Genomic DNA, 275,215 nt, shown 5'->3' with positions numbered 1-275,215 from the left:
ATGTGAAAATAGTTCTATAAAGTCTTTTGTGGCTTCAGAGGAAGCTGTGTGTAGCCTGATAAATTCGGTCAGTTGGTGCTGAATACTACAAGTTTGCAAATGAAAAAGATTTTGTAAAGAGGTGAGGTTTCCAGACTTCTGTAGCCCATTCCTCATCTCAGCTTCATACAAACGCAAAATGCATTCACTTGAGAGCAAAAATTTGCCCCGTTTCTGAATTACCGACATCATCTCAGTAATTCTGAGAGCCATGCGACCAAAAATATGTCAAGTACGACTTAACATTTTCATTGATTGCACCGGTGCATCTGAGTGTGTATGTGTGAAAGCGCACAGATACACTCACACCACCTGTCTCCCTGATCCACCGTAAAATGCCTAATCCAATTCAAAGGCATCGGTTTCTTTTATACCCATAGATGGGAGCGTTTGGAAAAATAACAGTGGCACAGTTGTATTAGAAGCCAATTATTTTGTGCCATCAAATGTTGGTGTTTGTTTCTGTGCAACAACTTATGCGGGCAAAGCATAGACATGTATGAATGTACTTTATATTGAGAGAGTGTAAAACATATACAGTAATAACAGTACTACTTCAATGTTAAATATCTGGTGTCTAAAGAGCCTGTCGTGAAGTTTTACCTCGGCATTGCAGTGTAAAAGGCATGGTGAAAGATATTGGGTGCACCTTAATTATGCGTTGGTGCACACAAATTAAAAGGTTAGTCGCATCAGAGCAACAAATGTAAAAAGAAAATGTACCTGGGCCCCTGTGGTTTGGGTTTGAGACATTGGGAGACTTGTGTCTTTAAGTAATTAGTACTTTACTATTGGTTGTACTATTGTTTTCTCTGTGCTGGATTACACTTAACAAATTTAACAGGTGGACTTAAAAGTCATGCAAAACCACACTGAAGTAAAGTACTTGAGTATTAGTGTAAGCACTTTCTAGTACACTATGGAGTGATATATGCACAGGCGCTTAACCTGGGTACTTTTTAAGGAGGAGCAGAGGAATGAAAATCCCAGAACACCCGCTTAGATTACTCAGAACAGAATAACAGTAACAAATTTTGCTGTCCTTTAAGTTGGGAAAGTCAGTATTTTTTCCTCAAAACAATTAATAATTGAGAAAATAAACCAAATTAAATAAACCCAATGGTCATCTACCCTGGCCTGGTACAAATGGAGTGTGGTGATATCACCTTATCTGTATGATGTGATGTAGAGATGGGGAGTGAATCGGACCTCTTTACTGGTGAGATGCAAGATGCTCCTTTTTGGTAGTCTGTTGTCTGTCCAACCGGTGACAACCAAAGGATCAGTCTCTTTCTCTGATGCAAAAAAAAAAGAAAAACAACCTGCATAGGCGGGGCAATATTTGGTTATTCTCTTTTGAAAATAAAAACATTACAAAAACTGGTATCTCAAAAATCCGAAATTATTAAATTAACCTTCCATTAAAGATTAATATTCTAAAAACTGCTGCACATGTAAAACCCTGGCATATTCATACCACAGGACCAGCATTTTCCTTTCCCTCTAATTATGCTTTAGTTAATTCAACTCAAGTTATAGCATTTACGTTAGTCAGATTGTTTATTCAGTAAATGACTTAGAGGAAACACACAACTCAGATAAATTGCATGAATTCCAAGAGACCTCCTCGCGCTCTGTAACAGAATTGTATTAATGTTACATGACTTAACCAGCTAAATGGAAAATTCGCAACAAACACAGAATTAGTTAAATCCTCGGCAGAATTTCGACCAATTGTTACTTGTAACATATTTTGGGACAGACTTCGTTCAGAAGAACCTTCAATCTAACTTTATTGTTGAGTTTATACTGTCTTCACTGTGTGGTTTATTTACTTTGTGCTTTCAGCTCGCTATCATTCTGTCTTATTCTACTCCCCCTCGAGCCGGCAAGTGCTGCTATTGATTTTTCTCTCTGCTGGACACAAATAGCTATTGCAGAGTAAATACTAAATAAAAAAAACTTCTTTTTGCTATTTTGAGTGGGTTACATCAGCATCAAAATAACTTCAAGTAACCATAATTTTACTTGAACCCGTTTCAGAACAATATATAATATATTATTGGATTATTTTTCTAATTATTGATGCATTCATTTGTTCATCACTTTAATGTTGCAGGCGGTAAAGGTGCGGCTAATTTCAATACACTGCTGAGTTTAGTATTAATACTCTGACACCAACTATCTAACTTTGCCAAATGTATGTAGCACAGTAAAAAGTCCATTATTGGCCTCCTAAATGTAGTGGAGTAGAAGTATTAAGTAGAATAACATGGAAATATTCAAGTAAATACTTGTGCACAGTCCTTGAGTAAATGTACTTGAATTATAGCACTGAGTGAGCTATTTTGGGATTCTCGTTAATTCAGAAAAATAGAGCAGATTTTTTTTCCTTTTCCCAGAATTACCTTAATAATCATCTTGTTAATTTAGAAAAACAGCAAAAATGCATTATTATTCTCTACTGGAATGGTTAAATGTAATAATATATTATTGAAGTTAAATCCAAAAATAAATAAATAAAATCACAAACTGATACATGTAGAAATATATTTATTTGAATATTAATCCAATATAGAAATACATGTATGTATGTGTATATTCAACTATTAATTACAAATCCCTTAAAATTTCAATAGTGTCATAAAAGAAAAACAACCTTTAGCAACTACTGTTATTTAAAGATACATTTAAATTTGTTACAGGCATGTGACACATTTAAATCAATGTTAAGTTTATAGCTGAACCGTCATTGAAATGGAATGGATACAAAGTGAAATGTAGGTAACTCCTACACATTAAAAACGGTTTCATAACGTGGAAATTGCAACTACCTTCATTCTTTTCAGCCCTTCATTGAACATTAATTGATTGTTATCAAAGCAAGTTTAGTTCATATCACAGTTTATAGTAACACATGTTGTTACTTCATTTGAAATGAATCATAGAAAAATCACAGCATTATATTGTATTATTAAACTGTTTTTAAAATGTTTTCTAAATATGTAAACATGATTTTACGGGTTAAAATAGAACATAGTAATGCTGAACACAAATTTAAGAGCCATTCATAAATAATTAACCTCATGAAAATAAGATGCTTGCTACATTGAAACTTCTGACACATTAATTAAGGCATCACCCCAAACATTCCCCATATTATGACGGTCCTGAGCAGATGCTGATCTGATTTATACCGACACTCATTGTTGAAATGGTTTGAAATTAATTCTGTTCTCTTCTTCAAAGAAGACACTTGTTGTATGAGAAGCAGCGGGACGTCTTCAAACGAGATAATTCTGGAGGAAAAAAGGAGATATTGTTCATTATTTGATCACCTTTCTTTTTCAGAAGTAATAAACTTCACGGTCAAGCATCTCAGAGATATAAATGTGTTGTTTAATCAATAGCAACGCATCACATTCTATAAGATCACCAAATGTTATTAGCCAACTTTTCATGAACTCAGAAAAATAGCCTTGTTGTCAGCTTTGTTATTATACATTTTCCAGCTGATCTTAGTCGGCTTTTAATAGTTTATTTATCTTAAGAAGTAGAAGATTTTTTCACCACATAAAGGAACACTTTATCCTTCAGTTTATCAGAAATCAATATCTCGAAAATTTGGAGACTTGTGGTTTTCACTGGACAGGAAGGTTATGAAATATTGTGTGAAGTAAAAGTAAAAGAAAAAGTACAATATTTCCATCTCACATGTAGCAGAATACAAAAGTAGAAATTTGCATAAAATGGAAATACTCAAGTAAAGTAGAAGTACCTTTAATGTGTAAATTCTGAAACTGAAAGTAAACCTCTTGGTATCTGCAAAATTTAAAAGCACCTGAGGCTAGCCTTTTAAATCCTTACAGTTCTTTGTAACTTATACTCTTACAAACATCTTAAAATTGATGCTTAAAGAGCTATTTGTGTGGTCAATGTTTTCTCTTTCTGCTCTACCTCCTCATGACACACAATGTCAACATATTTCTATTTGTGTTTGTCTCCTCTGTGACTCACCTGTAGCACAACAGCAGCCACCACAGTCAGGATGACTAAGAGCCCCATCTGCCCAATCCAGCCCAGGTCCACGTTATTCAGGATGAAGAAGCGCGCCCAGCCCAGTTTCTTGGCCGTGTGAGGCGGGTAGCGCATGCTGTTCACACCCTCCATTTTCAGCTGCTTGATGAGACAACTACGCAGGTGGCTCAGCTGGTCAAAGCTGAACTTGCCATGGTAGCAGCCCATACCACTGTTTCCTGTACAGGTAAACAGAGGGAGGAGGTTTGACTGTGTGAAACATATTGGCCTCTACTTTTAATGGCTTTAAAGCAATCAAAAATATTTTGAGGTGTGATCAAATATTTGAGCTACTTTGACAGAAATCAACCCTAAAAAGGTTAAAAATAAGTTAATATAGACATTGTGAAAAGAATGATCAAACCTGGTTCTTTCTTGTTTTATAAATCTATATTTTGAATAGATATTACTCAGGTTCAACCATCAGCTCTAAAATCTCTAAAGTACTACATTCTGTTTTCATGAACTCTCTCTTCAATGTAAACACTGCACAGCTCTTCATTAATAGAAAATCTATTTATATCTATTTATATATTACATATTTGAATTGTAAATTTCTATGTTGCATTCATGACATTGAATTATACAAACTTAATTTATTATATCTTAATTTGTTTATTTGGACCATTGGGCACCACAACACCAAGTCAAATTCCTTGTATGTGAAAAACTGATACTAAACCAAATATGTTTACTGTGATGAACTGATCATCTCAAACAAGCTCCAATAACTTTTTAGACTGATTTCATACCTGTCAGACATCCATGGGTCTTCATTAATGTCTGAAAGGTATGAGTCTAAAAAGTTATCAGTGATGCATTGTATGCATGGTTTGTATGTTTTTTAAGCATATGTATTTCCACAGAAAAGTGCCATAGTTTTGAAACCTTTTCTTTCCAGGTATGTTTGTGACCTTATGGCTTTATTTTTCCATTATGTCCCACTAGAAGGGCTGCTTTTTGCCCCTTCTAGTGGGGCAAAAACAACCCTTCAGGTAGTACTGACTGATTGAACAGCTTAGTTCCACAATGAGTCCAAAAAACAAAAGAGAAACCAAGTGAACTTTTTAGTACCATTTCCACAAAGAGTTGTCGCTGTTAGTACTCACCCACTCCTCCGAAAGGCAGCGAGCTGACAGAATAGTGCACGAGACAGTCGTTGGCCAGCAGTCCTCCGCTGGAGGTCTCATCTGTCATTTTGTTTATCACCTGAAGAGAGAGAATTCATGTTCTGCTCATGCGTCTGTACATGTAGATGTCTGCATCCGTCAACTACTCTGCTCTGCGTCTGCACGTGTGCAACAGTGTCTGTTGTTAGATACCTTGTTATTTGATGAGAAAACATAGAGGGCCAGAGGTTTCTCTCCCTTATTGATGAACTTGATTGCTTCGTCCAGGCCATTGACCGACAGGATGGGAAGCAGAGGTCCAAATATCTCTTCCTGCATCACCTTCGCCTCTGGCTTCACATCCCGCAGAACAGTGGGGGCTAAACACAACACAGAAACATTTATTAAATGCATGTTTTTTCATAGTCCATTCTTTATCACTTAAATCTTTGTAATTGCCTGAATGAAAACCATGAATAAAGTTCCCTCCTGATTGATTTTAATTTGGAGAGTTGGTGGCTGTTGGCAGGATTACCTATGTAGCAGTCTGACTCATCGTTTTCTCCTCCTGCAGCGATGGTGCTGTCTTCCAACATGTTCATTATTCTTTTAAAGTGGCGCTGGTTGATGATGCGTCCGTAGTCAGGACAGGTCTTGGGGTTGTCGGTGTAGAATTCCTGCCAGAGGAAACTATCTTATTACTACACAAATATTATTTTTACATCCAGGCAAAGAAGACTGATTTAACAGAAGAAATACACTCCTATATTATTGATTGTTTTGTGTCATACTTTGATTTTAAAACTTTTTTACAACACAATGACTCTCTGACATTACAGGTAACAGCTATGAATAATCTTGGACTCTTTGATAAAGAATCTTGTGGAGAGTATTGCCTGTTTTTGAGGTTTACGATTGAATACGTTTCTTTTACTTAGTGTGTTATTCAGGTCTTCAGTACCTTTATGGACTTCTTGACCTCTTCGATGACCCGGTCCTGAATGCTGGGCTCACACAGGATGTAGTCTGGGGCGATGCAGGTCTGACCACAGTTGGTGTACTTTCCCCAGGTGACACGCCTACACAGTAGTGGGAGAGTTAACAGGAGGATCTAAAGAACAGCTACAGTAAAAGAGGGACTGGATGGGAAAAAAAAATGTTTTGCAATAAAAATAACCGTTAAGTCAAACTATGTTTAATGGTCGTTCTGACCTGCATGCTATGCTTATGTCACAGTCCTTGTCGATGTAGCAGGGGCTCTTGCCGCCTAGCTCCAGGGTGACAGGCGTCAGGTGTTTGGCAGCAGCCTCCATGATCAGTTTGCCCACCATGCTGTTGCCGGTGTAGAAGATGTGATCAAACCTCTGACGCAGCAGCTCCTGGGTCTCTGACACTCCCCCGGTTACTACGCGGTAAAGCTCCTGACAAACAGAGTAGAAAACACACATTCGGTTATCACTATGCTGCAGGCCGTCCCTCGAGCTATATATTGTGTGTCTTTGTAGCACTCAGTTTTAATCAAGTCTTGTGATGCGTCTTTTTTGTTTTTGTCGACCTTTTGCAGTAATAATAGAGCAAAAAAGACGCAGAGGTTAAAATAAAACTGGTTGCTGGATATTTTTCACAATAAAAGACCCAAGTAAAGACTTTCACTTTACCGGTTATGAGCCTCTGTATGCAGTGGTTGCCAACCACAAAGTTTATATTCTATAGTAAAGGTGATAATTGTTTGCTTGCTTACTGTGTCAGTGCACATGGAGCCAGCAGGGGGAAAAAGCTAGTAACTTGGACTATTAACACAGCCAAAAAAATGTACTCAGTGTTTTTGTTCAAACAGGAAATAAACTCTGTTTGCTAAAGTACATTATATCTTGAATTTATAATTTCTATTATATTTCATTTGTCTTTTGTCAATTAAGTCTGTTTAAGAAACAACACTATTTTTACATGCCATGAACAATGAAAGTGCCCCATCCTTACTTTGTCGATGTAAAGTGGAAGCAGGTCCTCCATGACCTTGGCAGTGTGAACACAGACCTCGGAGGGCTTGATCACAGCTGCATTACCTGGACAGGGAAGTCACAAGATAGAATCCATAAAAGTATAATTCATTTTTCCTTTCCTCCAAAATGCTCAATTGTTACTCCCTTGTTCCCCAAAGTCTTGTTTTCTTCCACTGTACCTTCATTTACACCTGATATAATTTGAGTTATTTTAACACGTGGATGCAGCAAAAATAAGTTGAACAAAAATGTTTAAATGGCATGCTAATTTGACACAGTGTACGTATTTAGCAAACAGCGGCTTATTCATACAACCAGTATTTTCAAAGCTGCATTACCATTAATTTAAACTCAATATTCACTCTGTTTTGGCGGGTACCAAATCCTGATCGGAATATGTTTCTGTGTCACTATGTTTGACAGCTACTGAGTCTATCTGCCATTTGTTGCTGAGCAGGTAGTGTATATATCAGGGTTCTTCTGTATGGAGAGAAAAATGTAACATAGACTACTTCAGTAGTTTATGGCTAACTGGCCAACTTGATCAGAATCTGTTTTTTTCTATCTCTAAAAAAGTTAGAGAAGCTGCTTCTCAGTTTTGGAGAAGCTGCATTTTACTAATGCAACTTCTGATGTATCTTTGGAATTCCTTTGACTTTTTGTCAGCAGGTGGAGCATGATTACACAACACACACATTTTCTCAACCTGTGACTGTATTTATGTGTTAAAGGTTACCATATATACGTTTTTGTTGGGTGCTCGGATTGATAGTTGCCTTTGATCTAGACATTTAGGTTGATTATCTGCATTGGCCAACAAATAAAGAGAAAAGACTTGCTTGGCAGATATGACTGTCAGAGTAAAATCTGATAATGCTGGTGCGAAGGATAAAGTCCATGCTTTGCAAACACTCACTGCATGTGGTGCAGCCCGACAACACTCGTTCATTTAAGCTCTGCAGCCAACAATGTTTTTGGTCAAATAAAGCCTTTATCCCAAAGAAACACAAAGGAGCTGTCTACCTGCAGCCGCTCTCACAGCACTAATATGTAAAACCATCACCGGGGACAAGTAACAAACAAAAGACTTGAGCACATGAGGAACAAGACAAAAGACTGTTAAAATACGGCAGTGTCATGCTAAGCAGTCACAAGAAAACTCTCCACACTGAGGTTTGCATCACAAAGTGATGACAGTCGAGCCAAAACACTCAAGGCAGAGTGGCCATTTAAGCCTCTGAGAGAGAGAATCAATCATACATTAGTTCACTTATTAACTCTGAGCCAAGTAGTAATTCTCTGAGTGATTCAGATTCACTCAGGCTCTAACCTTGTCCTTCCAGCGATCACTGATAGGATCAAGGCACAAAGTTGAGAAATTTATGTTCACATGTGAAGACACACCAACATGGACACATGATCACCTGCATGTTTGTTAAATACAGACGTTAGAGGGCACCCATTTTTTCTTTCATTCTGAATCTGCTGCTAATCTTATAACTTTCTCATGACTGCAGTGCAGAGTGACCTTTGACCCAATAATCACACATGAATAGAGAGAAAAGAGTGCTGGGCAACAGGAGCTAGTGAAGTGGTTATGATCACAAGACAAAGAAACTGACCAGGACTAGAATAATAATAGAGAACTGAAAACAAACACTCCCTCCAAAAACTCTACAGAGTGATCCCGTGTGCTATTTTGTAAAATTCTGAAATCGCTTTAGCGGTCAAAGGTGACACTAATCTTGCGTAAGTGTTTTCAACTAATGGTGTCTGAGATTAGACAGATCCCTTCTCAAAGTTCATCACAGGGGGAAGTGACGATGGAATCAGATAGAAGTGTGAACCCTTACCTGGTTATATCACACACATCACACACACACACACACACACACACACACACACACACACACACACACACACACACACACACACAGCCCTTCCACCCACCCCACCCCTTACACACATATAGCATGCGGCAGTACCAGCTGCGATGGCTCCTATGAGCGGCTGGATGGTGACAGCCCAGGGGTAGTTCCAGGCCCCGATGATAAGCACCACTCCCAGCGGCTCCGGTTTGATGTAGACGGTGTCCGAGAGGGTCAGGAGGTTCTTCACCACGGGCCTAGGGGCAGCCCACTTCTTCAGGTTCTTGATGGCCAGGCTGATCTCCCCCTCCAGACCCAGAGTCTCATACAGCTGTGTCCCCACCTCGCTCTGGGGGTGAAAACCATAATGTTGGGCTTGCTCATTGCTGATGTTGTACTTTTTTAATATTATTTCCCTGTTTGTTTTCATTATAAAGCCTGTCTGAATAACCAAAAAGGTATTAAAGTTGTAATCACTTTAACCCCTTCCTTTGTGGAGATCTTAATATGATTTCTAATCTACTTTCTACCTAATAATATTTGCATATTTAACTTGTTTCACAGCTGATGTATTTTTAGATGTGATTTACTTTTTGGGTGTTGACTGATAATTGTCACTTTCTTAAAAGATTTTATCAATTGTTCATATAATTCAGGTTGCCTTGTTCTTATTATCTAATCAATCCAGGATGAAGTCCAGGACTTCATGCTATACTCCAGACCTGATGTCTAAACCCTTGTGTTGTGTAGATTAAACAATGAAAACCTGTAATAGACACTGTAAACAGTATGTAGCATTGAAATGACTTAAAGGGTATAGCCCATAGCTAATTTGCACAATCTAAACTCAAAAGTCTGACCCAACAGACTCAGAACTGAGACTGATTAGTTTTATTGACTGTCAAGCTTGTTGGAGACCAGGTATTGATTATTTGGGCCGTGAGGAAGACCCTCCTACTACTAACCTTATTGAGGTCTTTCTTGACGGCATCTGAAATGACATCCTGTTTCTCAGTGAATAACCGCTGCAGGTTCTTCAGTTGGCGAATCCGGTGCTCTAAGGATTTGGACCGGCCTGTTTCAAAGGCTTTCCTGGCAAGAGCCACTGCTTGCTGCTCCCGGGACATCCTGGGGGGGGGAGGGGAGATTCTGATTTCAAACATGTCGTGATGGCTGCAGGTCACGCACCGTAGTTTTGGTTCACTTCTAAATACAAATTGACAGATTAAAGTATGTATCAGTATGTAGAGTAGATAAAAACATCCCCAACTGGACTATTTGCAAAATGAAAATGAAGCTGCATCAGACTACAACTCACCATTACCTTTATAATCTTGTTTGATTTATAAATCTTCATAAAATGTGAAAAATGCCAATCAAAGTTTTTACCAGAGCACAAGCTGACATCTTTATATGTTTTGTTTCGTTGGTCAGCCCTAACCAATATAAATATATTTGGTTAACTATCAAGTAAATTAATTTGTGATTACCAGGGATTTTAGCATTTTTTTTATTTGTTGAAAATAACCCCAATGATCAATTGATTATCCAAATAGTTTTCCCTCAATAGATTAATGGTTGCAGCTCTTATTAGGAACAATAATGCAATAAATATCTTAATAGGTACACACAATACTGAACTTTACCAGATATAAATGCAGTAGAATTCAGGACTTTTACTTTTACTTCTTCCACTAGTGCAAAAGTAGGCTGTAATACATTTGAATAAAACCACTGAACGCTGTTTTTTGAAAGGAAACCAGTTCCCCTAATAAATGCAGATGCAGTTTAAATGTCTCTCCTTTCAAATGGTTGTCAGTGCTGCTCTTTCTTTGTTTATAGAAAACAGAGAATGTGTTATAATGGGGTTGTAAGAGGAAACCCTCCATGAGAACTACAACCCAGCCCAGTCGGTCAGAGTTGAAGGTGCAGCAATGAAAACATAACTGGACTATTCTACAGTCATTGTGCAATACATTCCTAATCTGCCACACGGGTGGATCGGTTTATTCTTATAGCCTAAAGGGTATTTTTTTGCAAACTGCACAGTTCCGTTAGTGTCGGTCCGTCAGCTGTTAGATTAATGGACAAAAGCGAGAAAAACACCGCGATGATTTGTTTTTTTTAATTCCTACCTGATCAATTCGAGCTACGGAGTAATGTTTGGAGATCCCTTTCGGTCTGGATGGAGGGTTAGCCCGCAGCAGAGAAGACGAATAATGACACCGGCAAGTAAACACAACCCTTCCTCCCCGTTAGGTCACACCCACACAGGGGAAGGATCTGTCGTGCCCAGAGGCTGAATCATAACGTCACATTTCCCTCTAGCGCCACTATGAGGTTGACATTGTTACTTTTAGGCAAGCACTTAGACTTACACAATACCTGCAACAGTAACGTCATCACCATCAGCCGCAGCCAAGTCTGTATTTTGTGTTTAGTTACTAAACATACTAAAACTAAGATGGTAAATCTGAATATACCTTATTAACATAAACAAAACCAACTCGCATAATAAGCCAAAGAGTAAGAGCCCTCCAGCTTTAACACAAATAATTAAAAAAGGCCCTTCAGATCACTCATAAACATGTTTAAGCTGTGTGGGTATTATACAGAATAATTGACTTGTTTGTTAACTGTTGTGTGTAACACACAGTAAAAATTGTTTGAATAGGCTAGGGCTTTATAATGACAAAATATTTTAATACCACTTTGAAGAGCCGTGTTTCGTGAATAAACTTGCTATAGCAACTTTTTATATTTAAATATTGTCAGAAAAGCATGTCGGAAATATATAAGTATGGTTGCATAATAGAAGGCTAACAGGCCAATTACAAACGTGTGGTAAAATATTAGCAATCTGATTTTCCTGGGAATCCTGGGATAAGGCTATACTCTTGTTCCATCAGAAATTATAAAACATCACCTCTCCAGTCTGGACCAAATCCCTGAGAAACAATGCTAAAATCCAACAAAAACCCGAGTCCTCGAATGAAGGTGTTCACTCATTTAATTTGAGATGTAAGCCTATAATAGTTTGCAGAATATGTCAACAGGAAAATATAAACATACCACCAAACACAAACATTAGCCTATACAAATCTAATTTAGAGTCAGCTCTTTTTGACTTATGCATGTTTTCAGTCTGGATAAACTTAATGTAAATAAAAAGTAGACTCCTTCCAGGCTTTAAATGTTATTGTATTTATAAAATTGTTCTTTTTAGATAATATATGTCAAAGGTTTATTTCAACCTTCCTTTTGCATATCAAGTTCATGTCTACACCACCAACTACCCAAACTCTGGCTATGGCTGTAATGGATTTAGTCTTGGGGGGTTGCATAATGAATCCGGCCTAAAACCACAATTTCCTAAATGGAGATCCTGCTCGTACTTCGATCCAAAGCTAAACTCACATTTGCGTGCTAGATCAGAAGGTCTGTAAATGCTGCTGAAAGGGTATTTCAGTGTCTTGTCCTCAGCATTCCTCCTGAGCCTTGATATCTGTTTATTTTGTTACTAAATCTCCTGCTTTCCCTCCCTTCCCTTCAGAGTCTGATGATCTCTTATCCCGAGCCAAGCTGGAATCACACTCAGCTTCTATTTCTCAGATCAAGAAAAACTTTTTTACAGCCCGGGTTACGATACAAGGGGAAACACAACCTCAGCCATACAGCACATGGATTAGACCCAACAATCTTTCAGGTTGACAGGAAATGTGGACGGAGTTTCCACATCAAACAGCGGGCTGAGGAATGGTGTTTGTGTATTGTGAAGGAAGGAGCGAGGATGTAGGTGAGGGAGAGGAGGTTACAGCGTCATTCACACCTGAGTGTCAATCCTGATTTCTTAGAGAGGAGTGTGGACACAGAAGACCAGCATTTCTCTGTGTGCACACCTGAGTGAGTGAGGTATACACTGAGGCATTCAGGCCCAGAGAGAAGCACAGTTTGTGTATTGTGAGTTGTTGTTTTTCTTATGGGGAGGTTAGGAATATAAAGTTTGGAGGCTGGAAAACTGAAAAGGAGATGAAGAGTGTCACTCCATGAGCAAGGAATGTGAGAGAAGTAAAGATAAATGTATATTATCAATGTCTCTATTTGACCCCTAACATTTAAGTAGAATAAGTTAATACTAAAGTGTAACCAGCCAAAATCCCCTACCAAACTCAATTAGTGAAAAATAAATTTAAAAAAACAATACAATTGGTCTAATTTGGCACAGAAATGTATGTTGACAGTTTGTTGTGTTTAGCCACCATTATCAGTTCTCTCTCTCTCTCTCTTGCATTCACTAATACCTACCAGGTACTCTATAATACACAGAAACAAACCTGCCTTGTGAACAAGGGACTAAAAGACAATTCTTGGCTCTATCTGGACCTTTGCACATTAAACAAGAAAATGCATCTGCCATCTGGACTGATTAATAATTTATTTTTAACAATTATTTCAAAATATGACTTCTATTACTTTTTGAATGCAACTGTGTTATCAGCTCAAAGCAGCCCCAATCAGCTTTAAAGCTTTACTTTTAATTGTCTGTCTGATAATATGTCTGTTTCTGGTATGTTTTTAATCATGACCATAATCAAATTGCCTTTGTGGATTAATAAAGTTGTTTTAAATTGAATTGAGTCGAAAAATCTCTGAGCTCTACTGGAGGGATGGAAGGCATTCCTCCAAAATATATTCCCTCAATTGGGGTTTGGATGATGGTGGAGGAGACACGTTGCTCCAAAATCTCCCAGAGGTGACTTTGTCAATTTTGTTAAGATCCAGTGACTGTGAAATGTATAGCCTAGATTTACAGCGATGACCTATCATGTTCTTATCATATTGGGCTGCCCAGTCCATCACCAATACCCAATACAATATGTACATACCAAACATTTAACTTTTGCAGTGTATTCTTTATTAATATACACTGGACACTTTGATAATATACTTGTCTCAACATACACTTATTTGTTTATTTCTTAACCATATTTTATTGTACATTTTCATATTTCTTTTTTAAAATTACGTCTTATATTATTGCATTGCCTTTACTATTTACTGTTACGCACCAATCAATCACCGAGCCAAATTCCTTGTATGTGTAATGTACTTGGCAATGAACAGCTTCTGGTTATGATTCAAGATAGATAGATAGATAGATAGATAGATAGATAGATAGATAGATAGATAGATAGATAGATAGATAGATAGATAGATAGATAGATAGATAGATAGATAGACTGTCTAATGTTGCCATCTAGTGGCTTCTTTCCAACCTCTCACTCTCCTTGTGCATCTAACAACAAATACTACAATCACAGTATAAGCTATCAAGTAGGCCAACTAATATAGGAAGTACATGACATATTTAAATATATCACAAAGCTTGTGCTTGTCAAGCTTTAAAATGGGTAATCTGCAGATTTCAATCTAGTATATAAAACATTTACGCGATGTTCCTGTTTGAGAGAATAAAATGTTAAGGGTCAGGGGTCACAGAAGCTCTGGCAGCACGTGACCCTGTTTCTACGGCCCATCTATTTTTGGTATCGATATTTAGTTGCCTTAACGTATGTCACGTGACGGTCAGCAGTAGTTTGAGTTATGGTCGTAATGGCCCATTGTTCGTGGGAGTAAGAGTAAATGTGAATACTTCACAGATGATGGGAAGCAATCATCAGGGTCAATGTCTCATCTTCAGACCGTTATGACCCCAAATCATTTATTACATCACGTGCTCCTCCTGTGACCTGACAAGAGAAATTCAACTAAACGTATGTGTGTGTCATTCTAGTTTTTTTTTTTTTTTAAATTACACGATTTAATTAAGTACATTTCAATGCCAGTCTTAGATGTTTAGCCTTCTGAGCCCGCCTTATGTTTGTAAATTTAAATTCAGTTTCCAATGGCCCAAACCCTGTGAGTCTGGCACCAGCCTGGGAACTGGCTGTGCATTGGACTGTGCTTTATCCGGTGTTTTGATGTCTCGATGGGTGGAAACGCTACCGACCAGGAAGGGGAAAAAGTAGCCAGATTTGTCACCTCAACACATTATAGCTGACTGAAGCCTCTCACTCCGGCAGCCTCTTCAATACACTCCCAGCATCCACACACTGGTCCCCCCCTCTGATGCGCACCAGGGGGCTGTGGAGGAGAGGATGTGCCACAGACAGAAGTGTCAGAAAAGGGTGATTGAAGCTTTACCTGTCAGGTTATTAGCCTTGTGTATCTGAATCCTAGTTTTTTTTTTTAGAATTATTATGGAGAGAACTATACATGAATTAAGTGCCTTTAGGTTGAAATAATCTAATCACCGGTAGAGGCCAAAATATATAGATTTACGCTACAAATTGCACAAATGTTGTTGTTTTCCATTTTTCCCATAACCCCACAAGCTAAACAGGTTTGAGTGAATTTAGAAATGTTTTAAAGCTACAAATCATCTTAGATGCAGATATTTACCAGAGGATCTCAGTGTTGTGTGACCTGACACTCCTGCGGGAAAGGACAAGCTCCGTCTAGGCAAAATGGGGACATTAATGGGTCATCGGGGATCAAACAGACACCTATTAGCCGAGGCAGTGCATAGGTGTGTAACACATCAAAGGCACGCGTTGGTAAGACCTGGAAATATCCGCTGAGATGTGCCATGGGGTGGGGTGTAAGGGGGGGTCGTTCTGTGTCTGTCATGCAAGGTATAAAACCCTCTTGTATCCTGCTTGATCACCAGTGTCGTGGAGAGCCTGGAGGAAACGCACCCTCTCCTGCTTTGTGTTTGAACTCTGTAGAAGAGAATGGCATTCGGGTTGGATTTTACTGGAGGTAACGTTTCTGGGATAAACACGTTTTACTCGGGACATTACTGGCCCGCTGCATGCCCGGACATGAACAACAACAACAGCGACAATTACGCACAGGACTCCAGCAGAGGTGAGTGACTGACCTATAATAATACTTTTTTTTTTTTTCTGTCTCAGTGAACTTAAGTGTATCAGAAAAAAAACAAACAGAAAAAAAACTGCATTTGCTCTCTTAAATTTTGTTTTCGAAAGATCTGCGAATTTTCTAAATGTGCATAGTAAAGTTTAAAACATTTCCTCAGATCGTTATGTAGCCCACCTCTAAATGTAATTCATTTATGTACTTACAATGTGTTTATTTACAATTGGGAGCTTTGAATAGCTAAAAATTAATCTCAATTACTATTATCTTCCTCCTATAGTGCATCATGATGCTGTCCACAAGACGCGCTCGGACACCCAGCGTCGCCGGAAGCGGACAACTTTCAGCAAGGCTCAGCTGAGCGAGCTGGAGCGGGCCTTCTCTGTCACACAGTACCCGGACATTAAAATGAAGGAGTCTCTGGCTTCTATCACTGGGCTACCGGAGTCTAAAATTCAGGTATGTCACATGCTTCCAAAACTTAAAATACGTAAAATTTGGATAACACACGAGTGTGTCATAAAAATAACCATATTTCATTCTTTCTAACAGGTCTGGTTCCAAAATCGACGCGCGCGCTATTTCAAGAGCAAGAAACCAACTAAAGAGTTCCCAAAGCCCTCCACAGACTACCTTCATCAGTTCTACACCCAATCTCCCAGTCCAACGTTCCCACAGTTGGTTCCTTGTTTCCTTCCTACTCCCAGCCTACCGTCCCCGCCAGGCTACCCTGCTCCAGGTCTACCTCAGTCCACCAGGCTCTCCACCATACTGGACAGTCGGGCACCTACATCCCCTGTCGCCGCCGACCAAGCTCCATGCTGCTCCCCGCATGGACCGGGTCTCCTAGGAGTTCCTCAAGACCACTACTACCAAACCCCAGACTTTACTGATTACTGCCATGGTATGTTCCCGCAGGGTGGGCACTGTGAATGGGATTTGACGGAGGACTTTGAGGCTTTCCTCGGACATGCACAGGGATCCCAGCCTGAGGGTAGCCGCTGCGGTGCAGTCGGACATCCTGGACCCAAGGAGAGCGTCCAGACTCAGCTGGACCCCCAGAGCTTCTACAGCACTAACGAGTCTATGGACAACCTGTCCGAGCTCTGCTTTCAGCAGCTGGGCGACTTCAATGTGTCGGATTTGGATATTTCTGCAGCTATGATTGATTATCTTTTGGGTTGACTGACATTTTGGAAGAAAGTTACATAGCTTATAGACCACATTGTAAATAGGCTTAGCTATACTATAGTATTTATGGTTGGACTGCTCTGTAGTAAGGAGTATATTCTGTGAATTAAATGCATGGAAATATTGATATAGTTATTTACTTATTGTAGATTATCAAGGAGATTTTTAACAAATAAAACATATTTATTATACACCAGTACAGAGTTGTTTATTTATATTGTCACATGTCTGCAATGTGGTCACGTGGCGCCGTGGCTTAGATGGTTAAAGCGCCTGTCTAGTAAACAGGAGATCCTGGGTTCGAATCCCAGCGGTGCCTTTTCGGTACTAGTCAATTCATCTTTGATTTCGGAGATTAAGGCAGCATCTTAAACTCTGAAAACCGTTTTGATAAACTGACAGACATTGTAATGTTATACCTAGTTTATGCAGCACAATATGGATATGATGTCATGGTCTTTACATAGTGAAGAAAGTAGTCGCAATGCTACTCACGAGCAGCTGTGTAAATGGTGATCTATGGTTATCCATGTTGCAATCACGGCAGCGTCTTTACCCGACACTTTACGTTCGGTTTTTGAGAACATGGTTCATCGGGCTCAACCAATCAGAAGTCATTTCTTACAGTGCTAGGCAACACATTTGCAAAGGTGTTACAATTCATGTTGTCGTTGTCCAGTGAAGGATATGAACAGAACATGAGACTTTATGATAACCAGCAGACTAGCGTATGTCCTCCTCACTGAATAAACAGGCTAAACAGTGACTGTCAAAATGTAAAACTGAGTATATTGTGGCTAATATTTAGGCAGTAAAGTGCACCAGTGTTGTATGAATGCCAACAGAACACAGTGATAAAACGTGTTGTGAATTAATAACATAGGATGACAGATGTAAAATGACATAGGCCTACAAATACACATTTATCTTATTTTACATGTATTCACTTTCCTCCAGCAGAGGGTGAACCTCTTTCAAGAGACCAACTGTCTGCTGGACTGACTGGAGACAGAATCAGCAGGTTACAGTGCAGCAATCTGTTATTCCTGTAGGGATGTAGAAATAACAGGCTATGTAAGAATAAATATACCAACTGAAGTCAGCGTGTGCATGTGCAGTTTTGTGTCAGAGACTAATCACTCATACAAATATGACCATTTGTAAACACAAACAAGATTATTTTGTGAGGAAACTTTGGGTATGCAATATATTATTGAAGGGATTTGACTTTTCGGTTTAGCTAACGGCTCAGTGTTAATGTTGGGCATGTAGTGATAGCTAGCCAGGGCATGCATTAGATGTGTGTGTGTGTGTGTGTGTGTGTGTGTGTGTGTGTGTGTGTGTGTGTGTGTGTGTGTGTGTGTGTGTGTGTGTGTGTGTGTGTGTGTGTTGACTATACCATTTGGACAAGAAGAGTATTAAGGCACTCAAAGAACTGAAATTTCAAGTTTATTGAATAATGCATGATTTCAGCTAATCCAACTAAATATAGAGGGGACATTTTAGGGGGGGGGGGGGGTTCATGAATAAAATGCAAACAACAAAAATAACAGAAACGACTACAAGATCGTATTGTAATTACGTTAAGACTTCTCAGTAAGAGGTGTGTTTAAAACAGAGAACATTTCTCCAGTCAGCTGGCCTATCTCTTCTCTGCCCGTGATGCATCAGGTGTCTCTTCCTGCTTGCAGCCCAGCCAGTATTTCGCAATGGATCGTGGGTAGGGAGGGTTGGCAGAGTCCACACGTTTTGTCTGCAGATCCACTCTGTAGTATTTATCTGCCATCATAAAAAGAGAAGAAACACAAATTCCAAACTGTGTTAAAAGGAGGAAGCTCAAAGATAATCTTAATTATCCCTGTTATCGTTTTCACTCTAATTTTCTGTAGTGTTGAAACACAGCCAAGCCTGACTAAGGGATTAAAATAACTCCATGTATTCATACCTTTCTTGAAAAAGTACACATTTTGAACGGGGGTACTTTTGTACTGCTGCGTTGGGCTCTCCTCAAAGCTGTCGCTGTAGTCGCTGTAGGCAAACCAATCATCATAACCCCACAAATCATCAAGCAACACGTGGCGACTCTGCCTTCTTCGCTGGGCTCGCTTCCTGCTGGGCCTCCTCTTCCGACTGCTGCGCCTCCTCGCTGGTGGAGGAGAAGATGGCGTGGGTTTGGGGCTGAGGTAGACTCGTCCCACCATGGCAGCATCTACAGGAGGACTGACGCCCTGCCAGTCCCTACTGGTTAGGCGAGGGCCTGTTTGGTAACTGCTTACTGAGTAAGGATTAAAAATACCACATGATTAGAAACAAACACACGTTTAAAAACACAATGAGACACACAAACCCAGCTGAGCCTTACTGGAACTTTCAAAGAGCTCGGTGAAGAAATCCTCCCATGTCTGATCGCAGAAGAGGTCTGTGTATCGTGTGAACAGCACAGAGGGTGAGGTCCTGCTCATCAGGACGCACTCCTCATGGGAAGGCTGGTGCTTGAACGCATACTGGTAATAATTGTCCCCTGAAGAAAGATTAAAACTAATTTTGAGATGTCAGAGTAGGAAACACAAAATAATAAACGGGATGCCTGAGACAAGGTACTCTCACTTTAGAGCAGATATCTCCAGAAGTACTCAGTTCCTTTACTTAGTAAAGGTAGCAATACCACCGTGTAGAAATCCTCTGAAACAAGTACTGCATTTGAGTCTGACTTTTTATCTTTTAATGTTTGCTCTTTTACTATGAAGTACAGTATGGGTTTACTTCCCTCGGCCTGTAAAACTCATCACAGTCTAAACTCAAGGAGCTTTTAAATAATGAAAAAAGTCACACATCATTACAAAGTTACCTTTGAAAAAGTAGGCTTTCTCTTTGCCGCGGTGACTTGGTGCTGGTATGGTGAAAGAGGCATCGACGTCATTTGGTATGCCATCAAAGCCAACTGAAATGTCCCGCGGATAGTCCGCATCCAGAACATCGCCGTCAAACCTCCAGTACTGTTTCCCCTGATAGAGAATAAATACAAAGAACAAAGCAGTGAGGTTTGATGCTACCACATATTGCTCAAGAGACAATGCATGTCTATTATAAATACTGATCCATGGTGAAATATTTTGGTGAAATATTTTTTTTTTATGTTTGGCCGAGTTAGCACCATGTATTTTACCTGATGACGATTTGAAAACTTTTACATTGTTACTGAAGTGAATAATCAACAGTGTACAGGATAATTTGCCTTTTTCACAGTCAAATGTTTGTTTCATGAAAACATCTATTATTGATTTGGGTTTCCCATGTAAAGAGTAGTCAGAATACACCTCCAGTTTAATATAAAGAATCACTGTTTGCAGACTCTAGAGAGGTAGAAGTTTTTACCTTAAAGATGTACGATTTTCCCTGGCAGTTGATGCGTGTGAATGCGGCGTCTACGGGTCCAGGGATCCCCCACACATCCTCGATGAGTTTTGGGAAGCCAGGAAGTACGGATTTGTCATCCAACTCAAAGAAATATTCACCTAGGAGAAAAAGCAGGCTTTGGATCTCAATTCAGTTTATTTAACCAGGATAATCGACAAAGTATCAACACTGAACATTTTAAAATATCAAATGAAATGTACAGCCTGCACAGGTTTGTCCAGTCAAGGGTACTGAAACATACTGTATAAAACAGAACCCCTGGTGGACGTCGAGGTTTACCTCTAAAAGCATATATCGAGCCATTCTTCAGCTGCAGAAAAGCATCAAAAGGTCGTCCACTGCAGGCCGCTGCGTCAGGGACTACAGAGGGTGCAGACCCTTGTGTCTTGATAAATGTGGGAGGGGCAGTTACAGTAGCTGCAACTGTGTTGAAAGTTGGCAGGAGCGTTGGATTTTCTGTGATAGTCGTCAATGCTTCTGTTACTTCATCTGCTTCCTCGAAGGTATCGCCACGAGCAGCTGAGGGCAGAACGGACGACCGTTGTGTCACATGGAGGTGTTTCAGTAAAAATGAATAATTTACAAAAGCCAAGAACATCATTCATTAAAATGAAAACTGTTTATTCGGTGAAATGGTAATGCTCTCCTGCTGTACAGACTTTTTTTAGGGCAGATGACGTCAAAGTCCCCACAGCAGCTCCCATAGTACACACACATGGTGTCACACTGGCATTTTGTCTGCGGGTCGAAGGAGCCACAGCGACCCACACAGGACTCTGAGGAAATGCAGTTTGTTTGTTTCAGATTACATGTCATATATTAGTGCAGACTTGGACAGACGGTGACGGAGGAAGTACTCCTTTACTTCAGTAAAAGAACATTGGTAGCAGTGCAAAATACTCCATTACACGCATTTATTCTGCAGAAAAAAGCCCATTTGACTAATATATTGTTATATGTATTGCACTAATTAATCAATGGGTTAGTTACTGTAAGTAGTATTTTACTGATGTAGCAGGTTTAGCTGGAGCTTATTTTATTCACTTTATTTACAGATACCAGGTATTCGAGTCTAGTTGTTCCCAACTTCTGGGGTCGGGCCACTCCAGAGGGTCAATAGATAAATCTAAATGGTCATGAGATCCCACATAGTTTTCTCAAATCTTTTGGCTTTTCTTTGTGCTTTTTTTTGTGAATATTGGATTATTTTACTTCCAAAGTAGACACTTTTCTTAATAACAGGCCAAAATGGTTGGAAACCACAGGTTTATTCTTTATAAATGTGTTTTATTTCATGTGTTTCAAGCCCCAGGTTCTTCCTAAGACTTTTCTTTCTCAGTAGACCTTGGTGCTCAAAATGTTACACAGTAAATATCTAACGGGAGCTCCTTGGTGTGTTTATCTGTTTTAATTCCTCACAATACTTCTTTGAACGGGCCCCCATACTATCAGACACTGGGATATGTGTTTGTCTTTCTTATCGTTTCTGATATTTATCATATTTTTCTTTATTGTAAAATTCAAATCTGAAAGGTAAATGGTATGTAGGCCTACAGCTGTCAAATATATGTAGGCGAGTAAAGAATAAAATGCTTCCCTCTGAAATTTGGTCGAGTAAAAGTATAAAGAAGCATTAAATGGAAATACCCAATAAATACCCAATAAATCACAAGTAAATGAACTAAGTTACCCACAGCTATCTAGATTTGTATACTTTTTCTCATATTTCTATGTGCGTCTTTGTGATGCCACAGCAAACCCAGCTGCATTTAAAGACTTGCAAGTAATACTATACTGCATGAACACATACTGCAAAAACCAGTGTATTAAAAAACACTTTAAACAGACAATAAAAAGCTGCCATTTTACATTGCGAATAAGTAAAACATACAACCTCACATCGTTTTCACATTGTGGTAAATATAGATGAAAATAAACGTGATTAATAACTTTAAAGGTAATACATTTTACAATACTTTAGAGTTACTAATATATTGATAATAATATATTTTATATGTAAAAAATGTCACTCCTGTGAAATGTACATGCATAAACACTATGATAGCCTCTTTTACTTTTAATATTCAATGTGCATGTGTTATATTTAATTTAGCATTAACATTTGTAAATTTGGAAAATAAAATCTGGAAGACTTACTTTCTGCAGCAAAGGTGGTGTCCAGCAGGAGGACGAGGCCCAGTAGAGCCACTGCTGGCTTCATGTCTACACACAGTAATATGACACTTTTGAACAACAAACCAGAAATGTCAAATTTCTATTCAGAAGACTACTGTGTGCCTGTTTACACCAGTGAACTAAAGTCAGATGAGTTTGAGTGCCCCAATTCAGGGTGCAGCATTGTGTGCATCAATAGATATTTTTCAGAAGCCGTTGACCCCGAGGCGTCTCCCTTCCTGATTGGTCAACAATCAGTTTTGACAATCATTAAACTGTGACCGCTGATCTCTGTCCTGTCTGTCCAAGATCATCATCAAAACATGAACATGGTCACTAAAAGGCTCAGAATATACCAATTGACCTATCAGTTATGTGGCTAATTTAACAACCGACATCAGCAAAGTATGGTCATTATTATGGTCAAAAAAAAAAAGGAAGACAGATAATTTAGCATTGGTGGGCTATTTAGCTTGAATGGTCCTTAATATGGAAAACGTTTATAATTTAAAACTACAACCCAGGCTTGACACTACAGAAGTGGGCTATTGTCTGATGAAGTCGATATATACTGAATAAGTGACTTCTGGTTGAATGAGGGAGGGTATCTGAGCTCGAACATTGTGTAACTAGGGCAATCTTTTTCCTCTTATTGATCTGTGGTGTAAAAAACAACCCTAAAGCAAACACAATGCCTTACTCCAAATTAAGCCCAGATAACTAAAAATAGTTAAAACAACACAAAGTTAAGGTATTTTTTTAAATCAGTGTACCTTTTCTTTTTTATTTGACCAACTGGAGATTGTTTTACACAAGTTAATGATCAGATTCAGCACAATGGACGTAGAGACGTAGAGGCCAAAACCAGCACGTCACCACCAGTCCGATTGATAAGAGTGATGATATAACTTCCTCATCACTCTGTTATAGATTAAAATATCTAGATTTTTCCGTAGAAACTAAAAGACGAAGTCAAAAAGTTAAAGAGCAAAAGAATGTTCTTTCCCTGTAGTACCAGTCGTACCAAACACGAGGTGAAGTGAAAACTGGTTAGATTAGATTACTGGGCAGCTGGACTTTGCTTTCTCAGTCAGTAAGTGAATATATAAATGTTTGGTTTGCTGCTGTATCTTTAATAGTTGTCACCTAATAAGCCATAACATTTAAAAAAATAAGTAAAAAGGAAAAGTGAAAAGTCTTAAAGAGTGTTTTAATCCATAGAGTTGAGGTTCTTATGTTAACCTTCTAATCATTATTATTGTTTAGATCTTTTTTATTGAGGAGCGACCTGGTGTAGTCCAGTTTGTTTATATTTCCTAACCTCAGGATCTGATGTGAGCCCTGTTTGAAAAGCCTGCAGCAGGTCTGACGGAAAACAGACTGCATAAGTCCATAATGATTAAGATTTAAGTTTAAAATGAGATGGCTATGATGGCTTGTGATGAAACTCTAAACAGGGAACATTAAGTGAGATTGGAGACAGTTTAAATACTCCATGCAGAGGATTTAGGATTAAAACTTTAATGAGCAATGAATTATTACAAACTACAACAAATGCTCTGTGTAAGCTTATTGACGGAGGAATCAAAGATTGTATATGCATCTTCTCTTTAACTTTTGTCTTTTCAGCATTTATATACCAATTTAAATATGTAATATTAGTAGTATCTAATATAATTTTATATATATAATATAATTTTAATACAAACCAAAGCTTCTCCTCATAAAACTACTATACTACTTACATTCTAAAAAAATATGCACTAAAACAGTGTGTGCAGCTCTGTCGTATTCATATTATTATTTGAGGGATACAAATTCAGTTACCAAGTTTTTAGGTTATCCTTCCTTCATTTATTCTTGTTGATGAAATTTTGAAAAAGCATTACAACTCTATTATGAGCTAGCTTTATACACAACATTAATAGTAATTTTCCAAAATGTATGTTCAGTATAGTTAAAAAAAATTTGTCCCTGAGCTACAAAAACATGTTGTGAATTATGTATCAGAGAGAACATCAATTAAGCTCCCATTGTTTGATAAATCACTTGTGATACCTAAATATAATATTTATGTAAATAAAGTTGATATCTCGCAGATAGCTACCAGATTTAAATCAATTACTCGCTGTTAGCCTAATCAATGCAGTGCCTACATCTATGCTTTCTCTGATAGGACACATTATTACATTACATTACAGTCATTTAGCAGACGCTTTTATCCAAAGCGACTTACAATCAGTAGTATATTACATATCATTCATTTATGACTTCATTGAAGCTATTCCTTGGTCTTATCTCACAAATGAAGAATAAGTCATAAAACAGCAAAGAGAGCGCAGTGATTGTGTAAGCTCATAAAACTCTACATTGATAAGTTTATTGATAGTTTTAAAGTAGGCTGGTTGTTCTCATGTTGCTATTTTTTGGTTTGCACATTTGTATGAGTCCTTTTTTTAAGTCAGAATTGTGCTGATATTTGAGTTAGTTCTGTGATTTCTGAACGCAACGTTCTTTTCCATCTAAGACAAACATTGTGGTACATCGTGGAAACAAATAACTCTTAATTTACTTTTTTGTTTACTTTCCTGCTTTATTTCACTCTCTTTGGGTCTTTCTCATTCCCAAGTTTGTACATTCCTCTCCTTTCCTCCTCGCTTGTGTCTTAGTTCTGCCCACGGGAGATGTGAGCGGAGGAGGCAAGGAGACTTGAGGAGAGAGGAGTTAACACGAGGCAACATGCATTTAACAAATGAGACATCCTCACCTTGGAGCCGTCATTTTAAAGTGTCATCAATTAAATATGGGCTGTCATAGCTACATCAACTGTCCAGTGTTTTGTTATAGCCTAACGCAGTATGTATTGATCTCTGTAAGATGAACACAGCAGCATTTATTTCAGTCAACACATGAAAGGCTGAAGGCTCCTGAAAATGACAAGGTAGTACCAAATGTAAACCCTACTTTGGTTTTCTAAATTTACTCAAGATTTCATTTAACTTCTTTTGTTTTCTTTTTACAAAATGTACCAAAACACAGGCAACGAGGAAGTAGAATATATAAATACATTCAATATGAAAACATAAGTAATATATATATATGTTCAACATACACTTTGGTTGTATGTTAAACAAACCAGATGTAAAGTCTTAACAAATGAACTTTAGAGCTGCTTTTGTTACTGTTTACAGAGCCAGGCTCTGTGCTAAGCTAGCTTTGCAGGCTTTATTCCTTTAAAGTCTACAGGTATGTATGTGCAATGACAAATGCTAATAACATATGTGTGACAGAAGAACATAGAAGTATGGCTGCAGTAGCAAAACCATTGAGTTTATTGAATAGAAAAAAGGCTGCTTATTTATAAATTCAACTTTTCATTTTATGAAGAATGTTTTTCTCTGTCTGACTCTAACTAAGGCCAACACATGTCAGACATTAAATCACTGTTGTCCTCCGACTCTGAGAACACATTGGCTACATGGACAGAGACTATTCCTTTCCTTCAGCCCACCTGACCTTTGGCTACACCTGACAGACTGCCTTCCTTCAGTTGATAATCCTATCGTTTAGCTATCTTTCTCCTCATGTCAGTTCCCCCACCTCTTTCTGCCTTTATTATTACCTTCCTCTCTTTCCCAATAGTTCAATCTGCCTCTCTGCCAGGGACTGGGATCTATTTGGTGTTGAGTTAATGTTTGATTTACAACTAGAGATATAAAGTGTTTTTTTCCCCATTCATATTAGTCTCATTGCTTCAGTGGTTCTCTGTGGAGCACATCTGTGTTTCCTTAGCTTCACTTCACTTCACTTGTACAGTTGTAGGTAGATTCAGTCTTTATGAGCTATCTCTTCTGAGTTACATTGTGGATAGTTTTCCTACTCCTGGTGGCTTCTTGTCAGTTTTGCCAGATAAATCATGGCTGGTTGGCCGAAGTGGCTGAAGTGGATGTGGCACCACAGAAACTACTTCATCATCGTTTTCACTCCGCTTGCACTCCTTCCCCTGCCACTCATCATCCCTACATCGGTGAGTGTGTGTGGATGGAGGTGACTTGATCAAATGAACAGGATGTTTTTTATCTGTGTTTGTCTTGACTGAAAATACATTACAGGTGTTAAAATAGTCTTTGACAACAGTTGCAGTGTGTTTGACTGTTGAATAAGATGTTTGCTCCCTATCTGTGGCCCTTTTTTCTACTTATGCACCTCCTTAATTCACATGTTGTTTCACATGCACATCAAATATTTGTCCTGAGGATTTAATATCCTTTGAGTAGCCTACAAACTGCTGATTAATCTGACAATTTGCCTCCTAAATAGTTATTTTATATAGGGACACAGTTGCTTTATATTTGCTCAGTCTGCAAATTAAGCAAATGCCACACACTCTTTTTACAAATAAAAATGTATGCCATTACAATTATTTATTTAAGATGCGTCAACTGCATAATAACACATTATGGCTTTAAATAATAACTTAAAACCTCAAATTTAAAGAAAATCAGACACTTTACTTCCCACTTTTAAAAAAGAGTGAACTCACACAGGTTTTCAGTAGAAATTGGTAGAACACAGTAGTCTCATAAACCTGGTGACCAATGTGACCTCATCAGCATGTTGATTTGCTTGTCTTTTTTTAATGACTTACTGGATAAAAGTGAGCTTCTGGGACTTTTTCTGTCATATACAATGTCTCTGCACTCATTTCAAGTTGGTTATTGCACTTTAAACAATAAGCAAGTGTTTACCCAGATATCTGATGGCTAAGAACAAAGTGTGACAATGAAAAGTTGTCATTTACGAGGGGTTTATATGCTGTCTCTTTTTTGTTGTTGTCTGGGAGCAGTGACTTCCTGGAGTCTTGTTGCTGCAGCTTAATACTGTTTGCCTAGCAACTTCTCCTAGCTAAGGAGAACCATCCGGCAAAAATTATACTATAATTGTAAAGTAAGGAAAAGGTGTTTTAAGTGCAACAGCGGACACTTTCACTCAAAGTGTGGAGCTGAGCGAGCTCTTGTGGGCAGTGGAAACTTTTGTGTCGGGTAGTTGTTTTTACCAGGAACCCATAAACAGTTATCTAGTGAGCCAAGAGCACAACAAACTGTTTGTTTTATGATCAAGGGTTGCTGTTATCTCCATGTGGAAAGTCTTATTGCTTTTAAAAGTAAAGAGAGGCAGGAGATAAAGGACAAAGGACGAGAAAGCTGATGTACTGTATGAACCTAACTTCCCTGTAAACTGAGGCCGTCTCGGTTTATGTGTATGTGTCTTATTTGTGCCAACCATCCAAATTTCTACTTTGAATATCTCAAATTTAATACGGCATATTTCAGATGTCAAATGATAGAACGTTGCACTAATGACATGATGTTTGTCACTTCTTTTTCACTGCCTATTACATCCGACCCGATTGTGTGTGTGTTCACAGGAAGCCCGATGTGGTTACGTCATCATCCTCATGGCTCTGTACTGGTGTACAGAGTGTATGCCTCTGGCTGTGACCGCCCTGCTGCCAGTCATCCTCTTTCCCATGATGGGCATCATGAAGGCTGGAGACGTACAGTACTTATTATGGCTACATTTTTGTGTTTCATTATGAGCCAGCTTATATGTTGTTTATCAATTCCTGTAGGGAAATACTACTTCTTCTAACTATAAGGTTCTCTGATATTTTTTTCAACTAAGGTTTTGTTCTAATGTAGTCCTTTGACAGCAGAAAAGGGAATAGACCAACTTAAGTTAAATGCAGCTGACTTGCTATGTAGTCTTCCTCACTTTTTTTCCTCCTCTTACGCCTTGATCAAGTGATTATATTAAGCTACACATCTTTGAGATTTTACCTTACTACAACCTCATTCATGGGACATGTTGTACAGTCATAATCAAATCTGCTGCTCCAGTGTTTTACTTGTATTGCTCATAAAACAAATTGGATGATACATTATATATGGGGCAGAATGTTCACAGGTTCATCGGCTAAAACACATGCAATGTTTGTTTTGCACGTGTTTGGATTTATGATTCGTCTGCTGAAGTTAGTGTCTGTGTGATGTGTTTCAGGTCAGCATTGAGTACCTGAAAGACTCTAACATGCTGTTCATTGGTGGCCTCTTGGTGGCCATCGCAGTGGAGCACTGGAGCCTTCATAAGCGCATCGCTCTACGAGTTCTGTTACTGGTTGGTGTTCGTCCGGCCCTGTAAGAAGACATGATTCACCTCACCTGTGTACACTTCAGCAGATAGCGGGAAAAAAAAGATGTGAACAGAGGGTCAACAGAGCTTCCAAGGATCTTCATAGCCATGACTTGCTCATGTTTTCAGATGTCAGAAGTCATTACACAAATCATCCATTCAGCACTTCTTATGATATAATGTGTCTATCGGAATGATAAATGCATAAACAAAACAAAAAAATAAAAGACTGCTGTTTCATCCATTTGACAAGACTGCAGAAACACCACAGATCTTATCACCACCCCTCCTGTTGTACTCGTGATCCCCGTCCTCGTCTTCACTCCCTGTCCCCACCCTCTCACACAGGTTAATGATGGGCTTCATGATCGTCTCGTTCTTCTTGTCCATGTGGATCAGCAACTCGGCCACAACAGCCATGATGCTGGCCATCGCCCAGGGCGTGCTGCAGCAGCTGAAGGCCACAGAGGCTCAGGCGGACGAGAGAGATTTCCAGGCTGCAGCCGAGGACAACCGCGCGTTTGAGCTGGAGATTCAACAAAATAAAGAGGCAAAGAAGGACGAGAAACAGCCAGACACCAAGGTTCAGCTGGAGGACAGAAAGTGTAAGCAACGGAGTCTGCAAGATGTGCGACATAACCTGTCCGATAACTTTAACTTACTGAATGCCTTGGGTTCCAGATGAACATGAGTGGAGTCCAGAGTCTTTGCAGGAGTTCAAGAGAAAAGCGATGGATGCGAAGTACCAGCTCTTGACCAAAGGGATGAGTCTGTGTGTGTGTTACTCCGCCAGCATCGGAGGCACGGCCACGCTCACCGGAACAACCCCGAACATCATCCTTAAGGGTCAAATCGACAAGTAAGGCATTAACAAACACAGGAGAATATTATTCCAGCTGTTTGTGCACTGCTCTCATCTCTCCTTCTATCTCGTCTTTTGTAAAAGGCTCTTCCCCAGGAATGATGATGTCATCAACTTTGCCAGCTGGTTTGCCTTCGCTTTTCCCAACGCGGTGCTCATGCTGGTGTTGACCTTTCTCTGGCTTCAGTTTACGTTCCTGGGCTTCAAGTAAGACAACTTCTGTCTATTAAAGTCCGTTTGTTTAAATTGTCATTAAACCCACTATGATAACACATGGTCCCACTTACATTATGTGGTATTTATTTCTTAACGCACAAAAGCACTAAATCTGTCCACAGTCCAAGGTTTGTGACGTACCCTGAGTAATCAACACATTGCACACAGTGAAATCACCTCCATTGTATTGAGGGTGGCAGGTGCTTTTAAAACCTCTTTTGCAAATATTTTCTGAAAAATCATTCGTGGTGTTATTTTGTGTTTTGAGTGAACTGACCCTTTAGAGAGGAAGTTGAATTTAAACATGAAAGTAACAAAAACACACCTTACAGTATTCAACAACATTTTGGGGGAAATGGTTATTTGCTTTCTTGCAGTGTGTTAAATAGCAGAAATGAATCTACATGCAGCAGCTCGTTAGCCTAGCTTAGTTCAAAGAATGGAAACAGGGGGAAACAGAAAGCCTGCTCTGTAAAAAGAGTACAAAATGTATTAATTATATTATTTCTTGTCTGGGACCAGTAACTTTGTTGCCTAGCAGCTGGTCCTAGCTAAGAAACATATCCCTAAATAAACTATTATATATCAATATATCATCACGCAGTAAAATTGTGACTTTTTACTTTTACATGCTTTAACCTGACTACATTTTTTCAAGTATTCGGAAAAATAATGAAGAAAGTCAATTTTCAATAAAGAAAATTCTGTCAAAACTTCGTATACATATAATGCCACCACTGTTACAAAAATGCTGTAAATCCATGGTTTGCTCAACCTTTAAGTTTAGTCCATGCGTATAAATGCGTGCACTTTGTACTTTTCTCCTCAGCCTGAAACAGTCATTCGGCTGCGGCATGAAAAGCGACAGAGATAAGGAGGCGTACAAGGTGATGAAGCAGGAGTACAAAAAGCTGGGGCCTATGGCGTTTGCTGAGTGGGCAGTGCTCACCATCTTCGTCCTGCTGATAGTCCTGTGGTTCACCAGAGAGCCGGGCTTCATAGATGGCTGGGCAACAGTGTTCTTCAATAAGGGGGGGCCGTGAGTCTTTGGCTTTCTTTCACTTTTTAACTTTTTTTTGTTCTTGTGACTTTAAACAGTACGCATGGTGATATTCTACAGTTTTCTTATTCTCAATAAATCCCCAGGAAAACGAACTGAAACAAATTAAGTGATTCCTCTATATTGGCCATGTAACCAAAGTCTGGTATGAATTATCCTCTGGGTCATACACCTCCATTATTGTCTGAAAAATATTGAAAACATATCAGTGAGACACTATATTGGACTTGGTGAAATGCTCCTTAAAATGCGTTGTATTGTATTTTTGGTCAATCCTATGTACACTTTACTGCTGCTGTAAATATTCACAAGAACAAATCTACAGCTGAAAATAGTCATTTTTTACATGATTACATGAAATACATGATTTATTCCTGTTTGAGTTACGTTTACTAAAAACTACAATGCGCAGCTGTTGAATGAAGTGATTAAGCCTTTTATGAATATGAAACTAAGTGTTTGTGACTATTTTGTAAAGAATTATATCTTTAGTAGTAACAAAAAGGTTTGGGGAAGAGCAGCACAAATAGGCTTGGGCAGTCAGAAAGTTTTGAGAGATGAACTGTTACACATTGTTGGTTTTGGTCTTTTCATCGGGCTTGTTGACGTATAGAAACATGAAGAATATTTTCAGATTAATCTTATAAACTTCTCTCATTCACTTCCTTTCACTCTTGTCCTCTATTTTTCCGTAAAAGTATGCAGAAACTCATAAACCCTTGATCTCTTCAACACAAATAGCATTAAGATGTAAAACTAGTGCATAATTTACACATAAGTCTATCTATGTTCTTAGTTCCATAGTTTGCACTATGGCAACAGTGAAACAGAGCAGGAAACACGGCAGCAACACTTTCAAACAACAATATGTGGAATAATGTTGTCCCTCAGGTTTGTGTCCGATGGAACCGTGGCTATCTTAATGTCCATGCTGTTCTTCGTCATCCCCTCCCAGATGCCAAAGACAGGAGGCTACGGCAACAATGACGAAGGTGAAATATTAAATCCACTAATCACTAACAATAGAATACCTTCATGATGTTCGTGTGACCTACATTTCAGCTCATTGTAACACTGGATGATGATCACCCAGTGGATATGACACTGCTCTTTAAAACTAATTACTTTTTCATGTTCACACTTCATCTGGGTCTCACAGGTAAGATGTTGAACGCTCCCTCCACTCTGCTGGACTGGCAGGTGGTCCACGAGCGAATGCCCTGGCACATCATCCTGCTGCTGGGAGGAGGCTTCGCTCTGGCTGCTGGCAGTGAGGTAAACACCCAGAGAGGTATAGCACGGATTATACATTGATATGACAATAAAAAGAATTGGCCCCAATACTGACCCCTGGGGGACCCCACAGACAATGTCCAAACAGACATATGGCTTCACAAACTGTTGCCTGTGTGTGATAGCTCCTCAGCCAGGGTAATCAACCCCCCACGTTCTAGTTTATTGATTAATCTGTCATGATTTATGGTATAAGTACCTTTTTTGAGATCAATAAAAACACCAGCTGCATAACTTTTGGTCAGGGAATTTGTTATTTTTTTCAATTATCAATGACTGCTAATGAAGTGGATCGGTTGGGTCTGAATCCGTATTGGCTGTCAGTGAGTAAAATTGTGTTTAATGAATTTGTTAAATCGACCACCATCTATTTTTAAATTGGAAGCTGTCACTGCTGCCAAATAGAACGGTACACCTTGGAGTCGTTATATCTATCTATGGGTTGTGTTAGGTAATCTCTAGTCACTGCATTACCTACAGTAAATGGCAAGAAGCATTCCCAAAGCTATGAGAAACAGATAGGAGTACCAGCACGGAAGCAAAGCAATGCACTGCTGCCAAATAGAACGGTACACCTGAAAAGAAAAAGTTTAAGTGTAAGCTTTATTTAGAATAATTTAGCCTCTTTACGTCGCCTTCAGAGAGTCCTTTCTGAAACCGTTATATCTATCTATGATCTCTTCAAAGCCAACCAGACTCCATTGACAAAAAAAATATTTTACCTTAGTTTCTTTGTTTCATTGCGTGACTTTGGTGAATCTTAACTAACTAAAGACACTCAACAAAACAAACAAACAGTTTCAGTTCACTATCGGTAAAGGCTATCTGAAGGCAACACAAAGCAGTGTTTCTTTTAGGTGTCTAAAATAAGTTTTGCTGCGGCTCCTGTCTACAGCAGTGTGTTGCGTTGCTCACGCGCTGGTACTATCCTTCTCCGTCAACCGCCATCTACTGTAGGTAATACACTGACTCTGGATAAGTACCTCATACAACCACACTTTAAAACATCACAACTATCCCTTTAAGACTTCATGTTCCCTTTTTATTGTGCTGAAAGGATTAGTTGTCTAATCCACGACTGAATGCTAATTTTGATTAATGTATCTTGTAAAAATGGCTCTGGTTACTGCCTTTCAAATGCGAGGAGGAGTTCCTGAACCTTTGTGTTTCACGTCGTTTCTGCTCTAAACTTTTGTTAACAGGAGTCGGGTCTGTCCAAGTGGCTGGGAGAGAGCTTGGCACCTCTGGAGCAAATCCCCCCCTATGCCATCTCATTGCTGCTCTGCATGCTGGTGGCAACGTTCACTGAGTGCTCCAGCAACACAGCCACCACCACCCTGTTCCTGCCCATTCTGGCCTCAATGGTAAGCAGATGTCCACATGCACACAAAGGTGTTAACGAACAACCTCTTCATGTATTTAACTGTGCTGTGTTTCTGACAGGCCATAGTTATTAAGATACACCCGCTGTACGTGATGATCCCCTGCACCATCGCAGCCTCTCTGGCCTTCATGCTGCCTGTGGCCACACCACCCAACGCCATCGCCTTCTCCTTTGGAAAACTCAAAGTCATGGACATGGTCAGATTCATACTCATAATACACAATCCATAATGCACAATCTATGTTACAAGAATCATGAATCTGAGCAAGGTTTAGAGGACCTATTTGAGTCTTTGTTGGAGTAGGAGGGAGGAGAGTACTTTACAAATACTGTAGAGAAATATTGATGCAGGAGAGACAACTAGCCTTGTAGGTTCTCAAAAAAGAATCTTTGATCTCAACTTATGGTGTGTAACATCACCCTTTGAGGACACTAAATTCATTGCTTTTTAAGACTTTTAAAGACATGCACATGCCCTGTTTTTCGACCTCTACTCACCCTGTATACTGATCAGAATGTCACTGTCTGTTCCTTCAGGTGAAAACCGGCTTCGTGCTGAACATCATTGGGATTTTGACCGTTAATTTAGGCATCAACACCTGGGGAAATGCCATATTTGACTTGGGCACCATACCTCATTGGGTAAACATTACAGAGAGCAAACCTTAAGCGTGGGAGGACGGAGAGGGAGACATGGAGAACGGGAATGACACAGAATTGGTTTTCAAAGTCCTTGGAATCCTCAAAATCTTCAGTGTTCACTAAGAAGCAGTTTAAAATATGTATGACTAAATAAGCAATGAGAAAGAAAGGGAGTAAATCAAAGGTTAGTATATGTGGTAGAGAAAATAAAGTTTAAAGATCACTTAGATCAAGTTTCGCTTGACATACCTTCATACAAACCTGTAAGTAAATATAATGAGACCAGCTCTATAATTAGACGGACTCTCCCCTGTATTTGATTAGTACTTCCTGGTGTCATTCCAGTGACAGAACAAAACAAAAAGAAGTGTTCATTAGAAAACTTCCTTGTACACACTTCCTTGTACACACTTCCCTAAATGTGACGTCATATTTTTGATCTGTGTATCACTCACAAATGCTACACTGTGTGTGTGTGTGTTTATTTAAAATGTGATTATTCTGAGTGGTGTTGTGTTTACAAACAATGTGATAATGAGGGGACTCTGAATCAATGTATAAGTTGATTTAACTTATTACTGTGGCCTTCTGTTGTTACAGTCTTTGTTTATTGTCGCACATTTTATTTTTCATCAGCATTTTTGTCACGCTATTTTATTTTAAGTGCATTTCTTAACTTTTTTGATTATTTGTTTTCCTCCAAGGGACGTTTGAATCGTACATTTTAAATACGCTGCCTAGATGAATACCGGGTATAATCTAATTGAGGAAAAGTTTTACATTTTGGGAAATACACATATTTGTTGACCCATATTTGTTTTCTGTGAAACTACAGCCAGAACCTGGTTTTCTTAGATTAGCATAAAGACTGGAAACCTCACTTATTGACTTGTTGTTTGTTTAATGGGTATAAAAACACAAGTGTAAAAATGTTATCCATCAAATTATTTTTGGTTGATTAAACAATATATAACTTCTTGATTATGAGCATTAGAGGTGCTGGTGGGCTAATTTTTAACCATTGACTAGTTAACCATCTCCTCACTCCATCTTCACACTGAAGGGACAAACATGAGGGTGGAATTAATCTTCTTATCTCAGCCAGAAAGTGTATTTCCCGAAATGTTGAATTATTCCTTTGATAGATAAATTCCAGTAATTTGTAAATTCCACATGTACTCAAAGTGCAGGAGACAATGAAAAACATCCAGTATTAGTAAGGTGTCCAGAATATCGGATAGTGTGAGCACAGATGAAAAGGCTGGTTGAAGGCTAACTTTGAGATAAGAAACTGCCAACAGGATACGATTGTAGTGGAGGTCAGTATGTACTGTGGTAAAATGTAATAAACTGAAAATGTAAAGGAGAGAGGTAACAACCCAGCAGTGTTTTATTTCCACATCTATGTACCTGTTTGTATTCTAAAAATAATATAATGTAAACAAAGTGTGAAATATCTCTCATTCAATCACAGTATTAGCAGTCAAGACACTGATATTTCAAAAAAGTCCTGTAAATCTTTAATTATTTTTTACTTTTGTTCAGTCATACCGACATTTGAATCGTCGAGAACTCAACATCAGTTTGCATGAGTCACATTCATTCATAAATACATATTCCCTACTTATCTGTTACATGTTTTGACTTAACATTAAAGTCAGTTTTATCTCAGATTAACAAACAGAGTCCAATTTCAGCTCTCAGCTTTTTTTTTTTATTTATTCACAATCAGTAACTTGTGAAGACTCAAAAAACAAAGTCACCCAGATTTTGATCACTTTGACCCAATGACAATCTGAATCCATTTCCACCCTTTTCTTGTGTTGATCTAAACACACAACAGGTGCATTAAAGTAAGCTCCTCTAAACTGGCTTCTCTTCCTTACAAACCTAACTCATCTATGATTTGCAGCTTTTGTTTTGAGACCCTTACTGTAACAGACGGCAGGATTTTACTGCAGAATCCCTAAAAACACTAAAATTACTTTTGATTGTTTAAATCAGACAGTATATACAGATAACTATTTTAACACGGTCTGAGTCAGGTTGTGTCTCAGCACAGTCAGAGAGAAAGCCAAATGTGCATATTACAATTTAGAGGACGTCCAAAGACAGTTCAGTTGCTGATTCTCTGTGTGATATATGCCCTCAAATAACAAGAGATCAACACACTGAGGTCCTTACTTACTGGAATGTGTCTTTAAAAAAGGAAGCAACAGAAATGTATGAGGCAGATAAGAGAAACCAACAAATTGATTTAAGAGACATGAGACAGACTGACTTAGAAACAGAGATTGGATTTCACACAAACAAACAAAAATAAGAGATTTGAGGGTGATTTCGGCTACATTCCCCCAATCTTGTTCCTTTGCAAGACAAATCTGAATGGAAAATATCAACATTTAAAAATGCAAATTTTCCTTTTCTTCTCTTATGAAGTGTTTCTAAACAGCAAAATCCTTAATCTCGGGTAGGCAACCTAACAAACGTTTTAACAACCTCTTAACCCATAAACAAAGCAACATGAGGCTGGAAAAGTATAACTAGTACACAGATGACAAAGTACATTTATGCTCATATCAGATCAGCTCATCTTTACAAGTTTCTCCTTTGCCGGCTCTGTAGACATGTTGTGCTTTGAGCAAAGACGATAAACACAAACGTCCTACGGGTAATACACGTCACACAACTTGAGAAATAAATAAGGAACAAAGGAAACAGGTCTGATTAACTAACTACTGCTTAATGTGCAGGAGATGTGCTAACAGGTTTCGGAAATCTATTTGACCTTTGGAAACCAAATGACCACATTATTGATATTTAAGTTAATATATTCTTACCAGACCAGTAATCATGCTTCACACTGACGGACACAAACAGACAGTCACACAAAGACACACACACATACTTCAAAAAGCTCATCGACTTAAAAACTGAGAAGAAGAACTGAAGTCCTAAAAACACACAAGTTTAGATACGATATTTGTTCCTAAACCCTAACATACAGGAATGAAAAGAAATAATACCTATCAATATTTGAAGATACAGAGTTTTTACTTTTTTCACTTCACGTGGTTAGAGAGCGAAAAACCGTCTGATATTTCCTAAGAAGTCGCTTACTTGCTGGTTTATCATGTTAAAAAAACACTCTGTTACAGCGACGTCACGCTGTGCTGTAAACTGTGTGTGTGTTTATAGCTTTTAGGCTTTGCCAGACTTATACATGCTAACACACACACACACAAACAGATTGCAACTGACATATCTGTGTGGCCGTTGTCTGGATGGCGTTCTCTCAGCTGGAGAAAGAGATAGAGGAAAAAGAGAGATAAAGAGAGAGAGAGACAACTGGGTTGACAGGATGTTAATCCCACCAGTGTACTCTGATCGTCCAACGGGTCAGTCCGTACATCCACCTGTCACTCGTGTCAGGGTGCTGTCTCTACGTCCCACCGTTGTACGAGTAGTCCGCCTTGTTGTGCATCACCAGCTTATTGTCCACAAAGTAGAAGCTGTCGGACTGCGTCTCATACGGGTGCAGGACCATCTCTCTGACTGAGGATGGACACGAAAACATCACTGCTGTTAGAGCACAGGTTCACAACCAAGAGGTCCTAGATCAATCTGAGGGGTCCCAAGATGAGTAAAGGGATAGGAGAGAATAACTACACATGTTTTTATGTTTGTTAAGCTATGCAACAGCACGGCTCTAGGGATGGCAATGTCGCTCTGTCCGTCCACCACTTTAGTCTAGACTGAAATATCTTGACAACCACTCAATTGACTGACATGAACTTTGGTAAAGACATTCATGATCCCCAGACAATGAATCCTACTGATCTTGGGGATCCACTGAAGTTTCCTCTAGCACCACAGTTGTGGTTTTGAGGGAAATGTCTTAACAACTTTGAGTTTGATTGCCTTAAAATTTAGTAAAGACATGCATGTCCCCCTCAGGATTATGTGTAAGAATTGTCTTGATCTCGCAACGTTTTATTTGGCGCCAACATCAGGTCAAAGTGTCACTTTGTCTAGTACTCTGGTTCATGACCAAATACATGCAAAAAGTACTTAAACGTATAAGTACTTTGCAAAAGTGCTTATTAAGCAAACGTTAGCATGCTAACACACTAAACTGAGAAGGTGATCGTGGTAAATGTTATACCTGCTTATCATCAGCGGGTTAACATAGTTATTGTTAGCATGCTGATGTTAGCATTTAGCTCTTAGCGACGCTGCCACTAAGTACAGCCTCACGGAGCACTCCTAGACCAGTCTTGTTGCTTGTGAAATACTGGATACTTTCACATGTTAAGGTTTCTAAAATCCTTTCAAATGTAAAATTCTGAGAAGAAAAAATTACTCTTTGGCTAAACTGCTATTGAGAGCCAAAACTTATACTTGAAAAATCAATCAACAGAAAGATTATCAACAACTGTTTTGTTAATTGAGTATTTATTATGAAGCAAAAAACATTGACTTACTGATGTCTTCAGACAGAGGTGGGAATTCGTAGATGTGTTCACAGGTGTTTTTGCTGCTGGGCATGCAGAAGCCAAACTCAAAGTCAAAACTCTTGAGCAACTTCTCTCTGAAATAATGTCTCTCGATCATCCTGAAGTTTTCTATCGGCATGTCTCCGACCGTGAACTCAACGCTGGAGGGAAAAAGACAACAGGCAGAGAAAAATTTGTGGGACAAAGAAATCCCCAGACAAACAAAGAAAGACACAGAGGACACGTCCACGTGAACAAAGATCACACACGCTCTCACTTACGTGGCTCCAACCTGCCGCAATCGAAGAAAAGCGGGGGTGAACTGGTAACGGACAAATCGCCCGGCGTTTGGGTCAACATCCCTCTTCTCCCCTGCTTTGTCTAAGATAAGATAAGATAAGATAAGATAAGACAAGATAAGACAAAGACAAGACAAGACAAGATAAGATAAGATAAGATAAGATAAGATAAGATCAGATAAGATCATCCTTTATTAGTCCTGCAGCAGGGACATTTACAAAGTTTAAGTTCAGGAACAACAGAAACAATGAATTTAAATTAAATATTTTTTTGTAATAGACATTCTCTCTCGGCTTTCCTGTGGTTAACTGGTACTAAACACACAGTACAAATCTCAAAAAGGTGCCAGGTTTTTATTCCAGTTCATGTCTGCTATTAAAAACTATGATATATGTTTGGTAGAATAAGCACCAATGTGTCTGTGGGAAGTTAATGGATTTGCTTTGTGGATGTGTACAGCCTACATGTATGAGGTTGCTTTATAATGTTGATTTCTTGCAAGTATTTTTATGGTAAATAAAGGTTAAGGGAAGAGTAACTCGCCTGTTGATGGAGGTTTGGTGATTTCAAACAGCACCGTTGCGGTCTCCATGTCCCTGATCCTGAACCTGGTGAAGTCAATGTTGTAAATGTTCTCGTCCGGGCTGCACAGGTAATCTGAAAAAGGTAGGGAGAGAGAGAGAGAGACAGAGACAGATAGAGACAGAGACAGACAGATAGAGAGAGAGAGAGAGAAGGAATTACAGATTAGAAACATAGACAAAGGATGCACTTTTTTTTATAATAACACAAGTACACTCCCTGATCAATACTATTTGAGAGTGAAATGTGTTCAGAGCAGAGAGGGTCGCAAAGTGACGGTTGGGTCGGTCTTTGATCAGATATTTCATGATGTCATTTAAGAAATATTTTATCTAGGCAAAGATGGTTGCTTTAACAGTGTCAAAAGAGCAAAAAAAAATCTTAAGCATATCAGTGCTGAAGTGTTCAGATTATCCAATTGTGTGCATTATTGACCATTATATAACCACAGAGCAGTTTGGCATATTTTTGAATGAAAAAATTTAAATCATGTTTGTATTTCTAAGGTATCAAAGCTCTTAAACTTAGATATCATAATGGCCCCAATAACAGGATTTTAAGTTCCCTATAATGATATAAAAAATACCTAATTTGCCAGCTATCAAATATGTTCATTTTATTTAATAATGAAGATATTAGATCAATGTAATTACCAGCACTAGTTGCATGGAGTCAGGAAGCTGTTATCACAAAAGCTGCTTAACATTCAATCACCTCTATATTCAGACAACGACACTGAGAGAACGAGAACATAAATACTCTTAAAGTGGCTATACCTAAACTTGCACCTAAAACATTCACATAACCGCAAAAGAGCCATGCAGCAATTAACAATATATTCCCCAAAAAACATAAATTAAATTTCAAATCATTTTCACCATTTGACTGCTGACTACAGAAGCGTACTGCAACCATTTTAAGTGAATTACTGACATGAATCTTCATGTAAAACTGTGTTAGGGGAGCCATTTCCTCACAAATGGGACAATGCAGAACACACACACACACACACACACACACACACACACACACACACACACACACACACACACACACACACACACACACACACACACACACACACACACACACACACACACACACACACACACACACACACACACACACACACACACACACACACACACACACACACACACACAGTGTTAAAGAGACGCAAGTTATTTTCATTCTTCTAATCCTTCCTGCAGTGTCACTGCTTATTAGCGTTCCCCAGCAGAGCAGACACTTCCTGCTTCCTGCCTGATCCGATGGCACCGCAGGCCGGCAGGTGTAAGTTCAACATCTCTCCATCATCTCCACTGATGCCCGCTCCCTCCCTCGCCTCACTAAGGCAACCACAAAGCTCACATGGATGAAAAATGAATAATAAATACATTTGGGATATCGTTGTTTCAGAGAATGGAGCACTGTGATTTCAAGTTAAGAAATCTGCAGATGAAACACAGACACGCGGTTAGTCCGCGGTGTCTGCTGGCCACATCTGTCTGCTCAAAGACAAAGAGGAACAACAGTACAGACATGGAAGTCTATTGGTACATGAGGAATAATTTAATCACTAATGACGGGAGCTCTGACTGTCCAATCAACCCACCAGCTGTTCTCTATGACAGCTTCCCACTAAAAAACATTACGTGATGTGTCCAGATGTTACCATCAGCTCCCAACTGTTCATCTCATGCAGGTCTGTTTTTCTTATATTTTCTATAAAGTTTTTTTCTAAATGTATTAAGTTAATTTCTAACTTTCGGTACATTTCTAAAAAGGAATAATCCAGTTTTCACTTGAGGGGCCCGTGGATTTTTAATTGATTTCTTTTTAGTTTGGTAGATCAGGATGTGTGAAAGAAGAAACATCACGCTTGATGTTGTTCCCGAAACATGAATATGTCACATGTATCTGTAAACCCTCTATCAATCTTTACTAAACATCAGAAAGGTGATCAACAATTACTTTACCAAAAGATAAAATGAAAAGATTATTGACATAAAACAGGAACATTGATCACACAAATTAATCAAAGATTGATCAACTTGTGCTCATCTCTAGCAGCCAAAATGAGGGAAATGATTGGATATGATTTCCTTGAATTGTCTATGAGTTGTAGTTTCCCTGTGTTGCTAAATTTGAAATGTAAATTAGATAATAAGTAGGTCAGCACTATTAAGGAGAAAAGTGTTTTTAGTCACTTACTCACATTGTTACCAAGCTGGAGCCTTTTTGCTTCCTGAATGCTGTTTATTTCTACATGATTTACCCTGAAGGGTTATTTACAATGTTCCCTGCATGGTATTTTTAATGTTTATGTGTTCATTCCGGAGCAGAGAAACATAACCCGAAGTCACAGCGTGTTGTCGTCTCCGTTTAAAGAGTGTTCCTTCCTGACGGAGCTGATCTGATTCGTTGTGACGCTCTGGTGCCTTTGCTCCTCTGCCAGTCTGATTACTGAGGTCGGCTATTCTGAACGCATCAGCTCTGCGTACGGCCCTGAAAACGCCACCGTACAACACTTCAAGATTCACACACATGAAACCAACAAATAAACAGCTGCCACATCATTCAAAAATATAACACAACATCTATGGCTGCAAGGAGCATTGATAACAGTTAGAGTGTGTACTTGTGTAGGTTATACTACACTGTAGCCTAACACAGCTAGTAGTGTCCTTGTGCGAAGTTATGGGAAGGGAATGAAACAGTTGGGGGAAAAAAAGAGTCAGTAAACAGCAGTTTACTGGCTAAACTAAGTCGGTCAGGTCTACAGTTCAACACAAACTGTATCACATGACCCTGATTCAGCCAAAATAAACAGTTCTGAGCTTGTTTTAGCAGTTCACCCAGATAATGCTGGAACAGGACAGATCTTAGGAACCTTCCTATATGAGGGTTTAAGATCACTGGCACATGAAGACATATTATAGCAAGCATTGAAGTGTGTGAAAATGACAGCTGACACTAGTAATAGGATGAAGTCCTGTCTCACTGGAAATTTCCTGCAAGTAAGATGCACATTATAATAACAGTGTGCAAAACTGATGCAAGTTTGATTTATACTGCGGTGTTTTAGAGGAAAATTAATGCAGTTTTTCGGTCAGTTTGAAATGGTTTTAGCTCATAGATTTCGTTTCTACATTTCATTTTTTTTTGTTAAGCCAAAAAGGGATGAAGTATCTTCTTGCAGCAGGAAACACAACATTTGGCTGCATAAATCTGAGTGAAAATCTATTCAAACTAAGCTACTTTCCAGTGAAATTGGGCATAAACTGAAAATGATTCATCTTAAAACGCTGAAGTGCATTTAAAGTATTTTGTGATCAGTCACTGTGAGCATGCTGACATTAGCATTTTAAAGCACCGATGTGCTTAAGTAACGATAGACAAATGTTCAAGATAAAATCTCAAGAGCAGGTGGCATTTATCAGGTTTGAGCAGTTAAGAGAGTTTGGTGAACACTCGCACAAGCCAGCCTCGCAGGAAAAGTCGGATTGAGGTTAATGTCATGAAGTCCATTGCGTGCTGGTGTTTCATTACAGTAATTAACACCAACCACTCTCAGGTTTGTTATCCCACTTGAGACATAAGCTTCCCTTCAGCTCATGAGGGCTTCTCTATTGTATACACATCACAGCCAGCTCCTACTGGATCTCTGCCACTCTGTCCCGTTGGTATGGAAACCACGTATATCGTCTCCTGCCCTCTTGATCACCTCACAGTGGCAGTCAGTGCTGTAAGTAACAAGTCAGATTCAAGAACATCACATGTGGACAAACATGCAGCTGATTTGCTCTCATTTTGTCAAGATGAAGGTCCTCAAACAATCTCAAACACAAAACCACACACACACACACACACACACACACACACACACACACACACACACACGGGTACTTCTCATCGCAACGTGACAATCAGGACGCTGCTGTAAATACACAAAACACTGGTTCAAGACAAGGAAGCAGAAGATAAGTGCTTGTGCACTGTGATACAATATATTTATATTCATGAATAATACAAACAAGCTGGTGTGAAAAGTCAGAGACAAAAAATATGCATCCAGTCAGTATAATGAATTATTTGCATTATTGTCTATGAAATATACACACAAGTTGCAGTTTAACACAACTACACATTCATATTTTGTGTACAATTTCTATATTAATCTAAAATAACGACAATTAGAGCCACCAATATACAGTATATCGCTGAGCCATGACGTTGGCTTATCACAGCTGTATCAGTACTGGCCTACATTTTTTTAGGACATAAATGTTTTATTGGCTACTTTTTATGTATATTTGACCCCTAACCCTCTCACTAACTAAGTTTTACAATTTTCATATTAAAGTTAGTTAAAGTTTAATTTTGCTATAGTTGATTTTATCTAACTATTTACTGACTTACACAACTCCTGACACAACTGGCTCATGATTACGTGGATGACAAAGGAATTGACTACTGGGTTAAAGACAAATTATAATGCATTATTTTGGCCTGACTAGTCAAGTGGGTGTTGGAAGGCATTTAGGTCTAACACAGCTCACATGGACTAATCCTGTTGGTTTCTTGCATGAAGGCAAATCCAACTAGTCACTGGAGGAAGGGGGCCTGTTCAAAGCAGTTATGGGAATGAAACAGTGGGGGGAAAAAAGAGTCATCATCACTTTAGAACTTTTTAATTAGTTTGCATTGTAAGCCAGACAAATGTTGGAGTGCCACTGATTTCATTTGCAAAGAATCCACTTCTAAGCCCTCTGCTCTGAGAACTGTGATGAAGTTTGACAGCAGGTTTAGAGGTGTGACACATGTCGTCCCTGTCTTACTGACCTGAATTTACCAGCATATGACCACAGGGTCATGGCATAATGACTTTAAAGGGGGGAGAGTGGAAAGAGGACGGGGAAAGGACAGAACTTTAGATGTGGTTGATGGAGATTCATTCCAGACAGTTCACATTAGAACAAAAAGCAGTCTCTGAAATTCTCTGAGTTGTAGATAATATCTGTGGCAGGCCTTCTCTAATTTTATGACCCATCTGTATTATCTCATAATTATTTTGACAAGAAAATAAATTTCACCTTGTTTCATCACCTGCAACCCCATTTAACTTGACAGTACGGAGCATCTAACTGCATCAGATCTGCACCAGCACACTGCTAAAAGAGTACAAGCCAGCAGGCCTAAGTGGGTTATTTGAGATCTGGGCACTTCACAGACCTTGTGGGTTGTAAAACTGTATTTATTCGCACTGGTAATCACTCAGCTGTTTTGCTTCCCCTCCAAAGACCTCTCAGGTCCACAGACCGGTTCACACACAGTTGTGTTTGTTTGAGTGCATCTGTCACTGACTCTGACCACATTTCTAAAAAAGTAATGAGACGTTATAACACCTGTTGAAACATATACAGTGGTTACAGAATATACTTGTAAAATTGACATGATTTGACTGCCAGTAACCATAGCAACAAGTATGATGCTTCTATCCTGCATTAGGCAACAGGCTGCTTAGTAACCTGTTGTCTGATCAACATTCCAAAATACCTAATTACTAATGTGTTAGAAAAGCAGCAGAGAATATATCTAAAATTAGTCAAGATTAGTTAATCAAAAGGAAATCAAGCAAAAGCAGCTATAAAAAAAAAAAGAATTGCAACTCAAGTTGTGTATCAAGCTAAAATTCCAGACATTTGCTGGTTCCATCTTCCAAAATGTGAAGAATTGCAGCTTTTTTATGATTTATAATGTGGATTGAACATATGTTTAAGGAAAAATTTGCTTCTTGAAAACATTACTGTGAGCTTTGGGAAATTGTGATGGGCATTTTTTTTAACAGTTTCTGACATTTTATAAACAAAATTAGGTCTGGAACTACCAATAACTTTGCAATAATTCATTTTTAGAAATAGTTTTGTCAATGAGACTTGTGTTGTTCGACAAAAATATCCAAATATATTTCATTTCAATGATCCATGATTTCTATTTTTTTTTATTAACCATCAAATCCTCTCATATCAAAAGCTGGATTCAGAAAACTGTTGTCATGTTTTGTATGTATATAATGACTTTTTCATCAAAAAAATGTACTGAATCAACAAATAGTTTCAGCTCCAAACAAAACAATTGATTAATCTAAAAAACTAATCATACTGTTAGTTGCTTCCTTTAAAGAAACAAGTGTCTGCAGATTTCTTGCAGATCTGAGTTTGTGAGTTTGTGGTCCACTGACTCAACAGATTAAGATTCTGTTACTATGTCTATGCAAATCTTAATCAATCTCCGCAGCTTGCTTTGATTACCAGACGGATGAAGCAGAAAATGATTGGTGGCAACTTTATGCTATTTGAAAGTCCCTTTTCTGAGAATGTATCCGACACAAAGGGAAGTTTCCTCTCCTGTGAGACATCTATGCTCCAAACAGCTTCAAACAACAAAGTTTGTGACTCACGACTGTTTTCAAGTCTAACGGAGCTCTGCTGGGTTTTGTCAATTGTGTATCATGCCACTTCGGAAGGGAATCAATTTCAGCCACTTGAGAATGTGCATAAGCTCATAAAAACAAAACTGAGACAGACAAGTCACAAAACAACAGAAAGGCTGCAGTGGCTTTCTTCTTGCAGTTTCCTGCTTGGTTTAACCGCCACAAGCAAACGTGTGTGTGTGTGTGTGTGTACACATGTCCGTTTTGTCTATATAATCCATCAAGTGACGGCACAACTATGTCAAACAGCAAAGAAGAAGAAAGAGAAGGGGGAGAGTAGAGGAGGAAGTGTGTAGGAGAACAGAGATGCATGCTCCGCTGGCTGTAACCACGGGGAGATGCTTCATGTTGCCGTAGTGATTCAAGCGTGTTCACGTTGCTGTGGTGATTCACACATGCCTCCTATTGCCTCCAGCGATGACGCTGCGAGATAGAAAAGTGAGAGTTTCCAAGACCATAATAAGTTCAGCGTGGGAGACAGAATCATTACGATGTTGCCGTCGCTCTGGAGCTTGACAACGATCCCCCACACAGACTCACTCAAAGAAATCACCAACGACAGACTTGCAGATAAAAGCACAAAGATAGACACTTACAGCTCTGGAAAATATTAAGAGACCACTTCAAAATTATCAGTTTCTCTGGTTTTACTATTTATTGGTATGTGTTTGAGTAAAATTAACATTTTTGTTTTATTCTATAAACTACTGACAACATTTCTCCCAAATTTCAAATAAAAATATTGCCATTTAGAGCATTTATTTGCAGAAAAAATGACAACTGGTCAAAATAACAAAAAAGATGCAGCGTTTTCAGATCTCGAATAATGCAAAGAAAACAAGTTCATATTCATTTTTAAACAACACAATACTAATGTTTTAATTTAGGAAGAGTTCAGAAATCAATATTTGGTGGAATAACCTTGATTTACAATCACAGCTTTCATGCGTCTTGGCATGCTCTCCACCAGTCTTTCACATTGCTGTTGGGTGACTTTATGCCACTCCTGGCGCAAACATTTAAGCAGCTCGGCTTTGTTTGATGGCTTGTGACCATCCATCTTCCTCTTGATCACATTCCAGAGGTTTTCAATGGGATTCAGGTCTGGAGATTGGGCTGGCCATGACAGGGTCCTCATCTGGTGGTCCTTCATCCACACCTTCACTGACCTGGCTGTGTGGCATGAAGCATTGTCCTGCTGGTAAAAACACTCCTCAGAGTTGGGGAACATTGTCAGAGCAGAAGGAAGCAAGCTTTCTTCCAGGACAACTTTGTACTTGGCTTGATTCATGCGTCCTTCACAAAGACAAATCTGCCCGATTCCAGCATTTCTGAAGCACCCCCAGATTTCACAGTAGGTGTGAGACACTGTGGCTTGTAGGCCTCTCCAGGTCTCCGTCTAACCATGAGACGACCAGGTGTTGGGCAAAGCTGAAAATTGGACTCATCAGAGAAGATGACCTTACTCCAGTCCTCTATGGTCCAATCCTTATGGTCTTTTGCAAACCTCAGCCTGACTCTTCTTTGCTTCTCGTTGATGAAGGGCTTTTTTCTAGCTTTGCACGACTTCAGCCCTGCCCCTAGAAGCCTGTTTCTAACCGTCCTCGCCGTGCACTTCACCCCAGCTGCCGTTTGCCATTCTTTTTGGAGGTCACTTGATGTCATCCTACGGTTGTTGAGTGACATTCCAATGAGTTGGCGGTCATCCCGGTGAGTGGAAGTCGTTTTCGTCCTCTGCCGGTCTGTAGCTTTGTTGTCCCTAATGTCTGCTGCTTGACCTTGATCTTATGAACTGCCGTCTTTGAAATTTTAAGGATGGAAGCAACCTGACGCTCATTGTATCCCTCTGCCAGTAAAACCAGAATTGAACCCTTCTTTTCCTCACACAAAACTTTTCTTTGTAACTCTTTTGGCATGGTCAATAGTCACTTTTTTTATTCCAATTACTTTTGAGGTACTACTAGCACTGTTTCTGCCATCCAGCTGGTCCTATTGCAAGAGGATAGTGATGACCACAGCACTGGTTTTTATACTTTTCTTCATTAAATAAGATTTGGTTCAGGTGATCACCTAATCAGTACCTCATTAAGTAGAATCAGGTGTGCCTGTATTGGAATTCAGCAGACACTGGAATGGAATGGCTGCCATACACGTAGAGACGCTGATTTAAGAAAAATTTGGAGTGGTCTCTTACATTTTTCCAGAGCTGTATGTGTGTACCATATGTGTCACAAAAAGCAGTTAAAGGACACAAGCTGAGCCAGAGGATGTTCCCAGAGCTCTTCCTCTTCTCAGTAAGCTGTGATTATGTTGGATTGGACAAGCAAGGTCTCATTACTCATCAAAACATAAACTTCCTGTATCATCATGAGCTACATGAAATAGTAATACAAATAAGGAAAAGGATAAAATGATGACAAATATCATTTGAGGAAGTTATCTTCACTGTAGAAATAGTTTCTAGAGAGACAAGCACTTGTTGTATTGCTGATCTCACTGTCATATGTTGAAAGCTACATGACCATCAGTACAAAACGTGAATGTGAGCTGTTGAGTTTAAATGCCTTTTAAAATGGATAGAAGAAAAAGTCAGGGTGTTTGTATGTTATCACACTCAGTATGTATCGTAACGGCCAATGTAACCATGTTGTGTAAGGTATTACACTGGCCTTTAAATAGTCAAATGACCTGCTGGCCACCTGTTGGCTAACTGCTGGTTTAAGACCTGAGTTGGTGATAAATGTAGCTGTTCTTGTGCACATAAGAGCTCCTTGGCTGCTATCGCTTCGAAGAGGCTTGTTTGAGATTTAGTGTGACATGAAAAAAAACAAAACTGCATTCAGCTTTATAATTGTAACATGATAAATATGTCATTCAACGAGCCATTTCAAGTTTTTGTCAATTTATCAGTAACAGTAAGGCAATCATATAGGCAGATATATAACAAGGTCAGTCTGTCTGTACATCAAATATTTAAGTGCTGATAATAATTATACTTTTGCACTTTAACTTGCATTTTGATTGCTTCGACAGTGTTTTGACATTGTGGTATTGCTACTTGTACGTAAGTAATTGACCTTATTGCTATTTATATTTCAGCAAAAGCTTATTTTACTACTGATACAATACCACTTGTACCTGCATACAACCTTTCTGATAAATTCATTTTTAATCCCAAGCAACCAGACTGCAGAATTACTCAACGAACTCCATCTAGAATATTTCAATACAAGCTCCGCAGTGTTGGAAAAGGTTTTTTAGATATCTGTTATCTAGAAATTTGTATTTTTCTTTTTACAAACACACACAAACATGACACCTGGGTGTTTTAATTCTCTGCTCAGGTGAAAACTTCTGCACTAAACTAAATGTGACCTCATGAAAAGGAAGCATAGACTACATGCTGCTTTGAATGATGCCTCCTCAGTCACCCCATTCCCCTTCTGCATCTTTCTAGTCAAATAAAATCACAATGTTTCAGAGGCTAAAAATTGGAAGTCATACATGTTCAGCAAAATAACTGACATCTGCATTTGAGGAGTCTCTCACCGCTCCATCACACTAACTCAAGATGCACATGGTGTTTTAAAGCACCACTAACCCCACCTGTGCTAAACTTAACCTCCAACAACGCTGACAGGTCACAGGGAAAACCGAGATGCCAGCAGAGTGTAAGTTCAAAGCATATCTGCAGCCAGGTGAACGTTTACCAGAGAGGGGGGGCTCCAGTGATGCATTGCCATGTGCTTGAATAGGGCCTAAGTAGATTACATAAATAAGGGGACACGGCAATGACGTGATACATGACTCATGCAGCAAGCTGTAACATTTCATCACCTTTGTCCTTCTTTGTGTCACTCTAATAACCGACAGTGAACTTACTCTCCGTGATCTTCTGCAAGCCCAGGACATCCTCCGGAGTGATCGCCGCGCTGCCGAGCAGGTCCTCCTCCGCGGTCACCGGGACCCCCACGTCGGTCGAGTTGCAGCCCTTCTTCACTTTCATCGCGGCCGTGTGCTTGGGGCTGCCGGTGCTGCTGCTGTCCGTGCCTCCCGTGTCTCTGCCCGGATTATTGCCGGCAGGCTTCTTAGCGGTGGACGGGTCCTGGCTGCTGCCTCTGCTGGTACAGGAATAGCTCATCCTCCTCCTCCTCCCCCTCTCCTAACCCAGGGCTTCCAAGATACAAAACAGTTGCCTCCCTCCCTCTCCTCTCCCTCCCTCCTTTCACCAAAGGATGCACAGTCGCTGTCTGTTATCCGGTGCTTAATTCAAATCCGCTTCGTCTTTATGAGCCCGCAGTCTGTTTCTCCGCAGACGGCTTGCTTGCGTGCAGGCGGCTGCGGCGGCTCCCGTTGGCTGAGCGCAATCTGCGGCACGCGGAGACGATCTCTGCTGCTTTTTGTTGTTTTTTTCTCTCCTCCTCTTTCTTTTTGCGCAGCTGCTTTTCTGAGACGCTCTTTTCAGCTGTGTCAAGTGAAGGTGTAGTCTGTGGGGAAATAATAATCTGCTGGGTTTGAAACTGAGAAAGAGGCGGCAGATGGCAGTCAATGAGGGGGGGGGCAATCTGTGCGGCAACCGTCAAATGCACGCAACAATCCAGATGACAAAACAAGCCTTATGTGTGCTCTCTGTCTGCTGAGGCCCTAAAGCAGCAAGAAACTCCGTTAAATACGATTATTTAAAAATGTAGGCGTGATTAAGGACTTTTTATAGTAGTTATGGGGAAACAATACAGCTTTTTTTTCGTGCATCTTCCAGTAAGCAGCTCGATCAGGTATCTCTCGGTTCCAGGACAGAAAACTCACTAAAGGTCACAAGTTGAGTGAACTTATTGATTTACAGCCTTTGTGCAACCAGACACAGATTAGTCAACGGGCATGGCTTAAGGCAAAAATAATACATGTATTTTCAATTGAAATTGGATAATTGGTTGAAGAGGATTTGAAATCTGTTGGATAATGGACTAAAGGGTGAGTGTTGCCAAAGCCAATGTAAAAGTGCCAGAATCCCCTAGAAATATAATAACATCAAAAAACAAAAGAACACTCATGTAACCAATTTTAAAGTTGCTCAATGTGGAATTCGATGCATTTCTGTTGCCACTACAACGCTAACGGTGCCAACAAGAGCAACAGTGCCGACAGAGCTATTGAGCTCAGTGCAGAGTCACGGCCAAGGCAGCGGCGCTATGTAACACAATCACGGATAAACACACACAGAGAGGGAGCTGATCTCATCCTCTGCTCATCTAGACATTACTCTTACTTTACCATTAAAGTTCCAAGGATAGATATACAAAGAGCACAAGAACCCCTCTGCATTCATCAAATGTAATCAAGGAAACTTGATATATTCAGTTCTTCATTTATGCCAAAAGGCTTAATTAAGAGTGAAGCAAATTCTCTGCAGAGCAGTGAGTTGTCAACACCTACATTTTTTTCTTCTCCCCAGGAATTTACATTTGAATGCAAGATTGATACTTGAAAAATAAGTATTTATGCTAATGTGTTAGTACTTTAGCTTAAGTAAAGTACTTCTTCCACTACTGACAACATAGGATACCTTCTTAAATCTTAAAGGTGCAGTTTGTGGGATTTGGCAGCATCTAGTGGTGAGGTTGCGGATTGCAACCATCTGAAATTTCTCCTGTGCGCCAAAACAGTAGAATAACTATGGTGGTAAAAACGTGAAAGCACATGTTTGGTTAGTGGGTTCAGGTCTACTATAGAAACATGGTATTAGGCGCTGTGCAGAGAACAAGCTCTGTATGTAGATTAAAACGACTTATTCTAATGTAACAAAAACACAACTATTCTTATTTTCAGGTGATTATACACTAACGAATACATACTCATTGTTATTATATTAAATTTCTGCCAATGGATCCCCCTTAATGTTACACACTGTTACTTTAATGCAACTATGATTATGATCCATAAACAAGGAGAGGAGACATTTTGCAAAAAGTTGATTAAAAAAAAACAAAAGAAGGCTGGACTGTGTTGTGGTGCGGTACAGATGGACCCAAATACAGGACACTGATACAGAGGTTGAACAGGTTACAAGAACACAAGGAAAGCTGTTCACTTATAAAGTTCGGCCTGAGCATAGCTGCCACAGTAGTTTGGATAACGATCTTATGAAATGCAAGGGATGAACTTGGGTTGATGCGCTGCAGCGTTAATGAGTAGATGGGTTGCAGCTGTGCAGCTTGCAACAAGTGAATCATCAGCTTGGCAATCAGGGAGCCAGAAGCCAGAAGAGCTAGTGGAGCCACACCCATGCCAACACACACCACATGCCACACACACACACACACACACACACACACACACACACACACACACACACACACACACACACACACACACACACACACACACTGATAAAGAGATGGAAATTATAGACTATTAATAAATGTTTTCATAGTGTGTTATTGCTGCATTTAAAGTAGGTCAGTAAAGTAAATGATCCACCACTGCTTGTGTTGTAATCAGCTCCCTGAAGTTTACCCAAATATGTGTTAAATTCTGCAGCCTCATGTACCAAATATAAATTGATAAATTCAGCTTTAACTGCGTTTTGCCAGCTTTTATATTTAAAGTTGGTGCTGGAAACAATGACAACTGCTGTACTCTGAATAAAGAATCATATAGGCCTGTGTTGTTTTTTTGGCCCTAGAGAGCAGAATGGAAACAACTCCTATTTTTGTCTCTCTTTCACTGATGCATGTAAAGTCTCTGTATGACTCACTGGAGATCTTAGTCACACATGACTATCCCTCACAGCTCTGCAGCAGCACTGTGTGTAATGACAACAGTGCCAAACCAACTGTACCTGCAGTTAACAGCAACCACAACAACAACAAAGTCCCTGTTGAGACAAAGACCGGCCTAAACATTCAGTGTTTGGAGATTTAATGTCAAGAAAGAAAGAAAGTGTTTTTCAGTTAAGTTAATACTTCACATATGTCTCTGCACTGATTTACTCCAGAAAGCTTGAGAGATCGTAAAGTGAGTGATTGCCTTAACTATTGTGATCAGCCTGGAAAATCTGTGTTTATGTGGAAATGTTGCACCCTAGAGGCAGTCTGCATTTACTGTTGTCCCTTTCTGTGTAGCTGAGGGATAAATAAGATGGAGTTTTCTTACTGTATCTATTTTGACAGGTGCCCTGGACCCAGAGCAATTTCATTCAAGTAACACAGGAAGGGATTGTTGCTTTTGTTCATATGCTGACCAAAACTTTGATATTCAATTCTAATGTTAACAAAAACCCTGCTGGGGAAAAGCTAATGTAATGAGGCCATTAACAAACAAATAAAAAGTTTTTGCTTGTACTTTGTAATTAGTATTATATATGACTGGTGTGTGTTTTTGTGTGTGTGTGTGTGTGTGTGTGTGTGTGTGTGTGTGTGTGTGTGTGTGTGTGTGTGTGTGTGTGTGTGTGTGTGTGTGTGTGTGAGAGAGAGAGAGAGAGAGAGAGAGAGACTGTATGTGCTGCAATGTTGTCTGTTAAACATGTATAGAAGAAACTGAGGTTTTGTTATGTGGATGTCTGTGTGCACTGAGAGTCGGCTTTATGGTCACTGTGTGCTCGTCACATCAGTCTGCTGAGTTAGCTTGTCCTTTTGTCACGTCTGAGCTGCTGCTGCTATCATCAGCAGAAACACACACACGACACATACACACACTCACGCACACACATACACACACAGTCATGTTTTCATGACTTTTGGGGACATTACATGGATTTATATTCATTTCCTGGAGACTTACTCTGACCATATCCACTACCAGCCTAATCCCTACTCTTACCCTAACCTTACGCTTAACATAACTGTAAAACTAATTTTGACCCTAAAATGTAATAATATACGTTATGGGGACAGCATGTCCATTAAGAAGTGTCCCAACACTGTGACTGTGTAAACAGATTTATGGCACACACACACAAATGAAAAAAGAATGTGCTCACAAAAATATTCTTATTGTGATAGTATTACATGTCCACATGTATATCTCTGTGTTGTAGACACAATCAGATAATTATATGGACACACACACACACACACACACACACACACACACACACACACACACACACACACACACACACACACACACACACACACACACACACACACACAGACAGACACACAGAAGTGTGTTATTGCTGCATTTAAAGTAGGTCAGTAAAGTAAATGATCCACCACTGCTTGTGTTGTAATCAGCTCCCTGAAGTTTACCAAAATATGTGTTAAATTCTGCAGCCTCATGTACCAAATATAAATTGATAAATTCAGCTTTAACTGCGTTTCGCCAGCTTTTATATTTAAAGTTGGTGCTGGAAACAATGAGAGAGAGAGAGAGAGAGAGAGAGAGAGAGAGAGAGAGAGAGAGAGAGAGAGAGTCTGGGCAATGTGCTGACCTCAGTAAGCCCCTCCTAAATGTTTATTGTCCAGTGCAGCTAGAGGAGAAAGGATGGTGTACCCACCAGTGGCTCTCTCTGTTTTGTGCGCTCTATGCTTTTCTACTTTAATCACACAATAAAGGATGCAGTGAAATAATGTAAAACACAGCTTTTGATTCAGATGTCAGGAAAAAATTCAATACAAATTTAGAGAAGAATAATTTATCCCATCTACCTCAACTTTCTCCCTTTGTAATAATAATCTATGCACACTGCTACGTGAAAGAGCTACTTCCAATTACAGCTCAGCAGTCGATGCCAAAGAGCTGCCACTCCCGCCAATGAGACCTTTCAGTCGGTGCCGTTTTCCCCTGCTAACCATCCTTGTTGATTTATTCACTTGGGCAGGTTTTCCAAAAATAGCAACAGGTACCTTCATTCAAAACTCACATTTAACCGAAACGTGAGAACAGGACAAACAGCAGCACCATGTCATCTGCTGCTGTCCACTGGGAGAGTTTTCAGTCAGTTGGGACTGAGTGTTTTTATTAAAAGATTAATACTCTGAACACCCGTCAGACTCTGATGATGGACTCCTGCCATTTTAGTTCAAACTCTACTGAGCTCTGACTCTGTTGCCAACAAACTTGTCCCTCTTTCCCTCCAACATGTATTGCTTTGTTATTATCCATAAAAGCGCCTGATTAGATTCCTAACACTGCCACCATCTTCCTGTTTCAAATCCTGCGTTAATGTCATTGATCCTTTCTTCCAGCAGTCGTGAAACTCGATATTCACATTTCAGGAAATTAGATTACCATTACTGTTGAAAAGCATTTTCAAATGACTCAACACAGGGTGGAGACAAACAATTGATCTGAGTCTTGACAAACAAATTGATGATACACTGCACATAAATTAATGAGTAGGGACACTGTAAGTCAGTCAGAGTTGTGGGTGCTGAGATAAACTCACTTGTGTCATACAATAAAAATCAGATACAAAAACAAAATAGCCAGAATAAAAAAAAAAAAATGTTTTCCTTAATTCCTGATAGTATCAAGCGTGGGATTGGTTGAATCCATGTAGTAATCTAATAATTTAAAGAAGATTTGACTTTTACTTACTTATAATTGATTGATTATTAAGAATATATGCTTTAATTTGGAGTTTTTGCAATAAATGTCGTGCAATTATTTCCAAGTTTGCCTGAAAAGTTGCTTTTGAAGAATTGACCTCTCTCGACTAACATTAATATGACGATGATTTGATAAATCACAATATTCCTTAAAGACATACTCTGAGTGTAAATGTTTACGGAAAATAAATCAAATCACATCTATATCTACATTCTGGTGGAGAAAACTACCAGTTTTTTTGCCCAAACATATATATTTACCACGTAGCAGTATGTACGTGTGCCCTCTTTGTGTTCGCATGAATCCCTGTGTGTCTGTATGTTAACGCCTCTGTGGCTCACACAAAGAAACAATTGCGTCCAAAGCAAAGTGCTGACATGAGTCCAGGCGTGCCTCCCCCCTCCCCAGCCCCTGTCACCCATGGGTGTATAAATATCCCCACACACTGTCTCTGCAGACCATTCAGTGGAACCCCGCGACACACAGTTCACCAGTTTAGGTAGGTCAAACCAGTTAACAGTACAATACAGTTTCCCAATCTATGGACAGGATGTAGGAAGGGTCTCTAATGCACTCTGTCAACTAATAATAATGGGGAGTCTAAATTGGTTGTAGGATGACAGAGTGGATTTTTTTATCACCTTTACTGCAAATAATAATAAGGGAATCATTTTTGAAACAAATCGAGGAAAGGAAATAGGAGGCTTGATGTTATAGGCTTCGACTATAGACTCATGTGAGAAACCTGGGAATTAATTGTGCGAGATGGCAAACAGAGAGATACAAGCAGAAGACAGAATAAACAATAGATGGTTATTTATTATACAGGTTTGTTTTTTAAACATTTTCTTCCATCGGCGGGCCTGACCGTCTGTGTATTTTCCCACAGGTACTACTGAAAAAAAACAAGACAAAATGGCTCAGACAAATCCCATGCCCATGGGCCCTTGGAAGGTAAGCATTTGGTGTACACGTTTAACACTGCATTACCCATGAGCACAGGCGTTCCAAGTATTTGTTGGTGTTAATTTGTTAGACCCACCTTCATTCACCCGTTTTCGTTGTCTCTTGTGTTTTACAGATCACCGTGTACGATCAGGAGTACTTCCAGGGCAGGCGTATGGAGTTCACCGCCAGCTGCCAGAACATCATGGAGTGCGGGATGGAGAACATCCGCTCCCTGAAGATTGAGTGTGGCGCGTACGTACCCAGGGGACATTTACCCCCCCTTTTTAAAAAGCTAGAGCTGATTCAAAACACAAAATTAAGCCATTTTTTTAAGATTCTGAAAGGGTGTTTATTTTATATTTCCTTGGTTTCTGACTTTATTATTTTGACTCTCTGCATGCAGCTGGGTGGGCTATGAGCACTCTAGCTTCTGCGGCCAGCAGTTTGTCCTGGAGAAGGGAGACTACCCTCGCTTTGAGGCCTACAGTGGCAGCAACTCTTACCGCATCGAGAGGATGATCTCCTTCAGGCCCATCTGCTGTGCTGTAGGTTTAATATACAGCCCAGTTGACAGCCCTTAGTTCACTTTAGGCTAAAACTCATTTCAAGTTGTGCTAAACCTCCTTTCTCCTTATTTGTACAGAACCACAAGGATTCCAAGATGACCATCTTTGAGATGGAGAACATGACAGGTCGTCAGTTCGAGCTGTGCGATGACTACCCCTCTCTGCAGGCCATGGGCTGGATGAACAACGAGGTTGGATCCATGCAGATTCAGAGCGGAGCGTAAGTCCATCGTCACAATGTTTGATGTAAAAGCTTCACACACATCTGCTTTGAGCGCCTTCAACTACATACATACCTATTTTAACTATGATTATTTGAGTGTGTTCTTGTTTATTTCTGCAGCTTTGTGTGCTACCAGTACCCCGGCTACCGTGGCTACCAGTACATCATGGAGTGTGACTGTCGCGGAGGAGAGTTCAAGTGTTACCGTGAGTTTGGCTCCCACTCCCAGACTCCCCAGATTCAGTCCATCAGGAGGATCCAGCACTAAGAGGGGAACTCTCCCACCATACTTTCTTATTTCCTCCTCTCCCTCCTCCTGCACTTCATTTCCTCCGTCTCTTCTTCCTCTCGCCCCAAACCTCCATCTCCCTGTCCGGCCAATCAAAGCAGGATCCTGGGCTGGACTTCAGGTGCTTACTGGTGTCAGTTGTTCACAGCACTTTTGCATTTTTTAATGAAACATCCCAAAAGAAAGGAACGATGCACGAAAGACAGAAAAAAGGAATGACAGAAATGAGAGAAAAAGCTGAATCAATGTGAAAGAGAGGCCTCATCTGCTGGGGTTTGGTTGCAGAACGGTGAAAACACCTCAAAGTATTTGCTCTTTTTCATCTCCACCATTGATGGCATCATCATCGTCATCATCGTCATTGTCTTCTACATCAACACCATCACCAGTTTTGCTAATACTGTGATTTCCATGACTACCTGTGATGATGAATAAAGAGAACGAGCAAAGAAACAGAGAGATTGACAATACGAGTGACATGTGCCTGAATCACATCTGAGTCTTGTCTTCCTATACTCTTACTTTGACACCATGCTAGGCAGCAAAGCTCAAATTAGAATAATCAACCCATGAAACATGAATTAACAAGGTGAATCCCATGGACAAAAAGTCAAGGTTGAGATTTAATCTCTTTGAACCCCACAGACCTGTCATGGGGTTGTCCAAATCTACAGAATTTAATTTGAATTAGTTGAGGTCAAAATGTTTCCAAATGTATCAAATATGACAGGCAGATGTTGGGGTAAATTAGTCTAAAATTGTGCACAAGAGATCTGCAATATCCCTATTGGATTAAATGGTACAGCCATAAAAAAAAACCGGCATCATTGGATTGACTATTATAGAAAAAAATCATTATGCTTCAGGAAAGAGCTGGAATATACAATATACAAAATATGTTAGATGTCAAACAATTTGAAATTAGATGATTTAACCATCTTAAAGTTAATTAAGGAGAAAGGGGAAAACCTGACACCAAGGCTCTAAATCACCACACAAAATGCATTTGCGTAGGTTTGACCTGCTTTGTTAAACTGTTTGTGTACTGAATACTAAATCAACTCAAAAGTCAGAAAGACGCCCCTTAAACTACTTAAGGGAAACAAATCAAGATTGACGAATAGGCTTCACAAAAACTAAGATAAATTGAAATGAGTCCTGTTGTGAACCACGTCTGTAAATAATTTGGGAAATGTATACCAGTCTCAGATCCCACATCCCAACTATTGATGGATAAGATCCAGAAAAATAGCCTCTTTGGTTAGAGTTCTTGCACTGTACATGACCTTTACATACATACATATTCCTTGTAGATTAAACTGATAATACTTCTTTTCTCTCACAACTGTGAAATTTGTAATTGGGTGTTTTATCTAGGTATTTCAGCTATTAATATAAAGGAACACTCACTATCATGGAGCTACCTCAGGGAAAACAATTCCCATCCGTTTGTCTAGCGATGAGTGTGTTTAAATCATTAAGCAATGAGCCTATTAGTCCTCTGCTATCGTGTTTCACATGTTAACTCTGGGTGATAATGAGTGGGCATGCTCGATGGGAGTCATTGATTTGGTTCCTTGAGTTGCACGCTTGCGGACAGAAACCACCAGGGGGCGCCGTTCTCTTTTCGCATCCATGGGACTTGTTGGGCTCCTGGCTCAAATGTAAATTTGCGACAGTTGTTTCTTCTTCACGGCTGATGATGACATGTCAACAACAAACATGGCATCCAGCAGCAACTATTGGGAAGGTAAGTGATTGTTTCAGTGTCTAGTTTCGAGCTGTCCGTATGTTTCTCTTGTATTGTTCTTCACCGAAGTGGACTTAAAGCATTTACAGTGTAACGTGAGGTTACGGTAACCGTCTCTATGTCCGTGCTGATATAAATATATATGTAGCTGATGATAAGCTAACATGGTAGCCATTTTGCCGTCGAACTTAAAAAAAGTTATTATTATTATTAGCCTCTGTCAATCCTGATGATTATACTGCCCTCCTACGTGTAGATACTCCTTTTACCGGAGTTCAATTGAACCGAAGTTTCTTAAACTTGAGTTAATAGTTTGACCCTCTGCTACCTGTTCAGGTGGAAAAGTTTTATACAAACAAAAAATCCAGCAGTGTTACCAGTATAAAATATGAACTTTAAAGTCTTTGTTTTTGGTATTACCTCTTAATCCTTAACCCAGCAGACATGTCATTCATTTTTGATTATTACATCAATTAACTCATAAACAAACCACTGGTCACCACTGCTGCCATGTTCTGATTGGGGGACTAATTCAATCCTGTGTGTGAGTGTGTGAGTGAGTGAGAGTGTATGTATGTATGTGTGTGTGTGTGTGTGTGTGTGTGTGTGTGTGAGAGAGAGAGAGAGAGAGAGAGAGAGAGAGTGAGATAGAGTAGATAGTAGAGAGAGAGAGAGAGAGAGAGTGTGTGAGAGAGAGTGTGTGTGTGTGTGTGTGTGTGTGTGAGTGTGTGTGTGTGTGTGTGTGAGAGAGAGAGAGTGTGTGTGTGTGATAGATAGATAGATAGATAGATAGATAGATAGATAGATGAGTGTGTGAGAGAGAGAGTGTGTATGTATGTGTGTGTGTGTGTGTGTGTGTGAGTGTGAGAGAGTGTATGTGTGCCTCACGCCACTGCAAACCAAATGCCAACAGTACCAACGTCAAGCCATGTGGCCAAGTCTGCTGTGTGGATTGATTATTTATTTCCTTCTGTTTTGTCTTCTCGTGGCCTTATTGTTTTACTCCTTTTTTTTTTTTTTTTTTTTTTTACACTTCAGTCTGTCTGCTTCCATGTTTAAATGTTCATCTTGAGTGTTTCTCTGTCACTTCACTCAGATTTGCGTAAACAGGCCAGACAGCTGGAAAATGAGCTGGACCTCAAGCTGGTCTCCTTCAGTAAACTCTGCACCAGCTACAGCAGCAGCAGCAGCCGGGACCAGCGGACAAGAGACAGCAGGTCAGCTGGCCGCTCTTTATTTTAACAACTCTTACTTCTGCTGACCTTGGATATAGATTTGGAACCTAATTTCGACTAACAAACACATGGTTTTGTATTTAAGAAAGCATTGTTTTTACATTTCTGCAGAATAACTGATGTTACACAATGTTTAAGTAATATGTTGTTTAGTGTGTTTAACTATTAGCAATTTCATTTGTTGGCAAGTAATTGATCCAACACACAATCCTCTTCCATTATATGAATTTCATTTTCCCTGTTTAATTGTGCTGCTCTAGTCCGTACACTGTACAACTGTTTTTTTTTTTTATATTTTGAATGACAAAATAAATTGAGCTTGAAGTTGAACTTTAGCTTCCTTTCCCTTTCATTCTTAAACCAGGTCTGATTCTGTCGGCTCATCTCATGACAACATGCTCGTTGCCATGACTACTGAGCTGGAGCAGCTATTGGCCAATGTAAGTCAAATATCACACGTATATGGTCACTATCGCAGTCATAGTTGAAGGGGTTTTATGGTCCTCTTCACAGACAGCTGCTGGGGCCTCAAGCCCAGGGGATGGAATTGATGTGATGCCAAATTTGTTTATAATAGATGTTCTTCAATAGGAAAAAAAGTGAACAGCCAACCAAAGCTGATTGTTCTATCCTTTGTTTTAATATGCTATAAGAACAACAGTTTATGTTACAGGTTGTACAAACTAGATTAGAATTAGGTTTATGCTTATTATAATACATTCATGTTTACTTTGAAATTAATTTAACTGTCTTTGATCTGATTTAACTCAGTGGTTTTAAGATCACTTTCCCACCAAAAATCATTGTTTTTATGACTTCTTGTTTGCAATTGAATCTTGTTTTTTGCAGCTTACCGCAGTCAATGACAGGATGGCAGAATACACGCACACTCCGGGGGCTACATCACATAACGCAGCATTGATGCACACCTTACAGAGACACAGAGACATCTTACAGGTAAATACAATTACTTCAATTAGTTTTAAATTATTTCTATATTTTCAAGAAAAAACATTGGTGAAATTCTAATATATTTTGCCTTTTTTGGGCTTTTGTTTCTCCCATAGGACTATACTCTTGAGTTCCACAAAACCAAAAGCAACTTCTTCAGCCTGCGAGAGCGAGAGGATCTACTAGGCTCTGTTCACAGAGACATTGAGTAAGCACCTTAATACTGATTTCTTATTAACATTATTACCTGTACTTTTGGGACTCTGCCTTTTTATCAGAGAATGTCACTCTCCTGTAAACTGAATGTAAACTGTGATTCTCAAAGTGAGTAATAAGGATGCAACTCCCAGCAGAAATAAGTGATATTCAGTGATATTTAGATCCGGTCAAATGTATCTACTTTTGCAAAAAATGCAACAGTTCCACGATTATAAAGTTAAATGCAATTAACTCGTAAGTCCCCCAACTTTATGGATGTACAATACTAAATCACTGGATGGAGTACTCTCTTAAGACTGCTTTATGTTGACACAGTCAATCTTTACATCCTCAGTCCAACCTGTTTTTTTTTAACTTCGTTTTACATTTTCATCTCTCCTTCCCATCTTTTCCTTCTTTCCTTCTTTCCTCCTTTCATCTTTCTCTTCCTTCCCTTCCTCTCCTCCACTGTGGATTTTTGCTATGTTATCTTTAACCAGGAGGAGGCAGAAATGTCCAGTTTGTTGCTGAATACCTCCACCCTTTGATAGTCTCCATCCTTTTATCATGTTTCATCGGCTAATGAAAGGAGGTGCCTCTTATTAGCAGATCTCACTCCCTCTCCCTGTCTCTCTCTCTCTCTCTCTCTCTCTCTCTCTCTCCCTTTGTCTGTATCTCCTGTATCTCTCTATCTGCTCATGTATCTCTCTCTTTCTCTGGGGATTTGTTTCCTAAGTGCCTTCTACAGTAAATCAAACCACAAGGCTTTCATTCAACCCAAACTGAGGGAGAGTGGTAACATCTGTCCTGACAGAGACAGAGAATGCTCCATCATGGGAGGAGAGGGAGAGCAAGACTGTCAGACAGAGAGAGAGAGAGAGAGAGAGAGAGAGAGAGAGAGAGAGAGAGAGAGAGAGAGAGAGAGAGAGAGAGAGAGAGAGAGAGAGAGAGAGAGAGAGAGAGAGAGAGAGAGAGAGAGAGAGAGAGAGAGACATGTTCTGAACTGATGTTGACTGATCACAATCTATTTTAATTATTATCCTAGAGGTGAGAGGTATGGAGGAACAGTGAAGGGAGGGGTGGGGTTGGGGGGGGACCAGAAAAGATAATGGATGATGAATTGATGATCAGCCCAAATAGGGAGGGGATGGTGTAAATAAGAGATGGAGGATAGAGTTGTGGGTTAAGCAGAGCTGATCACTTAAAAGCCTTAGCGCAGGAAGTACATAATCAGCAGCGAGGCATCAGTTAATAGGAGGGAGTGAAATACCCTTTCAGACTAAAGACCGGGGAAGAACTTGTTTTTGGTGCAGATTTTCTTCTGTTCCCCAATTGCAAAGCTGCTTAAAGGGTAATGTGTCACTTTAGGTTTTTATGAAGCACAGCCAAACAGAACCAGATTTCGCCCATACAAATAAATTAGGCCAAAATTGTTACTTGACACATTCGCATTTCCCTCGAGATGAATTGTTGTTGTTGGTGATTCCTTACATTTTCTTCTAACACTATTGTTTGCTCTAACTTTCAGTTTGTCTCATACTTTGTTGACCAAATACATGCAAAACAAATGACAATCCCTTCAGCCTCTGTTGTACTTTGTGGTTAATGCTAAGTAGCACATGTTAGCGTGCTAATCTAATGGTGAACATGGTAAACATACCTGCTTCACATCTGCATGTTAACATTGTCAGACCCACTAGTTTGGCTGTAGATTATTAATCATGTGATATACATTTTCCTTTATGAGGGCGTCTGGTGGCTTTGTGCAAATGACGTGTACCCGGTTCAGATCTAGCCGGGACCTTTGTTGCATGTCGTAACCCTCTCTCTCTCACCCCTCATTTCTTGTCTGGATCTCTACTGTCCCTGTCAAATAAAGGCAAATATTGACCCAAAAAAGTGCTTAATTTGCTGCATCCTATTACTATTTGTCAATCCAATTCCTCATCATTTAATGTTTCTCTCGCTTCTGTTGTCTTACACAGGTCCTACAAGAGCAGCGTAGGAGTGAATAACAGAAGGACTGAGCTCATCCTGAAGGAACATGAACATCTCAGAAAGTAAGAGATTTCTTAAAAAAACAACATGTCATTTAGAAACACTTGAACAGAAGGCCGAGGGCTACAGCTGAAATCCCCCACTTATTTAATATTTAGTGCACACCATGTACTGTCTGCCAATTCTAACCAGTGTAGCCTTCTCAAGCACTTTGTCATGACTGCATTAAATAAGAGGAAGATAAACAATGGGGGAAATGATGGTGACTTAATCACTTATAGTGAAACCGTCACAATCAGCACAGTTGACTGTGGCAGTTTAACTGTAAATACTTTGGCCTGTTATGCAATCAATGAAACTGATATCTTGTGCATACATGCATCATATATACTCACTTTCATAAATATGTTTCCTATTCAACTCTATACCCAGTTTATAATAATAATAATTAAATGTGGTGTAAATACAGTGGCAATCCAAGCAATACCAGAGATGTTCTTAATTAATGTATACAGTCCCTAAATTTTTTACAGCTGTATTTACCGTTGTTACAATTATTATACTTAAAAAATATTAAAATGACCAAAATAGTTTAAAAAGATGGTTAACCCCAACACAGTTTATTGTGAGACAACTGAAGGCAAACAACAGAGACATTTATAAAGAATGCTGCAGAAACGTCTTTTTCTACATCTGGTTTTCATTTGGATGTTGTTTTGTTTGTTGGTGGTCTTTGGTCTTTTGGACTTGGATTTCCTGAGAGATGGAGAAACACAGTTAAAAAATTATGCTTTTACAAGCACACCCACAAACATCAAACATGTACTTTAACATCCAAACTATATCTTTGTGACAAACTTTATTTACATTAGTTGATGTTAACAATGTTCCCGGCACCAAAGCCTCCTGCTAGAACCCCAATCTCTGTGTTGGTTGCGTTGCCAACATTCATTTCAACTTCTTTTCCTCCTGTCAGTTTACGAAAAATAATAAATGGAATAAAATCACATAAACGGTTAAGCTTTAAACTGCAATGAACATATTCTAGTCTCATACATGGATCAGATATCATGGAACTGTCCGCTACAAGCACCTCCCCATGACTCACACTGCGGTTGTTTCCTACACCAATGTTACATTACATTACATTACATTACATTACAGTCATTTAGCAGACGCTTTTATCCAAAGCGACTCACAATTATTATATTACATATCATTCACCCATTCACACACTGATGACAGGCTACCATGCAAGGTGCCACCATCAGACTCTAACTAACATTCATCATCCAGTCCACACCGATGGCAAGACTTCGGGAGCAACTTGGGGTTAAGTGTCTTGCCCAAGGACACATCGACTGCCGAAGCCGGGTATCGAACCACCGACCCTCTGATTGGAGAACTACCTTGCTCTCCACTACACCACAGCTGCACTCAATGTTGAGTTGGATCCAGCTTTCATGTTACCTATGTTGCTGTTACCTATGTTGCTGTTACCTATTTTGACTCCTGTTTATACAATGAATAATAAACAGAACAGAATAGTCTGATAGAAAATATTGGCCGGGCCAATATATACAGTACCAGTCAAAAGTTTGGACACACCTTCTCATTCAACTACTTTGAAGAATCTAAAATATAAAACATATTCTGGTTTGTTGAGCATTTGTTTGTTTACCACATAATTCCATATGTGTTCCTTCATAGTTTGGATGTCTTCAATATTAATCTACAATGTAGAAAAAAATAAAAATAAAGAAAAACCATTGAATGAGAAGGTGTGTCCAAACTTTTGACTGGTACTGTAGTTTAAACAGAAATATTGGCCTGTCAGGCCTTCCTGGTTCTTTGATCATTGTTGCACTTGTACCTGAAGCAAAATGCCTCCACCACCTCAGCCACTTGTATTTAGAATTTTTTTTTTAATATGACTCCCTGCCCATTATACTCTGAGCAATGTGAGACAGATAACTCACCCATTACATTGCAGTTGTTCCCTGAACTAATATCTCCCATGTTGGTTCCAGCATCGTTATTTTTGCTGCCAACATCTACTTTAACTGATTTTCCTCCAGTTGAAATACAAAGAATGATGAATTGAACAAAATCACGTCAGCTGTTAATCTCCCTGACAACAATCAATGGACTGTAAACTATTTCATGCCAAGACATTTTAATGTGTTGATTCTAACAGATGGAGTGTCAAATGACATGCTTGTTCAAGCTATCTCCATGAAAATCTCATTTTTGTTTTTTATTGGATTGTATTTCAGCCATTGAAAAAGTCGATCACAGGATCCTCACTGCTACGTTTAGATGGTTGGCTGAGGCCAGTAGAACTGTAGTTGCCTTACATTCTCATTAAACAGAATTTTCAGATCTTGATTAGTTGTCTGATGTTTTGATCAATCAGGCTTCTAATAGTTCCCCCTGCTCCTAGTGCTCAGCTGGTAATGAAGAGAAAGGGTTTGTGTTTCTTTGATCAAACAATTAAAAAACAAAAACGAAGCAATGATAGTTTAACATGGCATCAACTTTATTTTAATTTTATTTTTTCTTTAATATTAAAGCTGTTGCATATAAAATCTGATATTAAAGTGGGAATTTATCATTTGGCAACCTTTTTTATAAGATTTCCATTATAAGAAATAGTTTCTATCTGAAGGGTTCATGATCTGTCGGAGAGCAATTTCCAAAGAGAGAAAAAAAGCGCTGAAGAATGAAGGGAGAACAAGATAGAATAAAGAACATGGATTATAAACAATTTATGAATTCAAAAAAATAATATTAGCACATGTACATATTCAATACTGTCTATGTGACAAATAAAGCTTTGCAGTTCCCTGAACCAATTGAGTTCTTACCAACTGTAACATTATTAGTACCGTATTACCGATAATATCAGACTTGGCTACGATTCCTCCTATTGAAATACCAGGAATGTGAGCGATAGAGACGGTTAATCATGCTCACATGGATATGTCCAGTAATGATCTCTGACCATGAATAATTCATCAAAAACATACCGACCACTTTGCCCAGCCATGTAAGAAAGATAACCCACCTGTCACAGTGTAGTTGTTTCTTCCTCAGTTTGTTCCAGAACCATGAATGTTGCTGATGCCATTTCCTCCAATATGTCCTGTAGAGAAGGAGACATCAGAGAGGACGATTTTATAAAACTCTCCAGATAATCCCACTGAAAGTCACATTTTAGACACTCGGATAAAGATGCTGAGTTTGACTTACCTTTAACATTGCACTCATTCTCAGCGCCTGTCTTCCCGCCATTGCAACTGATTGAAATTTCAGTTTCTGTTGTTGGCAGTGTGAAATATAGTCTGAAATGTAGACTGATGAGCCTAAAAAGATTAAGAAAATTGCGTTGTTTAATCCCAAGGCATCACTTTGCAGCTGTGACACTCTTGTTACTGTCTGGCTGTAATGTGTTTTATGTTGGACTGTTCTGCATTATCACAGCATCAGCCTATTGTGTAACATATGAATGTAAACAAACTCAATTAAGACGGGGCAGATGACTCAGACAGGAAGCTGAGTTGGAGACAGTCATATTTAGTCTGAGATGGTAGATATTTGAAGAAACGGTGCTGTGCTTTGTCAGAGGACATAAACAGGTGGGATTCTGGTCGGTTTTTCACAAGAGAATTTATTGATCCAGATTATGACCTCATTTACACACAATCAAAAAAGGGGGAGAGATTTTGTTTGACAGAGTTGCATCAACGTATTTTCAATAGTAGAACCACCTCTGCATGGCCCTGCTAGAGAAGGAATTTTTGAACGTTTGATCGTTGTGGATATTTGATACTTTTGTCAGTAGCATTGCGCTGGGAATAGTAATTCATTGTAATCATGTTCTCTTAATGCTATTTTCTGTTGCTGGTGGTCGGATACACCATTTCTTTTTAAAATTCAGAAATTCATGAGTACAATTACATGTGTGGTTTTAGTGTAGAGACAGACAGTCCACAGTGAACCATTAGCTCTATGACGTAACTGACTGTTGTTCAGCCTCTCAACCGCAACAAACCAGAAGAAGTTCCCTTTAAAAGGATCCGTCTGTGGCACAAAGTGTCTTAAAACACACATTTTCTGCCTGCCACCAAATATAATTATTGTCAGAGCAAAAACATTCAAAACTTTCAGTGTCACTCTGCTTTTAGCCATCATGTTGCTCCAAGTCCAGCCTGCATCTGGTCCGGTTTTCAAAGCAAGCTGCACAGAAGTCTGGCAGTTGTGTTTCTGCCTCTCTTACTGTTTTTCAAAGTGTTTTTTGTTATTTAATGTATACACAAACATAACAAGAACAATGCTTGCATAATGTTGCTGTTTATTTTTGTGAAGGGTCGATGTTAATTAAAAGAGAATCTGCAGTGGATGAAAACTATCATTTAGACAGACATTTTTCTGTGATATGGGCTTTGTTATGTTTAGTCATCACAATGCTCATTTAGTACAGTTTAAATGTACTCACTTGTAGAGCTTTGTAGTCAACTACAGGTGTGGATTTGCTCTCAATTCAGCCGACTGTCACACCCAGACATGTAGACATCTGAAGCAAATGAAATGAACTGAACTGTTACAACAGTGTCCCTGTCAAGTCAAGAAAGCCGATACAAACCGGTGATCAGACCACTTTGTGAAGTTTTATAAGTAGGAAAGTAGTTACAGGTAGAAAGGTACAAAGGAACACTAACGAAAGCAAGAAGCTGCCTCGCCTGTAAAGAATATAGAGAGCAAGCCGAGGACGTCATTAGATAGATAGTGGGAGAGGAGGAGGAATAGATGAGGAGGAAGTATAAAGCGCTGTATTGATTTTTGGTCTCCAGTGGAGTCGGCCAGGATGCACACTGCTGACCCGATATGGTCGGCTCAGCTCTGGACTGAACACTTCATATTTCTGTCCGTCACTTATCTCAGCAGCTAATGGCCGCTGATGTAAACCTCCTACATGTTCTGTGCCGTCCATCTCTGTCTCCTTTCTGCTTATATGCACCTAAAACAAATAACACAGGGATCGAGTTACCATCCTGAGATTTATACATCTTTGTGTGGTCAGAGCAGTTTTATTGTATGGATTAACTGGCTTCTCCTACAAGGAGGGTTTGATTTACCCAATCATATTCTGACTTTCATGATAATAAACCCAAAGAGCTGTGTGGGTTGATGGCACCGGCTTTCCTTGTGTCCTGTTGAATATTTTCTTGACTCTTAGACCAGGACATGTATATTTGTATATTATTTATACGGTATGTTTGACATTATATCACAAGATTATTTGTTTAAAGTGATGAATGGTGAATTATGGTACTTGAAATTATTTTAGTTTATGTCATTTTTTGTATAAGGCTTTTATAAATTTAAGGTTTTTCAGTTGTCCTGATCTGACATTTTTGTCTTTTATCTCCTTTTTCTTTCCTATTTCATGTCGACAGCTCAGATAGTCTTATCGACAACGCAATAAGGTAAGCTTTATTACCCCGTTCACTCTCCTCCTCCCTCCTTTTACTCTCCCTCACTCAACTCATACACACACATCACACACACACACATTATAACAAGCAAACACAGCACATTTAGGTCTATTAAAACACACCATCATACTATCCTTCTTTTTGGCTCATCAGCTGAAACAATAAACTTACCGTGATGCTGTGAAAACAGCCCCATGCCGCTTTTCCTACCAACTAATCTCTAATGGTTTCTTCTTCCTCTAGTATCGCCATAGCTACCAAAGAGAACATCACATTTCAGCGTGGGATGCTGAAGTCCATTCAAACCAGGGTCACAACTTTGGCCAGTATCCTTTAATCATTTGTCCTCCTTTTCTCTTATATTCACCTTCTTTACGTTGTTTTTTCTCTTAAGCTGGTATGACAGTAGGTTCAACAGTAGACTTTGACCGTTAGGCTTTATTTGTTCCTCTTCCTGTTTGTGTTAAGAGCTCAGCCGATGTATTTGCCCTGCTGCTTTCTGTCTCTTGCTCACTGTAAGGAAGGGAAGGCCGACTTGGACCTTAATTATTTTCCTTCACCCCACTTCCCCTCCCCTCAGATCGTTTCCCCGCCATCAACAGTCTCGTCCAGAAAATCAATTTGCGCAAGAGGCGGGACTCTTTAATTCTAGGCGGGGTGATAGGCGTCTGCACCATTCTCCTGTTGCTCTACACTTTCCACTGATTCGCAGTTCAACTGACCATTACTTTCTTCAAAAAGGAACAGAATATATTCATTGTATCTCAAGGTTTTTAAAAAATATGTTAATATTCTAATTTACTCTCCTTTAAAAAAAACTGTTTAAATAGTTAAGAAAGAATTTTATTTTGAAAATAAAAATATATCACTAAAAAAGTCTTAATTGAAATCCATTGAACTGACTGGAGAGTTTATTTATTTTCTGATTAATGATGTAACATGTCCATCTTTGGAGTTGTATATTGCTGGTTATATCCTATTGTAATGTTAACTCTTTATAAAATCTTTATGAAATTTGTTAAATGTTGATGTCATACTTCTTTATATAGTATCAGCGGCGCCTAATAAAATAAAGGTGATGGGCTCACTGTCAAGTTTGTCATGCTCATTCAAGTTTATTTCCGACATGCAAGAACTATGGCACAGTAAACCAGTCATACAGTATAAATGTATAAACACCAACATCAGAGTGCCATGAACAGTGCATACAGGGAGAACAACCCCATTCATATCTTGCAGTATAATGTAAACGTAATGAGATTTAGAGATCCAGGCAGTTCAGTAGAGTCCAATCAGTTTATCATAGTAGCACGCAAAGCAAGGTATCACACTACGTCTGCAGCAGGGCGTCGTTCAAATATACGTACAGGAGGATTTAAACTTGATGTAAACAGTGTATGAAATCGGTATATACATCTTCCCACAGTCAGTCAGTACTTTGATGCAATAGGTTTAAGAGAAACAGGGCAGGCAGTGGCGGCATTACAGACTAGAGATGCACTGATGCCTTTTGTTTTTGTCTGACAACAAGAGGGTTTAAGGATTTATCTTCACATCACCTACAAATCTTACTATATGTGTTGTTGTTTTTAATCGATTGTTCTATCTTCTTTTTGGTCTTTAGGAAATCCATTTATCTAATGATGTCTTTTTATAATTTACAAATGACAGAGCCATCCAGTTGTCTGTGTGTCAGACAGGTTTGTACCTCAGTGCACCAATAGTTTGGACTATGAGTAGTTACACTTTTTCCTCAGCATGTGCTGTCTGATGATCCAACACTACAGCCTTCATTTTTCTTTCCTTTGTTCCTGAGTTTGTGGGCTTATTGAAAACGAGTGTTGCTGTGAAAAAGAGAAACCACCTGCGACTTCTTTCCTTTTTTTTCTTCTTTCTTTCGTCCATAGCAGTAAAAGCAATAAGTTGTACACTAGAGTCTCTTCAGCTTTTGTGCTTATTTTCATCCTCAAAACGATGTTCCTCCACCTCTCCTCTGTGCAAATTTCAGAAGTGAAATGTCACTCCTTCCCATCCCACGTTTCACTTCTGGATCTCTGAGAGGCAGAGAAAAAAAGACATTCAGATACACACCTTTTACACTTTGACTGGGTTTGATTTATGTATTTCTTCCCTACCTATTGTAAGCACTATGAAGATGATGACAGCCACACCCAGCAACATCGCCAGACAGCTGAGCAGCATAGACAGACGCCCGTACTTCCTTGCTCCTTCAATGTCTCCTGTATGGAGAACAGACCTCGACTGATGGGAAAGGAAAAGGAAGGAGGTGATCAACAATTAATTATTTAATCGCAACAGCAGCAAAAACACCTGTTAGAAAAGTTGACAACTGCATTTAGAATGAACTCAAGCATCTAAAGCACAGACAGACAGATAATAATAATAATACTCTGCATTGTTTTGAACAAAATGAAAGCTGTATATTAATGTAACACTCACCACATTCGCATACCACAAGGCACATATGTTGAGCGGCACGGCGGGGCAGAAGCAGGACAGCACGGCGAGCCAGAGGTAACTCGGCGGCACGGAGCCGGGCGGCACCGGGGAGGGCAGCGGGCCCAGGCTGAGCCGGGACAGGGATCTGGGTGGGGTCGACAGGTACCCGATGGAACCCGACTTCAACGGCGATCTGTGTCCGTTCTGTTCCGCATCCAGGGACCGGACGCTCCCTCTGATGTTGAGGGAGAAGGAGTCGGACGGCTTGACGTTGCTCTGCCCGGTGGGCTCGGTGGTCGCAGCGCTCAGCAGCTTCTCGGTGTCCTGGAAATCGGTGGGATTGGAAACGTCCCTCTCGCCGAGCGCGCTTTTCCCAAAGGCAGCATCCGTGTTGATAGCCATCACTGAAAGATACGAGATCTCCAAGACCTACTGTCTGTCTGAGCGAGCCGCTTCCCTGTGGATGGAGATGCTGAAGAGCAGTCCTTCAGATGTTCTCCATAGGGGGTCATTAGATTAAATATATTCAATTCAGAGAGCCCAATACCTTCAAGGCAACCTATTTAATTAAGTAGTCTAACTCCATCAAACATTCTTATTGATGAGGGAGATGTTATTGATGTCTGAGTCCCTCTCGCGTTTAGTTGGCGTTGAGCGTCCGGACGCACTCCTCGCCTTTTACCCCTCCTCTATTATGTAGTGAGGTATTACCGCATCCCTTACATCTCCACAGCACAGACCCGGCGTCGGAGGCCTACTTATGTATCAGGAGAGGCGTGTGACAATGCAGAAACGGCAATTAAACCCCTTTAGAAGTGAACACGAGCGGTGCGTAAAAGCTTTCCATTTACGCACCGGGGGCATCAACTGGATCCGCATGGAGGACACCGCACCGTGCGACGGAGAGAGAGAGATGGAGAGGACGTCAAGTCTCTCAAAACATTACATTACATTACATTACAGTCATTTAGCAGACGCTTTTATCCAAAGCGACTTACAATCAGTAGTATATTACATATCATTCACCCATTCACACACTGATGACAGGCTACCATGCAAGGTGCCACCATCAGACTCTAACTAACATTCATCATCCAGTCCACACCGATGGCAAGCCTTCGGGAGCAACTTGGGGTTAAGTGTCTTGCCCAAGGACACATCGACTGCCGAAGCCGGGTATCGAACCACCGACTGATTGGAGAACTACCTTGCTCTCCACTCCGCCACAGCCGCCCGAAAACACGCACTTCAACCTATAGGTCCTCCTGTAAAATCTGCTATTTGTGCCTGGTTATTCAAACTTTACAAGATGCTCCACTTAAACATTCTCTTCCCTTTAATCTTTTCTTTGACAACAAATAATTGGTTATTAACCTAAGTCCATTAAGGCTTCAGTAAAAGTATTTGTAAGACACATGTAGTTAAGTAAAGATGCTCATAATGCAAGTAATAATAATGTTACAGTATAATAGTATTATTATTGATGCACTGATATTTAAGTAGCATTAGATTGTTGTAGCTGGTCAAGGTGGGGTCAAGGCGAAAGGTTGGGTTTAAAATAAAACAGTATGTCATACTTTATAGACTCTTTATATGTTTTGTAAAATATGAATGTATAGTGCAACAAGTGTAGTAAAAAGAACACTATTGCCATCTTAAATGTTGTGGTGTAGGAATATAAAGTTGCATAAAAGGATATACTCAAATACATATAAGTAGTTGTAATATAAGTGCCTCAACATATCACTTTGACTTTTGATGCTTCAGTGTTCTGATAATACTTTATGTACTTTTACTTAAGTACAATAGAATATTAATACTTATTCCACCACTTCCAATCAGAGACATTCATTTCATTAATGATAATTGAATCTAATTTTACTGAAATTATTTCCCAACATATTCAATATCATGTTAATCCACATTAGGTAGAAATAATCCTGTCTGCCTTAATTTCCCTCACTATTCTTCAGTGAAACAAGGCTACATGGCGCCCTAAATCATGTTTCAACCACAGTTTTGCAAAGATGATCACGCCATCTAGTGGTAATTTCCGGAAACTGCACCAAACACTGAAAATGTAGGTTAAAAAGTGCTCCAGTTTCAGATTATTTCCCTAATTTGTCCTTGTAATTTCTCAATAGTCAATGCAAACAAAATACTCAGACTACTATGTATTGAGTTTCCCGATGTTTCTTTATTTTTCTTGGCTGAATGCACAGCGCACTCGAAAATAACAACCATTTCATTTGACAAATGTGACATAGGGCTCTTTCATGAATAATTGACAACACAGAATTAAAAAACAAAATGCTTTCTTTATTTAACCAATTCAGTTTACAGTAATAGAGTTAATCAATTAACATGCTGCTAATGCCAAATAAATAAAGAAGAAGAAGAAGCATTGTAATGGATATTGGTGAGTTAAGTTATTATAGAATTAAGACTATTTTACATCCAATGCGTTAACACAAAACCTCCCTCAGTCTGGGAAAGTTGGTAGTTTGTGAGGGAATCCATTGAAGCAGCTGGTGATGCATTTAAGACCTCAAGAAAAAACTTTCATCCTCTGGTTTCACATCTTTAATGCAACAACAATCTAAATGGATTCATTCAGTCCTGACCAAATGTCATCTTGTTGACTTGTTAATGTGAGAATAAACACCACTTTCAGAAGTTAATGCATATCTGAGGACACTTTAACATTTAAAGAACATCTCAATTTGCTCTGATCTTTCTTGCTCCCCTTTAATGGGATCAGCAGGGACATAAAAGTATTGTATCTATTGTGTGCCTCTGTGTGTGTGTGTGTGTGTGTGTGTGTGTGTGTGTGTGTGTGTGTGTGTGTGTGTGTGTGTGTGTGTGTGTGTGTGTGTGTGTGTGTGTGTGTGTGTGTGTGTGTGTGTGTGTGTGTGTTTTGCTATTTTTGGAAAAGAGAGCCTTCAGTGCTGGTGAGAGTTTTATTGTTCACACTGTGCAGTTTTGTCCACAACAAAAAAAAACACAAAAGTCAGAGAAATATTTTGTTCTTCATTGTAAGACCCAAAACATCATATAGCGTAAGCAGGGTATTTTTAAGAAAAAGAACACAAAATAAACATTCTCTATTGCCTTTAATCAGATACACCTTACATGTGTTTATAAACACCGCTGGCTCAAATCTGGCCGGTCTGAGCGTGAGAAACACCTCCTTCCTCAGTCTTCTTCTCAACAACCCCCATCCGCTTCCTCTTCTGGACTCATCCGGGGCAGGGCTGACCAGAGCAGTTCTTCAGCTGGCAGCTTTAGCATGTGTATAGGAACATAAAGCTTGCCAGTGAAGAACTGCTGTGTGTCAGCCATTTGGAGCCAAGTGTGAGGGAGCTCTGGGAATCAGCCAGAGAGCGTGAGAGATTTCGAAACCAGACAGCCTGGAGAGACAAACGGCCGGCTTTCAGAGGCCCAAATGGCGACTCCTTCTCCTTCCTTTTCGGCTGCTTTAGGTTCATCACATTCCTGCAGAAGGAGAAGAAGAGATTGTTTTAACTTCCCCTATAAACTCCCTGCTCCGGTAGCGTGGGTATGAGGTGGCCTGCAGCCAGGCACACACGTACAGTAAGTGGGTGCAGTCGAGCCACAGATTGTTCGATCAGCTGTGAGTAAGTGGGTGAAATGAGCGGATATGTAAGAACGACTGGGGAGACGCACACAAGATCATGCCTCCGATTACCAGGAGGGATACACGCATCAGCTGCTCAGCTCTGCCTCTGCACGTTACACAGTGCCAGCGAGAGAAAAATCTTAGATATACTCTTATTATGATGTGCAAAATCCCAGGCCTGTCTCTTTCTTTCTTTCTTTCTTTTTTTTCCCAGTTACCGTGGTTACAAAAGCACGAGTGAGAGACGATGAAGAGGAGTAGACATCCTCTGCATGAAAGCAGAGATCTTGGAATCCTTTCAGAAATCATGAGAACTATTAGTTTTGAAGTCTTTATTAATAGAGTGAATGTTCTGGTGTTCACCAGAGAGTAAACATGTAGCTACACCTGTTCTCTACATGTTGAAGCCTGTAAGTAGGCCAAAACGCACTTTGCATGAGTCCGACTAAGTTGCAAGTTTAAATGTGAAACAATAGAAAAGCTACTTGTGGCTAGTAGAATAGCATAGCTAGGTTCTAGCTGCTTAATCTGTAAATTACGGTAAAACTGAAATTAAAATTAAGACGTTAGAAAAGATAATAAATACATATACATTGAACTGTGTCTAAATTAAAGCCACTATATGTATAATTATTAGCCAGTTTAAGACCAAATACCTGTAAAACTAATGACATCCATCAGCTGTACTTGGTGCTATGCTAACTAGCGAATGTTAGTATTCTAACACACTAAACTAATCTGCAACCTAACCAGTAAAATTTCTCTGTGAGGTAAATGTAGTACAACAAAGTTGTCCTCTGAAGTAGAAGTACACAGTGAGTAGTACACAGTTGAGTTGCAAGGGCTTTGAGGGTCTTTTGTAACTTATTTTGGGCTACAATGAGTTAGTATAACAGCATAAATCAATCATTTTTATATCTAAATATCATAATAAATCTATAGCCATTAGAGGCCCTTTTAGTTTGGGGCCCCAGGAAGTTGCTTAACGGTAAAATCTGACCCTGTTATTTGCTAAAACACAAATTTGACCAAACCAAAAGCTATAGCAGGTCTGCGCTTTTCTTGCCCGCAAAGAATTTAATCTTGTGGTGATCTTGAGATATTGAGGACACGCTCCACTTCATCTGGATGACGATGAGTAACACATGCTGTACATTCCTCCAGTAAGGAGAACCAGAATAATCTCAGGTATTTGAGTGTCCCACGGCCAGTAGACTGTGCACAGTGGGGGGGGGGTGGGGTGGGGGGGGGTTGGGGGAGGTCAACAGTACTTATGAACATTTTACAGACATCGCTGCAGGGACAATCTGTTTGTCACACACTTAGTTTGGATTTGACTTCAGAATCCCCCTGAGAGAACCAGAGTCGTTTCTATTTACACATATACCTGTGATCAATATGAAAAATACATGGGTTGTACACGGGAAATAAAACACTTATAACATTTTCCTCGTGACATGACAAATGTCAGTATGAGTCAGCATGCAGAGGCCTGTTCTGACTTGTGACTCACTGACAAACAAATCCATAGTCAAATCTACTACTCCTTTTTTTCTTCTCTTTTTTTTCTTTTTTTAAAGCAAGGTCTAATTAATCTTCTACAATCAAGTGTTAGTTTAGTGAGTCCTGTCACTGATTACTGGAATACAAAATGGCACTCATTAGTTCCAATGATCTCTCTCCTCTTTCAGGATTCTGCAGGCAAAGCTGAGGCTCGTTAGCCAAATGTGGTGGTACCTCCTCTTGAAGCCAGCAGGCTCTCTCGTGTGTCACCAAATCTCCAGTATTTAGTTAGTTTGACCTTTTGCTGCTTTACTCTACATATGCAGCCGACCTCCACACCCCATGCTTATCTTTTGTAAATAATTAAGTTTGTTTAATTAAAAGGCAATGTTCATTGGCACTTAAACTTGGCTGGTGCCACACACCTTGAGACGCTTTTTGCCAGTTGCTCACTAGTGCATACGGCTCAAGTGCGATAAGGTTTTGCGTCTTCCTGGTTTACTTCCTCCTAAGTGCCTCAATCCACAATGTCATGCTAGCGTAAGGGTTTAAACAGTTTTACAAATATTAAAATTCATTAAACAAAAGAGTAAAATATTGACTTTTAGTGCCACTCAAAGGGTCCGGTTGTCAGTATGTTGTAAACAGAAATTTGTAATGGTGGTCTATGAGGGAAACAGGATTTTTGCAGTAAAATGGTTGGCCACAAGGAAACAAGGCCAGAACGCCTTGGTGAGGCTTTACTTAGACCCCGGGGATGATATGAGCTAATTGCTAATGTTATATAAGAAGTGATGTGAAAGACACGCATATACAGTGTCCGATAGGATGCGTGCCGGATCTGATTTGATTTATTTGCTGTGTAATGTTTCTTCAGACTCAGACTACTAAATGCCAATGTCAACTTGCTCGCCGTGTAGTGTACGTTGCCAAAAAAGTTGATCTTTAGCAACAAAAAAAAAGCCATCATTCAACCTATCAGTACCACAAAGTGGACCACCACCCTCCTCCAACCTCACAGGCCGGCCCTACACACACGCTCCTGCTGGCGTTGGTCTGAATGAATTCAGGGAGGAGGACGTACAGTACAAGTCCTCGGGGCCACAGAGAGGAGCGCTGACAGTCATAACTGTGGACTACGGCTGCCACAACCACAAACTGAATAAGTTATTTGTTCCATGGCGTGCCACTCCTTCCACAAACAGTGACTCTGTATCTTTATGTTCACAATGACGGGCAGTGTGGAGCCCCTGACTCTTTTGCTGTGCCACTCTTTCCCACATCCCTTCTTCTTCCTCTTCTTCTTCTTCTTTTGGGGGCTTTCCTGTCTTGTCTGTCCTCTCCACCCCCCCCCCCTCTCTCTCTCTCTCTCTCTCTTGGTCAGATCAGACTGTCCTGCATTCCTTACATTCCAGCTGCGTATGTTAAAAATTCCACCCGGCTGCTGTGGGCTCAAACAGTCTCTTCCACTCCTCCTTTTCCATCCCGCTATCCTTCACCCGTCTCCTCTCTACCAACCCGTATACATCTGGTCTGCACCGGACAAGGCAGACGTGGCTCCACCGTCAGGTTCACCCTCACCTCCCCTCTGCCTTTAATCTTATTCTACCTCCTTCTCCTTCTCTTTCTTTCTCCGGCCTTATCCGAGCGAGGGAGTCAGACTGAGCCCATTGACGGCCAGTATGGAAGGCCTTGAGACAGGCTTTTATACACGGGGTAACGGTGTAAAAGGAGATAACACACAGTCTGATACACAAAAGACTGAGCTTATCTGGGACGTGCATTCTCTGCCACAACAGGGAGGGTAAGAAAAGGGAAAGACCCACCGGAGTGGAGCGGGCAGGATGTGCGTGTAGAAGAGAACCAGGTATGATAGTGTGCGAACAGGAGGGTGTGAATGAATCATGTACAATACAATAAGGGATTATTGACTTTATTGAGCCTTAGCTGGAAGCGCAAGAGCATATTTATTTATCTATAGAGCTGGAATATTACGGGAAAAGGTGAATAATAAAAGACAGATGAGATGTAAAAAATGTAGAAGCAGCGCACTTCTGTTAAAGATAGAGAACAGAAAACAAAAATGGCAGTTATGACGCAGAGTGGGTTAAACCTCTCTCCGTGCTAAGAGCCCACTCATACCACCTTTATATATTTCGGGTCATGCTGTTGTGTGGAAATCTTTAAAAAGACGACAAAAGATACGGTGCCGCAATTGTCTGACCTTCAGCGATGAAACTGAGCAAGGAAATATGCGAAGAATTGCAGAAGTATCACATGAAATGGCAAGAGTTGCAGATTTGCATTCTGCTGCTGCGGCTCTGTGAATGGAAACATGATAATTAAACGTTTTACATATATTACTCCAGGTGCATTCCTCTGCTGTGGGTGTGGCCCGGGGTTGGAGAACATTTACTGCCCCAGATTGTAGTCTGCAATATAGACTGATCATTTTAGACTGGGAATTGGGACAAAGACAGGCAAAGGGCGGTGGCTTTGGCAGCGCACTGATCATAGTGCAGGGAGCCTCTTCTTATACTCTGCTGCTGGCTGTTTGCAGGACTTAAAGGCTATCTGACTTCAACCCTGAGATTAGTACAAATAAAAGGGTGTAGGTTGTTTTACTTGCTCAGAGTAACAGATGAATGCCATTCTGAATTCTGAATTCATGACATCCTTGGAGATGGTAATGTGCGGTATGAGGCCCGTAAGCCAGTCCTCGGGCAGTATGTGCCATTTAGTTTGAAAGAACTGGATCCCCCCCCCCTAAATAAACCTTCATAACACATCCCTTCTTGCCCCATCCTCCCTTGACAAGGCACGCAATAGGAATGAAGGGTGTAGCCCAAGTTGAGCAAGATGGCTACACTTCTGCAAATGTAGGCAATAAAACAGCACAGGGGAGAGGTTTCATATTTTGCCTGGATGCTGGGTAAACCGCACAGTTAGTGAAGATGAGTTGATTTTAAATTGACACCCTGTAATTGCCATGTGATCCTCATTGACAAGGCGGCTTATGTCACACTCCGGGTTGCAATGGCACAAATGCAGCTCGTGACACAGCCTATTGCGCATTCCTATCAGCGCACTGAACTCTGCCTGTACAATTATGTAAGACAGGCTCCATCGTACACTACAGTAAGCTTTCCCCTCCTGACCATTATCTCAGGGGAAGGTTACTTATACGTTACTGCACATTGCTTTTAAAAGGTTTTATAGAAGTGTAAAAGACTGTAAAGAAATTGTATATAAATGAGTTAAGGGGACATTGAGGCTTAAATACTTTGTTCCATCACCAACATTATATTTCACTGGTCCTCACTAACATAATATACTTGTGTTCGTCTTTCATTTGAAGAGAGAGCTGCCAGATGACTGCTGCTGTCACTGCGTTTCTGAGGAATGACTCGGCCCTAGTTATCTTCCTGATTTTCACCTATCCCCCACTTGAGCACAGGCTTTTTCCTTGGCCTATAATGAACTCAGCACATTTTAAAGGGGCTTTGAACGCTGACACTTTTCTGACACGTTTGAACGACATGAATGCAGATTTCTCACTTCAGCCTATAATACAACATTTGACTTGTTACATGCTCACAAATGACTAAAGGAATTTTCTGGAAGTTAATGTAATAAGACGTCTGTAAATCTTTAAGCACTGATACAATGATGCCTGTGTGTCTTTGCCGGCTTTTCACTTCCTTTCTGTGTTCCTTTAGACATAATTCTGACTTTTTAAGCACATTTCAAGCCTCCCTTTAGCTGCTATCAGCCTGCATGTGCAGATACTCCGTGCAGAATATTAACAAAGTCTCACTGGGTCAATCATCTAAATGTTGATTAAATATTTCAAAGAGCTGGGAGGTTGTGGCCAAATCTCTTTAATCTCAAATCTCAAAAATTCATACCAGGTCCTCTGTGTCAGTGGGCCTGGACGATATGATACATGACACATAGACAGGCCTTAAGCCAGAACTCCTATAACACCCATTATATATATATATATATATATATATATCCTCCACAATCTGTCGACGCAAATGTATGCAGAAAGCAGAAATCAGACCTTAAGAGGTGGATTTTACTTGAATAATGTTCAGGACTGGTTTCCCAGTTGCCGTCTCAACGCAAACTGGGTCTTCACGCCGCCACAGGCTAAATGAGACTCACAGGAAGAAGCGTTTAGCCAGCAGAAAAACACAGACAGACAGACAGACAGACAGACAGACAGACAGACTCACGGACAGTAAATGCGCCCCACCTTGACCACCGGCCGGGTCGCTCCTGCTCGGCCAACCCATCCGGACGGGCCGGCGGAGTTCGGGCTGCCTCGCCCGCTGCTCCGGCGGAGTCCTGGACCTTCACCAGGGTGTGTCGGTGCCTGTTTGCTTGCTTGACATCCACGGAATAAAACTGCTTGGCTGCATTTATATATAGGTATATATATATATATATATATATATATATATATGTATATATCTATATATCTCTATATATATAGATATATAGATATATACCTATATATCTATATATCTGCTGGTAGGGAGCCTACTTTTCCTAGCAGCGCAGCAGCAGTTGAGAAGGCAGCGCAGGACTTCAGCCCCTTTTACACAACTCCTGCCCCAGTCCCTCTCTCTCTCTCTCTCTCTCTCTCTTCCTCATTCTCTCCCTCATTCTCTCCTCTCTCTCTCTCTCTCTCTCTCTCACACACAAATACACACACTCCCAGCTCAGACTCACACCGGCTTCCCACTCCGATCAGCTGGCAGCGTAATGACGTAGCAGCCACAAGAAGCGGGCGTCAGAATCTGCACGGATCTGACGTGTCCACGCTGCGTGCAGCCCAAAGTCGGCAGCAGATTGACCTAATAATAATAATAATAATAATAATAATAATAATAATAATAATAATAATAATAATAATAATAATAATAATAATAATAATAATAATTAGCAGCTCAGGGTGTTTTTAAAGTTTCAATTCAAATATCTTGAAAAAATGACTTTATGAGGACAAGAAGCATGACCAAAGGATTCTGGGGGTTTTAAGAGTATAGCATCAGAGAAATATTAAATATTGTTTGGTCATTTGTATCTGTGTATATGAACAGATTTATTTATAGTGTATGAAGATTTATTAATTGAATAAAGATAGACTAGAAAAAGCTCATGGCTATACATTGAGTCTGACCAAAAAGAGTGTCTCAGATTGAGCTCACTCATTAAAAGGGAGATAAAGTTCCTCTTATAATAACTATGTAAAGTTTGCTAACATCAGTAAATGTTAGCCACCATTAGCTACTGGTCATACCAGACCAAGTAAGGCTGTATAGCAACAAAATCCCTGTGAACTGATTCATTTCATTACTCATGAACTGAACTCATTTTTTGGGGAAGTTACATAGCCTCCCTTCAAGGGTAGAAGCCCTCTGTGTCAAAATGTTTTTTTAAGGGTTCCAATATTTCCGTTTTGTGCTTACATTTTTCATATATTAATTTGTTTCATTCATTTTAGCAGATCATGTGCTCATCCTGGCCTCAAAGTAGATTCATGAAGCCATGTTCAGAAACCCTGGATGAGGTCAACATCCGTGGTCGACGTTACATGTGCAGCTTAAATGCTACTCTGCTTCTGATTTAGCTGTGTTGAAAGTCTCGGGTAGAAGTAAAATCATGTAATGTCAACATTTAATAGATGCAGGATGAGTTTTCTGACAAAGCAGCTGTTAAGTTTTCAGTTTGAACCGGGCAACTTATCACACAAACATTGTGCTGTGTTAAGACAGCAAAGGAGTCTGCAAACTGCCTCCGGAAAGATCATCAGGTCAAGATGAACGTGTTGACACTCAGATGAAAAACAGTCACACACAGGCCAGTACCGTTTGTTCTGTCGCTCTCTCACCTGTGAACCTGTGCTTTTCACGCTGTAGCTTTAAGGGTGCTGCAGTTTGAGAAGCTGCTTCTTTACTGTCACCTGACACACAGAGCTCACACAGCAAATCCTCCTAAGACCAAACCAAAGCTGCTGACTCATTCCCCTACCTGTTTTATAACAACTTTATAGATTTTTTTTGTCACCTAATATAAGAGATTTTGAATATGATTAAGTTAAAAAAACATCAGTCTGATGGATGTGGATGCTGTTTCTGTGAAAATGTCAATCACTCCATCGCTAGTGTGGTATATTTTCAGGTCTTGCACAATACAGCGAAGGCCACACGTGTCTTTGTCTTAGATAAGACGCAGATGTGCAGGATACCAGGGTCCAAAGGGCAAATGTGTAGAATGACGGAGCCCCATACATGGTCTGGACTTCAGCCCAAATGTGATTAACATGTACCCTATATAAGGAGGTGTGAGAGCCCGAAAGGCAGGACTCTCACATTCGACTCGAGACCTCCGGGCGCTCTAGACGTCCGTCATGACATGTGTTGCTTGTTTGTAATAAACTTTATTATACCAGCAAGAACAGTGTCCGCGGAGCATCCTTCCTCATCACTTCAACAGCACTGTCGCATGAAAGATACGACACTAGCTAACCTTCATTGCTGTCTGATTCAGCCACAATGTCCTGTTCAGGCATTTGCGGAGGTGGACGTCATTATGAATCATTGATCATCATCATAACACTAATAGGCAACAGTATGTAGGATCAGGACGGAAAATATAAGACAGACAATTTATCATGTCAGTGTTGTTTGGTATGCGTGACTTATTGTGTCTAAAAATGTGCCCTTAGCTTTCTTTCACATAGCCTGTGGTAAATGGCTGTGGTAAAATATATTTACTAATTTGGTGTAATGTAAGCCTAAAGAATTAAATGTAAATTAGCGTTTTTTACACACAATAACCGGCTTCACCATGTAAGATGATCTACCTGCTCTCTGAAGAGTATATGTCCTTACTGCTAGAGTGACTGTAGGTTTACGTAAGGTTAAACCCATAGACTAAACCACCTCTTGTAAAACATTCACCCTGATTGGATTAACATTTCTAAGGCTTTTATGTACAAGTTCCCCTCCAAAAAAACTCTAATTTGGCTTGTTTGCAAAAGCTATTGTTGAAAATGTTGTTACAAGCAGTTGCCAGAGCACTTAAGATGTGTGTGTGTGTGTGTGTGTGTGTGTGTGTGTGTGTGTGTGTGTGTGTGTGTGTGTGTGTGTGTGTGTGTGTGTGTGTGTGTGTGTGTGTGTGTGTGTGTGTGTACTGATTTCTGCACCAGATGGAGCAGCCTGTGAGTCACAGCTCCCCCGTCACACCAGCCGTGACTTGCAAGGGGCATAGTTTAAAACACATGAAAACTGAACTGTGGGTCAAAGGTTGTGTGAAGAGTGAAAATAGGTTTAAATGTGTTTCGTGTTTGTTGTGTATACATATGTGAAATATGATTTTGTTTCTGTGATATTTTGTCATTTTTACAGTAAGAAAAGGTCCAAAAAATCACCTGTGTTATCTCTGCATCTGACTGTGAACTTTGTCACCACTGCACAGACATATGTTACGTGTTCTCTCTGACTCAGTATCATGATTTACTTATTCTTCCTGTAATTCTTACTGGAAGAGCTCAGATATGTGGGGTGGAAATGCAGAAGCAGGACATACTTGTTTTGAGCTCAGAGGTTGAGACTATTCGTAGCGCTGCTGGGTTTTATTAGCACACAGAACACAGCATCCAAGTTTAGCTTCCTAATTCTTAGAAGGTTACATTGTGTGTAATATACTTTAAAAGAGAAAGAAAGTGCGTCCAATGGCCAGATTTTTAAACTGAATAAACTCAGTGGTGTGTGTGTTTGTTTCTGTGTGAACCTGCATGTGACTTCGTACTGAGGAACCAGTAAGGGGACTGGATTCTATGGGACAGGAATAGGATGGAAACTCCCCGGGAAATACCAGGCTGCGAGCTGTGGATGTTGTCAGAGGCAACATATAAAAAAACCCATGCAGCGATTTAAAAGGACATGCTTTCACAAATAATAGTTCCTTGAACATTAGTAACACACATTGGCACTCAGCTTTTCTGTCACTTAAACAAATACTGATTTGTTAATGTGGTTAAGTGGAAATTATTTTTATTATTTTGATGCAGATATAAAGATTCTCATAATAATAAAAAAATGTCCGTAGATTAAAAATTGCATCAACAGTACAATATTTAACAAAACTTCCTAAAATGACAGTGGTATTTTTGCCAGAAAATTGCCTTTAGAGCTGCAATAATCAATATTTCTATTATCATGGATCAGGTTACTTGTATGCGAAAAAAGGGCTGCTTGTAGGGACAAACCCAGATAATTCTTCGTGAAACGACTTCACGCTTCGCCTCAGCACTACAGAGCTTTACTTTACTGTTTTGGTTCACTTTCACTGCTCTTATTGTTTTCGTCTGCAGCAGTTTCGCTGTTTACAGAGAAAAAACACACTGCACCTGCTAAGCACCAAACATCAGACAGACACAGTCAGCAACTAGCAGATGGACATAGTGGAACATTTAGCAATCAAAGAGCCAAATATTTCCCTCAGGACTTGGTGGACCAAAATAGAGCGAAAAGAAGAGTGAATATTGGAGTTCAATTCATCAGGTGTCCAGAAACATAACTAAATGAATGCTAATGTTGCTTTTAGAGCTGGTTTTTGCTGCACCCATGTGGCCAACAAATCAATTTTTGCAGGTTTGAATATGGCTTGAGGGAGAATATGGAACCTAAACCAGTAAACAGTGAACTCACTTTGTTATGTCAGTAACACAATATTTATTAAACGATAGCTAACATTAGCCACCATAGGTGACTGATCATACCAGACCAAGTATGCTATGGCTGTTTCAAGTGTAGTAAATTGAGCTATAGTGCATTTTTTATTGCTTAGGATTTTGCATCTTTATTTGAAAAATAAAATTGTATTGTTTCTTATTTTGTAAGTTACATAGTCTAATTTTGAACCTTTGCAGACCCTAACTGATTCACTCAGAAGTATTTTTTCATTAGAATAATAAAAAAGAATAGAAGCTAAATATAATATAATATTTTAACTTGTGGTCTGCAATTATCTCTTCCTCTTCCTTTATTATTGTGGCTTCATTTCAAGGTCAGCCTTCTTCTGTCCAGCTCACTCAAAGAACTCATCAATGACTGAAGGACCACTGCCCAAATGTAACCAAGGCCTTAAAACAAGTTAGATCAACAGCTCTCACACTGCTCTGCTTTCAAATGATGATCATGTGCGCTTGCTTGTATTGAGATTGTATTGCACCCTGACGACAAGAAGCATGCAGTTTAAATTTTCAGTTCGGGCGGATCAGGTGTCTTTGGTGTCCACTAGGGGGCTTCATTGTCTGTTGAGTGGTCCCAAATGTGGGGGACCTAAACATCACTTGTTATTTATCCCCAGTTACTGACGACCAACCTAGATCAAGCTCACTAACAAGAAAACCAGAAAGCATAGATTAGAAAAATATTCAAAGGAAAGACAAAAGGATGAGATGAGGACTCACATCCATCCTTTTAGACTCAAAATTACGAAATACGAACACATAATGGACAACATATTCTAGAAATATAAGATCCAACTGGATTAGAATTAGTCCAAAACTAATTTAATCAATCCAAGAAGTCTGAGGTGAGCCAGTGACTAATGACAATATGTACTTTATTACTATGACGAGTTACTACAATTCATCATGCTTTGTGATCATTTAGAAAAGTACATTACATTACATTACATTACAGTCATTTAGCAGACGCTTTTATCCAAAGCGACTTACAATAAGTGTATTCAACATAGGTATTCAAGCATGCATCTCCTTTCTTAAACAAGCATCTAAAAGCATAAACCAGAAAGTAGCAAAAGTATAGTGCAGAAGCAAATTACTACGAAAGTGCAACAAACTAATACAAATAAATTAAAAAAAAACATTTTATTTGTATGCACTGATTGCAATTGGAGTAGTACTAAATTGTTCTATAGATATCCCATAGCAGTGTCAAATGTTAAAGGCTATATAGAGCTACAATAATGTGAAATGTTTTGTTTCCATCTTTCTATAATAAGCATTGTTGTCACCGTCTTTTCTGTAAATATACATCTGTGGATTGTGACTTTTGTTCATGTGGTTGTCCGGTTTAAATAAGGACTTCGTGGCGCAACGGTAGAGCGTCTGACTCCAGATCAGAAGGTTGCGTGTTCAAATCACGTCGGGGTCAAACCTTTGCTGAAACGTGTAATGAAATGTAGACTCTAAATTAGATAAGCGCTTTCTTATAAAACGTTATCCGTGATATGCAAATCGTTTGCGGTTCATTCACATTCCCAGTACTCCCAGTAGTTTGTTACCGAACGCGTCAGCGGGCCGGCCGTAAAGAAGGTGTGTCCTGTCGTCATGGAGACGCGTCTCACACAGTGAAGCGTGATTGTGGAGACGCGTGTCCCGGAACAACGTCCTCACATCAGAGGTGTTTAGCGATGCAGCGTCCTGCAGTTTCCTCCACGTTCAGCCTTTTTCTGCAACATACAGACGCGTTTCATGCCACGGTAGATAAAGCAGCTTCACTCGGACTAAAGCTGCCGATACTCGCTGAAACAGCCCCGAGACTTGTGAGTAAACGAGGATTTCCAGGTCTCTGTGCTTTGCATTCGTCTTAAAGACGTACTGTACATTTAATCTGAGAAACACAGCCCTGTGTGTCCAGACTACATCATGCCAGAAGATAAAAACTGTAAGCCTCTGCAGCCTCCGAGGAGCTCTGACAATAAGAAGAAGAACAAGAAGAAGAAAAGGAAGAAAGTACCTGCTTCAACCACAGAAAACACAGGTAAACAAAGTCTGTCGTGTAGGAAAAAGTATTTAGAGCCATTTGTTACAAGTAGCACTACACTTATTGTATATAATAATAACACAATACAAGTAAAAGTCCTGCATTCAAAATAAAACATGAAATATGAAAGCATTCTCAGACAAATCATATTAATTACAGTACCAGTCAAAAGTTTGGACACACCTTCTCATTCAACTACTTTGAAGAATCTAAAATATAAAACATATTCTGGTTTGTTGAGCATTTGTTTGTTTACCACATAATTCCATATGTGTTCCTTCATAGTTTGGATGTCTTCAATATTAATCTACAATGTAGAAAAAAATAAAAATAAAGAAAAACCATTGAATGAGAAGGTGTGTCCAAACTTTTGACTGGTACTTTATATACTTATAGATTTAAAAGTAAAAGTACTAATTGTGAAGTAAAAGGGCCACAGTCAATTTGACATTGTCTTACTGCTTTAATTATTGCTAATGCATTACTGGTCACCTGTGTTGTATGTGGTTGAGGTGGAGCTTATTTTAAATAATTTAATTCAGAGTTGGGTAGTTTATTCTGTAACAATGCATCGTATTTTATAACCAATGTTCAGTATAATAAAACCAGAGACTACAACTGTCAAACAGATGAAGTGGAGTAAAAAGCACATTAATTAAACCTTTTCTTGTTGCCTGTTAAATGGTCCATTAAAGTAGATTTTTTCTTTTCTTTGGAGAGCTGACAGAGATAGGGATCAACATCCTCTTGTAGTCCCCCTCACAGAAATTGAGGATTAAAAAATAGATTCGGGACTAGAGGCTTTGTTACAGTAAAGAAAATGTAATTATTGTGCCACATTCTTTATTAAACAGATTGTCTAAAAGCAGACCATGAAACAATGTTAATACACATAATGAAAAACCTTTTAACCCCAAAGTCTCTATCACAGCAGACATTTATAATTAGTCATACTACAGACTTCAGAAGCGTATCATCACTGTGGCAGATCAAACCAAGGTCACTGTAATTGTATACAATGTAAACACTAAAATAAGGATCATGTGGTGGTGGTGGTGGATTCCCTACAGGGTTGAATAGGTCAATAGAGAACAGGCCCCTGTGTCCTCACCACACTGTCCTATTACAGCTCATTACTGTAAACCAAGCCCCTTCCAGCTCCAGAGGGAGTCATTAGTAATCTAAACCCTCAGCTTTGTTCGGCAGTGAGCATGAGCCTACATATTTATGTTCCCCCCCCTACAGAGAAAACTCCAGCTGTATCTTTGCCCCCCGAGACCTCGCCTGTGTCCCTGCTGCCCCCACAGAGTCCAGGTCAGCCTCGAGGCCAGCTGCCCAAGATCAGAGCGTCAAGTAAAAAGAACGGGGAACGACTTGCTGGCAGCGGCCGGAGGAGTAAAAAACAACCCAAAGATTCACCAGCCCTGCTGGCAGTGACGAACAAAACCAGTGATGTCGTACAGCTCAGCACCCAGGCCAGGGAGAGCCTGAGGTGGGAGGGAGTGCTGGAGGACGCCCAGGCTGAGGAGAAGAGGCTGGAGCTGTACAGGGCCAACAGGCGGCAGCGTTACATCGCACAAAGAGACGCTCTGTTAAAAGAAACACAGAGTGCCTTGAGACAGACTATCCCTTAAGAGAGCAAAGAGATAAAAAAAGGCTTCGACTGAATCTGAACAACAGGAGTCATTACTGCATGTGAGCAAAGACTGAATTAAAGAAGCAAGTGAGAGCCTCATGATGGTCGTTTCAGGCTTTATTTATGGGCAGTTTAAAACAGATTTAAAAACAGTGAGCCACAGAGTGAAGATCTTTGGGTGCCGTTAAGAGGTTCCTCTGAAGAGAAACTAAGCATGTTGCCAATTCAATACCCTTAAAAAGCACTCGATAAAAATGCTTTCTCTGTCAGGTACAAATAGAAACACATATCCACAGTGCCTCTACTGTCCATGGAAGAGGACAAGATCTGCTCCTGGTCAAGGGACCTGTTAAAACCTAATAGAGGATTTGCACAGTTTACCATCTGATTCTAAATGAAGTAACACTTCCAGAAAGGACGCCATGAGATATTTTTTACCCCTTAAATTCAAAATATTGGTCAGCAGTTTTTCTTTTGTTTTAATGCAAAACTACCAAGAAAGACATCCACCAGAATTGGTGTGGAGTTTTTAAAGATTTAAATGGGTTTTCTGTGTTACTATGCTGTCACACAATCTATTAAGATGTGTTCGAAAGCTCAAACTATTAAGCACATTGGTTGACTTGCTGTACCAGTGATCTAACGTGCAAAGTCCTAAATCCAGCCATGGCTATACCCCTTTCTCATTTTACTTGTGTCTCTCTGCTCTATACCGTTCACTACGAAAGGCAATTCTAAGACACTTTTAAAAGGTAAATCTTAGTAAACAAATGTAAAATATATCTTAGAAACACTACCACTGCTGGGCGATAGATGGCAGATAAAATGTGACCCCTGAGTGAATCAGAGGCTCCAACACTGAAAAGTTAATGAATGAAAAGAGAGACAGAACTATTGTGCCTGAGATTTTGTTTTATGTATGAACAAATTCAAACAAAAAAGACAAAAAACTTTAAATGAAAATTACATCCCTGTTATTTCTCCCTGGGCATCAGGGTTCACTTTGCATTGATAACAAAGCTGTGACTAACAAGAGGACTGATATTCAGCATTGTGGCTGAGAGGAAAAGAACATCTGTCACTTAAAATTCTTCGGAGAACAAAGCTGATATATTTTCCTACCTCAAGAATACATGATATGCTATGCTAAATTACTTATTGTAACAATGTGTTTGGGTGCAAAGTAAGACTAAAGTTACTAAAGTAACAGAGTAATGCTGTAAATGAAATACTCAAAGAGATGTGAGGTTGCAATATTATTAGGGCAGTCAGTGTTCCCTACTGCGAGAGACATGAGAAGAGGGATGGAAATCATTTTACAATTGTCTTGAGTGAAAGAGTGAAAGGACATATATGATGATTTAGACCTGGAAAATATACATTTATGAATGTTGTTTAATATAATTGTCTGCATGAATGTGTTTAAGAACCTGCATTTGTCAGGTACTGAATTTGTTCAATTAACCCAAAAATACAAGTTTCATGTCTGGTTATTTTTCCCATTCATTATTTCTGAATTAATTATCCAGAACATATATTATATTATGATGTGTATCAATATTCTGATCATGATCCAAATGCTGCCGAAAAAAATCCTGAATAATTTCAAATACAATACAAGTTCAAATATAAGCCTTCAGTTCTAAAATATTACGACCTGTACCGGTCTTGAAAAGTCTGCATCAGTTGAATCCTGGATACAGTGAACCGAGGCGTGATGTTGACAGGAACGCAGAGTGAAGCTCAAAGTAAATGTGTAGGTGTGAAGTAAAGACAGTGATGGACCAGCACAGAGACAGAGAGGGGGGTTAGAGAGAAAAACGCAGCATTTCTTTTGTGAAGGTTTTGTCACACTGCATTTATGTGCTGTTTGTCGATGGCCTATTGTTCCCTGTTGGTGTGTTTTGTAACCGTTGCCCATTTCAGCATCTCTGATTCAAAGAGCTGAGCACTCCCCCTCTGTTTTTTATAATCCCCCCTCCGACTCACCAGCCGGGCCACGTACATATCCGCAGTGGGCACTAAGGCCACTGTACACTGCCTTTTAAAGATTAACAGCAGAGGAGATACTGAGGCATCTTAACTGTGATGTCTCTGGAGTGTCACTTAAGTATCCCTTGAGACATAAAGCCATCATATAAAATGAACAACTCTTAAGGAATAACAGAAGAATTTTTTTTTATATAAAAGAAGCCCTAAAAGCTGCATCTGTCTGAGGTATCTGTTGTTTGCATGGTGGAGTCCCCCTCGCCTGAACACTAAATGTATGACGCACAGTTTAAATCTTATGCTTCAACAGTGTAAATATAAACTTCACTGTGGATTGTGTGAAGTCTGTCTCTTCTGAATCAAACGCTTCAATCCGGGTCTCCAAACTCTCTGTCCTCTGTGAGAGAGGTGGCGACAAAGGGACAGATGAATGACGTTCTAGCTGCATGTCAACATTGTAAGGATGACGTGTTGAACACAAGATTAGAGGAGAGTCTGGATTGGGACAACTGCAGCCAGCTCAGGTCATCTGATCTGTAACGGAGAGGAGAAAGAGAGAACATGCCTTTACATTTACATTTGCATTTGAGTCACAGACCTAATGTTTTGGGCATGTGGGGTCAGTGGAAACACTGTTAGAGGTCCACGAACATTATAAGATGTTTGTTCCCCTGTGTCTGTTTGCTGTCAGTAAAACTCTCTACATATCCTAGCTAGTCATCCGTCATTCAGACAATGTTATTATCCAAAGATGGAAAGAAGGAAGAACAGAAAGGTTTTGCATACTCAGCCTCTTTCTTCGTGATGACTTTTCCTGCTACGAACCTCTCAGCCACCGCTGACACTGCCGGGTCAAAGTTTAGGCTTGCTGCCGCTATGACCTCATCATTCCTGCAGGTTACATTTTTTAACTTAATCAAACCTGCATATTTAAACATACATGCATTGACGGAGTTACATGTTTTTTGTCAACAACATCAGCTGTTTTTCTCAACTTACTTGATGTACAATGCCAGGAACTTCCTGTCCTCAAACGCTCCTTTCAACACAATGTCAGTGTATCCCTCCCCATAGCCTGCACACAAACAGAATAAAATCACGAGTTATATTTAATGGAGATGAGTGAAAAAATCTGTCAAGGTGGGATTCAGTGTCTATAGTTTGTGCACACAGTGAGTTTGTCACTGTTCTGTGCTCTGTTATTAAAGGGTCCAGTTAGCGAGTTAAGTGTTGACATAAATCTGAAAATACAAACATAAACGTCAATAACTTCAAACGATACTGTACATACTTCTTTTTTTTAATTAGGTCCAAACAATACTAAGACCAAACTATTTTCTTACATCTGACATCTGCACATTGTGTGTGTGTGTGTGTGTGTGTGTGTGTGTGTGTGTGTGTGTGTGTGTGTGTGTGTGTGTGTGTGTGTGTGTGTGTGTGTGTGTGTGTGTGTGTGTGTGTGTGTGTGTGTGTGTGTGTGTGCCCACCTGCATATCGGATGGTTTTACCCAGTAGGACGGTCCAGTAGAAAGGAACTGAGTTGAGTTCAGTTTGTTTGTTGAGCATGTTCAGAGCCGCTATCCTCCCTTAAAAACAATTGAATAAAGTTTTTACATTTAGCTGAACATAAAACTAAACATCATGTTGTCTTTTTAAATGTAAGCCACATTGTAAGTCTGTCGTCTGGGACTTTGTTACCACATCGACATTGTTACTACGTTACCATGTGCTTGTGCCATCTGCCAGTGTCCGATGTTGACCAGACGGTTCTTGGCCATTGCCAGAGGGAAGATGGCGAGGTCGCCCCCACAGAACACACTGGAGATGTTGGTGCGCATGTACTGTAAGAGAGAGATACTGTCATGTCTAGCCCAGGTTTCAGTAATTTCCTGTTTTATTTTGGTGAAGTAACTTTTGCGTCTTGTTTTAGACACTTCATTTCCTGCCCTTGTGTGTTTTCTCGCCTGTGTGATTGTCTGCCCCTGTCAGGATTTTTTTCACCTGTCCTTCATCCTCCCTGCTGTCACCTGTCTGTTGTTATCATCCTCATTTCACTGTATTTAGCCTGTGTGCTCTCCTTTGTCTGTGTCAGTTAATCTTTTCTGTTTTAGTGAGTGATCAAGCCTTTTGTTCCTATCGATCTCACAGTGTTTTTCTGATTAATCCTCTTAACCTTTACTCAGATCTTGCCTTTTGTGCTTACTTTTAAACCTTTGCCTTTTTCTGGACTACTTTCCCGTGTCTGTTTCTAACAGTGATAAATGCAGGCTGATAATTTACAACATAAGGATTCATGTGAGGAAGCGCATGTTTGTTAACACTACTGTTATGTTTGGGGTCCTGTAAAAGCTGTAAGAATCTGTGAGAAAGTAGATCTCAATAAACACAAGGTTTATAGAAGACTTGCGCTGCTATAATGTCATGTTTGTCTTGATTCCAGTTTTCAGTTATTTCCTGTTTTTAACCTGTGATAATTTGTTCTTGTTTTAGAAGCGATGAGAGGTTGTGTGTTGAGAATGAAGGCACAGAATGAGATCTAGATAATCAGGTGAACAGCTGCTTGTTTTCTCACCTTGTCGACTGTTACAAAGTTTTTTGAGTTCATCAGTATTTTGCTGCCTTGTAGGAACTCAGAGTTCGGTTTGATGCCTGGTGGAAGAAAAAAAGGGACAAAAGTGGTTGAGCATGTTTTGTAGGACTATTGTTAGTGTTGTTGAGCTGTTTATTGCTTTGAAACATCAAATTGATGTGCCGCAATAAGAAATATAACAGAAGTCATGTACAAAAAACTTTTTAAGTGGAAATTTGACATTTTGAGAAAAAAAACTAAAATGACGCATACATCTCCTTTTCTGTCAAGTAAATATGAAACTACAGCCAGCGACCGGTTAGCTTAGCTCAGCACAGAGGCTAGAAATAGGGTGAAGTGGCTAGCCCTCTCTGTCCAGAGTTAACAAAATCTGATTACATGTACCTCAAATGTAGTCACTGAATTAAGAAATACTGGTAATATAATCTACAATAGGCATTCTTTAAAGGTTGTAAGACATTTCACTGTTTTTATATGAACTGATCATGTATTCCAGGAATGTCTGATAATGTAAAGATGATTAAGAGTAATGATGTGAATGAGCACAACATGAATATAGAAGATGGAGATGTGAATAAATGTCTGCGTTGCACTCACCAATACCAACAATCAAAACATCTGCTGGGATAACTTTTCCACTTTTAAGCACAACCTCGTTCACCTTGAGGAAGAAAAGACAATGAGACAGAGGACAGGAGGAACCGAGAGTGTATTGATTTTGATATTTCTATCTTTACCGATGTTCGTCTGAAGTGATAAAACAAATTGACACAGTGTGTATTTTCCCACTTTACCTTGCCATCCACACCTTTGACCTCTGTGACGCTATCATTCATGTAGAATTTCACATTATTTTCTGACAGCATCTGCAGTAACAACAGAGTTTAAACTACAAGTAGCTGAAAAGAGAAATAATTTGGGGATATAATACTCTATAGGTCTCTCTCTTTCTCACCATCATGGTGACTTTTCCAATTTCACGACCCAGTGTGTTCTGGTACGGCAGCTCACTGCTGCCGATCACTGTGATGCTGGAGGCTTTGTCTATCAAATAAGATGCAACTTCCATACCTGAAAGCATAGTGTGTTAATGAAGGTGCGGTAGAGCATATCATGAAGTAGAGAACATTCAAATGGAAACAAAGTGTAAGGAGCCCAGAAAACTGTCAAAAAATACAACTAAATATATCAATAAATAATGCTGTTTTAAATTCTATTATGTATTACAATGAAGTGTGAAAAGAAATGTAAAGCTTTATACTTTTTTTTACCATTGCCCTAGTAAAACATGAACACACCCATCTCATTGGCACATACATGCAAGGAAAACAGAAAATGAAATGTGTGCTAGGATGCAAAAATCCAAACATTAAGGATTTAATGAAGAATAAGTAATTTAAAGGAAAGGTAAAAAGCTTGTATCATTTTTATTACTCTCTGTTAATGATTGACATCCATAAAACTGATGAATAAGAAACTCCTAATTTAACAAAAACTAGTCTTTTTCTACATTCTATTTTTATTTCCTACACATCGACAGTCCAGACAAATGTAAAAATATGTGCATATTTTGCACACTGCAAACACAGTACCGACAAAAGAGGTTCCCACGAGGACGACGTTGCAGCCCAGACATACTGAGTGTATTTGCCGGGCATCCTCTGGTGTCTCCAACATCCTGACATTGTCCAGCTTCATGCCGGGGACATCCAGACTCTTCGCTCTAAAGGACAGGCCATGACTCTGTTTATAAGCAATGCAGTGCAGTGTAGTGGTGCTCCAACAATGACAACTTTCCCTTTAAATGTACAGTTATCAAATCGGCTCTTGGTCATTGTTGATTTAGTTCAATAATTTGGCCAACATTGTTGCAATCAAGAGAAACATGTTGATCAATCTCAGGAGGATTTTCCAAGAGTAGAAGTACCAACCAGTTCAACCAAAAATATCTTGACATTCATCCATCGATCATATACAATAAAAATCATATTTTATCATATCTTATCTAATCTATACAAACAAAATTGGGAAGTACATTTTAAAGTCATAATATACTATCTTTAATATATTTTCCATTTTCCATAAGAATTACATTTTTTAAACAAGTGGGCACATTTATTGGTCATTCATTTTTGCATTTGAATGTGATTTGAATTGTCTAAATTCAACTAAATTATCGCACATTTGAGAGATAAGGGGTCCTGGGGGCCTCTTAAAGGCTCAGTCTGGCCCTGGTTTCAAATGAAACACTTGCACACATGCATACAGTGTATGTTTGTGTGTGTATTTGTTTGTACCTGCAGCCTGTTGAGATGAGAATCTGGTCATAGCTCTGAACTGAACCGTCGTCAAATGTGACTGTCTTCATGTCTGTGTCCACTGACAGGGCCTGTAATGTGTTGTACAGTTCAAAATACCCAAAGTATCAAATGTAAACTGTAGGCATGAGAAAGTTATTAAGGAGTTATGAAACAATACTAAGTAAGTGAGTAGACAGGAGATGGAGAAGGAACTCACTTCTTTCCGGAGCCACACCTCGATGTCGTGCTGATGGAAGAACTCCATCCTCCTGAGCAGAATACTATCGCTCTCCACATTCATCACCTACACGATGGGTGAATGTAGTCAATAAAAAAACACACACACTTATTCATCACCAAAATGTTGGTGTTCGTATCATGTCTTTTACTCCGCTGCACCTTGCTTAGTCGTGTTTTGTCGTAAGGTAAAAGGTTGTCTCTGGTGACCATGATGATTCTGCCGCCAAAGTTTTCCTGCCGCAGAGTCTCAGCGCAGATCAGCGACGCAGCTCCTGTAGGGAGAGGTAACACACTATCACACACACTGAGACAATGTACTACTGACATTTATTACATTATTTATTCATCTCTATTCCTGTATTTCACATACCTGTACATAGTAACTGTGTGTTTATATAGATTCACTCTATAGCAATTCCCAATGCTCATCTATGCAGTTCCAATGAAGCACCTCAACACAAGACAATGTACAATATATACCAGACTTGCATTCATTATATATATTTAGAGTTTGAGTATGGTATGTATTATTTCTTAATATTTATTTAAGATTCTAGTTATTCATTCTTATGAAAAGTTAAGAAGTAAAAAGGGCAATATTAATAATATAGCAGTTCTGCTCAGTAATAATAAATAACAAATAAATGCATTAATAACAGTAAGACTGCAACAAACATTTTCATCATTGTCTTGTTTTTTGCATTTAACTGATTAACTAATTACGGTATAAAATGTCAGGATATGTCTGTGAAAATTGCCCAGAGCTCATAGCTATGTCCTTTAATATCTTGTTTTGTCCAAACATCAATTGAAAACCCAAAGATGTTGAATTCACAACAATATAAAGCAGCAAATCTTCACATTTGAGAAGCTGGAACAAGAGAGTATCTGGCATTTTTGCTTAGAAAGTGATTTAAAATAGTTGCTGAATGATTTTATGTCAGTCCATTCAGCAACATACCCACACACAAACAGATTGGTCTCCACTCACCTCCTCCCAGCAGCAGAACAGTGTGAGTTACTCCTGCTACTGCAGCTCCCATACTCTTTATTCTTTTTTCCTGCTTGAGAGTCTGAACCATGTTGAAAACATTAACATCATATAATCTATCAACAGAAATAAGTATTTGCATGATAAAAAGGACATGTTATTAGTCACCTACAATAGATCTGAATGATGGAATTCATACAAGAATTATTGATTAGAGAATTATATTGCATTACAAAATTGAAATGTTGTTTATTTACATTCCAGTTTGCTTCTGTCTTGTCTTCAAATTTGTTCCAGTGACTGTGCAATTAAACTTATATCTACTTAAATGTCCCTATGCATTACAAAGCACATACTTTTTCTTTTTAATTGTAGTACCTTCTGCAGCAGCCCGTAAAAAGTCAGACTGTTGCATGCGGTATGCATTCATTTGGGACATACTACTTCATCATATAATTGCACCTTGAAATTTGACCCTCTTGCTCATACATTTTTGCCATACTGCATTTTACATACTATGTATGTATGGTTTTGGATTGCACAGCTTGTATAATTCTCAGCATATCTGCATATAGCTCAACCTCAGCAGAGAGCTAATTAGCAATATAAACTGACCTTTGAATTTTTATTTTATTTTGCAGTAATTTTAGGCAGTTATTTCGGTTAAATATTTTTTAATCCAACTAAATTGGTATATCCAACTAAATTGGGGTTTTAAAAGGGAGTTTTAATAGCAGTTCATGGTCGAAACTGAGGACTTGATCCACTTTAAGTGCAAATTGTCGAATTTATTGACTATAAACACTTCAAAAAAACTTCAATAAAATACCATATATTAGTACACACAAGCCCATTCAAAATATGTGTTAATGTAAACACTGAACAAAGTGAATTCACAATGACGTGATGAAACAAAAAACACCATGACATCAGCTAAAATAGAGAAGTTAACAGCATTCTTACCTTTTTGTTTACAGACACATACACTTTGCTGTTTTGAATTTTGACCTTCAAAAGAGAAGAAGACAAATTAAAATGATAGTAAAATGAGAGCAAATGTCCGTCTCTCTGTCTGTTTGTACCTTGTGGCAGGGTAAACAGTCCATGCCGGGGAACTCCTCCAGATCTCCTGTATGGACGTTGAAACAGGCGCCATGCCACGGGCAACGCACGGTATTGCCTGAAATAACCCCTGAACACACAGGAATACACACACACACATCATTTATATACATGTGCTGGTGTTAAGAAAGGAAGCAATAATTTAAGACAAACTATTCAAATGAAGAACACATTGAAATGCTGTATTTCCATGAAACTCAAACCCTGTCCATATATCAAACTGTAATGTGGACTACAGCTTTACATTAATCCTGTTTTATCTGCCTAAATGACAATTTATAGAGCTGAACGTTGAAGGCATCCCATCCTTATTGTCAGAAATTGACCAATTAGGCACAATATTAAAATCTGTGCAAATGAAACATACTTATGCGGCATATAAACCTTATGAAACAGATTAAATGTGATTAAATGGAAAGAAGTTATTCTCCTGCTTTTCTGTGTTAACAAGCTCACACCTGGGGCCTCTTTACCTTTACTGAGTGGAGCTCCATAGTGTGTACACTGGTTGCCAATGGCACTGTATTTGCCCTCGCTGCGTGTCAACAGCACGCTGTGATGTCCCACTTCAACCTCCATCATTCTGAGGTAACACACACACACACACACAGATATTGCAATAAGTTTTATAACCAAAGTAAAATTTAATTTTTGTGGAATTCAAAAACGTGCTTAAAAACATTAGAGATTATAAATCTGTCATCATTGATGTGTAAACTTGAACCTGTAAACTGTATTGATATTTTTTAGCCATGTAAGCATCATGTCTCTCTGGCGGTCAGTCCACCACATTGGTCCACACTGAGATGACTTAACAACTATTGTGTGGATTGCTGAATGTTTTTTATGAATAGTCATGTTCTCCTGAGTATGAATACTACTCTTAGATAGACTCTTAGATAGACTTATGGTTCTGTTAAACCTTCAACTGCTTGAAAAATTGACAATTAGTAATGATGTGTAAACAGATTGTCATGTTTGTCAGTGAGACAGGCTTGGGTACATATTTGTGTGCCTGTCATCATTTGTTGGGTTGCCAGGTTGTGAAAGCCTCCTCTCTTCCTTACTGTCCATCCTGCAGGTCTGACTCCAGACACACCACCTCAGTCAGCTCCTCCGATGTGTCCTCTGGATCAGAGTCCGGAAACTCCTCATGGGCTAAACACATGCACACACAAGAATCGCACACATAAAATGCGCGCACACATGAGCGCGTACGTGAGCTTACACATATTTCAAAGGAATTAAATTAAACAAACTACATCAGCAGTTCTATAATGTAAGTTTCGTGAATACAGATCATTCAGACACTCAGAAAACACCCAATGATTAAACAGCTGTTCTCTTCAGGGAAAAATCGATAAAGTAGGCCCACCTAACTGTTAAATCTATAAATATTCAGACAGGTTACTCACGTGGTTTGGTCCCAGACATTTCAACGATTCAGTTGTGACACCACAAAGATACACATAAAACCTCCAGAAACATTCAGTGCTTGTCCGACGCTCCGTTGAGAGAAGTTTTTCAACAGCCCTGGGTTCCTAGTTTGTTGTCTGCTCATCAGCTCAATGATGGGATAAGAGTACGTTTCCACGGCAACTGGTCCATCCCCAATCCTCATCCCTTGATCCTGGGAGACAAAGTGAAAAAGTGGAAGTTTTCTAGGTGGTTTGATAAAAAAATCAACCAAAAAGTTACTTTTGGGACTCCGGTGAATGAACAGTGATGTCAGTGTTCATGTTCAGCACCGTTTTTGTTCCAGAGAAAGGCGATGGGGGTCTTTTGTGTTTCACAACGGCGGTATAGAGAAAGGCTGACGAGGCAGCAGCAGGCGATGCTGAAAGGACAGACGACAAAAGCACAACTTACAAAACCGGATTTAGGCCTACTATCATTCACACATCGTTTCAAGTTTCAAGATTCATCACTGCAAAGCCCAAGGATTTAAAATCAGTCACTTATTAAAAGCTAGAAACATGAGAGTAGTTCAGTAGGAGAATAGGATGTGGGGGAAGAAGTAGCTTACTCACATCTTTTACTTGTTACCAGGTCAACTTCCAAAAGTAAAAGTACTCATTATGCAAATGGCCATTTCAGAATAATGTATTTTATATTATTGGATTATAATAAATGTGTACATTCATTTATGTTGCAGGTAAAGGTCAAGCTAATTTAAATAATTTATAAACTACTGAGTAGCACGTTTTAATTAATGTACAATTTCTTGTACAGTTTAATCATTATTGCACATATGAGTGTTCAGATATTATGGGGTAGTAGTTGCTACAGGTGAAATAAGTCCTATAAGCCCGATCCGATCAATTCCGAACATACAGGAGTAAAATTCAACAGTTTCCAATGATTCCAATTTTTTTTCATTCATATGTGGGTTTTTGTGTAACTGTAAACTATATTGCTTAACTTTTCCACGTCATCTGTGGCTGTTTACTCCATTGCCTCCTTAATATAAATACATATTGCATACATATTTAAAGCTTATTTTATGCCTGATTAATGAACAGTTAATGAAAAAAAGATACTGTGGGAGAATATCAAAAGTTTGGGGGTTTGACTATTGTTTTTGACAGGAGGGAAATCGTAACGTGATGTAATGTCACATCATGTCATTATGTCACTGTGACCTTTTACCTTTTGTCAATAATCAGTTTGTCAGTTCAAGTGAGAGGAGGAATGTGTGAACAAGGGCCATGGTCGTGTGTAGAAGAGACTTTAGCAGTCAGTTTATCTCATTCCTCAAGTGTATTTGAGCTGAAATGTGCCCTGAACACAGAGGCACATGGGATTGTAAATGACCTCAGGGCACCAGGCTCTGTGGTACAAATCTAACTATGGATTTAAAGTCAACCCTTCTGGTTGTTGGAGGATCTGCATGCTCGTTCAAACTGCTGAACACCATCATCAGATTCCTTCCAACACCAGAAAGTGCACGCATGAAATCCTGGAGGTGGAGGAATATCAGCACTTCTCTGGCTCACAGCTCGCTGACAGGACCATGGGCTGTTTTATGGTGCGTAAAGACACAGTAATCAGGGTTGGTGCTGTCATTTAATTTTAATATCTTCTTCTGGTTTCTCTTCTTCTCCCTCGCCATGCAGTTTCTACCTCCAGCCTCACATGGTGGAGGACCTGATCTCCTCTCACTCCTTGCTCTCCCACAGTCTGGTAGCTGTGTCAACAGGTGACGACTTCGCTCACAACACACAAAGATGCACATGTTCACACATCAGCAGACAGCGGCCATTAGGCTGGAGATCCACTCTGTCATTTCACCTAATTGAGAATGGCAACAGGAAATAAAATCCAGATGTCCTCTGCAACAGCAGCTGACAATTAATTTACAGTTCAAATTTATGAGGCTTTTTACAACAACAACAACAACAACAACAACTTCCAAGTCATGCAACAATCTGTTACTGGATAAATCAAGTAAAAGTTAATTTATGTCACTTAGCAATCAGATGCTCAACCCACCAGTTTATATATTGACAATAAAAAAGCAAAGTGGGGAAATAATAAAAATGTTACCTATCAAATTATCCTTTCTGCAAGATTTAATATTGTATTAATGTAAATGTGTTGCATGCTTATATAACTCATGTACATTCTCCTCCAGGTTATTTTATCTATGACTTCTTGGACGTGGCTTTGAACCAGTCATGTAAACGGTCCTGGGAGGTGCTTCTCCACCACTCTGCGGTAATAAACTTTACACCTTGTGTGTGTGTGTGTTTGTGTCTGTGTGCGTGTTCCCATCTGCATATCGGATGGTTTTACCCAGTAGGACGGTCCAGTAGAAAAGAACTGAGCTGAGTTCAGTTGGTTTATCCAGCATGTTCAGAGCCGTTATCCTCTCTTAAAAACAATTAAATTAAGTTTTTATATTAAGCTGGAAATAAAACTATACAACATATTGTCTTTTTAAATGTAAGCCAGAATCTAAGTCTGTCGACTGTATATGGATAAAGTCATCTGGGACTTTGTGACCACATTTACGTTGTTCCTACATTACCATGTGCTTGTGCCATCTACCAGTGTCCGATGTTTACATATGTAAAGCACTGGGGCTGAGAGAGAGCTCAAAACACAGCAAATAAATAACACACAAGGTCAGTGAAAAAAAACGCACACGACCTTCACCTCCAGCAGGAAAACAACTCATTGACTTCAGGTCACAAGATTGTAAAAAATTATAAATGTGTTAGTGTTTGCTTTGATGTGTGTTAGCTGATAGCTGAGCAAATTAGTCTCTCTGTGAGTCTCTTTTAAGTTGCTGATTTAACCAGAGGTAGTAAAACATTTATGCTGAACACTCAAAGTTCAAGGTCTGCTTGTGTTGAGTTCTAATGAGATATATTACTTTATGATTGCCAGATTATAACAACACTTCTCAGTATAGCCTCCTACAATTTATCTTTAAAGTAATCCATACCAAAATCTATTTACAATATTTTTAACTGCAGAGGACAAAATTATCCTTGAAATTCAGGTTTTTTTAAGGCTGTATAATGATGGATTGATTATTTACATTAATATATATATATTATTTTATAGTAGAGTTTATCATAATCCTAATCAGAAACTAAACAAAAGTTGATTGCCGAGCACATTACCCATACAAGGAATTCGGCTAGGTCATTTGTGCATAATAGTAAACATTGTGCAATAGTATAAAACATAATTAAAAGATTTTTAAAAATGTACAATAAAGTATGGTAAACAAACCAACAAGAAATTGTCCTTTTGTCCCCTGTGCTTTATTGATGAACTTTGTTTTAGTGTATGAGATATTAATTATCTATTGATCATCTCCTTTGCAGAACTATTGGTATCTGAAAGTGACCTTTTCATTAATTTAAACGTGTGAGTTCGTTAGTGAGAGTGTGAATTGAGTTTTGCTGTATGTTTCTGCTTGTGTGTGTGTGTGTTAACCTCTGACTCTCCTCTCAGGTGCTCTCCTGCTTCAGTATGTCTGTGACCTCCCGCCTCTACGTGGGCTACTCCACGGTGTCTTTGCTGGTTGAGATCAACTCAGTTTTCCTTCATATCAGGCAGCTCCTCCTCATGTCAGGATGGACGAACGCGCCAGGGACGGACATTACGGCCCCTCGCTCCTCCGTGACCTACAGAGTGACCAGCTGGCTCAACCTGGGAACGTACGTGGTGCGGCGATTCTTCTCTGGAGGTTTCACGACCTAGATAAATCAACAACAAAACTACCTCTTTGTTTATATGTGTGCAAGTGAAAATTCCAACAACCATATGAAATGTGAACCTATGCATGTGTGTATTTCCACATCAGAAACATCTGCTCACACATGAGACTCACATTTTATGTTGATTTTCATCAGGTCAAATGGATGGCCTGTCATATGCTTATATATATGTATTTAAATAAATGTTTTATTCCTCAAGATTTGTAACTTTAAGGGAGTAGTAAGACATTTTAGGAAAATCTTTCTTGCTGAGATTCATTTGAGAAGGTTGATATCATATTTTTGGCTGGAGCCAGGACACCAACAGCTAGGTTGGCTCTGTCCAACAACAACAAAATCTGCATTCCAGCACCTTTAAAGAGCACTTATTTTTCACTGATATTTTTCTCGACCTGCAGGTTATTGGTGTTTCGTGTCTGCACGTTGGCTTGGATGACCCGCTGGCTGGCAGCTCACAGTGAACGCATGCCTCGCTACGTCCTGTTGATGGGGACGGTAGGCCTGAGTCTCATCTCCATCATGAACATGGTGCTGTTTTACAGACTGATCAGGGCAGACGTCCTCACCAGCACACAAAACACCAGAAACGACTGCTAGAGAAGCCAGAGTTTAAGTTAGCAGATTTTTTTGGTGGGTTAACACATTGAAAGAATCACACAAGGGAAGCCATCTGCTCCATTATACTGCTTTAGCTGCCTTATCTATGAAATAATTTGAATCGTAATTTTCACTGATTATTGATTATCAAATATCATCATATTAAATATCAAACTGTTAAATTTACTGTTTTGTGAAGTAATTGTTAGGCTATGAACAACTGTGCAAGTATTTATTTATGTTATGTCATTCCTTGACTTAATTTTAATTTCAATTTTCTTTTTGCATTTTTTATGCAACACTGATTATTTATCATCAAATATCATCATATTAAATATCAAACTGTCAAAATCACTGTTTTATGAATTTAATGTTAGGCTATGTAGAACCGTTCAAGTGTTTATTCATGTTGTGTTGTTCCAAAACGTTATATTCAGTGTCTACAATGACAATTAGTGACTACATTTCAAATGTGTCCTGATTTGTTCTTAATACAATAAAGGACTTTGATTTTTACAAAAACAAATTTAAGAGCATTTTCTCCTTTATTTTTAAATGACAGTGGATGGCAGTGACAGGGAATATGAGGAGGGAGAAAAAGCATGTACCTGACCGTGTTTCATAATAACAGATTAAAGCAGCATACACTACATCATGATCCTCTTCTGCTGGAACAAGGTAACCAGAGTGGGACCTTCACAGCTCGTCTTGGTTCGGACCTCCTCTTCTCTGACGCGTGGCAGATGAATCTTCTCTGTTCTGGACTCTCTCTCATAGCAGGGACAAACCTTTAGGTGCTCTGACATGGACGGGATGTTTTTGAAGCACCAATCGTCCACAGGAGAGAACAAAGTGCTGAACTGCCAAACCTGAATTTACAGAGAAGAGACGGATGCATGTATATCAAAAGTAAAGGTGTATTATAATTATGTGACATCATTAGATTTTGAAACAGGTTGTAAGCATTTAACTGATATAGCTGGCTAATTTTAACTGCTTATTATAATAAGTTTCCACTTTATTAGGTAAACATAACTAAAACTAAGGCAGTCTAATACAAGAGTCCTGCAATAAATCCAAACTTTATGAAAATTATAATGTTTTTATTCAATAGAAACCAAACCTACACCCTGACTGTCTCCTATCATTAAAAACACAGTATGTTACCCACTGTCACTGCTCATAAATTAACCTGACAGACACACTGCTTCTTATCTTACTGTCTGCTTCACCCTCCACTTGACTCCTCCGTGTGAGTAGGTCTTCTTCTCCCAGCGGAGGGTGACCATCCCTCTCTCCTGCAGCAGAGAGGAGCACACCTGCCTCATCAGCTGGGACACCAGAGCCAGCTGGGACAGGGACAGACTGTCCAGGAAGCTACCCATGTGGAGCAGCACCTCATAGGGCAGCGAGCTCAGAGAGTCCTCTCGGCCTCCTCCCTGACCTCCTCTCTTCCTCTGAGTGGTGGAGGAGTCTACTGAGCTCCTGGACGGCTCGGAAGCATCACACAAAGAAGCAGGGATGGTGGGATGCAGGCTAAAGCAGCCCAGGTCCTTGCTGAAAGAAAAGTTGAGTTATTGATGACAGATCAAAACAAGTCAGTTCCCAATAAAGTTGAGTGAAAATAATTCAGTGAGATGATTACAAAAATAGCCTAATAAAGAGAGAAAAACATAGCTGGTAGATTAGGAATAGTTTGGCATTAAAAGGGTAGGATGTAAACTGTTGAATAAGTAGTTAAGATAAACAATATTGAAGGAAATCGTCGGGCAGCATCTTTGAGTAGGGTGAACTAAATAAAAAAAAAACACGAATTGTGCCTTTAGTTTCAGTCATGTTGTTTGATTGGTTACTGTAGGTATCAGGTTTCTTGGTAGCATCGCATAGCAGCAGTTTTCTTGATAATTAGCTTGTGTGACCAGTGGATAAGTGAACATGTTGAGTGTGAGCTTGAACCCGATACTGCATTCAATGTCAGACAAACACCACAGTGACCGGGAAATCTGTGTGGGTCCTCTGATTAAGACATCCGGAAAAGTTGTACCAGGCCTGCAATTTTCTTGCTTTTGTGCGTATGTGTGTTGGCCTACTGTAAGGTGTTTAGTCTAGTTGAGTAACAGCTAGCTAGATTCTAGTTTTGTTAGTATAGCTGATTTTCTATAAGGAATAGAGGTATATGTTGTTTGATAATATTTTGGTATAGTTAAGCCAATTCATTTTAGCATGGTGTTTTCAAGCTATTAAGTGTTGTGCTAATTTCAGAAGAGATCATTTAATTTAATTGAATTTAAAATGTTATTATTGTTCATATAAAGGAGTCTTTATTTTTCCACAGTAAGGGTAAACTTTTTTTGTACATTTCAAATAAGCAATCAGTAAATTATGACATTATTCCAAATACTTGTCTGGGTAGTCTTAGTTATTTGAAATAGTATTTTTTTTTTAAAATAGAGCATAGTCATCTTGAAGAGCTCTACTTTAGTTTGACAGTCTCTTTGTTTAGTGTTCTACGTTTCACATAAAAACAGGAAAGCCTTTGTGGCACCTAAGGAAACTGAACCCCAAAACTTCATCATTCCAGTTTAAAGGTAGTCAACTAAAGCATAATATAGAGTTTTGGGGTGCCAAACTAAAAATAAATATGAATCAGTACGACAAAATAATAAACTGTTTCATCTTACTTGTAGGAGACTGTGGCTTCATGAGTTAAGGGCCGCAACCTCCTCTGGCTGTAGGTGCATCCCAGGTACGCCAGGGGGCATCTCTGCTCGAACCATCCATTCACACCCATCTGGATGTCACTGTGGATGTTCCTGCATGTGAGAGCATTTTGATTATTAGAAAATGAAATGGGATTTTGTGCGTTGCTTTGGCTCAATAAAATAATTTCACTTCTCACTGTAACATTAGAAATGTTTGGCCAGTGAATTTGTACAGCTTAGATTAAAGCAATACTTGATTTCCAAAGGACAATTGGTTAAAGAAAACAATAAGAAAACCCACTTATAATGTTTGCCATATTCTCTGCGCTGGAAGGTGTGTCCACAGAGGAAAGTGAAGGCAGAGCTGGCCTTGTGGTGCCGACTGGTGACGCTCTCCACCTGCAGCTGAAGGTGCAGCTCCAGCGGTTTTGCAGCGGTCAGGTCAGCGAGCGACGTTTTTCTCATGAAAGGAGCAGACAAGAAGTTGTAGGTCTGTGTGCCTTCATCTTGTAACAGACCATCTGTGCATACGCTCTCTGCAATGAGGTGACCCCTTTGTTCCTTCTCCAGGGAGCACAGCAGAGAGGCCTGAGAGGCACATCAAAAACATTATCTGATAAATATTTTGTTTATCTGTGGATATTAGGAATGATAGAGTTAAACATTATGGCACTGAATTCCTCTGAACGAGTCATTTATTGTCTGTGTATTTTCTCTTAAAACAAATGCAAATAAGGGTGTTAATATTTTAAATGTGGCTGAACTAAATTATATTTACATCATTGATAAATCTGATTATTTTTTTGAATAAAAGATTTTTTCACTATTTGTCAGAAAATAAGCAACATCTCTTTGTCTACTCTTCTTTTCATGTGAAAAGATGAATAATAGTCTTCATATCTCAACACAGAGCCCAAGGTGACACTCTACTAATTACCTGTTTTTTAACTAACAGCCCTAAACCCAAAGATATTTGATGAAATTGTTGAAATTGGCTTACGTGAAAAATGTATGCTAAAAATGTTTGTTGAATTAATTGACAAATTCCTCCAGCACTTGAAATGCTTTTATTGTAAAAAGAAAGTGAAAAGTTAGATAAAATTGACTCTCTTGCTTATAAGACATTTTAAGCTATTTTAATTTATGTACAAATAATAACAATGGATCAAATGATAGTGAAATGTGAAAGGGGTCAATCATAGTTATTTGGCCACAGTGAATTATTTCTCTGCTCTGCATTTTAGCGTCACTTTGTATATGGCTCAAGACTTTATGTTTTTGTTCACTCTCACTGCTCTCGTGTTGTTTTAGGCCGCGACAGGCTTTAAACTGTCTCTTATCGGCTCAGTATAAAACAAGTGATCTATAATATATGATATATCTGTATTTGGTTCATTGCTTTTTTCTGCTTCCCCTAAGCCACCAAAAATGACCAAAACAAGGGAATATTTATCAAAAGAGGTACGATTGATTTAAAAGACTATAAGGAGGATGAATCTCTCACCTGAACTTCCTCCCACACTGGCATCTCCTCTAGCTTGACCCCCAGGTCGCTGGTATCCACAGCCCGATTCTCCCTCTTGTAGAAACTAGGGTTGCGGATGCGGGACTGCCTGGCAGAGAAGCTGGTTGGGGTTTTAAAGGTACGCACAGTGATAATCTTCATGGGCTCCACGTGTCCGTACACAAATTCCTTTTTCTTCAGCTTTTCAGCGAGACAAGAGGAGGAGGATGTAGAGGAAGCGATGCATGCACTGCTCCCCTTTTGGCAGGTGTTTGATGCTGAGGAGTCCGTACAGGTATCTGATGAATCTTCTTCTGTCACAGTGGCCAGGCCTTCTCTTCCCCCTTCAGAAAGCCCCTGGTCTCTGGCTGCCATAGCGGCCTCTCCAGCTTTCCTGCAGCCTCCCATCTCCATAGTGAACATGCGCTCCCAGGCCTTGTAGTTTTCCAACAGATTAGCATCCACTCCTGTTTCCCTTGCAATAATCTCTCTCTCCTCCTGGGTTAGCTCCTGCTCCTGCTCCTGCTCCTGCTCAACGTCAACCTCATCTTCATCCTCATCTTCTTTTTCACCAGGGGTGTGTATGTCGAATATGTTAAAAGACTCCCAAGTTTTACCACTGGCTTCCTTTGCAGCTGCCTTTTCTGCTGCCTCCTCCTTCCGCTTCTTCTTCCTCCTCTCTTCCTTCCTCTCTTCCTCTTTCTCTTTCTCGTCCTCCTCCACACTCTGGATCAGCTCTGGGAACAGTTTTCTCATCTTCATGGAGTGAAATAGGAGGTCCTGGTCTTTCAGGGCCATGGCCAAGTCCAGACATCTTCCCTGCTGTCTTTCCCCGAGCAGGTTTTCATGCAGCTCTGTGTTTGGATAAGAATGGGCGTCGTTGGCCGGCCATCGGTTCCACTCCATGGAGCAACACACTACGCTGGCCGGACACACCTGGAGGTGAGCTGCCTGCGAGGAGCGTGGCAGGTGGAGTGGGCAGCCGTACTCAGCATTGAGGCAGGGCACCCTCACATTAGGGCAGAGCAGCAGGTGATCCTCCTCTTTACAAAGATGGAAGAGAGCTCCACAGTGCAGGCGGCAGGGGATGAACGCACAGCACACAGAGACCTCCACCCGAGCCCTGCAGCGCCGGCTGTAGCAGGAGTCACAGTGGACATGCTGTCGCACCCTGGAAGCTCGAGAACGCTGACTCTGATTGGGTTTAGGGAGGAAGAAAGGAAAATAATGAAAGAGACTGATTATCAGAGGCAAACAAAAGTCACTTAAACATCTTTTTATTAATTTGATAAGCATCATGGGGCTTTAATCTCTACTATTGCAGTGCCTGTTGAAAACATGCCTCTTCAGAACGAGCTGAATGCTGCTCCTTGTAGCTTTCTTAAAGGCCGTCTCATTCAAGCACTTTCATACTCAACACTGCGCTTCCTTGCGTCCTTAGCAATACATGTACCATCACAACCAGTAGTTACATCACACTACCAAGTAGCGGCTATTCAAAAAAGTTTGAATGCAGGCCTTTTCCTATGCTGTATTAATAGTTTTACTGTTATTACTTATGGTTCATATTTTTTGTTCTGAAAGAAATTTTGAGTATTGTTATTTAAAGCAGTTACTATGCCACTTTATTAAGTTTAAATGTATTTTAATATCAGAAAATAAGATTTAAAGGTAAATTCCCAATAATTGTCAGTTTTACCAAACGGACACACGCGCGGGCGAGCCCAAGGCAGCAGAATTATCAGCGGTTAGGGTTAGGGTTAGGGTTATTAGTGTTATACATTATTAGTGTTATACATTTTTATATCCATATGGCGTTAAGAAGTCTACATCCAGCAGTTAAAGTGAACTGCAGTCAATGAGACGCTGTCTGCACGTTGCAGATGACATGCCATCAAGGTCCGCCCCCTTTGATACACAGAGAGCTGTTCCCTTGTTTATTCAAAGTTTATTAATATTGAACATGTCGTGTGTCCAAATTGCATCATATTTTAAGAAAGCATCTCATGGGGCTCCCAGCAATACAACTGCCAAGTGTGAAGTAGATGAGATGAACGGTTCGTGAAATACATAAAGAACAAACAGACTGACAGAGATTCACTGCTTCATAGTTAGGCAGAATTATGTGAATTTGATTATATTGGTTGGCCATTAATGACCATGGAATTGTGGGATTGAATATTTCACTTTGGGTTAACATCTGATATTTTCAATGAAGAGGCAAAACAGAATATGCTGTAGGTGATACTTTCAACCAGTGTAAAATACGATGATTTTAACAACTTTAAAGCTATTTAATGAGACTTCAGAAGAAATAAAAGTTAATCACAGATCTTGGATTTGCAAAACAAAAACCATACCATGCTTCAGATCCTGCAAGTCCTGCAAACAAAGAAAAAACTGTGAATCTCAAAGCATCTCTTGCATGTCTTCAGACAATGGCAGGATACCAGCAGGGTCGTCTTACATTAGAGTCAAAATCTAATGCTGTAAGAGAATGGAAAGCAGAGAAACATACTCCTTGTACTTCGTCTTGTGCTCTAAACACCAAGTGTCTCTGACTGTGTGTCTGTGCCGTGTGTGGCTATGCTATGTGTGTGTTTTATAAATAGAGCCAAGTCCTGACTGAGAAATGTTACACAGGTGGTCAGAAACATGGTTTGGGTTACCAGCGCCCTCAGAGACTTACACCAGGAAAAGTCCTGCACCTTCTTCCCTCTGATTCATATTGTGGTGCTGTGCACACTTGATTTCCAGCTGCAGAGAGCAGAATTAGTCTTACTTAATATCCAAACAGTGTCCTCTAGTGGAGATTCAATCCAAACATTGTCAGTGTGTATTTGATATTTTATTATAGTCATTACAGCAGTAGATTAACTGATTGCTCTGTGCTTCGGGTGGGGGTCGGGTGGTGAGGGGGGGGTATTTCTTCTTCTGGACCTGATTGGAGCTTCTTGGCTAATTATAACCTGGCAGTGCACACAGCACAGGAACTAAAAGCAACGTTACACAACGAGGAGCAAGCAACAAGATTGCGGTGGCACCTTGGTAAGACCTTTGCCTACGTTTGATCCTATTGTGAATGTTTTAAAATACTTTGGTAATGCTTTTTTTTTGGTTGACCTAAATTGCAAAGAGCACAGTGGATCTGTTTAGACAAGTAATACAACTGTAGAAGTTAAACATTTCTACAGCTGATTTACTGTTGGTGTGCCACAGGACACATACCTGAAATACTACTATACAGGCTTCTTATTTACAATTAACTTTGAATATCGGCTCTGCATTTAGTACAAACATTGAATAAGTACATTTAAGTGCATTTTGTTAGACTGCTTTGGAGCAAAGCTTAGTGCTTAATGCTAACTAAAACTATTGGGAATATAATTTCACTACGTCAGGCCTCTTAACTATGTTCAAATCAAACCCGGAAAGAAGGAATTACTCTTAATTAATAGTCTGACATATGTGACTAGTGATGATGGATCACAAGCAAACTTTTCTTTGTTTTTACAATCACTAGCCAAAAAGGTTAAAGTAACACTTGGCTATGTGATTTACTATTTAGGGTATTGAATGTTACATGCTTTATGAATCTGTGTAATATCTATGTTTTTTTTTGCAGGATTACAAAACCTCTGGTTCAGCATTCTGTAGATATGGTGAGTCACAGACCTTTCACATCTTATTCTTGTTTAAATTAAGTTTATACAGCCTTGGTGCACTATGTTTAATATGAAGTGTTTCTATGTTGTAAATCTTGATCTTTCATCCTAGTTAGCTCCTCTCTTTTTCTTTCTCATCCAATCAGAGTCAGCGTTCTCGAGCTTCCAGGGTGCGACAGCATGTCCACTGTGACTCCTGCTACAGCCGGCGCTGCAGGGCTCGGGTGGAGGTCTCTGTGTGCTGTGCGGTCATCCCCTGCCGTCTGCACTGTGGAGCTCTCTTCCATCATTGTAAAGAGGAGGATCACCTGCTGCTCTGCCCTAATGTGAGGGTGCCCTGCCTCAACGCTGAGTACGGCTGCCCGCTCCACCTGCCACGCTCCTCGCAGGCAGCTCACCTCCGGGTGTGTCCGGCCAGCGTAGTGTGTTGCTCCATGGAGTGGATCCGCTGGCCGACAGATGAAACAAACCCACACGGCTACTTAGCCCTGCAGGAGAACGTGCTGAAGGAAAATGAGGGGCACGTGGAGCCTCTAGATCTTGCCATGGCCCTGGTGGATCAGGCAGACCTTTATGACCGCCTGAAAATGAAGACTATCTTTCCAGAGCTGATTGAAGAAGAAGAGGAGGAAATTAAGGATGAGAAGAAAGAGGACTCTGCAACAGGAGGGTCTGTCAATGGTGTCACATGCCAAGGTAAGACAAATATCATCTATAATTTAAACACACAAAATAATACAAATGCGTTGTTATTTCTGGTCTTTCTTCCCACATCGGTTCCTGCAGAAAACGGCTTGTATGAGAATAATGTTGGCGAAGAGACTCTACAGAACAGAGGCTCAGGCATCAACAAAGAGAAATACGACCTGTGTGAGATGATGTTCGGCATGGAGAAAGGCGGCTGTGCTGCTGCTCAGGCAAACCAAGACAATCCCAAACCAAACCAGAAGCCTGGTGAGGAGGCCAAGGACACGGATAAGACTGGTCAGGCCCCGTGGCAGGAGGGGGTGCTGGAGCGTCTGGGGAAGGAACTCACCCCGCAGGAGTACAACATGTACGTAGTGCATCATGGGAGCATGCTGCTCACCTTCGGAAAAATCAAGGCCTGTACACCGAGGGAAGACGATTTTGTGTATGGCAGCCTGGAGCCCATCCCAGTCCAAACCCTGCACTCTTTCAAGGTGGTGACTTTATTTACTGTTATAACAGAACTGTTTTTATCACCCTTATAAGATGTCAGTTTGCATGAACCGTAGTGATGACCTACTTCCTTTCGAGCATATCCATGGCTTCAATCTCAGTGGGCCTTAGCAGTAACATACTTGTGTAGGGGTATAACTAAATTTTATGTTTCAGAATGTTAACGGTACAACAGGAAAAGCATAAAATCAAAAGAGTTTTCATTTGTTGGAAAAAGTGAACATTCAACAGTGATTCATCTGCCATTACTCTTATTATTAAAGTCGAGGCACTCACAGGGGCTACAGGCATATTGTCAATAAGAAAAATGAAACGATAAAAATCAATAACACCAATGTCAGTAATCTTCAATCATAAGACTGACCTGTCGATAATCCCTGGACTGCAGCTTGTGCACCAACAGGGAAGACACAATGGACGTATTAAAGTGCACATGTGTTAACAACCATCTGCGTCATGAACAGAATCGTTCACATACTTGCGTATGTACTACGTAACGGCACACCAGAGAACTAAGACTGTATCGATGCCAGCTCATTTGACAGGCACATTTGTCTCTGTGCAGCTGGTGGTTCTATCTCTGGCTCGTCCTCTCTGCATTTTGAAGTGAAATTGAGTGAGACACTGAACCCCAAGTTGTTACCCGGACTATTGCACGTCCAAAACTTAATGGGTAAAACTCACACTCTAGAACCTCGGTTCCACATATGCGAGGAGTAGACAGAAATAGACTATTTTCACAGTAATTGTTTTGGTCACAGGTTGTACTGAACTGAGTATGACGCATACGGAACTTCCTGTACCCAACGGTTCCGGGCAAAAGGCCTACTTGTACTGTTACATCCCTAGTTTAGACCCCTTTTTGCCCAAATGAAATCTGGAGTGACGTACAAACTTTAGCAACTAGGATTCCCTCTATCCAGATAAACCTGCACTCAACTACTTTAAAGCCTAAAGTGCCCCAATACAGCTTTAAAATTAGCGTAAACAGAACTTACTGCAGTCAACCTGACCCAATAATAATTTACGAAAGTTGTGTTAATTGACTCTCTTGACATATCATGTAAAATGTATTTCTTCCTGTAAGGTCCCTGTCAGCTATCACTACAGCAGGCGACGCATCCGTCACTATGACACATCTCGGCCTGCGGGCGAGCCTCGCAGTCTGGACACGTCCGACCTCGGCGCCAAGGAAGAGGACTGCTTCAGTGACGAAGCAGCAGCCACCCTGCTGCGCTTTGCTGAAATGGAGGTCAGGGGTCACAAGGTCAGTCAGATATTTACGACAGTATATGTAACATGATGGTTAACTAAAGCTTAATAAAATTAATAGTTTCATGTTAATGCAATTTCATTTTTATATCGTGTGGAAGAGTAGGAATTTATTGAATAGCTACATTTTGGTACAACAACCGTTTGTGAGGTGCTTTGGAAATGAATGAACAGTGGCCTTTTAACTAGAATTAATCTGGTGTTGTGATTGATTGGTTTCCACGCAGATCAGTGAGTTAAATACATCCGATGGGCTTTACGTCGACATGGCAACACAGACGCATTCGTTTCGCGCGGCTCCGTTTAATGCGAAGACAACCCTGGCTGAGGTGATGGTAGACAGACCGCTGAAGCTTCATCTTCAGCTGCAGTCAGAGCGGGTGAACAGCAGAAACACCAGAGCCAGCTGTGTCTTCACCTTCCTCTGCGGTCACACCTTCCACCGCAGGGAGTTCGCCACACATTTCAGGTGTCTATACTATTGACTTTGATGGGTTTGATGGAGTTTGTGGTTTATTTCAGCTGTCCTCCTCTTATGTCACATTTGTTGTTTACAGCAGTTCGTCTCCTGTTATTGAAAAAGGAATAACATTAAAGTAATGGATGTTGATTTCTCATCTCGCTTCCAGGAACGTCCACAGTGACATCCAGACGAGTCTGAGTGGATGGTTTGAGGAGAGATGCCCCCTATCTTACCTGGGATGCACCTACAGCCAGAGGAGGTTTCAGCCCTCCACACATAAAGCCATCGTCTCCTATGAGTGAGCACATTTCACATTTTCAGTCGAGATTCAAATATTTGGGTGTGCCATTTGCCGTTTGATATAATTACAAAATTTTAAAGTGGCCATTTTTCATCCTCTCATCCCTCTTATAGCGTTGTGTACGCTAGCTTCTCATTACCAACCAGCAGACAGACACAGTTGGTGAACATAATGGAGCATTTTAGCAGCTAAAGAGCCAGACCGTTCCCTCAAGAGTTGGTAGAGACAAAAAACAGAGCTAAAGAAGAATGAATATTCAACTGGACCACCAGGTGGGAATCTCCGGGTCTGACCATTCAAGTCAATGCGGAAATGCCCTAAACCTGCATTATTTCAACGAACCAGCAGGGGGTGACTTCTCTGGGTGCAAAAAAGAAGCCTGATTGTGTAGAAATCTATGAGAAAATGACTCTACTTCTCACTTGATTTATGACCTCAGTAAACATTGTAAATGTGTTTATGGTCTCAATCCCTATTTCCAAGTCTTCTTCAATACAGCATGATGTTCATCTGATAATTATGGTCCCATTTTGAGTGAAATAGACAATACATTTGGTTATGCTTTAGGGCGTTGATACCTTGTGAGTGACAGTAAAGTAACACAATCTCAAAGTTGGATACAAACAACTAAAGTTTAGAAACTCATTACACCTGGGCTTGTATTTGTTTAGTGAATGAAGTGTTTTATATTTTCATCCCTACAGTCAGCGGCTGAAGAGTTTCAACTTGCGTCCAACACCTGCAACCTCAGTAGGTGATGAATCCCAGCCGTCCAGGAGTTCTGTGGACTCCTCTACGGCTCAGAGGAAGAGAGGATGTCGGGCAAGAGGCTGTGAGGACTCTCTGAGCTTGCTGCCCTATGAGGTGCTGTGCCACATGGCCAGTTTCCTGGACAGTCTGTCCCTGTCCCAGCTGGCTCTAGTGTCCCAGCTGATGAGGCAGGTGTGCTCTTCTCTGCTGCAGGGGAGAGGGATGGTCACCCTCCGCTGGGAGAAGAAGACCTACTCACACGGAGGAGCCAAGTGGAAGGCCAAACCTGTGAGATATGCTGACTACATCATCCAATCCATCATTTTAATTTATAATAGGAATCCCATACTAATTATGTTCCATATGTTCCTTTTCTCTCCTCCTGTTTCTCTCCAGGTATGGGAGTTCAGTCACCTCTTCACCTCAGTGGATTCGTGGCATATGGCCGACATCCCTCCAATATCTGCTCATCTAAAAGTCTGTCCTTACTACGAGACCTCTCTGCGCAGTGAGCCTGTTCCCCTCCCAAGCATGGGTGACAAACAGAAGTGCAGCCAAGAGAGGCTCAGCCTCGTCGACCAGTTTGCAAGAAACAGATGTCAACAATGAAAAATTAATTTTCCGTAACCTGCTTATCCAGTTAAGGGTCGCAGGGGTGCTGGAGCCGATCTCAGCTGTCAATGGGCGAAGGCAGGGTACACCCTGGACAGGTCGCCAGTCTGTCGCAGAACAGTGAAAAAGATCATTTTAATTCTACCTGCTGTTTCCGAATGTATTTTTGTATTATTGGCACGGCACATTACAATGCCCAAGTATAGGGATGATGTCTTATAGCCGGTATGTCACAAAGCTTTACACAGCAAATAAAATCAACCTGAACTTGTAGTTTTTATTTTTCTGTTCTCATATTCAATATTAATGGATTAATGGTTTATGTATACAGCTTTAAAAAAACAAAAAACAGAATTAGAGCTTGATTAATCAAAAAGTTGATAGACTGATGAAGATGTATAACTTCTTCTGCCAATGAAAATAAACAAAGGGCCTCATAAGATGTCTCCAATCTCCAAAGATTGACCAAAAAACATTCTAAACACACAAAACCAAAAGTGGGATAAGACTTAAGTTCTCTAACATCTTAAGGAATTAAAAAAAACATTATTCCTCTCTTGCTTGCAACAGCTGGTAGCATCACTTCCATGGAGCTCCTCCTCCTCCTCCTCCTCCTCCTGCTGCTGCCGCTGCTTCGCGGCACTGATCACCCCTCATACCGGACTGCTTTGTTGTGGGTACAGCCGCGGCACTGCAAGTACAAGCAGAAGGTTATGAGGAGGTTATTACGACTCAGACTGCAGCAGGATCCATACACGCTGTCGGGAAAGAACGACGGCCTGCTGCAGCAGTGGAACGGCGCACATTGGAGCACAAGAAACGCGTGAAGCGCCGCTTTGCACGCAGAACGTTTTTGCACGGGTCTTTTGTTTTCTCCGTCCGCATAAAGGACAGAGATAGACGGCGACACGAGGATCCATGAGAGACGCTTTGAACAGGATACCGCTTCAGTGTCACGGTAGGCCATGGTCAGATGAATATGAATGAATGCACAGTTACAGGTAGATGTGAGTGAGCAACGGTGCAGAAACGAGAAAGCTTTTATGTGCAAGAAATACAACTGAATGAGGTTAAATAAATAAGTGAGTGCATGCATTTAGCCTATAGATCTATAAGAGAATTACCTTATGAATCGATTGCATAAAATCTGAGTAAGATAGAATATCAAGCTGACTAAAGGATGGATTATCACTCTAGCTTGATAAATAAACGCGATTTTATTTGGAATAGACACTTAGTAGCCTATCTAAGCGTTGCTCTATCTAGGTGCTCAAATTGGACTCACAACATCTGTACTGGGAGATGCCTTATCCTAAGACATCCAGCTACCTGCATCTGTGTGCAGGTTGTGTAGGGGTGCAGCCATGGATGCTGGGAAGCTGGAGCAGCAGGTGGCCAGTGTGGAGAGAGGCATAGCCTTCCTGAAGCAGGAGCACCTGGCCATGCTGACGGGTCTGCAGCTGGAGATCACACACCTGAGGAGGCGCTGTCACGGTCAGTCCAACGGTGACCTGCTGCTCTGTGTCTCTTTATATGTCACCACCCAACCACTGGACTGTCTGTCTGTCACCCTGTCTTATCTTTTATCTGTCTGTCTGCCTGCCTGTTGTGCTTCTACTCCTCATGGCTGCAGAGCTAAGCTGTGAGCTGGACTCCAGGTTTCCTGACAGAAGCACAGAAGGTAAGACTTAACAATTCCTTGATGGCAAGTTGGGAATGATTTAAAGGAGTTATGGACAGGAAAACACAAAATCTGTGCAGAGGAGGAGAATTCACAAGGAAGTCATGATAGAAATTGCTACAATGACCAGACAAAATACAATATTATTACAATAAATTTAGATTGATCTTTTGGTGTATTTGCATTACTATAACATTGTATACATTACATTACAGTCATTTAGCAGACGCTTTTATCCAAAGCGACTTACAGTCAGTAGTATATTACATATCATTCACCCATTCACACACTGATGACAGGCTACCATGCAAGGTGCCACCATCAGACTCTAACTAACATTCATCATCCAGTCCACACCGATGGCAAGCCTTCAGGAGCAACTTGGGGTTAAGTGTCTTGCCCAAGGACACATCGACTGCCGAAGCCGGGTATCGAACCACCGACCCTCTGATTGGAGAACTACCTTGCTCTCCACTATGCCACAGCTGCCGCCGCCACATACTCATTTGTTTATATTTACTATGTTCTATCTTTATTTACATAATATTTAATTATATTTGTTAGGTATAGCAATGCACTGATACAATATGACAGATCGGTATTGACATTGATACTAACGTTTTGAAGGTTCAAGTAGCAATCTATCCACAATCAATACAGTTTCTTTGTAATTCAGTGTTTCTGCTATTGGCTACATTCAGTCAGTCACAGCAGACCCTCTGACTTTGTTTTTTAGTTTACCTAAAAATTGTCAGAAACGAGATCCAGTCAGTAAGGTACTCTGATTTAAAATTTGGGAAAAATATACCACTTGTATTGGATCGGTTCTTGGTATCGGCAGATGCCCTGATTTGAGGTGTTGGAATTGATATTGGGGGAAAAAAAGTTGGATGGAACAATGTCCTCTGTTTTTCCTGCAAGAAAAATCCATGTGACAGAAACAACATACTTTGTGCTCAGCATTAGATAGATTAGTTGAGAAAGAGAGAGACACATAAGGAAGTTATTTGTTGGACTTTAAAGGGCTGTTTCTTCCTACAATGCTGCATATATATTTGGTTTTGCATGTTTTTGCTCTGAGTGGTGTGTATTGCAAGCTGTATCGATTAATCCATGTCCATCAAGTGCTTTAGTCCAGTCTTGGTTTTATCATTCAACACATTCAAGCTAAAAGCTCAACTCACCTTAATCTGTAACAGATGAGTTAAAAATATATGTATGTGTGCAAATATATACATAAAATATATATGCATTTTTCACCAGACATTTATCTCCAGAGAGGGAAGTAATTATGTTCACTGATAGGGAAGTACTACAGTATATGTGTGTGTTATGTATTTATCTAGCCAGGTTGCACTGAGTGATGAACCAAGTGAAGGAGCACAGAAAGGCACAGTGAAAAGAAAAATGTAATATGAGAGAGATTGATCAAGTAGAAATAAAAAAAATAATATGACATGCTAATGGATACAGTAATCTCTGCAACATCTACAGTATTTCTGTATCTTTATTAGCTTCAGTCCATAATGTATTTGTTTATGTTTCTCAGAGGAGGAAGCAGAGCTGGCAGCACGCTGCGAGGCTGCACAGCGTCTCCTAGAGGAACAGCAGTGCATGATGGTCGCTGCACGTGGGGAGCTGCGGGCCGGCCGGGCACGGGCATCGGCGCTGGGCAGAAACCTGAGGGAAGAAGAGCGGCATTTCCTGGAGGAACTGAAACGTCGCAGCCACAAGATCACGCTGCTGAGTCGAGAGCTGCAACGCCAAAATGTCACCACGACAACCCTCTGCCACGAGCTCCACAGCGCACGCTTAAAACTGTTCCAGCAACGGCAGAGCACAGAGTCTGGTGCTGAAGGAGAGGAGGAACCCAGAGGACAGGAGGAGGAAGAGAATGATGATGATGATGAAGATGCAGGTGAGGAGGATGAAGACTATGAAGGGGAGGGCTCAGACTGGCTTCTGTCTCCACCTCCTCCAGCGTCTCCTAGCCAACCAGAAGCGAGACACAAGAGGCGTGTCAGCACGAGGGAGGAGAGGGTCCGAGCTTGCGTACCCATGGAGAGGGTGACATCACCGCAGAGGCCACAACCTATGCCCGACCCCGCCCTGTTCTTAGTTCCACTTAGATACCGCCTCCTTCGCTTGAACCAGCCAATCAGAACACAGAGTGGAGAGGGGGTGGAGGACGAGTGGGAGGATATCGAGGACAGCAGGGTGCACAGGAGGGTGGACATGGGAGCAGGAGAAGGAGAAACCGCTCTGTGATGGAGATAGAAGAGACAAAGTTGTCTTCCAGCAGGTCTCGGCCAAGATCAACCAACAACTGATGCAGTTAGTCTAGAAAAAAAGCTTAAGACAAGATGTAACCTTGTGATTGTCTGTAGATTTCAGGAAGTGAGTCAAATATTTAGAAGTTAGTTGCACAAGAGCGTGTGATCACAACGACGTATTAACCTAATCTGTCACATTGATGGTACAGCAGGTGCTTTGAAAATGTGAAGATAAGAGCTGGTCAACAAAAAAAAAAAGACTGAAGAGTGGTACCGTTTCATATGGATGCCTTTTGATTTTAACACTGTTGATCACGGCTTTTGCCTGTAATTAGTAGCCTTGCCATGGATACTGTGAACACAGTGTACTGTCGACGTACGTGGCAACCTGCTTCTTCACTGCACTATCTGCATTCCAGGTTTGAAAAGTCACTCTAGAAGGCTTAGGGACATTTTGTATGATTTGCACTTTATTAAATTAATTTAATGCAATGAGCCTAGTAATGGCAGAGAACTATTTCTGGTGTATTGTTGTCTTTTGTCTCAGTGTTTAAAAAGTTACAATCTGTCTGTGTCACAGCAATTCTTCATAAGCACAAATAACTTTAGTGATGGCTCTGTTCTCTCCAAGTGAGTAAGGCATGGCAGTTTGAAAGTCAGCCAGCATGATCAATACCTTGACCCTGACACAGCTAAATGGAATTCAGCCATTGATTTTATTTTTTGCACCTGTGCTTTTCCTACAATGACGTAAAAGTATCTGCTGCAAAACTGGACTGTGTGGCTGATATGACAAACTGCTTTCAAATCTATTATTTTTTTAAAACAATAATTCATTTTTAAACATTATTACTCAAATTGTACAATAGCTGAAACAATTAATCGAGTATTTAATCAACAGCAATCATTAAATCAATCATACATGTCAATATTCAAGAAAAAAACTCTAGACATTCTCCAATCACCTCTTTTCCAATGTGAGGTTTTGCTGTTTTTTGTTAGATAATTGTAAACTAAATATCTTTTGGGTTTGGATTGTCTGTCAAACAAAACAAGCCATTTTAAAACGTCACCTTTGGCTCAAGAAAATGATTACAGGAATTTTTTTATCAATTATTTTTACAAATTTCTGATGCTTTACAGGCCAAATAGTTTATCAACTAATCAAGATAATAATATGCCATAAATTGTACATAATACAAACATTCACCAGTATTAAATATCAGCATAATCCTGTCGGAACAGTTCACAGCCAACTTCTGGATCAGGAACAGTGTGCTGCGCATAATCTTTATGTCAAATCCTACACTGGGTGGCAGTACAACCAAACCCTGATAGGGATGAAAATATAGCCAGATCTGTCTGTTTTGTTGAAGTAAAAGGAGGAAAACACTTTCACATACAGTTCAACACACATGTATCACTGAATTTCCCAAGCCAAACATTAAAAGAGAGAGGCATGCTGGAAGATTGTGATGACTCACAGTCTGACTGTCCTTCATTTGCAATCTGCATCTTTTTCTACAATTCATATGTTTTTGCAACATGATATAGCAGCCCACTGAATGGTGCAGACATTTGTGCACACACACACAAGGCCAAAGAAAGCTGTTATTACTAGTTTTCCTAGATTGTGAGGTTGAACATTTCAATGATGCAGTTAACCAATAATAGAAACTTATCTAAACTAGCATGTGATTTGTTAAATAAACAGGAAATATATGGATGAATTGAGGAAATAATTACAAATAAAATTACTTTTGAGTAACATTTTTTTTTCAGTTATATTTCATGGAAGAAACATAAAGTGAAGTGAAACACACAAATCCATATCCACATTTTGGTATTTTTTGCTCGGCTCCCTCCCACTCAATCTTCACCTCTTGCCAATGCAAAAAGTTATAAGTTATAATAATTAGAAGATAAAAACATAAATACAAATAAAATAGGTTGGAGAGCTAGGTCGAAATAGTCAATGCTCTAAACAAGATGCAATCAGTCATCAATGTACCAAGCTCAGGGACATAAAGCACTATGTACAAATGCACTTAGTAGCCACGTCTGTTTCATAAGTCACACATTATGATGTTACACATTTAAGCAATTGGACAAAAAGTATAAAAGCATAAACACAAAGCATCCAACTTTAATTAACATAAAATACAAATTATACAAGGGAATAACTGTTATCCAGGTTCAGTAACATTTTTGATTGATTCATTTATTGACTACCATGGGGAGATATTGATTAATCCGACCAATACAGGACATGTGGTACGGTTAGTCGGTGTAACTTGTCTCCTAGCAAACGTCCCATTCTAGAATGTTCCCACAGTTGTCTTGGAGACTGTGCTCAGAATGTCAATTTTTTTTTTTTTTTGCTGCAGCGCTGCCATGACAACCGCAGAGCTGCGTTCGAGCGCTCGTGCCTGAAAGTGTGTTAAGAGGAGCTGAGACAAGATACTGATGGCTGGTTTCCAGGATGTTGGGTTTGTGGAGACATTTGCGTATAGTTTTCAAAATATAATGAGGAGCCAGACATCCTGGCACTGCTGGGCTATTTATACACCTCCTGCACACATTCAAGGTTGATAGAGAGAGCATGGGCCGGTCTGAAGACAGGAAGTTACATCATCGACGGCAGAGAGGTCGCCCTCTTCTGGACCTCAATGGGTAGGCAGCTAAGTGGGTGGATGTGTATGTGTGTGTGTGTGTGTAAGTAGAGGGCCTGCACGCTCTCTCACAGCTCCTCTCCACCCGTGAAGGGCAGACACACACACACACACACACACACACACACACACACACACACACACACACACACACACACACACACACACACACACACATGACACAGTTTGTGTAACATGGTTTTGCAGCAAGGACAGGGGAGCCTCCTGCTGTAGAGCAAAGACTGGGGAGCTCTCTGATTTCAGCAGGATGAACAGCAACAGAAGTCTGGATGAGATGACACAGACTGGCAGTCTCTCCTTCTGTCTTCACTGGCTGGTAGGATCCATAGATTGATTACACTAATGCCATTTTGATGCTGTTTTATTCTTCTATTGTTTGAGATACATGCACATTCTTTCTGCTTCCCCTTGGTGTTTATCATGAGCTTGAATAAGGTGTGTTACTTTAATAAAAACTCATTATGTGTATTATGCTGTTTGGATTAAGACACTTTTATGTAAATAAGTGTACCTGTATACTCTTAAGTTTTCGCTCAGAGTTCCCTCTCATCTGTGTCCCAGGATTCCCAAACATCCAGGATCATTCCAGAGTCCATCTGATGGGATTTAGTCCCCCAAGGGTTTCAAGTCCTTTCCTCTGTAAGGTGACACCACTGCAGGAGCACTTCATAATCTCCCTGTCATCAGCTGTTGTCTAAGGCTCTTAGCGGCTTGCATTTACACATGCCACACAAACAGTAACACATATGTGACAGTGAGAAAGCCTTTTTTATACTTAGCAGCATCTAAAATTTAACAAGTAAATTAACGCTACATTATAACCAATAGAAACGCTGGTTGAGCTGCTAAAATAAAACCACTTTTCATTCAACTTTTAAGTGTTTTTAATAATGTTGCTTATTATTACTGAACCTGTATAAACACTATGTTGTTGTCTCCCATAGGCCACCTGAACAGTTGTATTGCAGTTTCTTGCACAAAGGCACCATGGGAAACATAGTCCACTGCTGTCACGCACTGTCAAAATACTTAAAGTGTAAGGATGCACCGGCCCAGGGCGAGGCGGAAAGATCCCCTCTGCTATCCAGCGAAGAGAGTGAATGTGAATCTCCCAGCATGCCGGACGACTTTGAGGACGATCTGTTAACCATCTCCCCCGGCGGGAAAAACCCTTCCCTCGAACCGGAGCACTTCCTGTTTCCTGACATCATCCTAAGCAGCAACCCGGGAGGGGAAGTGACTCTGGTGGAGCCGATGGTGTGTCTGCTGGTGTCCGAGGAGGAGGAGGGAGTGAGGGTGGACGAGCCAAGAGATGAAGGACAAGAGAGGAGCAACAGGTGGAGAAGCAAGGGGTTTTCGGAGGTTGAGACACAGACTGAAGTGGAGACAATGATTGGTATGGGGGTGCATACTCAGACAGAGTCACAGGCAGAAGTTCAGGCACAGACAGAAATACTTATGTTCAATAATCAGACTCTGGAGAGAGAAGTAAACGCACTAAAAAATACTGGTATTTCAAAAGAGGTGGTTGTGGAAGAACGTGAAATACAGAGACAGGTGTGTGTGCTATTGGAGGCACAAACATCTCCAGACATTGTCACTAAAATGTCGCCAGAGAAACAAAAGAAAAGGTTGGACTCAACCTGGGCTGACATGGAAGTTTTCGAGAAACAGACAGAGAGAAACAAACTGGCCTTCAGAGATGTCGACAAGGAAGCTGAACAGAAAGAACCGATAGAGAATCAAATCCATGAGGAGCTGACCACCACTTCTACAAATCGTATATTTAAAACCAAACTAAATACAAAGGTAATAGAGGAGTTGAACACTGATGAAGGGAATGTCTTTAAGTTGCAACAAACAACTGTTGTCGCTCAGGAAAATACAGACTTTGTCCAGACAGAGCCGACACAGGAGAATGTAACAAAATCAGAGTTCACCTCAGTCATGCCAACTAAACAAAACAACAATATGGATGAGAACACTGAGTCACAGAAGGAAGTTCAGCCGACAACATGCAGCATCAACAGCACCGAAGCTGTGAAGAACTTTGACCCTGCTGAGTGTCGTGTAGACCTGACTCAACAGAGTCATCAGGATAATGAACAGATGGGACAGCAGACTGTGGTGATGGATCAGAATGTAAATGAAAAGGTCTGTCACGTTATCCACACTAAAACAAACATGGATCTGTCCGAGGACCAAACAGATCAGTCAGATTTAAATGCAGATCACATTCATCCATTGAAGAAAGAAGAGGACGAGAACGGCGAGACCGCTCCGCTACATGAGGAAGAGGCCGAGATGAAGCAAACCTTGTTTTTAGTTGACAGGATGTTTCTGGCTGCACCACATGTTAAAGGTGAGTGGTTTTATTTGGTTGTGTTTATCTTTGCTTTAATTTACACTGCAGCGCTTTGGAGGATAATTTTATTCTGACTTAAAATATCTCAAGTCATATTTACTTTTATTATATATATATATATAAGTAGCCTACCCACATATTCGGGCCATAATTAAATGTTACTAAGCAAAAAGTAAATTGAAATGGTAGATTGATATTGCGAAATGGCAATTTGATAAAGTATAAAGCCAAATGACAAATTTTGAATACCTTACGAACATGGGCATACACAAAATAGAGGCTGGAAAAAAGGTAAAAAAAAAGCGTAATCTATTTTCCTCTTCAATTACATGTTTAATTCAGACTTGCATTTCAGGTATCGATTTGAGTATTTACATTTAAAGCTTTTGTTTTCTGTTTAAGGGATGGAAATTTCACTTTTCTTTTCAAATATGCCGTAATATCCATCATTTCAGTTCATGATTTCCTTTTTCCTTTATTTTTTTTATTTATTTTCACTTTATTTTTTCAATCCGCACATTTTTATTTTGTCTATTCCGCCAACAGCGCCTCCACATCAAAGTCTTGAGGATGATCGCCAACAGCAGTGTGACGCCGATAAAGGGAAACTCAGCCTCAGGGACTTAGTTGCTCTCCAAGTGACAGACTTTACGGTCCGAATTCAACCTCCTGGAAAAGAAAGTTTTGAGCTTCAGGTTCTGTGTACCTCTTTCTCATTTCTTCTTTTAAAGATACCTTTTTTAAAGATGAATGTTCACGTCTTTCTGAACCACTCAATTCCAACTCTCCTCCATTCCCAGGTGTCGGGACAGATGTTGGTAGCCGAGTTGCACCAGGTGCTGATGGAGCACGAGATGAGCTGCCATTGCACATGCTTCTCCCTGCAGCTGGGAGGCATCGCGCTCGACAGCCTCACAGAGCTGAGCTCCATCCAGGGCATCCAGGACGGAGCGCTGATCAAGGTGGTGGAGGGTAACTGCCTCATCCTTTTCTTTCTTCTTGACAAGTTGTGTTTTTGTGATAACTAAGTGTGTCGTTCACTTTGGAGTGCAACACTGTCAGCATCTGACTTCAGTCTTGTTTTATTAGACCTCGCATCATGTGGACCCATAACATGTTATCACAGGGAGGCCCTTTCTTTAGTATGAACTTTGTTGACCTCTCATCAGACAGATGCTCTCTCTGCTTGTCCCAAAACGTTACACTCTCATCAGGCTGTGCAAACTTGATGAAAATGGCCACCTAAATTTACCGAGGAAGGTTTACAACATCATTTGTGACTCCACACAACAAAACCACAGTATGATTTAGCTTTAATAAACTTCACCACTACTTATTTCTATCTAATGCATCACTCACTTTAAACATAAACTATAAATGTTTATTTTGTTAAGAATTCAATACTTGAAGCTACTTCTAGGAACTTTCACTTTGTGTTGATTTGTCGGTCCCTGTGGACGAAAGGGGTAATGGATTCTAGCATCGTATTTCCTTTAGAAAACCACATTTTTACAGCAATAGTGGTCTGACAATCTGCCCCGCTGAGTCCTGGTTCTCCAGGAGACTGCAGGTTGAAGGCAGCAGCGAAGCCAGACCTAAGTCGGTCAGAGGTGGGCTGGTTTCTGTCAGAGGCCCCTCTGTAGTCTGAGCTAAAGCAGTTTCTGCTGAACCTCCATGATTTCATCTGATTTCACGCGGAATCTAACCCGGTGGCACCGATGACAAGCAATAAGCATAACTGTATCAACAAAGCCAATCTTCTTGCTGATGATCTCAGTTACTTTTGTTAGTCATGTAGAGCTATAAGTATTAAATTAAGACTGTTTGATGACCAGTTGAAAGTTCCTTACAGTAACTTTGAATAATGTTTATTTTAATTCATTAATTAGAATTCACGCTTTGTAAAATCACATTGAATGAACAATGCTCACGCTGGATTGAGAGTTCATATATGCATGGTCCACTGATTTTGATGATTTGGGTATCATATGATCTTATGATCACACAAGTTCTTCTCCACTTGAGTCATTTTATACTGCACTGTTTTGTCTCGTATTGTTAATATATGTTTCTGCACTGATTTGTTTATCTTCTTCCCGGAAATTGCAACACAACAATGATTTCTACCCATTTAAAAGCATATTTTCTGGTCTTGTTGCAGATTCTTACACAGTGCGTGATGCTCGTCTTCATCTCAGACATGTTCGTGACCTTCTGAGGAGCCTTGACCCAGCAGATGCATACAACGGAGTGAACTGCAGCTCACTCTCTTACCTCGCCTTTTACACCAGAGGTGACAAGGATAATATTATTTTCTTATTACCTTCTCTCTTCAGGTTTAGTCTGACCATTTCTGCCTGTAATCATTCAACGTTTCACCTCCATATTCATCCCTTCAGACAGCGACAGCGTGGGGAACAGGCGAGCTTCTGAAAAGGAGTCTACTGACTGCAGCCCTCCAGAATACATCCTCCCTGGATGTAAGGACCGACCACTAACTCCACTGCAGCCACTCAGAGATGACTGGAAGGTGAGAGATCACATTTTGCAATCGCAAACACAATTTGTTAGATATATAAGATGCAATGAAACGTGTACTAAGTTGTAGTGAAGCAACAATTGGACTTTATGAAAGTATCATTACAGCCACTACAGTGCCTGCGGGTTCTAACCATGAGCAGCTGGAACCCTCCTCCAGGAAACAGGAAGATGCATGGGGACCTAATGTACCTCAATGTCCTGACTATGGAGGACAAAGAACTCAACATAACATCATCTACACGAGGCTTTTACCTTAACCAGTGAGTGTTAAACTGATGAGACATTTATTTGCTAAGCTATGAAAAATTAAAGAGTTTTTAGCGATTCTAGCTTCGTGTCTCGAGGAATGGCAATGTCGGGCAGTCCACTACTTTTGTCCAGACTGAAATATCTTAACAACTATTGTCTTCTCTCATCCTGAGAAATATCTTGATTTCTCTCAAGATTTTGTACAGACAGTCATGGTTTCCAGACGATGTATCTGATCTTAACTACTGGATGAATAATCATGAAATTTGGATCAGACGTTCATGTCATGAATAAATGTAATCACTTTTCAGCAAGCGGTATCATCAGGTCAAAGTTGCAATTTGTCCAACACTTTGACTGTTAAAGTCAGCATGTTAGCTTTGTCATAGTGAGGATGTTAGATGCTAGCATTTAGCTCAAGGGACCACTGTGCTGAAGTACGGCCCCACAGAGCTGTCAGTATGACTGTAGAGCCTTAGTCTCACTCTCATGTTGTATTTCTTCCAAGTTCCACAACTAAGCAAGTGTTTATTAGAGCAACAGCGACCACAGAGCAGTTAACCAACAATAAATATATACGATGAGGACAGTAGAAACTTAGTGAATTCAACTTGTGCTATGCTCTTTACCGCTCCAGGTCAACCACCTTCAACTTCAACCCTAAACCTGCACTTCCAAAAATCCTTTGCCACTCTCTAGTTGAGCTGCTGAGTCAAGTCAGCCCTGCTTTCAGGAAAACCTTCAGTGCCCTGCAGAAGAAGAGGTGAGCTGTCTGTAATCAAGCTGGAACTACATGCTAAAACAATATCAAGAGACATGTAACACTGTTAATATCAATCTGATATGTGGATGAAATACAGTAATAGCAGTCGTCTACATTTCTAGAGTTAAGGCTTTGTGATATAAGACAGTAACACGTGTTAAATAAAACAGAAATCCTAACTTCCAGAATAGCTTTACTTATAAAAGATTCTTCTCTGTCACTTGCTGTGAACCAGAGTCCAGCAACACCCTTTTGAGCGGATCGCAGCACCTTTCCAGGTGTTCACCTGGATCGCCCGTCATGGAGACCACACCCTCGACTGCGTCAGAGCGGAGGAGACGCACACCAGTCGCATGGGCCAGGACGAGCAGACAGCTGGGCAGGTTGCAGACATTAAAATGTGCACTTTTGCACATACAGGTTTCATGGAGCATGTAAGGCTAGGTGATGGTGATGCTGATATGTAAGCTGTGTGTTATGACCACAGAGTCGGGACTGGAACGAGGAGCTGCAGGGATGCAGGGAACTCCCCAGGAACTCCCTTCAGGAGCGCCTGCAAAGAGAGAGGAGCATATTCAAGGTGAAGCCACAGGATTTTAAACATCTCCTCTCCATTTGATTAATGATAAGAGAAGCAAACTTGTGAATGTGAGGTCATCTCTGAAGCAGTGACCAGGCGTACAGATGTTTAAAATCTCTTGTCCTCTGTTACTTCCTCTACACTGTTCCATGTTTTAATGAAATCACTGTTAGATACTTCCTTCCTCTTCCTGCTCTCGCATCGGATTGTGTTGCTCTTCATTATAATCAAAGAAGAGAAAATGTTAACCAAGATTTGAATCCCTCAATCCAGACAAACAGTGACTTTGTTGCCGCTGCAACACGAGGAGCTGTAGCTGTCATCGACGGTAACGTCATGCCGTTAAACCCTGGGGAGGAGCCTCATATGCAGATGTTCATCTGGAACAACCTGTTCTTCAGCCTCGGGTTCGACGTATCTGAGCACTACAGCCCACTAGGGGGCAACACTGCTGCTCATGCTGCTGCCATCTGTGACCTGAGGGGAACACAGGTAGGTCCTCACAGCAAAACCTGCATGAGTTGTGATGCGTTTGGGATGCATTTACTGTTTAAACCATACCATTTATAAGTATATTTGTTCCCGAAAGGACAGAGTCATATTCATTAGTTCTGTAAGGGTACAAATACCTGGATTTTAATGGGGAAAACAATATTCAAAAGTCAAAAATTGTCCTGTACCACTGTACTTCTAATGTTTTCCCTTTCAAATATACTGATTAAAACCTAATCCATTCACTCCTAAACACTGGGTCACAACCAACAGGTGTGTCGCTGGAGATTTTATTAAGGTTGCCAAATTAATTTGACAAATTTCTTCCATAGTTTTTTATTCAAAGATCATATCTGCATTAAACCTTTGAGCCACATGAGGAAGCCTGAATGTTCGTGTTGTTCTGATAATTGTAGCCTACTTTTAACATTGAATCTAATATCAAAGGCATGCATACAATCTGCTTGTTTAACGTATGAGAGAAAAAAAAGATTTAAGCCTGTTCACTCAGCCTAAATTAATATATTTAGTCTAATTTACATCGTATTTAATATGTGAATATGCTTTCAATAACACATGCATAAAACAAAGTTGTGATTTATTAAACATATATCTCTTCAAAATCACTTTTTTTTCCTACTCAAAATAAGGGGATGTGAAAATGGCAATAAAAATGGTCAGGAACATTCATTTATGCACAAATTATTCTTATAGATAGGGCCAGTTGTTAATTGTGTTTCAATGGTTTGTCCCAATAAAGTTTGGGAAACAATGATTTATCCCATGTTCTTGCCATTAAAACAAAAATACTTATGTTTCTCTGCTACAGGCTTATGCATCTGTAGACGTAGAGGGTCTTCACATACTTGGGACAGCTGTGGTAGATTATCGGGGCATCCGTGTTATCGCTCAGACAATCGTTCCTGGGATACTGGAGAAAAATCAGGAGCAGAGTGTTGTCTATGGCTCTAATGACTATGGAAAAACTGTTTTTACTCACCCCAGGTAACACAAACATACTCACAAAAACCACAAAGGGTTATATTTACAAGTATTTAAAGAATAATAAAGTGTACATTAAACATGCAACCCTTTTGTTTCTCAACATTACTCCAGGTTTCTGGAGCTTCTGGATAAAACCAGTGAACCACTAAGAATCCAACGTCACCAGGTGCTCGACCACAACAACAGCCCAGTGGAGCTTTGCTCTGGCATCGAGACCAAAGGCATCATGGGTAATGACGGAAGACCCTACATCTTGGACCTCCTCCGGACCTTCCCCCCTGACCTCAACTTCCAGTTCTCAGAGACAGAGGAGAGGAGGGAGGTGCCGAAGGAGTGCCAGATCTTTGGTTACCCACGGCGACACCATCACAGTCTGGCCAGCCTGAGATCAGAACTGATCGAGGCCTTCGTCCAGCACAGGTGAGGAAGAGGAGATGTGGACACAAGTGCAGATACCATGCAACTGTTAAACCAGCAGGATGAACTGAGCATCTCATCCCTCTAATCTTGTGTTTCCTTTTGCAGGTATGAAATTTATGTCAAGATGGCGTCCCGGGATCTCATCCAAACAGAAGAACAAGATAAAGCCATGGAGCAAAGCAAAGAGCCTGCCAATGAGCCGAGAACTGGGGATACAGCCACATCCGGTGCTGATATTGGTGAATAAGACCAGCTAAATGAAGTGAAATGATAAACCAGGAGAAATTCTGTTACCACAAACAGAAATCAAGCTGAGAAACTCAGAGTGAGAAGGTACTAAATTAGCCAAACAAAGGATGTAGAGTAATAAGACATGAAAGTCCGTAAATTCATGACTCTGGGCACAACAGTTGGTAAAACAATGGCATCATAAGGTCCATTTAGTTGTTGTTCTGGTGCTTTCAGACACAAATATGAATGTTGAAATTTTCAGTTTTCTAAGGAATTCTCATCCATGTTGGCTTAGAAGCTGAGTTCAGATGTTCATCCCCAGGGTTGGAATGTAACTTAGTATATTGGCTCAAGTACTTTATTACTGTAAGTATGATTTTGTGTGTATATATTTTCTTCTTCTTTATACTTTTGCCTCGCTACGTTTTCCTGATAGATATAGTTGCTATTTTTTTGCAAATTAAGATTTTACTGAGTTCTTAATATGGGATGCTTACATTTTTATGCATCAGAAATAATGACCTTGTGATATAATATATAACCGTTCAGCTGCAAAAATTACTTTTCATACTTTAAGTACATTTTGCTTTTAATAATAATTATATTGTTGTTGTTTTTAAGTTAGTTGTTTGAATGCAGTGCTATTACCTATAATTGAATGTTCTTATTGTGTGATTTTCCTACTTTTACTTAAGTAAGACCTCACAGTCATAGATCTTCAAAACCTGAAAATATTTATTGTTAACTAAAGATTGAGGCCAAAGAAAGTGGTGAGGATAGTTTGATTGTGTGTCGATTAATAAAGCACTCATGTGTTACTTTTGCAGAATTTGAGAGAAGAAATGTGATCATGAAAGCTTGCGAGGCTGTCGGATCAGTGAGTGAGTCCTGCTTCGACATCCGCTTCAACCCTGATGTTTGCTCACCGGGTATTAAACAAACTTGTGTGCATACACATACGGTCATGTTTATAAAGTTTAAAAAACAATCTGATTGAAAAGTGTGTGTTTGCTGCAGGTGTTCGTTTCTCCTCTGAGTGTGTTGAGGAGGTTCAGAGGCAGACGCAGTTGTTATGGGACGTGGCTGCTTTCCTACTGTCCAATCAGATTCCAGCAGTGGTGAGCCGCGTGTGGAGCAAAAACATTCAGATGTATCATGTGCATGAAGACGTAATATCAATAACACTACTGCTGCTTCCTGTGTTTCTGTTTGTGTGTGTGTGTGTGTGTGTGTGGTAGCTGAGGGACTGTCTTGACCACTCAGCAGTGCTGATGGATGGAGCGACCCTGACCTCTGTGCTACATCAGCGGGGTGTGAATGTGCGATACCTGGGCACTCTACTGAAGGAGCTGGACAAGGTGGAGGACAGAGAGAGACTCAGCCACATAAAGGTACTTGCTTCAGCTATTGTCACCCTTAACACCTGTACGTAAAGTGATCATAGCTGCTCTTGAGTTTACTTTTGCATTGACTTCCAGTCCATCATTTGAATCACATTTTTCTTAAATAAATGTGGCCTGACATGAGCGGCAGATCTGTACGTTTTGTTCCAGGCAGCAGATGAGGATTTACTTAAGATATTATTATTACTATTATTATTATTGTTATTATTATTATCAAATGCACAATTGTTTCTCTGTCCTTGACTCTCGAGGTACACAGCTATAAAGACTCATGTGTGGTCTCATCTTTCCATCTCAACTCAATCTTAGACTTAGTCAAGATAATAGTTTTTATTTCCAATGTTCTTGGTCAAGGCCTAAAGTCATCTCTGATCGCTGTCTTTTGTCATATGATAGAATAGATTTCAACTTTATGTTTTATAGAACATGAAACAAACACTAGGAAATAAAGGATGCCAACTGTCTGTCAGGATGCTAAAATCCTCCTGATCACATAACTGATAAAATGTTCCCTCACAGAGAATTTCTATCAGTGAAGTCATCATCAGAAGTGCAAAACACATCTTCAGGACCTATCTACAGGTGGAGTGCTCTAATCATAATATTAACATTATGCAACCTCTCATACATTTTCTAATATTCACATATACTGTATCTTATTTTCTCTGCAGGACGTGGAACCTGCAGCTTTCTCTGCTGCTGTCAGTCACTTCTTAAACTGCCTCCTGAGCTCCTCCTCCTGCTTCCCCGACTCCTGCTCAGATGAGCTACTCTCTCGCCGCAGGAGCCGACGGCGGCGGAGCCACGGGGGTCGAGTCGCTTTGTTGAAGGACAGTGTGTGGGCCAGACTGACCCCCAGTGAGCTCTGGGGCCGGATCAGGACTGAGGCTGGAGATTATTACAACCACACGATAGACAGGTGTGTGTGCGTGCATATGTGTGTGTGTGTGTGTGTGTGGTTGGATATGTGCAACAGGATTTACCCTGCCATCCTCTCTTTGTCCAGTGAAAATATAGATGAAGAAATAAAAAAGCACAGCCTTCAGAGGATCTCACTGCTGAGAGAGCTTGCCATCAAGACGGGCATCCAGGTCAGACATCTACCATGCTCCTCTTCAAAATACATTTACCTATGAAATAAATAAATTATGTCTGTCTTCAGGGGAGACACACCAGGTCAATATGGTAGTTAGTTGATTACTTACATTAAGTCAATCATTTTTGTTGTAAACAATGAATTCACACCTTTTGTATAATTTAGAATCATCTCAGGTGATTCAATAGATCAAAGTTGAGCAATAAGGACCAAATAAAAACAGCAAGTTCTCCTTTGATTGAAAACTGGGCTCATCAATAGTTGTGGTAATTGTTGAATCTGCTCAAATTCTGATATGATATTTAGATTTTTTTGGCCACACCACCATCTTGTCAAGCTAACAGAGAAACAAATATCTTCTCATATGTGATGCTTAATAAGACAGGTGTCGTAACATAAGTTAAGGACTTTCATTATGTTACTGTGGTTGCTGAAGTCCAATAAGCCCTAAAGAAAAATTTAATTATCTCCAGCATTGACTTGGTGCAGCCAAAATGCAACGTTAGCTAATGAAGCTTTAAAATGCAGCTGTTTTCATTCTTCCCTTTTCTCTGTATTTAGGTGCAGCTGAGGGAGTATGTGTTTGAGACTCGACACAGGCCAGTGTTTGGTGAGGAAGATGTTGTCAACATGTTCCCTGTGGTCAAACATCTCAAACCTACATCAACAGACGCCACACGGCTGGTGCAACACGCACAGGTGGCGGTGCAGCAGGGTGAGAGACGCGGACACAAAAACATACGCTTAAGATAAAGTGTATATGTTTACACTTAATAAAAGTCATGAGGTAATGTTTCTGATGCAGGAGGTAGGGTTAACAACATATTTTACATTTAAGTGGTCTAAGCCTTAAAAGTCACTGTTGGTACACAACTAACAACATACATGGACATTTTGTTGTCCCCATTTGGAATAACTGTGAATTATTTTGTCATTTTTTGTCATGTTTAGGAATGAGAAGGAAATTATTTTAAAATACCGTAGTAACTATTTAAATTTCTTCAGACTCTGACAAACTTCAGGATTTGCTGTACTTCATGTTTTTGTGCATTCAAAGCTCATCAGTAGTGTTTTATGTTGGCTCTCAGGGCTTCTCAGAGATGGACATGAATTGATCAGCCAGGCCCTGACTCTGTTCAGCAGCGTATGTGGTGTCCTGCATGAGGACGTGTCCATGTGCCTGCGTCTCCTGGGACGGATCTGCTACATCCTGGGGGAGTATGCAGATGTACGTGCGCATTAAAATGTGTTTCTACCATGAACTTTAACCTAGCGTGGTTCCAGACTTATGAATCATCAACCTACAACAATTTGTGAGCTTTCATAAACGTTCCTCATTTCTCCATGTCTCACAGGCCCTCAGCCACCAGGAAAAGGCAGTTATGAGTAGTGAGAGAATACAAGGTATAGACCATCCACAGACCATACAGGACTATGTGAGTCCCTTTACCTTTACATTGATCCACATACAGATTGTTGGACCATAACATGTTAACCCTGTTGTTATTTTACAAACACCGTACTTAACATTCTTAATGTCATATTTAGTATTTATTATTCTCTTATCTGTGATTCAGACTTACCTGGCCCTGTACTGCTTTGCTGGCGGCCGGCATTCGACCTCCCTTCAGCTGCTGTATCGTGCTCGGTACCTCACCCTGCTTGTGAGCGGAGAGGACCATCCACAGGTCGCACTGCTGGATGTAAGTGGGACCTCACCTGCAAAGTGTTGCTCTATATCATTCTACTTTTTTTTGCACAAAAATCTATTTCTATGTTATCTACCTGCTTCAGACATTAAAGATAGTTTGTAACGTTCTATAATATGTGCTTTATGGTATGTTGGGGATCTGGTTAGTTAAAAAATCATAATAACCCAAGATAAAGAGTTAACAACGACTACTCAAATCCTTATAATAAAAAAATACAACAAATTAGGTAGGAAGGATGAAAAAAAAGCTAACTTTTAAGATTTTTCTTAAGTTCATGTTGCACCTGTCAACCAAACAAGCCTTTTTTATCCTTTTACTGCAAACTCTCCCTCCAGAGATACACTGACATCAATATATACAAAAAACAATCCATTTTATAACAAAATAACACAATTACTGACAAAAGTGACAAATAAAGAAAAGGCTTCTGTTTATGTCCCTGTTGTGCTCCACTACAATAGAGTATGCTGGGTCTAGTTCTTCATGGCCTGATGGAGTATGAACTTTCCCTGAAGTTCCTACAGAATGCCTTAATGTCAACTTCAAAATACCACGGTGCTGCATCCCTGAAGCATGCACAAAGGTAAGACGGGTTGTTGTTCCCCTCTGTCGTCTGTTATCTTACTTCAGAAGCTGACGGAAAGATTGCAACACATTAAAATGACAGACAATCTGAGAAAATTAGAGACATGCTTTGTAATACAGGTTTCTTCTATTGTCCTATTCATATACTGTTACCCTCCTTAATTTCCTTTATATAAAAGTTTTCATTACTTTACTGCCTGTCTGTGTCTATCTTCCCTGCAGTCATCATCTGCTTGCCACTGTGTATGAGAGTAAAGGAGAGTTTCGATCAGCTCTGCAACACGAGAAAGAGGCTTTTTCAATATATAAGAGCCAGGTATGCTTTAAAATGCTGGAATGCCATGGTTTCTGTCGTTATATTGAAGTCATGTACTCATAATTTTAACTGAGAGACTTAATTGTTGGACACGTGAAGGTTGGGGAGAACCATGACAGTACAAAGGAAAGCTCAGAGTACCTGAAGAGCCTCACTCAGCAGGCTGTGGTCCTTCAGAGAGCCATCAACCACATCTACAGTAACACACCTGCCTGTATTCAACCTCCGAAGGTTTGTACGGTTTTGTAGCACACAAACACATGCATGCAAGCATATCCGGTAGTGTGATACTTTAATTTCATCTATGTTTTTCTCTAGTTGTCCACACCAAGCTTTCACACAATCCTTCAGCAGCTCAACCTGACATGTGGAATCATTCTTATTAACCTCAGATGAACAGTGAAAAAGTAAACTTATGGAATCAAAAATAACCACTTATGTGTTGGTTGTAATGTTCATCTCACCTATTACGTCTTTCTCTGCAGTGAAAAAGATTTTGCAGACCTGAGGACTGAAATTCAAGGAAAGGATGTTCAATGGGAGAGAAAGACTTAAGAACTGCAGACAACAACCCTGAACTATGGACCAAAGGGACCGTTACAATAGAGAATCTTTGTATTCTGTCAAACTCCTGAAAATGCCTACGGACAATGAGCAACAATTGCAAATGAAAGCCTGGCAAATTGATGGTGTTAACAAGTAGGTTAGTCTACTTTGAACAACAATTCAAAGACACAAACAGATACAGCAGTGTCCTTTTGGAAGGAGGAGTTTGTTCTGCCGTTGTCTGTGGAGTATTATACGTTGAGAAGAGCCTTATCTAATAAACAGCTCTTGAAATATATATTGGATCCATGAATGAACTCTGCAGTTTGTAACTATGATGGCAAATATGTTCACTTTTCCTTTTATTAGATAAATGTATAACCTCTACACACTAAATCAAATTATACTGCTAGATGAATAGACAAGGACACTAAATTAGGCCTACTTCTACTGAGAAAACCCCCAGCAACAGTGTACTCAAATTTCTTGGATTTTTAAATGTCATCTTGCAGTCCCCTGTGTGTCCACTGGGCTTCACAAGTGTGCCATGGACACTTCTCACAACATGATATTCTTAAATTAATATCTAATCGTTTTGAATGTGTACTAGCTGTCCATTATTGTTTAATCCATGTTGTTGTCATTAATATCCAGGTGAATGTAGAAAAATAAACATCTTAGAATCTTATGTCTTCATTCTACAAGAACAAGTCATGTACGTGTTATCTTAATGGCTTTATAAACTGGAAATGAGAGCATTACACTTTGAATGTATTGTTGTCAAGTTAAATTTTGTTGAGTTGGCACCAAATTACTGACTAATCCTGCAATTTGTGAGGTTTATTTTTAGATATCAACCCAAATATCTGTTATTTTGCTGAATGGCTTACAATTGCTCATCTTTAAATGTACCCTTATAGTAAATTTAAAACGTGTTGGAGGTTTTGTTAAATTCTACTGGGAGCAATTCAAATATTTACCATCAATAGAGCTCAATGCTTTGTCTCAAACTAGTGACATCTTCACTACAGTCTGTCCCTCTGCTGCTCATAGCAGTGAGAATCTTGTTTACAATTAAAATTGCTCAAGTTAAAACTTGGCTGTACATACAGTACCAGTCAAAAGTTTGGACACACCTTCTCATTCAATGTTTTTTCTTTATTTTTATTTTTTTTACATTGTAGATTAATATTGAAGACATCCAAACTATGAAGAAACACATATGGAATGATGTGGTAAACAAAGAAATGCTCAACAAACCAGAATATGTTTTATATTTTATATTCTTCAAAGTAGTTGAATGAGAAGGTGTGTCCAAACTTTTGACTGGTACTGTAACAATAAATAAATAAAAAATAACATCTTGTAAAGCTAATTGACGGTGTATTTTCCCTTTAATTCCAAGAGCGAACGAAGTGCACGCTGCGCGCCGCCGCTCAACTCAACGTGCGCGCAGCCGATATCCAATCGCGACCGTTAGCTGGGGCCGGGCGGATGCGGTGTGGTACCAAAGAGGAGAAAAAATCTGACCGACCGGGCCGGGTGATGTGAAAAGTCACAATATCACATCAAAACCAGTGACTCCAGTCGCACGCTTGGACCTGCCAATGGGATATAAGAATGACCAGTTGTCAAAGGGTAAGCTCGTGTTTTTCCACACACGTCTACAGTGTAGTTTTGCCACTTAGAAGGACTTGTTTTATTTGACGACGAATCGCCTGCAGTCTCTGCGCTCTCCCGATCCGATCGCAAAATGGCGGAGAGGCCGTGAGCTAAGCTAAGCTAAGCTAAGCTAAGTGGCAAAGTTGGCGTTCACAAGTGTATCTATTTGAACAACTGGACGTCTTGGATAATAACACGGTGACTATGACCCCACTACGCTGACTGTGGTTGTCCTCTGGAGACCAGCCGCCCCCCCGGTGGATGCGTGGTGTTTGTGCGGGGACACTTGTTGTGAGACAGCGGACCGCCAGGCTGCTTCAGGGCGAGCTAACGTGGAGCTAGCCGGCTAAGCTAACGTAGCCGCTGTCAGCCCGCTGCCAAGGGTCCGATGATGCATTAATCAAATGCTGAATTTGAACCATGACAAGTTGAGTTGTTGTGTAAACCTCATCTGTTTGTATGGAAACAGATAAACAAACAATAACATGTTGTTTTGTGACGGTATTGGGGATGACAGCCATGAGCCCTGTAATCACACTTCATGTCCACGATGTTGTTTTCTTCTCTCTTTGGACCATGTTGCTGAGCTACTTGTGGGCGCAGACCAACGCCCTGTGTGTGTGTTGTGGTGTCTGTGTGGTGTGAAGCCAGCCTGCTCACACTGACAGCTCCAGGTATCGTGCTAAGCTAACGTTAGCTGGAAAGGGCGTTGCTGAGCCATTGCTGCAACTTTGCCCTTGTGGCCATGGACGCCTGGAAAGACGTCACTCCAGACAGATTTTAAACCCGAGTAACGTTACTGCTCTTAAACACAAATATTAAAGCAGCCTTTTGAAAATGTGGGGTTTGTTTTCACGCATACTGCAGACTCCACGAAGGCTTATATCCTCAGGTTTGAGGAATAAGGGTGGAGACTAAAAAAAAGGACTAGAAATACTGATAATCAACAAAGCTGATCAGATTTCACGTGAGATGAGCTGGTTTTCACTGCTTTATTAAATGCCTGATTAATTGTCCAATAGCTGCTATTGCATGGGAGGGTCTACGCCTGTAGAAAAGGCAATGCACCTCTATTTTGAATGTACTACATTACCTGTTTAAAATTCAGTTGGATGTTTCTGAAAAGTGCAATTCATGTATTAACTCTGCTAAATTTCATCCTCTATTCCCACTTAATCTTTGTCTCCTTTTTGTATGAGAAGGTCCTCACTTATTGAAGTACAATACTTCTAAATCTGGGGAAAATCAAAGATTACTGGAATAATGTTTTGACGTTTTGTCAAACTTGTTTCGATATTCTATCAGTCTTGTCACATTTAAATATTGGACTATTGACATTGATAACAGGTGTGCTAAGTTTTAGATAAAGGTTGAGTAACCGGTGTGTTTTTATTGTAGGGGAGTAGACTCATAGACTATTGCAAGAAATCCTGCTATGGAGAGAGAAATCACTGATTAATACAAATGTAATTAAGTAGTGTAGGCTGCCAGTTTAGGTTAAATATGATTTGCTTTGATGTTCGTTTTGTAATCAAACATCTCCTTGTGGGTCAGTTTGTGTCAGCAGGGACTTGTTTGACCTGAAGGTCACCTATAAGGAGGGGCATTGTACAGCAGCTAGACACAAACGGAGCATGATGACTGAAGCTGGATATTCCAGCAGAATGTATGCAACAACAATTTCTATTTATTGATTGTGAAAATCAATTATCGAGTGAGAATGACGGTTCAAGCTTCTCCAGTGTGAGGATTTGCTGTTTTTTAGGTTTATACAGTGTCTATTGTCAGTTAAATTCATTTGGGCTTTGTCACTGTGACAAAACAAGACATTTGAAGATGTCACCTTAGCTTTAGGAAACTGTGATGGACATTTTTTTATAGAATAAATTATTTGTATAAATGTATAATGTTAGTTGCTGCTGTTGTTGACTAAGTGTCCATCTGAAGGAAGGAAAGAAGCAAGTCTTCACGGATGAACATGCTGTTTGCTTAAGTGAACATGGCTCAACTTTTGAGTGCTCTAAGAAAGACAGTTTACTGATGTCAGTCTAATCTAATGGGAGCTTTGTCAAGTCATCTGTACACCTTGTTACATCTGGCTAGAAGATATGTTATGGTAACATTAGGTAGTTATGAGAGAGCAGAGGAGGCGTTCAAGTTATATCTGCTTTGTGATCATGAGTAAATGCAGAAAGATGTGAAGCTGCTCCATCTCCCTTTCTGCTTCGGCTGGTAACAGAAATGTGGTCGTCATGCACTTAGTGGCCTCTACAAAGACACGTGTACCTGACATTTACACCTGACTCTGATCCAGATGCTTGTCCCTAACCAGTGGGTATCTGCTGATACTACATCTGATCTGATACTCATATTTACCTAAATGGTGATAAAATATGTATTAGACAGCATGAGGTTGTCAGACAATTACGTTATGCAATAATCATATTATCACAATATAAGTTAGAGCTGATTAACAATATTTAGTAATCGCCCGTCCCTAATTGTAGGTTGCTTAGTATTGATGTGTATCAGTGGCTCCTTAAATTCATAATCACCATGACTATATACTTTTGGACAGTTGGTTTATTTAATTTGTGAACTGTTTCTACTACATTTTTGCAGGAACAATGACTGATCATTTCAGCAGGTCAATACTGTCGATTCCTTAAAATGAATTCCAAACATTCTCTAGTTTGAAATTCAGGCCAGTGATATGTCATTGCTTTTTTGTTTAAATGGCTAATATATTTATGTATAACAGGAAGCAAACTATCTTTTCCACTCTGTTTTGCTTACAATTTCAGCTTGGTCATGGGGCCACAGCTGTAGGCTGGTCATTTCAGTATCTTACTGTATAATACTTCTACACTCTATTGTATAACCACCAGAGATCAAACAGAGGTCCTGAAGTCAGGGGTATACTTTGATAGATCGGTATCTGTTAAAACAAAGAATTATTTCTTTATTGTGTTTTTTCCCCCTCAGCCACCCATTTTGCTTCATATGCAAGTGAAAATTTGATTAATAACAGCGTTTAACCAACATGTTTTGAAATTAAGTTTTACCGACGGCTGTTATCGTCCGATGAACTGTTAAAATATGCGAGCAGGACATTGGCATTAATGCTTTCTATTTGCCGATCCTTGATAATGTTATATTGTGAACAACAGATCCTTGTTTGTGACCAGAGGGGAGCTATTAATGCCGGCAGCACCGCTTACGTGCAGAGGTTCCATTCAGTTACATTGTGATGCGTTCAGGCTATGTTTGGTTAAAATGAGTATTTGTGAAGGAAAACTAGAACATTATTATTATGCATTTAAATGTAATCTTGTAAAATGTGGTTATGGTTAGTGGAAAAAATCCAGTTGTTTAAAGGAGATGTTTTCACGGCAATTTTAAATAGATATTAGAGATGAATAATGACCCGTTTAACTTCATAACACAAGCTCTAAGAAGCTTATAATACATCATTAAAACTACTTATGACAAGATTTAAAATTAAAATAAAAAAAAAAACAATCTTTTGTGTCTTTTTATGAAGAAGAACAAAAAGACCATAGATGAGTATAATTAAGTAAAAGGATAACATTTAGCATTTTTTGACTGTGTACACTGACTTCAGAGCAGTTGAAATTACTCTTGTGGACTGTGGTGAAAAAAATTTGTCTGGAGCCTTGAAGACCAGCTGCTATATCGAAACAAAAGCGATCTGTATCTGCTATTATGGATCATCGATGATTGGCAATAGTTTTGTCGGCTGTATGACCGTTTTAAGATCCAACTTTTTTTTGTATCTATATTAGGGATCAAACCAACAGCAATTCTTTTTGTTTATTGATAAAATTAACGTTTAATTGCTTAGTCTTTAAAATGTCAGAAAAGTACACAGAAAACAGGAATGGAAAAGTATCAAATCCCCACATTTGAGATGTTACTTTATAAATGACTCAAATTGGTATTTATTTAAAAACTATATAGCAATTTTTTTGTATCAACTTACTGTTTTTATCAACCAAGTGTCTTTCAAAGCCAAACTCCTGACCACTTAATCTTCATGCTAAGTTAATTCTAAAATAATAAAGCTTATCTTGAGGTTAAAGTCCTAAGGCAAAATATGTCTATCACCTGTAGCTGACCACAGGCGGTGTCCACACATGGACAGATACATATTGTATAATAACATTGCAAACATTTTGGCTGACCTCCTTCAGTAGAATATGTGTGCAAATTTATTAAAATGAATAGATTGTTTGGATGATTGCACAGGTTGTAACAAATTCCCCCGAACATTACTACCTTTTGATAAGCCTGACACATAGACAGGACCTTGAACACTTCCTCTTTATTTATGACTCTGATCATGTTCTCACTGTGTTCCAATGAGCTTAGATAACCATATTTCCCTTTCAATGCAATAACTGGAGGACTTTAGTGAGACTTACTTTCTTTTTCACCAAGCTATATACAGTCACTTGTTTATTTATGTGTTCCTTTTTAAACATTTCTCTCAAGTACAGTTGCTGGTGAAGCTCAACGGTCTGTCAGGTGCAGAAGCTACCGAGATTGTCTTGGTTACATAATAGTTTTGGAGGTTGGTCTGTTTAGTCAAATGGCTATTTTTGAACCATGCTGAGAATGCTGTTCAGCTGAAATCATTCGCTAGGAGCGCTCGTCATGTTTTCAGGCAGGAAAGAAGAGTTCTTTCCAGGACAAATCAGACGTACCCCTTGTTTTGTTGTCTGCTGCGGCTGCAGTGCTTTCACTGAAGACAAATGCTCATCTATAAAATAGGAATGCAGAAAACATAGAGGTAGCGACTGGCGACGGACGGTGAAACGGACAAGAACGATGAGCCAGACAATAATTTAGACAAGGACGGCTTGCTGTCAAGGTCTCCTCTCTGTGTCAGGGGTTAATCCTGTTAGCCACCGTACCAGCCCTTCTTTACATTGCGCTGTCAGCTGTATGGAGGACTTGTGGTGTCTATCACTTAGACACACACACACACACACACACACACACACACACACACACACACACACACACACACACACACACACACACACACACACTTACTCTAGGTTGTCTGGTCTAGCCACTAAGCAGCTTAGTGCTATTGTGGCCCCAGGTGGCAGCTGTGTTGAAGCTCAGGAAGTAAATAGTCTCGATAGCTTCACAATCACTGAATGTTTTTTTTTTTTTTTAATTTGTCAGCATGTGCTGTTGATCTGTGCTCTTCTATTTGGATGGTCACATTGTCCCAGCAGAAGTATAAAGGATCAGTGATTACCTTAAAAACAATCCTTTACTTATGCAACATCCAAAGGCTCAGATCAGGTGTGCAGAATGAAGAGAGTTGCTAGTCCAGTTTTTAAGTTATAGAACAAATCTTTTTCTCAGTATCAATTATATTGTCATAATATAAATAAGAAATGTATGTAGTGAAGTTAGTTGCAGCTTTTGAGGTTCTAAATGGAAAGAGGCCCTAAAATGGCTTTCCCCCTTCTTCCAGTTGCATTGTTTAATTAAATGCCTCTCTGCCTCATTTACCCAAGCATTGTTAAAATATATTTTTTTGAAATAACTTGTCTTGTAACCTAGTTATACATGTGACTGTCAATCGAATGTACCCACTAATATCTCTTTCATTCCTAGAATATATATGTTCTATGTTTTGTGTTTTTTTGTTTTTTTAAACCACTTCTCTCTCCGTTCTCTCTTCATCAGGTGATGGGCACGTCTGATTGTTGAGTAGGATTCGGGCCGCTGAGTACTCGTGGAGCCTTGGCTCAACAGTTGATTGACAGCAGCATCTCCAGTTCACCTCCCTCTTCGTGGCACTCTTTTTATCCGCAACCTCAGAGTCTCTGAAAGAAGAACATCACTGAGGGATCAGACACCTCCCCACCGCACACTTCCCAGCCAGACTCCCCCGGAACATCACCTCACCCTCACCTCCCCCAAGAGGGAGAGAACAGTAGCCACCATGGTGCTGTCACAGAGACAAAGAGATGAACTGTGAGTGCCTGGATATAAATATTTGTTTGCAGTCTCATTACACATGCAAACAAGAACAGACATGTAGACAAACACACATGCAGTGATCATGAAGAGGTGCACTTGCATTAAATTGTGTGTACGTGTCGGCTTTTTAGCAATACCTCGAAATTATACCACAAGCACAGATGTATGTCACATGTTTTCCTCTCTTGATGGAGAGGAAAGTGCATACCTTTACAAGAACGTGTAATCATTGAGGAAATGTGAAGAGATGTGAGCTTCAAGGTGCCTCATTTGATAGCTACTTAGTGAATATTTCATAACCCACATGACAGGGGCAAAGAAGTGAGGGGGGATGGGGGAGGAGGAGGAACTTATGTGAGCAGCTCTGTGCCTGGCTGATCGTACGGTATGCACCCCATTCCGATGCACCCCAGTCCAGACGGCACAAAACAGAAGGTGTTTTATATTATCAACATGGTGTAGCCCTTATTGGTTGTGCAAATCTGGACTGTTAAAGTTCTGATGAGTTAAAAAAAAAAAAGGATTTGATTGGGATAATTTAGAGGGAATCCTTCTGTCAGTGATAGCCCAATGTTCAAACAGAGATTCATATCAGGGTTACATTCATAAGCCGTTCAAAGTGGCCGTGAAGCGGCAGCCTAAATTTAGCACCGTTACTCATGAAATATTCACCCTTCATCTCATAAAAGAGCTGTCCCACTCATTTATATTACTAAGTTCTTACGTCTGTGTGTATTTGTGTGCAAGTCTATACTAAGGGTGTGTTTCCATGTGCCTGTGGTAGCCCTATCTTTACATTTACCATAATCAGTGTTCTCTCTTTGTGACGACTCTCTGGGTTCCCTAGCAACACAAAACACAGTTTCCCAGTGATTCCATCCTTGCGTTTTGTGTTCTTCACTGAAGAATTTGTAGTTCCTTATGGCACTTACTCAAAATGTGTGGACATTTAAGGTGGAACTGTGAAACTTGCTCCCATCTGTTAAACAGGATGTGATCTTCTCTCATTTAAAGAGGAGCAAGCATTTCTGTTAAGGCAAAGCTAATATTTAATAAATGACAGCCTCACTTTGAATCTATTGGTTCAAGTTGTTTAATTTAGCACAATTTTGTACACAAACAAATGTAATTGCACTGCTACTGACCACTTAAGATTGGCATGGGCTACATGTTAGCATCTATGAGTACCAAATCTGTGATTAACACCTGCACTTTGTAAAGAAATATATATTTTATTCCACTTCTTCACAGAAACCGGGCTATAGCCGATTATCTCCGTTCCAATGGATACGAGGAGGCTTATTCCACCTTCAAGAAAGAGGCCGAGTTGGATATGGTAAGGAGAGGCGGGTGCAAAAACATTTAAAAAACGAATGACAATACAATAGTGAACATTCATGTTTACCATGAAAAATGCGAATCCCTTTCTAAGTGTCTTGCTTTTCTCCATCCATAGAATGAAGAGGTAGATAAAAAGTATGCAGGCCTTTTGGAAAAGAAATGGACTTCAGTCATCAGATTACAGAAGAAGGTAAGGAATATTTGTGTGCCATCATAATGTTTTTTATTTTTATTTTGCCAGAGATAAATTGCTGTAAACCTACCTAGAAAAATGTTGATGCCAAAACAACTTTATGCCAGATTTTTTATTTTTTTTTATTATAAATCTGCACTACCAGATGGACAGCAAGATATTGTAAAATAGTTACCAGTCTTCTGACTCCTCTTCTCCTTCTCACCGCTCTGCCTCAGGTGATGGAGCTGGAATCAAAGTTGAACGAGGCAAAGGAGGAGATGACACACGGTGGACCTGTGGGTCAGAAGAGAGACCCCAAGGAGTGGATCCCCCGTCCCCCAGAGAGATACGCCCTGAGCGGGCACCGCGCTCCGGTCACACGTGTCATATTCCACCCCGTCTTCTCTGTGATGGTCACAGCCTCCGAGGATGCTACCATCAAGGTGCGTGTGCATGTAGAGATAGGGTTAAGACACAAAGCTGCCAGGTTAGAAGGTGCAGTTAGCAACATCTGATTCAATTCAATACATCATCCCTTATATATAAATAATTCTTCACTTTATGAATCTTATCATATTCCTTTTTTTTGATAATTTTATCGACACTATTCAAATTATTTTAATACAATTTGCATCACTGCTGCCTCCAGATTGGGCAACACCTTTGACTGGGTTTTGTAGTTGGGCTGTTTCTATTCGATTGTGTTACGTTTAGATTGGTGTACCTGCACTGCACCTAGCAACTCTCTAAAAGTGTATCAAAGTGAAAGTACACTGGGACAAATGATATTGCTGTATTGCATTATTATATGAGGAAAACAAATATTTATAACATATATCAAAGATTAAGACAACTAGAAGGAAAGCCCAATCCTGACCTAGCTTATTAGTTTTTTTTCATCCATCAATTTCAAGAGGTAACAGCATTGTCACAACGATATATTATGCATCAATTTGTCCATCAAAATGTCCCATTTGTACTCTGGAACCCCTTTTTATTTTTTCTTATGTTCACATAATCTAATATCTTTTGAGATATTGTTTCTAAGGAGAGCACCGCTTTGAAAATGTGTCTCTACCAGGAATATTAAAGTGATGGCTGCGTGCAGCTGCATTTATAAGCAAAATCATTGAGCGGTTTAGCTCACCACGACATAGCCTCTGCAGCTCTGACCCTTTAGATCAAAGCTGTGCTGCAGATCTGAGTCGGTTCTCCCTTTAAATCCTCAATGCTTCTGCTTCAACACGCTTTTCACCCCCCTGCCTCCTCCCTTTATCCTCCTCCTCCCTCCCTCCCTGCTTCCCTTCCTTCCTCCCTGTTTCTTTTTCTGCTTTGTCACTGATCATCTATGTAGAGATGGGCTGATGCTGTTGTTGTCAGAGGCAACACTCCCAGAGCACCGCACCTTGGGAAACATGCAAATCTGTTTCTCTTTCAACACAGCCTTCTTCTTTACTTTTCAGCGTTTTGAAATATATATATATATATATATATATATATATATATATATATATATATATTAATTAATTAATTAGCTGAAAGGATATTCTCAACCATTTAAACTGTTTAACCTTCATGTCTTTAATGCTAAAACACATTATCTAACGTGCACTCCATCCTGCCTGTTGAATTAGACATAAAAACTTTTGTGGTCAGATTTTACAGCCAAGAAAACGTGACCAATCACTGAGTTCCCCTGACTTGATATGGGAATTGACATTTAATGATGTCAATAAAGCATTTATTGCTGTCAGGCCACTAGACTTAATTAAAATGACCCAAATCAGCAATGTAATAGTCACCTCATTTTTAGGTAAGATATACATCTCTGTTTGATAATTGGGTCAGACTGAAGTGCCTCCCTCACTGACTATCACTCACCCTGATTTTAGGTGTGGGACTATGAGGCAGGGGACTTTGAGCGAACCCTAAAAGGCCACACAGATTCTGTGCAGGACATCTCCTTTGACCAGACGGGAAAGCTGCTGGCTTCGTGTTCGGCTGACATGAGCATCAAACTTTGGGACTTTCAGGGGTTTGAGTGCATCCGAACAATGCATGGTAAGAGATATTTACAGAATCCAGAAGCAACTTTTGCTATGTGCAATCTGATTTAGAAATATAACAATTTCTTAACTACTTTATTAAAATGTTTGATATAGTGTACTTGTGCAAAATGCTGTTGTTTACAAACGAACCATGCAGTATTGTTATTGGGTTCACAATTATTTTGTTTGTACAGCTATACTAACAGCTGTTAGTATGATGGATTATTCAACAAAGCCTGCAGTTATATCAGACTTTGCTTGAATAAGCTATCATACTAACATGCTTTACCACAATAAAATGGGGGTGACTAGAAAATAATTTGAATATAATTTCTGATTCTGGGTTTCAATATCACTGCGCTTATTTTTAGTTCATTTATAGAAAACGTTTTCTAACGATGGGTTAGCTTTATTTTAGAAATTCCAGTGCTTTTTGACACTGTGACTTTGGGCACATCTGATTTGGTGGCTCAAGTATTGAGATGAACTCTGACCATTTACCCAACTAAACTCTTGATTGTTTCGTCCAGGCCACGATCACAATGTGTCGTCCGTTGCCATCATGCCAAATGGTGACCACATAGTGTCGGCCTCCAGAGACAAGACCATCAAGATGTGGGAGGTGGCCACTGGGTAAGTTGGGTGGAGCCTTGTTTCAACTCTCACTACCAGAAGCTCTTATAGAGACTGAGATTCATATATATGTACAATATGAGCATGTTATTTTTTCTTCCTTCCTTTGCATGGTCTTCATTTTATTCCTGATAATGTTGCATTAGTTCACAATTCATTTTTGCCAAAAGCTGCTCATAATTAAAAATTCAATATTTCCATCTACAGGTACTGTGTGAAGACATTTACAGGCCACAGGGAATGGGTGAGGATGGTGCGTCCCAACCAGGACGGCTCGTTGATTGCCAGCTGCTCCAACGATCAGACGGTGCGTGTCTGGGTGGTCGCCTCGAAGGAGTGCAAAGCTGAGTTGCGGGAGCACGAACATGTGGTAGAGTGTATCGCCTGGGCCCCTGACACTGCTCACCCCACCATCCTGGAGGCCACAGGCTCAGAGGTATGTACAGCTGTTACACGATCTGATATTTACCTACAGAGGATGTTTGTGTATGTTTGGTTCAGCTGGAGGGTTTCCCACAATTGTTTATAGAATATGCAGCCAAGTAATGAATGCCTCAAAAGACATTAATGCACTCTTATTGAATACAACTGTAACATAAAATCAAAAAAGCACTATTTCAGTGAAGCCAGTGAGGCTTTTGTGAAGATGGGTTATCTAGCTAGTAATTGAGTAATTTTCAAATAACATGTTTGCTTTGTGGTAATTAAAACGGAACATGACAAAAATTGAAGGACAGCTAAGAATGTGAGAAAAAGAACTCGCCACACTTCTATTTATCTTAACTTGTGTGCTTTTTGAACACAAGGCATTTACATACCTGCATATATGTTTATAGCCCAGTATACAGACAGGCTCGCACCTGTACTTCAGCACAATGGTGCTAAATGCTAACATCATCATGCTTACATGCTCACTATGACAAGTCAAACATGCGGTTAAGCAGATATAATGTTCACGATTTTCCAAATTTTGGTTTAGTGTGTAAGCACACTAACATTTCCTAATTAGCAATAAACACAAAGTACATCTGATGTGGATATAATTTCATGTAAGTATCTAGTCTTAAAGCAAAGTATTGGACACATGTCAGGGTATTCATCTGGCCACTCTTCTGTGGTAAAAGAAAAAATGCCTCCTCATACCTTGGAAGCATGTGTTTGATGACAAACTACTGTATTGTCTTTCATGTAGCCAATCACTGTTTCTCACAACTTCCCTGTGTCTCTATTTTGTAGAGCAAGAAGAGTGGGAAACCTGGCCCCTTCCTTCTCTCCGGATCTAGAGACAAAACAATTAAGATGTGGGACGTCAGCATTGGCATCTGCCTTATGACTCTGGTGAGTAGTCCGATTTCTACGACTGTCTGGTGTTTTTTTGCTTACTAATGAGGGGATTGGTCGGTAATCATCTTGTTTCTTCAGGTGGGACACGACAACTGGGTGCGTGGGGTGTTGGTTCATCCTGGAGGAAGGTTCATAGTGAGCTGTGCTGATGACAAAACCCTTAGGATCTGGGACTACAAGAACAAACGCTGCATGAAGACCCTGTGTGCCCATGAACACTTCGTTACCTCTCTGGGTGAGACACACTGATGAATGGGATTAAAAACATTCAACATTAAGCTGCACTGAACCTGTAAAAACACAGAACCTGAACCCAAGCTGAATTGCTCACTTTGTACGCACATTAAACTTATGTCAACCTGAGCTCATCTTAAATGCAGCGTTTCTGAACAAATGTTTACCTCTCTTGCAGATTTCCACAAGACTGCTCCCTACGTGGTGACGGGCAGTGTCGATCAGACAGTCAAAGTCTGGGAGTGCCGCTGAGACTGTCTCCATCTCTTTCCCTGTCCCCCCCCCCCCCCCCAGCCCCAAAAGCAGCCCTTAGGCCCCACCCTAGCCCACCTCCCTCTTGCCCCTCAGCCCTCTTCCTCCTGTCCCAACACCCAGCCCCTCACCTCTTGCAGTCCAAACCATAGTTGACCATGGCGCTTTACCTTCTCCCCGTCCACTCTCTCCTCTCCTTCCCTCCTCCCCTACATCAGTCCAGCCCTATTAAGATGACTATTGTCCTTTTATGTAAATTATTCTGGATGTAGGGTACGCTTAATAAATGTCACGCAATCTCTGACACAAACACACTCAAAAGATGAGAAGTATTCCTTGCATGGTGATTTAAAAAAGAAAAAAAAAAAAGAAAAAAAATGTATACTGTTAAATTTGCCGAACTTGCATACAGTTCTTGTCAGGTCAAAGGGTAAATATCCTTGTGTGCTGGCGCAGGTGGATTCCAGTTAACTGACAGTGCACGAAAAACCAATGGCACCCCTTGTTGAGAGGGGGTTTAGCTTTTGTTTTGTTTTACTCCATGCTTCCATTGTTGTGGTCTGTCACTGCGTGGATGGTGGTGGAGAAGGTGTGAGGAAAGTAAGCATAAAAGAAGGAATGAGTGGAAGCTGTCCAGACGGTAGATGATAACAAGTTTGAGGAAAAAAATTAAGCAGGATGCAGCTCCCTAGTTGATTCACATTAAGTTCTATGGGCGCGTGCACGTGTACATGTGTGTATACATTGAGTGTGTGTGTGTGTGTGTGTGTGTGTGTGTGTGTTTGTATATTATGACAGGAGAAATCTTTCCACCGTCTCTGCTCTGATGGTCAGAGGAGAGAGAGGAGGCGGAGCTTCTCAGCCACTGTGTTCATTCATACTACTTTCATCTCTTTTAACAAACTTGCTTTCTAGTAGACACTCACAGGACCTTAACGATCCCTAAGCTGCTGAGAGCACGGGCACACGGCCCATAGCAAAAGTGTGTTTTACAGAGGAAAAAGTCTGCTCACCTTCTATGAGGTTTGTGTGTGTGTATGTATGTGTGTGTATGTATGTGTGTGTGTGTGTGTGTGTGTGTCGCCCCAGAGAATCGCCCAGTGCCCTCTTGCTCACTATCTCTGCCTTGTTAACCCTTTGAGGGCTCCCTCACACAGGGTTTTTCATTCTGCTTTCTGTGGTCTCACTGCTCTCTTTACACACACGTACACTCACAAATGCACATACACGCACAGTAAAAGTTGTGTATCAATATATCTGGATGTCATTGTTTGCAACATAATGAAATAAAATTCTGTAAATATAAGTTACCTATTTGTATGCTTTCTTTGAGGAAAGGAGGTGAAATGAGATGAAGGAAAACTGCGTGGAGTCTGATAGAAATGACCGCCGCATAAATGTCATCGTGAGGTCAGACACTGCAGCACACCTTCCAGTTCATCCCACATTTAATGCATTAAAAGCACCGATGCTTGCAAGGAGCATTTGTGACCGCAGTCTTCTCAACCATTCTTAATCAGTGTGACTGGTAAACTTTTGGTTGTTTCAGAAAAATGAAAAAGAGCATCTTAGAAGAAATGGGTCACGAGAGACAAAAAACTGGAAACCTGCTACTCTAGGCAGTGAATATAATTTATGTATAATGATCTAGCTTTGGTGCACAGATGATTTGGTGCTACACTGTGGCCTCTTGGCATCTTTAGTTGACTTCAATCTGAGCTGGGGTCAGAAGTTGATATTTCTTGATTTGATTCAGATAAAAGAACAGATCCGTCCTGAGCCAGTAGTAGTTTTTTTCTTTTTCTTCCTTTAAATGAAAGATGAGTTGGGAGCCGGGGAGGATGTGGTTGAAGATGTTCAGTGTGATGTGGAGAGAACAGTATAATAAGGTTTGACATGTATTCCTCAGGAACATCACAGTCACTAACATTGCAAGCTCAGACTGGAGAGGCAAAAACATCAGGAGGCAACAGGGACAGATCAGGCCCCCTTATCAATTATGTACGGTACCCCAGCCTACTTCTGTGTACACACACACACACACACACACACACACACACACACACACACACACACACACACACACACACACCTGCTCACTCACCCACACAGCAATTACTCTTTCTCTGTGCTCTGCGGTATCCTGGCAACAGTTGCCATGATTGCAAGCGTGCAAGCACCACACCTTGCTCTGTCCTGCAGGTCTGAGGGTGGAGAAGAAAATGGGGAAGTGGTGGAGTAAAGAAGGATGCAGATGCCAAAAACAAAATATATTACAGCACAAGGTCCATGTAGTAAAAGGATGCTGACGTAGAACAGAGTATGGTGGACTGAGACTGGCGTGTGCGTGTGCGTGCGTGTGTGTGTGGAGAAGTGGCTTCATGGGACTCAATGAAAGGATAATAAACCTGTCTCAGTCTGAAACTGTCTCTTGATTCTCAACAGAGGCACTGGAGTAGAAACATTGGCCTACATCCGCCAGCCACCACACTCTCATGCCTTACACACACTTTCCCTTCATGCGAGCTGGTAAGACTTAAAACCGGGAGGAAGAAGCTCACTTTCTCATTCACCCATTTCTCTCTCCGTCTGACATAAAACACTAGCAGAGAGCGAAAGTGAAAGGAGCAGCAGAGAGGTATAAACCAGCATTGATTCCAATAAGCTGGCCTGATATGTTTCAAGGTCACTGTATAACAGACCTGTCTCTGTCAGATGCAGCAGTATTGATTCTTTCTGAGGGGATTGTGCAATGTAATACAGCAGGCTGAGTTTAAATTACTAATATATCCAAACAGATACAAGTAGTTTCATGTGCAGGCTGTGGCACAGACAGCTGCAGGGTCTGTTTTAATATGTAGGTTTGTGTGTCATACCAGTATAGCTTACGTGAGTCCCACTATAGTTTACGTGACCAGCATTCTGATCCCAGCAAAGCCTGGGTAGGATGGTGGGATGAGGTAATTTTTACAGGATGTGGCGCTCTCTAGTGGTACCATGTGTTGAGAAGTCCATGTCCCTAAAAGGAAAGAAAACTGTTTCCTTGCACTGTGCACTATTTAGCAGTAGTCACATGGATGTCATGGAAACCATGACAGTGTCAGTAAGATTGAGATAGAGACAGTAATTGATGGCATTTCTGTTTGACTTGATCATGTTTATCAAGTCTAGGGGTGAGAACAAGTATTTGTCTTAAATGTTTAACACCAGAATAAATCCAAGATCTGATAATGTGTTAATATCCAAGAAGTCTACAACTTCAACTTTTCACCCATGGAAATCGACCAAAGAAAGGCTAGTGGCGATAATATATTTACCGCCTTTTATGGACGTTTTTTTGGGGCGCATGGTGACCGTCGTGATTAGGTTTGGGGTTATGAGAATAAGTTTTGATTGCAAATGATATTTTTTGGGCCTCCCTATTTTGTGTGTGAGAAATGTTAGATGGGCCTGCTAGTGACAGGCAATATTTTTGCTAATTCATCATATAGCATACAAACGAATCCTCGAGATCTTAGATTAATCAAAGCCAAAGAATTCAGGTTTCATTTCCCCCACTTGACTCTGTGACACCACACACACTCTTTGCTCAGTCTAATTGATCTTTGAACACTTCCTCTGTTTAAGTTCCCTGTATTGCACTGCTTTCTCTTTGTCTCTCCTCTGTAGATCCAGTAGTGATGCAGCACTTCTAACTGGGTCAGCCCCATCTCTGCCTCACATCCCTCCCACCTCACTGTCTCTCCATGCCAGCCCGCTCCTCCCCCTCATCCTCCTCTTTTTTCCTCTGTACATGCATAACATCCCTATGGAATTTTTTTCTTGCAGCTCATGTGCTTACCATGTGCAGCGGCTCTCTTTTCCCTATTCTCTCCCTCCTCCCCCTTTTCTGCCTGATTCATTTTCTGTCATCTATCCTGCATTACAGCCTGTTGCAGAGTGACTCACACCCCCTTACTCACACACACACACACACTCACAGTTCTTAACTTTTATCTTGCATTACCGTTGTTTTAATACAGCCTGGCTAATTTTGGCCTGACAGTCTTAATAGAAACGGTTTCAGCAGGTTTGTATGTGCAGGCGGAGCGCGTGGCGGAGGCAGCTCTTATGTTTTTCTGATCTGCAGTTTTGATTGGCTGAGACAGTCGGACCCTGTGATGTGTTAAAGGGTATATCAGACTGAGCGGTGTCCAATGAAAGACTGTTACCATGCAACAACGCTTACACTACATACATGCTTCCGTATACATATGTCGACAAACAACATTCTAACATGAACCATTAATCATAACACTGAAACGAAAGATTTATTTTTCACTGAGGCAGATATATTGCATTAACGACCACATCATGCATCACATGTTACATATAATTACAAAGCATAACACATCCAACATTGGTAACAGCATCGCTACACAATATGCAGCATAAGAAGTAGACCACATGCACCATACCATAGGGAAATAAAAAAGAAAGAGAAAATCATTGTGATGCAAAACATTTTTTCAGTGTGCGAGACAGAAAGAGGGGGTGTGAGTTGAAAAATCTGGAAAAGTGAAACTGGAAAGAAGGGTAAAGTGAAATGAAAGACATAAAAGAGATATAATGGTGATATAACAAAAATGAAACTGAAATTTGTATACTCATTAAGACATATTCTTAAGATCGTTTGGCTTTCACTTGATATGAATTATTTTTAGGTGGCAAAGGAAATGTAACAGTGAATTTATGTTTTTCCTTATAGTTTATAATTTTCCATAAAATGCAAATTACATTTTGTTTAGGTGAAACTAAAATATATTTACTTTATGTTTTGCAAATTCAGCAGCATAAAATCTCATAGTAGTTGTTAATCTTACTGTTAATTGCAATATGTGCTTATAAGACATTATCTGGGATAATTTAATAAAACATTGTCAATACCCAACACACCATTTTTATAGTAAAATTGCAGCACTTATGGTATTAAAAAAATCTTCATTTTTATTGATTTGCTTCAACCTGTTAATTTAGTATTATGGTTGCTATATGAGGCTTAAACCTCAACCAACTGAATAATAATATTGATTACAGCTCATTTTGGCCTGTCCTCGGTATCACACGCAGACACGAATAAGCCCCGCCCACCCTCGTTTGATTGACATCTCTGATCCCGAGACAGCAGGGTGGCCAGTCACGCTCTCGCCATGCAAATGAGCCGCGCTCGGGCCGGGCGGGTGCCCATGTGGACCAGCACCATGCCTTGTTGTTCTGAGCGCTGATTGGCTCCCTGGCGCCTGATTGTTCTTCATGCGCTGCGGGCCAGCGGCGAGGACAAAAACATGGAGCACCGGTGACATGGACCGGACTGTCCCTTTCTCGATTCCCACGGAGACACGCGAGAACATCTTGAGCACTTTTTGACCCAGGAATATTAAAAAGGTTTGTGTGTTGTTAATGTGAGAATGTGACATGATTTGGGATAGCTAAAGGTCAGTTAAAAAACGACAGCCCGGAGTGGGAGGGAGCGATGCGGCCGCCGGGTTTTGCCAGATGCCGTAGTAACAGGGCGGGGCAGGCCTCCAGGAGGGCGGGGCCCTAACGAGAACACGACTCGCCTTGTTGTGTGTATTCCCGTGCTCGCATCGCCATCTTGTTGCAATCCTATTTTTTACGTATGCGAGGATTTACTTTCCGTTCGGCCGGATTAAAAATCGACCGTCTGGTTTCGGGAGAAACCCCGGGGACAAGGAGCTCGGGCCTGAGGGTGTGTGAACCGTGCACACGGCGCTTCCTACCGGGACACCACCTACCTTCCTACCCCCTCGGTCTTTTTTCCTCCTTCCGTCCCGCAGCCACCGGGTCGCCTGTCGCGAGGGTTTTCTACGCGCAATGAGCATCGATACACTTCTGGAGGCGGCCAGATATCTGGAATGGCAAGCCCAGCAACAACAGATGACACGTGGTGAGTTCAACACTGCTGCATCGGGCTGCACTCACATGACAGCGCGTGCTGCATCCTAAACTAAACTGCCTTTTTTTTCTGGGGGGGGCACCGTATCCCGTATCCCGTATCCCGTTACTATATGCGACTGTGCTTGCGTTTTCAACACACCCGCCTTTGATGAAGAGGCGTTTGCAGTGTTTTGTTCGTCGCCCCGGGTTCAAGACAAAACAGAAAGAAAAACTGAAGTCACTGCAAACCCCCAGTCGTCTCTGGTTGTTGCACAAATGTGTCTCCTCAATGCGGAAACGGTCAAAGTTGTTTCGGAACTACTTTGCGCGCTCAGTGTGTGCGCGCGTGTGTGTGCGTGCGTGTGTCTGTCTGTGTGTGTGTGTGTGTGACAGTTTGAACGCTGTAGTGACTCACTGTGTGTGTGTGTGTGTGGTTCCTGTCAGTAACCGTGCTCCATGTATCTCTATCTTTATAGTATGAAGTCATGTGCAGTTTATACATTTAAGAGCTCGAATACATTTTTATTAAAAACATGATCATTTGTAATAATCCTTTTCAATGAGGTGCACATGTTTGTTTCAAATAAGCTCTGAAGAATCGATTTGCCCCATTTTTTTTTTTTTTTCCTTCTTGTCCGTCGAGCACCGGCAGGGCGGTGGCGAGCCCGGCTGCTCTTTACATAACACCCTGACATCGCTCAGCTATCTTGTGACACACGCTGGGGCGGGCCCTCACGCGCACGGTGCCTCCCTATTAGTTTATCTGCGTGCGTGCGTAAAGACGATGTGTTGGTGTTTCATCTGAAACCAGCAGACAATCGAGATGCATATCTGTGGCTCGGTAGAAGCAGACGGACGTTGTGCTTTTCAGTGTTTCTCCCCTCTGATGACGTGTCAGATCAAATAAACCCCCTCCTCCCCCCCCAGCATACTTACCCTACCTCGTGCTAGGGATCCGCCCACAACGACCACGTGCACACGGCCCCCCCCTCCGCTTGTAGATACACACCTACGTGCACACACGCGCACTCCTCGTCCCCGCCCTTCCCATCCAGTCTACTGACAGTGGAGAGAGAGTGAGGAAAGGGGGGAAGTAGGGCAACCTCCCTTCTCACCCTCGACCCAAACCAGACTCTCTCAATGCAGAAGTTGTGTCATTTACGTGTGGGTGCACTTGACCATTCAGAGCTACGTGTGGATTTTACCACATAAGCTAAAAATAAACTTCTGGTAAACACCAGTGAATATCAACATATTCTCAGGTGAAGTCAACTCGTGTCAGTATGTTGGACATTGTTTTTTACTGCTACTATTGGTCCTATTGTGGAAGCTTTTTTGTGTGTGTCCTATTTGCACACCAGTGTATCCTCAAAAGCAAAACTTTGCATTAATCATGATCTTATAAATGTCATTTTTTTAAGGTTCATGTATAAACCCGATATGGGATGCGAATGCAAAATATAAAGCAATCACTAGTGTTCGCCTGTTATACATGAAAGGAAACTAAACTTGTCATAATTGTAAAGCAGAAACTTTGTTAACTATTTTAGTTTTGTTTTTTCCTCAGACCCTGGATAGAATAAATATCTTGAATCATACAATAAGGGCTTCAACAAATTACTGTTTTCTTGATTAATTGATTGACGTTGTTTTCCTGTGAAATGTCAGAAAATAGTGAAATATGGCATGTTTTTCAGCTCTAGATACTATGATGATATTACAAGCATAATGCTTCACAAAGAGGGAGTTAAACTTTTGCGTCTGCCTTCCACTGCTCAGCAAGAGGAAGAAGAGATGTGAGCTCATGAATTACTGATGAGTTACATTGTTAATGCGGTAGACCTATTAATAGACAACGGAATTGTTGATAAATCCCACAAATTAAAGCACAATAAGTGCAGAGTCATATTTGTATTGTGGATCATCAAACTTAACTGTGCAGTCCTTCTCTGAGCTGAACTATTGTCCTAGGTGAGAGGAAATTGCATCATCAGGGTTTTGCAGTTTCATGTGGAGAACAAATAAAAGTATTACCTAATAGTTTGGCCGGGCATGTTGCCATGTGGCGTTTCTATTTTCTTCATAATGGTGGAGATGGCTGAGCTGCGTGTTGGCGTTGTGCAGATTGGAGGAATCCCTGGGATCTTCTGGTTTCTAATGTGGCTGTTTCCATGGTGACGGAGGGCTTTCCACATTGCTTTGAGTCTGCCTGCTACGCTGTGCAATAACTACTCACTCAACATGAGCACAGCGTGGGAACATCACATCCAATGATGGGACTTTTAGATTTTATTATTTGGCCTTTTCTGGTTTGCAAACGATGCTTCATTTATATGTTGTCATGGTGCCAGCTCTAGTTGACCCGGGCCAGCAGACTGGCTCCTTGACAACCGTCCACTACTGTCGGTCAGACATCGCTGACGTATCCCAGCGTGCTCGGAGCTGGGACGGTCCAATCACAGCGCAGACAGAGGGGGGGTTCTCTCCAGTCAGGAAATGGATGCAGACGTAATTTCTGTGATTATTTCCTCTTCCTTACAATCAAATTGCCTGATGACATCATTCTTTCTCTCTCTGTGTGTGTGTGTGTGTGTGTGTGTGTGTGTGTGTGTGTGTGTGTGTGTGTGTGTGTGTGTGTGTGTGTGTGTGTGTGTGTGTGTGTGTGTGTGTGTGTGTGTGTGTGTGTGTGTGTGTGTGTGTGTGTGTGTGTGTGTGAGATGGTCACTATATAAACAAAGTGACATCCACTCTGGCAAATAATCTGTAGCACACCAATGAAAAAGCTAAAACTACCCGAAGACAACACCTTTACAAGATGGTCTGATGTGATTGATAAATTATAAGTTATTAATGATTTCCAAACTGGATGTAGATTATTCTCTACAGTCAGTATGGGTATGCAAATTTAACCGCTGTAAATATTCAACCATGAGTTTATCTTAAATCTAAGGGCAGACAGTCCGGTGTTTAATAATCGTCCCTCCCGTTTGTCTCCCCTTCCAACCGCTCTTATCTTCTGTCCTTTTTATCCACCTATTTCTCACTCACTTGCACATCTTCTTTTTCCTTCCTCCTACAGAAGAGGAGCAGCGCAAAGAGAAGGAGCTCATCAACAGGGAAGCAGAGTCGCGGCGCGTGGAACTCGTGACCGCGTTGTCCCAGCCAATCAGAGCCAACCACGTCGCTTGGGGAGATGACTCTCACCGCCAACAGCAGCATCAGCCTCCTCCTCCTCCTCCTCCCCCTCCCCCCTCTCTCCCACCTCTCCAAGTCCCCATCGCCGTCATCCCAATGGTCCCGGTTGTCAAAGCCACGCCCTCTGTCCCGCCCCTTCCACTTACAACGCAGATTGCTGTGGCGGCGACGTCGCTCAACGGCTCACCGCCAGCCAAGAACACTTCCTCCCCTCCACAGCATCATCAGCAGCAGCATCATCATCAGCATCATCAGCAGCAGCAGCAGCAGCAGCAGCCGCCCCCCTCTCCTCACCTGTTGTGCACTCACCAGATTAAGGTGGAGACTAGTCCGCAGCTGATTGGTGCAAAGCCCAGCCAATCACAGCCCGAGATTCAGATCCAGTACTCGACCTCCATCAGCACTAATGGATCTGGCTCTCTACATGCACTGGTCCCCCATCAACTTCCACCGTCAACTCAGCAGCGGCCTAACGGAGTGACGATGGAGGACCTGAGGGCGATGGAGGGGAAGAGGAGACCAGGAGGGTCAGTTTGTGTGTGTAATGTGTGTGTAAATGTGTAAATGTGTTAAAGTTGGTATTAAAGTGTTTGTGGGTTTATGGTTGTTTTGATCATTTATTATGTGTTTCCAGAGCCGGGACCAGAGAGGTGCATAACAAACTGGAGAAAAACAGGTTAGTCATAATAAACTTCTCATTGTTGTTGTTGGTGTCGACTCATCAGGAATAAAAGAAAAGCCGCCCTGTTTGTTTTTATCTTTACCACTACATTCACACAGTTTTCAGTTTATCAAGTTTGTCGTGAAAGAGTTTCATCAGCCTAAAAGTCAAGACATTTCCTCAACCCATACAAAACCATGAGATCCTTCTCAAGCATGCAAAACTGTAGTCATGAGGTCTCTTTTAATGACCACAACTTGGTTAAACTCTCAAGCCTTGCTAATTTAATGGTGAATATTCTCCAACACAGTGAGCTAATGACGACCATAACAAAAGTGTGACCCTTTCTCGTTTCTGACTCTTGGCCCTTCAGGCGAGCGCACCTCAAAGAGTGTTTTGAGACGCTGAAGAAGAACGTTCCAAATGTTGATGAGAAGAAAACCTCCAACCTCAGCGTTCTCCGCAGCGCTTTGCGTTACATACAGGTAGAGTTTTTAATACATTTTCTCAGCTTTCCCAGCATGGAGGGGCTGAAAGCCTCAACATACTGGTGCAGTCCGACACATTATTTTGGCTACTACTCGCTTCTTGTTTTTCATTAAATTGTTTTCATCTTTCTCCGGTCTTGAATCGATCGGTTCAGCTCGAGGAACAGCACAGGCTTTGGTCCAGTGTAATTGATAAACAATGCTTGTTTGTTAGCCATTTAGCTCTTTTGTGTTGTTTTTATGACTGATGATATGGCATCCTCCAAATAATGGCGAGTCATCCCAAAAGAAAGTAGTGAGTATTGAAATCCTGTGTTTTCTTGAGGCTATACAATGTAATGATTATTTTTGATAAGACACTTTGAGTTCACTTTTCTTGAGAATATTAGTTTGCCTTTTAAACATTTCACTGAGATTCTTATCCAGTGGAAGTGTTGTTGTGTAACTCCATCTTCTAGTCATGTAGTGTCATGGTGCATGTTCTAGAAAAGTACCTGGTTGTCCCAAGAACTGAATTACTGTAAAGAATAAATGAGTAACATTTTTGTGGGGAAAGACTTTTAGGATGTTGGTGTTGTGTCGAGAAGTAGCATAGCATTGCTGAGGATGGTGAGTCAGTGAAAATTAGCTAAATTAGCCCACGAGGTGGAAGATCCCGGGCCAGTCATCAGGGAGCACAACCGACAGGGATTTGACTCTTTGACATTAGATGATGATGGTCTTGATAAAAGAAAAGCTGCTGCTGAGGAAATCCATAACAGTGTAATTCAACTTTCCATATTTTTAAAGAAAGTTACAGAAGACAGGTCACTTTATTCATCCGCCACAAAAACAGCCAACAGAATTGATAGTACCTACTAGTGCTGCAATAGTTAATCAATTTATCCATTAGTCTATCAACAGACAGTTAAACAGCGACAGATTTGAACCAATTCTTGATTTATTTGGAGTAAATGTCATATATTCAGCTACTCAAATGTGAGATTTTGCTGCTCTTCTCTATTTTATATGAATGAAATTATTCTTCTGGGAATTTATTAAGGGCATATCTCACTATTTTCTGTTTTTTATAGACTCAACAATTTATTTATCAATCAAAAATATAATTAGTGGAATAATTGATAGAACAAATAATCATTAGTTGCAATCCGGGTAGCCAAACAGCTACTAGTAGATACTTAAAGTTGCTATTTCCCTCAGCCCACACTGTGGAGCAGAGACTATTTAATGGGGAAATACACACACAATATTGAAAGGAATATTCAATATCAAGTTTTGACTAAAATGGAAATTCCCATAAAATAAGTAAATAATTGTTTCACTCCTTTAACTTCATCACATCTGACGAAACTCTTCACGTTTAAAATCTAAACCGAGATGCCTTCTTTGTGTTTCAACTGGAATATTTCATCTGGACTTCAGTTTATGTATAATAATAATAATAACACTGTTGATAGAAACACTATATGATTCTACTGAAAGTCAATAAAAAATAATAAAGAATTATTTACCAAAACAACCTCACACAGCTGCACTAATCCCAAATCTGCTTATAGCTGAATGTGTTGCTCTGTATATTCCTCTACCTTCTCCTCTGATCTATAATCTAATCAGTCTTATTGTAGACGAGCTGCTCGCCTCCTCTCTTTCCCCACCTTCTCTCTCTGTGCTTCTCCTCATGTAAACCTCCCTCCCCCTCCCTCCCTCCCCCTGAGCCATGTGAGATCTGAGCACATGGCTAGCGTGAGCCTGGTGACGTCACCGTAGCTCACCCACTCCGATCTGCTCTGCGCCTCTAGACCGCAGGGAGAACGTGATAGGTGCCGGGTACAGCGGCGTTTCCATGGTTATAACACTGGAGTAGGTGCAGATCTGCAACAGCTGTATCAGATTTGCTTTGTGTTTTAGCCCCTCGCCTGTTTCACCCTTTTCTTCTCTGTATCTCTGTCCGTCTCGACCGGCTTCTCCCTGCTGTCTCTTGGTAACCATAGCAACAGGCGGCAGGTGGCCAGGACACTGTAGTCTGTTCTTCCTTGTTTGTTTGCACAGGAGTGTGTGTGTGTGTGTGTGTGTGTGTGTGTGTGTGTGTGTGTGTGTGTGTGTGTGTGTGTGTGTGTGTGTGTGTGTGTGTGTGTGTGTGTGTGTGTGTGTGTGTGTGTGTGTGTGTGTGTGTGTGTGTGTGTGTGTGTGTGATGTAAAAAATAAAAAAACAATCAAATTCTGTCTCTCTTGTTAATTGTTATAGATGATGGAGCGCTGATGTGAGCTTTCAGCATTTCCTTTCACTCCCATCACAGACTTTTTGTCTGTCTTATCCTCATAACCTTGTGAAAATCACATGTCCACACAGATGCATGCGTGATTAAGACACCTGTCGGGCCAAATATCATCACGCTTGAGTCATTTTCACCTTTTTTTCTTAGGGAGGGCATCTTGAAAGAGGAAGGATAAAGGAGTTAAAGATGAAACGGGGGAGGAGGGAACTGTGTCAAGGGAGCGATGGATGCGGGAGTGGAAGGAGAGGGGGTGCGGGATGGCAGTGTAGAGGAGGGGGAGGGGGGGTTTGGGTGTGATCTGGAGCACCCGACTGGCAACCGACCAGTCACATCACTCCTTTTATGTAATTACCTCCGTGCTTCACCCAATGAGGAAGCTCCTTATGTTTTTTTACAAACTGCTGCTCAAGCAGCCAAATCCTCCCGGATGAGATTGCCAAGGAAACTGCTATGGGTGACAGCTGTTTCCTTGGTGATTTACTGCAGGCCTGATGGTGTCTGGGTTTTAAGACCTTGAAGTGATGTTCGTGGATGTACATGCGGACATGCGGATGAGATGTTGAGCTGTTTATGAGATGGCACAGTTCACCGGGTCTAGACTGGTAGCTTGTGTGTGAGGTCATCACACGCCTGCAGAGAGTTAACAGCTTTGCTCACTGACCTGTCGTAGGATAATTTGTCCCCATGTGCTCACATAATGTCCCCAGTCTTGCATCTCCATCCTCATTTTCTCTTTGTTTTTGGTTGCACCAGTAGGACAGAAAGGTCTCTCCCCCCCCCCCCCCCCCCCCAATTTCTGTCAACCATTCAACCACTCAGCTGGATATTTATTTCTGGTAAAGCACTGACGTAACCAGTAAAAGCTTACCAGCATTTGAAAGGGTTCTGTTTCTGGTAACCAACATAATGCCTTAGCCCATCCACTCCCACCTCTCGATGACCTTCTTAACCCCCCACCCATTTTTGTCCTGTACCTCCCCTCTCCCTCATTCCTCCCTAGTAATCTGTTAATGTTCTTAGCCTGTCATACTGTTTGGTGCTTATGCGTGAGCTGACCCAAACAGAAACTGGTTCACAGAGATGGCATGGCATATTTTTTAATATTTCTGTTTAGTTTTCTGTCTTGTTGTGTCTCTTTCTGTGTCTGTCTTCCTTGTTTCATTTTTAAATCTACAAACATACACGCAGCTCAGCGCATGACAGTGCTGTTCTCAGATTTAATACTGCCGTTAAATCTTATGGGATTCTAATGTTAAGGCCACAGTAATCCACTTACATCAGAATTGTCGGGATGATTGTAAACTTGAGTGATTGGTGGAAATGAAACCCGACAGGCGCCTACTCCTACTCTGACCCCGTTGTCCTCGAAAAAAAACAAGCATGATATCCAGGAAATGGGAGGAGCTTAAGTTGATGACCTAAACAAAAGCAGTGTGAACATGCTTGAATTTGCATGCGTGGCTTCCTTCTGGTGTATGAAACTGAGAGAGCTGGGGAACATTTTGTTTCAAGATTGTGCAAGCTGGGAGAAATGTGGGAGTGGCCAAGACTGCACGGAGAAAATAAGTTGGTCATAATTCCGTTTTCGGTTGCAATGCCAGTTCTTTGAAAGATTCAAACCCACTTCTAGCTTCATAGCCTGTACAATAGATACATCCTAGTGGTAACAGTGGCCTGGGACTGAACAAGTTATTTATTTCTGTTTGTTTTATTAACCCGTTTCCCTGTTTTATAATCTGCTCCTGTTTCCCTTGTTAATTTGCTCTTGCTGGTGGTAGCTTTTCGTGCAAACTCACACTAATATTCCAACACTCCTCCATCTGTTCCATATTAACACATGCCCAGTATTTCAGGGGGCATAATCCCTCTACTTTCCTTAAAGGCTTTTATTGAAAATGTCTGCAAACTATTTTAACAGCGGCTAACACAGAAGAAAAACAAAACAACAAATAAAGAGAACAGATGATGTGAGTGAGGACTAATTTATTGTTAAAGAGAAATTCAGAGCGACTATTGGATGACGGTTGTACTGGGGAAAATAATGTTGTGGAAATCATATTATGCAGAACTTGCACGATAATGTGAACCATTGTGACCATTTTCTTTTAGTTTTTTGACCTTATATATTTTTTTGCATTTTGCAGCCTCATCTGAACACAGCTTTTTATTTGAGAATTGATACAGAACATGTGCCAACCTCGTACCAACTTCTTAATTCTACTGTGATTGTCTATAATAATTATTCTCCAGTGTTTTTAGATGTGTAGTGATCCTAATCTTACCTTACTGTCTGTATCTCCTCTGGTAGACTTTGAAGCGTAAGGAGAAGGAGTATGAGCACGAGATGGAGCGTTTGGCCAGAGAGAAGATCGCTACGCAGCAGCGGCTGGCCGAGTTGAAGAACGAGCTCAGCCAATGCATGGACGTCATCGAGATCGACCGAGTCCTCCGTCAGACCATCCAGCCCGAGGACGACCAGGCCTCCACGTCCACCGCCTCAGGTACAGGGACCAGATTGCCAGTCAAATTTATACAATGCTGTATGATGGTTTTTACATCGCACACACAGTGGCACAGAGAATAACCCCACAGCCACATCATGCATCATGCCGTTAAACGTGAGGGAAGAGAACATAAAGCTAACAATATGTAACCTCTGCAAGTCCAAAATAAGCTGTGGAGAAACAACCTTTAAAACAAGGTTTTAAGAACTACAATGTCCTGTAACTTGGGGCAGTTTTGGAGAAAATGTAAGGAAACGTTTTAAAATTGTTTGTATATGCAGTCAATAGAAGTTCTTAGAAAGAAGAAAACCAAAATCAGATTTCAATCTCTTAACTCACAGATATACATGCATATCTGATACTCTTCTCCAGAACTAATCACTACAAGTGAAATAGCAGATACGCTTTTTTTGTAGAAGGGCAGGCACTTGAGAGTAAGATGCAGTTCGATGTAGTTTGAATATCCTGAATTAACTAATCTTTTAACCTTTTGACTGTGTCTCAGTGGATTTTCTATTTTAATAAACATTCACGTTCACACTCTCATTGCACTGTTTCTGGGATGGTTTTATGATGACTAACAGTTTCCTCTCTTGTCTACAGAAGGAGAAGACAACTTTGAGCAGGACATCGACGAGGACGTCCTCGCTCCTCCTGCTTTCGCCTCCCTCCCCAAACCAACGCCTCCCATCTTACAAGCCCAGCCGCTCCTCAACCATCACCTGTCGATCCAGCACGCCACCCTGCCTCTCTCTGGAATCCTGACCACGCCCTCCCCCTCTGCTCCCCCTCACGCCATTGCACCTGCTCCGGCCCCAGGTCCGCCCCCGCCGCAGCAACCCGCCCATCTCATTCAGTCCCCGGCAATGCAGGTCCAGCCCACCGTGATCGCTCATGCCGCCGTCTCCCACCCTTCAGTCATCCAGGCTGTCAGTCACAGCCTGCCGGCAAATCACAAGCATCTAACGCACATCGCCCCGTCGCCCGGCCCCATCTCCGCCATGCCTCAGCCGATCGCGGCGGCACCGGCTGCCGCTACTCACCAGTCGATCGCCGCCCAGCCCATCGGACACATCACCGTCCACCCGGTGGCCCACCTGGGAGGTCCCCTGCAATCCCACATCCAGACTCTGTACCCCCAGGGCGTGTCTGTCTCCCAGCCCACCATGGTGGGCCACATCACTCACACCTTCACCCATCACACGCTGCCGCACATGCAGGCTAATCCACAAGCTAACACTAACGGAGCCCAGATGAACAGTGCAGCCGTGATCAGCCAGGGGAGCCCGTCGCTAGGGAAACCCACAGCCGTGCTGGCCCCCCACCCTCAGATGGTCGGACAGGCTGCCGTCCTCAACCCCGTCACCATGGTTACAGTCCCAACCTTCCCTGTCGGCACACTCAAACTGTCCTGAAGGTAAAAAAAAATGTATAAAGGTAGTGACTGGTGGAAGTCAGTTGAAGGGGAGAAAGATTCAGAACTTCTGGATGTGTTTTCACACTCCTATCAATAATCAATTGCAGAAAATCTCTGGCACACAAAATTGACAAAGAAAAACATTCATTATTTTTTGGGACAAATTGTGATGAATATCTCCAGAGATATTTTGGTCACAGCTTTGTTAGATTGTGAACAATAACATTAAAGCAGTCAGTGGGTCAGGCCATTGTTTGTGAAAGTAAGACATTTGTCTGCGCTGCAAAGACAGGAACTCTGTTTTACCTTCCTTCATACTTCTCTCCTTCCTTTCCTTCCTTCCTCCTCTCCTTCCTTTACGACCAGAAGCACTAACATAATAAGCTCAGTTCACACTCAGGCATCAAGGATTTACCTTAACTATTCATCCACTCATCGAGGGAAAACAAGGGAGCGAGAGAGAGTTGTTTGTTGTTAGGCTGTTACCGTGGTGATTCAATATGTGCCCGTTTTTATACTTGTAATCACGATGTCTCGTGGGACAATTCTGGTGGAATATTGTCACTGATGTGTTTGAGAGCAGGAGGGGGAGCTCAGTGGTCTCACTAATCCAAATGAGTTACAGAAAGGTATAAACTAGATCACATTACATAGTTTCTGAAACGTTGCCAGTTTCCGATGCAGTAATTCACTGTTTACTCATTTATATTGCATTAAGTTCTTTCCTCGTCTTTTGTTTCCGATCTTACTCTAGGAAGTGACTGTTAAGCCGTCTCCAAATGAAGGCTCCCTGCCGCTCCACTTGGCACCAAACACTTTGCAAATAGTTTAAGAAAAGGAATGAACATTATGAGCAATAATCAAACTAGATCTACTGTTTTAAAAAAACACACAAATGGATGGAAAAAGAAACCAACTCATTGTCTCCGTTATTAAATACGGAGCACTCCAGAGATGAGGGGCGGGGTTAAAGGGGAAGAATTTGGGGAATGATTGCTTAACATACAGAAGCCTCCCTTCTAACTGGCCTTGTGAAGATATCTGGAGACAACATGACTTTTGCCTGTTGGTTATTGGAGATTCAGAGTTAAATTAAAAGTTATAATGAAAAAGGAATGCATGCAGTCAGTTGAAATAGAAGTTGTTATAGACTGTTTTGACTTGATGCTGAACAAGAATCTACTTTATCACAAATGCCTAAAATTGTTGTGGTGAATCGAATGTCAAAGACTGTACAACTGCTCTCACATCATTCAGTGTCAGGTGTTCCTGTCGGGCTACGCAGGGTTTCACCCTCTTCACTCTAATGCAACAGCTCCCTCTGCTGGCTCATCCCAGACCTCATACTGATGTTACTCCAACACACAACACCTGTGGCACAACATACACTTCCTGCACAGACTATTTTATAACTCAAGAAGTTTTGTTCGGCATTTTATTACATAAAGTATGGGACTCTGGTCATGTGAGAAAATCAAACTGCTGAGCAGATGGTAAGATTGTGAGATGTGGATGAAACTCCAGAAAGGGTAGTAAATGGATCTTGAGTTAAGAATTTTATTTGTCTCATTAGAAATAAAGAAAAAACTTTAAAAAGTCAGTTTACATATTGCAGTTTCGTAAAGAATAATTTGGCAGCGACATGACTTTTTTTTTTTTTGACAACAAACGCCAAATCCTGACACTTTTCTTTGTGTGTCTTCTGAGTGTGTATGTTTGTGTGTTCATGTGCACACACTCAAAACGTTCATGGCCTCACCGCCTTCTTGCCAGCCTATACGTGTTACACCATGAAATCTCCCATCATCGTATGTGTATGTAGTCAATGTCGCTCTTCTGCTGTTTCTGTATGTTCTGTCTGTATACGTGACTGTATTCAATACGTTTTATATTCTGTACTATAGTTAATCCTACTGTACCTGTAGCATGGCTCTGTTTGTTGGTTCTGCAGTTTGCCGTGTGTGTGTGTGTGTGTGTGTGTGTGTGTGTGTGTGTGTGTGTGTGTGTGTGTGTGTGTGTGTGTGTGTGTGTGTGTGTGTGTGTGTGTGTGTGTGTGTGTGTGTGTGTGTGTGTGTGTGTGTGTGTGTGTGTGTGCAAGCAAGATATTTTTTTACACAGAGGCGATTTATGGTATGAGCCTGTTTGAATGCTATCGTGTGTGCCTATACTCAGTTTTCCTGAACACTGTGACAACTCCGGCAAAACACGAACACAATGAGCGAATGGAAGAGAAAGATTTACTGTCACGATTGTTTCTTTTCTTTTTTTTAATGTTTTTAAGTTTTCCATTTTGTGAGTTGGACTGAGACGTGGAGTGGAGAAAAAAACAAAAAAAGTTGTTGCTCTTTTCTTGATAACATAATGTCTAATATTCGATTTGACTTTTTTGTAATATTTGTATTTACGTATGGAAGATTTGTGAATTTGTGATCGTATGCACGTTTTGGCATACGAGTGTATGCATCTTAAAATTTTAAAAAGATTGTTTCTTTTTGGTTTTGTTTGCATGTAGATTGCCGTTTAGTTTCTTTTGTTTAAACGTTTTGTTTTTCTGTTTATTTTTGGGACCATGTACAATACTGTATAATGTGGGCAGGATCTTGGACCTCATGCTACATTGATATTATATATGAATATAAAAACGTGTTTTCCCTATGGAGAAAGTTTTAAGTTATATATCGCCTGTACACTTTGGGCTGCCTTTTAGATCTAACTGTCCACTGTTTAAGATAACAATGATGATAATGGATAAAACATATTAATGAAGAATTATGCTGATGAAATAATAAAGATTCTTAATAAATCTTATTACATTTACAACCCTTCTGCTCCTGTATTTATTGGTCTTGTGTGGAAATATAGACATAAACTGCAGTTAGAAAGCTTTTTATTTTTTTTACTTTCTTGTCCTTACGAAAAAAATGTAAGATTTAAAATACAAAAAATTAAAAAAATACAGTTGACTCCCAGGTAATAAACATGAAAAATGCTGTTTACAAATTTGAAACCAAATCACTACAAAGACCCCTAGATGACAGTGTTTCATCCTTATCAAGGTTACTACTCAAGATGCCGTCCTGGGTCACATTGATAACATTTATGGAAGAAATTTAAATTATAGTCTCCGGATGAAGATGTTTGATGGTTGCCATCTTTCAATGAAGAAATTCACAGCCAGTGTGACCTGCTGAAGGCTGGAACCTGCATCTCCTGGCTGCAGGTAAGCAAACATGCGCAGGAGTTTGCGACTGTGTCTTTATACTTACAGAGTTTGAGAGTAAAGCTCACTTGGTTTTTTTTTGGGGTGGTGGGAGACAGCCATCGGACAAGGACCTCAACTGTGCTACTTTCCTTTTCATACAAGTTCCATCTCTTTTTGCTTGTCATTGTAGACGGGGCCTCCTTTGTGTTCCTGGGGACTCCTCGTTTGTCTCCTCCTCCTTTTTTTCTTTCTTCTCGGGTATCAGAAACCACAATCAGAAACCTCCTCTCTGGCCGTGCAGCATGTGCTCCTGGACCCTCTCCAGCACCTCCTGCATCCTCCTCAGCTGCAGAGGGGAACAAATGAGGTGAGTGGTGACAACTTCTGTTACCGAATAAATGAACGATAGAGTTGGCAAGAGAAACGTACTTCTTCGTCTTTCTGTAATAGGAGTCTTTCCGTCTGATTGTCAGCGGGAGCCAGCGGCAGAGGAACATCTGCCTCGCTCGGATCGCGATGCTTCTCACGCAAACTAAAACCCGTATTCACAACCACATACACACAAAGAAGAACACAACCTGCATGAGCATCGGACTCAATCATCACAGAAAACATCAACATGTGCTGCATGGATTAATTGTTCTTTTTTAAGAGCCTTTGTTTTATTGTATTTAAAACGCCCTGTAAACAAATCCCTCTCCTCCTTATGGTTGCCCCCCAAATAAGGAACTTCAAAGACAAAGTTTTAGACATTAAAGAATTTCAATCAACAAATTGAAAGGTGTTTGTGTGCATCCCGACTCCACCCACCTGCGTTTCCTCTCCTGCACCACCATGCGCGTCATATTCTCAATGCACTGGGCTCTATAATTTTCATAGTGCGTCTCCCCGGTCACATCCTTCAGATCCTGCATATGGGTTCTCACCAGCATGTTCCTCAGCAGCAGGAAGTCAGAGTGAGCCGGTTTCTCCACTGACCGTGCAACGACAACGTCAACATCTTTGTTATCAAACAGAAAGAAACCTATACAAAATGAAGTATCCACCCAAAATACAACCCAAGTACAAAATGTTCAAAGCCACTGTTAAAGCTTTGTAAGAAAAATTGCAAATAAATCAGGAAATAATATAAAATAATTAAAAACTGTGCCTCTGTGTGTATTACCTTCTACCACACCCCAGGGATAGAAACGACCCCTGAACTTACGACCTTCGCTCTCCACCTGAACATTACTCCCAATTACTGCAAATGGGATGCTGTCCTGCAGAGAAAATCAAAAACAACAAGCTGTCAGTCTTAACATGGATGAGATGGCACTTTCAAACAAAGCGAAATTAGAGTCAACTGAAGAACCTTGAGTATTTGGTCCTGCTTTTTAAAGTCTTCGTCCTCATCTGAATCACACTCTGGAAACTGGTAGATGTTGATCCCAAACTGTTCAATCTCCTGTCTGATCTAGAGTACATGAACCAATTGGTTGAGAGAAATGGAAATAATAATACAACTTTGCCTCAATTACATGTGTGTGTGTAATGCTCTCATACCTTCAGCTTCTTTCTGTAGACCTCTGCTTGTGTCAGGCTGTCAGCTTTGGCCACAACAGGAACTATGTTAACTTTGTTATGCAAAGCCTTCATACACGCCACATCCAGAGGCCGAAGACTGATGTGAAAAAATAGCGCACGTGTGTGTTAATATACACGAGCAGAAACCAGCCAAAAATATATCAAACAACTTTTACACGAGGCTGTTGCAGTACTGTTTTACTAGTTTAGCCTCATGGGCATGTTGTCAGCGTACCCGTGGCCGAACGGAGAGATAAAGTAGAGGCAGCAGTGTACTCTGTTGTCCGGGATGTTCCTTCTGTTCAACCCGCTCTCATCTCTGAAGTACTGTTCAAACTGCTGGTCAATGTAGTCTTCTATTGGCTTCCAGCTGATGCAGACACACAATATATGTGAGTAAAACAACAACCCTGGCAGATAGCTGACAGTTTAAAATGTGAGGAGTAAAATAAAAGCGTATTCAGTGTGCTTATGATGCCATGCGTTGCAGTCTGGGACATTATCATGGTGCCTGTCTTTGCTCTAACTTACAACTATGTCCAACAGAGCAGCAGTACCACAAAAACAGTGCCACGTCTGGGGAAAGCAAGTTTGAGTTTGAAGGAGGAGAAAAATGCTGCAGGCGTATGTTGATGCGCCTTACCTATCTGTGTCGTTGACAGCGTCTCCGAACCCCGGTGTGTCTATGATGCTGAGCCTCACTTTGATTCCTTTCTCTTCAATGCTAATGGTGTGTTTTACGATGTTGACTGTTTGATCAATCCGTTCTGCAGGCACATACAAGTGCAAAGTTACTAAATCTACACAGGCAACAAGTTGACAGTGTGTGCAAACATGTTCAAGAACACACGCACAGCTCAGGGTCAGAGAGGAGAAGCAGCATCACAACTTACACAAGACAAATGACAGCTAACAAAGTCATTGTTTTTCCTTTACAGAGACCATTGATTGCATAGTCTGTCTCCAATTATTTCCCCACAACATAACATGGACCACACATAAATAAATAATAGAACTAATCTCACCTTGTGCATTGGGAACCTTCCGGTCTTTGTAGAGGTCCGTGAGGAACAAACTGTTGATAAGTGTGGATTTACCGAGGCCCGACTCCCCTACAGAGAGAGAGAGAGAGAGAGAGAGAGAGAGAGAGAGAGAGAGAGAGAGAGAGAGAGAGAGAGAGAGAACCTCTCATCACATCCAAGTGTGCAATGTCTGTACTCCTCTGAATAATATACTTCAACATAGTCACAAAAAAAAATCATCAAATAGGAAGTGCTTCTTCACACATAAAACGAGATGACACACAACACCAGAGCTGGAACTTCTAGTTGTTTGTATATGGTGGTGTGATTTGCAGTATGTTTATAAAAATCCTGTGTGCGATACAACCCCTATTATAGGATAGATTTTACATTTTGTCATGATAACAGTCTGTAAAGGTATCCCAGTTAGCAGACATATGGGAGGACTCACCTGCCACCAGCAGCGTGAATGTGAAACCTTTCTTCACTGTCTTTCTATGAACCTGGTTGGGCAACGTGGCAAAACCCACATACTCTTTGTCCTGATCCTGCAGAATGAAAACACAAACGTAACATGTATGAATGTGCATACTGTTTATAAGTAAGCATTGCGGGTGTACTTCCTGTAGTATTAAGAGAGAGTGAGTACTAATGCTACTTTACGTTACAGTCATGGTAACATGGTAGTCATAGTGACAACCATCCCTGTAACTGCCTGACCTGGACAATATGACCCTCATCATGATCTGCATCCTCTATGAGCTGCAGGGCAAAGCATCATGGGACCAGACCACCTAACTCTGTCGAAGTTTATGTTTAGCAGCTGCAAAGGGTTTTCCAAAGGGTTGAGAAACTTAAAAATGTGGGGGTTGGAACATATTTGGAGTACAGAATCTTGTACAAAGGTTAGAAAATGTATAAAACTAGGGCTGTCCTCGACCAAAGACATTTTTAGTTTACTAAAAGTTTACTAAACGATTGGCTTATTTATCTACAGATCTGTAAAACTTGAACACAAAGAATCATGCAAAAGCACAATAAAAAATGACCAAGTGAAAAGAAGCAATCTTAGCTGAATAACAGTAAAACAACTGAAATGTAGCTTATGGGCTTCGTCTGACACAGGTTCCGGCAAACAGAAACATACCTCTCGAGGGTCATTTGGGTCAAAGCGTCCCCAGGGGCTCTGTGGACGTGATGCCGGGCTGAGTGGACAATCCATAGACACCTGAGAGACGAGCTGCCTCCTCAGCGCCACCGGCTGAAGATTTGCGTTTTCTCCCATGCGACTTGGTCTATGAGGGACTGTCGGAGAGCCAGCAGGGTTGCAGAGGATGGCATGGGGAACAGTGGGAGTCCCGGGGAGGGTGGGGAGACCGTTGGTTGCTGTCTCAGTTCCCTCTGCCTCATGGTGGACTGGTGCCTGGTCGTGTGGTGTCTGGTGCCGGTCGCCAGGCTGAGAGATGGGAGGCAGATCCCTGATGGCAAAAGGAAACGGAGTGTTCTCCTGGTCCCCAATGGACAGACTGGACAACTGTGACAGGGGGAACATAATGGATATAAATGTACAATCGAAACTCTCAAAAATATTGCTCGCTTTTTATCAAAACTAAAAAGCGAGTGATTTATTTTTCCTATGATGATGATGGCCCAATAAAAAGCTAGATTACTCTTTAGTCCAAAGTTAACCACAGACAGAGAGCTAAAAAGAGCACAGAAACTTTATTATTTGTAGTTAATCAATTCAGTAATCACAGAAAGTTACAATCAGTACAGTTAGGGCTGTCAGTCCACTCAGGACACAAACAAATCGAGATTTTGGCAATTCTATTTGGATTTGAAGTCCTTTCCCACTCAACTGAAATGTAGCAATAATTCATCTGTGTATGTATAGCCTCATTGGAATCAGGAACTGATTAACTAACTGCTGGTGGCCACAGTTGTTGTCATTCTCTCTGAATACATGGCATAATGAGTCTTCTGTGTCTTCTGTTGTAGTGGCTACCCTTTCTTAACTGATTAGTCCTGACTTGTGATCCCATTATAACATTACAGAGGCCTTCATCCATCTGTCCAGGCAGCATGGGGAGACCAACAACAAACAGTCTGGAGTTTCAGGTTAGTAAACACTAGTGTCAAACTGGATATACTCAGTGGAGTAATAGTTTAAATCAGTTTCAAGGACCATCTTTCAGTGTGGAGCTTATAGCTAGAGGATAAGGGCTGACCATATGGCTGACCATGTAGCCCACTCCTGCTTTGGTTACCTCTCAGGTGATATCCCAACAGAGCGACTCTACTCACGATCATGAGCAGTTAGCACAGCAGAGACTCCACACCTGCTTTACAGGAGATACACATTTCAGGGCTCACATTGTCCTAGTGAGGCCCAAAAACAGCAGCCTGCAGTGCTGATGGCCTGATCAGGGTTCGTCTGCCATCCCTCTACCTGTCAGCTCTCATTACCCACAAAGCTTTGCAACAGGCTTAACCCAGCTTCTAATGCTGTGACAAAGTGGGGGTAGGAGATTTAACTCTTAAAAACACACACACACACACACACACACACACACACACACACACACACACACACACACAAGCTACAAACACCATCATTAAAGACTATTCTACCATCGTGTCCTACCTCCTTTTCTGTGAAAGTTGCTTCTTTTTGAGCAGACGATAGCATATATAAAAGGAAAAACACGTAATGTTTGTGAAAATAACAAACATACAAATGCATTAAGACCTGCTTAAGCTGGATAATGAGCAGACAATATGGCTAGTGAAATAAATAAGTAAGTAGCTTTACGATCCCCACCTGCTATCAACAAACAATACTTTAAAACAAAGTGCACACACTTTAAACTAGTATGTTTACTAGTATGTTCTCCCATAGTTTATATCAAACACAGAATCCTCCTGATGCAAATTCAAATGATGCACTGTACTTACTGTACCTGAATAAGGGGCAATAGAATATGAAGTGCCATACAAAAACAACAAAAAAAACAACCTCTGCACTTATACTTTAGGCTGCTGATGTGATTTTTCAATTAGCTGAGTAATTAACATTGCAGAAAATATCGGCTATTTTCACTAAATCTTTTAAAGCATCGTTGATGCATGTGTTACACACGACATTACCTTTCTTACTGCTGCGGAACCTGACCGGAGATGACATGTGCTGCATGATGCTGACGGCTCCTCAAACTGTCCCCAGATCAGAGGAAGACAAATGGACAAAAACGAGATGTGAGTGATGCCCAAAGAGTAAACAAGGACTGATCACAATGCGATGAGGCATATGGTGTGCGTGGGTTCATGCACTGCCTGATCCCCCTGCAGCCCGCTCAGCCTCACCGCTCTGACGTCGCAGAGAGCAGACAGGTGATGTCAACTACAGCTCATGTTGCCTGACTGTAAGAGAAACCATTGAGCTCACCTCTCCCTGGCTCCTTGAGGCTTCGTACATGGCTAAGCATGAAGTGCCGATGTAGACAGTCCAACGATTGGTCTCATGGCAAAACACATAAATATAAGAGTCCATGGAAACCTTGAAACCACTCTCTCATCTCTATGCTGATCAATTTATCCACTTTGTATTATGAGTATTTTTTAAAAGAAGCTCGCTCCTAGCAACGTTTGTACCTTGGCAACACGTGTTTATAAACTATAAAGTGTATGCACATATTTTATAGTATTACATTTTATTTGTTGAAATTATCATTACAGCCCAACAGCTGTCAAAAACATCAAATGCTCGGCCGAAAAAAGAAAAAAATAGTTTGTGGACGGGCTTTCTCCACGTGGCTACCTGCGCGCGCACTCTGACCGTGAACTCATTGCGCGTCACCGGAGTCTTCAGCTAGCTTCCACATTTTACGTGGCTAACCTGTAGCTACCGTGGCTCACCTGTAGCTCACCTGTAGCTCACGTGGCTAACTTTACCTACCCAAGCTCACTACTATGTTCATGTTCATATTAGTTGTATAACTGCATTACCCAAATATTTGGGCAAATTGTATTTTGCATTGACAACATTGTTCTTGAAACTGGAATGACCATAGTCCTTTCAATTGAATTGAACTACCACTAATAAGGCTTAAACAAGTTGGCTAACTACCAGAAGCTGCCACATTTGTGTCATATTTGGTCAAAATATGAGTATTTATTATTTACATATTGGCAACGGATGGCTAATGTTAAAGTGTGACTTAAATGAAGCTAATAACACTAATGCTAATAGATGGGGCACAAACAGTTTTACTAAATTGAGACTAAACTAGCTCAAAGTTACAGCAATTTTTTTTGCATAAGATCAATTAAATAAGATGTTATTTTTTTCAGAGCCACCCGTCACGCCCACAGGAAGTGAGTGTGTGATTCTTTCCGGCTCCATTCATGGGTTTTCCATTCATGGGTTTTCAGGTAAATATTATTTTAAATACATGGATGTAACTAGTCAGCGTTATACTTTATGTTACCTTTTATGTAAAATATCATAATACCAAAAATGTGTGGACACTTCAGCATTAGTTCATTGTTGGCCTTAGAAAAAGATAGATGTAATAAAACATTTTTACCAAGGTGATTCAATGGTAAGTAGAGATTTAAATTTAGTCACATGAATTTATATTTCTCTTTATTAAGTTACAGTTGTACATTTATATACACTGCTCAGAATGTTAAATGTGGGCGTAAACATTTCAAAAGAAAATACAAAAGGTATTCTCATAAATACTTGACCCATGCACTGTAGCTTTAAGTATAAAGTGCCATATGTTTCACAGTTTCTTGACAAAGTTGACACTGGAGCCCAACCGATACATTGGCCGACCAATTTTTACGAGCATCATCTTGGATGTTGGCTGATAAGTAAAGATAAACTCTAGCACTAAAATGCCAAAGATATGACATAAGAGGTAATTAAGAAACAGTGTTGCCATTACCAAAGCCTGTCCTCCAAGAGAGCACTGCCAAACTTTTCTTATTGAAAATGCTTGTTTCTGTTGTGTCTTATGTGCTTATGTTAATGAATAATTACGGACCAAGGTACTGCTATTGAATCAATATCGCACTTTGAAATGTCAATTTGGGAATCAACTAAATCCAGCATTGGTTGGACTCTAGTTGAAACAACATAAATACTTGTTCACAGAGCAATATGAGGCAAATGTAATGTGCTAGACAGTTTTCATTAAGCAGCATACAAATATTAACTGCTTTTCATGCAGTACTATCCCACATGAGGTAGAGCGCTTGACCCGCAACCACAAGGTCGGTGGTTCGAACCCCTCTACAGGCAACATGCCGAGGTGTCCTTGAGCGAGACACCTAACCCCAAAATTGCTCCCCGGGCGCTTCATTGCAGCCCACTGCTCCTCCGGGATGGGTCAAATGCAGAGAACTGAATTTCCCCATTGTGGGACTAATAAAGGCTTAATTATTAATTATAGAATCCCATTTTTATGCCTCTGAAGGGTTCTCCATGCATTAATCTTCCATACACCATTTTATTAATCTCTCACTTCTCTCCTAGTTGTTTTAAAAGGCACAAATGTCTTCATAAATAGTTTTCTCCCTCAGAATGTGCTGTGCAGTCAGAGAAAAGAGCTGTCCTCTGTAGATCTGTCCCACAGCACTCTGGATGTCCTTCTGAGCCTGTTAGAACGACCTAGCAGCGAGTTGTTGACCTGGAGCGGTTGTAAGGGCTCGTCCTCGGCTTTTAGTTGTCCTGAGGGGTTATTGAATTCATAGGTTTCAGACCCATTCTCGTCTGGGTCTATGTTCATCAACCTGTCACATGTGAGGCCATGTGTGTGTTGCTCTCCGTCCAAATGGCTTTCAGCTTTGCTGTTTTGGTTTAGGCTCTGAGTGAGGTGATTAGGCTCTATGTGGTTATTCGCATTGTCTAAATGTTGCATGGGGTCGGAGCTCTGTCTCTGTGGCTGGTGGGTTTGTTCATGAGAATCCAGGGTCTTGTCCTGGTTGTGAGAGGGGGTTTGATGGTTGTGATTCTGCCAGAATGCTCTGCGATGCTGCTCTAACTCAGAGAGCAGAGGCAGGCCGATGTTCAGATGCATCAGCAGGTTCTCCAGACACTCCTCCAGCTTCAAAAAGGAAGGACTGAAAGATGAAGAGTTGTTGTGATTAGAGGTTGTAGAGCCTTCCATTCTTTACTGCAGCAATGCATTGATTACATATTTGGCAGACTATTCTGCAATGTAATAGTTGAGTTTTTTCTTGTCATGCATTGCTTAGAGTATCACCGTTTGTGTACAGTATATGGGCTCATACATTGTGATACAGTCGACTTAGTACACTGTACATCAACTGACCAGAAAGTAACCTCAAGACTTTCTGACTGTAGAAGTAGTGGTAACAGATGAAAAAAATACTTTGTTTGGCAATTTCCTTTACAACATGATATTATCAACCACTCCGCTCTACATTTTAAGTAGTGGCGGCGTGGTTGTTATGTTTACTGAAACTGAACTGAAATGTACTGTACGTGGAGTTGAATTTGTGCAGTCGTACCGTTTATCCGCTTCCATGTCGCAGCAGAGGACAGCCAGGGGCAGGAAGGCCGAGGGGCACTGTGGAGGGTAGTACTGCTGCAGGAAACCAGCTACATTTAGCCCAAAGTCATTTGACCGGGGAAGGTAGTCAGGGTCAGCATTCACTCTACCTATTATCTTAAGAGAGACAGAGATAGATTAGTACTCAGCTTTAAAATGAACAAGATGAGTTAATAAGATAACAGGATATGAGACTAGATATCGTCTTAGTTTTCGGATATCATATAAATGTTGTCTTTTCTTGGTTGTGAAGGCCGCATTAGAGTAAATTATATAATGATCTAAATTTACCAGATTGTTCTAGCTGTTATATTATTCACCTTTACCAACTTCGTCATTATATCAACATAACTGATAAATATTTATAAGAAATCGAATTTTGTAAATATTTAGCAAAACCACCACTAGCAACATCTAAAATATGGTTGCAGTAACGATGCATAGGTATTTGGTAAAAAATATCATGGTATTTGATTTTCTCCATATCAGCCATCCCTAGGATAATAAAGATTTGTTTGTTTTGACATTTATAGAATATTGTAACTCAGGAATTCCTCCAATTATTAAGTCAACACCACTGTTAGGAATATTTTTCTTTACCCAGATGTTCTTACCTCACATATCATGATACCAAAGGAAAAGATGTCCACCCGTTCGTCATAGCTTTTACCTGAGACGTGCAGAGGAAACAAACAAAGGCAACATTTATTGTAGAAAGGTAAATCTAGCTCCTACGCTCTGAGGGTCTCGCGGGAATCCAAAGTTCTTTACTCCTAATCAGAAGGATTGTACCTGTGCCATTTGCCATATTTTAGCTGGTATAAATAAGTTAATAAGGCTTGCAATGATTTTTCTAAATATCTCCTCAATTATAGAATTGAGAAAATGTTCTCTACGGCCTCAAGGCTAACAAAGGTGTTAGAATTAGTTACGTCATACTGTGATCTTTTTACCTTCACTACAAACAAGCCTCTCTCAAATGCACTCACCACGGATCATCTCAGGGGCCATCCAGTAGGGGTTTCCTACCACGGTGTAGCGCTTCCTCCTGTCAGGCCTGCGGAGCTCTGACAATGTCCCCTTCCCGGGCTGTACCATTGAGGATACTCTGCTCTGATTCTTCTCCTTTAATACCAGCCTGGCTAGTCCAAAATCTGCCACCACCACAGACTGGTTCTAAACAAGGAGAGAGAGAGAGAGAGAGAAATGTTAGGAGCATTTAGATTATGCTGGTATGTTTTTGTTTAAAAGTGTAGCAGTAGTGTGAAGCATTTCCCATAAACCTACTAGCTTCTTTTGCCGCCTTGAAATCAATTATGTATGCAACAAGGAAAAGTTAACATTAAGTTAAAACTATATAGTAGGTAAAGTTTGATCGTTTTTAGTTTTACAATTTGAAAAGATAATGAGATACAGAGGCTAGCTTAAGCTGGGAGATGGTCTTGTTGATGTTTTCAACATTTAAATTATTTTTAAATCTATCTTCCAAATAATCAACCAACTTTAAAAAACAAAATGTACATATATGTTTAAAATTTAAGAAATAAATGTACAAATGCATATAAATCTGTTTTTTTCCCCAAGTTACATAATTGCTTTCTAGCTAAATGACCTCTTTTGTGGATTTGCTCTGCTGGTAAAAAAAAAAAAACAGATTTGATATACAGTACCAGTCAAAAGTTTGGACACACCTTCTCATTCAATGGTTTTTCATTATTTTTGTTTTTATTTTTTTCTACATTGTAGATTAATATTGAAGACATCCAAACTATGAAGGAACACATATGGAATTATGTGGTAAACAAACAAATGCTCAACAAATCAGAATATGTTTTATATTTTAGATTCTTCAAAGTAGTTGAATGAGAAGGTGTGTCCAAACTTTTGACTGGTACTGTATTTAGAACAAATTTAAAATTGACCAACTTGGATTTGGATGAAAAAAACTAACCCTAGTTTTGTTTGTTTACAGTAAGTAATAGTATACAATTTTATGAAATTAAATAAAGCAATCAACATACTGATTTGTGATTGTTTAGCCTACAGTGAAGTTATCTAGTGTTAGCTGATGTTTTGATGGAACCACTTGTTTACCTCTCGGATCAGGCAGTTGTATGAATTTAGGTCTCGGTGGATAACATTCATGGAGTGTAGATAGGCCTTAGAAGGAGAGATGTTATATACATTAGGGAAAGTTTGTACTAGATTAAGGAATGGTTTTGGACATGAACCTTAAAAAGACTCACCATTCCAGCTGCAATGTCTTTGGCATAACTCACTCTTATGCTCCAGGGGAAATCGTCATCCTACAATAACAAGAGTGCGATCAACATACTGTGCCTGTGAACCCTGACAGTCCTTATGGAGTTTTATCTTACCATTTTTATGATGGTCTCTCGCAGAGTTCCTCCCTGGATGTATTCAGAGACAAAGTTTATTCGTTTGTCTTTATAAAACAGTCCAATGAACTTGAGGACATTGGGATGGTCCAGACAGCGCATCACCTTCACCTGTACAAATTGAGAGGAAGAGTGGTTAAACAAATGCTTCATGTCATTGTAGCAAAATGAAAATAGCTCACAGGTAAGATAGTGACATAGTAACCCTCTTGATGATGTAAGTTGGGGTTAAAACTGTGTTACCCAAAAATACGGCTTTCTTAAAACATAAGGCGAGCTTCCATAGTGAGGAGCACTTATCTTCCTTAGCTTAGACCTGTTCATTCTTTAGTAGTCCCCTACATAAACGCAGGGTTGGTAATTAGAGGTTAACATCCTGCTCTATTGACCACTTACCTCCTTCAAGAAAGTCTTCTGTGTCTCTTCGTCAAAACGTATCAACTCTTTCATCACCATCACCTCCCCTGTCTCCTGATGCGTTACCTTGACAACAGCAGGTAAATCACAATGCTGATTAAAATCAATCTCACCCCAAAAAAAACTGACGACTAGAATGTTTTGAGAACTCCCCAATAATGATGAAAGGGAAAAGTAACTGCGGTACCTTGACAGCCTGTCCAAAGAAGCCCTTGCCAAGCACTTCTCCATGGATGAGGTCCGAAGGTCTGAAGATGCGATGGGTCCGATCTCCAGGGTCCACACGAAGAGACTCTGAGCGAACCATCTCTCTCCTCTGAGATAGAAGAGACAGTGCCCCAGAAGACAGAGGACACTTATCTATACTACAGCTGCGACTGATACAGAAAAGAGAGACTTAGACAGACGGAAAGAAAAGAGTAAACAAATCAAAAGATAGCCGCCGAGAGTCAGCACTTACAGAATATGTCTGGATCTCATTCCCATTGTTCCTTGGTGCTGAGGAGGTGAGAGGCTCATCCTGATTGGTTCATCAGTCTCCTCCCCTGGACTTGGCTCTTCCTCCAGACTTGGGAGTTTGTGGGTTGAAGAAAGTTTGTCCCGGACACAGGGGTCATGAGAGCTGATGTCGTCCAGGGGATTGTTTGAGCGGAGGAGATCATCGGGAGACTGCGGGTTGTGTTCAATGGTCAGCTGCAGTGGTCTGCTTGTGTCCTGGATCACACTGTTTATCTAGAGGAAAGGAAATTGTATTGACCATCGATGACGTAATAGTTTTTCCGTCTTAATTGTTGAGTTGTTTTTTTGTGGATTCCAAGAAGTGGAACTACTTCTCATTTAGTTACGGTATTATGGCTCTGTTGAATCGATGGATAGTTTGAGGCCTACCTCGTCCGGGGAAATGTTGTGGATCGGGATGCCGTTGACCTCTAGTACTCGGTCACCATTGTGGACTGAGGACAGCAGGTCAGGGCTGAGGGCAGCTGTGTCTAACCTGAGGGAGAAAGACAATGAGTTAACGGGTGCAGGAAAGGTGGGGTAAGACTGGAAACAAGCCCGGGCTGTCGGCTCAGACTAGCTCTGACTAAATGCTAAGTTCACTCTTGGTCATGTCTTAGATTCAGAGACTCACCCTGTCACAGTGACAAGAGGGCCTTTCTCTTGGCTGAAGTCAGTGGTGAAATTCAGGGCTCGTAGGCCACCTGCATCAGGAGGGAGAGACACCAGCGCCACCAAGTGGGGACTCTTGGTGAGTGCAGAAGCTGAACTCACAGATGAGACTACATCCTGACAGAAACAGTGGCCACTGCAGAATGGAGAAATAAAAAGACGCAACAAAAGACAAACATCATCATTAATCTATACATAGTTTACCAAAAATGCTACCTTTTCTACCTCACAGATTTTTTTGGGACTAACACATTTGTTAGCTTTCCACATGCAGAAAATTCAGTAAAAGGACTTGCTTCAAACTTACCAGTAGAGTTTTGTGCGTTCGACGAGCGTGTAGGTGTCTCCATATCCAATGAACATTTCACAGCTCACACAAGTGAAGCATTCAGGGTGGTACTTTTGCTCTCCAGCAACCTGTTTAAACAGTGTGGTTAAACACAATGCAGAAGCAAATGCCATAATATTGTTTTATACAGAAGATGATGTTTGGTGGGGTAGTGACCAAATGCAGCATTAAATTATAATCTCTCTTTCTGCGCATTCCTGCAACAGGGCATTGTAGTGTCAGGATGTTTTTAGAGGATATCCTCTGATGTGATTGTTGAAAGACAAAAAAGGCATTTACTTTCATACCAGGAAGAAAGCAAGAGACAGGAAGGCTTTGCATGTATGAAGAGTTCGGGTGTCATGCTGTTATTCGGTATTTCTTATTATAGAGATTATTGAGTTCTAGCTGTGAATATTACGTAATTTACATTTTGATATTTGTATGGCCACGTCTCAGTAGAAACAAATAGTGGCTCTGAATGATCAATAAAGCAGCTATTTTTAAACGAGAACACCAACTATCAATGAATTTGTTATTTGCCGAGTACAAAAGTAAGTAGATGAAACAGACAGGAGGATTATATGCTAGGCGGCTTTGGCTTTGAACTGTTTGTTTGGTCTTTAACTGCAATGTTGTGACTAATTATAACAAAATAATAGTAAGCATCACCAAAATAGGGAAGTTCTGTTTTCGGAAATTAGCCTTTCCTCATATGTCGTCTCGAAGTGCATGTACATTAAAGTTTGTGGCCTGCACAGACAAAAAGATAATGAGCAGTTTTACTGTGCTATGTCAGAGTGGTAGTATAATCGAAATAACACAGTTAATTCGTTGCTATTATTGCTTTGTGGTATAAAGCCTTAACCCTCTCTTTTTGATTATGTAGCATATTCCATAATAAGAATAATTCCCATTAGTTCCTATTAATTGAAGCCCTATTCTAAGGTATTTTCAGTGAGTATCGTGTTACCATAATGAGTCCTGTTGCGATGGTCTCTTTGCAGCCGTGGCAGTGCTCTCCATAGCGGGCCCAGTAGTGCTTCTTACAGTAGAGCCGTCCCTCTCTCTCATAGTACCAGTGAGACAGGATGCAGCCACATTCACAACACCTAAAGAAAAGTGTGAGGCAGGGAAGAGAGCGAGTAAGATGTGGAAACAAGAGCAAATGGATATGTAGGTCAGATGTAAGATGATATATACTTCACAGGTGTGTAAGAGCAAAGTAATGTTAGCTTCATCAGGGATAGAACACATGACTCTTGCGAGGAAAGTCGACTTCTGAGATCGTCACACATGGGGTCAGGTACCACACTTTCAGGCCAGTTGTACCATAAATGAATCGTCTTCAGTGTAGCCTTTTTTTTTTAACATACAGTCGTTTTCTATGTCACTGATACGCATCAACTTTCCTCTCTTGATTTCTTTGACCCTGCTTGTGTTGAATGACTATGTAATGATTTTATAAGGCACAAAGTTGAGGCTAAAATACAGTTAATGTCACTGCAGGGATTGTGTTGAAATGATGCATTATGCAGTGCCTTGAAGCCCCTAAATAAGATCTGGTGCTACCAATCACCTTAAAAGGTCACATAAGTAATTAATGAATTACAATCCACCTGTGTGCAAGCCAAGTGTCACATAATGTGTCACATGATCTTGTGGAGCACCGTTAAATACATTAAAAAAAAAAAATGGACAGAATATAGCACCACAACAAACCTGCCAAATGAGGACCATACTCATGGACCAGGCAAGGAGGGCATTAATCAGAGAGGCATCAAAGAGACCAAAGAAAACGCTAAAGGAGCTGCAAAGCTCCACAGAGAAGATAGGAGTATCTGTCCATAGGACCACTAAAGCCGTACACTCGACAGACCTGGGCTTCATGAATGAGTGTCCAGAAGAAAAAAAAAAAAACAATAAGAAAACATGTTTGGAGTTGGAAAAAAGGTATGTGGGAGACTCCGAATGTGTAATCTTATTTTATTTTTTTCTGGCCGCTCATCTATAAAGCTCAGCTCTGTAGAGATTACGGTTTAGGCAGGTTGGATGTGGTGCCAATTTCTTTCCATTGTGTAATAATGGATTTAATGGTGCTCCTTGAGATTATGTCACAGATGATGTGACACTTAGATTGTGTGCAATCTAAGTGTCACATGATCTGTCACATGGCTTTATTTAAATAATTAGGTGACTTTTGAAGGTTATTGGTAACACTAGACCTTATTTATGGGGTTCTTAGTAAATACATTAATACATAAGCACTTTTCTGTTTTTTTATTGTTTTTTTTTTTAATTTAATTGTTTTTCCTTTCACTTCACCAACAATTACTATGTTGTGTCGGTCCATTATATGAAATCTAGATAAAAATCAATTTTAATTCAAACATGTAATGCAACAACATGGGGAAAAGAGCCAATGGGGGGTGAATACTTTTGTCAGGCTTTGTACACTGTAACAGAGAGCACATTCAGCCAAATGCCAAACTAATACTGCTTCTTACAAAAGGACTACTCATGTAAGGTCACTGTTCTGTCACATGTCTTAAATTAACTCCATTGCCACACCCACTCGAAGATTGTGAAAGAGAGCTAAACAAAGTGAAAACATTACAGCAGTTTAAAAAGCTCTTGTTGCTTAAACGCAGTGCAGCATGTTCACTTTCAGTTCGTGCAGGCAGAAACTCCCAATGGCATCCTGGCCTTAAACTGAAAGGAGAATAATACCTATGCACAACAAAAACCTGCTTCCTTATCTCTTCAAAGCAACAGCCTTAGTGGGAAGTGACTTCCTGGACAGAGTACAGCCCCATGTTTCCTCTCTCGCAACCTCAACTGTTAATGCCGTGCTGTCCTTAGAATAGAGAATGAAAAAGTTGCCTTTCTATTGAGAATAAAGTAGCTGGGGGTTTCCTCCAATGTAAAAGACACTGACAACACTTTATTTACTAGTCTTTAATCTCGAAACCCAACTTAAAGTGGTAAAAAGCTTGATCCTACATCTACTACTAACTTTGGTGCTAATTAGTAATTGGTATGGTTTTGTATTGTGCTTGTCAGAGGCTACTTTAGTGGCACTAGTGGGACAACTATACCCAGCTGTTCTACTCTTTCTTCTCTTCATTCCAAAGAAACTGTTGTTGCTGCTATTGGAAATGTAAAAAACATTACTTCTTCTGGTAGAGATTGTTAATACTTTATTTAGCTGGGAGTAGGATCACTTTTAAGTTGTTTGTTGATAGAGACAACAACATGGTCATTCAATTGATATTAAACTTAAGGGTCACTGCTGCAGCTCATATTCAGTAGGACTTGAGAAAAGTAAATACAAATACTCTAACAGAAAGTAGATTTGCTTGGGAAACAGTACACTTATGGGAAGTACAGTAAACTCTATTTGACCTGCCTCTCAATCTTCGCTGAGGAAATAATTAAGTAATAAAACTGTTAGACAGCTGCACGTTTATTTTTGAACCTCTGTCTTTGTAATTCTGCTGCTGGCAACGGATGTGGAGCCTCACAGCTTCACATCTGCGATTCCAGCTAAACATCTGGTCGTGAGAAAACTAAGTCATTTATCCTGTCTCTGTTTCCTACTGCCACCCGTCTCCTCACATTTCTCTGTTTGACAATATTACCCTCACCTGTCTTGTGCTGTGTCTTACGCTTATCTTTAGCCATTCATAAATCTCCTGAGATCTGTTCCTGTGCCACTAAAAGTGCCAGCTTCTGGTGTACATAAAACAAACATGTTGTGATGTTAAGAATCTGATGACCTATCCTCCTGTTATGGTTTCCGCCATGTTCTGTCTGTCGCCCTGCTGTATTTCCTTTTAAAAACAGTAGATATTAAGAGGTAACATTTGGTGTTTGGGCGTTACAGGGACATTGTCTCTGGTGTTATGTGTGCAGTATTATATATGCATATTTTGATATTGACTTGAGGAATCTGATATACCCTTGATATAGACCTGAGTTGTTGATGGGGCAGAACAAACAGGGATCCACAAAAATAAAAAATGTTTTAGTTATGGATTGTACTGTAGGCTGATTGGATACCTGGTAAGGAAATAACTTAGCCTGTTATTGTTTTGGTTTCATAAACATACTCATAGTTGATGTGAAAGTAGACAGAATATGGAAGCAACTCAGGTTACTTTTGAGTTTGTTTGTCACAGCAGAGTTGTGTTTGAGGAAGCATCGCAGATGTTGTACTACATTTTGCTTAGCTTCTCTGTCTCTCACTTTTGCTTACGCTTTTATATTCTTTCTCTTCTTTCTCTCACTTGCACAAAACACATCGCACAAATTGATGACAGTGGCTCTTACCGTCCCTTCATTCCCCTCCGAAACCTTTGGTCCCGTCGTGACATTCTGCCCGTTCGGTTCACCGATAGACAACTCTCTCTCAATGACAATTCACCCAGTTAAGAAACAAGCTTTTTGGTTGCATGTAGTCATGAGCGGATCCTACTTTTATTCTGCGGTGACAGGCAGCAGGCGTTGTCTGTTTTGTTGTACTCTCTCTCTCTCTCTCTCTCTCTCTCTCTCTCTCTCTCTCTCTCTCTCTCTCTCTCTCTCTCTCTCTCTCTCTCTATGAGCTCAGAGGCTTCCTGTGCATATGAGTTCCCTCTCTAATGTGCAGAGGAGCTGTGTGAGAAAAGACTCTGACCGACTGACACCATCTGGCCAGTCTCCCTCTGCTGGCTACAAAGATCGAGACATATCCCAGTATAGAATTTTGCTCCACCATCCCTCTCCTGTTACTTCCAGTATGCTGACCTCTGCAAGATACAGTTACGCTCCTCGGCAGAGTCCCTAGAGTGTGGCGCTAGATGGGTGTTTATATGAGTTTAGAGAAGTGTGTGTTTTTCTCAGAATGGTAAGTCTGTGTATTTCTTCTAAAATGAGTTCTGTTCCCATCAGCGCAGATATAATCTCTTTATGAGTGCTCCAATTCAGTTATGGCACAAGAAATGAACATTTTAGGATTAGGTAAATAAAAACGATGCTATTCAACATAGAACCCTGAGGATTTGACTGCGGCTCTGCTGCTTTTCATTTTGCTTGAAGAGCAAAAGATGTCAGCGTAATGAACAAACATTGATATCACGGTCGATTTCTTATGGGTTTTTTTGTTACATAGTACATTTTCTAGAATTAGTCCAGTTTAGTTTATATCTCCAAACTGTAATTCATAATGGTGGTATTCCTGCAAACTGAAAGACAGACACTGTGTGTGTGTGTGTGTGTGTGTGTGTGTGTGTGTGTGTGTGTGTGTGTGTGTGTGTGTGTGTGTGTGTGTGTGTGTGTGTGTGTGTGTGTGTGTGTGTGTGTGTGTGTGTGTGTGTGTGTGTGGAGAGGGGTGATTCTGTCATTGAAATGGAGTATCAGGTCTGTTTTTTCTTCAGCCGAACTTGTGGTTATCACTGCCACAACACATTAACACCAACATTTGCCTCTGAATATGTCGCTTCCTCATTTTATCTTATGCCTAAATCCGCCCTGACTGTTTCACATAGGCAACATTGTCAATTATTCCAGCCTCTTTAAAATAACAATAACCTGAAACAACTGTCATTGGTAATTTCTTTATTTCAGAGAGCATTGTCTGAAAGTGAACCAAAGTGCATCATTTTCTACATAGGAACACAGATGTTAAAAACACATGTTGAGTTACATGATAGAGACAGATGTAAGCTCAAATGCAAGATCAGAGTCAATAACACTTTTTATCCAAATGACTTCACAGGCTACAATGTGATTTAGCACAATTTAGAAAACGAAGCATTTATATTAATCATAATAGTACACAAGTTTTAAAAACTGTTATAACAAACACAAACACAAAATAACTGAAATATTTAATAATGTATTAACGCACGTGAATTGTTAAAATGAGACTAAATAGATAGCACTCAGCTTTTTCTGCTTTTTGTCAGGATAATTTAAAAAGACTAGCAAACGTGAACAATCTCTCAACAGTGTTAAAGGAGGTACATCAAAAAAAGAAAAACAGTAATCAACGCTCCTCAGATGCAATTTCAATGGCTTCTAATCATATTACCTCACATTAAGTTTGAATGCTTACCTCAACAGCAAATGTAGAAGCCAAATCAAATCCACATCATAATATCATAACAAATACATCCTTCTAATAATGATTCTGTGTTATGTAGTTATTAAACAATGCCGAATCTCATGAGTGTAAACAGCTGAGGACCTTCGGCCTCCACATGTGTTGATCTGCTGAGGCCTGAGCCCAACACAGACTGCTTTTCAGGGTCAGATAATGACCAGTCAAAACACCGCCTTCACAGTTCCCCCAAAATAGCAGCCATCTGTTTCAAGTGTTTGCACTTTGGAGTAAAAGCTAAAAACAGTGAATTAATAAATCTAAAAATGCACAATGCGTAGGAAAGCCAAGTCTAACTGGGTAAAAGTATGCCCTTGGAGAATTTTATTTTAAACATTTTGTCAGCATGCAGACAGGTCTGAAGGAGCTGCCCTGAGGGTGTCCTTGGTATCAGTCTTCACCCATAGTAGCCACGGTGATATTTGCAAAGGAACACAAATGATGTTCAACAACAATAAACAAAATCGGTATTATAGTACAGCTTGGCCTCACAAGACAAAATCTTCATTGGGGGATAATTGCTATTACAATTACAAACAATTGTATCCCCTTATATACTTTTTATTGTGTAATGGTGAACATCAGCCTTCAACAAAGGAATCGCCTTGTTTTAAGGAATCACAACACTAACAGGTTGAGAACCATTGCTGTATTTGAAAGAGACCCTTGTATAAAGTCTAAGCAAATGAAAGGTGTAACATGTGGAATGTGTTGAAGCCCTAGCTTCTATGGCAGGTAAGACATTTACAATCTGGGATCATGCAGTAGCACCACTGTTGTTTTGATGAGGTCACTTCCTGTCTGTTGGTCTCTCACTTCCTCCTTCGGCCACAGTATTTACCCTGACAGCCAGCACCTAATTACCAGAACAGAGACAAATGATTCTTTACTTGATATTCAATATAAACATGCTGCTACATGGTTAAAAATGTACACTGTAAACATGAACACACAAGTTCCCTTGATGCCTTAAAGATCTGAATTATAAGCATTATAGTCAAAATCGTGTCTCAGTGATATTATCTCAGTAAGATGGCTAAGTTTTTCATTTAATTTCAACACAACCACATAGTTCCCTTTACTTGTGGCTGTGATACTCTGGTATTTCTCAAGCATGTTAGTTCTCTGGAAACCATGTTTGTACCATAATTCATTTAGACTAAAAAGGGTGAATTGCACTAGAAGCTGCTCCTACTGGCTTTGTTGTATTCTGTGTATAGAGATCATTACTGAAGTGGATAGTAACTTATCTCAAGTTACAACACATAGACATAGAATAACTCCTGGGAATGGGTCTGATTGATAACTAGAAAAATTGTAGTTGACCCACAAATTCCAGTAAAATGTTTTACAGTGTATAGATAAACAGTGTATAAGATAGGCTTACTGCTAAGCAAAACAATGTGTTATTTTTATTTATTTCTTTACCTCTGTAGCCGCCAGCTCCTAGAAACGCCTGCATGGCTGCATATTTTGCTGCCTTCTGTGCCTTGGCTAAAGAACATGAAAGTAAAAAGGAAAGTAATTATATCCAGACATATACAGGCTCTTTATAATAATGCCCAGCACTAAAGATTTTAAAAGCATACACAACAAAATTTGGCCCCAAGAAAATTCAATATCATCATCCTTTTTTAAATATATTTGGGTAATAAAAATAAAAGACATCAGAAATCCAGATGTCAACTGTTCTCTCTTTTTGTTTAGGATTAAAAACAACTTAAAACTAATATTAAATAGTTTCTTTAAGGAACAAGGAATGTCTGATTGTCAATTCATCTAGATCATCATGTGTGCTGGACATATGTGTGTTAACAGACTGAAGCTAATCAGAGCATGCCTGTCCCAGAGGACCCAGTGAGTTTTCTTACATTTTTGTCCGGCCCCCGTATATCCTAGAAAACAATAACAGGAAAGACAAAGTCATAATGAACAATTGATAAGCTTTACAAATTGTTTTCTCAGTGGTGACATACAGTACCAGTCAAAAGTTTGGACACACCTTCTCATTCAATGGTTTATCTTTATTTATTTATTTTCTACATTGTAGATTAATATTGAAGACATCCAAGCTATGAAGGAACACATATGGAATGATGTGGTAAACAAACAAATGCTCAACAAACCAGAATATGTTTTATATTTTAGATTCTTCAAAGTAGTTGAATGAGAAGGTGTGTCCAAACTTTTGACTGGTACTGTATATGAAAATATGCCAAATATTCACCATGCAAGGCCGGACACTCTTTCTTACTTTGTGTGCATGTAATCGTGTGTTTGTTGAATCTTCAAGGTTTAAAAATCATATTCATTTTAAATCTATACAAAGATTGTGCTGTGTGTAGAAAAGGAAAGAGTTAAAGTGTGACAAAGTGCTTCCCTCCTACCTGGATAGTTTCCACCAGCCACTCCACCGTAGCCAGGGACAACACCCCCTGCTGGAACAGTGGCCACATTACAACCTGCATCACTACACACTTCTCTCCCGATAGTTAGGCATGGTATTTTACTGGGCAGTGGACTGAATTTAGTGAATGCATGTGTTTTTAAATCACAAAATGTAAATTGCAAATGTTCATAGTCTCTTGTATTATTGTATTTTATCAGTGCTAGTACTTGATCTGACCTGGTAAACCGCCCGCACCTCCTCCTAATCCCTGACCTGCTCCCGCAGCACCTCCTGCCCCTCCTGGTCCTCCTGTTGCACTACCTGGACAGTCAAGTGAGTATTAATGTGTAGAAATCATTCAAGCACTTAAAAACCCCAGAAGAAAATCGCTACACACGGAGAACTATAAGCAGATTGAAGGCTTTAATAGTTAAGATGTTTCATGTTTGACAGACTTGTGTATATTTGAAACTTTTTACAAAGACAACACCAGGTACGCTGGAGAAGAATATGAAGCTGTGCTTGTACAGTTTAAGTCACTATTTTCCATAATAAACAAGAAACTCACCTGAGCCTCCAATGATACCTCCTGTTCCTGCACCAGGAAGCCTTCCCACTCCAGCACCTGATGAGCATGGGAAGGGTTGAAGTAAACTGTAAAGACTATACATGAATGGCAGCTAACATAATGGATACGTATCTAATTAAGTTTATTATCAAAGTTACATATGAATAAACATGTAAAAACATAGAGACAGAAGAGGTTTTCAGTCCGGTTTTATCATGCAGGAAAAACATGGAAATGTCACAAATGTTTTATTTGTTTTGTATGGTAAATATCCAGTTACAATAAAATTTGTAACAATTATTATAACTTTTTAATGAAATGTTTATTTATTCTAATAGAAAATGTTACCTGGTCCATAGCCAGTTCCACCCAACGACGAGCCGTAACCTGATTTAGGAGGCTTCCTGTTCGCTAATGCTTGGCCACCAGGTCCATATCCACCACCACCACCAGGTCTAAAACCTCCTGGCCCAGTTCCAGCACTTCCTGGGCCAAAGCCACCAGTTCCAGCACCTTCAGGCCTATAACCAAAAGGGGCTGTTCCAGTTCCAGTTGGACCATACCCTCCTGGGCCATAGCCACCCGGTCCAGCTCCAGCTCCCCCAGGAACACTTCCTGTACCTCGTCCTAATCCTCCTGCTGGGAAAATGTTTTAATATATAAGCACGACTATATAGTACATAAATGTATGAAATGATAATTACCATCCCTGATCCTAACCCGAACCTCACCTGATCCATACCCAGCTCCTCCATAACCTGGAAAGAAATTATGAAAATGGTCAAAGAATGTTCTGCTAATTATCTTTCTTATGAAACAATCAAATAGGTGTCTCCATCAGTCCAATGAAGGTGTAAATATCGCCTGCCTTAACATTTTAATGGTAATGATCATTACTTACCAGATTTAGAAGGTTTTCTATTTCCTAATCCTTGGCCCCCTTGTCCAAAACCACCTGTTCCTGTGCCAGCACCGCCTGGTCCGAAGCCTCCTGTGCCAGCACCGCCTGGTCCGAAACCTCCTGTGCCAGCACCGCCTGGTCCGAAACCACCTGTTCCTGTGCCAGCACCGCCTGGTCCGAAGCCTCCTGTGCCAGCACCACCTGGTCCGAAACCTCCCGTTCCTGTGCCAGCACCGCCTGGTCCGAAGCCTCCTGTGCCAGCACCGCCTGGTCCGAAGCCTCCTGTGCCAGCACCGCCTGGTCCGAAGCCTCCTGTGCCAGCACCGCCTGGTCCGAAGCCTCCTGTGCCAGCACCGCCTGGTCCGAAGCCTCCTGTGCCAGCACCGCCTGGTCCGAAGCCTCCTGTGCCAGCACCGCCTGGTCCGAAACCTCCGTTCCTGTGCCAGCACCGCCTGGTCCGAAGCCTCCTGTGCCAGCACCGCCTGGTCCGAAACCTCCCGTTCCTGTGCCAGCACCGCCTGGTCCGAAGCCTCCTGTGCCAGCCCCGCCTGGTCCGAAACCACCTGTTCCTGTGCCAGCACCACCTGGTCCGAAGCCTCCTGTGCCAGCACCACCTGGTGTAACGCCCCCAGGCCCAAAACCACCAGGCCCATATTGGCCAGGTCCAGTACCGGTTCCACCAGGTCCAATTCCTGCACCTAGAAAAACAGGCATAGGTTCTTAACTTTAGAGATAGCTAACTCAATGTTCAGTTAAAAGGTTAGATAGTATAGATTTATATATACACAAATGTAAGAAGGTAACATACACACTTAATAACTACACGGCACAACAAAAGTATCTCTGTAGCACTTCTTACTTATTGCATTTCAAACAACAAATCAGCAGTATTAAAGACTTATTTTTATTTGCAACGATAAGGTAGATGTGGTATGTTTTAATGTACAAACCAAACCACTAAACAATCTTTACATTTTAAAGGTGTTTTAGTTTTGGATAAATAAGTTTCTCACCTTGCCCATAGCCTGCTCCACCCAGTGAGGATGATCCATAGCCTGTCAGAAAGAGTTAATAATATATAACATATCTTAAAACATAATACATGATTAAATGTTGTTGTCAGCATTATAATACATGACCATTGTACCTGATTTGGGTGGCTTTCTTTTCCCCTGTCCTTGACCTCCAGCAGTATAAACACCAGGATTAACCCCTGCTCCACCAGGTCCACGGCTGCCTGGTCCTGTGCCAACACCACCTGGTCCGAAACCACCTGGTCTGGTCCCTACCCCACCAAGTCCTGTCCCGGCAGTGCTGGGCCCATATCCACCTGGTCCAGTGCCACCAGGTCCATAACCACCAGCCCCGCCAGGACCAACTCCACCTGGTCCTGTCCCGTAGCCACCAGGCCCAAAGCCAGTACCACCAGCTCCTGCCCCATAACCTAAAAACAAATAGTGCTTCAGTTCCACTTCTCTGTTGAAATTGCATCTGCACTCTGTGTATCTGTCAATTCTTATCATACGTTTTTGTGCTTTTCCAGTGCCGGTGCCCAGTCCTGGTCCTGTGCCATATCTTGAACCTGGATAACAGAGCAGATTAAATATGTTTTCAATAACATACTCCTTAAATGAGATGTGTTCCTTTGATAAAATTCAACTTGAAAATATAGTTACACTTTATAACATTTTCACAAAGGTCAACTTACCACCAGGAGCCACACCACCACCATATCCCCCCAGTCCACCACCGACTCCACCGGGGCCTGCTCCTACTCCTCCCCCTCCTAAACCTCCAGCTCCAGCTCCAGTTCCAACCCCTCCAACTCCAAGGGTTCCACCTCCCCCAGGACCACCACCAATGCCTCGGCTTCCAGTCTTGCCTCCATAGCCTCCAGGTCCAACTCCATATCCACCTGGCCCAGCACCATAGCCTCCTTGGCTGGCCCCGTAACCTCCGGGTCCTGCACCATAACCTCCTGGACCAGTACCATAGCCACCTGGGCCGGCCCCGTAACCTCCAGGTCCTGCACCATAACCTCCTGGACCAGCTCCATAACCGCCAGGCCCAACCCCACCCTGGCGTCCTGCTCCAAGAGTCCCATATACTGAAAGGAAGATAACAAAACATTGAATGTATTATATAGCTTCTTTCATTGCTTACTTCCTTATTTAGGAGAGGAGAATATAGCTGACAGTTTATAGAACCTTTGCCTGATTTTCCTGCTCCGTATCCTACTCCAGCTCCAGTCGGGTAACGTATGCCTGAAGGAAAAAAAAAAAAAGAGATATACTGCAGTTCAGATATGTTTCAGGCACCTGTTTGCTGTAACTTAGATGGTAAGGATAGTGTGAGTAAGCATACCTCCACCTGGTAAAACTCCTCCAGCACCATAGCCTATGATGGATAATGTATAATCATCATTATGTAGGCATGAAGGTTTGGGATGAATACAAAGACATTACAAAGAACAAAACATGGTAGCAGCTCACTTTTTCCAGGTTTAAGGGCTCCTGTTCCTACTCCACCAGACCCACCAGCCCCGGGTACCAAGCCGGCTCCTCCAGGACCACCTCCTGCCACACCACCTACTCCACCTGTTCCACCACCTATGCCTCCTGCTACAGTCCCATCAGGTCCGTATGCCACATAAAAACAAACAAACAAATACAATAGATACTTTCCTTGGGTATGAGCATTTTTGTGTAAAAAAAATGTGTGTTAGTCATTTGTAGGGGCTCGATTGGCAGTTTAATACACAGTGGTGGATGTTGAATGGTGGTGGATGTAATGGAGTGTACATTCAGATGTCAGAAATGGCACCTGTTGACGGTTTGGGTGTTCCTCTGACTCCACCAGCTGCACCGTCTGTTCCAACTCCAGTTCCAGTAGCAGAAGTGTCTCCTCTTCCCACTCCTGTTACACCTCCTGAAACACCTGCTGCTCCTGCACTGGTAGGACTCCCTCCTACTCCTCCTGGTCCTTCACCAGTGCCTCCTGTACCAACTCTCTCTCCATCAGGACCACCCTCTCCATCTCCTTCACCTGGTGTGTCCCCTCGGGGGACGCCTGAAGACACAACACCGGTGAGTATTCTTTATTTTAAACCTTATTAGCTTCCACAAAGTCCAAACAATAACAAGCCAAGTGAATGTTCAACAGATTTTGATAGATGACTGAGTTTATACAGTATATTACTTTGTCATCTACCATTGATAATAAGCTGTTTGGTTATAGGTAAGCACTATAAGTAATTATCCTGTAACTTAAGTGGTACATATTTTAAGGGTGAATTGGATTTTATTTTATTCACCTGGGGGTTTGAGAGGTTTGGCTCCAGGTAGTGCCCCACTTGAGAGATCACCACCAGAACCTGCAAAATATACAGTGAAATGTATTATTCCTTGATTTCACCTCCAAGATATGTGCTGGGAGGATGTAGAAAATGTGGAGGCAATTAAAAATCTCAGAAGCACATAGTTGAAACCCATGAGGCGAACTTTAGGGGTCTGTAATCATACAGTCCAAATGCTTTGCAACGTAAGAATAGTACAAAGATGTTTATAGAATTCCTTCTAAGTTTTCCATTATTTCAATTATGTACGAATTTCAGAAATGTTGAAAATCAATTAAAAAAAAGTATCTGTCCAAAATGTCAGACAATCTGTGCAGGCAGGAATACCCCTGGATCCTTTAGGGGAAATGTGTTTTCCTCTACACCACAAAATTCAGCAGTTATGAGTGAAAACGTAAATCACTTTGTAAATGGCTACATGATGGCACCGTCGACAAGAAAATCTAAGAAACACTGATCCTTTGCTTTCCAACAGTTAAATTGAAATTGATTTAAAATCTGCATCATGGTTGGATGTCCAGCTGTTTAACAGATGCACTCAAAGGACAGACATGTATGAACATGCAGTGTTGCAAACAAACATGGAGAAACTCTGGCTGGGAAATAAACACTGACCTGGTACTTCTGTCCCATTGAATCCTGTTTTATAAAGATGATAAAAAACAAATTTTCAGAAATACTGGTTCTAAAACACACCTGAATTAATTTGTAGCCGATCAAATTAGCAACTGAACTTACAAACATATTTATTTTGTATTTGTTGTATAAATGACCTAAATACCTGGCTTTGCTCCAATTATGGGAATTCCTGTTCCACCCAAGCCATCTCCATCATCTCCTACACCCACTGGTTTACCAGCTACACCAGTACCTCCTGTTTTCACACACACACACACACACACACACACACACACACACACACACACACACACACACACACACACACACACACACACACACACACACACACACACACACACACACACACACACACAGTTTTTTATTTAGTATAGCATTATGTTTTGTTCCTTAATTTGCATAGGAGTTTGCTCTAAGGGTCATATTCTATAACCATCATAGTATTACATCTTTGAACATGAATTTAAGTGTGTGATAACTGTTGTCATCCAGGCCCACAATATGTGCGTAATTTCAAGGTAAGAATCCAGCAAGTTTAAACACACCTTCTCCTCCAGAACTTCCAGACCCTTCTATCACACTGCCAGCACCACCATCACCTGGAATACAGTTCAAATATCAAGAGTAGCTTTGGACAAGTGTGTGAACTGAATAAGTCAAACAAACACAGTGGCAAAACATTTTTAGAACAGCCCGTTTTCTGTTTCTTATTCATGTAATTTGGAAGCTCACCTCCATCACTTTATTTTCCATCCCTGTTAGGCATTTTTTTATTACAACCAATATAATGGAAACCCTCTAAGGAAATAAATTGTGGTTATATGTGGATAAGATGTAATTACTGTGTAGATACCTTCTGATACTGGAGCTGGTGTGCCTCCAGTGGCTCCAAGTCCTCCTCCTGATCCAGCAGACATAGTTCATCAGACATAGATCATTGGATTACTTATTAATAATTGATTGTAACCAAAATGTGTATTCTTATCCCTTAAAACATAAACTTACCACTGGGTCCAGCTGTTGTCCCTGCACCGCTGCTTGTATTTGTGCCACCAACTGAAACACCAGTGCCAGTCCCGGTACCAGGTCCTGCAGTGCCAGTCCCAGTACCAGATCCTGCAGGGCCAGTCCCTGTACCAGATCCTGCAGGGCCAGTCCCTGTACCAGGTCCTGTAGTACCAGTCCCTGTACCAGATCCTGCTTGGCCAGTCCCGGTACCAGATCCAACAGTGCCAGTCCCTGCTCCTGCCCCAGGTACCACTCCACCAGGTTGCCCTACAGTTTATAAAAGAGATGATCTGGTCGATTCAAAACAAGTTCTTTTTTTTCTATAACAGCTCTATTCCTGAGTTCAAACCACAATTTTATACACATGATGTTCTACTTGAAAGACTTCAAAGTACACCCTACCGTACTTAGCAGCTTTGGATCCTGCTGTGCCATAGCCTGAGGATCACAACAAATGTGGATTTAATTAGTAGTTAGTATTGACTACTAAAAGTACTATAGAACACAATGATTAAAACAGATTTTTACAGATGAGATAAGCAGTTCAAGATTGCCATTAGAGTCACTGACCAGTGCTAGTTACAAAATCTATTTTCCTGACTGAGAATTCTGATGATCTAATTTTACTTTTCAAACAAACAAATACTGTTTTTTGGAATTGAAGCCAAAATATTGTCACCCTTCAGCTTCAGTTAAGGTGGACCTATCTACTCATATTTCCAGCATCTCCAGTTTAGTTTGAGAATGGAGGAGAATTTGTGATCAAACAAATGACGGAGAGTTATTGTCATTTCAATGTGTAAATGTATTACTGTGTGCTATACTTTTCTATTTGATTTCTGTTACCATCAACAGCATGTGGCCTGATTATTTGTTTCAGTTACAGTCCATGTGTGGTAAAAGGCAATTTTTGCTGCATTTCCTGCTAACCACCAATATAGGTCAATACAGAAATAGTTCATACTTAAATGTGATCTTAACTTCAAAAGTTATTCAGCTGCTAACACTGACAAAATTACATTTTACTACACACTAATGCAAACCAACCTGTGCCAGTTCCAAAGCCTCCTGGTCCATAACCGCCTATAAAATTACACAAGATAATAAGTAGAGTATGAAAAACACCATCAAGAGGCGTTGGAGAGAAATAGTAAATCGAAAAAAATACCAGCAAACAGAAAGAATAATCAGCACAACCAGAAATAAAAAAAGCTCTGCTGCTCACAGCTTACAATGCTCAAGCTCATCAAACATAACCACTCACCACCCCGTCCTACTCCACCTCCAAGTACCCCACCAGCACCAATTCCACCTTGACCTACATCGGGATCATATGAAAATTATTTAGCTTTTACTGGAATTTGTATGAAACATCATTATGTTTTAAGAAACAAAAAAAGGGATATTTTGATACCGTATTTAGCCGGTTTTGATCCAGCTCCATAGCCTGTAAATATCAGAAATAATTTAGGCAATTTAGGATTGAGCTTAATTTGAGTTTGGCAAGATTTATCTTAAAATTCCCTCTGAACCTGTTCCATATCCAGCTCCTGGTCCTGCACCATAGCCTCCACCTGGTCCGTAACCGGTCCCAGGCCCATAGCCAGCAGGTCCATATCCTGTTCTTCCTACTGTTCCTCCACCAGGAAGCCCTAGGAATGTGAGGATTTTAGTTGTAATAAAGGCTTTTGAATGCATTGAGTCTTACACTCTTGAACCCTAGGCCTCTGGAAAAATCTATCAATCAGACCTCTATGAACATTCCAAGAAAACCATAACCTATTAGTCTATGTGGACAGCTCAGGCCTGTTTTGAAGCTCAATGCCTTTAGGATGAGTGCAGTACCACATTTCATCCTCCAGATGGAGACAAGATGTAGCCTGTGTTTTTACATTGAAGGCTGAGGTTAGGCTGATAGATGCAGGAGGAAGGCAGACTGCAAATTCATGACAAATAATACAGACTACTGGAGTCAACTCAGAAATTATCGAAGGCATTGGATTAGCATTAGCAACGTTGATATACTCTCAAACACAACTTTTACCACAAAACTACAGATATAGGACAGTAAATGGTTATGGGTGTATAAAGTAAAGTTTACTTTTTCTCTTTTTGGCTGCTGGATCAGTAAGCTTTAGTTGTAGAGTGCTAGGACTAATGCCATTGGAATCGCTAGAGTTGCAGCTTTCATAATGAGGTATCATTTGTGCGGGTAGCATAAATTAGCCAAATCGCTAGCACCATAATGCGCACATGCACTGTTTTTGCTGTGTGCTCAATTGTCGGTATTGTGTTTTGTTTAGGTAAGCTTCTTCACGTTATGTGTGTATGCAGGATCAATATGTTGCTACATATTTAATGAAATTCTATACAGAGTTCAGAGCAAAATGCTGATTGAGGGATTGCCTTCACATAAACTTCAGTGTTTGCTCACAAGGCTTAGAGAAACTGCACTATTTTGTTTATATTAAAAATAACCACAACTACAAAAAGGAACAGCAAGAGGTAAGTGTGGTATGTTAACTCTTCTGTAATTGAGTAGTTAATTCATTTAAATGTATATCATATGTCTAATCTGTGTCTCTGTTTGTTTTAAACACTTCTGAGGATCAGTGAGAATATTGTTCTTCTCTTCATACCTCCAGCAGTACCCGGTCCAAAGCCACCTGGTCCACCTCCCGTTCCAACACCAGAACCAGGAATCCCGCCAGTCCCAAGTCCTGCTCCAGGTCCACCACCAGTTGTTAGTCCAACACCTTGTCCCGGGACCCCTCCTCCTACTCCAAGCCCAGAACTAGGCCCAGCTCCACCACCAAGTCCTCCTGCACCCAGGCCTCCTCCAGGCAGACCTACAGAGAGCAGCATTTTATTAGAAAATATAGATAAACCCAAGAGCACTTTACACTCTAATGACAAACAACAAGCTCTTTTCATGGCAGACATTTTGACATGTTAAAGCTGGAAAGAGTATATGTATAATTTATTACATAAATAATCGCTGCATTTTGTCCAATTGAATATTATTTTATTTTATTATATTTTTATTTCTGTTGATACACATTACAGATTTACTGAAAGACTGAAAGACCAAAAGGCCAGTTTGTGATAAACAGAAAAATCTGCATTTATTAAATTATTTTTTAAAAGTTGTTTCTTACCATATTTACGGGCTTTGGCACCAGCATAACCTACAAAATGCAGACACATCAAGGTGTTTTAAGAATACTTTATTAACCAGGGAATCATTTGAATTTAGACATGCCTTCTTATTTTATCTTTCATTCTCATCTTTCATCCTACCTCCAGGTCCAAATCCAGCTCCACCAGGTCCAAAGCCTGTACCAGCACCACCAGGTCCAACTCCACCTGGTCCATAGCCTGTGCCAGCACCACCAGGTCCAACTCCACCTGGTCCATAGCCTGTGCCAGCACCACCAGGCCTCACTCCACCTGGTCCATAGCCTGTGCCAGCACCACCAGGTCCAATTCCTCCTCCTGGTCCATAGCCTGTACCAGCACCACCAGGTCCAACTCCACCTGGTCCATAGCCAGTACCAGCTCCACCGGGTCCATATCCACCTTGTCCATAGCCTGTACCAGCTCCACCAGGTCCATAGCCTGTACCAGCTCCACCAGGTCCAACTCCACCTGGTCCATAGCCTGTGCCAGCACCACCAGGTCTCACTCCACCTGGTCCATAGCCTGTGCCAGCACCACCAGGTCCAATTCCTCCTCCTGGTCCATAGCCTGTACCAGTACCACCTGGTCCTACTCCTCCTGGTCCATAGCCAGTACCAGCACCACCTGGTCCTACTCCTCCTGGTCCATAGCCAGTACCAGCACCACCTGGTCCTACTCCACCTGGTCCATAGCCAGTACCAGCACCACCAGGCCTGACTGCTCCAGTACTTGTTCCCAGTCCTCCAAGTGCTCCACTTAACATGCCTTTAAGCAGAACAGTCATGTTTTATTTGTTCTGATATCCTTTGTTTAATACAAATAATGATACAGTTGCATGCAGTTTTCAATTATATAATTCTTACCATATTTACGAGCTTTGGCACTTGCATCATACCCTGAAACACAAATATAGTAATTATACATTTGTCTTTGCTAATGCATTACAGTCTGTTTAAGTTTTCTGATTGCAACCAACTGAATACCCCTCCGCCCACTCCTCCCTTTCCAGGACTGTAATAACGTGAGCTGTTTAGTGCAAAACCATGGTTTGTCCATCTGGGCTACTGTAGAAATATGGCGGTGCAACACATTAGACTTTGTGAAGACGACATGCTCTCTATGTGGATATGAAGGGCTCATTCTAAGCTAACAAAAAATGTTTTTGTTTCAGGTGAAACACATAGTTTTGAATGGATCTCCCAAAATGTTATACACTGTACCTCAGAGCAATCAATGCTCATAGTGTCTTAAGCCCTATATATATGCTGAATTTTCCACAAAAAAGAAAACATCTACAGATTCAACATTACCTCCAGGTCCAGTTCCTGCTCCTCCTAATCCAGTTCCTGTTCCACCTGGACCGTACCCGGTTCTACCTGGCCCATAACCCGCTCCCCCAGGGCCAGTGCCAGCACCACCAGGACCATAACCGAGACCACCTGATCCAGTGCCGGCACCAGCTGGACCAAAACCAACCCCAGAGCCAGGTCCCCCTCCTGTGTTGATTCCAACTCCTCCTCCCGGTCCTCCCCCTCCAAGTCCTCCAGTAGCACCAGTGCCTGCACCGCCAGGACCGAAACCATAGCCACCACCCAGCCCACCAGTCCCCCCTCCTGTGCCAAGACCAACTCCAGCTCCTCCACCCGGTCCTCCCCTTCCAAGGCCTCCAGCAGTACCTGTGCCAGCACCACCCGGGAGACCTGGAGAGATACAAGACATTTTGAGTGTGTCTCAACTATAAACTATAGGAGGTTATTAAATGCACACACAACATATGTCATATTCATCATGTTATTTTGGTATAAATAAATGCAGATATGCCTCACCATATTTTCGTGCTTTGGCTGAGCCAGGACCATAACCTATGGAACAAAATATGTGTAAGTAAACAGAAATACAAAAGATCTGCAAATATAAAAGTTGCTGGCTACTCCAGGTCAACCTCATTTTCCAACTCCACCTCCAAATCCAGGTACAGCTCCAGGTCCACCTCCTGTTCCAACACCTCCAAATCCAGGTCCACCTCCTGTTCCAACACCTCCGAATCCAGGTCCACCTCCTGTTCCAACACCTCCGAATCCAGGTCCACCTCCTGTTCCAACACCACCTCCAAATCCAGGTCCACCACCTGTTCCAACTCCACCTCCAAATCCAGGTACAGCTCCAGGTCCGCCTCCTGTTCCAACACCTCCAAATCCAGGTCCACCTCCTGTTCCAACTCCACCTCCAAATCCAGGTGCGACTCCTGCTGCTCCTCCTGGGAGTCTTCCAGCCCCTACACCCAAAGCACCTCCTTGACCAAGTGCACCTCCTCCAGCTCCAGCTCCACCTTGTCAAAAAAGCAAACAGATGAGCTCACAAAATATGTAAAAAACAAAGTATTTAATATTTACATAATGCTTATTTTATTTATTGTATTATTATGTAACCATCACATGTTGTACAAAAGGTTTGAAACTCAGCTAAAGTGTCCTTACCGTATTTAGCGGCATTTTTGGCTAGATTCTTTGATTTGCCTGCCCCTGTAATTTAAAAAGTTGATTATTTTCGATGTTTCTGCCTTAACATTTATTTTGGAAGTTATATAACTCTACAAGCAGCTGCACAATTTACTGAATTGCTATGTCCTATGTACCTGTCTTTGGTGATATGAGAGGGTAACCACGAAAAACTCCAGGCAACTGCTGTCCACGACCATCTAAGGTGAGAAATACACCACAGAGATGCTCATCCTGTGAAGTACTCAATTGCAGCTTGGGATAATATTTTTTATTGTTAATTAATCTTTGAATATTCAAGTTCAAGTAATGCATATGAATCTGCTTATAAAATAATATAGTTTCCCAGTTAAGGAATTTGAAACCTACTGCCTGCTCCTCCTGGTCCAGCACCCCCCTGACCGAGTACCCCGGCCCCTGCAAGGAATAATTAAAAGTATTTGTTTTCAAGAATGTCTGCCAAAATGTGATGTCCCAAGATTCATTAACATAGAAAGCATTCACACACCAGTCTGAGTCCCAAGTCCAGAACCTGTGGCCACTCCAGGGAGAACACCACGGCCTCCAAAACCTAGCCAAATACGAAAAGAGGAGAATCTGTAATTACTTTTTCTGTAAATAAAATGATCTATTATTGTATTGTTAAATAATTGTTTAATATTTTTAAGTTTGTTATATGTTGCTTATGTTACAACATACCTTGGCCTGGAACATATCCACCTTGATAAAGTCCAGGCACCCCAACTCCTGAGTTACAGCATATGCAATTTTAGAACATTGCCCCAAAAATTCAGTGTTCCTGGTTGATCTGAACTCAACTGATGTTGCACATCCTTTAATAACAAAGGGAATTTTTTTCTTTATTTTTTTACCTGGAACTTGTTTTGAAGCTTTACTCTTTCCTCCTCCAGGTCCTACCCCAGCCGTGCCACTCTGTGGCAGCATTGGAACTGAAACAGGACAGACAAAATATAACTTTTTCACAGAACTTTGAATTACCTTTTTGAACTGATTTGTTACTCAAAGAGAAGACACATAATAAAGTATGTTTTATACTTGAAATAAGCTTTTTTTTAATTGCAGAATAAATAAATGTATTTGTTGTTGTATACAGTATAGCATAATGTAAATCATATTTTTACCTCCTCCTGGCACAGCAGCTCCGCCAGGCCCAACCCCTGCACCACCAGGCCCAAATCCGGCACCTCCAGGCCCAACCCCTGCTCCACCAGGCCTAACCCCGGCACCTCCAGGTCCAAATCCAGCACCACCAGGCCCAAATCCGGCACCTCCAGGCCCAAATCCGGCACCTCCAGGCCCAACCCCTGCACCGCCAGGTCCAAATCCGGCACCACCAGGCCCAACCCCCAAGGCCCCCCTGCACCGCCAGGCCCAACCCCTGCTCCACCAGGCCTAACCCCGGCACCTCCAGGTCCAAATCCGGCACCACCAGGCCCAACCCCTGCACCGCCAGGCCCAACCCCTCCTGCACCGCCTAACCCCGGCACCTCCAGGTCCAAATCCGGCACCACCAGGCCCACCACCAGGCCCATCCGGCACTCCAGGCCCAACCCCTGCACCGCCAGGCCCAAACCCTGCACCGCCAGGTCCAAACCCTGCACCGCCAGGCCCAAATCCGGCACCACCAGGCCCAACTCCTGCACCGCCAGGCCCAAACCCTGCACCGCCAGGTCCAAACCCTGCACCGCCAGGTCCAAATCCGGCACCGCCAGGCCCAACCCCCGCTCCACCAGGCCCAAATCCGGCACCGCCAGGCCCAACTCCTGCACCGCCAGGTCCAAATCCGGCACCACCAGGTCCAAATCCGGCACCTCCAGGCCCAAATCCAGCTCCTCCAAGTCCAAATCCCGCACCACCAGGCCCATAACCTGTTTTGAAGGTATAACAAAAAAACAACAACATTCAGTCATATTTCAGTGATTAAAATTGTGAAATGTTAATAAGTAAACAGCAGATACCCGTTTTAGGAGGTTTGGGACCAGTCCCACCAGTTCCTGGGTATTGACCAGCACCTGGTCCATGACCGCCTCCATAGCCTCCATAGCCACCTGGGTCAAGGTTTTTTTGATACATGCAATTATTATGATACATAAACGATATATAAATATAAAGTATGTGTGACCAATTAAGGGGAAGAGAATCATTTTCAGCCATTGATTTGGGAGTTTCAGAGGAGCCGCCTGGTTAATTTGTGATGCTTTGTGCCAGCAGGTTGGTTTGTAAAAGTTTCACAAGCATGAGCCAGCTCTGTTAATTCATGTTGTTCAGTGATTCTCATAGTTGCATCACAATGCAAAAACACCTGGCCATTTTTTAATGCATTTATTTATTCATGCAGTTGTTTATAAATAGAAATATAAACAGATCAATGCATTTGAACATGTTATTAGGTGTCATGTAAATAAATAGATGTAGAAGAAATGGAACCCACTGACCTCCCGGTACGTAGCCTGTTCCAGCTCCCTGACCTCTGCCAGTCCCAAGGTCTCCTGCTCCAAGCACTCCTCCGCCCAAACCCCCTGCCCCAAGGCCTAATAAGCAGATAAAAGAGAAAAAGTACTTATTAATTCCTGTACTTGTTCAAGCGACTTCAATACAAGACATCACACATTAATGAATTCAGTGTGTCCCTGTGCGACTCCACCCTTTTGTAATGTTATACATATACAATGGCTGCCCAAAGGAAACCTCAATGGGATTAACTTGCTCTCCGGAAAGGTTTTGAGCATTTGTTTGAAGTGTGCATGTTTGACTTTAGAACTAAATCTCTTATAGGGGTTTGGCTGTAGACGGGCCAGTACCGATTATAAGGCTGCAGAGAGGTAACTGAAGCCTGTGTGGGGCGATGACTGAGAAAAACCACTGGGAGACCAAGATGACTCTTTGTAACAAAAGCTGTTACCACATGAAGCTACTAATTAAATTATCTCATTACCCGTTAAAAGACCAATGATCCTTCATATTAGAATACAAAATATTAAACTTTGTCAGTCTTACTTCTGGCATGTGGTTGAATAAACCATTTTTTTATTTTTCCCCCTGAAATGTTGCCTTAATTATACGCCGCTCTAGGTCACTGTGTTCAAGTAACAGTTTGCACAGTTTTTTCTCAAGTTGGTTTTGTGGATTTTTGCTTGAAATTACAGCACAGTGTTTATAAATGCATGCCTCCCATTGCTTGTTCAGGTGAACCAAGATGTTTGCGTCTTATTCTTCAGGGTGGAGCATTGTAACACAAACACACATTGTGGTCATTATTGTCTGTTTGGCTGCGACGGCCAGACTTTTGGTACACTGGAAAGTGTGACATACGTGTTTCCTGTGCTTATACTGACCCATTTTGTACCCACCGACATAATGGGTGGAATTTAAAAGTTTCCACAAAACCGAGGCTTAACCTCTAAGGATCGTTTGGATATTATCACCAACATCCCTCATCCTGCAAAGGCAACTTGTATAGGGGGATGAAAAACAGAGAGGCCTGAATTTCCAAAGCATATCAGTCTTTCTGACTGACGTGATGACTTCCGTCCTTTATCAGGGGCCTGACTTGCCTAGTGCATTAGCCTTTATCACTGATTGTGTGTGTGTGTGTGTGTGTGTGTGTGTGTGTGTGTGTGTGTGTGTGTGTGTGTGTGTGTGTGTGTGTGTGTGTGTGTGTGTGTGTGTGTGTGTGTGTGTGTGTGTGTGTGTGTGTGTGTGTGTGTGCACACATATATGAGGGTGGGTGCCCCCTCAACTATGGCTTATAACCTTGAGGTAAAGAGGAAATGAAATAATGGTACATGCATGCAATCTTTATCCTGCAGCATTGAATTGAATAGAGGAACAATATTTACAGTACGGAGCTGACAACTGATCCATGTGTGAAGAGCAGAGGACCTACTCTTATTGTTAATATCATAAGGCGCAAGAAAACACAACAGCCAACCTGTTTTTAGCTAATGAGCTTTCTAGATTTTAAAACTAGATTTTGATAATACAACAGTATATTCAAAGGTTGTTGAGTACGTGTCTCTTCTTGCCAGCATTAATCTGCTGGTATTTGTCATTTCTCAGCCCCCCTTGTGTGATCAGTCTGACTCCCCACACTGTAACTGCTACACAATACTAGCAGCCATTAATTGTTTCTCTGGCTGCAACTGAAACTTTGACATGTTTACATAGCTTCCCATTATAGTGGCAGAGGGAAAGTGTTTATGTGCTTAATGAGGGGGATGTTTATTTTCTATTTGATTTGACTTTTCCACCTGCCACAACAAAGACAAACCCTTACAACTTACTGGAAATCCTTCCAAGAAATTAAGGTTTTATATTTATCATTAAATATGTTCAGCAGGCAAAAACATAAATTACATGCCTGTGCCTTGGCCACCCTGTCCTAAACCACCATGACCAGCTCCTCCAGGCCCAGTTCCATAACCTCCGGGACCGACACCTCCTGGTTGAAAACCACCTTGCCCGACTCCGCCCGGTCCTAGTCCTCCGTAGCCACCTCCTAGAGATAAAAAAGATATCAAGAAATATCAGATATGCTTTTAGAGAGAAGTTAAAGTCATCATGGTCTGTAGGTTTGTTCCTGCATACTTCATATAAACAACATTTTCTATTAAGATAAGATAAGATAAGCTAAGATAAGATAATCCTTTATTAGTCCCGCAGCGGGGAAATTTGCAGGCTTACAGCAGTGTAGAGTAAAGTGCACACAAGAGACATAGTAGAAGAAGACAAGATAAAAAATAGAAAATGAAAAATAAGCAATAAAAAAAAACAGTAGAAAAAACAACAATAACTGAAATATTATATTTACAGACAGAAAAAAACAACAACTATTAGTTCATGACATTTGAACGGTACTCTCTTTGGGAAGCCTACTCAATGTAAGACTAAGGTTTTCTACAAAACACATTCTTAAAGGTGCAGTTTACGAGTTTGGGAGCATCTCTACATGGCAACAGCTGAGCCGGCGGCTTGCAGCTGATGGTGCTAATGCTGTGTTCACACTGTGAGAGACACAGAAACAGGCTACAAGTAATTTTCGATAAAAGCCATGCCATGATGCTACAAACTTACATCCGACTTTGTCGCTGAGGTGTGTGCGTGACACACTACTATCCAAAGTTGAGCTGGTCTAAACTTTTTTAAGCTGTCCAACGACGCGGTGAAGCGTCAACCAATCAATGTTTTTGCTGGTAACCAATTTCCCAACGCTATTTAATAATTGTTTGATGCTATATTAATGCTCTGAATCTGGTATATTGCACCTTTAAATCAGTACTCTAATACCAGTTTGTCCTGAAAGTCTTACCTGTTTTTGGAGGCTTTCCACCTGTAAGAAGAAATCACAACAATAAAATCAGCCATAGCTCAATGGAACTATTGCTAGACTTTGATCTACAGATAAACAAGATGTCAACCACCTATATTTGTCTTACCGGCCCCAACTCCTCCTTGTCCGACACCTCCTGGTCCAAATCCTCCTGGTCCGACACCTCCTGGTCCAAATCCTCCTGGTCCGACACCTCCTGGTCCAAATCCTCCTGGTCCAAATCCTCCTGGTCCAACTCCTCCTGGTCCGACACCTCCTGGTCCAACTCCTCCTGGTCCGACACCTCCTGGTCCAAATCCTCCTGGTCCGACACCTCCTGGTCCAACTCCTCCCGGTCCGACACCTCCTGGTCCAAATCCTCCTGGTCCGACTCCTCCCTGTCCAAATCCTCCTGGTCCAACACCTCCTGGTCCGACACCTCCCGGTCCGACACCTCCCGGTCTTTGACCACCATAGCCCCCTGACAGATACAGTCAGTAAGGCATGTGAGTTGAAAAACATATGTAGATGAAGACAAACCAGATAGCATTTTCCACGAGTCCTGTATCTTCTTTGTAGTGCCATAATTAAGTGTTTTTTCTTGAACAGTTAAATACGTCAGTTCTCACACTCATAACTACAAATGGAAGTCAATATCGATGGTTATGAAATTTAACTGAAATCAAAAATGGCATCCACCTCCACCTGTTCCAGGTCCAAAGCCTCCAAGACCAGCACCAGCACCGCCACCAGGCTGAAATCCAGTGCCAGCGCCTCCAGGGCCAAATCCAGTTCCAGTCCCACCTTGGCCAAATCCAGTTCCAGGTCCTGCACCGGCTCCTATGCCGGCTCCAGCGCCTCCTGCTGCTCCACCAGCAGGTACATACACACCTGATACAAAACCAGTTCAGTCACAGCAAATGACAACATGAATTTATGATGGTTTCAAGTTAAAACTAGTATTCTGTTGAGTATCAGCTGAACACAAAAAAAAGTTTAATGGTAAACAATGTTTTAGACATTTAGAAGCCTAACACATGACAGAATTTGTGAGTCATCATTCAGGTCTAATGTGGCTTAATTTCCCCCTCTTATTAAGCACTTAATATAATCAATTGCATTTGTCTACTCAGCAAGGATTACATTTAACAAATAGGATCAGATGCAACACAAGCACAGAGAAAAGTATGTGTGGGTGTGTGCGTGCAGATGTTCAGTGTGTGTATATGTGCACTTCTGTTATCAACCCTGTGCTCTAAGTTTCTCTATAGCTGATAACAAACACCCCTTCATCCAAAAGGCATGCATCTTTGGTCATAATTCTCACACATTTCTGAACCTATGTTTTATTCCACAAATCATGATAGCTAAAAATAGAAACACAGACAACTATAAAAGGAAAGGTTTTTTAAGATCCAACAGTCCAGATGTGAAAAGTAGAGCTCTGTAGGGAATACTGAAGAATGTGAGTAACTGATCTCATAGTAATGCCATGTTCAGCACATTAACAACATGCAGTAAATAACTTAACTGTTCAGTCATTCAGCTCTGCCCGCTGGATGTTGCTGAACAGAAACCCTCTTGCCCAAAAGCCTTTGTTGTTTTCAGAGGAAGCTTTTTTTGAAAATAAACTTTGGACATGAACAACTATACACTCACATTCAACAGAGATGTGTCATGAACTAAAACAGCAGTTGGGCTTGGCAGTGAATTCAAATTATATTTAACGGATATTTAACATGATGGACGTCATCTGTACTTTGAAAAAAAAAAAAAATATATATATATCTTTTTTTTTTATTTCACATGTAGAGGTTGTCCAGGGTTCCATGTTTGGAAAAGACTGTTTTTCTAGGGTGACATAGATATCTCATTATTGAATTAGTAATGTTTGTATTGTTTTATTACTTTGTCCATGATATCATACTGCAACTATTATAATTTTAAGCCACTCACTGGTGGTGTGGCTCCAGGGATGACAATGTCATTCTGTCAGTCAGCCCACCACTTTGCTGCAGACTTAAATATCTGAACTCTCCTTGATTGGTTTGCCATGAAATGTTGTACAGATATTAGTGATCCCCAGAGAACTCTACTGGCTCTGGTGATCCCCTGACTTTTCTTCTAGCGCCACCAGCAGTCAATACTTCTTCCATCTAGCAAAATATATCAGTTGTCTATTAGATGGATCGACACCAAGTCTGGTACAGACATTTATGTGTCCCAGGGGTTGAGACTAACAGAATTCAGTGCAGACCTGTTTTTCTGACATTTAATTTTGCACCACCATCAGGACAAAAAACTAATTTCATAGAGTCATTTTTTTTTTCTGTCATATTGTTTTTTTACAATGAGCATTTCTACCTGACAAAACTGCTCAACACAGTATCACAGAAACTAGACAACCAATGACGAGTCTCCTTTCTCTCAACTAAGTGGTTCAGCCTGACCTTGTATAAATTGTCATGACAGCCGAGAGCTTTTTAAACCATCCTCTAACAAGAGGAGGTAGAGGATGACAGGAATCTCCCTGCAGCAGCCAACTCAAAGCTTAAACAGACAATACTATGAGATGCGATCTGGAGGGATGAGGTCTGGAGCACACGGTTATCATTAAAACTTTAAATAATGGCCATTAAAAGTCAGGTGCACCTCATTAAAGATGCAGATCCTTATTAAAAGGTTTAACTATGAGCATGTTGTTCTGACCTCAAGCTTAAAGAGAAGGCACAGCTGATATGAAAAAATACACCTGAGCAAAGAGCAAGCTAGGCTTTTATACTGTAGTTTGTCTTGTGATTGTCGTTCTTATGTTACTTCAACATTGTACGAAAGTGCTTTCAAAGTTCTTACAGACCGTAACCGAAAAAATCGAAAGTTACGACCACAAGTTTCAATTATTCAACAAAGCAAAACATTTTTGTTTATTACTAAGAAAAAAAAGCAATCTAAGATCTCTGAGAGGAGTTGGCAGTACTTTTGAAAACTTTTGGATGCAGAGAAGATAAAGTAGGTCCAACACAAGCTTAGTCCAATATTCTGCACAATCAGATTCTTAAACTGATAGCAAGACTGGAGATGAGTTTAACCTTTGGTTAAGAGATTTCAAATCCATTCAAACAAGACAAAATCAAAACTGAGTGATAGTAATAAGTGATAACCATCAATAATCTGCAGCAGCAAATTTCAATTATAATCCTAGACAACCTCATTATCAAAATTGTCATCAGTATCATAGTTGCCACAGCTCAAAAAATCTCTCAAATCTCAGAAAATGCACAAAACTATCATTACAGAAAACAAGACCTGAGTTCATGCATCCCTCTGCTGCAAACACTGCTACATAAACTTTATGTGACACCTGATCCACAGGTGCTGCACTGCTGAGCGCCGCACATCTGCAGTAAAGGGAACCCACCTCCTTGCAGTGATGGTTTCCACAGAGCCAAGAGAAAGACTCCATGTAGGTACGTGGCCACCATCCCTCTCGCCATCTCGCTCCCAAATGTCCCTCTCCTCTTCCAAGGTCCAGGTTTTATCAAGGCTTGACAAGGCCTTAAGAAAGAAGGAGGGGAAATGAGTTAGATCAGAAAAAAGGGGACAGGATGCAAAACAGGACACTTTGTAATTGGCTAAGAGACACACAGAGAAAGCTAGACAAGGAGGCAAGGGTAGTGGGAGAGAAAACACTGGATCACCTGATTAAACCAAATGGGTTGTTCTAATCCCCCCAATGAGTGTTGGGCTGCATTTATTTGGTTCTCTACTCCCCAAAAGAGGGAGTGGGGGTCTGACAGAGAGAGAGAGAGACACACACACACACACACACACACACACACAAAGAAAGAGAGAGGGGGGAGAGAGAACATGTATGAAAGTTAAAAGAGTCTGTGTATTGTAAAAATTGGGATCCCTGCTGTTCACCCTCTCTAGACACTTCAAAAAGAAAAGACCATTGTGCCACAAGTTCCTTATGGATTTCACAAACAGCGTTATGGTTTTTTTAAGTCGAGAAGAAACACCTCTCGATCAGAATCCTCTGGAAATATGTTCACAAAATAATAACATTATAAGTACTTCTTTTGTATTATCTGTCAAATAATATTTATGTGAAAAATCGAAACAAGATGAACACTGAAAACCTTGTTAATGAAGGTTATTATCTCATCCCCCAGACCTTCTCCAAGAAACTAATTTTAATGTTATGGATAGCCAACTTTGTCTTTGTGCACGGTACTAATAAATACTTATAAAATAGTGTGAGACTGATATGGACGGAGACACATTATAGTTGTAGCCTTTTGTCTGAAGTGTGTGTGTGTGTGTGTGTGTGTGTGTGTGTGTGTGTGTGTGTGTGTGTGTGTGTGTGTGTGTGTGTGTGTGTGTGTGTGTGTGTGTGTGTGTGTGTGTGTGTGTGTGTGTGTAAAGGGGGGTGGAGGTAGCTTGTCAAGCATCTAAAAATCAGAGCTAGCTGCCAAAGAAATAAATAAGTTATGTCAATAAAAATAAAACCTGAAATGTAAACCTGCTTTTCATAGACTGGTCAAATAAATGAATATCTGCCAAAGTGAATCCATGTGACCTTGAAGTCAGTTAGTAGCATCTTCTGGGAGGAGAGAAAATACTGAAGAAGCGAGAGACAGGAAAGTAAAGGAGGAAAATGAATAAGCAGACAAAGAATAGGCTATAAAAAGGAAATGCAAAACACTTTCCTTTCAGCATTGCAGTGCCAGGCTCTTACTAATAACTCACAAAGTTGGAGGTTATGTAACGAGTTGCATCATCTTAAAAGATGTCCCCTGCCTGGTTAGTCACCTTCAGGCCAAAGTTTTTTTTAATCCACAAAGCCTTGTGCTTTTTGCTTTCCACCTTTTCTCCATCAGAGTCCCAGTTGCCATAGAGTCACATCAGTCAGCAAACCTGGAAACAATCAGTGTTTGGTACTTCTTTTGTACAAGGACCAGTGGTATTGCTGGCATTTTTCTCCATGTTTGGACTGGTGGGTTCTGTCCCAGGGTTGATGTCAAATTCTGAAACATATCCTTTCTCTGTAGTTAATGGGCCTAGAAACGGATGAAGTAAGTGGGCAAATGTCACCTTAACATTGAGAGAGGTTGGGAGAAATACTTCATATGTTGATCCTTTGGCAGATGATGACTGAATGAAAGATGAATGTGAGTATAAATTCTTTATTTAATTCCTGTTCACCTGTAGCACTGTGGGCGTGTGCCTCTCGGCCACCTGGGTAAACCGAACATGGCTGCTGGGCTGTTGGTGATCTCATTATCAAGCACACTTGCATACAATTTGCTTGCCCAATCTCTGCTGCATCAGGCATTAGATTCTAGCATGAAATGCGAAATAGCTTATCACAAGTGACTGACTGAGCCAGCAGCAGAGGCTCATGTGCATTACACCAGTCTGCAAATGTTTCTGAGATGTGATCATGTGGAAACCTTTGGCTCCGAGTGCTGTCCAAAACGCCTCAATTACAAAAGGAGTGTATTGTATATTTGTATTGCTGCATGAGTGTGTGCTTGGTCTCTATAGCTGTGTTTGTACATTTGTGTGTGTGTGTTTGTGTGTGTGTGTGTTAGAGAGAAAGAAGCAGAGAGGCAGTACTACCTGACCACCCATAATTGGTCTTAAAGTGTAGTTTTATTGCTCTGTTCTGCTTTGATGGAACCACATAGTTATGCTGTGAAATAATACAGGGGTAAGATGATTGAGGAATGAAGGGGGAAATTAAAACTATATGCTTAGAGAGATGTACATTCTTTTAGTCTTGTGCAGGTGTGAAGTCTGGACTCCTTGCAAGGGAATTGCAATCTCAAATCGGTTCTTCTTGACAGGAAGTAGTCAGAGGAACCAGCATGTTGCAGAGTTCGGGTCCACTTTCCACTACAGTTATGTCCTTTGTGCTGAAATAATTACACTCACACCTGAAACATTAACATTAACAAACATTTGCAAATTGTCCAGACATTGATGTACCTGAAATCTAGAGGCATACAAATCTGGTGAAATGTAGACAGTAAAACTGTAAATGTGAGTTTATAACTGCCTTGCATCATCCTACAGCCTTCCAACTGCATGCTGGAAGCCTGGAAGGATTAGAAAATTTCCCATTTTGACAGCCGTTCATAAAATCAAATATCTTCATAAAAGAAAAAAAAGTGAATAAACAAAGCCACAACAGTCTTTTATATATTGCACCACACAGACAAACCAAAAACATATTTCAGCTTTCAGTACATATCCTCCTCTTTTGCATCCGGACTCTTACTTAAAAGAAGTGAATGAACGTAAAGCATAAAATGTTCTTTGTCTAAACTTCATGCATGTATTGGAGTTACACATGTAGGGACAGCAGTAGTGATGCAAAGGTGAGAAAGAAAAATTGATTTAGTTAAGAAAAGTGAGAATACACACACACACACACACACACACACACACACACACACACACACACACACACACACACACACACACACACACACACACACACACACACTACGCACCATTAGTAGAAGAATCTACTTCTGCCTTTGTGCCTCCTCTGGTTTTACTTTGTACAGAATGTTTAAATGGATTATTATTGTTATTATTCTTCCTATCAAATTCTATTGTGCTTTAGTTACAGTGGAAACATGTAGACATGACATCATGTAGTCTGCATTTGGCCAGCTGTCCACGGGAATAAGAAAAAATGGGCTCAGAAACGCAGGTTCTATTGCCAAAAGTTCTTTAAACAAAGTTAAGGTGTTTTTTCTGAATATGGCTGTCAGTGTGGTAATGTGTGTAAATAGTGTGATTCATACACATTCAGGCATCACCACAAACACCCACACAGTCTCCCTCATCAACCTGCTGTCCACCTCTCACATGCACACCACCTGCAGTGCAATGTGCCCTCATCTTTAGGAGCATATTGGTGTTACAAATAAAGTAACCAACTGGGTAAAGCCTGTTTTGAGTTTACCTAACGTCTACCTAACGTTTACTTAACGTCTGCTGCCTATATATGGGCGTGTGAGCACTGGAGGACTGTGGCCCCCTCCTGACAGACTGGTAATTTACTACCCCTCTGGGTGACGGAGTGAGAGAAAGCAAGCGATAGGAAGGAGAAGGGAGGTAAAGTCAGAGAAGGAGAGAGGGAGACAGAAAAGGTGTGACCCAGACACTGAAAAGCAGACAGACATGCACCTGTTTGACTTCATAAAATAGCCGGAGTGCTGGTGAGTATCAGGCTAAAGGTCTCGGTAGGATCGACTCTCACTACTGATCTGTGCCAAAGACTGCTAAGATTACAACAAAAAATCTCACGATACGTCCACAGGCTCTTTGTAAAAGCCCAACATCAGGAATTATGCGGCCTAATTGGCCATAATGTTGCATCACCAGTAGGTCTGTCCGACTTGTTTAATAGAGGTTTGGTTATGCAAAATTCATAGTTATTGTATACCAAAATTAAACCTTAGTATACTGTGGGATCAATAATTCTCACTGCCCTAAGTTATCAAATCATAGCTGTCCTAAGATTTTAACTCATAACCCTCTTATAAAATCTTTATGACTATATTTCACCTCTTTCCTTTGTATGGTTAAAGTCCAAACTGTTGTTTTTGGTTTATGGTACAAAATGAAAACTCCTGTCACCTATTTGCTTATGTTACACACAAGGACAGTGTGTTCTGTAGCATGCATTATAAGTACAGGTCTGTAGTCAGAGCCTATCGAAGTCCATGTTCTAAATCTGCGGATGTATAATGAACTGCTGCTGAGAACTTTGTCAGAGATTGATATACACTGCTGTGTAGATTAGAATGTACCTGAGTTTGCTATTAAATACAGTAATTCTTGAGTCTTTGTATGATTATTTGGTTTTCTGCACCTGTGAGCACTGACTCATCTCTCTGAGTGATTCCCCACTGCTTCATTAGCAGCCGTTTGCAATATGTGTGACAAGGCAGTGTTGGACTGTGTTATGTGCATTTTGATAGTTGCATGGCGCCCTTGAGCTAGCAATAAGGCACTCGCCCACAACAGAGAACTGTATCAATTTTCAATTAAACTCTGCATGCATCATGCTCCCCTGTGCTTGTAGCTGTAGACCATGTGAATCAGGGGAGGCACATTATAGCTTACATGACAACAGCAATGACAGGGATTGACAATGAAAAAGATGTACTGGCAATGACTGGATTTAGGAGAAAACAGAGGAAAACAAGGTAAAAAAAATCGGTTAAATGCTTCAGTCAGTAGTGATCCCGCATGTTAACTAAAGACAGTAAGCATTTGCTTAAGTGGCCTGATTAAGTCATTGAGGTAGAAGTGCATCATGTTAGCATGGAAACACTAAAATTCAAAGTGTTTCCTCCTCTTGTTTTCACACAGTTACACACAGACAAAGGAGAATACACGTTTTATATCACAATATGCAGCTGAAGATTGTGACATCAGATGAGTTATGCAGTGCGATGTCGCCCATTACTAGCAGGCGTCTTCCCATGACTCACAACGACCCCGGGGTGAGAGGGGGGGCGCTTCTCTTCCCTGAAGGATTGAAAACAACACCAAAAGAGCAGCGCTTTACATAAACACTGCAGATCTGTAGCATACAGCAGGGGTCATCCATCAGTGTTTAATAACGGAAATAGGTGACTGAAAGACATGAGGGATACAGGAAAGGGATGAGTGAGAGGTCAGCGCACTTTGTGAGTATGTGTGCGTGTGAGTTTGGTTTATCAACAGTGTCTTATGTCGCCTGAGAATTCTTGAGCTCACCAAAGTGAGATTCAGAAAGTGATTGTGCAGGAAAGTCAAAGTCACACATGCTCTGCAGCGCCTCTGTGAACTCAGCATAAATCACAGGGTATTTTCTCTGTGATGTCAGAGATAGAATTTCAAATACCCGGACATGAAAACGAGCTGATCGTATTTCCTGCCAAGTTTCTTTACATATGTAAACGATGGGTGTGTGTGTGTGTGTGTGTGTGTGTGTGTGTGTGTGTGTGTGTGTGTGTGTGTGTGTGTGTGTGTGTGTGTGTGTGTGTGTGTGTGTGTGTGTGTGTGTGTGTGTGTGTGTGTGTGTGTGTGTGTGTGTGTGTGTCACTCTCACCGTCAGATGTTTCATGTTGCCCTTCCTTCAGGCAGACTGATGTAAGAGGAATGATGAGGTCAATACTTCATGCAAGGCGTCCTCTGACATGACACACACACACACACACACACACACACACACACACACACACACACACACACACACACACGACATACCCATAATGTAAACCCTCACATATTCACAGAACCCATGTGTTTGCACATGCAGACGCACTGTAAATACCAAAGAGAATTTACGTCCTTTGGCAGTACATTGGTAGTGAAAAAAGTGGCTGACACACTTTTGGTCTAAACGAGGGCAGTTGTGATTTGTATTCATTTAATAAAACATTACAGCATTGGTCGTTGCAGACACACCTGATCTGATCAGAAAAACTCTACTGAGTGCACCTTTCTTGTTGCAAATTCAGATGGTCTCTTTTGCGTAATAATCCAGTAGCTATAGTCTTGAGCTCTAAAGTTGAATGACATTTTAATTATAGATATCTTAAACCTTTCAAGCTTGGTAAAATAGACGTGCAGTTCAACAAAAATAATGAACTTTAAGTGGGAGAAAACCTCTCTCTTCCGTTAGGACTTCAGTGCATAAAACATAGTACGAGGTTCATCAGATACAGAGGGAGGATGGCTAAAGGACCATACCTCTACAATGTTAGTTAATTAAATAAGATTTTAACTCATTAGTCCTCCTTTGAAAAAAGTTGAAGTTAAAGTTGATACAGCTTTATTACCGTGACTGTCACTGCTAGTCATTTACAGGGATAAGTCATTTGGGCTGGAGCTGATCCTAATTGGTAAAGCTTGTACAGGTCGCCAGTCAATCACAGGGCTGACACATATGGACAGCTAACCATTCACTCTCACATTCTCACCTATGGACAATTTAGAGTCAGCAATTAACCTTACCTGCATGTCTTTGGACTGTGAGAGGACACCAGAGAAAACCAACGCAAACACTAGGGGAACATGCAAACTACGGAAAGGCCCATCCAACAGCATCGAAATAAAATCATCAGTAACTCTCCTCAAAATCTCAGCACAAACAGTCTGTCACTGATGGCTTAATTTTCTCCCTTTTTCCTTAGCCTTCACTTTTTAACCTCCTGCCCCTTTCCCTGTTTCACCACGTTCAGTGGCAGACGTTTATAAAGTGGAAATACCGCCAGTGCCAGGACTGTAATCCATCCATAGCCATGCATGGGTCAGGCCTAAAGCAGGCATGAGGTCCCAACTGATTGAAATGCAACATCCCATCAACAGGAACCCCCGTCATGCAGTCTGAAGTCATTCAGCTCCCCGTTTAGCGAGGATCCCCCAGCCGAGGACCCCGATGATAAGTCCATCGCTGTCATCACCACAACATCAGGAGCGATGCAACCAGATGGAGGCAATTTGGACTATGAACTCATCTCATTCTGCTGCTGACATCATCAGAGGGGGCCAATTAGACAGCAGGCTCATCTATCTTGTTGCCTGACCAGATAGCCGTTTACACCCAGGAATAAGTACGCTGTGAACTTGATGCGACCTCCTCTGATGCAGTTCACATCCATCATAGAGATTTCTGCAGTTGCTCGGTGATTGTTCACAGTCTAAAAGATGATGAGTTTGGTGATGTGACGAAGAGGACGAGTGCAGTTCACTGTCTTTGCTTAAGATTGTAAAAACAGCATAGTCTGCGTGTGTGTGTGTGTGTGTGTGTGTGTGTGTGTGTGTGTGTGTGTGTGTGTGTGTGTGTGTGTGTGTGTGTGTGTGTGTGTGTGTGTGTGTGTGTGTGTGTGTGTGTGTGTGTGTGTGTGTGTGTGTGTGTGTGTGTGTGTTGTGAGAGCATGCAGTGTGTGGTGTGTGCTTGTGTCTAAGGCCGTGTTCACACCAAGTATGTTTGAAATGTTCCCCCTCGGCTCTCTTCATTTGGTCAGGTGCTTAACATGCCAATCAATCTGTATCCACCCACCTGAAATCATATCTCTTGGTCCTGTTCCAGGTGAACTGTGAAGCAGCGTATGAGCAGTGAGAACATAATTGTACCAGCTACAGGAAATTGCCCTCAACAGCACCATTTTACAGGCATTAGGATGCAGACTAGTCTAGTTATTTGATAGCCAGTTATATCTCATGCCGGAAGGTGATATGTAAAAATGATTCATGATAATGAATGATGTCTGAGTTCCAAGCAGGAACAGATTTATATTGTTTCATTAGCACAGGGACCCGCGATGGACGCTGGCCAGTCCAATGAAGCCCCCACTTAGAGCTCTCTCCACTTCAAGAACGAACGCTGACCTGCTGCTTGACTTATGTTACTAGCAGAGTGAAAAACTATGAGCGAACTAATAAACATGCACAACAAACCTGGGATAATAATTGTAACTTTATGGTAAAACAAATAACATTTTCTGTATCCAAAGTCATATTAAAACTGCACAAACTTTTTTTTTTTTTTAAATTGACACGACAAAGTAGATATATTTTCAGTTAATATTGTGTCATATTTGAATTAATACTCTTTCATCTTTAGCCACAGACTCCAGCATTCAGGTAATATGAGACAACATTCAGGTAATATGAAACAACCAGATGTCTGGTTAACATGCTTATTTTCACATTTTCATGATTACTGAATTGTCCAATAATTGACCCATGAAGAAATACTACACATTGTTACAGAACGTAGATGACACACTATCAGCAGAGAAATCACTAGAATCAATCTGGGATTTAACATTTACAGTAAATACTTAGAAGTTTATCTGAAACTGGTTTAAACCAGACCTCAGATATTGCATAAAGAGACCTAAATCGTACTGACATATGATACAAACCTAAGACTGTACTGACTGTAGTTATTTTTATTACAGACCTAAGACCAACTTGCAGCTCTTAATTCGCATGTAACTGAAACATTTGTTAATTTTTAAAAATAATTCACCCTTCCTCCAATGATTTTACAACCTTGAACTACTTCGTCCTCATGTCCTGAACAGGCAAGGTTAAAGCTACGTGCAAATATGGAGACAAACACAGTACATTATTTTACATTAATTAACATTCTGTTATATTGAAGGATCACCTTATCCCAAACTTTGAACAGTAACTTGACCAAATCCTACTTGTTCACACTGTCTAAAGGCCTGCTGTGTTACACTCTGCTGACTCATTAGTACACTAACCAAGTGGCCTCTGAGTGTCAGCTTCTTATCTCCATGATTAATGTCATCTAAATGCCACCGCTGCAGTGTACAGGTGGCAGGGTCCGTGGGTCCGTCACTTTTGATGTTACACAGTTGCACAGTCTCTCACCATATCGTATCCACTGACCTGAGATTGAAAACATTGCTCATGTACAGCACATGCATCATTTATGCACAACAGCTGACACATTTTTGTTGGCAATGAAACCTGTTTCAATTACTGTTTCTTTTGTTGTCTTAATTACTATGAGAAAGATACAATAAAACCTCTCACTGATAGGAACATATAAAAAAAAAAAAGTTAACGAGGCAGATGTGACTGAAGTGAGAAATGTTTTAGAACCAATGAATAGCTAATATGGAGTAAGACCACCGCAGCTTCAGTCCTACCTGCCATCTGGCAGACAGGAAACAGCTGAAATGTGTTCGCACAAAAGGAATGTATGAGTCACTTATTTAAAAAAATGTGCTCAGGGACTATGTGTGCCCCCATGCACGCTTTCTTTTATGAGATTTAATAATGACAGAAAGAATAGGATACAGCCATGAATCATAACTTTAGGTAACATTTGAATTGTATCCTTGATAGTTACAGTGATCTTTTAATCCGTGAGTTAATAGGTTTAGTTCCTGCTTCATAATTTATAAGGCAATATGGGGATAAGATGTAACACTTCTGATTGTAAGTTCATATTCTATTTCCATCGGTCATTTGCATCAATGCATCTTTTTTGCAAAAAATAGATGGAAGCTGCTTAGCTGCTCAAATCTGCATTTATTGCAATAGTGAACTAAACTGCAACTCTACATCTCTTTTAAACTGTATGTGATCTGACAGAATGAACCACGTTCCTCAACCTGATTCATTGTGTCAACTGCTGTGTGATACCTACATCTATTAACTAAGTTTATTCATGCAGACAAAATAATGTATTTTTATTGAACCAAAGTTATTGAACACGTTTGACTTCATCCCTGATATCCGTAGCTGTGTGTGCAGCATGCGGTGGCATCATCATCTTGTAATATGGGAACATTCAAAAAGAGCAGTGTTGAGCTGCATCAGCTCCGGTATTATAGCATGAACAGTTGGCAGAATATTTTGTGGGTTTGTGGGTTTGTAGATGTCTCAAAAGCTATATTGTTAGCAAAAGCTGTGGATCATTTCATGTTGGACCCTGCCATAAACACCAACAGTGTGAACCTCACAACATGTTGTGGGTTTTCTGTTTGGCGGCATTGAGAAACTGTCCTGTTACAGTGTACTTTATCTTCCTCCCGACTGCTGTTACTCTTTTTTTGATGCAGCTTTTCCAAGTTCTGACATGAGTTATCATGTCTTTCAAAACATTCCCCTAGCCTGTACAATTTTTGCAGGGCTTTCACATTTGTACGCACATTTCAGGCTGCAGTTGAAGTAGATTTGGTTAATCGAGTGAAGCATAGCTTAAAATAAAGGCCTAATAGACTAACTGAATTACAATAAAAGTAACTTAAATGGAAATGTTTCAAAAGTCTCAGCCCGTACCTCTGACTTTTTTTTCTGGAGGGATGCCCCTCATACAGGCCTCATAACTTAAGCATTTATGTGTTTGAGCCAGACACAGTAAAGTTAGAGGATGTTGCAGTGTTTGTGTGTAAGAGAACAAACATCACTGACTTGTGCAATGACTACACCACTGTAAACACATCAATTACAGTTCTTACTGTGAATATGCAGAGCAGAGATGGAAGTGTTGGGAACATCAAAATAGAGAGGAATCTGTTTCAAAAATATAAGAAAAAACAATAAGTGACCTAGTGATCATGAAGAGAGATGATTGTGCTGTTATTTGTCCAGAGTTAAGAAAGTGTTTCTTGTAACCAGAGGGCCAATGAGCAGTCATGTAACTAATGATGTCATTAAAAAGTTGGTTTTATTCATGCTCACCAGACTAGATTCATAGCTTGTCAGATGACTTAATGCGGCAATTACAATTATCTCTTTCTTGTCTGATAGTCAGACACTTAGACTACGTGATATTGAGAGCATAGACTTCAGAAACTCACTTGTCTTCTGCACGTGGATGTCGTTGCTGTGCAGAATTGTGTGTGTTCGGTGCATGTGTTGCCAGCGCATGCCACAGCTATGACTGTAAAGTGTCTGATCTTTGAATCAATTCCAAAAAGCAACAGGAGAATTTAACCACTTTTCAGTGATAGAGAAGGAAGGCGAGGGAGACTGGGAGAGAAAGACATGAGACAATTAGACTGAGCTGCCACTCAAGCTTTTGGCAGCAGGATTTATGAGCTCTGCTAGTGACGCATACCTGCAATACGTCCTCTGCTCCTGACCATACATAGAATCATGCACAATCAGGCAGCCATGATATAAATATTGAGTTGAGACATTTTGGCAGCAGAAACTGTGACCTAAATGCTGAAACTATGAGCAGCGCTGAAGGCTGTTTCTTAGAAGCAAGAAAGAAAATAAAACTAATGAAGTTACCGTAATCTTTTTATAGACTATCTGAGCAGTCTGGTCGGCTGTGCCATTTATAATAGATGGTGAATGCCTTCACTGGCTGCCAACTCATGTTTGATGTACAGTGTTACATAAATACTTGGGGAAATTGTTTTGAGTTGATTCTGATGTGTGGCCATAGAGATGTTTTGCTTTTAATTCTTCTGTTGTTTGGTTTCCTGGAGACACTTCAGGAGTTTTTTGACTAAGTTGGATGGATGAAAAAAGAAAATTGCTCTGATGATCTTCTCACATTTTAGAGGCACCGCTGTGTGGATGAGAAAAAATCACATTTACTAACAGCAACAGTCACAGTTACATTACATTACAGTCATTTAGCAGACGCTTTTATCCAAAGCGACTTACAATCAGTAGTATATTACATATCATTCACCCATTCACACACTGATGACAGGCTACCATGCAAGGTGCCACCATCAGACTCTAACTAACATTCATCATCCAGTCCACACCGATTCGGGAGCAACTTGGGGTTAAGTGTCTTGCCCAAGGACACATCGACTGCCGAGGCCGGGTATTGAACCACCGACCCCCTGATTGGAGAACTACCTTGCTCTCCACTATGCCACAGCCGCACCCAGTTCAAACCTACTGGACCAGGACTTTAGCTGTGTCACAACTGAATACTTGATACACTTAACTGCAGTTCCATTTTGAATGTGTTGTCCCTTTAAACTGAAAAAAATACAATCAGTGACCAGGTTATTAGGTGCACCTTGATCAAATGCATGCAGTCATGCAATGAATCTTATCTTTATGAAGATCATAATGTTTTTGTTTTAGAAAAGTGTTGATTCAACTATATGTTCATTTTGGGGGCTGCAGTTTGTGGTGCAGCTGAACTTTGTTGTCTTATACTGACAGGTGTTTTTCCTGCCTTCATTGATATGAATGGGGTGGTTGAAAAACTAGAAAAAAATAATTGTAGTTGTGTTATCTGATGTAGGAAGTCAATTAAGAGTCATTGACAGATTGTATTGTCTTGTATTCTTTACTCTTTGTACAAAATAATGCAATACATACAATTCTGGTTTAGAACCTACTGAACCGTTAGGATCAGTTTGCATTAGAGTATACTATTGGCATAAATGTACAGTATGGAAATGAGACAAACTGGGCTGATAGCTGAACTTACAACAAAGTTCTTGAACCCAAGATAAAAAATGTCAATATTCAATATGTGTATTTAAAAAAAATCTGAGGAAAATCTGAGGAAAAAACATTAATTCTAAGTTAAATTATTTTGATCACACAAATACAATTTACATCCAAAATATTCTGGTTTCAATGTTTTTTTTATGACTTTTTTTCACAACAGTAATAAAAAACCTATGCAGGAAATTAGCAATGATTAGCAACACAAAAGTTCAGTTCAGCCTTGACAGTGGATTTCTCTAGATGTGATACGTTTAACCACACAGGATGGAAATATCCTCACAGCTCAATACGACCCAGCTGTTGGCACTTCGTTAAAACATTAAAACTTTTATGTAGCAGTCATTGCTCATTCGGGTCTAATAGGCCGCCTCTATAAATGTGCTCCAAAGTTGTATTTCTTTCTCTGGCTGGAGTCTTCAGAACCGACAAGCCAGTGGAGACTTGAAGTTGTCTTTTCATCATGCGTTCAGAGATAGAGCTCCATAATCTGGGGAGGTCCCAGCAGAATCGAGCCAAAACCATGACCTCACTGCACTGTGGGAAATGTCCGTGGTGTTCTACCTCCATTGCTGTTTAATTCAATCATGTTTTCGCTCTGTCGCTGTAATGACAGGGATTCACATGGCCGTGGCTGGGATTCCCACTGACTAAACACTGGAAATTATCTTTTGAGTATTAAATACCCCATACTGGTAGACCTAAAAGTGGTTCTAAATGTCTCTGTGTTGCTCTTTCATTCAGGACGAAGCTGTGATCAGATTGGATTCACAACTGTTACAATGGGTTCCTAAGGCCGAGATTCAAAGCAAGAAAAACATACCAAAGCAGAAACTTCTCACTTCTACAGCATAATCCTCTCGTCGTTGTTTAGTTTATCAACTAAAGCAGCTGTAAGCTACTCCTTTGGACCACTAATTATTCAACATCTGCAAACAGCTGCTATTAAAACCATTCTCCGTGGATTTATAATTTATAACCTGTTTGGGATTCCTGTCCGCAAAATGTGTTAATCCATGCTACAAAAAGTGAGCTTCGTGCTTCTTGAGGTTGCAAAACCATGTTGCTCTTGAGCCTATAATCTCCTCGGCTTCTTGAATTGTTAACAATGCACGCCACCTTGACTGAGAAATGTGCACTCATTTAGCAAAAATGGCAACTGGAGTTTAACTTCTAAAAGACAGAGATCTAGGGTTGATGATAAAGCACAAGAGGGACAGAATAAAAAACAAAAATGTCAGGAAGACACAAAGACATGGATTGAAATTTATTCTCAAACCATTCACGAACCGTTCGTTCCACCTGCCTCCATTAGGCTACACTGTTTGTATAATGCAAAGACGTAGCCTATATTGACGGGGAATCAGACTTCATAAACCTAATCAAACTGTCCGACCATGAGTTATGAATAGTAAATAGGAACCACATTGCCGGCTCAACATCTTATAGCAGAGGGATTTAAAATAACATGCCTGCTTCACACGCTCTGCCCGGCTCAGAAGCATGACACAGTTTCTGCCACAGGTATTGATAAAGCTATCACCTACGTCAAACCACCGGGTCCTTTTATGATTGTTTTAATGCTCCATTTAGAGGGAGTATCGCTTACAACATGTACTGTACTGTACTGTACAAGGTCAAGGGGCTGGCAGCGGAGACAGGAAGAGGTGATGTCACTGCCCGGGGGGATATCTCTGAATCCCTCTCAACTTCGATGTTTAATTTGCAGCACATTAGTCAAAGTGATACCATATTGTTACCTATGACCTACTTTAGTGTTTAATGAGTATTTGTGGTGGAACATATGGCAGTGAACATGACTCTGGTGCCGCTACATGCAGGGTGACATAACTCAGCTGCATCGGTGTCACACCTTCACTCAGACCCAAGTAGTTAACGTAGCCAACAAACTCAGCGTGTGTGTGTCTATATATATATAAAGAGAGAGAGAGACACACTCACACACACGCACACACACACACACACACTGTGAAGGTTTGATGCATCTTAACCACTAGCCAACAGAACATCCCACTTACATACTTTACTCCATGTTAAGCTCATATTCTTCTCCTTTTCCTCATTTAACAGAAATGTAATATTTCAGGATTTTTTAAATGCTTACTGAACCACTTTATTTGTCGATACTAGATACCAGCTGGATACTTAAAAAAACAACAACATTGATGCATGTTTCTAAATGAAGCTACCCAGCCATGAAGAGTAGTTTGAGCCAACTGGATGAAATGCAAAATCAGCTGCTTTTGCTGCTTACCCATGAAAATAATACAACACTCTCAATGGACCTATTCTGATCATTCTGCAGGAAATTTGTAAATTTGTAATTCTCTATTGTGGGATTACATCTTTTATGAAAGTAACTTTTAAGAAGCCTAAAGGGTCTGATTACATCATCCACCACTGTCCAACACAGCTAGACTATAGAAGACATTATGTAACTTGACGTGTCTCTTTTCCGTCCTCTTCTTCCATTTTATGTTTGATTTTGCACCAATGTAGCATTTGTGATAACAAAAACATCTGCAGTGCTTGGAGTCGAGACATGTACATTAACACACCAACTACATCCACTGTGTATCTTTTACTTCCCAGTCAAGCATTCAGAAGTTTCACTGTGTTTCAGAAAATGAAACATGCAGGCTCTATCAGTGCCTCTCCCATCGTTGCAGTGAATACAATAGACAGATTGAGAGCATGAATCTTTTTTCAATATTTGATAAAGAATGGCTGGTTATTATTTTGGCAAATACTACATGATTAATGCCTGCCTCCCTGAGGACCATGAGCTCTATGTTGATGTAATAACTTCACGTCTGTCAGGCCACAGTCAGAGCGCTCTGTCCACACCAGCATAAACAGCATAGTGACACGTTCAACTCAACATTCACTCGCATGCAAAGTAAGAAATAAACAGTCGCCTTTATTTTTTGTCATTAGCCGTGGCAAAACATGTTTTTAGAGGCAGGCGAGTGAGAACATACTACAACTGCACTTTGTAATACTCTTTATGACGGAAGTGTTGTGTGAAGGCCAAGGAAAAGACAGCCGTCATGTGTTGTGACAGTGTCGCGTTGTCAAGGAGCTAACTTTGTTAGTTAAAACCCTCTCACCTCTGACTTATTATACATACAAAACTTCTATATGTTAAGTATCCTTACATGAGTATTAAAGTACAGGCACCAGTTAAATAAAATTTAAAACTCCCTGTAGTGGATGTGGCCATGTAAAACACAGGGTTGTGTTAAACACATTTAACATTTACATTTTCTATATTTTCTTTATGTGAACCCCCAATAGTAGTTTCCAAGAGTCAGTGTAGGGCATTGACTCCAACAATCTTTAGATTGATTAGAAACGACAAGACTAGGTAAAGAAATTATTATTTGTGAATAGCAAGATTTCAAAACAGGAATAGTTGAACTTGGCTGTGAACTTGTTGAAACTGTCGAAAGTTACCATATTTTAAAAAAATGTACACAAGAGCTTCATCTTCTAAGGAGACTGATCAGCTTCAGACTGAGTCAGTTAGTCTTTGAAATAGTTTACAAAACTATCATTGAGAATGTGCTAATGTTCCATCTGATATCATAGTTTGGACGTGACTTCAGGCCTATGAGTCAGCTAGTTACGAAAAAGGTCATGAGCATCCCTCAGGACTCTGGAGGATGGTATACAAAGATAGTTCTTTTTTTTAAAGTATTTATTTCCCATCTGCCAGGTGTGTAGGAGAACAAAGTTGGCGGATGTAAAAACACGAAGGGGCCAATGTTTGAATTGTTCGTTCTTTGCTACTGTAGCAACATGTTGGCCAACTCCATGAAGAGGACCCCTTTCTTTATGTAGATATAAACGGCTCATTCTAAGGTAACAAAAACTCTACAATTCTTATTTAATTTCTGCCAACAGCAACAACTTGTTAAGATGTATTAGAGCTCACTTTGACTTCAATGAGGCCTTCTTGTGGTTCACATAGATACATGGCTCTGTCAAGCTCAGATCTTAACTGAACCAACATGTCTTAAACTTCTTCTTCTTTGTGTCTGTTGATTATTGTCGGACCTAAATCAAGTCTATGGGAACGTCACCATCAAGAACTGGACGGGTGAGGTGAAGTATATCATGGTGAATTGTGATTCACACTTTCAGTAGCTCTTTGCAACCACTTCGTAGTGGTATTCGGTGAAGAGTGCATCAAGTGTGCCTTAATTTGAGTATTGCATGTTAGAATTTTTCAGACATGGGACACACTTATCTACCGGTTGTGTTTTAACGTACACTTCAGTGCTCAAGACAGGTTTTGGGACAGACCCATTATTTTGTGTTTTAATATCTTATGCTCTGTTTTGATTATTGTATTCACACTTTGCATTTCACTGTCCAGTTACCATATTTGTTTGATCAATATGTCAGAGCAAGTAATTTGGAAACCCTTATGTTTTGACACCTCATTTTGAGAGAAATTACTCAAACATTAAGGCCATATAACCAAATGCAGCTCCATATGTTGTGAGCTGTAGAAGGCATAAAGGCTGAAGAACAACATAATAAACCTGAACCAAAAAACAATTAAACAAGCTCGACAAACATGCTGCTTTAGCTTTGCGGCTTTGTGAACTCTCAGTCCGGAAAACGTGACTAATCTGCCACGTGCCGCCGCTTGTTGTCTCAAGGACAAGTCATTAGTAACTGAGGTTAAACCAACACTGAAACTGTTGCTGTAATGAGGAGAACAAAAGATGAGAGAAGGTGCACAGATAGTTGGAGACAGACAGGGCCTTGAGGATAACCATCTCAGTTCAAACATCACCAGCTCTGTTTTGGCTGCAGCCCAAAAGGGGAACACTTTCATTAATCCTACAGTCAATCCACCGTGAAAACAAACACATTAGCTTACCATTCTATGACTCACCGCCCTTTCACGTCCACCACGAATGTAAGCGCTGCCAAGCCTTTTTCCTGTCCGCCATGCCTCGCCCTTCCTCGCTAATTTCTGCCCTCACTCCACTATCTTGCTTTCAACTTTTAACCCACAGTGCTAGAAGCTGGAGGAAGCTGACTGACTGACTGACCTCTTAGTTTCCACAGACTGCACAAGCGGTTAGAATGAATAGAATTATCATCCAGACCATTTCATATCTATTTAACATGTTTTTCAGGATGATAAGGCCTCAATGCTCATATCTTAAATGTAGCCAGTTATTTTAAAGGAAATTACTTAAATGATTCAGTCCTAAAGCAATGCTTTCTCCAACAAAAATGTATGAGACAAATAGGCCAACCGATTGCTCTTTTAGAATTTAGTATTTTAGCGTCTGCAAGATCTTCTCATTGTGAACCTTGTGTGATGCCCAGATCTACAGTTTGTCTTGATGTTGAAGGGATTATTGTCCTTAATTGTCTCCATACTCCTTACATTCAGGCTGTGTGCAAATCTTGCCCTCTGCTCCAGGATTAGGGTTAGGATTAGGATTAATTTAACCCACTTTATACAGCGAAATTGCAAGGTGTGCAGTAGGTGAGGTTGAAACTTCTCTATCAAGTTCTTTTTTGTCATTCTTCACACTTGAAACTTTTTGTGTGTACAAACAAGTGCAACACAATGATTGTCATCAGGAGACTGGGGGACCGAAAGTGTCCCCAGTTGTACGATTTGAGAGTTGAGACTATAAAGACACGGAAAACACACAGAGAGATGTCAGGGAGGCAGTTGGATGCACCCATTTGGAGAATATGGTGGTACGTTTTTTAAACCTGCCTCAGTCTGTACAGGTCTTGAACCTTTTGCTTTCATGGGGGTCAAAGTACACATCATGTGATTTCCAACCATGGCACTAACCCTAACCATAACCGTCTATAAAGCATTTCATTAATAGGGTTTGGTGGGAGTAGTGCAGGGTCTGAGTAAGAGATAAATAAAAGTCCAATATCCATGTGCCTCCTTCGGTGGAGAAAATAACAAACAGATCCAATTCTTTCCAGTATTTCCAAAAAACAATTGCTTAATTTTTCCCAGCTTAGAAACGACCCCATGCACAGGTCCTGTGGGCTGATTGTAATTCAGTGATAGACTCAGTCAAAGTCATGCACAAATACTCTGGTGAAACAGTCTAATCTATTGAAAAATGTCATATCTGGAGTGTAATAATTTACACAAGGGGATGTAGGCCAACATTATTCTAGCATATTAATCAAGCATGGAAATATAAAACTCAAGAGGTCACTATGTTATCATAGAAAACATACATGTGTTATCACACAGTCTATGTGCTTGCATGCCTCTGTTTCATGTCACAGCCGTGGTTTCACATGATTCAGAGCTGATAACCCACCATGTCAGCTCTCTCATGTATAAAAACATTGGCTGCATTTGCAATAAGGTATGCATGCGATTATCTTTGGTAAATATTGTAAAATGGCCATTGATACTGTGTGATCTGCACTTACCCACAGATTTGATAAGAGGTAGACTTTCTATACTATAGTCCCATGAATATATATTGTATGATGGTGGCATTCAATGTATGCAGACTCTATATTTTGTGGAGTGCTGCTCAACATTTAGTCTCGCTTTATTTGTCAGACAACAGGTTTAACAGAGAACAGTATGAAAACAGTTGGTGAAATGTGAATTGTCTCAGTGTTCTTGTATGAAGGAGACTAAAGTGGGCTAATGCTGTAATTCTGGCAGAGGTATATCAATGCTTCACTGCCTTAAATGGGAAACAGAAACCCAGACCTGTGCTTTACTACAACATGGCTCTGATTAGGACCAGATTGCTCTGCCTGTGGTTGGTTCTGAGCCACAGCCAAGTCCTGCTCAGGGACAAGACTGTTAACGCTGTGATATGAATGCATCAATGTTAATCTCTCCCCCATTCCAGCCACTTATATCTGCTTTAGTGGAAATCCATAAGAGCTCATGTGATTGCCAAATGGCTGGTTAGGGAATTGGTTTTGTGGGGCTTTTACAGAAGTATGACATAAAGAAATATATATAAAATAATTATAATTCTGATTAGATTACCTTTACCGTCCTATACCTGTGCAAATGGCACAGGTATAGGACAAAGACAAAGACAAAAAGGTAGTTGAATAACAACAACTTTTATCTTCACAGCTGAAAAAAAAAAGGCATTATGGTAAACTGCATTAAAACATGTTAGCGGCACACTAGGCTGGTTCATCTATAGGTATAGGACACTAAAGGTACATTGGAAAATGGAAATCTTGGGCGTATCTCTGAGTCACACAAAGACACAAGTATTCCACTATCGATGTTGAAGTATGCACTTTTTCTCTCTAGCCCATTATCTCAAGATCATGAGATGTACTGGTTACAATTGGTTAAGAAAACTAAAGACTTTTTTTCAAAGATAATTATCTTGTTATGCATATTATCTCAAGATAACATGATAATTGTATTATTTTTATTTAAAATAGGTCACGCAGATTCAAGGAAAAAACTCTTACTGGAAAATGTATTTAATTAATCCACTGATGCTTTTGGCTTTAGGGAAGGCAATATCAGTCAGCCCACCACTTAAATCCACACTGAAATATCTAAGTATTGGATGGATTGCCATGACATTCTGTAAAACAAACTTCATGATCCCTAAAGGATGAATCTTACTGTTCCCCTGACTTTTCATGCATGTAGTGCCAATTTGTCCAATACTCTGGTTTATGACCAAATACTTGATGGATAAATGATGGGGTCTCCTGGATCTGATATTATCAGATCAAATCAGATGCTGTGTTAGCCAACCCACAGCATATGTGCATTCTAACATTATAAAACGATGCATCATTATCTCGAGAAAACAAAACACTTTGTTATCCAGAGAGAGAGAGACAATAAACTCTTCATCATGAGATAACACAACTGAAAAAAAATATTGTAACAGGGTTGCTATCAACTTTTGTTCTACCAACTAATTTTTCTCATACATACATTTGATTTTTCATTATGAGATTTGATGCTGTGTTATTAATCATCACCTCCTTTCTCTTTTTGGATGACATGTTTTAAAAGCCCCCCTGTGTCTCATCTGCAGTACTGGTTACATCAGTTACACTTTGTGTCAACAAGTGGTTTGAGGAGAACCACCTGCAGCTCCTTAGGCCATCCTATTAAGAATCCTTCACACCTGTCCTGTTGCGCTAATAAATGTTTTGATTGTTAGTTTAGAGGCTTACCTTGATGTTTTTGACACCCAATTTCTTAACTAGGAACATTTAAGTATCTTCTTTATTTCTCTTTCTTTCTTTCAACTTTTTGAGTTTCCCCTCCATGTTTAGGAAGTGATGTTTGCTACCATCTCGTGGCCAAACTGAAAATGTCATTTAACAGACGAAAGCAATTTGAGGAAAGAAAACTTTTGTTTTTAGTAACCATACATACCAAAATATTTACAAGACTTGACTTACAGTATATTGTCTAGCTTTAATTCCACGGGTCACATACACTTTGCCATTATTATTTCCCATAGCCTACAGGATACTTTTTAATCTCTATAAACAAAAATAAAACAATAATAAAAATAAATTGTGTTGTATGCAAAATATCAACATACTTAAACAAAACAATGATCTTCAGTTTTTGAGTTGACCTCATAGATCGTCTTTGAACTGTGAAGTTTGTAATCCAATCCAAAAAGCTATCAGCTCCGCGCCCTCTGTCCCTCGTTACTAGCCGTACGTGACGTCATCAAAACAAGCCGAGCTGCGCAGCATGGAAGAACCCTCCCTGAAGCATTTTTGACCTTCTAAAATTATTCCTTTCAAATAGTTTCGGTGAGCTGATTCTTTACATTTTACCTTCCGGTTAAATCTGTGAAAATGTCATAGTCGGCGTAGTTTGTAATTCTTTCCGTTTTCTTTTCTGTGTAGTTAAAGCTAACGTTAGCTGCAGCAAGGCTAACTATATGTAGCCCCTGTTTGTGTTCACATGTCACGCAACCTTAGCCCTTTTTTCTTTACTTCATCCACCTTTTTTTCATCTGAATTTGCATAGTTAACGGAAAAGTAATTACTATTGCAAAATATAACTAAATGTTAAGGTTGCTGTGGTTTGCACAAATGGAGCTATGCTAAATGTATGACTGTTACCTTTCACTACTGAGTCAAGGAAATCCCAATAAATGAAAGGACAGTGATTTATGATATCATGACATTTAATTAACAATAGAGGAATTGAGCCTTAAGCTGATCATCATGTGTCAGATAGTGGCTAGAGACAAATGTAAACTTTTCTTGATCTTCTGGACTACAGGTTTGAATTCAGCTCTCCAGGATGTCGGTCAAGCATGTGTCAGTCCATGCCAAATGGATCATCGGCAGAGTAATAGGGACCAAGATGTACAAAACTGCCAAAGTGAGAGTCACAAGGCTGGTGCTGGACCCATACCTGCTCAAGGTAAATCTTTCAAAAATGTTCATCCACTGCTGATGCGTACAGGAAGGACAGGTGTCATGGATGTTACACAGCCTACTTTCCACGGAATACCAAACAATAATATCAACCTGGTTATATCTCTATCATTTATTTTACTCTGCCACATTTAAAACTCATAAATTACCCACAGGAGGACTTTGAACTTTTTGGAATTTCAGGATACTGGTGCGATTATGATACCTGAGTTTTACTACAAATGCTAAAACAATCCTTTTTTCTGTACCGTGGAAATGGAGATATGTTTCAGCAGAAGTATTTTTTTCATTCAGTAAAATGTGCCAAACTTCCCTGTGCGTCATTGTGTAATGTTATTGTAAAACAGGCAGCGGCACAATGACTTTTGCTAAAGAAATAAAGTTATAATTGGAAACGGTATGAATATGTTTAGCAGTAAGAGAGCACTTTTGAGTGCTGTTTGAGAGGAGATATTTTTAGCTGCCTCTTGTGCCACATGACAGCCACCATGATAGCTACAGCTACCATTATTGTTAATAATAGTGCAACTACTACTCCTGTGTCTCATCTCATAGTTTTCTGACCAATGCATTTTCCCTTAAAGAGATAACACACTAATGATTTTACATTTTTAAGACTTCATTTTCTGTTTCATATTTATAAATTAAAAACATTGGGTTATTTGCATTTGCCATTATTTGATGGATAATAATTAGTCACACTGAAATATCTAAGTAATACTGCAAGTAATTATAATCATACTACACAGATTATTAATTTGCCACCTGCCGCCACAAGTGTAGTACATCAACTTTATTATATACAACAAAATATTAATAATTTTAGAGATTAGTGATTGATTGCTGTACAATGACTATGTATTTTAATGAGTCTGTTTTTTTTTTCTTCCCTATAGTACTACAATAAGAGGAAGACCTACTTTGCCCATGATGCTTTGCGACAATGCACTGTGGGAGATATCGTCCTTCTAAAGGCTCTGCCTGAGCCCAGGTCCAAACATGTGAAGCATGAACTGTCTGAGATGGTGTATAAAGTTGGCCGGGTGGTCGACCCACTGACTGGAAAGAGGGTTGAAGGAACTGAGTTTGTGGAGCCTCTGACCGACCTTCCACTCAGTCTGAAAGAGGACACGACGTTATCAGAAAAACTTCAGGAGCTTAACATCTCTGCCATCTCCAGTGAGGCTGATTCCCCACCAGCACAAGCTCCCACTTCATGATAGAAAACTGTATTCTTTATGCAGTAAGGTTAGCTGAAATGTCACTCTGCAATTATGTTTCTGTTCCAGGTGTTCATGTAAATATACATTTATAAACCAGTCATCAATATAAATCAAATTTGGAAAATAAATGTTTGTTGCTACCTGCTAAGGTAGTAATGAATTCAAGACACATTTTTGATGATTACAATAAAATGACAACGAGGACGCATGGTTTCATTCACAAACATCTATGCATGGTGTTCATATCCATTTACTGTCGGACCAAAGATCTGTGTTTGAAAGACATTACAATGAGCTGGAAGATTTCCATTTATTATAGTCCATATAGGGTCCATATGCAAAAGCATTTTAAATAGTCACAAGGGCAATCTTTAACAGACATTGCTAATATCAATATGTATATGCTCATTTATGTTCTCTTTCATTAATGTGATTGTCGTACAGCTTATGCTTTAATTGAAATGTGCATGATGATGCACCTGATTGAAAATGTAAGAAATATTTTGATCGGTGGTCTTTTAATTTTCTAAGTGGTGAAAGTAGAATTTGTGGGAAAATAGAAATCAACAACAGAGCTATGTCAACTTGTTGAAGGACTCAAAACCTTCCAGATGTAAAGTACCAGTCAAAAGTTTGGACACCTTCTCATTCAATGGTTTTTCTTTATTTTTATTTTTTTCTACATTGTAGATTAATATTGAAGACATCCAAACTATGAAGGAACACATATGGAATTATGTGGTAAACAAACAAATGCTCAACAAACCAGAATATGTTTTATATTTTAGATGCTTCAAAGTAGTTGAATGAGAAGGTGTGTCCAAACTTTTGACTGGTACTGCATGTGAAAACTTCAAGAGTGTTGTCAACTCAGTGACTCAAGAGCAGGTGGGAAGTTATGGCTTTGCTTAATAATTCACCGCAGTCATTATCAAATGAATCCAACGACGTTTACTTGTTCTGGTGCATAAAGTCACCACGGGGTCACGTTGATGTGAGTAACGTCAGCTCCACCGGGAACAACCGGACTGAGGCTGCAGCTGCCTGTCAAACAGCCTCCTACTGACTGGCAGCAGCTTTCAAGGAAAAGATGGCGACGCGAGTCCTTCAGAGAGTGGGCAGAGGCCTTAACCAGACGGGACACGGGCTCCGGAATAACGGACAGGTCACAGTTGTTGTGAGGTTGGACCTTTTTCAAATATATTTGCAATTGCAGCTGCAGAAATGCTTCTTAAAGTATGTTTGTTTTCCGTAGAGTTGACACTTAAGACAGTCTGGTAGGCTAGGTGGCTAAGCTAACGCTAAAGCTAAGGCTAGCGTTACGTTCAGAACACCGTGAAGCGTAGCTAGCATTAGCCCCCCAGCTCTAAACTTGCTAACTTCTTTGCTAATGCTAATTATTACCCTGGCTCATTACAAAGTTGTGAGCCAACTTGTGTAAGCACTTATCCTTGCGTGCTTTGTAACTTTGCGCGTGTATTTAGAGTTGCCATGTGTATAAATACTACAAAAATCACAACTGAGTTCCTGTCAGTCACAAACTTCAAGGTCAATGTGCTTTGAATCGCTGTGCAGCATTACTTGTTTTGATAAGTGAATGACCTACTTTTCCAGTTTCATGCTGCGGCAGGTGTGTGTCCTAAACCATGCTGTGTTAAAAAGGCTTGCAACCGAAATGCTGCGATGATATACTGATATAATGCATCATATATATAACACAACTATAATGTAACAGCTTTGGATGCACTGTGTCAAGTTATATTGTGTTTGTGTCAGTGATCGAAATCCAACTCATGGGGGAGAGCTGCTTAAGAGTCCGTGTAGACTAATCCTCTGGTTATGTGCAGCTTATATTCTTTTCCTTTGCTGGCTTCTGAGTTGGAGTTTGTTTGCGATGAATGAGTTGGACAGTTAAAAGTTAATTGAACTTAGTTCTAAGTTTGCTGTTGACGTCACTGACGCAATACAATGCATCCTTTTGTGTTCACAAAGACCTCCAGTCTTACTAAGAGACACAACGCAGTTTTATTTATATTGCGCATTTAAAAGTAAACTCTATTTGCTTTGCATTAAAGACATAGAGTGACACGCACACATGTATAGCTGACCTATAATGGATTTTTGCAGCTGATATTGAACAACAATATCTCAGCCAATGTGAGTTTTCTAATATAAACATATAGCATAAACAAACCCCTTGTTAAATTGCTTATGAAGAATTGTGACCAACACATGCAGTGAGCAGGACACCAGAGCAGGTACAGAACATCACCAGCTGATGACCTGAGATGTCTGACTAGACAGTAGTATGTGAGCAGGTCAGAAGTTTAAAACCATTAAGTGCTTTGGAGATTTAGTAGTAGAGAGTACAAGCAGAATAAGTGTCTGCTGCACTTATTGAGAGCTTTTCTGTTGTTTTCTAATGACTTATATCATTTTTGTGCAGCAGAAGAAGTGGAGGTGCTGTATCCAACTTTTGTCTTTCGTTTTTCCCCCAGGAGCCTCTCAGGTTTCCGCGAGGACAGCTGGTTCAAGTCTCTGTTTGTTAGAAAGGTCGACCCCCGAAAAGATGCTCACTCTCATCTGCTCGCCAAGAAGGAAGACAACAATCTGTACAAAATACAATGTATGTGTTGTTTGTGATTTGCTGTGAGTGCTCTGGTGGGGCATTGGAAATCATTGCCCTGTCTGCATTTTTCTTTTTTTTCTTTTAAGTTTGATTTAAAAATTATTTCCTCCTAGAATAATCTTATGAAATCTGTTAGATGGTGTATTAACCATTCATGTTTTTTTGTTTCTCTGCAGTTCACAATGTCAAGCCTGAGTGCCTTGATGCCTACAATGAACTTTGGTAGGAAGTCCCTGTCCATTAATTGACCTCATTCAGATTCTTGTCAAGGAACTGGTTTTAGAAAAGGTGCAGATATTTTACAAATTTGTGTTTGTGTGTATCCTTAGTGCGGACGTCTTGCCTTCCATTCATGCTGACCCTGAATACCCTTGTGAGCTTGTGGGCACCTGGAACACATGGTACGGAGAGCAGGATCAGGCAGGTGAGAGCAACATCAAGCTGCGGGTGTGATGGTTACCATAAAACAAACTGATTCTTGTACATCAAAACCAGCTTCCTAAAAGTGAGGATTTTTTGCTTCTTTCTATTCTGTTATCGTAAATTCAACATTTCTGTGCTTTGATGTGGTAGTTGGACAACACAAGCATTTTAGAGATGTAACTTTGGGCTCAGAGAAACTGTGATAAACAATATTTTTTGATATTTTTAGACACTAGCACAAAAACAATCAGCTGAATAACAATAATGAAAATTCTTGGTAGTTGCAGCCCTCAAAGATACTTTCCAAAACTATTTCAGCTCCTGATTTTAGGGGGACTATTAAAGAGAATTCCATGTATCAAGTCAAATTTTATAATATGTTGTTTGATATTAAATAAAAGTTTTAAAGTTGCAGTGTATGTAAAAACGTTTAGAGGAATCAGTTCAAAATAAGTTCAAAATGTATCTCATAGACCTGCAAAGGTTAGTTCTTCTTTCAGTTTGCTTCAGCTGATAAGGAATAAAGTTAAAACTGGGCTTATTTGAGACATTTCCTAAGAATGTTGCAGTTTCCCTCCTCCCCAGTGACCCAAACCGGCTTTTATATTTTACTCTATCGCGCTTTTCCTGGCCACTGTCCATTTTGTCCTTGTGCTGACGTTTGTCATTCCTCAGTTGTAATCTGCCTCTAACGTTACAGCACAGTAATATTAGTAACCTCAGTTAAGATAATCTTAAAGTCTGTATTAATAAAACATGTTCACAACATGTGCACTAGGAAATGATATTCAGTACTGTGCTCTGAGAGATTTTGTCTCATACTGGAAACCTGCATTTTCTTGTTTTCATTTTACTAAATTACCAAATGTGAATATATTATAGGCAGTGTTGTTGCTTCGTTAACGTGTTATTTTTACAGTCAAACTCTTACATTTTTACTAGATGTAAAGATGATTTCCCGCTGTGTTTCCTCATGGCGATTGAGTAGGGATTCATGGATGTTTCACTCGATCTCGTCATGCCAGCTCTGATCACAGGTGGTCAAGTGAGAAGTAATTAAACAACAATTGTTAATCTAAAAAAAGATATCCTGCCCAGAGAAACATAGACACACTGAGATACATTGGAGAGCTGCATTATTTTTGGCTCCTCTGCTCCTTCTATTCTAGTTCACCTGTGGAGATATCGGGGAGGATACCCGGCTCTCACCGAAGTCATGAGCAAACTCAGGCAGAATAAGGTAACGGGTGCTCGGATTAGTTCAGTTTACTGGCAGTTGGTGAACTGTAGGCCACCGTTTCTGTCAGTGCACCCAAAAGTTGGGGTGGAGATGCTGTACAAACGCACAACAAACAAAACAAACAACAAAATGTGTGTTTGTACTGGATGTTAATCCCCCAAAACAAATTTGTGTCCCACGCATCCACGAGTGTTGCTCAACGTTGCCACAACTTTTATTTTACCTAACATGAAAATAGATGATTTTTTTGCTCCCAGTGTATACAAGCTATTAAAAAACTGTATCAGGCTTTGGCTCGTGGTATAGAGCAGGTCGTCCTTTACTCACCAAGTTGGCAGTTTGACCCTGGGCTCCTACTGTCTGCATGTCAAAGTGTCCTTGACCACGACACTGAACCTCAATTTGCTTCCCATGTGCTTCACTGCATCCCACAGCTTTTAAATGCTTTAAACGGGTTAAATGCAGAGGTCAAATTTCATGTATGTACCTGTATGTTTGCATATGACGATTATAATATTTTTCTTTAATTAACTTTTTAAGTTCATTTTAAATGTTAACTGGTCTGACGGTCTTGTTCTGTCCTGCTATCTAACCAGAGTTTAATAGTTTTACAGATGTTTTTACAGATTTCTTTTTTTGTGGTCTGAGGCAGATTTACAGAGCAGTCTGTTGCTGTTGTCTGTCGTTGCTGTAGGAGTTTACAGACTACAGGAAAGAGAGGGGGAAGATGCTGCTGTCTCGTAGGAACCAGCTGCTGCTGGAGTTCAGTTTCTGGAACGAACCTGTCCCTCGTCCAGGACCCAACATCTATGAGCTCCGATCGTACCAACTCAGGGTAACTCCATCAAAAATATACACGCTTCCTCCCATTATTCAAAAATAGGTTTTTTTCAGTAATGTGTTGTATGTATGTAACGCCAGACAACTAACTCTCCACTCCACTATTCACATTCTTATTTCAGCCCGGGACGATGATCGAGTGGGGAAATTACTGGTGAGGCATAACCTTCTTAATCTTTCTCCTTTTCTTTTTTTTAAACGTGTATCAGAAAGTCATTCAATTAGATACATTTTGATAGTTAGTCTGAAAAGCTCATCAGCTTTCTCTCCATGATGCTGTAATTGTAGAGCTACCATTATTATGTACCTTTTTAAAGTTTCTTCACTACTGCTTTATTGGTTTTGCAGATTGTAGCAGATGAATATCAGTCAACGGTACTTTTTGGCAACACAATCTATGCATGACTCTGCAGCATGATGAAAGATATTGCATACAATTTGTAAATTTCAAGCATAATTTACCTATTTATCCTGTATTTAATATATCTTTGCATCTGAATAATTTGATGGGTAATTTTCCTGTAAATGTAATAAAACCAAACATGCTTTTAAAACAATTCTGAGGTTGTAACATCAAAATTTGATGTTTTGATTTGAAAGAAATTATTGGGATATTTGCGAATGTCGGTTTCATTTTTAATTGATACACAACCGTTCAATTACAAGCTGTTAGTATTTTTTTATTTTTATGTAAAGTAACATTTCCGTGCTCTGCAGGGCGCGTGCGATTGAGTTTCGCCAGCAGAATCATGAGGCAGTGGGAGGCTTTTTCTCACAGATTGGAAGTCTGTACACGGTGCACCACTTATGGGGTGAGCACTGTTTCCTAGTGTTTAAGTTCCAAGTTTACACATTAGGGATTATACATTTAAAATGCATCACTGTATTGCAAATGATTGAACAAATGTGTTTATAATATAGTTAGCAGCTTACTAGGTGCATCTCTGATGTCCCCTCAACATTTTACTATTCAGGAAGTATATAATAAATATTACGTTTGTTGTAGGTCATGAAAATGTTCAAAATAATTTAACGCAAACATTTCAGAATTCAGCAGAGTTGATAGTTTATGTATTTTATGTGAATTTTAATTAAAGACTATATATAACAAGCATTATCTTTTGTTTCTTTCTTTCAGCTTACAAAGACCTTCAGTCCAGAGAAGACACAAGAAATTCAGCCTGGCAGCATGATGGCTGGGATGAGGTTGTTTATTACACAGGTTAGTCTCAGATTGCTGTCTTATTTCTCCTCTCTTTACTTTTCTGAAATCACATCAAAATCAGAGAATCTTGTCATAATGATGATATGATCTTAACATTTTTCTAAATGCTGTTGTCAAAATTAATGATTTCAAGCAAACTAATAAAATGTATTACTGGATTGTATCCTACACAAATTAATTGTATGAGTTTTATGTTTTTTATTGTTTTTATAATTTTATTGATGTTTTCAACATAAAGAAAAGCATAAAACCCACTGATGCACATGTCAACAACAAAAAAATAACATAAAAACAAAATAGTACAGAAAGCAAAAAAAAATGTTTTTGTGTTTGTTAGATTTTTAGTAGTTTATCCATTCTCTTAGTTTGATCAACTAAATCAGTTCGCCTTTCTGTAGTCTTTGTCGCTGTTTTCGGTCCTGAATAATGTCCAATTCTCCCACTTTTCTTACATCTGTACTCAAACGATGCTTCAGTTTTTCCATTTTGTATATTTCCTTGACTATCTCTTTAGTTTTTGTGTTTTTTAAATGTAGTCTTGCATGTTTTTGCCATTTGTAGATATTTATCATGATCAGAAATATATTACTTAATAATTCATATTGATCAGAATATATACTTGTTATAATTGTTATTCTACTTATTATAAATCTATATATAATTTTTTTTTTGTTGTCTCTTCCCCCTTTCACAGTGCCTCTTATTCAGCACATGGAATCTAGAATAATGATTCCCATGAAGAATTCGCCCTTGATGTAACCACAAACACCGCGGGAACCTCTCAACAGCCACTGCAACTGTCGCACTGATCTGTGGGGAGTGTAACCAACCATCAGTTGGTGCACTGCCAGGGAAATCTGCATAACATCAACATGTTTTTTCAGTTTTTGTTTTCTTGTTTGTTTCTTCACTCCATTTTTCTTTTTGGGCCTAGAATGTCTTATTTCAGATGATGAGGTTAAAATGGTTATTACCAAAACAGTTACTGATTGATTAATGTGCTTTATGGAGACTAAATATCATTTCACATGCCCCTCCTCTTCACTCTCTATCTCTGTCTATCTTTTGAAGGGTCATATTTTGGAAGGCTTGTCTTCTTATTTTTTTGATGATTTAAAACCATCAGTGTATGTATAAGTGTGATACCAGGAATAGATCAAACATTTAGCTGTTCTAGTGCTGGCCACAGGGGCTGAAAATGTCTGAAGGTCTTTCAGAAAATGACTTGTAAGCTCCGTTGCACTAGCCTTGATAACAAATCAAACAAAGGTAACTGCTTCCAGTATCTCACAACAAAAACACTGCCTCCAGAACTCACAGTTTGGTATCAATATGAACTGGATACACTTTGTTTAAAAGTTACAGGTGATCGACATTTTTACAAAGAGGAGCATGCTGTTTATAAATCAGTGTTCTGAAACGGTGGAGCTGATTGTCACAGATAGAAGCCTTTATTGTAGGGCCACAGGCAGAGGCTAGCTTTATATTCAGTAAGTATACCCGTCAAAAAGTGACTTGATGTTTACATGGCTTTGTTCTAGCCAACTGATTACTGCGTGTACCAGTTATTTGTTTCAAAATAATTTGGCTGGGTGAAAGTATTCATAACAACACTGTTATGAAGACACACGGAAATTAAAGTTGACTGACAAACCACAAGTGTCAGACTAGTCAGAACAGTGAGCCAGACTTTGAGCTAGTCCACAGTCGTTTCATATCGGCCGGATACGTGACTACAATGTCCAGTTCTTGCGTTGAAGTTGTGGTGAATCGGCCGAAGGTGTCATTTTCCCAGATAAACTGACCCTGTCTCTATTATTTTCTTAATTTAACATCATGATTCTCCCGGCTCTTCCAGCTGTTGAGAGGGGGACAAGATGATTCAAATGATTAGACAATGTTTTTGTTATCTGCAGAACTAATCAGTAACTAGAAACTGCTGTACACTGACTAGTTTGACTTATCCCTCTGTCAAGAAATGAATTCAACCAGGTGATTGTGTGCTCTAACTGAGATTAATGGGTTTTATAAACGGTCAGATTGTAGATATACATAGTGGGTTTATTGACCAAGCCAGAGATATGGTCAATTCTGCAACTGTTAATGAATCGGGGTATTCTAAACCATCTGATGACAAGTGGACAGGAGGAGAGGAGGAATATCCCAATGTGGTAAATGTGAATTGCAGTGCTTTAATGAGATTAGTTGTACATATTGATTAAACCTCTGATAAAAAAACGGGGAAAAGTCTTGGACTCCTTTTGTCATTTATGCTATCAATTGAAAAGATTGGACAGTAGTAGAGCACAAACCACATACTTATTACATACAAATTACAAACCAGCAAAGGTGACGTAGTCAGCGCGTAGTCTAGGGTGTGACTTATGCTGCCTTGAGTGTCTGTCGGAAATCTTAAAACCCTCTAAACGGAAAATGCACAGCTCCGACCAAGTAGAGATCGTTGTATAAATTGTGGGGGGGTGGGGATTGAGGGAAGTTTAATAACAATATCTTAACGTAAGAGAGACAACAGTTGTTAAAATTAGCAATATTAGTTATAGTTATGATTTATTTGCAAACATATGATGTATGTATATATATAATAATATAACATACAATATATAAAAAAGAGCTTATTTGAGAAATTCTCACGGGTGTCCCATAACTTTTACAAACAGCGACTTATAAGCATCACAGGCAGGGGCTGGGTTTACTATATAGACCTTTATCTACCATTGCGATTAAGAAAACTGCAATTTTATCTTTTTACCCAGACCTTTTCCCCGTACTGCTTTCATATATATTGTTGCTCTCCCATAATTCCAACATATGGTACAATTACTTGTATTCAGGATTAATCTTGTGCTATCGAAAGTAAACGGGGAGGTTGAAGATTCCCCAAACCCCGTATTAACAGAGCCTGGACTGGGTACGTGAACGCATCGCGACAACACGTGTTGGAGCCTTCTGGAAGCCGTCCCTCCTTTTGAGAGCTTCTGAGCCCCAGCAGTGCGGACTCCCTACCGGCGATACTTTTTACTTTTACATCGCTGGTTGAGCTGCTTCGTTATGTCTGCCATAAAATCTCTGAACCCAAAAGCAGAGGTGGCCAGGGCCCAGGCCGCCCTTGCGGTTAACATCAGTGCCGCCCGGGGGCTTCAGGATGTGTTGAAAAGCAACCTGGGACCGAAGGGGACCATGAAGATGTGAGTGCCGGAGCCCTTTGTGCAGCATGCGTGCTAAGCTAACAATGCTAAGTAGCGGTAGCGTTTGACTGTCTGCGCATGTAACGTTAGCACCTTAGTTATTCTCAACCTGTATTAGGGATTTATTTGGGAATTGGAAAGTACCCCTCGTGTAATAATGTATCATCCTGCGCCACAAAATATTAAATCCCAATTTTAGTCCGTTTAGGCCTCGCGGGCTAAACGGAGTTGCACAGCGCACGTTGTCGTGCTCAGTCATCGTGCGTATCCGTTCAGACACCAAGCTAACTGTAGCGTGTTTGTGCCGGTCTGTTATCTGATACGACTAACACTGGTGTTGGCCCAGCAGTATCAGAGCAGGCTGTGTGTTGTGGAGGACCAGCTTTCACTGAAGCTCCCCTGTCTGTTTGGCTCCGCAGGCTGGTGTCCGGTGCAGGAGACATCAAGCTGACCAAAGATGGCAACGTCTTGTTGCACGAGATGGTAAGGAAGTGCTGAGCTGTTAACTGACTTCTTCTGTCCAAATGTCCTGGTCTTTATTGAGCTTCCGTCTTCATAGTTGGAGGGACCACACCCCACATTTATTTGGGTTCCATTTATTTAGACACTGAAAACACAATTTTGCAGAACTGAGACTTTGTATGAATTTAGCAAAGTCCTTATTTGGAGTACATTCATTATTTGAGGATTTATTTTTTTATTTTTTTTTTAAAGATAAATGAAAAGTTTTTGTAGAGCATGTTTATATTTGAATAGACGAGTAAGTCATTAAAAGTATAATATTGTGACCTAATTGTGGCATATATCTAATTTATGCCTATTGATGAAAGATGAAGTGATCAGCACTAAGTCTGGATACCCTCAGTCTACAAATTTGAAATGCATTTGCCATGAATTTCCAAGACATTTGAAGTCTCTGTGAAAGTGTGACAATTATCAGTAGTGAAAGTAATCGTTAGTAGCAGCCCTGTTGTCCTTTTTATTTACTGATGATTTTCTTTTATTCCGAATCGTGCAGCAAATTCAGCACCCAACGGCATCACTCATTGCGAAGGTTGCCACGGCGCAGGATGACATAACGGGAGACGGAACAACATCGAATGTCCTCATCATCGGTGAACTGCTGAAGCAGGCTGACCTCTACGTGTCAGAGGTAAGAGAAAGCTCTTACAGTCACAGGCCTGTCAGGTTATCCAACCAGAATGTACACATTTCTTACCCCAAATGGCATGCGAGTCTCGTCAGAATGCATTTCGATGTCCAGTATTTGGAACTGGATATGTTTTTCTTTCATAACTCCCTCTGATTTCGTGCTGCAGGGTCTTCACCCAAGAATCATTGCTGAGGGCTTTGAGGCGGCTAAAGAGAAAGCCTTGGCTGTTCTGGAAGAGGTGAAGGTGACTCAGGAAATGGACAGAGAGACCCTCATCAACGTAGCACGCACCTCCCTCAGGACCAAGGTCTACGCAGAGCTGGCAGACCTGCTCACTGAGGTGAGACAAGAGGGAATGGAGCTGAGTGCTCAAAGAGCTTAGGGTCAGCAATTAACCTTACGGCACCAAAAAACAATTGTTTTCTTGGTTATTGATAATCTTGATACACTAGTTGATCTTGTTGGCGGTAAATTGTCAAATAATGACAAATGTCCCCCATAAGCTGCCACAACTCAAAGTGATATGTTTTCTCATTTAGTCAGATAACCCCGGACTAACTGTCGACTGTGCTAATTATTATTTCCTGTTTTATTTGTTTCCAATGGTTATGTTTGTCTGCAGGCTGTAGTAGATGCTGTGTTGGCCATCGCTAAACCTAATGAGCCCATTGACCTGTACATGGTGGAAATTATGGAGATGAAGCACAAGACTGACTGCGATACACAGTGAGTTTAAAAAAAACTGAAGACTCTGCTCAGGAGGCAAATCATCCCTTTACTGTTAGATGGCGCAGGGCTGTATAGGGGTCCCAAACATCTAAAGGTTGTTGCTTTTTTTCCCTTTCTCAGGCTGATCAGAGGTTTGGTGTTGGACCATGGTGCCAGACACCCAGACATGAAGAAGAGGGTGGAGGATGCCTACGTGCTGACCTGCAATGTCTCTTTGGAGTATGAAAAGACGGAGGTCAACTCTGGCTTCTTCTACAAGAGTGCGGAGGAGAGGGAGAAGCTTGTGGCTGCAGAAAGGAAGTTCATTGAAGATCGCGTGCAGAAGATCATCAGCTTCAAGAACAAAGTCTGTCCCAATGGGGAGAAGGGCTTTGTCGTCATTAACCAGAAGGTATGCTTGAAGGGGATTCATGCAGTATTTCAATTTGACTGCGGGGCACTTCCTTGTCTCCTTAAATTTCAGAATGTGTTTTAAACAACAACTAATATAAAGCTGAAGAATATCATATGGGGTGACCAGCCTTGTAAAACAGTGAAGGATTACAGGATATGAACATATAATCTGATTATGTTGGAAATGTTTGTTTTTTTCTAAACTTCATATTTCAGCATTCAGAGTTCCCTGAAGAATTAAGATTATTGGAACATGTTTAGTCAGTTGTCATACCTACATAATGTGTAGATGGTGTTGTTCAGAAGTCACAGCAATGAGCTGAGGTCATCTTATCAAGCAGAAACTGACAATCACCTGCTTGGCTTTTATAGCTGCCAGTTGTGAATCTTCACTGGCCTCAACATTCAATTCACCTGTCAACGATTCTTAATGCATCTCAATGTATCACATCCTTAAATTTCTATACTAATGGCTACTTTTTAACAAGCAGTCAGTACTGTTTTTTCACATAGCAGATCTACTTTTCCTTACTCAGCTCATTTACTCTGTGGATTAAAGTCACTGCATCTCCCGACAGGGTTAACAGCCCAACATTTTTAATCATATTGGTAGCGAGTGTCAGCAAAGTGTGTGTTAGCTTCCCTCTCGGTGACTCACAGAGATCAGAGGAGAGAAACAAGCGTGTCACAAGAAATGACAGCAAACACATGAAAGATTTGCTCAGAGCTGAAATGAAAACAAACTCTCGATTATGTTCCTTCACCGAATCGATGCAAAATCGTTCATGTCCACATGACGATGCATCTTTGAATTGAGACATTTCCACACCTCTAATGTTCACCACGATACGGGTCAATTCACAAATGATTTAAGACTTTAAGTTTCTGTATGGACGCTTAGTATTCTGTGATTTGCAACACATGTAAGTGAAAACAGGGCTAATTAATCTTGTTGCGTGCACAGAGAACACCCAAGGATGCTAACGTAGCTCCCCCTGGTCTCTTGTATCTGTGCTACAGTAAATCTGATCCGTTCCTCTGCATTGGGAGAGACACTTCGTCCCCTACATGTATTCAGCGGATCAGAATAAACTTAATATTGCTTAAATTGACCTAAATACACTGTGAATTATTTTTTGAAAATATGAAGATGAATGGAAATGTAATGTTGTCCCTGTTGTGTAGGGTATTGACCCATTCTCCCTGGATGCCCTTGCCAAGGAGGGCATTGTGGCCCTGCGCAGGGCAAAGAGGAGGAATATGGAGAGGTAAGAAAGAAACATATTTTACTTGTTACAAATACAAGTGGCCTGTTCTGTACACTGGATTGTAGTTGCTGGTTCAAGATGTATAATCTAAGAAGTTATACATAAAATGTATAGAAAATAAACATTCATGTAAAATAAAAACATCAGTCAACACCAGCTTACTAGAAGCTTAAGAGGTCCATAAAGTAGCAGTAGGTGTGTTCTTATAGTGGCTTTCATATACAACAAGGTGAGACATTGTGATGGTTACAACTCTGTCAGCAATTTCCTATTATTGAGACTGCTGCTGTTTTCAGAGCGCACCATGATCCCACCATTCATTAACAGTCGTACTTTGTTTAGCCACAAGGGAGTGCCCTTCAGCACAAATGAGGCATCCGAGTTTGCTGTGTTTTTATTGCGATCAGTACAATGTGTCGTTTGCCTCTATATCTTGTTTGTTTTGATCAGATAGATAACAAAAATGTAGAGGTATGGAATGTTTGGCCAGTCCATTTCTTTTACTATATAATGAGATGTCATCTCACCCTTCTGGGCCCATTTAGCAAATGTTTCTTAATTGTGAAAATCAAAGTGTAAATTAAAAGTTTCAGTCCATCAATCTCAAATGGTTTTCATCAGTTTGCTCTGATGTTTAACAAACAAACTTGCTGTCCACAGATGCATGATGTTTTTCCATCATAAATCACATCAAAGAACTGAGTTATACATCCAGTTTGTTTTTCCCTCGCCAGACTCACCCTCGCTTGCGGTGGTATTGCCATGAATTCAATTGATGACCTCACACCCGAGTGCTTGGGATACGCTGGGCTGGTTTTCGAACACACACTTGTGAGTATTTGTGTTTTTCTGTGTGTATTCTTTGTTTTATGTAATTATGGCTATTTCCCCAATTTTTGAATTTTTTCAAGTATGAGCAAGAGCTCTCCAGAAGGTAGCTGCTAAATAGTTATGTGACAAGTCACATGACACAGTAAAAGATAAGTGAAATAAGTCCCCATTAGATACTATAAAAAAATGGGAAAATGGGGTCCAGGTGAAGAAGAAAAAAAAGTTACCCCCTAAAATGTTGAGGAAGAGTTGTTAATCTCCTCCAATCTTCTAATGTTTGCAGGGAGAGGAGAAGTACACGTTCATTGAGAAGTGTGGGAACCCTCGCTCAGTTACCCTGCTGGTGAAGGGACCCAACAAACACACCCTGACACAGATCAAAGATGCCGTAAGAGACGGTTTAAGGGCAGTCAAGAACGCCATAGAAGATGGTAAGACCATGGAACCTTAAGGTTTTTGTTTTTTCTGTGTTTTTGTCATATAACTTTGTTTTATAATTTTATGGGAATATGATTTATTGCAACAAACTGGTTGCAAAAGTGATTGAGTTATCCTGTTTTGTTTGCTGCCAGGGTGCAGCTCAAATTTTAATGTCCAATGTTCCTCAAATGTCCAATTTAAATCAAATAATGGTTGGCAATAGTCTTGATTTGATCCTATTATATGCATGAATACATTTTATGCTTTATCCCACATACACTGAAGTTTAAACCTTGAATTTTTTTAAATTGCAATTGAATGTGTTTTAGAAAATAAATTAAATAAACATTTTTCTTAAAGTTACTTTTTCCCCTCTTCTGTGGGTTTGGTTCTCCTGTCAAAGGTAACTCTTTAAAGCCCTTTTAGACCTTTTTTTTTTTTTTTTTTTTTTATCCAAATGTTAACCAAATTCTAGAGTCTATGAAGTTCCCCAAAATGTCGTTTAGGACACACCAGCTCAGGTCATTTATCTCCATTCCACATTTCTTGATTTTCATAAAATGAACAACTGATAGTGTGGTTAGTTTGTCTGTTCTTTCTTTTGTGAAATGTTGGTCTCATTTGCACGGCGAACACCCAGGGATGCTAACATGGCTCTCCCTGGTCTCTTACGTCTGTGCTACAGTGACTCTGGTCTTTTCCTCTGCATTAGGAGCGTTTCAGTCTCTCCTACATGTATTAACTGATCAGAACAAACTCCCAAGGGATTCATTTTTTTCAATCGCATTGTTTTTGCCTTATTGAGCAAAAAGGACAATTTGACTTGTGTTTTCTGAGTATCTTCTTTTCCTCTTTGTCTCTTCAGGAAGTGTTGTGTCCGGTGCAGGTGCTTTTGAAGTGGCTGTGGCAGACGCTCTGGTGAAACACAAGCCCAATGTGAAAGGCAGAGCCCAGCTGGGAGTCCAAGCATTTGCAGATGCTCTCCTAATCATCCCCAAGGTGAAGGGTTTTTACTTTATCCCCAAGCTTTCAGTGTGTCTCTATGTGATAAAGAAATCAATTTGCTTTTGCATTATGCTACCGCTAACATCTCTGGTCCTCTAAGTTATAATAAATAAGAAAAATTGTAAAGCATTTTTTTCATTAACATTGATACTGTATCAACATCTGTTTAATTATTTATCTTCCCTGGTAGGTTCTGGCCCAGAACTCTGGCTACGACCAACAGGAGACCCTGCTGAAGCTGCAGACGGAGTACAAAGAAAGTGGTCAGCTAGTTGGAGTGGACCTCAACACAGGTCAGAACCACAACACACCGTTTTTAGAAGATTGTGCAATGCATTATATTTCAAACTCTCACAATGCATCGCAATGTGCATTTGATTTTCAAAAGCAGCAATCAGTAACATAGGACTAATAAATTAACTGATTTTGAAGTGCTTTCCTTTTAATGTTTCTTTAAACAACAGTTTAACTAAGATCAAACTGTTTAATAAAGTGCAGCAAATTTGAGTCTTTTTTTAAATTTACTTTTAATTTATTTTTATAAACACACTGATCATCAAGTACATGCTCACCGTTGTACATATGTGAAACGACAATAAATTGGCAAAGGGCTGAACATACAGAAAGCTAAACAGCTGCTGAGTCAAATGTTTTTTAGTGAAGCATTCACTTCCATCTGAAATATATATATATATATGAGGCAAACATTTCCATTAATTGTTCCACTCCAAGACTGTACGTTTGTATTTTGAGTCCAGCTGGTTTCTAATTCTATTTATTTTTTTGCTGTTTTGAGTTGTAGTGTATTTCTTATCAAGCCCCCAAAACCTGGTTTGGTTTCACTTTTATCACAAACTTTTTTGACTTAAATCTTGTTGTTCTTCAGGGGAACCCATGGTGGCTGGAGAAGCAGGTGTTTGGGATAATTACAGCGTAAAGAAACAGCTTCTCCATTCATGGTGAGATTACACATCTCTAAACTGTACAATACTTTTTGAATATGTAAGCTTCTCCCTATGCATTGTCTCCATTTATCTCATACGTGGCTCTCTATTCCTCTACAGCACCGTCATCGCCAGCAACATCTTATTGGTAGATGAGATCATGCGCGCTGGAATGTCTTCTCTGAAAGGTTAAAGGTGAACTGAAGAACCAGCAGCTGTTATCATACTCACAAGGATAGTTGTTGACCTGACTGTCCAGTCAAAGTGTTCCTGCTCTAGGACGTCTGAAGCACCCCAGTCTGATGGGCGGCCAGCTGTAAACCCCACGGCATCCATCACAGCGTCTGTCAGAACCAATGTTATGCTAGTCATGTTTTTTTTCATGGATTTGTCAATGCCTTCCTCTGATTGGTTTATTTATGAGATTTTGTTAAAAGCACTGGCCTCTGCCCCTCAGTTCTGTTTCTACCCATTAAAGATTTTCTTGGCTCTTGAAAGATTTGGTTTTTGTTCTTGAAGAGTTATTGGATCCATAAAATACAATTGCTGATTTGCGAGAGAGAAGCTGGCAGCTTAACCTTGAAATGTAATTGTTTAGCTTGGAAGAATGCACAAATGTTGAAAACCACGTCCAGACTAAACTATTAAAACGGTTACAAAAACCAGATGTGGAGTGTAACTTTTTTGAGTTTCTGGTACTTGGAATTGATGGGGATAGTTTTCAAAATACAAAATATTGTACTTGTAACCCTACTAAAATACAAGCTGTATTTACTTCGAAGATATAATTTACACAAAACTTACACTTATAATATATGCAGATTTAGAGATGTAACTTATTGTATGTAAGGTGAATTTATCTTTATATCCACCAGTTACATTAAAGTGCTTCTTGCAAGAGTACGTTATCTGCTACTAGAAAATGTTTCTTCTACACCTGCACATAACTGAACTGAACTAACAAAGTGATTGCGTTTGTTGAAAGTACGTCTATGCATGAATAAACTGCATTTAAATAGTCTACATTGAAACCATAGAAGTTCATTAAGTATAAACAAATAAGAATAATAAATAACTTTCTTTCGATAGTATTCAGCATCACGTTTTAAAACTCCGACATACAGTAGTTTATACTCTAGGCTTTGCGAAAATCAATCTACAAATCAGGTACAAATGTATTTACCAATTTGCCTTTTTAGATGATTTGCTTTATTAGTAGAACTATTGATATGGTGGGAGATAATCCTTAATCTCTCAGATGCTACAAACCCCTTTGTTTCATTTATTTACGTAACTTAACTGCATCTTATAATTGTATAAACTTTTGTTATCGAATTTTTGTACATAAAAATAAATTAACGATTGTGTTTGAAAGTTTTAGATAATTCTGAAGTTTTTGTTTTACACGGAACCTTTTTATCGTTGAACACATTTCCGTTGCGACGGCGAAATCTCTCCGACCGAGAAAATGAACCATTAATCGAAGTATGAGAAGTTTTGTAGCTAGTTTACTCTTAAACTTGTATTTGAATACATCGCTATATAAATATGCTCAATGTCAAATTAACGTCAGCTAAAACCAGCCGGTCAAAAATGAATGTTAAAACGATGTCCGTGATATCTGCGGTGTTTTTACTGGCAGTGGCGGGTAAGAAATCACCTTTTTCATTTCCAAACATACCAAAACATGACTTATTTAAACATTGAATCAAAATGACGGACACGAGTTTCTTCATCACAAACAGCAGCAGATGAGATGTTGAATATACCAGGAGGAAAGATGTTAATGGGAACCAGTGCAGCTGATGGGAGAGATGGAGAGGCTCCCACTAAGGAGGTTGAACTGCAGCCCTTTGAAATAGACAAATATCCCGTCACGAATGCCGATTTCAGGTAATCAGACTTGACATCTGATGTTGGGGTGTTTTTGATAATTAATTGGTAAAATGATATAACAAAGACATTCACTTGGCCTTCGTTCACCACAGAGACTTTGTGAGAGCGCAGAAGTACAAAACTGAAGCTGAGACGTTTGGTTGGAGCTTTGTGTTTCAAGACTTTGTGCCAGAAGAGCTGAAGAGCAAAGTCACTCAGAGGATTGAGGTACTGGGATGTTGAGTTTTGATTTAGAAAAAAAAAAATTGGAACATAATTGTAAGTCTGATATCAATAGAGCATTAATTAATAATTTCAATAAAGTAGAAAATACAATTATTATCTGTTTGCAGCTTCTCAAATGTGATGATTAGCTGCACTTCTGCATTTTACATTATTGTTTGTCAGACAGAAAAACATTACAATAATTGAAATAACTTAATTGTGGCTGTTTTAGCAGTTTTTTTTACATTTTAAAGGCAAAAATAGATCAGTCAATCATGAAGACAGAATCTGTAGTTGGTGCTCTATAAACATTACAAGAAACAATTGGCTGTTTGCTACACTTACTGTAAGTACACTATTGCAACTTTTGATAGAATTAATGGATAGCAATCATCATTTGTAAGGCCGTCTTGTGAATATCTTTTGACTCTTATTTTCCCAAACAGTCAGCTCCTTGGTGGTTACCCATAGAACGAGTGTTTTGGAGACAGGTGAGGATACGGGTGAATCCATATGTCCTCTATTGTTTTTTGTACATCTCCTTGCACACCTTCTTCGACCGCCTTTCACTCCTTTGACTCTCTACTGTTTAGCCTGCAGGTCCTGGTTCAGGCATTCGGGAGCGCCTGAGCTTCCCGGTGGTTCAGATGAGCTGGAATGATGCTCTGGCCTTCTGCCGGTGGAAGGGCAAGAGACTGCCTACTGAGGAGGAGTGGGAGTGGGCTGCACGAGGAGGGCTGCAAGGTACACAATTTATACACTAGAAAATATAACACACTAAAGAAACATAAAAAAAATTACTGTATGTACCACCGTTATGATCTACTTTTGACTAACATCCAATTAAATAGAGTTAGAACCGTGTATTGATTTACATTCACCAGTCAAAGTAATAAAACAGGACACTCAATAATCGCTATATAAATTAATTGTTTGCTTATTAAGTATTTCCTGCTTCTTGTGTTCCAGGTCGGACTTATCCGTGGGGAAACAAGTTCCAGGGCAACAGAACCACCTGTGGCAGGTCAGCTGACAACCATGATGCATGTTGCAATAGCATTAGCACTCTTCATTTCCCTCACAGGCAGCTTTGAGTAGGGAATCACTGATGTGTTTTTCTTTTTTACTGATCTAGAAGTTCTCCTCTAAATTCTGCAGATAGATATTGAGCTAAATATATACATTTGGGTGCATTACTTATTAAACTTCATAAGACCTACCTATCTAAAAGTAATCATGTGGTATTTTTTTTAATAGACCATGTTGACTTGAATTTAATGCTAATTTAAAATAATATGTTTGGTACTATTTTACTCTTTAAATCGGTGAATACCAACAGATTTTTATAGATATGTTGTCATGCTTTCCTATAAAAATGTTCTTGTGAAAACATGTGAAATTTGAAAAAACATGCCTTGCAATAACTTAATATTCGTTATGTCATAGGGATCATTTCCAGATGGAGACACTGCAGAGGATGGATACCACGGTGTCTCTCCTGTCACAGCATTTCCGTCTCAGAACAGTTATGGTAACTGTCGACGTATTAAAGTTGAAAAAACATGAATGAGATGATATAAGAATAAAGTTGCTACTTTCTAACGGAGATTACTTTAGTTGAAAGCAGTAGACAGAAATAGATGTAAAATGATAAAGGTTAACTCTTGCACTGTGCTTCCTAATATAGTAACATAGATGTTGATTCTTCATGCAGGACTGTATGACATGATGGGAAACACATGGGAATGGACGTCTACACCCTTTCCAGCAGCACAACCAATGTATGTGCTGCGTGGTGGCTCCTGGATTGACACCGTGGATGGTTCAGCCAATCACAAAGCCAGAATCACGACCAGGTGAGTTGTTTAAAAATAAAAGACACTACATTTTGAGATTCTAAGTCCACAGAGTGTCTGTACGGCATCATGACTGATGTTATGATTTTGTGTCCTGCAGGATGGGCAACACTCCTGACTCTGCCTCTGACAACCTGGGATTCCGGTGTGCTGCCAGCAATGGACACAAACAAGGGAAGAAAAAAGACAAAACTGAACTTTAGCAACACACAGGAAGTCAAAATAATAGGAAGAAGGACAATAATGTTCTAAGGAGCCAAAAAAAAGGGAAAAAAAGGGACAGAGTAAGTATCAATGACTAACCAGGAATTTTAATGGAAGATGATGATGACAGGAGGAATCAAACTGTATTTCTCCTGTGGAGAACTTATTTTTTATGAATTAAAAGAATAAACACAAAAATACTAATACCTAACAATCAAGAAATAAATACTTTTGCAAAGACTAAACAGTTATTTTAACAGTTTTTCCAGAATGTAGTTAACACCCCAAAACAATATATCATGCAGATCATTTTACATGAATGACTGAAGAGACTTGTTGTCTCATTGACTAATGTCACTGAATGGAAGAAATAGGACACTCTTTGACTGTCATTGCCAGTCTTCCTTCTACCCGCTGGGATCTGTCTTTTGTTGAGCGTTTTATGTGACTGGAGAGTTAATCAGTCTGTCTGTTTAGTCAAAGATTCCTGTAATCCCGTCTTTGTCTTTTTGTTTACTTTCTCATCATGAATAACCCACTGAGCCTGAGTTTAGACTAATTATGTTAAACACCATAAATAAGACGTTTTTATCTTAACTCCAGTTTTGTTTGAGTATCAACTAACTGTATGAAGCCAATAAGTGATCAGGTACTTTTGAGCTGGCCACACAATTCAGAGATAATATGCAAGTGGAGTGAAGTGTGTTTTTAGTAACATATTTTATTGCCAAATATTTACACGAGCTGACAGTTTTTTTTCTTGTAACATGGACAGTGTTGCAATCTTTTAAATAGACACAATTGAAACATGTAGTTTTTTCAAAAAAAAAGCTAATTATGCTAAAGTACTTAAAGTTAGACTTTTAAAAATGTCTTGCAGCCTCCTATATTAGTCTCATGTGAAACTGCTGCATAATACATTAATAGTTTGAAAGGGGTTTACATGCAACATATGGATGCTTGCAGACTCATTGATCAGAGTTCAGTCAACAGTTTGCTAAATGTACATGTGTTGAATAGACATCAACCTGTTATGATACTTTATTTTTCAGAATTTTTTGTCTTTTTTTCATTCGTTTTCTTGCAGTGATTTGCCTTTTCTGTCTTATTAATAACTATTATTTCCCAAAATATTACTGAAACAAAAGCAACAACTTTGGTAAATAGGGGCACTGTCTCACTCCCCTGGCAGGAAGTTCTCAATTTTAAGAAATAAGGCTGAATATGAGACTTATTTAAGTTTGACCTATTTAGAATGAAATTTAAATTATTGGAGATGATAAGGGATAAAAGAGTAACAAGAGTTTTACTGCGAAGACTCCACCTTCCTTATTAAGCGACCTACTTCCTGCAAAAGAGTGGCACGCTGCTTGAAGAGGGAGACCGAGAAGGAACAAACCGACAACCACATCCTGGTGCTGAATAATGAAAAGAAACTAGGTCCATAATTAAATATAAATGTAATTAGAGTACATTACTTTATGTACACAGCCAAGAGAAAAAACGTGACAACTAAAAAGGTGGCAGAACATTATGATGCCCTCTGAAAATAGGTCATAAACAGGGGTTGTTTAATTGACAGTGCATAACTGATAATTGTGGTATTGTTTTGTTCTTTGGGTGCAACATTCAAATCAACTCACACCTGCATGGACTGAATCCCTCCCTTGACCCAACACAAAAACATAGCCAAGTAGTCGGTTATAAAATAGGATGTGTTTATGTGTCACAGACACGTCTTTGCTCATTTATGTGGGTGATTTGTCATCAAAAACCCCCCTCTTACTGCAAGGAAGGACCACAACTGGTGTTTTCCACAAAGTATTTCATTTCTAAAAATAAATTGATGACTAGGTGAAGGAAATAAAGACTTATAAGTTACAACATAGAGATTCATGATGGCTTCCTATGACACTGACTTTAAATGTCTTTATCTGTTTTCTCTGCTCACCATCTCCAGCCCTCTGCTCTGTGTATGTCACGTTGCTAAAATAACAGTTTAAATCAGGTATCATGAGTCAAGTGTGAATAATCTGATTGTATCAAAGGATCAAAAGTCCTCCTCCCTTTGTTCCCCTGCAGCACTGGTATGTCTGCACGTCACATGTTTGAATAACAGCTGGAAAGGAGGAAGAAAAACCCACACATACCACGTTAAGCCAATGTGCAGCAGTGACCTCACATCATGTCATGTCGCGTCTCTGTGAAGACGGAAGCAATTCAGGAAAAACGAGTTTGGGGACATTCTGTTTTCACCTTCCCTCCTTATTTTTCTGTGTTGCTCCTCCGTGGTTATATATCACCTGACAGTATCTGCAACTGGTTTAATCGACTCTTCTTCTGCCTGTGACTTCTACCAAGCTGATCATGGACCGTGCTCAGCCTTTCTCAGACCTCAACGACAGGCTGAGACCTCAAGGCACCAGCAGTGAACAGGTCTTCTCCTCTCTGAACAGAATGGAGCACAGACGGCTGGCCTCGATCGGGAAGAACACTTCATCTATCCGAAACACAGTTCTGCCAACAGAACCAGAACCAAAAGTCTCCAAATCTGAACGTGACAACGACTCAGAGCAGGAAGATTTGGTCTCTGATGAAGACAATTGTGCTGATCTGTTGAACAGCCCAATCCTCATCACTAAGTTAAATTTAAATGATTTTGGAGAAAAGGAGCTGGCTGACGACAACAGAAGCATTTCCTCGTCTGAGGAGAAAGACCAGCCAGGTGAACTGGGCTCAGAGGGGTCGGGTCATAACTCAGGGTCAGTAGCCTTGGACGGTGAAGATGGGAGCCCCTTCCAGGGGAACTGCATGAACGGGACTTTACCAGATTTGCTCAATGGTGGCAAGCCGCTCAGCAGACGTCGGACACTGGGACATGTCTCAGAGACGGTAGGATGACAATCTTTATATGTGTGTTTAAAAAAGATAGTTTGTCAATGTTCAGGAAACATTTTTCTTTTACAGGGCATGAATTTCAATGTATTCTGCTACAAACAGGCTTGTCGAAAAACAAAACCTGTTATACAGGGAGGGTTCGGTCCCATCTGTCACTCAGGAGTATCAGTATACTAAACAGAAAAGCACAAAATTAAAGATGCAAATTTGTTCCCAGAACACCAAGAAATCTCGTACTGCAACAGAATGACGTGTGATCAAAATGTGTTTCATTCTCTGACGTCAATGAGCAATAAACTTCAGTGTGCAGTGAAGAGCTTTTATGATTTTACACCTGAGGATGACAGGGCCTGATTTGTGGTTAAGAGTGCAACGATGGAAACAGCGTTGGTGGGGAATGTTTTGTGCCTCATACTTTGTTATTGACTTTTATAACCCTGTTATCTTCATCTGTTTTTGAGTGTGTTTCTGTGAATTCATCCATTTGTGCATATTTGCAGTGTTTGCAAGTGCTGAATAACTCCTCAGCTGGTATGACTGGGTTTCTTGTCAACAGTTTCACTCAGGAATCTAGATTAGCAGTTTCTGTTTACATTCTGTAAATATGTGCGGGCCTACAAGTATCACACAGCAAAAAGTGGTGAGTTGTTAAAATGTGCTGATGTTTATTGTTTGCAGCTTAAAGAAGTGCGAAGAGAGGTGGAGCTGTCTCGGAAACGAAGTATCAGGCTGAAGGCGCAGGTGGACAAACTGCAGGAGGGCAGAGTTGGACCAAGATGGAGCCAACACAGAGAGAGGGTAAAGAACACACACATTATCTGAAGTGTACATAACCTCTGCAGAACTCTGCAGGATTGTTATAAATGTCTTTCTGTTCATTTCTATCCCAGGTCACAGAAGAGGTTCTGTCCATTCTGCAGCTGCTGGGCCCGCTTACAGAGTCAGGTTCCAGTCTGGATGCAAAACCCTCACCTGGGGAAAACCACCTGGACACTTCCCTGGCCCAGCTGCGGAATGTGGCCCACGAACTGGCATTCAGCCACACCAGCCAGGTAAAAGCAACACCCACCGAGATAAAGCTCCTTACCTTCGTCACTGATGTCAATCTCAGTTAGAGCTCATTTGAGTGGGTGTGTTACCCAGAAGAATGTTCTCTGTGAACGTACAAGTACAACTAAAGGAAAGGTGGACAGGTGACAACTAAGGCAGCTCATTTTAACTTTATACAAGGAGTAGCAAGACTTATTCACCTATTAATACATTTTTGGCAACACAGCAAGGAATTTATCGATCAACAAGGTAGTTAAAGTAGCAGCAGCCTTGAAATGAGCCCTGAGCTCTGTACATAGATATTAATGCTCTCTCAGGAGGCATGTGAGCTCTCCTCACAATCATATCTTACTCATTTTATAGATGTTGAAGCACAACTATGTGGCCTGACAGGTTTACAAGAAACAGTATCAGTATCAGTCTTTCTGTTTTTTACGGCATGATAGAAAAAGTCACATGCTGTGTGACTGACTGCGTTTAGATCAGAATCCTGTAAAAAAAACAACTGATAAGAAGAAGTGAAGTCAGTGAGGTTAGAGACAGATGATAACAAGAGTCGTGACAAAACATAATCTTCCTCCCTTTCTCCCTTCGTTCATTCAAAAGTTAAAATCTGGAAAAGGAGCAGAGGAGAACGCTATTCTGCAGCAGGCGTTACGGGACAGAGATGAGGCCATAGAGAAGTAAGTACAAACACACGACGCACCCAGTCACCACCTTTAAATAACAAATGAATCACGATTCAAGAGGAGAAAAAGGAAGCTCGGAGACGTGAATCTATTTTAAAGGAATGTCTCATTCTTTCTGTTCCGCTGTGCAGGAAGAAGGCGATGGAAGCCGAGCTACTGCGGAGTAAAACAGAGATGATGTTGCTGAACAACCAACTGCTGGAGGCTGTGCAGAAACGTCTGGAGCTGTCGCTGGAGCTCGAGACCTGGAAGGTAAAACCTGAGACAAGTTCAATGTTTAACAGAGAGAAAAACAATGAATAAACTGAACAGGGGAAGACGCAGTCACTGAACAAATAAATACCTAAAATATAAAGGATATATGGAGTCATATTGCGCAAACTAGAGAAGTCTAGAAAAGTAAGACATAGAGTATACACACACACACACACACACACACACACACACACACACACACACACACACACACACACACACACACACACACACAATTCATTAAACATAATACTTTCAGGACTCAGACTGTAGAAGCTATAAAACACACACAATACAAAAGACAATTGTCCCACAAGTCCACACACATTCAGCACATGCAGTGTATGCAGCGTTACTTCCAGCTGATATCCTGCCACAGTGTTAATTGGCCTCAGGTAAACTAAACCTTTTTTGCAGTTTTTGGTGTTGTTGAGACTGATGACAGCAGCATTGTCTGCTTCAGCTGTACCCTCGAGAACCAAACAGATTTCACCTGAACCAAAAAGTAGCAGTATTGCACCTAAATTGAATTAATTCTATATTGGTCAATTGTTTCTCAGGATATGATCGAACCCTCACCAGCTCCATTGCTCTTGATATTTGTCTTTTGTGAATCTTAATTTACAATTTTTTTGTAAAGTTTCAATTTGTAGATTCACCTCTCTTTGTACCTTTATACAGACTTCTGGTCAGACAGTGGGACATCATTACATTTTTTTCTTTATAGATGGTGCCGTGCTTTGTTGAATGTCAGTTTAACTAAATCTTTTGTTTCACTTTTTATATTCTGAAATGATAGTGCTGACTTGTTAAAACTGGTTTCACCATTACTTACTAAAAGAGGCAAAGCATAACGAATTTGAGACGGTGTGATTTAATAAACCTTAATTATTTAGCAGAATCATATTTTTACAATAGTCCCCAAAACACACACACATTACAGCCACTATTTTAGAATGAAGAAATACAAAGTAAAAGGCTAAACTTGAAATACAATATGGGCCAACCTTATAACACACACACACACACACACACACACACACACACACACACACACACACACACACAACACACACACACACACACACACACACACACACACACACACACACACACACACACACACACACACACAATTGTTAAGTCTTTGGTCATATTAGGGAGTTGACTGTGAAAAAGGCACCTTTATGACCCTTGTGCACACTAAACCCATAATTTGGGACAATTTTATCCTTTTTAAATGTAGATGATGGAGCTCTTTATTTATCTTGAATACATGCATTTTAAAAGACAAATATAACAAAGATCAGTCTCACAGGTTTAAAATCTGGCTCATCACCATATTTAGCTCATTTCTCCCTCCAACATTTCCTGTCTCTCTTCTATGTTTTTAGATGTTATCATTTATCTTGTGCTCTGACAGCCTGTTTGTTTTCCCCTTGATTCAGGAGGACGTTCAGCGTATCATCCACCAGCAGCTGCAGAGTCAGCAGGCGGCGGAGCAGGCCCAGAAGAAGACCTCCCGCCTGGGCCTGCTGAGGAGAACCAACAAAGCACCCATCCAGCGGCCAACCAACTTCCTTTCGTCCCTGTCTGCCTCTCCCATCACCAACACCAACCAAATCTTCATCCCCAGAGCTTCTGCGGCGACTCCCAGCACGCCTCCTTCCACCCCACGCACCTGGAGGGACAGGCTGAGGATTGCCAAGAACGGTCCTGAAGAAGCCCAGAATGCAGCGGGGCAGGAGTCAGTCGGGAAGGGTGAAGGCGACTTCCAGGTCGTATCACTTGATTGAAACAGAGGTGACTTTGCACCGAGTACAACTACTCATCACTAGCAATTTAAAGGCTCCCTCCAGTCACAAATGTGTTAAACTTATCATCACTGGTGCAGAGTTTGACACTAGAAGGCTGTTTTCACATTCATCTGCTGAAGGGGGAAAGTTTCTCTGTGCTCATTATAAAGAGTCCATTACGTGTACGTCGGAGCATGATTTGTGACATCATAGATAGTAGCCAATGGTGGTCCAGTATGTAACTGACACAAGTGTGTTGTGGAAACATGAAGCCTCCAGTGCACAAACACTGAGAACGGACTTTTCATTGAGTTAGGAACATCTGGAGTCCAGCAGTTAAACCTCTTAAATGAATAATATTTACATATTCATATATTCAATGAGGGAGGAGGAGTAGATGTCATTATAAGAAGTTTAAACAAGGTTATTGAGCCTCTTTGTGGAAGGGGATCTTTCATATATTCTTGGGAAAACATGCTTTGGATCTCTCACTATATTCATTTATTTAGATCATAAATGACATATTTAAGTGTTTAAAAGTGACAGATGAATTCCTTAAACTTCACTACATCACTTTAAAGCTTCCATTGTCTGCACTTTTTACTGTTGCATTTTCAAGATTCAAAAGAAAACAGCATAAACTTTGTCGCAGATTTGTCATTTTATTGTATAATATCAGTTTGTACATTTTCAATAATATATAATTAACCCACTCCGATATGCTTCTTTGTCATATTTTAAATGTATATATGCCATTATCTAGAATGAGTTCCATCATTGTGGCAACAAACAAACTGAAACGTTTATAGCACAGCAAAGGTACACCTGATGACAAGAGAAAAGGCATGCTCATAGTGGAACAATATACAATCCTGAACAGATGATTACAGTCTTCTAACAGCTTTTCAGTTTTTGAATAAATTCACTTTTCTTTATTGTTGACACAGAGAGTCCTCCCCCCTCCCCCTTAGACAGAAATACCTATCCCAGTGCAACACTACAGAAGCTGAAGCAGGGCCTGCATTCAAATGTCAGCAACTTCCAACACCCCAACAATCTATTCATATTGTGCAACAAGAAAGATCTGTCCTGTGGTTGAGGAGGACAGGGGGGACGGGGGACAGGGGGGGAGCTTCTCCACTAACTGGAGTTTTATATAAAAATAAATAAATAAGGAGAGATTCACTTAACTCAATTCCAACCATTAAAAGCCTTTTAGACGTCTGTATTCACATTGAACAAACATAAAACACTGATTGTTGTAAACATCTAGCGCCACGACGGGATACACCCTCATCCGTTAAGCCTTCTTGTGAGAAAATTCACACAGAACTGGCAACCCAGCTGCCAATCGAAAGTCTGCTAGTTATTATTGTAGAATATTTTTTTTTATATTTCTTATCAAGTCTTACAGAAATGGAAAAGGAGCTCTTGACAAAAGAGGCACACATTTACAACACCCTGCTTATTCATACAGATGGCAGTTTCACTACTGGACTGTCCTGCTCCAACCAAAGGAAACTGAAATCATATTAACACTATTACGGTTAGATAACAACATACACTGCTGCAGCATAAGTTTGTGAGATACCCATATAGCCTTGTCTTGGTCGTAAGGTTAAGTGAGATACAGATAATAAATCAGTAAAACATGTTTAATCAAAAACACTGAGTGGACAAATACAAAGACACAACTACATTACCACGGTTTACCGCCAGACGGACAGGATAATAGTATAATCGTTAAATAATTAGCATATTCACTTGTAACCTGAGATATTCAGGAAACAGATTGTGACAATACCGCATTTGAGTGTTTCACCTTGGTTTTCATAGATTAAATTTATACATTATAGATTATGTTGCCATAAAAATATAACCAGCGCTGTTAGATGACCTCAAGTCACTGACCTGTAAATCCTCTCTGACCTACAGCAGATACACAGAGGAGAGGACCTTGAGAAATAGATCTAGCCCAAACATAATGAATATCTATCACATTTATCAACATCAAAATAAGACTCTACAAAAAACCATCAGTACACGTAAAGTCAGCATTACAGCTTCTCTGCAGAGCTTAGACCTCCTGACACAATACCAAAATCTCATGGGCAAAGAAACAGCTTTTGCTTAGAATATTCTTATTTCAGCTTCTCATATATATGGTATTTGTTTCATTCCAGTGCTGTAAAAACTTTCATATCCAACCATTTTACTGCTGATCCACCTCAGCAGTCCCAGACTATACTTATCCTACTGGCATAACATAAAGAAAGCACTCTGCAAATGAGAGTTTCTTTGGATTAGTACATCACCTCCAAAACAGCCCCATTAAATTAGATATCGTCTAGGTAGCATCCAATAAAATCAATGAAAACACATCTAAAAACCAGCCAATCAAACAAAATAAATGTTCACCTACACTACGACACACTAATATTGTTGAGAGGAGGATTAGCTGCTGTAAAGGGTGAGTTTGGTCCAGTGTTGGCAAAATTAGCATCATTAATGACTCCACTTGCTCTTGCTGAGGCTGCAGAATACTAACCGTCATTTTCAGTGAGGGCTCGCTCACTCAGGAGCGCTGAGCATAAAAAAAAAGGTCCTGAGGCGTAGGCAGGAGGCAGCTAGGAGTGGAGGAAGGAGCTGATGGAGCTGATGAAATCTAAGGGTTTATCTGCGTGGATCCAGTGGCTTGCATCTGGGATGTACTGGATGTCAGCGTTGGGGAACAGCCTCTGGATTTCTGGGTAATCGTCGGAGCTGGATCAGGAGTGAAGACATTTTATCTGATTAAATTGTACATTTATTGGGATTATTATTACTGTGCAGTTAATATTTATGGGGCTATATTTTCCAGTTCAGTCGCCTGTTTCAGATTGCCATCATTTTAAAATATGTGTATGTATATGATTTATATACATATGAAGAATTAAATCACCTGTCAACAGTTTGATCATGTTTCCGTCGCTAAACGCCCACAATCTCCCAATAATCCAATCACAACCCTCAAACAAGCCGCGCAGTATGAAACAATCCTCCTCAGAAATCCATTAGTGTGTCTCAGAGACTGCACATGTGGAAGTCAACGAAGGACAGAAATGCCAGCTTTACCACCGGGATCGTTTTTATTTTATTGCAAAGTGCGTCCCGCGTCTTTGTAGCCAACTCGGATCAAATAGTGAAGCCTTTTCAGTGGAGTTCATGTCAGGAGGAGAAATAATCCGTTGGATTCGTATTTACAAGTCGGAGTTCCTCCAGGATTTGCCGGTGTCCTGGAGGAGTTAAGGCCGACTCTGCAGACCTGACTGACCGTGAGTACCCGGTAGCCTGTTGTAAGTAAGTGCTTCTGAACTGCCATTACAGATGCTGTTTTTTTATTTTTTTTTATTGAACAATTTCACATGTACAATTAAAAAAAATTGTCAATAGCTGTTATCAAAGATGCTGTTGTTATTTCTATTTTGATTCCCTGATTTGTTTGTCTGTGAGGATCAGTGGGAAAAACCGGAACTGAATTTTGAGTCTGTGTACTGGATTGGACTGTTTTGGGTTGTTGAAAAAAACGAAGTGGACTGAACTCTGAGACCGTTGGATACTAACACATCAATATTGCTTTGCCTGTTTGGTTGAATAACACTATTGAAAGCTGTCTTTGTTTTTGCAGTGCTGGTTTTTGGTACTACTAGGTATTTTCTTTATTGTTTTGTATGGTTTGACTGAGCAATTGTATAGCAAGACTGACTGGCACCCCTCTTACTTTTCAAATTGCCAATTGCTACTATAAATAAATATATATGTATTTATTATGTAAATAAATAAATAATGTGATGTTTGTTAGTGCTGTTTGTGGCTTAAGAAAATGTGATTGATGGAAATGTTGCGCAGCAGTAAATATACAAATATTCGGAGAGCTAAGAACAGTGTACAAATTATACTTTCTTGCTTTGATCATGGAGATATTGATCCTGAATAAATTCAATTCAAGGTTAACCTAAGACTCAAGGATATGGACCTTCAGGACTGGCATGATGCAGGTTGTTTGGACTGAGTTTGTTTTTAAAAAAGTTTGTTAATGGTTAGCCTCATTTCCAGAGCAAATAATGAAAAGTCCATTTGGGAACAAGCCATGCAACTAGGCTGAGGCTATAAACGCTATAATAGATGGCAGTTTCAGTATTCTAAGCTTATGTATCTGTTCCTATAAAGAATAAGTCGCCTGTCTGTGGTGTTTTATACCTGATATAAGCAGAACTGGCTCCACCCAAAAACAGTGTAGGTCCGTTATAGACTGTTTTAAAGTTTGGGAAGCTCATGATGTCTTCTAGGTGGGCGGAGATGGCTTCCAGGTTGACCCTCCAGGCGTAGTGGCCGTTCTGCTCCACCAGGTTAGTCAGCAGGAACTGGCGCACTGAGCGCTCCTGAGGGAGGCAAGCACAGTTAATGATTAGACTGTTTTAAAAACAAATACATTTTTAGTTTCACAGCTTGACTTTAAAGCAGCTACAATCCAGACTTTTATATTAAAGGATCTGTATTTAACATTCAGTGCATTAATAAAGTAGTAAACAAATATTATCTATGCAAAGATATAATGGAGTAATGTCTACCTTAGCAGAGAATGAAGTCGCTCTCTCGCTGCTATTACCCCGAGCTATTCTTGCTTTGTTTACATGGCCGGCCCGGCCATGTGTGCTTATAGTGCACCTTCATGCATGTGATCGTGTACTTTTGCTGTTGTTGGCCCTGTTAGCTCCTTTTAGCAACGTTAGCTGTGAGCCGCTGGCTTGCCGTCGCCATGTTAAGAGAATTCTAAATGCTCCCAATCCCATATCTTGCTCATTTGGACAATGGAGCACACTACTGCTTGCATGTGAAGGTTTTTTTTTGTACTGATGAACTCACAGAGAATTGTCACCCAACGTTGTGTCTCACAACTTTCAGCTTGTCCTTTTGGTTTTATGGCGCAAAACTTAAAGGTTTGTTTCACTCTCACGGCTCTTATATGTTGTTTTCAGCCTCAGCAGGCTGCCCTACAATATATAGGCTTCCAGCTTAGGACCAAACATCAGACAAATATATAAATATACACACACAGCTATTAGTGTGAAATCAAAAATGGGTCCTGACCTTGACCAAACTGCGTAGCTGATCCTCAGCCATCCGCCTGGCGGTTGAACGTGGGATGTCACTGGAGATCTTCACCTCCTGCATGGCCTGGATGTAATAGCGGAAGTTGGTGCGTGTGGTGGTCTGGGCTGGACTGATGTCCACTACCACCAGCCTCTCCACTAGACCAGACTGCAAACAGAGACAGATATATTGGCGTAAACCGGTAGTGAGGGAGGTGTTAATGGGGGAAAACAAATTACAAAATGGAAACAGGACAGCTAGTTGTGGCATGAAGACCAGAGGAAGATTATTAAGTTCACAGAGGAAAGGAATGTTCAGTGAGAAAGATCAGGTGACATCCATCAAGAGGAGCGCAGGGTCATCATTAAGTCATGGTGACATTTCTTGGCTGCTAACCTGCGTCAGGGCGGTCGTCATGGCTGTTTTTCCTCCCATGCTGTGGCCGATAAGGACACACTTCTCAATGTGTAGCTGGGCGAGGAGGTGTTTCAAGTCATCGGTCATCGCTTCATAGGTCAGATCTGGGCTGTGAGGGCTGTTGCCATGGTTACGGGCATCTACAGTCAGCACCTAACTAGACAAAGGACAGTTAGGACACTTGGAATGGGGGGAAAGAGCCAACAGGGTGGAAACAAAAAAAACATTTATGTCAGCTGCAATTTATTTTGGGCTTTGAGAGTGACAGCATAAAACAAAGGCTTTATTGTGCATGAGGTGATGAGTTTCCTCAAGCATTCCAAAGAGCAGATTATCTGTCAGTATTTATTATGTCAGTAAAGTCTGGTGAGGAGTTGTATCAAATGACTGGCAGCACACTGGCTGATTGTGCGTTTCCCATGCCTGCTTTTGTAAGAGTGCTATTGTCCGGCTGCTGAGAACAAACTCAAACACATAAAGGTGAATTGTTGGTGGAGTAACAACACAGACAGGTGTGATGTCTTCATCACTGCATTACCTTTCGGCCTGTGCGCTGCACCAATGACTTGGCTATTGAGTGGAAGTTAGATTTGCTGCCAAAAAGGCCGTGAAGAAACACCAGGGGAGTACTCTCCCCCTTCCCATCAAAGACATCATAGGTCAGGTTGACTGGGCTGAGGGAAAGAAAAACGTGCATGTTGATTAGTTAGAATCTGGTTATTTTTGAGGTGAGAACTATGTCAAAACTACAGGAACAATAATACATATATACTACAAAACTCTGCAAACTGATGAAACTGCCAGGGAGGGGAAATGTTTAAACTGACAGTGACAAAATTGACAGATTCAAACAGGATATCAAGTAATATTATCAAAGAGAAGAAGGCAGCATTGGTCAATGAAATGTGAAGTATCTATTTGCAACAGTTTTGCAAAAAACTACTGGTACAACATTACGTAAACACATGTGTAGAGATAAATTGTTTTTAAAGTTTGAATATGTTTTTCATAAATAAATGAATCACTTGACATTTATCATGTATAATTTGTAAAAGGCATTGACTTAAAATGTAAATGTTCCACTGTAGATAACTACATTACCAACTACATTACCACCTTCACAGTTAAATAATACATTACAGATCTAAAAGCAGTCTTTGTGAAGCTTTAATATTCAAGATTTGTTGAGACAAATTAATAAAAGGCGTTGACTCAACTATTAGCGTTGTGACTGACATTATTAATTAATCTGTTCATTATTTTTTGGATCTTTTGTTTATTGGTTTAGTCTATAAAATGTGACAAAATCTGAATAAAAGCACATGAAAGAGCAAAAGAAATATTCACATTTTAGCCAACATTGGCCTATTTTTCTGATAAATTACTTAATGGCAAGTATTCTGTCAACATTTAATTTTCTGTCACTCAATTTACTGATTAATCAATTATAAAATTCAGCAATAAACGTAATAACTTTATGGGCCCTATGGTTGTACTGTGTTACAGGCTACACTAAAGTAAGTGTATGTTTTCTTTATCTCTCCAAAAATGTAACCCTATAGACTACTCTTCATAGATTCATAATCAGTTGCTATCATACTGGGGTGGAAGTAACAAATTAAATTTACTCTGGTTACTGTAAGAATGCTGTTTATTGTTGACTTGTAAACCAAACCTGTAATTAACTTTTACTAAGCACTATTTATCAAAGGTTTGTACCTCGCTAGATTTCAAGTTGCATCTGTTACAGAGTAAAAACAAAAGTCACATTAAAAGGACATGACTCAGCAGCTGCAGTAGAGAAGAAGCAGCAGCAGGAGGGCAGAGCTCCGTGTTCAGAGGGGTGACACTCCCCGAAAATTATACGTTATAAATGTTTGCGTTCACGGGTGAGTTCACGGGTTGGAGCCAATTCAAGCTCAGTTAAATTAAGAATCACATATTGGTGGTTATAGTTAGCATTATTGTACCTCAGCATATTTAAAAGAAAAATATTTCATCTATCCTGATCAAAGACTGATGTAATGCACCACCTTGTGAGCACCAAGTGAAAACACCCGTGATGTTTTTGAACTTAACAGTCGGTACACAAGGTTTTACCTTCAGTGAGGTGTTTGTATAAAACTGTTAAAACCTGAGGCTTTAACATTTTAGTTTGAGGAATGCAGTGGGACAAAGGAGGCCGAGTGGATTAATTATATTTGCTTTGAGTAAATGAACGAGTAGAGAAGTTGAACCTGGGGCAGATTGTGAAGTACTTTCTGTTAGTCGTTCAGACAAGTGAGTATAACAACTCACTGCTTAATTCTGCAGATGAAAGTGCCAACAAATACTTTGTTGCGGCAAAGACTTAGTGGTTGTGCTTGTGTGTTGTGTTAAAAATGTGCAGTCTCTGCTTTGCTGTAATATATGTGTTAGTGGCTGCAGCCGGTGTGTACATGTTGATTGCCTTGGTGATGTTTTGTTCTACTGTTTAAAGAAGTTTCAGTAGCCGTTTTGTCCACAGCTTGTTTCATTTATTGTTGATCATTTTTGTTTAACTGTCTGAGTTTTCTGTCTTTTCTGACTAATTCTTGTGAGACTACACTGAAGAAGGCAGTTTTATATTTATAATGAATAAATATACAGTTGTATTCACAGACTGTAGAGTGCCAGGCTGTTGCTGACGTTATTCCAAGTTGATATTTATTTTGTAGCTTACTCCTTACTTTAACAGTAGTTTTACATCACATTTCATACATACAATTTAGATAACTTACTTTAGTACATTTTACCCTTTACTTTTGCTTGAGCAAAATGTTTTAAAATTAGAATACTTTTACCTCAATCTAATATATTAGTGCTCTTTTCACTTCTGCTAATATAATAGATTGCATTATATATCCCCCAGTACACTAAATCCTATGCAGTCTAATACAACAGCCCTGCAATAAATCTCACCTTCATATGGAGAGGTGTTTCTAATATTGTGTCGTTACCCCTCTACAGAAATGGGGTGGACGAAATAGTCAACATTAAGTTGAATTGATTCCTCTTTAAACAGTTTCAACAAAAACCTACCAGTGTAACATTCATAAATACAGGATTTATCAAAAGGGGTGTTGTATTAGACAGCATTCATAAACTAGCAGCTTGGCTTACATGTAGCACAGCTTACTATATGCAAAATGTGACACTAATCATCGTTTTATACGGCTACATAATAACCAAATAAAACAAAGCAACACACAGACAGTCCATGACTACAATCCTCTTTGATAAGAGCTCAGCTGCAGGTGAAGCCTCTAGCTAACCGTCTGAATGTCATTTATGTAAACTGTGTAAAGTTAATGGTTATATCAGCTAATATAGATTAAACACGGTGATAACATCCAAATGAATGAAGCTATAAACCCGTAGCATTGGGCTGTCATGTCCATCCACCAACAACACATCACGCTCCAGCGGAGGCAGACAGAGGGCATCAGTTAGCCGGTGAGCTAGCATGGATACCTGGATGAGCTGGCTGTCCGGACCGTGGGACCCACCGGAGCCGCCCCGCACACGTCCCTCTGTCCGGGGAATAAACGACATGACGGCCGGAGCCTCAACGGTCCCCTACAGATCAGGCGACAGAAAGCACTCATAGCGGCATAAGCTCCGGTACCGGGCGATCGACAAACTGCATGTGCGTTTAAAAAAATCAGCCACAATGATAGCAGAGACCGTGAGGGTGCACGGAGGTCGAGAGGAGTAAAGCGAGCTTCAGTCTGCGAACAGCTGATGCTGCGTCATGACGTAGCACGCAAACGACGCCTGACGCTCATATCCCTGGGTTTGGTCTGCCAGGCTGCGTTATGATTATGATATTAGCACTGATTTAATATGAGGATTTAGTTTGAACCCGACTGCACCCATTTCAATACAATGCCCGTCAAAGATGATGTATTCAAAGAAACACTTTAAAATGTTAAAAGATATTGTAGGTTTTTGTATATTAAACTCAAACCCCCCAGTTAAGAGATGAGACATGAGTTGAGATGAATGTAACCTGTGTGTAAAATCTCTTCTTTTCATAGCCTTATTGATTATGTTAATTTAAAACGACCCAACACGTGGATTTGCCTTTTTGAGCTGTTCAATATTGTTGTAGTCAACACATTTTCTAAAATGTATGCACTTTGCATTTGGACAATAAAAAGAGTAGGAAAAACCATCAACAGGAAGTAAGAATATACACATTGCTTTGATGAGCCACTGGGTGGCGCCAGAGTGACACGATGTGGGCTACACCTTCTCTTCCCCAACAACATGATTTCCATACTGCACTATGTAGAGCTGCTCACCACTGTATAAACAGCTGCCCGTGAATGATTAGGTGTAGAGGACACACAAGTCTGTAGATGTCGATGTTTCCCTCACCAAGCTGCTCTTTCATTTAGAAAAATGCTAAAACACCATATTATGTTGGGGACTACTGCTGCATCCTGTATGGTTTTACACTGTACATCAGGAGCGTTTACTTATGTGTATTGCATTTTTTTTTACTATTTTGTATTATTTTTGTGTAGTGCTTATGTGCATGGCTCTTGTCATGTACAGGAACATAAAAACAATCAGACTATGGGCCTGGAGAGCCTGGCCTCCCTTGCAAACATCCATTGCTATGGGAGACGTGTCTGCTGGGATGAAGCATGCTGTGAGCTGTCACCATAGTGATTGCATGAGACAGAGTCTGGGGGGAGCACACGGTGCGAACCCAGCTGAGAGGAGAAAAGGGAATTGTTGTTCCAAACATGTTCCAAAGCTCCAGTTTTTCTATTCCCAATTATTTAATACTGCCTTGTAAACAATATCTTAAATCTTAAATTATTCAATCATTTGAAATGCTGGCTT

General features: G+C 40.4%; 24 protein-coding genes, 1 long non-coding RNA gene and 3 other non-coding genes across 31 annotated transcripts; 18 read left to right on the top strand and 10 right to left on the bottom strand.

Annotated features, from left to right (window-relative positions):
- Positions 1-2,575: 2,575 nt before the first annotated feature.
- aldh3a2b (aldehyde dehydrogenase 3 family, member A2b) lies at positions 2,576-11,339 on the bottom strand. The gene is made up of 11 exons (XM_054625417.1): positions 11,232-11,339; positions 10,062-10,224; positions 9,214-9,445; positions 7,206-7,291; positions 6,438-6,646; positions 6,187-6,304; positions 5,761-5,902; positions 5,439-5,605; positions 5,226-5,325; positions 4,057-4,295; positions 2,576-3,338 (listed from the first exon to the last, which is right to left on the bottom strand). Exons 2-11 carry the CDS (start codon positions 10,221-10,223, stop codon positions 3,324-3,326), a joined length of 1,470 nt encoding a protein of 489 aa, XP_054481392.1. The 5' UTR covers position 10,224; positions 11,232-11,339; the 3' UTR covers positions 2,576-3,323.
- Positions 11,340-15,980: 4,641 nt separating this feature from the next.
- LOC129113907 (homeobox protein ESX1-like) lies at positions 15,981-17,296 on the top strand. Its single transcript, XM_054626390.1, has 3 exons — positions 15,981-16,026; positions 16,319-16,497; positions 16,591-17,296. The coding sequence occupies exons 1-3, from the start codon at positions 15,981-15,983 to the stop codon at positions 17,221-17,223; spliced, it is 858 nt and encodes a 285-aa protein (XP_054482365.1). The 3' UTR covers positions 17,224-17,296.
- A 178-nt stretch (positions 17,297-17,474) lies between these two features.
- trnat-agu (transfer RNA threonine (anticodon AGU)) lies at positions 17,475-17,548 on the top strand. The gene has a single exon. It is a non-coding gene; the product is annotated as a tRNA-Thr (tRNA).
- Positions 17,549-18,665: 1,117 nt separating this feature from the next.
- On the bottom strand, positions 18,666-23,012 carry vtnb (vitronectin b). The gene is made up of 8 exons (XM_054625895.1): positions 22,804-23,012; positions 21,306-21,422; positions 20,926-21,165; positions 20,605-20,744; positions 20,078-20,234; positions 19,592-19,750; positions 19,175-19,504; positions 18,666-19,008 (listed from the first exon to the last, which is right to left on the bottom strand). Exons 1-8 carry the CDS (start codon positions 22,865-22,867, stop codon positions 18,872-18,874), a joined length of 1,344 nt encoding a protein of 447 aa, XP_054481870.1. The 5' UTR covers positions 22,868-23,012; the 3' UTR covers positions 18,666-18,871.
- Positions 23,013-23,884: 872 nt separating this feature from the next.
- Positions 23,885-35,863, top strand: LOC129113183 (solute carrier family 13 member 2-like). 2 transcript variants are annotated; one of them, XM_054625376.1, is made up of 13 exons: positions 23,885-23,914; positions 26,722-26,848; positions 28,250-28,378; positions 28,882-29,018; positions 29,362-29,618; positions 29,695-29,872; positions 29,960-30,082; positions 30,921-31,130; positions 32,043-32,143; positions 32,311-32,426; positions 33,647-33,808; positions 33,888-34,025; positions 34,366-35,863. In XM_054625376.1, exons 2-13 carry the CDS (start codon positions 26,738-26,740, stop codon positions 34,495-34,497), a joined length of 1,794 nt encoding a protein of 597 aa, XP_054481351.1. In that variant the 5' UTR covers positions 23,885-23,914; positions 26,722-26,737; the 3' UTR covers positions 34,498-35,863. The 2 variants fall into 2 exon arrangements, with proteins under 2 accessions (XP_054481351.1, XP_054481350.1); XM_054625375.1 differs by lacking the exon at positions 23,885-23,914 and having other exon boundaries at positions 26,591-26,848.
- Positions 35,864-35,929: 66 nt separating this feature from the next.
- On the bottom strand, positions 35,930-50,609 carry unc119b (unc-119 homolog b (C. elegans)). The gene is made up of 5 exons (XM_054625982.1): positions 50,227-50,609; positions 39,810-39,923; positions 39,248-39,347; positions 38,955-39,127; positions 35,930-38,025 (listed from the first exon to the last, which is right to left on the bottom strand). Exons 1-5 carry the CDS (start codon positions 50,483-50,485, stop codon positions 37,913-37,915), a joined length of 759 nt encoding a protein of 252 aa, XP_054481957.1. The 5' UTR covers positions 50,486-50,609; the 3' UTR covers positions 35,930-37,912.
- A 6,187-nt stretch (positions 50,610-56,796) lies between these two features.
- Positions 56,797-57,901, top strand: LOC129113699 (beta-crystallin A1-like). Its single transcript, XM_054626137.1, has 5 exons — positions 56,797-56,850; positions 56,978-57,096; positions 57,248-57,389; positions 57,488-57,630; positions 57,754-57,901. The coding sequence occupies exons 1-5, from the start codon at positions 56,812-56,814 to the stop codon at positions 57,899-57,901; spliced, it is 591 nt and encodes a 196-aa protein (XP_054482112.1). The 5' UTR covers positions 56,797-56,811.
- Positions 57,902-59,606: 1,705 nt separating this feature from the next.
- On the top strand, positions 59,607-70,646 carry LOC129113213 (Golgi SNAP receptor complex member 1-like). Its single transcript, XM_054625413.1, has 9 exons — positions 59,607-59,672; positions 60,769-60,889; positions 61,272-61,347; positions 61,757-61,864; positions 61,975-62,066; positions 64,042-64,116; positions 69,514-69,543; positions 69,796-69,878; positions 70,133-70,646. The coding sequence occupies exons 1-9, from the start codon at positions 59,630-59,632 to the stop codon at positions 70,255-70,257; spliced, it is 753 nt and encodes a 250-aa protein (XP_054481388.1). The 5' UTR covers positions 59,607-59,629; the 3' UTR covers positions 70,258-70,646.
- A 946-nt stretch (positions 70,647-71,592) lies between these two features.
- LOC129113906 (trafficking regulator of GLUT4 1-like) lies at positions 71,593-72,414 on the bottom strand. The gene is made up of 3 exons (XM_054626389.1): positions 72,013-72,414; positions 71,688-71,814; positions 71,593-71,606 (listed from the first exon to the last, which is right to left on the bottom strand). Exons 1-3 carry the CDS (start codon positions 72,412-72,414, stop codon positions 71,593-71,595), a joined length of 543 nt encoding a protein of 180 aa, XP_054482364.1.
- A 2,423-nt stretch (positions 72,415-74,837) lies between these two features.
- Positions 74,838-81,618, bottom strand: LOC129114022 (uncharacterized). Its single transcript, XR_008532408.1, has 2 exons — positions 81,417-81,618; positions 74,838-75,507 (listed from the first exon to the last, which is right to left on the bottom strand). It is a non-coding gene; the product is annotated as an uncharacterized LOC129114022 (long non-coding RNA).
- A 5,664-nt stretch (positions 81,619-87,282) lies between these two features.
- trnaw-cca (transfer RNA tryptophan (anticodon CCA)) lies at positions 87,283-87,354 on the top strand. Its single transcript has one exon. It is a non-coding gene; the product is annotated as a tRNA-Trp (tRNA).
- Positions 87,355-92,040: 4,686 nt separating this feature from the next.
- aifm5 (apoptosis inducing factor mitochondria associated 5) lies at positions 92,041-100,268 on the bottom strand. Its single transcript, XM_054626388.1, has 19 exons — positions 100,250-100,268; positions 99,902-99,992; positions 99,308-99,417; positions 98,795-98,904; positions 98,676-98,720; positions 97,713-97,794; positions 96,881-96,993; positions 96,699-96,785; positions 96,479-96,570; positions 95,774-95,904; positions 95,137-95,252; positions 94,976-95,047; positions 94,779-94,842; positions 94,164-94,240; positions 93,315-93,432; positions 93,079-93,177; positions 92,591-92,666; positions 92,378-92,482; positions 92,041-92,125 (listed from the first exon to the last, which is right to left on the bottom strand). Exons 1-19 carry the CDS (start codon positions 100,266-100,268, stop codon positions 92,041-92,043), a joined length of 1,692 nt encoding a protein of 563 aa, XP_054482363.1.
- Positions 100,269-101,683: 1,415 nt separating this feature from the next.
- Positions 101,684-104,665, top strand: LOC129113904 (TLC domain-containing protein 2-like). Its single transcript, XM_054626387.1, has 5 exons — positions 101,684-101,862; positions 101,951-102,033; positions 102,469-102,551; positions 103,803-104,008; positions 104,467-104,665. Exons 1-5 carry the CDS (start codon positions 101,684-101,686, stop codon positions 104,663-104,665), a joined length of 750 nt encoding a protein of 249 aa, XP_054482362.1.
- Positions 104,666-105,312: 647 nt separating this feature from the next.
- LOC129113903 (F-box only protein 40-like) lies at positions 105,313-111,528 on the bottom strand. The gene is made up of 6 exons (XM_054626385.1): positions 111,511-111,528; positions 108,872-110,065; positions 107,669-107,955; positions 107,347-107,478; positions 105,886-106,222; positions 105,313-105,534 (listed from the first exon to the last, which is right to left on the bottom strand). The coding sequence occupies exons 1-6, from the start codon at positions 111,526-111,528 to the stop codon at positions 105,313-105,315; spliced, it is 2,190 nt and encodes a 729-aa protein (XP_054482360.1).
- On the top strand, positions 111,527-117,131 carry LOC129113902 (F-box only protein 40-like). The gene is made up of 9 exons (XM_054626384.1): positions 111,527-111,609; positions 112,497-112,533; positions 112,683-113,232; positions 113,323-113,717; positions 114,824-115,003; positions 115,236-115,477; positions 115,638-115,769; positions 116,477-116,810; positions 116,919-117,131. Exons 1-9 carry the CDS (start codon positions 111,527-111,529, stop codon positions 117,129-117,131), a joined length of 2,166 nt encoding a protein of 721 aa, XP_054482359.1.
- Positions 117,132-117,849: 718 nt separating this feature from the next.
- On the top strand, positions 117,850-121,525 carry LOC129114020 (coiled-coil domain-containing protein 92-like). Its single transcript, XM_054626523.1, has 4 exons — positions 117,850-118,092; positions 118,480-118,628; positions 118,768-118,815; positions 120,365-121,525. Exons 2-4 carry the CDS (start codon positions 118,499-118,501, stop codon positions 121,081-121,083), a joined length of 897 nt encoding a protein of 298 aa, XP_054482498.1. The 5' UTR covers positions 117,850-118,092; positions 118,480-118,498; the 3' UTR covers positions 121,084-121,525.
- A 3,243-nt stretch (positions 121,526-124,768) lies between these two features.
- On the top strand, positions 124,769-137,935 carry LOC129113901 (clustered mitochondria protein homolog). Its single transcript, XM_054626383.1, has 28 exons — positions 124,769-125,647; positions 125,687-126,143; positions 126,693-126,841; positions 126,947-127,118; positions 128,308-128,453; positions 128,548-128,676; positions 128,793-128,947; positions 129,574-129,699; positions 129,935-130,082; positions 130,187-130,279; positions 130,553-130,771; positions 131,601-131,776; positions 131,888-132,196; positions 132,302-132,435; positions 133,255-133,356; positions 133,445-133,545; positions 133,666-133,818; positions 134,350-134,412; positions 134,502-134,749; positions 134,837-134,921; positions 135,488-135,641; positions 136,015-136,154; positions 136,282-136,362; positions 136,504-136,629; positions 137,100-137,221; positions 137,446-137,539; positions 137,639-137,770; positions 137,858-137,935. Exons 1-28 carry the CDS (start codon positions 124,769-124,771, stop codon positions 137,933-137,935), a joined length of 4,971 nt encoding a protein of 1,656 aa, XP_054482358.1.
- A 1,591-nt stretch (positions 137,936-139,526) lies between these two features.
- Positions 139,527-153,098, top strand: LOC129113365 (lissencephaly-1 homolog B). The gene is made up of 11 exons (XM_054625603.1): positions 139,527-139,723; positions 145,478-145,768; positions 147,026-147,110; positions 147,231-147,305; positions 147,527-147,733; positions 149,183-149,351; positions 149,869-149,971; positions 150,179-150,407; positions 151,208-151,309; positions 151,394-151,550; positions 151,728-153,098. Exons 2-11 carry the CDS (start codon positions 145,737-145,739, stop codon positions 151,799-151,801), a joined length of 1,233 nt encoding a protein of 410 aa, XP_054481578.1. The 5' UTR covers positions 139,527-139,723; positions 145,478-145,736; the 3' UTR covers positions 151,802-153,098.
- Positions 153,099-157,329: 4,231 nt separating this feature from the next.
- Positions 157,330-170,359, top strand: mntb (MAX network transcriptional repressor b). 2 transcript variants are annotated; one of them, XM_054626544.1, is made up of 7 exons: positions 157,330-157,748; positions 160,818-161,460; positions 161,568-161,609; positions 161,968-162,079; positions 166,667-166,859; positions 167,466-168,279; positions 169,034-170,359. In XM_054626544.1, exons 1-6 carry the CDS (start codon positions 157,676-157,678, stop codon positions 168,275-168,277), a joined length of 1,875 nt encoding a protein of 624 aa, XP_054482519.1. In that variant the 5' UTR covers positions 157,330-157,675; the 3' UTR covers positions 168,278-168,279; positions 169,034-170,359. The 2 variants fall into 2 exon arrangements, with proteins under 2 accessions (XP_054482519.1, XP_054482518.1); XM_054626543.1 differs by having other exon boundaries at positions 167,466-170,359.
- Positions 170,360-171,250: 891 nt separating this feature from the next.
- LOC129113076 (septin-5-like) lies at positions 171,251-177,891 on the bottom strand. 2 transcript variants are annotated; one of them, XM_054625207.1, is made up of 13 exons: positions 177,515-177,891; positions 177,217-177,282; positions 175,217-175,603; positions 174,521-174,617; positions 174,073-174,159; positions 173,691-173,814; positions 173,283-173,417; positions 173,027-173,144; positions 172,836-172,937; positions 172,647-172,743; positions 172,292-172,454; positions 171,911-172,013; positions 171,251-171,827 (listed from the first exon to the last, which is right to left on the bottom strand). In XM_054625207.1, the coding sequence occupies exons 1-13, from the start codon at positions 177,617-177,619 to the stop codon at positions 171,756-171,758; spliced, it is 1,656 nt and encodes a 551-aa protein (XP_054481182.1). In that variant the 5' UTR covers positions 177,620-177,891; the 3' UTR covers positions 171,251-171,755. The 2 variants fall into 2 exon arrangements, with proteins under 2 accessions (XP_054481182.1, XP_054481183.1); XM_054625208.1 differs by having other exon boundaries at positions 172,689-172,743.
- An 812-nt stretch (positions 177,892-178,703) lies between these two features.
- On the bottom strand, positions 178,704-189,467 carry LOC129113327 (LIM domain kinase 1-like). Its single transcript, XM_054625553.1, has 15 exons — positions 189,297-189,467; positions 185,938-186,076; positions 184,944-185,053; positions 184,599-184,772; positions 184,355-184,460; positions 183,927-184,198; positions 183,654-183,843; positions 183,446-183,532; positions 183,029-183,160; positions 182,897-182,956; positions 182,745-182,810; positions 181,640-181,826; positions 181,265-181,320; positions 180,610-180,767; positions 178,704-180,198 (listed from the first exon to the last, which is right to left on the bottom strand). The coding sequence occupies exons 1-15, from the start codon at positions 189,338-189,340 to the stop codon at positions 179,673-179,675; spliced, it is 2,307 nt and encodes a 768-aa protein (XP_054481528.1). The 5' UTR covers positions 189,341-189,467; the 3' UTR covers positions 178,704-179,672.
- A 46,206-nt stretch (positions 189,468-235,673) lies between these two features.
- mrps17 (mitochondrial ribosomal protein S17) lies at positions 235,674-237,876 on the top strand. The gene is made up of 3 exons (XM_054626491.1): positions 235,674-235,777; positions 236,256-236,399; positions 237,310-237,876. Exons 2-3 carry the CDS (start codon positions 236,277-236,279, stop codon positions 237,631-237,633), a joined length of 447 nt encoding a protein of 148 aa, XP_054482466.1. The 5' UTR covers positions 235,674-235,777; positions 236,256-236,276; the 3' UTR covers positions 237,634-237,876.
- Positions 237,877-238,562: 686 nt separating this feature from the next.
- On the top strand, positions 238,563-246,231 carry LOC129113210 (protein NipSnap homolog 2-like). The gene is made up of 10 exons (XM_054625410.1): positions 238,563-238,818; positions 240,135-240,262; positions 240,442-240,487; positions 240,595-240,689; positions 241,858-241,928; positions 242,623-242,763; positions 242,891-242,922; positions 243,486-243,580; positions 243,907-243,990; positions 244,688-246,231. The coding sequence occupies exons 1-10, from the start codon at positions 238,727-238,729 to the stop codon at positions 244,750-244,752; spliced, it is 849 nt and encodes a 282-aa protein (XP_054481385.1). The 5' UTR covers positions 238,563-238,726; the 3' UTR covers positions 244,753-246,231.
- Positions 246,232-246,951: 720 nt separating this feature from the next.
- On the top strand, positions 246,952-254,439 carry cct6a (chaperonin containing TCP1, subunit 6A (zeta 1)). Its single transcript, XM_054625597.1, has 13 exons — positions 246,952-247,199; positions 247,619-247,682; positions 248,218-248,352; positions 248,519-248,692; positions 248,975-249,078; positions 249,202-249,472; positions 250,660-250,742; positions 251,477-251,573; positions 251,857-252,004; positions 252,859-252,992; positions 253,189-253,291; positions 253,885-253,957; positions 254,063-254,439. Exons 1-13 carry the CDS (start codon positions 247,063-247,065, stop codon positions 254,133-254,135), a joined length of 1,596 nt encoding a protein of 531 aa, XP_054481572.1. The 5' UTR covers positions 246,952-247,062; the 3' UTR covers positions 254,136-254,439.
- LOC129114089 (small nucleolar RNA SNORA22) lies at positions 250,431-250,567 on the top strand. Its single transcript, XR_008532412.1, has one exon. It is a non-coding gene; the product is annotated as a small nucleolar RNA SNORA22 (small nucleolar RNA).
- A 950-nt stretch (positions 254,440-255,389) lies between the features above and the next one.
- On the top strand, positions 255,390-258,853 carry sumf2 (sulfatase modifying factor 2). Its single transcript, XM_054626144.1, is given in 10 exon segments — positions 255,390-255,590; positions 255,688-255,835; positions 255,931-256,045; positions 256,489-256,533; positions 256,636-256,786; positions 257,012-257,053; positions 257,056-257,066; positions 257,489-257,573; positions 257,757-257,898; positions 257,999-258,853. Coding segments are annotated over 10 exon segments (942 nt in total). The 5' UTR covers positions 255,390-255,490; the 3' UTR covers positions 258,102-258,853.
- A 1,616-nt stretch (positions 258,854-260,469) lies between these two features.
- On the top strand, positions 260,470-265,350 carry bicdl2l (bicaudal-D-related protein 2-like). The gene is made up of 6 exons (XM_054626382.1): positions 260,470-260,994; positions 261,679-261,798; positions 261,891-262,052; positions 262,657-262,733; positions 262,871-262,991; positions 264,443-265,350. The coding sequence occupies exons 1-6, from the start codon at positions 260,470-260,472 to the stop codon at positions 264,788-264,790; spliced, it is 1,353 nt and encodes a 450-aa protein (XP_054482357.1). The 3' UTR covers positions 264,791-265,350.
- A 91-nt stretch (positions 265,351-265,441) lies between these two features.
- Positions 265,442-274,076, bottom strand: abhd11 (abhydrolase domain containing 11). Its single transcript, XM_054626064.1, has 6 exons — positions 273,833-274,076; positions 270,879-271,014; positions 270,320-270,493; positions 269,921-270,091; positions 269,030-269,211; positions 265,442-267,553 (listed from the first exon to the last, which is right to left on the bottom strand). The coding sequence occupies exons 1-6, from the start codon at positions 273,964-273,966 to the stop codon at positions 267,418-267,420; spliced, it is 933 nt and encodes a 310-aa protein (XP_054482039.1). The 5' UTR covers positions 273,967-274,076; the 3' UTR covers positions 265,442-267,417.
- Positions 274,077-275,215: the final 1,139 nt, after the last annotated feature.

The sequence above is a fragment of the Anoplopoma fimbria genome, chromosome 24 (genome assembly GCF_027596085.1).
Source record: "Anoplopoma fimbria isolate UVic2021 breed Golden Eagle Sablefish chromosome 24, Afim_UVic_2022, whole genome shotgun sequence".
In the NCBI taxonomy this organism is placed as follows: Eukaryota; Metazoa; Chordata; class Actinopteri; order Perciformes; family Anoplopomatidae; genus Anoplopoma; species Anoplopoma fimbria.
This window is presented reverse-complemented; position numbering and strand designations above follow the sequence as displayed.

Coding starts and splice junctions, on each gene's coding strand:
- bicdl2l (XM_054626382.1), top strand. CDS start 260,470: ATGGACCGTGCTCAGCCTTTCTCAGACCTCAACGACAGGCTGAGACCT. Junction 261,799..261,890: donor GGAGCCAACACAGAGAGAGG/GTAAAGAACACA, acceptor TTTCTATCCCAG/GTCACAGAAGAGGTTCTGTC. Junction 262,053..262,656: donor CATTCAGCCACACCAGCCAG/GTAAAAGCAACA, acceptor TTCATTCAAAAG/TTAAAATCTGGAAAAGGAGC.
- LOC129113902 (XM_054626384.1), top strand. CDS start 111,527: ATGGTTTGGGTTACCAGCGCCCTCAGAGACTTACACCAGGAAAAGTCC. Junction 115,478..115,637: donor GAGTTCGCCACACATTTCAG/GTGTCTATACTA, acceptor TCTCGCTTCCAG/GAACGTCCACAGTGACATCC. Junction 116,811..116,918: donor CCAAGTGGAAGGCCAAACCT/GTGAGATATGCT, acceptor GTTTCTCTCCAG/GTATGGGAGTTCAGTCACCT.
- mntb (XM_054626544.1), top strand. CDS start 157,676: ATGAGCATCGATACACTTCTGGAGGCGGCCAGATATCTGGAATGGCAA. Junction 161,461..161,567: donor GGGAAGAGGAGACCAGGAGG/GTCAGTTTGTGT, acceptor ATGTGTTTCCAG/AGCCGGGACCAGAGAGGTGC. Junction 162,080..166,666: donor GCGCTTTGCGTTACATACAG/GTAGAGTTTTTA, acceptor CTCCTCTGGTAG/ACTTTGAAGCGTAAGGAGAA.
- LOC129113076 (XM_054625207.1), bottom strand. CDS start 177,619: ATGGACTCTTATATTTATGTGTTTTGCCATGAGACCAATCGTTGGACT. Junction 173,145..173,282: donor ATCTCTCCGTTCGGCCACGG/GTACGCTGACAA, acceptor TTTTCACATCAG/TCTTCGGCCTCTGGATGTGG. Junction 171,828..171,910: donor TATTACAGAAAGACGAAGAA/GTACGTTTCTCT, acceptor TCCCCTCTGCAG/CTGAGGAGGATGCAGGAGGT.
- aifm5 (XM_054626388.1), bottom strand. Junction 93,178..93,314: donor GCAGATGGCACAAGCACATG/GTAACGTAGTAA, acceptor ATTGTTTTTAAG/GGAGGATAGCGGCTCTGAAC. Junction 92,126..92,377: donor ATCACGAAGAAAGAGGCTGA/GTATGCAAAACC, acceptor TCTCCGTTACAG/ATCAGATGACCTGAGCTGGC.
- cct6a (XM_054625597.1), top strand. CDS start 247,063: ATGTCTGCCATAAAATCTCTGAACCCAAAAGCAGAGGTGGCCAGGGCC. Junction 248,353..248,518: donor CTGACCTCTACGTGTCAGAG/GTAAGAGAAAGC, acceptor TTCGTGCTGCAG/GGTCTTCACCCAAGAATCAT. Junction 248,693..248,974: donor TGGCAGACCTGCTCACTGAG/GTGAGACAAGAG, acceptor GTTTGTCTGCAG/GCTGTAGTAGATGCTGTGTT.
- LOC129113903 (XM_054626385.1), bottom strand. Junction 107,956..108,871: donor CAGTGTGGGAGGAAGTTCAG/GTGAGAGATTCA, acceptor TGTGCCTCTCAG/GCCTCTCTGCTGTGCTCCCT. Junction 107,479..107,668: donor GAATATGGCAAACATTATAA/GTGGGTTTTCTT, acceptor TCTCACATGCAG/GAACATCCACAGTGACATCC.
- vtnb (XM_054625895.1), bottom strand. CDS start 22,867: ATGAAGCCAGCAGTGGCTCTACTGGGCCTCGTCCTCCTGCTGGACACC. Junction 21,166..21,305: donor CGTCATCTGCCCTAAAAAAA/GTCTGTACAGCA, acceptor TTCTGCCCTCAG/CTGCTCGTGGCGATACCTTC. Junction 19,751..20,077: donor GAAAGCCTACTTTTTCAAAG/GTAACTTTGTAA, acceptor ATCTTTCTTCAG/GGGACAATTATTACCAGTAT.
- LOC129113904 (XM_054626387.1), top strand. CDS start 101,684: ATGGATTTAAAGTCAACCCTTCTGGTTGTTGGAGGATCTGCATGCTCG. Junction 102,034..102,468: donor TCTGGTAGCTGTGTCAACAG/GTGACGACTTCG, acceptor ATTCTCCTCCAG/GTTATTTTATCTATGACTTC. Junction 104,009..104,466: donor AGCTGGCTCAACCTGGGAAC/GTACGTGGTGCG, acceptor CTCGACCTGCAG/GTTATTGGTGTTTCGTGTCT.
- unc119b (XM_054625982.1), bottom strand. CDS start 50,485: ATGAGCTATTCCTGTACCAGCAGAGGCAGCAGCCAGGACCCGTCCACC. Junction 39,348..39,809: donor CACCAAACCTCCATCAACAG/GCGAGTTACTCT, acceptor ATCTTATCTTAG/ACAAAGCAGGGGAGAAGAGG. Junction 39,128..39,247: donor TTGCGGCAGGTTGGAGCCAC/GTAAGTGAGAGC, acceptor TTTTCCCTCCAG/CGTTGAGTTCACGGTCGGAG.
- LOC129113327 (XM_054625553.1), bottom strand. CDS start 189,340: ATGTCACGACGGGACCAAAGGTTTCGGAGGGGAATGAAGGGACG. Junction 184,461..184,598: donor CCTCTTGTCACTGTGACAGG/GTGAGTCTCTGA, acceptor TTTCTCCCTCAG/GTTAGACACAGCTGCCCTCA. Junction 183,533..183,653: donor TCTTTGGACAGGCTGTCAAG/GTACCGCAGTTA, acceptor GCTGTTGTCAAG/GTAACGCATCAGGAGACAGG.
- LOC129113213 (XM_054625413.1), top strand. CDS start 59,630: ATGTCAACAACAAACATGGCATCCAGCAGCAACTATTGGGAAG. Junction 59,673..60,768: donor CAGCAGCAACTATTGGGAAG/GTAAGTGATTGT, acceptor CACTTCACTCAG/ATTTGCGTAAACAGGCCAGA. Junction 62,067..64,041: donor TCTGTTCACAGAGACATTGA/GTAAGCACCTTA, acceptor TGTCTTACACAG/GTCCTACAAGAGCAGCGTAG.
- LOC129113365 (XM_054625603.1), top strand. CDS start 145,737: ATGGTGCTGTCACAGAGACAAAGAGATGAACT. Junction 145,769..147,025: donor CAGAGACAAAGAGATGAACT/GTGAGTGCCTGG, acceptor ACTTCTTCACAG/AAACCGGGCTATAGCCGATT. Junction 150,408..151,207: donor TGGAGGCCACAGGCTCAGAG/GTATGTACAGCT, acceptor TCTATTTTGTAG/AGCAAGAAGAGTGGGAAACC.
- abhd11 (XM_054626064.1), bottom strand. CDS start 273,966: ATGAGTGCTTTCTGTCGCCTGATCTGTAGGGGACCGTTGAGGCTCCGG. Junction 271,015..273,832: donor CGGACAGCCAGCTCATCCAG/GTATCCATGCTA, acceptor TCTTTCCCTCAG/CCCAGTCAACCTGACCTATG. Junction 267,554..269,029: donor GCCAGTTCTGCTTATATCAG/GTATAAAACACC, acceptor CTCCTGATCCAG/CTCCGACGATTACCCAGAAA.
- aldh3a2b (XM_054625417.1), bottom strand. CDS start 10,223: ATGTCCCGGGAGCAGCAAGCAGTGGCTCTTGCCAGGAAAGCCTTTGAA. Junction 5,606..5,760: donor TGAGTCAGACTGCTACATAG/GTAATCCTGCCA, acceptor TGTTGTGTTTAG/CCCCCACTGTTCTGCGGGAT. Junction 4,296..5,225: donor GCTGCCTTTCGGAGGAGTGG/GTGAGTACTAAC, acceptor TTACCTGTACAG/GAAACAGTGGTATGGGCTGC.
- mrps17 (XM_054626491.1), top strand. CDS start 236,277: ATGTCGGTCAAGCATGTGTCAGTCCATGCCAAATGGATCATCGGCAGA. Junction 236,400..237,309: donor TGGACCCATACCTGCTCAAG/GTAAATCTTTCA, acceptor TCTTCCCTATAG/TACTACAATAAGAGGAAGAC.
- LOC129113906 (XM_054626389.1), bottom strand. CDS start 72,414: ATGGCTATCAACACGGATGCTGCCTTTGGGAAAAGCGCGCTCGGCGAG. Junction 71,815..72,012: donor CCTTGTGGTATGCGAATGTG/GTGAGTGTTACA, acceptor CTTTCCCATCAG/TCGAGGTCTGTTCTCCATAC.
- LOC129113907 (XM_054626390.1), top strand. CDS start 15,981: ATGAACAACAACAACAGCGACAATTACGCACAGGACTCCAGCAGAG. Junction 16,027..16,318: donor CGCACAGGACTCCAGCAGAG/GTGAGTGACTGA, acceptor TTCCTCCTATAG/TGCATCATGATGCTGTCCAC. Junction 16,498..16,590: donor TACCGGAGTCTAAAATTCAG/GTATGTCACATG, acceptor TCTTTCTAACAG/GTCTGGTTCCAAAATCGACG.
- LOC129113210 (XM_054625410.1), top strand. CDS start 238,727: ATGGCGACGCGAGTCCTTCAGAGAGTGGGCAGAGGCCTTAACCAGACG. Junction 240,690..241,857: donor CGGAGAGCAGGATCAGGCAG/GTGAGAGCAACA, acceptor CTTCTATTCTAG/TTCACCTGTGGAGATATCGG. Junction 242,764..242,890: donor TCCGATCGTACCAACTCAGG/GTAACTCCATCA, acceptor TTCTTATTTCAG/CCCGGGACGATGATCGAGTG.
- LOC129113901 (XM_054626383.1), top strand. CDS start 124,769: ATGGGAAACATAGTCCACTGCTGTCACGCACTGTCAAAATACTTAAAG. Junction 134,413..134,501: donor TCTTCAGGACCTATCTACAG/GTGGAGTGCTCT, acceptor TTTTCTCTGCAG/GACGTGGAACCTGCAGCTTT. Junction 136,630..137,099: donor CACAGGTCGCACTGCTGGAT/GTAAGTGGGACC, acceptor CCACTACAATAG/AGTATGCTGGGTCTAGTTCT.
- LOC129114020 (XM_054626523.1), top strand. CDS start 118,499: ATGGATGCTGGGAAGCTGGAGCAGCAGGTGGCCAGTGTGGAGAGAGGC. Junction 118,629..118,767: donor CCTGAGGAGGCGCTGTCACG/GTCAGTCCAACG, acceptor TCATGGCTGCAG/AGCTAAGCTGTGAGCTGGAC. Junction 118,816..120,364: donor TCCTGACAGAAGCACAGAAG/GTAAGACTTAAC, acceptor TATGTTTCTCAG/AGGAGGAAGCAGAGCTGGCA.
- LOC129113699 (XM_054626137.1), top strand. CDS start 56,812: ATGGCTCAGACAAATCCCATGCCCATGGGCCCTTGGAAG. Junction 56,851..56,977: donor TGCCCATGGGCCCTTGGAAG/GTAAGCATTTGG, acceptor TGTGTTTTACAG/ATCACCGTGTACGATCAGGA. Junction 57,390..57,487: donor TCAGGCCCATCTGCTGTGCT/GTAGGTTTAATA, acceptor TTATTTGTACAG/AACCACAAGGATTCCAAGAT.
- LOC129113183 (XM_054625376.1), top strand. CDS start 26,738: ATGGCTGGTTGGCCGAAGTGGCTGAAGTGGATGTGGCACCACAGAAAC. Junction 26,849..28,249: donor CACTCATCATCCCTACATCG/GTGAGTGTGTGT, acceptor GTGTGTTCACAG/GAAGCCCGATGTGGTTACGT. Junction 31,131..32,042: donor TTCTTCAATAAGGGGGGGCC/GTGAGTCTTTGG, acceptor GTTGTCCCTCAG/GTTTGTGTCCGATGGAACCG.